At 44.0% G+C, this 248321-nt stretch overlaps 3 protein-coding genes and 3 long non-coding RNA genes across 18 annotated transcripts; 1 reads left to right on the forward strand and 5 right to left on the reverse strand.

Moving 5' to 3' along the window:
* Window positions 1–20557: 20557 nt before the first annotated feature.
* Window positions 20558–31485, reverse strand: LOC104141405 (uncharacterized). Its single transcript, XR_011141699.1, has 4 exons — window positions 31096–31485; window positions 29660–29782; window positions 22463–22580; window positions 20558–22374 (listed from the first exon to the last, which is right to left on the reverse strand). It is a non-coding gene; the product is annotated as an uncharacterized lncRNA (long non-coding RNA).
* A 15667-nt stretch (window positions 31486–47152) lies between these two features.
* SYT16 (synaptotagmin 16) lies at window positions 47153–160640 on the reverse strand. Of its 8 annotated transcripts, XR_011141701.1 has the most exons (9): window positions 160540–160594; window positions 136388–136567; window positions 97255–97434; window positions 71473–71685; window positions 65944–66200; window positions 61523–61966; window positions 60219–60408; window positions 51070–51232; window positions 47153–47955 (listed from the first exon to the last, which is right to left on the reverse strand). XR_011141701.1 is itself a non-coding variant. In XM_068947355.1 (8 exons), exons 1-8 carry the CDS (start codon window positions 160550–160552, stop codon window positions 47642–47644), a joined length of 1791 nt encoding a protein of 596 aa, XP_068803456.1. In that variant the 5' UTR covers window positions 160553–160594; the 3' UTR covers window positions 47153–47641. The 8 variants fall into 8 exon arrangements, 6 of the variants coding, with proteins under 6 accessions (XP_068803456.1, XP_068803457.1, XP_068803458.1 ...); XR_693529.2 differs by lacking the exons at window positions 136388–136567; window positions 160540–160594 and adding an exon at window positions 84957–85589 and having other exon boundaries at window positions 97255–97344; XM_068947355.1 differs by lacking the exon at window positions 51070–51232.
* A 4962-nt stretch (window positions 160641–165602) lies between these two features.
* SNAPC1 (small nuclear RNA activating complex polypeptide 1) lies at window positions 165603–175605 on the reverse strand. Of its 3 annotated transcripts, none has more exons than XM_068947364.1 (10): window positions 175072–175605; window positions 174296–174455; window positions 173347–173487; window positions 172754–172858; window positions 171589–171747; window positions 171079–171150; window positions 170373–170435; window positions 169320–169461; window positions 168064–168147; window positions 165603–166131 (listed from the first exon to the last, which is right to left on the reverse strand). In XM_068947364.1, the coding sequence occupies exons 1-10, from the start codon at window positions 175293–175295 to the stop codon at window positions 166097–166099; spliced, it is 1185 nt and encodes a 394-aa protein (XP_068803465.1). In that variant the 5' UTR covers window positions 175296–175605; the 3' UTR covers window positions 165603–166096. The 3 variants fall into 3 exon arrangements, with proteins under 3 accessions (XP_068803465.1, XP_068803464.1, XP_068803466.1); XM_068947363.1 differs by having other exon boundaries at window positions 168064–168150; window positions 175072–175597; XM_068947365.1 differs by lacking the exon at window positions 168064–168147 and having other exon boundaries at window positions 175072–175310.
* Window positions 175606–177424: 1819 nt separating this feature from the next.
* On the reverse strand, window positions 177425–213683 carry HIF1A (hypoxia inducible factor 1 subunit alpha). 3 transcript variants are annotated; one of them, XM_068947361.1, is made up of 15 exons: window positions 213391–213683; window positions 198064–198254; window positions 196979–197124; window positions 196796–196880; window positions 194210–194322; window positions 192882–193084; window positions 191361–191467; window positions 191025–191172; window positions 189914–190134; window positions 189450–189730; window positions 188803–188925; window positions 188142–188536; window positions 187160–187268; window positions 184232–184358; window positions 177425–178148 (listed from the first exon to the last, which is right to left on the reverse strand). In XM_068947361.1, exons 1-15 carry the CDS (start codon window positions 213423–213425, stop codon window positions 178117–178119), a joined length of 2316 nt encoding a protein of 771 aa, XP_068803462.1. In that variant the 5' UTR covers window positions 213426–213683; the 3' UTR covers window positions 177425–178116. The 3 variants fall into 3 exon arrangements, with proteins under 3 accessions (XP_068803462.1, XP_068803461.1, XP_068803463.1); XM_068947360.1 differs by lacking the exon at window positions 177425–178148 and adding an exon at window positions 181177–184052 and having other exon boundaries at window positions 213391–213653; XM_068947362.1 differs by lacking the exons at window positions 177425–178148; window positions 213391–213683 and adding exons at window positions 181177–184052; window positions 211352–211701.
* On the forward strand, window positions 212795–227151 carry LOC104141402 (uncharacterized). 2 transcript variants are annotated; one of them, XR_011141703.1, is made up of 5 exons: window positions 212795–213094; window positions 216963–217288; window positions 219809–219872; window positions 226638–226795; window positions 227019–227151. It is a non-coding gene; the product is annotated as an uncharacterized lncRNA (long non-coding RNA). The 2 variants fall into 2 exon arrangements; XR_693528.2 differs by lacking the exon at window positions 212795–213094 and having other exon boundaries at window positions 214676–219872.
* LOC138067545 (uncharacterized) lies at window positions 226766–231681 on the reverse strand. Its single transcript, XR_011141704.1, has 3 exons — window positions 231295–231681; window positions 228215–228289; window positions 226766–226808 (listed from the first exon to the last, which is right to left on the reverse strand). It is a non-coding gene; the product is annotated as an uncharacterized lncRNA (long non-coding RNA).
* Window positions 231682–248321: the final 16640 nt, after the last annotated feature.

Raw genomic sequence — 248321 nt, forward strand, 5'->3', positions numbered from 1 at the left:
AGCAATTTTAAGAAGATGCTTTTTCTAAAGTTTATCCACTGAACAGTTTCAAAGATACATTTTAGATACCTTTCCCTGAAGACTAGTATGTAAGGAATTCCAAATGCTTCTTCCTCAGCTCGCTCATGGCGATCAGTTTTCTACTCCCTGGTGCCAGTAAAGAGTGGTTCAAGCATGCACCTCTAGAGCTGGCTTCTGAAAAAGGTACCCGGTTAAGCAGTGAACTAGTAATGAAACTTCAGCATATCACACTTAAACTTTACACCTGTTACGAGATCACAGACTGAAGGTCTCAAAACCCTCTTCCTGAGATAATTAATTAGATAATTATTCACATATGGAGCTTAATCCCAAACCCATGGAGACCTCTGGGAGTTTGCTGCCTAACAACTTGCAAATTGCTACCCCTGTTCATGGGCCTTCCCAAAGACTGTTTATGCACCAGCTTCTTTGAAGGTCTGCTCAAATTATAGGCCTGACTAACAACATTGCTCAGCATTGATCCTACCCAACAATTTCTATCTTCTAGCTTAGTGTTAAGCATTTGTACTGAAGTGTATACACAGCTGCCTCAGGGTGCATTTTTTGAGAGCATTTAAAGCCAAACAGGTTAGTGGCTTCTAAGGGGAAAAAAAAAAACAACAGCAGCAACAACAATCAGGAAGATTAGTGCTGGGAGGAGGGGGACTTTTAATCTTTTCTTTGGAAGCCTCTAGCACATGCATGCCATTTCCCACCACTTTGCTCTTCAGTATGATACACAGGTGTGCAAGAGAGTTTGCTTCCACATTTGCCTTATAGTCCCTTCCTCCAAGCTCTCTACTCAGAAGAAGCCTTATTTTGTCATCTACTGTCCCTTCCACCTGCAGAAGAACAGTGAGGATCTTCAACAGAAGACAGACAAGCAGATAGCTAGTCCTCGTAGCGGTATCCATGCATCATATAAGCAATGTCCTGTATTTTGGCAAGAAAGGAAGAAAAGTTACTCATGGAGGCCATCAGATCAGTGCCACCATGTGACCTCCAGACACAGAAGGAAAGGAGGCAGGGAGAAGGTCTGGAGCAGTGAGCTTCTGCTACACAAGTTCATTTCTGTGTGCATAAGCCACTATCTGAGCCTTCATTAGAGAGTCTCTGAGTGAGTTTAACTCTAGGCCCAGCCGGATCAATATACCAGGAAAAGGATCAACATATTTACTGGGCTGAGCAGTGCAGAATGGGTGTATGCTGCCCAGTGGGTTCTGCTTCGGACTCTATTTGGCTTATGTCCGTGTATTAGTGCATAAAATATGTGCAGAGAGAACAGCCCAAGCTATCGTGGCCATTTGTTAGACTGAAACTTGTAACCAAGAGTTGCCATGAGACTATTTGGAGAGGTAAAACAGCATATCTAGAACAGAGCCTACTTCACTGGTAACATGGATTACAGACTGTGTTGCAGTCATCTATCACTTAGAAGTTATGAGTCTGCAGTAAGGAGCAGTCTGAAAAGCCAGACATATACGTCAGGGATTTCCCCAATAATAGGGTTACTCATCAAAACAGCACAAAGGAACTTCTCACATATAGGATAAAAGAAAAAAGAAAAAGAGACACAGAAGTAGTGAGCGTGCATAGGTGCAAAACTGTGGCTTCATCAAAGCTGCTCCTTCCAGTTTCAGTGGGATCTGGATTTAATCTGGCCTCTTCCACGCTCTTTAACCACAGCCCTGACCTCTGAAGAGCTGGGGGAGGTGGTGGAGGACTTCCAGGAGACAGACCAATGTCTTATTCCCAAAGATCCATTGTGCAAGGCAGAGATAAAGGTTTCCTTAAAGAAGGCCATTTATTCTGTGAACAGAATTTCTTAAGCAGATCAGCAGTATAGGACAGCCTTATTGCCTTGGCTATGCCCCTTTTCTGCTGAACAGAGCCAACATCTTGCCAACAGCCCCAAAAGACACAAGACAAAGTGCTCACATGAGTAAACAGATGGTGTTATGTCTGTACAGAGTGTTGGTTAATCCTACCACTCACATCAGAGGGAGTAGACAAATGTAAGGGCCCTAAAACCTTCTGAACTTCTGCCTAGGTTGATCACTAGCTCCTTGGGTCAGTCAGGACTGTTTCTGAGGAGCACACTGCAGCGTAAGTCACTCAAGTGCTTTATATTTGCTGATAGCCACTTTTGACCTCTGTCAAGGACAGGGTGCAGGACTGGGCAGGCTGTCATTCGGATCCAGTAATGCAATTCCTACGTAGGCATCAAGGCAACAAATTAGAAACTGGTTCGGGGGTAACCTGGTTCTATTGGATTGTCTAGCTGATAATCTCCCTGTCTTCAAAGCTCACATCTGTCTCATGAGGTGGAGGACGGTTTCTAACTTTAGTTGACCCAAATTATTTCCAGCCTTCCTCTGCAGCACACAGCAACACTGGCTCTTTGTATTGTGCCTTTGATCACTGAATCACTGAAATAAACTGACCTGCATGTCTGTGCAAAGAGAGTTTCACAGGCAATCACATTTAGATGCAGCCTGTTGTTGATTCAGCTATTCTTAATGCAATTATTCCCTGATTTGGAGTGGCAGCAGGAGGGAGCTGAACACAAAACAGGCTTAATCCGCAAGGTGCTGAGCTTTTGTACGCTCCTATCACATCTAAACGCAATTCCTCACATAAGGAGAAGACTCATGTTCTGGTCATGAATAAGCCGGTCATGTAGCAGAAACAAGCATGCCTAAAGTCTTAGTTAGGAAAAAAAAGATGCAAGCAAATAACAAAAACTTCACCAGCATACTGTACAGCTAAACTTGCATTCTGTCCTAACACCACTGCGGTTTAGAAACCCCTTAAACTTAATATGCCAGACTAAGACAAGAGGCTGGTCCGTATCAAAAAACCTACAGTTTGCCGCAACCCTCAACTAAGCAACCTTTGATTTCATCAGAGATGGGAGATTGCGCTATTCTTCCTTTCTATCCCAAAAACTCTATCGCATCTCTCTGTTTCTCACCCCCAAAACAAACATACACCCATTTATAAATGCCAAATTAACATTAAGTTATATGTCAAAAAGATGCTTAGAATTAGAATATCTATGTTTGGAGTCAGGATTTTAATGACCAATACTGTTTTCTGAAATAAACTTTCAGTGTAAGCTACAGGTGTATCCTAGTTGGGCAGAGCGAATGTAGTTTTCTGTCCTTCAGTACAGAAGATGATTTTCAGTCATCTTCAATGTGCAGAACTCTGCTGACTTAGCTGCAATGGTAGGAAAATAACTGCAAAATTCTCAGGGAAGTTTGGGACTTTCACTTCTGACATTTCCAAAAAAATTGAAACTCAAGCAAAAAAGTACAGCATCCCAGAAAATGGTAAGGCCGTTTTTAACCACCACAAATTAGCAGAATATAGCAAAACTCAGGATTTTTTCTATTCATAGATGTGACCCTTCTAAAAAGCAAGAAAACAGAGAAGAGGTAGGGGTATTTTGTTGAAAAAAATAAAAAACCCTTAAACAGCAAGATATTATGTACCTGCTGTTAAACGCCATCTGGCACTAAGCCTGCAGGCAAGTAACAAGCCAAGATAACCATTTTTGGGAAAGGAGGGAAAAAAGGACTGATTTTAGCAGAAGCTTTAGAAGAAAAATTTGTTTGAGCTGTTTCTGCCCATCTTTTCATCATTCACTTGCAGTTTGTTAAACTATTTTAAAACAGGGTGGTAAATGTGTTAAATAGGTCACCCTCTGTGTCCAGCACAGAGATAAGAGGCTGTTTATAACTCCAGCTCCAGAACTTTGGCTCTTGAGCTCGGCTGGTAACTGCTTACACGGCAGGTCCCCGGTGCTTGCCCAGAAGGCAAAAGTTACAGCCAGAGAAAATAAATAAATCTGACTGCTCTCACGTTTAGCATTGCTCCGATGCACCAGTACTTCTATATATGGCAGCCCTGGAGCTCTGGTACACAGATACCACAGAGGAGCACACAATGAGCTGGAGAAACAGTCCAAAAAAGTTGAAACAGAAGACTAGGAGGCAAACTGGGTGCTTTTGCAAGACTAACATGGGAGGAAGTAAAAGAGTAGATGACACTTCTGCTGACGAGGACTTTGGTCCTGCAGCCGCTCACAGAAGTGCCACAGAGTGATAGTTTGACCCGTTTCACTTTTGCCGGACAGATGCTCCGCAGCTCCGTGGGGAACGGAGGGGAGCTCATGACGGGAGCAGCAGGCAGAAAGCCCAGAACAGAGGGTCTGTACTTGTACTTGGGGCACAGCTGTACAAGTACCTGGCCACGAGCACTTGATGTGTCATGGTACAGGCAGAAGCCCTGGGGGTGCAGAAAGTGGGTTCAGCTCTTCCCTAGCTGTAGGTAGCAAGGGACTATTAGCCAGTGGATTGGCCTAACCAGGTCCCAGAGAGCCAGGAGGTAAAATGTAGGTCCCTTGACAAGTAGGCAGTGTGTCCAGTCTAATCTGTCCAGGCACCAGTACGTCCCTTCCAGTGTCCCTATAAGCAGCAGTACCACCACAGAAGAGGTGGCCAGAGCTTTGGGACCCTGTAGAGATGCCAAAAAGTAGTGCTGGAGCTTCTCCAGTGCAAGTGGTAATTCAATCCAATTAAGAGTAAATAAATGCCATTTAGCCTGTATTTTCCCCAAAGCAGGGGCTCTGTGTGAGCCAGAGAGCAAAAGAGGCCTTTCCAAGATCAGTGGCCAGCCTGCTTTGAAAAAGATTTTGCAACTCCAGTTTCTGCAGCCCAGATAGGATAAGAAACGATTGGGGGTGGGGACACCTTTCCAACTGTAGAAGACAATACACAAATAAAAGTAATAAAACTCTTCTTTTATACCTCCTGGGGATAGATTAGTGTACTTACAACGCAGTAAGGCGTAATGCATATGTCCCTTAGGAACAGCTTTCAAATGCCAGGTAATGAAAGCGCAGTAACATAGCACCTGGAGAAGGTTGTGGAGTCTCCATCTTCTGAAGAGCAGCATAAGCAATGGTCATGAATCCCAAGGTAAGGAATTAGATTAGATACACAGCACGCCATACAGCCCTTTCCTCTGCAAGTTTCAGGCTCCATCCAAGAGCAATATCCATAACAGTCGAAACCCACATTTCAGGAGTGTTTACGATCCTACATAAGTGCCTTTACATCCAATTGGGACTGCTCCTGTCTCTAAGTTGTACTAAAGGTTCAGGAAGACTGTGACCAAGACCAAAACAATTGTAAGTCCTATAAAGAGAGAGGATTACAAAACAAGGTCTCCACTTTCTCTTCCCTTGTGCCTCCCAGAGCCACTATTTAAAACCAGAGCCCTAAGCCCAAGTCCGACCGTTAAGAATCCATGACTTGTGAAGCTTCGCAAACCTCTAGGAGTTTATCCAAGTTTCTATCATTTTATAGTAGACTAACATTGCATCAGCTGTTCTGCAGACTACACTGCATCACATTGCCATTGAAGAGGTAATTCTTTGATAGTGACTGTTGCAGGAGTAGTTTAAACATCTCTCTGATTGTACATGAAATGGTTAATCTATTACTACCTTTGTGGGCTAGTTATTCTCAGCGGAAGGAAGAGGTCTGGAAGTCTGTGTTGCAGCAAAACTCTGGTGTCTGGTACAGAGAAGTCTTTTTTTATGAATAAAGGGCTCCAGTGCTGTTAGGGATGTTGGAGGCATCAGGGAGCATATGTAAACTGAAAAGTTGCAGCTGATAGCTAAAATGAATTTGTAAGACGTTTTGGGAGAAGCTGGGGACCAAATGATAAAGTAACTAAATAGGACCAAGGAATTAGATCAATAAATCCTCTCATCGCATACAGCCCTCCCCAGAATAAACACGTCACAAAAAATAAAACCAGAGCCTCTTGGTGGTGATGCTGTTCTTGGTCTTAACATTTCCTCTGTTCTTATGCCCTTTTGTTCCTGCTTTTGGGCACAGGAAATGAAGTGTGGAAATAAAACAAGAGTCAGTAGTATGCAGGAGGAGCAAAATCTCAGACAGCAGCTAACAAAAAGCAGAACATATGTTTACTGTCATCTTCCTCCCCACATTTGAAAAGTCACCTTATTTTCAAGGGAGAGCGAGAGAGAGAAAAATCCCTTTGCAAGTCTCTTGGAAGAGAGAAGAGCACCTAATCAGCTGCACGCAGCGCTGATCTAGTTCAGCACTCAGCAGTTGCTCATTTTCTTTCCGCTGGGCAATACTTCCCAGCGCCCTGATGGGGCCTGTGATTAATTCAGCTCTTTACTTGAGTTTAATGGTGTCCCACAGTCATTTTGTGGAAGTTGTTCTTCTCCAGCGGCAGAAAGTGTCCCATCTGCACGTGCTCTGGTGGGCCCTTGCGTATCGTTTCAGACTGAGAGTTCGCATTGCCGTCACACAAGGGCACCTCCCTTAGTGGGTGCGAGGGTCCTGCTGTCCCGCAGACAGGGTGGCTTCCCAAGGCCAAATTCGCACGCCACTGCTGGACAAAGACAACTCTGGTCCCCATCATCCAGAAAGGCCACAAGCACCAAGGAGGGATGGGACCAGCCCTAGCTGGTACAGGGAATGTGGGGGCAGCACATGGCTCTGAACCCAAACTCTATGGACTGGAGCGCAGCTCAGAAATACAAGGCATCCCGTAGAAGGTAGCATGGGGAGAGAGAGGCAAGACGAAAGAGGAATGATGACGAGAAGTAATGAATTTGGCGTCTGACACCCTTATGTAAACACAGAAATGGCCATATAATTTCATTATTCCAAAGCCAAATTTTTATCAATATCTTCGGATTTAATTCTCAAAGGCCACTTCTCCTACCTAAATGTAGTTTGTACATCTAGTTCATTCTCATAACCAGCTCGCTGACAGACGGTCGGATTGTTCACAACTGCAGCTGGACCTGACCAGAATCGAGTGCAGACGGCAAGGAAAGGAGGATTAAACCGGAGCATGCATAAACAACAAGTAAATGACAAATTACAATTCTAGAACTCCTGTGTACAACACAGCATTAGACACACATCCCAAAGCTAGGAGTACTTTTACGCACTTAATTCCTTCACCAAAAATATCATAAACAGACCCTGTAGGTTTCTGCCACTTAATTCTCTGTTTTGTTTTGCTTCTTTTTTCCAAAAAGTTCAGTGTACTTGGCCCCAAGCCAACGATATCTGTGGAATTTATTACCATAGTGGTTCCTCGGATCAGACAGCAGAGCTAAGAAACAGAACTGTAGAACCATAAAGTTCCCAAAATAGGTAAGTACTAAACCAATGAAATAAATAAGACTTGTAAAGTTGCATATTATGACGAAGGTCACCCTATTTACCATCACACACCAGACATACTGGAGAAGAATTTACTCCCATGAATGACAGGAGCAGATCTTTTGCAAATATAACCCACCTACACTTTTTCCAGTCTAGTCCAAAGAGGATGAAGGTTCCACTTTTCAGATAGGAGGTTTCTATATTGTGTCCTGGATGTTACTGGCTCCTGGATAGTCCCACCTAGCAGCTCCACAGACTGTGTATACTACCTCTGCCACGTGCATGTGTGATGAAAGGAGAAAGTATCAGGACCATTCACCATATAAGGATGAAATAAACTTTCACACCTGGAGATGCGATTCTGGTGAAGATTTTTGTGGGAGTCGAGTAACCAGGCCATCCTTTTGCTATCAGAGGAGAATTTCAGAGGGGAACTTTCTGACAGTTTTTTCTACAGGCTGAGATTGGACAGGTCTCATCTTTTCTATGAGAAAAGATTCTCATAGACAGTGAGAATATAAAATTAAAAGAAAAAACATCCTTGACCTGACAAATTAACAAGCACGTATGAGTGAGAAAGGAAAACAAACCTTAATGAGCTGTTAAGGGACATTTTGTTTTGCCAGATAAGCAGGGCCACATGCTAACTGTGGCGTGCCACAGCCAACACATTTGCTTGTTGTGAATTTTAACTTCAGTTGTTCGCTGGTAAGATGTAAGATTCTTTCATTAGAAGTCCAATTGCTAGGAAAGCAAAGCTTGCTAATTAATATAACTCACCAAAACAGATGATGGGTTAGTAGTGTAGGCAGTGATATTTATACTTGTTTCTGAAGTGTCCTCTTTCGTGTTTATTTTTGTCCTCTCCAGAAGAAATCTGTCTATTTTACTATCGTTTCAGAGGGGTGAGGCATGCCTGACTTTATACTAGTAAATCTACAAACATACGTTCTTCCTCTCCCTTCAGAAAGCAATCACAGCGGCCAGATCTGCAGCTCTGCTCTTGGCTTCATTTGTAGTGTTCATATTTCTGGGTCTTGTACTTCAGTCCTAGACCTCTCCTTAATTTGGATCTAGAAAAGTTATTTGGCAACCTCAGATTTTGGCTAATGTTTTTCATCTCCCTCACCAGGGACATTTAAGAGTTTATTTTTTATTTTTTCACTGGATGGCAGGGGAGTTACGAGGAAAAAAGAGGGTTTACCTGTTATATTCTTGCTACAGTTGGTAAAAATCTTGTCTCTTTATTCTTACCTACAGTACATTTGATAAAAGATATGCAGGGATATAAACCAGTAACTAACTGGGGTGGGAAATAAACTACGGGTAATAACAGGGTGTGGACGTGGTTCCTTGCACTGTTTGATGCCATCAGAGAGTATACCTAGACATAGAGCATGTAGCACAACAATTCTTACTGTGCAGGCAATATTTTGGTTTTGCTTCCTCCCTGCGTTTCTCTGTCATCCCCAGGAGTGAATCAGCCGGTAGCAAAGCCATCTGCACAAACTCACCTGTGTGAGAATATCACCATTAAACCAGCCTCTGGTCTTAACACATTCCTCCACCCTCTCCCAGACCCAATCCCCATCCCTCTGCACACACTTTTGAACCTGCATTGCAACAGTGGAAACTTGCTTCGAAAGAAGGAGCCAAAATGCCTTAATGGCCGCTTGAGGTCATCTGAGTTTTACACGCAGGAGCTTCACAACGTGGGGATTTTCTAACGCCAGTAAGTTCTCGACAGTGTTAGTGTAAACCAGGACATGGGGGAGAGCAGATCCAGCTCCTGTAACTGGGATCAGACTAGATTTGACACATCACCGTGAAGGCAGATTGTCTCCTCATCAGTTATATCACTATAAATATTAATCTAATGTTGATTTAACAGTCGCTTCTCCTGTCCTTGCTCTGCAGTAGCAGCTTCTGGCACTGTAGACAGAAACGCTTAGCCTTTCTGAAGTTCCCATTACCCATACGAGGTAAGGTTTCCCTGGCTCAGGACTTCCTGATTAACACTGAGCCTTAACACTTTGGCTGCCTCGGGTAGAGGCAGCCCGTTTTGTTTATGAGGTTGGCTTTCCTTTTTTTTTTTTTTTTCCTCCTTTTAGTACATAGTATTTTTTCATATTCTGGGGGTGGGGGGAGAAATGATGTCTTGCCGGGGTGGATGTTATGTCACTGACACTGAAGAGTTCAGGATGCTGTTATCTTAGTACAGGTCAGACAATGAGAAACTGCTATTATCCCCAATAGGGAACCAATATAACCTTCTGCCTAATATCTTCTGCCCTATAGCTATCATATTGGCAGGAGAAAGCATTAGGCTTTCCTAACTTCAAAGCCGAGCTCGCCATCTCCCTGGCCCCTGCCAGCAGGCATGTCTGCTTTCATTTTCCTCCCCCAATGTGACCTGAAACTAAAGGGAACCGTTAATATCCTGGTCTTGACGAAGAGATCGGTGCCCCCAGACGACACACCTGCCTCCCGGTGCTGCAGGGCATTTCCTCCAGAATCAAGCTGCTTGCATTTTAGTATCTAAGGCACCGAAACAAACATAAAAAGGTGAGACTAAAGAGACGGGATAAAAAAAAGTCTTCACTCTGCTTTGGCCAAGAAATCCTTAATGCTCCTTGTTACGCTTTCGAAAATCACTTTAGCCTAAGACTCGCTTAGTGATTACAGTCCCATTTCAGAGCCAGGTACCCAAGTGAAGCTCTGATGAAAGATTTAGAAAAGGCCTTTTAGCCACCGACAGAGAGATCAATCTGTTTAGTCTTGAAAGGGAGAGAGTGGGAGGCAACTTGATTACACTGTCTTCGCATGGCAAAGATAACAGACACTTAAAAGGGGTTCTTAATCCAGGAGAAAGGCTTAATGAAGCGCTGGTGGCTAGCAGCTGAATCCAGACCTGTTCCCACCAGAACTGAGGCACTTAAAAATATGAATTAAAGAAAAGCCACCCATCTGAGTGACTGTGACCACTAGGACAGACCACACAGAAAGTGGCAACCTCCATGCCAAGACCAGATGCTTTCCGGGAGACACCCCCACAGTCGGCCCTAACTGGGCCCAAGAGAGGGAAACGCAGCAGGAATTTGCTAATCTCTCCTCTCACAGTCCCTTCTGACTTGAGCTGAGCCCCCAAAATAATTACATTTAAAAAAAGACAATATCCCTCCTAGGCATTGATGGCTCAGTGCTGTCATTTTGGTCCAGCTCCACCTGGGCTTTAGTATAGTGTGCATTGAACTACCCTGGCAAAACCATCCTTGAGGGAAGGGGCCACCCAGAACAGGCTGGTGGGGCTATAGAAGCTCTCGTAAGCATAAGGCTGAAGTGGTTCAGCAGGAACTGACAGGGCTGCAGGGCTTCACATCTCCAAATGCGTAACTGCAACCAAGATACAATCGATTCCCTTTCTGTAAGGGGTTTCAAAGGTAACACTCTGCTCAGGTTCCATTAGTGATTCTAAGTTATGACTCTGTTTGATTTATTTATCAAAGCTGATATTTTCAAAGGAGTTTAAAGGAAACGTGGTCATTTAGGGGGAGGAGAGGGGAAGGGAGACAGATAGGTGTAGCATAAAAGCTCTGATTTTAAATAGCCTTTTCAAAAATTTCAAGTTTCATCAAAGATTTCTTCAGGAAGCCCCCAAAAGCTTTTAGTAAAACAATTACACATTGCCCTGCCCAATACCTGTCTAGGAACACCAAACAGACAAACATGGAGGGTTTGAACACACATCCCACCTACTGCTGGCAATGCAGAAGAGTTTATGCACGGAGCGGTGGCCTGTGGTTTTGAGCTGGCAGTCATCCCCTGCTCAGCACCTCTGGCTTTACAGAAAAGAGCAAATATCCATGTGAAAAAAAAAAATCACTTTAAACATCACACCCTAGGCACATCTAGCCCGGAAAGAGATAAAGCACAATTTTCCATCCCAAGCAGTTTCTGACTGGCACACGAGCTAGCAAACACGCTTCTGTAGGAGTCTGCAGAGAAGAGCAGCTTTGGGCTAAACCAGGCACGGAAAGCAGACCATGCAGACCTGCTGGGTCTGCCTACTCAGGCTGCCGCTTGCTTCTCGCACTGTAACACTATTCCTCGTCTCAGTCGCAGTGGACTTCTCCAGTATAATGGCAGCTGCTAAAATTGGTGCTGGATAAAGTGTACTTTATTCTGAACGATTTGCTGCCCTCTGTAGTCCAAGCAGAGCTCTCATTATTCGGTTTGTTGCAAGACAAGCGTTATTGGTTTTAGGCAAATCTCTCCATGGACCCTTATAAGCGTGAGCCCAAGGAGGCAAGAGAAAAAGGCAGTGATGACAAGCCCAATGGGGCAAGCAACAAAGCCACCATGCAAGCGCTCGTCATCACTGCAGAAGTCATCCCGCCAGTTTCCCATCGCCGATGAAGTGCTCCCTGAGAGTCAGTCAAAAAGCTTCACAGGAACCAAACTGCAGTTAAGAAGGGGACAAATATGGCTTGGGGCAATACCCATAAGGTTGGCTTGATTCTTCTGCTGCTAGCGGCTCTGCTATCTCTGCAGGCTATAGGAATTCAAAGCTGGAACAGAAATTTGCAAAGTCTGCGCAAAGCGAAAAAAAACAATGGCCTGAATGAAGTCCCCCAGAGAGGCACAGCACTTCAGCATGCTTTAGAGCATCGGCAGATACAGCATTTCCTCGGCCAAGCTTGATTTCCTCTCCTGCCACTTTTCTCTCCCCCGACTTAACCAGAAAACAGGGCTCGAGCCATGGGCCCGACTTTGCAGAAACGTCCTGGGCCCGCGAGGGGCTGATGAGGGCTGAGGCACTTGTGCAACAGGGGCTGAGCTGCAATGTCCCGCTGCCGGCATGGGCAGGGGACGTAGACTAGTCTGGCCATCTGCTCCAGAGATCGAGGACCTGTTAGGCTATGGTGGCACACAGCGCCAGTACTTTGATTATTTGCGACAGCAGGAACGCACCCCAAAACTAACTAAAGCTCCTGTTTTCCCAGGCACAGTGTTACTACGCTACAGTAATTTCCCCCCCCCACTCCCCCACTCCAGCCCACCGGCTTTATTAAAACTGGTCAGAAAGCTGCCAAATGGGAAAATTCTCTCCCTGCAAACAGACCACATTTACAGCCAGGATTTTCCCCAAAGAAAACAGCTTCTGCTTTTGAAACCCTCCCCGATTACATTCATACACACATTTCTCAAAGTGACAGGTTCTTCGGGTTTAATGTAACCTGTTTAAGTGAGTCTGCGGTTGGATGTAGCCCTCCAGCGGTGAAAAACACAAACAGCTCTGCATTTTTTGTGTACATAGATAGAAGACAGAATCATCATAGTAAGCGACTATTCCCTCTGCAGCTCTCTGTTGACGGCATTTGGGGACACAAATGCCCAGAGATCATTAAATCCACTCCATGCTCCGAGCGGGCACACAGCTCCATCCCACGAGGACCAGAGCTCATGGACTCAGAGGAGCCTCATTTGACCCAACAGGACATTCCAGCAAGGTGCTCCTCCAGCGAGAAGTCAAGTGCCCCGAAACCTGGCAATCAGGGCACCTTCCTATCCTAATTCAGGACAAATTCTGCCTGCTCAGCCTCTTGCAACCCAGCTAAACACGCAAACCACCAAGCTGTGGCTGGACACTACCTCTAAGCTACGTCATGCCCAATCCCAGTCCCTCGAGGACATCGTTGCCATTTTGCAAACCATAATCTCAGTCAGTCTCCCAGCACCACTACACTGACTTTTCCGGAGTCAGTATAGATAGTCAAACTCTGAACTAGCTGGGACTCAGCAGGTTTTGGCCAAGCAAGGGCATTTCCCCAGCTGCACAGACAAGTTCACAGGCCCAGGATAGACAACTACATTCACTCCTTTGTGGCTCTTGCCACCACTGCTCTACACCATGCTGGCAGCTGGAATGAGCCTCAAAGCATAGCTGCAGTACATCCCCCTCACTGTCTTGCCGCCAGAACATAAAAGGGTCTCAGAGGGAATAAGTTAGGGAATAAACTTGAGGGAATAAACTTGCATTTATTTGTGCTTGCATCAGAGCTCTGCAGCATTTAATAACCGGCACACTCTGCACTACTACTTAAGAGGGCAGGGGAGAAAGAGTTTACACTAAACTAGCTAAATTTGGACACTATTCATGTCCATATCAAGCAACAACTCAAAACGAGGTTGCAAGACAGATCAGGAAGGAGTCTGTTTGGGAAACGGGGTCCTTTGGGCTCTCATCCAGAGAGCACCCATCACTCTACCAAGAATTAAGCTCGTGTCAAGACGTCTCCCAACCAGCTCTTAGCAGCAATTTGCTAGCAGTCTTTTAATACAGCAGTGCCATCTTCAGGCAAAAAGCCTGCTCTGCACTCCTGTCACTAAGGATAGGTACCTGCCTGGGAGCGTATGTCAAGGCATACAGCAGAGCAGACCCGAGTCCCCATAGGCAACAGTATTTAACTTAATTTTCCTGTTTTAGCCACAACTTTCCAATTGACCTGCAGCCTCGAGAACTCCGTATGCTAGATCAATGTAAGCTTTTTTAGCCTAGTGCAAAGTCTCCCTTCCAACCCTCACAGCACTGTTTTCTTATCCTAAACGGAAATAGAGCAGACACCACTGAGGCAGTCTATCAGTCAGCCCCAGGTCACTACTTTACTTGAGCCTGTTTCAGACCCATGGCTCAAAACACAAATTATCAGGTAAAACAATGACATATTAAGAGTAACTCCTCTGCTACACGTAGGTCTTACCTTGCAGGGGCTTTGCTTTCAGCTCTTCCAGCCCAGATCTTTTTCTTAATTCAGGTACTCCCACAAAGCCTTTCCATTCCCTGCAGATTTTATTCTGCTGGCCACATGTCTGAGTGGAGGCCAGTAGCCAGACTCAGGTTCTCCTCCAGAGCAGATCTCTCTTCAGGGAAGGTCCTCCCTTCTCTTTGGGGACCCGTGCCCCCAAAGGGCACTGAAACACCCCCCAGCCTTAGTCCTACAATTTCCACAGCAAAGCAACCATTTACACTAATTCTGTAAATAATGGGCCGTCTCAATGTGATTATTAATAACGGGCCTCTAATTTCACGATGCAAAAGCTGCAGATGTGGATGGGTGTCACCCTCTAGAACTGGCTGTGCAGCACTTGTATTAATATATGGCAAAGCAATGCAGGACTCATTAAGCCCTTGTGGTATTGTCACGGTGGACGTACTCTCACAAAGCCTCATCCTGTTTTTCCATGCACCTACCAGTCCTGAGGGTTTCCTGGATGACACATCTCACACTTCTCATCTTCCCTCAAGCCACCCCTGGCTGCCCCAGCTCCACAAGCAGCTCCCATGAGCAAAAACAAACCCGTAGGCCAGGGCAAGGCAACACTAGTACCTGTGGTGCACAAGAACTTGGAAGAATAGGACTGAGCAAGTCCCTAAGTGCAGTGCCACAAGGAAGGCCACCGCACACATGCAGCTGCTGGACATTTTGCTGTCCACACATTGCCTCCACACTGGTGCTGGGTGCCTGTGGCCCTCTGCTTGTCAACAGGGTGACGTATGGCCTTCCACTCGGCCACCTCCGCCTAAACAGATAGATGTGGCCCCAGCCAACGACCTCCCTGCACACTTCAAAGCTAAAGCCGTGTGTTTCCCTCACCTCTTTTTGAGCAGGCATCCACAGCCTGGCTGCAGCGTGTCCCTCAGTGATCTCTGTGGCAGCACGACTGGGGCACGGATCTCTTCTGAAATTGTTTGCACACATTTTTGACCTGTACAGGGGTGTGCAGAGGCTTCCTGGTTGAAGCCTGTGGAGCTGAGGCTGTGACAGCACCTCATTATCACCAAGTGACCTGCAAGCCCTGCCTACACTGCCGAGGTTCGGAAGAGCCACCATCTACATAGGGCACAGTGCACAAGGTAGTTGTGCGGACCATGGTGCCCAGCCTCTGGGAATACACCCTGGGCCCCCTGCATGGTACTTCTAATCTCAGAGGGGTGTAGGGACTCACTGCAAAGCTCCTGTGCCTCCCCCCAGCATCCCAGCAAGTGCCCCTGGCTCTCTGGATGCCCAGAGCACACCACAAGCGTGAGGCATTTGGGCTGGAGGGCAACACACAGGACGTTGTAGCAGAGCAGTCTCAGCATGGTCTAAATGGCTACATGCTCCTGAGGGTCTCAGCCTCAAGGGATAACTGGGAAGAGCATGGGAGAGCCAAAGCGGCTTCTCTGCTACAAGCGGGAGATCCTGGCATCTTGCGGGGAGAAAGAGTTTTACCTTCCCAGCCATTCTTCCTCTTCATTGCCATCGCCTGTTAGACACAACCCTCTTTGCTGCAAAATGACAACAATTTCCACTAAGCAGTTTGTTTCAGGAAAAGTCACCTTCCTCTGGTAAGAGCTACAATTTGGCATCATTCAGCCCAGCTGGGAATAATTCACCTTCACTGGCAGATCAGCCTTCAGGCTCCCAGGCAGTGTAGACTATCCCACTCTGCTGTAAAAAATGGGAGGATGGAGTGCTCTGCAGCACACTTCAGCCAGAAGCGCAAAGCATAGCCTTAGCCTGGCAAACAGTGCTGCTCATCTTAGGGCTTGAATTAATTAAGCCCTGAAATGCATGGAGTGTGGGATGTAATGGTGAATTACAGCTTTCATCTGCATTGTCCTGATTCCCCTGCAACAGCTGCTTGACAAGTCTGGTCTCTCAATGCCAAGGCAGGGCAGCCCAGCACCTGCTTTGATTCAAACTAGCTGTAAATGTCCATAAAGAGCAAAAAGAAAAAAGAAAAAAGAAATTATAGCCTAGAGCAATGTAAGCCCATGCTGGGTTAGCCACGATGTTTCACCTCCTCTTTTAGCAGCGGAGGAATTAGTATAGAGGACTCTGCATGGGGTCCGCACCAGACCTTGCCTTGTGGTGGGACCCTCCCTGCGGCTTTAGAAGTATCCATGGTGGGAAAGTATTTGTGTAGGTTGCACGATGTAGTGCAGTTGCACTCTGGGTGGGAAGCTACTTGACTCCAAGGCCCTGAATCAGGAGGGTGAAATTTTGGTCTGAAATCCCAAGGGTGAAATCCTGAGGTCCTTGGCCCAGGCCATTCACACGTAACATGGCAAGGGGTATAAATGGGCCACTTCTGCAGTCAAGCAACCTACCTCTTCCAAGCAGCACGTTCCTCTAAGGAAATCACGTACCCATGGGTGCCAAGATCCAGCTATTGCTTTTTGGTTAAAAAGAGAAATGGTTCAGCCATGGGTAAAGAATTTTGCCTGAAAAGGAATGTCTCAGGATTCAGGTGGGTTTGAGTAAGCAACTCTGCAATAACAGACCAAAGGTGACCATCCTGTTGCTGTTTAATCATGGTAGTATGTATCTTCTCTAGACAGTTCAGACAAGATATGTAGGGGACGCAACACTGGTATTTCCAGTGCCTCTCCCCAGATGGACAACATGCAGCTGTAGCTGTTGCCTCCTAACACAGCACCCGATTTACTGACGTGCCCTGGAAACAGGTGAACTGGGATGGATTTGCTCTTGGGTCCCAGCTCCTGCTCAGGGTGTGATTTCTGCATGGCTGCTCTGCGTACCCATAAGCAACGTGATCTGGCCTTCATCTTTCAACCCTACATCACCTCGTGTTTGTCCCCTCAGCTTTTCTTTTCTCTTAAGTCAGCCTTGAAACATTTGTTGAGGGAAAAAATGAGTCCATGCTTTTGTAAATAATTTATCTCCTCAATATTCCTAAAAGGTTTCCAAGGTTTATGGTTGCTTTTTCTTCAAGAAAAAAAAATCTCAAAAGCCCTGAGCATGGACTCTTTCCATTATTATCAGGACTTTTGGTAGGAAAATCCCAATTCCCTGAAGTACTCCGATGGCTACCTATTTTATATTTGACCCTTCTGCAGTATCTGGAAGGTGCCCTGCAGAGTTTGCATCATCAGAAAAATGGCCCCTTGCACAATTTTAGATAACATAACACATGTAACATAAATGAAGAAAAGAGAAGGGTCTCCCAAGACCATAGGCAAGTTGGGATGCAAATGAGGAGACCGGGGAAGGTGAAGCAAATGTCAGGGTTGGCATCGGGTTGCAAAGGGGAGGCCCCAGCTCTGCACACGTCAGATGGATCCAGGCTCAGCCCCAGGATCCAGGTTCCTCAAAAAATCCATAGTTTTTAAATTTTTCTGAGCAATGATGGTGTTTGTTAGAAACCTCTCTTTAGTAACTTGCCACAACAACTTGTAAACCAAGCAGTGTATGTTCAATGAGAAACCATTTGTTTCAATAGAAATAGATCTTTATTCATAACATGCACATTATATGTATATTTAAAATACATATACATTTTTCTACTATTCACTTTAGAAAACAATTTCATAAAAACCCTTAATCAGGTCCCAAGTGTTTTTAAACATTAAAAAGCCGTTTGTATTATAGAACCAGTAAGTATTATTCCAATTAAGTGGTGTATAATCACCATGTATTTAACATAATGCAGGCTCATGCATTTCAACAGAAACGGGTGTTCCCTTTTCTGCTTTGTTAATCATGTCAAATATATGATGATATACTTGACAACACCTGCCGCAGTTATTATATGCAATTGTGATTCCCTGCTGAGAGCACGCTGTACAAATGGGATTTAAAAGCTAGAGACAACTTTTTTACAACTTTCCAACCAAGTTCATGTGCGGGGCATCTGATGATGTAGGTGACGCAGCACCCACTGATGGCAGGAACTGGGAAAAAAGATTTTCATGAACTGTAAAGAGAAAGTAATGAAAAAAAAAAAAGAGAAGAGGGAATTGCCAATCCCTCTCCGCATCCACTGCAGCCTGGGGTGAGGGTCCCACTTCCCAAGGCCCGCTCGAGTATCAAGCTGGCTCTGTATCAAGTGCACAGAAGTATCAGCTGTATACGGTTTACAGTTTTTACAGAACATATACAAAGTCTCATATGATGGTGGGACGTTAAGGCACAAGAGTCCATATATACTCAACACATTCATTGAAAACAAAAGTTCCATTGACAGTGCAATATAGACGTATTCAAGAACTCAAGCAGTAGCTCTATAATCACTTCCACTGATAATTAGGCAATTCTGGAGGACTTCTGCAGGACAGAGCAGCCCCAGGCCTGCGTACACCTATGCACATGCTGAACACCGAGCACACGAGGAGCCTCTCGGACTGCAGGGACAGGGTATGTGGGAATAAACTAGGCATAACTGAAGTGTTTACAGGATCAGGACCCCAATATTTTTGCAATGTCTGCACCAAGTAATATAGGCAAAGATGATTTCCTGTTGAACAAGGCATGATGCTTACAGGTTGTCTCCCTGCCTTTCCGACAGTCGGGAACCACGTGCCTGCGGAAGGTGGCCGCTCCGTGGAGCAGCGACCACCGCCTTGGCGTCCCGGATCGGGCCCCGCGCTTACGGCCGGTTAGGAAAAGGGGCACAAAGAAACCTTAAAACGTGTGAGCGCTCATTACAGTCAAATGTGCTGCTATTCCAAGATGAAAATTTATTGTCTTAAGCCAGGCATTCTCAAAATTATCAGCTATCATTACCAAGTCTGTCCTTGTCGCACATCTCAGCTATATTCTCTCTGATGAATACACTATCTCCAAGGCAACTGGTTTGGAAGGGAAGGAAGGACTTTTCTTCACATCCAGTGCAAACATAGCCCATGTGTGGGAGTGCCTACTGCAGTCAAAATAGAATATATATAAATATATATATATATATCACTGAAATCTGACCACCTACAGATAGGTTCACACATTAGAAGCTAGAAGAACTGAATTGTCGCTACAAACCTGCAAAAGAAAAATTGCTGTATGTGGCTGTGTTAAAATGTCAGTACCCAGTAACTTGGTAACTAAATGTTAAAATCAGTACATAATTCAAAACGTGTCAAATTAAATATTTTGGGACTAACATGCAATGTTATTACATCTTTGTGGTTATTTATCACTCTGCAAAACATGTTTTTTAAGCACTGAAGTAGCATGTTTCAGTCTCACTTTTCAACAGTACAAATCACTGTGCAAAGCGGAAGGCAGAAGAAACTTGAGCAGACTTAAAATACTTAGACTTCTGGACCCTTGATTCAATTTCATATCAAAAAGTCAAACATAAAAACTATTTTCTGGAACGAAAAAAATCATTTTTAACAGCTCCTAGAGCAAGCAGAAAAAAAATGCTAATAATTTTATGTAAAAAGCTTTGTTTTTCAGGCCAGAGCTGTCATATCAATATAATAAGTAGGTCAGTAAGTGGGAAAAAAAGGGATTTTAGCACTTCATGTAGTTGCTGGATCATTATGAATTCAGGTGAAAATGGACATAAAGAAAAAAGTGCATAAATCAAATCAATTTAGAGCAGAAAATTACATATTTTGAAAAATCAGAAGACAGAAGCAATTTTCCTTTAACACCTAGCCATCTTCTAATATCTCTACCCCAACCTCTACGTCCACATTTGGCATTCAACGTGCCGTCAGAGGTAAAAGCGCTCTTTTAGGGACAAAGGCACCTCTCACAACAGCGATCGCATAATCAGCCTCAGCCTGTAGAGCAGATGTACTTCACTACCAGTTTTCCTGACTGTATTAGGGCTGTTGGGCACACCTGAAAATTAGTCCTGCCTTGCCCAGCCTGCCCCGTTGCGACGGGCACGGTCACTTGCAGCTGCTGATTTTCCCAACTGCTCCAGCTCACCCAGTGTGAGCTAATCTTCAACTCCGTTTTTGGCTGGGGCAACTGCAGTGACAGTGGGACTAAACCCACAGATAGAGCCAGGCAGCTCTGACACCGGAGTGCGCTGCCAGAGGGGGTAAAGACCCCCTTGCCTGAGAGACAAGAAACACGCTTTGTCTCAAAATAAGAACGAAAGCCACTTCTCACAACCTGAACGCTTACGATGACGAATAGCACTTCCCAAACAGTGCTGCCCTGTTTTTCCAGCCTTCCCACAATATCTGTGCTGTTTATGTTCTCAAATTTGCAGGTTAGCCTTGTTTTGAGCTAGACTGTTGCCTTTTTTTTTTCCTTATTAAATATAATATTACTGGATTTCACTCCGTTTCCTTCTGCCTCCTAAACCTATGCTGGCTTCTAACCATTAATATATCAGTTAGCTCTGCTCTTCGCGCTTCCTTCTCTTGCCTTTCTAGTGTTTTTTTTCCCCTCGTAGAAACGTGCCTGACAGCTGCGCTTGTATGTGCACTACACAAGACTCAGACATTGTAAGCAGGGTTACGGGAGGAATCCTAGATTAAGCACATCCATGTCAAGCAGTGGTATTTGTTCGCACTGTATAATGCTTCAGAAACAGCATCAGCCACTTCAGCATGAGAAAAGCCTTTCAAAATAAAAATTAGGTTCTCAGATACGTATCTGCCTCCAGCTGAGAGTGCATTATTATTTACTTTGCTTTAAAGTTGCAAGGGTGATAGCCGGCAACGCAAAGCCAATTCCTTCACTGCAAGCCAACAGACCTATAGGATTTTGGCCAGCTTTCCATCGGTTTGTGCATTTGTTCAGCAGTTCTGCGTTGCGAGTCACCCTCAAGTGAACAGCAGATGTATCGCTAACCGATAGTTTACAGGCTCATTAATCACATTTCCCCAGGTTATAGTGCAATCTTTGCTTTTGACCCCACTGTTGGAGCGTCATCTTTTCCTTTATATTACTCTTTGGTATTTTCGTAACATAGCTTTGGCAGCTATAAAACTTTCCCGTCCTAGTCATCAATTTGCTGAACATCTCTCATATCATAGTACACACTTGTGAAATATATATTTACATAATCAAAGGTTAATTCCTAGACTGAAGTGAGACATTTCACTTAACCTGAAACACTATTAATAATGCTGAGTACTGTCATCAAGAAAACCTCTGAGGTTTTACTAGCATCTGTCAGATACATTCAGTCTCTATCAATAGGAGTTTTTGTTGTTTTTCTACCTTTCTTATTCCACATAAAAAGAAATGACCATCTATTCCCTAGCACCAATATGAACCTCTGGCCAAACAGTAAATTAGCATGCAAAAAGTGTCAGGGAAACAACTAGGGAAAGAATCGAATGAAGCTAAGGAAACACTGGTGACTGATTGCAGAAACAATCCTGTGAGTCATTCTGTTCTGCTCTAAAATAGCAAAGTAGATACCAGCTAAGAGATCAGTAAAAAGTGAATGCAATTACTTAAAAAATAAAAATAAAAATCTCAGTAGAGCGTGTTTTGCAAGTAGCGAGTGAGCTAGTCTCTGAAATTCCTAAGCAAAAGGCTGTTTCCTTTGGCACTGACTCCTTCGTGTTCAAAGAAACTTTCTATCTCTACCTTTACAGTAAACAACTTGCTTTTTACTCCTCGTTGTTAGACTGCTCTGCTACTTTGGGGTTCCCCTTCCACCGGGGATGGCATAATTTAACTGTAAAGTGGCTTTGAACGTCTGTATCTACACACAGATAACTTAAATGCAGCTTTGTTTCTACAAAACACATTGCACACAGTCTCTGCGTATGAGAACCCTTGTATTGCACCAGCTCTGTGTGTACGGCAACGCACTGCATAACCAAGGGGTTGGCATCGGTGACCGCAGAGCATTATTCAAAGTACCTTCCGCTCAGCTCTGTATGCATCCCGGCTTGGATCACAAATATATCTGCAATTAGTGCCTCATCTTAACATCTCAATAAGCAGTTCAAGCATTCAGAAACAAACATCAGTGGGTCTAACAGCTACTTCTAATTCATTTTATAAATAAGCAATTGAGAATTTTGCTCCAAGTGGCTGCTTGTGTAGCCCATTCCATAAATGGCGTTCTCTGCAGAATAAGGCACAATATGATACGAATGCAGCTCTTCATAATAGAGTGACTGAGAACAGCATTCTTGTACCATAAACTTCAGCCGTTTTCGTGCATCAGAGTAAGTAGTCCTATAACATGGAGCCTCCTTAAAGTATTCATAGCTCTCCCTCTCTGTCTCTAGGTGAATCTTCCTCAACAGATTGTTAATTAATACAGACCTACGGAGATAGGCTTCAGGGTCTTCCAGGAATCGGAGTTTCTGGAGAGAAAGTTTTAGGATACAAGTCCGGTCCTCGGGTAGTATCAGGTGCTAAGGAGTAAAGAACAATCAGATAGGTCTTTAGTATTGAAGAGTAAAACCAACGGAGGATGGGATCTGGAACAAGAAACCTACTCACTTTTGGACAATACTCATGGTAATCTTGATGTAAATGTTCTTCTTCTGCATATTTTCTCTTAAAGTAGGCTACTTTCGACGTCGTTAATGTATTTGGTAGGCCCCCGATCAGATCAGCTCTGCATAAAACAATAAGAAAAAAAGACTCGGTGATGCTTGCTGCCATGGTCACTGTACTGTCCCTGTGCACTGTAACGTGCACAGAGGAAGGAGGCATCCAGATGTGGGATCCGGCCTGCAGTGTGGTGGGCAGGATTACTGCTGCAAGTGCTGCGCCTGCACTCACTGCCTGCGGTCCTCATCCCTTCACCCCAGAAAAGATTTGAGAGGCCAGCACATGTGAAGATGCTTCCAACCCACAGCAAGCCCTGCTCCAGAGAGGTGGCCATCAGCAGCGGCAATTTGCTGCTGGCAGGCAGTGTCGGGCAGGAGGGACCCCAGGACTTCAGTCCTACAGATAGAGCTGAGCCCCCAGCCAGCCTCAGCTGTGCCAGCCAGGGCAAGGAAGTGCCCGAGCTGGGAAGTCTCCAATCGACTGCAGGAGGGATCAGGAAGGGATAGCCCAAGCACAAGAACAAAGGAGTCCTCAGCCACCTTGAAGTGCATGTAGGAGGACTGGGGCAACAGACGGGTTTTTGATTTCTGCACATCCATATAGAGACACACACACACACGCGCGCGCACACACACACACACACACCTGTGGCTTCACTGGCAAGCAAATACAGAGTATATTCACTAGATGGTAGTGTTGTCCCAGAGAAGCAGCAGCGCCCCAGGTAGCTGTCAGCAGTGAAAGAGCTGGTTTGATCTCTGGGTTGCTTCAGCTTTTAAGTAAGGGCACAAAAGGCTGTGGCTCAGTTCTTCAGCAAAGAGAAGGGACTTCACTTTTGTCCTGTAATATGACTTCAGAAGGGATTACAGATGGGAGGTGAAATGAAGCATTTCCGAGGAACAGGGTTTAGGCGTTTGCTCACCTGGAGAGGAGCCCTGTAGAGGGTCAGGGCTCTCTACACAGCACCAGCTGGGACTTGTTTTCTCCTCTGAGCTCACCCATCTCTATGGAGAGGTGATCCTGTGCATCTTAATGAGATCCATAACTTTGGTAATATTCAGTCTCATGAATGCCAGGTCCCTGTGAGAGTCCTGAGGTGCTTGTACAGACCTGCCTTTGAGCTCTGACTCAAAAGACAGCAGGCAACAATACCAGCTTGGTCCCAGCAGCCAGTCTGCACCATGTGATGTGCACAGCCCAATCCAGTATTGACTGCATGTGAGCAGAAGTCATGCTGTCAACATCAGTGGGAAGTGGATGGACTAACTACACTAACCCAGACTACCCCTACTCCATGCTTGCCCAGAGTCGAGAAGAAGTATGAAGGGGGAAAGGTGGCTTTATGTTATCTCCATGTCTCCTCCATCCCAGAAGAATGAGAAACAGCCATAACTTGACCCCAAGAGTGGCTGTGCCTGCCAACATCACAACAAGCATAGGAGAATCACAGTCATACTCCACCATGGCTTTTATGCAAGGGGTTCCCAGAGAGGGTGTGCCAGAGGCCTCTCCTATGGTAGGAGGAGGTAGGTTCAAAATTTAAAAAATATAGGACGTCCAGAATAGGATCACGCTCTGTTTTCGCTTTACTATTCTGTAGACATTACTGGGAGGTGTGTGCATTTGCACGCGTCATAATCACCTCCTAAACTCTCTCTGTTGTAAGGACTTTCTGTGGTTTGCTTTTAAACATGCTATTCTTTAAAACATACTATTCCGACTTTTAAAGGCTGTCCAGTAAAAGAAAGCGCCCAGAGCCACTTTTTAGAATACCGCAAAGTCAGGTCTTAGGGGATAAATTTTCTTCCCCAAAACTCAGGTCTCTGGATTGGGGCATTTAAAACTTAGACTTTGTGAGGAAACAAAGGAGTTGGCTCATGACTGGTTCTTTACGACAATAGTAAAGCCAAAAAGCATTACGTAAGTAGAACACTAACGTCATGTTACTGGAAGGATCCTGCCATGGGCTTAGGGGAGCTCCTTGAGTCTTAGCTGCAGGTTGAAGTGAAAAGATATTCACATTGCTATTGCAAGGGCTGGTAGCATCTCTCCTTCACTGGAAGGAAGGAATAATGTGCTCTATTTTCCTTCCTCTAAACCAAAAACCTACAAAAAGTGGTCAAAGACGACAGCCCTTCAAAAGAGATTTTTCTTTTGTTTTCTCCCTGAATTTTGAGTCTGTGAGGATGGAAGGTTCCAATAAAGGAAGTTACAGTCCTGGCCAGAAAACCCTTGACTGATGGGTTAACAACTCATTTGGAGTGAAGTCCCACAGTCCTACCCCGGGACCTGGCCCTTCAATGATCACACAAAATAGCACCATTTACCTGGAAGGGGTCAGAGACCTGCACACTCCTGCAAAGAGTCAGCATGACATTTTAGTCAACTTGGGTCACTGCACACACCAGAGCGCCTCCCACCACCAACCTCAGCTCTTGGTGCAAACTGCATGACTGTGGTCTTCCTGGCACTGTCAGTGTTGAATAGCTGCAAACACTGCTTAAAATTCACACGGAACAACCTTCACTGCAAGCAGATTTTATCCTAATGCTTAAATTACATGGGAGAATGAACATCCTGGACGTTTACCTATTCCTATGTCAGGTTCTTCTATGTTAAATTCCACTGCTGTGTCATCTGGGCGCAGTCACCAATGCATTTACCCTCCCAGTGCCTTGGGACAGGAGGAGAATGCTACAATTTTTCTCAGACTGCTCTTAGGAGGGCAGCGGTAGAGGAAGATGAAGTGACTGTCCCGCAGCCACGCAAGCCATCAGTGGCGGGAAAGGAACCAAACCAAGTTTACAGGCTGATGAGCCAACCTTGGGCCCATCCTTCCTCTTCAAACCAAACCTTGAAATGCTAAAACTTGCTCACTGATAGTTTTCGGTGAAAAGGCTGGAAGCACAGACCCAGCTCTGCACATGTGCATTTCAAGCAGAGAGTTAGCCCCAGTAGAAAGAGAAGATAGAAAACCACAGCGTGCAAAGCGCCAAGAGCTCAGTCCATCAGCTCGATGGAGTCACAAGACAGCTCTGGGCAAACCCTTCCTTTGCTGCTCCTGGAGGCCGGAATTCCTCTCCCTGACCCGGCGGGTGACAGCTGGACGTTCAGCACCCCTCGAGCACAGGCGGTATTTTCCATGTATTTCTTGCCTTAGAATGAAGGTGCTGGAAAAATACCAGCAAACATCTTGAAGGGGCTATGCCAAGATGTAGATGATCAGATGAAGCTTCCAGGGACACAAATTCCTCCAAGCAGTATTGTCGTGCGTCATTACGGCAGAGAATAACCTGGGGGCCTCCTGCTTAATGCTGCCCTGCTCCCAGCATACGTGCTTGGGGATTTGGCTGCTGGGGTTTCCACAGAGCTCTGCTTCTCTGTGCCTTGGTGCCTGGTGTAACTGGTGAGGAGAGGTGGCTGAGGTGGCTGCCTTTAGAGACTTTAGAGACAAGGAAAGCAGCTGCTGGAAGGCTGATGCACAGCTCCTGGAAGGGAGGGGTGAATTTTAGCACATGCCACAGGATGGAGGATGCTTCTTGCCAGCAGAAGCTGGTGGAAAGTACTGTATCTTGCAGATGGACAGGTATGACCATCCTGTGGGGCCTTCATTTACCATCCAGCTGGCACTGTCTCTCTGCCAGCTGAGTCTATGGGGATACTACAGTCATTCTAGCACAGCAGCAGCACCAGCCTGGGACATAACGCGAGGGAACTAAGTGATCTGTCGTATTTCAAGTTCTAAAGAACCGCTCAGCATTAAACTGGCAATAATTTGCTTTAGTAACAAAGAGGAAAAACAATCTGCAACTGAACACCTAAAGCACCTCTGTTCTGTAAGGCTGATTTAAAAGTATGTGTGTTCCCACTTGTAGGTGGAAGGCTACATGCAAAGACTAAAGTAGCCATGAGCTGCTCTGCACTGCACTAGCTGTTTGCAAGTTCCAGTAATACCAATTCTGCAGGGCCCAGGGCACCCCTTCCCCATCCCATCAACTTCTTCGCCCTTGCTCCCGGGAGGGATGGGATGCTGGTGCATGCCTGGAGGAATAGGACAAGAAAATGGACCTAAAGCAAGCAAGTCCCGTTGCACAACTGTTTCATGGTAGCTCAAAGTTTGCTCTTGCGCTCAGTGAATCTGCCACACCACCACCATCGACCTCATGGTCATCGTCATCTTTTGTGGCTGCAGGTGATGTCCGTGTATCCCTCCGTAAGTGCAAGGGAATGAGCACATGAACTGCATCCTTGCACAGTGTCCTGGACACCAGCGCCGGTGGAAAAAACCAGGAATGAATATCGAGGGGCACCTGCATCTCCCAAAAATGATACTGTGGCTGCCTTTGTCCAATGCTAGTAGAATAATGGCCCATGGGATGAGGTGGGTCAGGAAATGGCAATGAGGAAAAAACACAGAGTGAGACTGAAGAAAGGATCACTGACTTATGGGAAAGGAAGTCCAGCTCACAATGCTTTCATTGCCTGTTTCAGGCTGTGGGAGGTCTATGGCTCTTCTTGCCACTTCCATGCTTCAAAGTCCCATAAAGGCAAAAGCAACCAAGAGTCACCGCCTGCCCTCCCATGGTGAGGAGCAGGCTGGGGGTCTGCCCACAAAGAGCAGTGCGTGCTTTTCCTAGCGGGCTAGGATCCTCCTCCCCAAAATGATGACAGTCTCTGCTGGAGATGACTTCCCAGGGGTCCCATCACTCCACACCAGGACAGAAAGAAAACAGACACGAGAGGGCACGGTCCCGCAGTGCCACCACGCTCAGGGACATTGGCGCAGACAAAACACAGATAGGGAACACTGGCGCTGCCACACGTGCTGGCATCCCCCAGCCCTCTCCCTGTCATGCAGCCTCCAGGAGCAAAGGCAAAGAGGGCCACTTCTTCCTGCTGGAGGCTTGCAGCATCCAAGCCTTTCTCTAATACTTACCTTGAACGTCAGAGCTGGCTGGCTCTGTGCTTGCCTCAGGGCTGCTTGGACGAGGTTACATGCACATAAAGCGGTAGTAATGCCGCAGTGAATCAGACCCTCAGTGTTTTGTTTAAATATAAACATATTGAATCAGTGCTTTTTTGTGTAGAAGGCTATTCTTGCGAGCCAAGTGTTTTGACAGTTACATCAAGGTGGTATGAGTCACTGCCTCTGCCTCAGCCGAGCGAAGAGACAGATATATCTTAATCACGTTACACTTCTTCAGCGCTACCCCACAATTCAAGGCACAGGGCCAAATTTCCCCTCTGGCTCTAACAGGTGCAGCTCTGGGATCCTGAGTCCCGACGTTTGTCCTTCCAGCCTGGGCGAACCTCAGCCAAGTGCATTCAGCAAACCTTCAAAGTCACCTGCTATTCACCGAGGACTCGGTAAAGTTTGCAGCAGCGCTGCCAGGTCTCGGGAGCGAACGCTCAGCTGGCGGCGGCTCACGCCGGCGCTCTGTTTACAGCCGGCTGTGCATGCCTGCTCTGAATGCGCGGCACATAGGAGCCCGCCGCCTCTAGCTGCCATTAACACTAATGGAAGTTTGCAACATAAATCCCTCGTGCGTCAGCGAGAGACCGGGCGCCTCTGTCTCGAGCCTGGATCTTTCAAATGCAGCTTCGCAAGGTTTTTAATTGTTATCTTCAGAAATGAAAAACGTGCCTCTTTCTATTCACTTCTCCAGTAATAGTAATAGCCCTATATGGGGCGGTGTCCACAGAGTTATTAGGCGTGTTTGGTCAGAGGGTTATCTTATCTAAATTGGTTTGGAAATAGATTTATAACATGGCAACTTTGCACTGTAGTTGCAAGAAATACTCTTCATCTGGCCCCTGTGCGCCTAACGTCACCCCGGGGACAGGACATGCTCCTTGGCACGAATTAGTGCCGGGCAATGTCGACAGCGCTGCAAGCTAGATCAGACAGGAGGCAAGCCGCGTTTAACAAATGACTGACCTGCCAGGAAAAAAAAAACAAAGCTTGTGCTTTTCCACGGAGGGCACGGGAGAGGGCTCTGCAAGCCCTGGGGCTTTACGCTGGCTCTGCCCCCTGACTTCGTATGTGAGACCTTGGGAGAGTTACTGCACCTGCCTGGGTCCCTGCGCTGCGCTGCAACGGGGGGGCTTGCACGGGCCGGGACCACCGGCTCATTGATGCAGGCGTCTGCAGGTGGTAAACACAGAGGCTGGCGGACCCAGGCAGCCCGCCCTACACCGCGCGCGGAGGACGCTCGGCGAAACGCATCCGGGCCCTGCGGGGATTCCTATCGCAGGCCGAGGAAGGATGATCAATACGCGTGCAAGCTAAAGATGGCCGAGACGAGAATCGTTTCCAAGCCTCTCTTGCATGCGCTAATAGAAAACCCTCAGCTTCTAAGCACATAGAAATTGGCATTTATTATCAGCCGGAGATGTGACTTTGTCATGGCAGAAAATACCATAACGTCCTTGTGACTGCTGTCAAACTGCAATGAAAAATTCCTCGGTCTGTAACCTTAGCGGCACTAGCAATTAAGGAGTGCCGGGCTGAAATCTTCCTCTGCTTTCACACGCTACTCTGTCGAGTTTCCCATCTTCCAGGGGCAGCAAAAGCAGCTGGTCCCCCTATGGGATTCCCGTTGGATAATGCAAAGCTACCCAACCACAGGCAGACGCACATGTGGACGGGAAACACACGCTAGCCCTAGGATTTCCCACCTCCCGGCCATCGGTTGCAGTCAGCTTATAGGGACAGACTTCCCGTTCCCGGCTCAGGCAAGGAAAGCTCCCTTTACTTTACCCGAGCAAAGGCAGGGAGCCCCAGCCGTGCCAGAAGGGCTGCCTTTGCGCTTGCAATCTGCCTTTTTTATCGTCTGCTAATCGCTTTGGAGATCTCCCTAATTCATCTCTGGGAAAGTGTGTGCGCGCCAGCACCTGAATACCTCTCGTGAGCGTATGAAGACACAAGGCGCGATGACAGAGTGACTGTTTCTGTCTTATTCCTTGCAGTCCCACTGCCTTCGTTCTTCTGACTAACAGGATGCCTAGAGCTTGGGCCACATACAGCAAAGAAATGAAATAAAATCGTATTTCCAGCTTCATCCCCTTTCAACATTAATCCAAGTAATTTCCCTTACCCTGAAGGAGAGCCCACCGGCTGGAGTCTGCAAACATGTTAGTTACCTGTGGATGTTGAGTCAATCTGCAAAGGGTCTTTCTGGGATAATTTCAGCAATTCCAGTAAGATTTCCTCCTTGCACGGGCTCAGCTAGCATTTCTGGCAGCACAGCACTGCTGAAGTGTTACCTGCCGTTGTGGATCAAGGAGAAACACACATGGCTCAGGTGGGAAAGACCGCACATGCACGGCAAGCAGGCAAGACTGCAGGAGAGGAGACTGGTACTTCAGCAGACCCACAGAGTTTAATAACAGGGAAAAGAGACTTCTGGAGTCATATCCAGGTCTCTAACTTCAACCTTACTTTCTGGACTCCCTTTCAAACATCAGAAAAGTAAAATACAACGTTAAGAAAAATCAGTGTCAGTCTCTCAGCGGTACATCTGTCATCCCCTCAGAGCAAATGCTGCAAAAATACAGCTTGCTCCTCTAAATATCCAGAAGTTTCCTGAGCTAGAACGTGACTACAGCTCTGAACACATGCTCTTTTATCCACTAGCTCTTGCCAGCAGCCTCTGAGGGCAGCTAAAGGGGTACAATTCAGAGCACAGCATTATTTCGAGCAGCAGCATTAATTTCCGGTGATACACACACACAGGCACCCACACCGCGTGTCGAGCAACACAGGTCTGGGGGAAGCCAGACGACCGTTCCTGTTTAACAGAATTACTGCCGCGTGCACGTCTCAGTGTTTGCGTTATGTGTGGTACAGTCTCCAGGCTGCAAATAGATGCAGCGGTATCCAGCTAATGCCGCGCATGCTGGGGCCGGGGGGGTGCGTGCGAGGGGAGTATTTTGCGTGCTGTAGTAGGAATACTTCTCACTCCGGGGAAAAACGCTAGCAAAGGCATGTGTGCCTACGCTGCACTTTCGTAGGGCTGTGCACAGACCTTCACGCTTGTAACGTGTATGAATGAAAAAAGCCAGGTCTAAATCCTGCAAGAGGGAGAGGAAGAAAGAGACAGCGTGTGTGTGTCTCTCAGCTATAAGACATCTATATTTAGACAGTTGTCTCATCCTGGAGGATGATACTTGGCTAACAGGCAGGAACTCATCGAAAGAGTAGCTATGATTACTTTTCAGAGTTCGGCTTTGACCGTAAACAAGATGGCTCTGATTAAAGCGACCTTTCTCGGAGCATGATCCAGCCAGACGGAGCAGCAGGCATCCCTGTCCACAGCCCATGTCTTTGCGGGATGAGTTACAAGCCGTCCCCTCGGCTACTCGCCCTCGTTCATGATGCAGCAAAGCCGCGGAGGATGCCGCGGGGTTGCAAACAGCCCCCAAAAAACTTCCTCTGTGCAAACAAACACCTGCTAACTCCTCAGGGAGATCCCGTGAGCAAAGCCCGAAGCCCGTTCAGCACCCAGCAAAACCCCTGGCTCGCCAGCACGACCCCTTTGGCTGCCGCTCCCCACCGCGCGCGGTTGAAAGGCACTCACCGAGCGAGCCAAGCCGCGGCCAGGGAGCGCGAGCCGGCGGGAGGGCTGCTCTCCTCCGCTCACCCCAGCGTGCCGAGGCCACCGTCCCTTGGCGCCCGAAGCCGTCCGGCGCTCCTCAGCGTGCCCCGCGCGATGGTGGCGGCTGCAGCTCCGGCAGGTCCCTCCAGCCACTGAGGAGCTCATCACCTCCTGGCCGAGGAGAAGCCGGAGGTGGGTGGCCAGATGTTCGCCGCCCGGATTGGTCCAGCGGGAGCAGATGTTGGCCGGTTGCTAGGAGGGTTGCTAGGAGGCAGTGACGCTCTCCCCATCTCGGGAGCCACTCGAAGGGAGGTTGAGTTTCCTGCGGGGAGGCTGGCGCGGAGGGGAGGGAAGCCGTCCTGGGCTGGGCGTGCTCCGGCGTCGCACGGGAAAGGGGTCGGGGCTGCGTCCCCTGCGCCGGGGACGGGGCGCGCAGGACGTGCCCGCGGTTGCACAGCCTGCGGGGAATGCCACCAGGCATGAGCATCAGCCAGATGATGGAGAAGGTTTCGGAGCTGAGACGGTGGTGAGGAGACACCCAGGACATCCCGATAGGGATATGACATGCCTAGAGCCAGGAGGAGACAGGACTGCCCCGCGCCCCGGAGAGGGGGAGAGAGGTCAGAAGGGGGACGGGAAAGAGGGAATTCATAAAACCAGCCATCACCTTGGCACGTTTAAGGAAGCACTGCACGGCAGGCACAGGGGAAGAGCCGAGGGGTGCAGGCTGTTTGCTGAAGCACTTTCAGGGGGAGACCAGGAGAAACATAACCCAGTGTCTGAAAGGACCTGAGGGAGTTGCAGCTTGGATTTCAGACTGCTGGCATTAAGAGCTGGAGTGAAGCTCTTTTGCTGTCTCTGTGGGTCATGCTTTTCTCCTTCCTCCCCTCACAACTCACCTCGCTCCCTCCTTCCCCAAACACCCACCACCCCCTCTGAACACACTGGCCATCCTCAGAGCCTTTGGGATGCTCCACCATGACGCCCGGCATCTCTCTGGCTGTGGCACATATCCCCCTGCCCCCTGAAAGGCACCGCAGCGCACTCAGATCCCACCAGGACGGGAGCTGACGGGCAGCAAGGCTGGAGTCTCCGTGAGAAAGTGAGTGGAAACAGGGATTGCTGCAGAATTAGATGTCATCCAGCAAAACAGCCCAAACGTCCCCTTCTCCCAAGCAGCAGCTCAGTGTGGGGTGGGATGACCTTGTCATCTCAGCCCTGCAGAGGGATCCTACTGCTGAGCTCCTTCTGGCTATAGATAGGATATCACGCTCAGACTACCCTCATTACCACAGGTCCAGCCTGAAAAAGCTCAGAAAAAATTTAAAAGGAGTAAGTAAAATCTTACCTGCATAAGGCAGCATGCCCCAGGAAGGTTTTTCCTATCCCAAAGATCCTAACTCTGTAGGTAGATGCTGGCGGAGAGGATATCACAAAAAAAGCAGAATGTTTTTAAACCAGCCATGTGTAGGGCTCTTGCCTGGAAGAAGTATTCAACTCCCAGACTTTTTCAAAAGGGGCCATACATCTTTCTGGCACACCAGAGCCCGTGCTGTTGGTGGCCCTGGAGCTAACAGGGCAATGCTGGCTAACCTCACCCCAGCACCTGCCTGGGCTCAGCTCAGCACCTTTCTCTCAGAGAAAACCTCCTTAGACAACAAATTTTCCCCTGTGCCTCCCAGCTATGTCTGTGTCCACACACCTGCAATGGCCACAGATGCCACAGCTGCTCTCCGCAGCTCCATGCTCACGCCATAGCCACCCTCATCTCAGCAGCAGGTCACTCTGTCCCATGCCCCATCCTGTTATTGGAGGTGACTCAAAGGCTCAGCCAGTGCCAAAAATGACGCAGGGTGCTAGGGGTTACATTCGTTTCACCAGCAAGCTGAAGCTCCTGGAGCTCTCTCCAGTGATCTAGACGACAGGTGCCCTGGGCACGTCATATCTGTGCATGTCACTGCTGTCCCAGGAGGATACACAAAGTTCTCCTACCTCTGGTGGCCCCATGGTCTCCGTGAAGGTCCTGCACAGCAGGACACTGCTCTCTTACACAGTGGGAATGGAGGTGTACTTCATTTGACACTCACCTGATTGACAAGTCGTCCAAACTTTACCAAACTGAGCCTCGGCAGGCCCAGTTCTCAGCTGATAAAGGTCAGCATAGCAGTCTCAAGCCAGTCAGTGTACTGACTCCAAGTATCTGGTTGTAGTTGGTACTAAGTATACACTGACACGCATGTGCATACACACGTCTCCTCTGGTCTTTTTGCATTGAGAAAAGATCAGACAGGACCATATACTTATTTTAAATTATTATTTCTGAAGCTCTGCTTTTATTGAAAAGGCAAACTATCTCAAACTAATTTCAAATTTGAATTTTCTAGGACAATAGGAAGGCACTGGAATTTAATTGATTTTGATTACCTGCTTATTATTATGCTGCCAGTAGCAATAGTTTAGGTTGGTGTAATTTTAAATTTACTGTGAGACGTATCCGACATTTCTCTGCTACTGAATAGAGGACTTCAGTGATTCTTCAGCTCTTCACAAAGATGACATAATTAATTCAGCAATATCACTTCTGCATTAGGAGATAGAAAAGGGAGACACAGAAGAACCTACTCTGCATCTGAGAGCTGAATGAACAACAGACTGAGTTATTCTGGTGTTCCTGAAATTGATTGTATTTTTTTTTAATATTCAATATAATTTCTGCTGCAAAGACACGTCTTCCCCTCTCATGTCAGCAGACAAGCAAGACTTATTACCTGGCAATAATTTACAGCCAAAAGGTCAGCTAATCTTTCCCCAGCTGGCTCCAAGAAGCACTTCCATCTCCTGCTCAGCTTGGAGCACATTTGTCTGAAATCCAGCTCTAGCTGCTTTGCTTTGTCCCCTGTCTGAAGGGGCAGAGAAGGCAGGGAAACAGATCCCCTGCTAATATAACTCAGCATTGTTTCACCAGCTTGAAGAGAACTCCGCCAATTCACATTAGCCACGTCCATGCCTATAGAAACCTGCAGGTTTTCACCACAGCCCGCTCGGATGGGGCGCAGCGGCAGGCAACGAGGGCCCACTGCAGTTACTGATGACCGCTGGCGTCCTTGGGCCAGATTTCGCCTCTCTGCTCCATCGCAAAGGAACGTGCTCCCTATGGAGGGTGCCTTCGATGTTGAGGGTCACCTACAAGGAAAGGCATGGCACAACATGCCTCAGCAGGCTTTTAAGCATACGGGAGCTGCTGGTGGGAACCCAGGCATCCCACTTCCTACCCACCGGGTTAGCGTACAGCCCTTAGCAGCAGCTATGGCTTGTGCCGAATTCAGTGCTATCCAAACACTCGAGATCACCTACTGGCTCGAGCTCCAGCTTCAGAGAATGAGATGCTCCTCACCCCTCTTCCAGCTTAAGGGAGCCCCAGCCAAGTGGTGGCACCGACGTGGCCACAAATGCGCAGAGCATCTTGGAAACTGATGGTTCGACATGGAGGCACCAACAGGCACTTAAAGTATTGGAATATTTTGTTCAGACCAAAAATCTGTTTCAGTCCATCGCAGTAAGTGATCTGAATACCTGGTCATGCTAACGCAGACTGAAGAAAGAGGCACGGCAGATGCTCCATCCCATCCCGCCCCATCCCAATGCCATTATAACTTATTCCCTGCTCCTCCCTCTTGCCATGGCAGCATGAGAGCTCGCATCTGCTCCTGTCCCTGTGCGAAGAGGAGCTTTCCCCTCCACCGTGGACCTCAGCGCAGGCAATCACTGCCCAGCTGACGAGCATGTTGTTCCAGTGCGATGAAAATTAAATAGAAGCGAGAACTGGGACCAAAGTCTCTATTGACAGTGATATTATTTGAAAAGATAAGACCTTAAAATGTGTACTACACAAGATAAAACCTAGACAGGCAGACAGTAGGAGAGGAGGGTTTTTTTTTTTTTTCAGTCTTTTGAAAGCAAGATTGCCCAGCATAATAAATACAATAATAAATATATATTTTTAAATGGTTTGGAGCTACTGGGATTACATAAAACCAGAAGATTAGCATTTACTTTAACTGCTTCACAGACTTCGAGAAAAATCAGTTCCTTCATCTCTAAGCAGTTAAGTCTCCTCAAACCAACTGTTAAAGAAAAATGAATTAAATTAATGTGCCCTTTTGAATGTAAGCACCAAACACGCAAAAAGCATATGTATAAAAGCACCAGCACTCCCAGGCAACCTGCGTATGTGCAGTATTTCTAAACACAGTCAATGAAACCAATTGACATAAAGCCATAACCTAAAGGCATAACCACCTGCAAAAAAGTATTTTTGAAAGACAAAACGTACCTGCAACGTTTAGCCCTGCAGGGCAACGTCGGCCCTGAAACACTGAGCAGTGTCAGATGTAAGGAGTTACATCCTGGACCAGTCTTTACCCCTGTTGCTGGCCAGCCCCATTCAGCAGCCTCTGGCAGGCAGAAACCCTCGGAGGCTCTCCCAGGTGTGGGCTTGTCAGCAGCCCATCGATCCGGGTAACTCCAACGTCGATGCTCTGGTGCATGGCTCCTAACAGCTGGCCAATCCCAGAGGAACCAAGTTGTTTGGGAGGCTAATCCCGTCTACGTCTAAAATCTGGCCGCTGTGTTTCATATCGTGAAGGCATAGACAGCACAATGCACGCTCTGAAAGACCAGCTCAGTCTTTTTTTACTTCTTCTGTACTAGAACTCCCTTTTTCTGCTGTATTTCCCACTTCCTTCTGCAAGGAAGTTTTGCATTTTTAAATTTTCATTAATCTTTTCTGACCTGTTTACATTTTTAAAAAATCAATAGTTAGACTTTAGACGCAAGCTGGTTTGAGAGCAGCAAAATTAATGAACCCCTCTTCCTATACATTTGTGCTCTTTTCCCCCTATGCCCTTCCCACCACCAACCAAATTCCACCACATCCCTTTTGACATCTCCAGCTCAAGAGACAGCCCAAGAGCTGTATGCCATCATGATGGACTACCTGACCTACCAGTAGTGGTCAAACATGGCTCTTTCTGCTTCTCCCTCACTGTAAATAATATGTTAAAATATAATTGCCTTTGAGTCATTTACCCTCTTTTCAAATGTGATTGAAATTGGCCAAACTGTTCAGAAACGATGAGGGTGGGGGAGAGACTGGCAAGGAGACAGATGGTAGACAGCTCAGTTTCTTCAGCCTAAATTGAACTGATTGAGAAGTGGGAATGCTTTCATCCTTTCATCCTCTCATGAAAAATTATATCACTCCTTTGATGAAATCCAAAACTTAGCTTCCCATTTTCAGAGGCATTAAAAATGCGACTTTTCCAACTGGTCAAAATTAGGATGACATCAGGGATATTGTGGAAACAAAATACTAGTTGTTTTGCTTGGATTTCTAACTCTTTGAGGAAACAGTTTTGAATGAGGAATTAAAATGCAGCTGGAGAAAGGACAGAATAATGGGAACAATAAAACAAAACACAGCAGAGAGGCCACGGGAAGCGCGGCGAGATCCACGCTCACACGCACTTAACGGCAGGGAACACAGCAAGAACAGCAACAAGTGGGTTGCTAAGCCCCCTCGCCAGCACTATTGTATTTGGGAGGCAGCACAGTCTACCGCGCGCCTATAGAGCCCAAGTATTTTACCACTAACTTCATGGGTGGCCTTAGACAAGTCACTTGGGCCAAGCTGCGCAAATCTTGGTGCCAAAATACACGGCCCGCTCTCCGCTCCCGCAGAGTTCAATGCCGGCAGCTCCGGTTCGCCCCGTAACAAGCCACCCCAGCGACGCACTCGAGTCTGCTCGGAGCAATGAAACAAGGACCGTCGCGGTTAGCCCTGCGCTAGTAATGCAGTCTGAGAAAATCCAGCCCACTGTGATAATACCGCCAGCTCGTTTGTCACCACGAGGAGGCTGAGGACATCCCTCCCCCCTCCCCCGCAAGGACATGGCGAGGGCTTTGGAACAGCAAAGCGAGTGCAGTGTTCCCAGCGGTGCCCAAGTCTCTTAGAGTAATTGCTGCTATCCCTCAGCGTCTGATTTATACAGGAGAAATGACTTGGAGTTGAGTGGGGAATTGAGGAGGATGGGAGGTGGGCTCCGGCACGTGCTGCGGGCTGAGCGATTTTCCAATGGACTTCAGAAGAATGCACAGGGAATAACAATGTTATCAACAAGCCGGTCACGTGCGGCATCATCCGAACGGTGCCCTTGGCATCCCTGTACCGGGGCTGCCTGAAGCACACACACACATACACCACGCATGCATGCACACACACGCTACCGGCCTGTATTTCAGCCTACTGGAATAAACAGGTCAGATTGCAAGAGGGAAAAGCGTTCCCTGTTATCAACTCCAGACCCCACCACCACAGCACCCTGCCATGGTCCCAAATCCAGGAACAACCCACAAACTGCAAATGGGGGCTTGCAAATGCCCCCTTTGCTCTGTTGGTGCTGACATCCAGAGCAGCTCTTGGCTAGAGCTGGCTGCACCCCTGAGAAAATACACAAGTTTTCCCTCTACAGGAATTGTTGCTGTTGATGTCTCATTTCATGACAAATTTCACCAGCACTTTCCTCGTTCCCTTTCCCTCTCATCCTGGGCCTGGGGCAGGTCATCTCACCAACATTAGCCCCTAGCAAACACATTTTTCATCACAAATCTGCACCAAGTAGGGTAAGTTTTTCTGCCCTCCCTCCTCCTTCGAGCCTCCCAGTGTATCCCACTTCCCCGCGCTCTTTCCGATGAGGAGCTCAGAGCTGGTTGTGTTTAAATCCATGCCTTGGGCTCATACTGATTGCTCTTGCTGAGGCTTCCAGAGCCTGAAACTACCAGCTGCTGCCAGAAAAAGAAACTCTATTTCTAGGCTGGTCTTGGAAAGCCAGCCCTGCAGATTCAAGCAGGAATTCAGAAACCATTTCTCATATCTGTAAATCACCAGTCTCTCAGATATGGTAGTGCTATTCTGAAAGGAGTAAGTTACCCACAGTTCAAAACCATGGTGAATTTGAATGTTTTACCTTTTGTCTTTCGCTGTCTTAATGCAAGTATTACAACGCCTACCTGACAGAAGAACGCTACACACATATAAATACATTAAGACCAAAGGTACACGCCAGCATTAATGGCCCACAGGATAGTCAGGCCACTCAACAGTGCGACGTGAACAGCATCGTGTTAGCCTAACTTCAGCTTTCCACATCAAATGACCAGGTATTCACTGACAGCCCAGATAACAGGGAACAGCCCTCATTGGAAAGCCAAGGGCGTTTCAGCCCCTGCTTCTGTTTCCCAAGCAAGATACATCTGCTGCAAAGCCCTACGGCCACACCGGTGGGTATCTGAGCACCTCTCAGCACAACACACGCATGTTCAGGACATGAACACCTACGCACAGAGCTGGTGTCTACCCACAGGAGATATAGCAGTGACAACTACACCTACACATAGCTGGTTGAAATGTGGTATACTGTGGGGGGGAGGAACCTCTTCCTTCCTGCAGCACAGCCAGAAGCCTCTGCCAGGTTCGGCAGTGCCCCTCTTTCAGCACGGACGGACAGCAGGATGAAGCGGGGGTGATATTTCCCACTCCTCGCAGTTATGCATTATGCACTGGACACCTGCATCTTTGTTCTGAACAAAACAAATCCATCTCTCCTAGATGCATATTCACTCGATTCTGCCACAATAGGAACAAAAATGAAGATACGCTGTTTTTGCATGTCTGCATGAGCCATCTGCTTCCATTTTATTGATAAAAAACCAGTAACAACATCATTCACCATAACAAAATAAGACTATTCTAAGGTGTGGATGGTTATATGCACGTATGGATAATTTCAGCACAGAACTCTGCAGAAGCTGGGTTTAATGCTTTTTTCCAGTCAGATATCATCTAGACATTAGTATTCCTAACACAGCATATAATTAGCAAGAGGCAATATATTGTATGATCATGAACGTTAGCACTTAAGTAGAATAAAAATATTTCATTGTCAAGTACATGAAAGGCTAAGAATAAACCCATATCACTCTTCTTGTTGAATATCCAAACATCTTTTCATCATATTTTTTATCTTTATATTTTTATCACAGTTTTGTACTTCAGATCTCTCTTTCAGTCATGCACACAGCAAGTAAAATGGTGATCGTACCATTCCAGTAGCCTTACCAGTCAATACCAGTCATTTATTAACTAGATAGAAGGTACAATTTTCAGTGCAATCTTTGAACTTTACAAAAGTGAAAATGGTATATGAATTTATTTCTTATAATATTCACAGTAGGAACAATTTCCCTTTTGTAGACATGTTTATTGTAAAAATAATTCAGCAATAAATTCAAGCTCTACAAGACTTGATTTTACGTAGACAGAAGTTAGAGATCTGACATTTTTATTGTTTGCATTGGCATTATTTAAAGCAATCAGTTTATAGATATATTGTGCATTACTCTTGATGCATCCTCAGCCAAAGACAGGTCTCTGAATTACTCAGAATGCCAATCAGCTTGCTACCTGCTTGTGGTCTGTGTTGAGGACATGACAGCAATGAAAGAAAAAAATTTTCGAGGCTCATTATTCTTCTCTGCACCCGGAGATGCCCTAAGTGGGCTGACAATACTGCCCTGTAAAAACGCACACCGCCAACTAGGCACGTTCACCCAAAAGCCGGTGGAGGTGAAGCCCTGTAACATATCGTCCCAGGGTGAGTCAAGCACCGCACAGAAAAAAACAAGAGAGAGTGCACAAACACACACATCAGCCAGTGCATCTCCAGCATCCAGCTGTAAATGTAACTATGAAACAATAAAATCCTACACCTGCCAGAAACAGTATACTGTTCCAATATAGAAATAGGCCAATATGCCCCCAAAATAACTTATTATATACAGTATATTCAAACCAACAGTCAAATATACATTGAAGTGTCCTTCATGCAAATGCCTGGGGGCACTCTACCATAAAAAACATTTTTGTATATACGTATATCAATGCAACACAGTATTTGAATGCTAAGTCTACCGAACGATTACTTCTTCATGATTTCTCTTTGTGAGGAACAGGAGGCAAAATTTTCTACTGAGATGATTCCACTAAGTCAATGAAGTTCCAGTAGAGGTTGCAGCCTAGCAAAAGACACAGCAGTGACAGCAGAGGCTTACGGGAAGGATGTGGTACTGGTCTATTTGGAAAACTTGTGCTTGAGATGCCACACAGTGACAGCAAGAGATTGGAGAACAGGTTTTATCCTGAGCACCATGAACATAAAATATTGCTATCAGGCATGGACCTGACTTGGAGCAGATCTCCGCAGATATTAATGAAAGGATATGGGAGAAGTGATGGTGGAGACAGTTTGAGCTGAAAAGCACCTGGAAAGTGTTAACAAGACACAACTGGGATGAGGATAGCTGGCAAAATTAAGTATATTTTTCCTTGCTGCTATTGAAGAGAAACATTTGCAATATTCTCAGGAGTTTGAGAAACAGAAAGGGAAGTATTTGGCACAATAACATGTCTTCACTGGTGTTCGAGGCTCATGCTACCGGGATTCAGGAAAGATTCAGTCCATGGAAGCCAAGGGAATAGGAAATGTGGGTCTGTGCTGGTAACAATATGAAGTATTATATTTGCTCTAAGATGCATGCAATGTTCCTCCACCAGCTCATTTCAGGACAGCAGAGTTCCTTTCTTTTTTGTCCTTTTTGCCTCTGGATCTCCTTATGCACTTAAGTACCGTGTCAAATTCATCAGGGTAACTCAGTTAAGATTCAGGTCTTGGTAAAATGTCCTGGGAGTGCCACAGTCTGCTGCAACTGCTGAAGAAAATCTCCAAAGAACTGTTTTGGAACAAGCTCTTGGCCACAATAGCAATTTGAAGCCAAATCTGTCCCTGCAGTCAGAGTCACACTTCAGGGAAGATGGCGGAGTTATACCCAATTTGCCATCCAATGCTAGGTCTCATTTGGTAGCACCGAGAGGTGCCGTTTTTGCAGCTGCTTGGAACCGCACTCACACACCTCTGTCCCAGGAGTTACAGACCCAGAAGCCTGGCCTTTCAGTTACAGTCCACAGAGGGCACTGTCCAGCTTTGAACATTGTCATGCAAAAACCTATGGCCAAGAACCAAACTTCATCTCTCATTACTCCACTCAGCCCACACCAGGTATGATGCACCTCCAGAGTATCTGGTTCTGATGCTCACCTGCTACAACTGGGAGGAAATTTGAGCCAGAATGCTACATCCTCACTTCTTAGCACCTGCAGGCTCCCCAGGAGCTGTACTTTTGTTAAGTAAGACCCAAGACACTGCTCTCCAATTTTGCAAAGTGACAAGCAATTGACAAGTCTGAATTGATCTTCCTTGTCTCTCTCTGGCTTTTAGCTCTCTGTTTCGTTAGGCTCAGCTGCCTAATCACTTACTGGATGCAATGGGGCAACTATTCAGTTCTTTGCAGTGCAAGATCATACTGATTACCATAGCCTACCCGTCTCACTGCCAGTTGGCACCCTCTTTTCATCGTTTTCATCAGTGGCAAACTGTAGGATTCAGGTTTTGTACATCCTTGTGACAAGGCAGGTCCCCAAATTTCCATGCAGGTTCCCAAGTTAGGATTGAAAATATCTGAACAATGGGCTTTTATCTGCTGTATGCAAGCATTGGGTTTCCCCTGCTCGGTGTATAAAAACCTCTCTAGTGACAGAGCTTCATTTAAGATGTTCAGCTCTGCAGCCAGATCTCAGAATTTATCCTCGCACGAGAAACCCAGGGCAGGGAGGAACAAATCACACCTTCGGCCTTCTATTTTGGGGGACCAGCAGACAGAGCACAGCCTGCAGCTCTCCTGTTACACCCTCCTTTGTACTGCGTGGAGAAGAGAGGGATGGTAATACTAGGAGAGATGAATGGTAGCTATGAAGTTCTTTATCCAGGCTGTAGTATTGACCTGTATCTGCTTCATAAAGGTGAAAAAACATGGATAACTGTGTGGGTTGAGCAGGAACATCTTCCTGCTGCCAGCTGGCAAACAGCTTGGGGATTACAGCATGAGGATTAATAGCCTTTGTCATTTGTAACTGCAGATGCTAACCTTACTCACATGACGGACTGATCTTCTTTGGATTCTGCGCCTGTTTGCTGTTCCAGAAAGATGACCTTGGGCTGCTGTGAGAGACAAAATATTTACACATTCATTTCTTCAGGCCTACAGAGTTGGCTGCAGGAAGACACACGCTCACTCTGCATTGGGGGAAAAAAAAAAAAAAAAAAAAAAGCTGTATGACTTCAGTGGATCTGGAGCTAAGAAATCAAGCTGGGTTTCAGCTCAGGCCTGATGCCACTGAAATCAGCCGTGCTCCTCTCTGGGGCAGAGACAGAGCAAACTCACAACTGCACAGCAGCTCAAACTCACCAAGAGCCTGCCCAGCCATTGCTTGTTGCTTTCATTTCTTGCACAATAGCTTGTTAAATCTGTAGTAGCTTCCAAATAAACACCCAAATCAGCTCTTTTGAATTATCCTGTAAGTCCTTCTAAGCTTTAAGATGTCTCAGCTTCTGGCTGCTTTTATCACTAAAGATCAGCCTGAAGACAGCATCACTTTCTGGGGTAGGAGGAAGGGCTTGCTGGGTAGTGCATGCTGAAAGGAAAAACCTGCCTCATTCAAAGTGTGAGCTCTTCTACAAACCCCAACTTCTTTTTTTTTCCCCTCAAACCGTAGTTGCAAATATCACACTTAGCAAAATGGAAAGGGAATGCTCTTGCATATTAATTCCTGTTAATTCCTTTAGGCTCTATAGTCCTTTTATAGAACATGGGGCTTATGAAAAAGGGGAAAATACACAGCCGGATGTTTCCTCTATTATAACTCTGTCCACGCTGAGTTGAACGGGTGTCACTGTTTTGTAAACAGTCAGGTCTCACAGCCCACCAACAACATTCAAACTCTACAAGCAGACTAGAAAGCAGGACGGCAAGGTCTTAAAAATGAATATTAGACCTTTAAAAATGACTCCACAAGGAGCCAGCTACCCTGGAGCACTGGGATAATGCAATATGGAGGGCCTTTGCTCAGCCTTTCTGTCCACCTTTTGTGCCGAAGGGCAGGAGGCAGCTGAGAGGCAGAGGGATGAAGCGCAGCAATCATACAGATTAAAGATGATGATAAATATGGGAGTGGAAAGAAAACTCTGCAGGCATGCGAGCTCCAAGGTCATCACCGGCTTTAAACAAAGGAGAAAACGAACTGCCACCAGAGGAAACGCCTGCTCCTCTAGCAAGCCAACACCTTAGGCTTTAGGCTGGAGAAGTGATCAATAGCAGCTGGCAGCATTTGGTTCTTCGAGTTCAAGAACATCTGAAAACATTTCCGACTGAAGATCCGTCGATTATGTAAAGCACCAAGTTACTTCTCAGGAGCAGCAGCTCCTGAAAATACCTCCAAGCACTGTGCGCCCACCCTTGGGACCACACCAGCCCGGTGAGGGAAACACGGGCACTCGACAGGGGTGAAGCAGGCCACAGCAGGATCCACATAATTAAAGACGCTAGTAAAAAGGAAACCCAAACAAATCAAATCACGCATCAGACAGCCCAGAGGAAGCCTTTTCAAATGGACAGTTCAGTTAGCTACAGCTGTAGCTCAGTGGGCTAAAAGAGGTACTCGTTTCTGTGGGCATCAGTTGAAAGTCAGCATCATTACAGAGAAAATAAACATCATGAGATCATTCTGTTCTGTTGTCAATACACATTAAAAACAAAAAGTAAAATAACAGCAGAGTACTTAGCAGGACAGGGGGCTGTGGGCTGGAGAGAGACCAAGGAAGGAACAGACTGCAACTAGCTAAAATATGCTTTTCAAGATACAGAGATCTTTCCAGAGCACTTGCCCACAATATTCTGGCTGAGAAGACTGTGCCAGTGCAATTAGTTTCTTCCCACATAATGGTTTTGTGAGTTTGGGGGTTTTTCTTTTCCCCCCAAGAGAGGAAAATTCAAATAAGCCAAAAGGGGATCCCAAGCAGGGGTGTGAAAGGGGGATGAATTATCTTTGAAAACATGAGTGCATTAAGAAATCTGCACTTGGGCCTGCCCAAGCACTCCTAGCCTTTGCCTTCTGGCTCACGAAGCATCCCTGGGCTCTGCCCATGGCTCTTCCCTCACCTGGAGCACCGCCGAAGCGGGGATCGGGCATCGGTGTCCCCTTGGACGGAGGCCAGCACAGCACAGGGACCTGCACCTACTGACTGCTCAAGAGCTAAGGGCTCAGTAGGAGTCACGATTCGAAGGAATAGTTCTGGAAATCAGTCTTCTCAGCCACCCTTAAAGGAAACAAAGGGTTAAAGCAGCGACTGAAAGGGCAGTGGTATTTACATAACAAAGACCATGAGCACAAGCCCAGCCTGAATCAATATTAGCAATGACTAATTCAATACATCAATGGGAAGAATTATGGGAACTCTGGAATACGGGAGAGCTGCTGGAAAACCATCTTCGTTTCACAAATAGTCCAAGCTATAAAGAAAAATAAATCACAAAAGCAACAAAAATCCCAAAATACAGCCAGCAGGCACAAGCATCCCAGTACTGTGTTCATGCCAGTACTCCTCAATTCCTCTGTGCTTCAGCAGGAACTTAATGAACCTCACAAACACGCAGCTCAAGGCTCAGATGAGCTAACAGGTTTAACAGCAGCTCTGAAAGACCAACACTCCCCTTGCCTCATCCCCTTTCCCTTCAAATTTCTCTCATAAAACATCAGGCCAAAATGTTGTTGCAATGATACAGTAACCTGCTTCCATCTGGGAGCAAAGTTTTAACATGTGCTCAGATACTAACTTAGTCTAAATGAGCTATTTTCTCTTGCTTTCCTTTGACTTTCTATATTCTACACTGAAAATATATTTTAAAATTCAATTTCCTTTATGCTACATCTTCAGAACAGGTATTGATATGGAAATGGTATGGAAGTTAAAAAACAGTTTACTTCATTGCTTTTTAAAATGATTTTTTAAACCACACTATTATAAAGTTGGGTTATCTCCAGCTCACTTCTGAAACCCCTTATCATCTTATATTTCTCCCTTAGTTAATCACTAAATTATTAAGCACAAGCAACACTTTGCAGATGCAAGAAGTTATGAAGAGAATCTCAGTTAGTTTATTATACATAGACATCTTATATACTTGTTCATACATTCTGTGAGGTTTGAGGAAAAAGGATGCAGAGATTCAAAAACACAACTGAAATCCACAAACGAACCTTTTTAATGTGGTAATTTCCTGTGTTCCCCCCCCCCAGAAGAAAAGTACAGGATAAAGAAATACATAAATGGACCTCTTCTGCTAGTTGTGCCCTAAGTGCTCATTTTCTCTCCTGTTGATAATTCAGCAGCTTTAACAGTGCAGTCAGAAATGTATTTGTTCGCTCAATTATATTTGGGTTGGATCCTGCTTTGTAGTGCAAAGCTCCAGTAGTGCAAAGCAGGTATTTTGCCAGCTTATTCAGGCAGTGGAGGACAACCCTTTTGCATAGGATGCCACCAGTCTCATTGCAATAAAAGATGCTGGATTCAGACAGGTTAGTGAAAAGAATATATAAAACCATGATCTTTAGGACAGTTCATCTCACCCGTTCCACGGGTCTTTCTACATGCAGACAGTTCTCACTTGCTGGACTGCCCTGTTTGAAGACAGACACAGCCTGTGCATCACACCACGTTGTCCCTGCTGCCCACCAGGCGCTGGCTCGCTTTGGTGCAATGCGAACCAGCGCTGAGGCTTATTTCTGGTCAAACACCCAGGGCTAAAATTTGCATTAGTTAGGTTTGCACAGCACTGTAGAAGGGAACGAGGCTGTTGTGGTACAGTGAGAAGTAGAATTGGTTTCAGTTGACAACAACAAAAAAACCCAAGAAATAGTCCAGTATTGAGTGAGTTTTTCAGCAAGATATTTCTTGTGCCTCAGTATCACTGGCATGAAGAAATGCCAGTCTACTCCTAGAGAACATGGGGAACGGGAAACTGGGCAACTAACAGTATTTGAAGCTCTTGGCACCTTACTGCCTACATACAATCACTGCACTAGAGGATTCATGTCCTCTGCTGTCACGTGCAGCTTCACAACAGCTAACAACTGCTAAACTTTCAACAGTCAAGCAGCAGACTTCTCCCCGTCTCTTGACTCCATGACTTCAGCTCACACAGGCAGGAAAAAAGATTAAAATGGAAAAAGGCAACATAGTCTGAAAAGTAACTATATAAATATGTCATCACCTCATCCAGCAAGCCTGCTCCTTGCCCTGTGTCCAGCTAAAGGCAGGAAGAGGACTATTCTTCTCTCATGCTAGCCCAATTGAGCCAGCCCCTCTAGGAGATGGTCCCCTGGATCCTACTTCTTGCCTGTAGCAGAGCTTTCCCCAAAACTATGGTGACACATTGTGGCCCTCTGTAGTGCGCAGTGCCAAAAATACTCCCTTTTCAGATCCCCAGAAGATTTTTACAGGATAGGACATTTGAAGAAAAGCCCTAGGCAAACTGAGTTGTGCTTAACTGAATCACTGAGAAACAATATTTAAAAACTCTCTGTGTCATACTCGCAGAAATGCTTCTCCCAATGAACTTAACTTTTACTAAACAAGATATCGCATGGTCAGGACAATGATGCAGAAAAGAGTGATTTAGGCACAAAGGTGGATATGCAGCTTGTTCTGCTCTCTCTTTTTTTTTTTTCTTTTTTCTTTTTTTTTGGTACTCATGGTGACAGAAGCCACAAACTTCAAGGCGGCAACTAAACATGCATTATATAACCACAATACAAAACTGATGCTAGCTATCTCTCATGCAAACCTATGGCAATACAGACTAACAAGTGCACAGCATACCTAATTAAAAATACTTGTAGTGTTTAGTCCTAATGAATAATATTAGTTGCTACTATAGGAGAACAACAGTTATGTCTAGGCACTTAAAAGTTGACAGAGAATTCTGTAGTGCTTTCCCATGCTGCCCGAAAAATATATCATCCAGTCTGCAGTGGTATCAAACGTTTATTTCTAGGACTTAGAAACACAATAGTAAAGGAGAGGAAGTGTAAGCTGCATACAGGCTAGACTAATAAGCTATCTGTGCATCAAGAATATTTGCAATCATCATTAACGTGAATATGAGCAAAGAGGGAAGAGAATTTACTTCAGAAGAAAACCGCATCAAAATCAGTCTGTGATGACTGAGCCTATGACAAAACAAGCGAGACAATGACCAGAGAGAGGATTTTGTATATTTTTCCATTGCTTTTCCCAATGGTTAGTTATTTGGATGTGGTAAATGCAGGAAAAACAAGAACTAAACATGCCTCCCAGGCATCACCACCTCTAACCACGACAGCTGAGGCTGAAAAGTCATGTTAAAGCATACATGACCTGTCGGAGCTCAGCCCTTGCCACGGGGTAACTGTTTCCAGCTGCCTGAGAAGGAGGGAAGAGCAGCCCACAGTCCCAGGACCCGTGGGGTACCCTCGTAACTATTAGGATTCCAGCAGCGTATGCCACCTGCAGACCTGCATCCCCTTCGTTTCCTTCATTTCCTGCCAATGATTTTGTTCTTCTTCCCCGCTGCTGTTCTGACCCATAGAAATCCAGCCAATCATCTCTTTGCGTTTCATGCTGCGTCTGTTGTATATGGAAATCATGAGCGTGACATCGGACAGCTGGAACAGGGCAACCTGGAATATGAAAGTTTCCTTGTATACAGGGTTGGGCTGTCCTCGACGGATGGAGGTCTTGCAACGAGACATCTCCTGGCCCACTGAGTTGAGCAGACAGAGCTTTCCATAGGTGTCTAGGACAAAACAGAGGAAGAAAAATTCCTGGCATAGATGACAGACTAAACGAAAGCACCAAGCAGCCAAAAAACACCCAAAAAACTCCAAGCAGAACAGCTTTGTCTGCATAAGCACTAAACGATGGATGAGAACAGAATTGGACTGCTCTCCTTGGTAAAATCCATGGAATGAGGAGCAGCAGGTAAAACACCTCTTGGATTTCCTCATATTTAGCTAGGGAGAAGAAAGGAAGGAAACTGAGATGCATGGTTTGCCCCTACTCTCTTGTAAAAAAGCCGGATATCTGGCTCCCAAACCTAGCAAATCTGTCAAAGACTAGTCAAAAATCTGAGTATCTCTATAGATTCTCCGCATCAAATGGCATATCTGCACCTTCTTCTGCTCTTCCTCACAACATAGCTTCATGGGAGCTGTCTTACCAGGGCCTCCCTTGGCTGTGCTTACCTTTCAGTACTTTCCTTTGGAAGGAAGCCTTTATGACCTATTATTTAGAACAGCAAACAAAAAGGGGCCTGGAAAAGACAGAGGGGAAATCTGCATATACAGTGAAATGATTTGATCTCATACTAAGGTTTCAGGGCCTGTTCCAAATTCTCATCTTACTTTTTTGTTGGACTCAAGGTCAATTCTATTCACAATTCAAGCCAATACAAGGAGTAACAATGATTAGGTGATACAAGGAAGTGATGGTCCATTCCAGACTTCCAGTAAATCCAGCCTTGAAACTCTTGCTCCATCCTGTATTAACTACCTCACCTTCACTACTAATAGAGCATTCGTAGGCAAAGCCTTGTGCTACCACTGCTCCACAGACTCAGCTCAGCGTAAGTTTTCAGCTTCACTCTGTGCGCAGTGGTAGCAGATCACTTGGTTAGAAAAGTCTCACTCTAACCCTTAGTAAATCTGCATCCGAGTTTCTGAGAGTGATTACTATTTCAGAGTGTGCTGAAGACAGGAAACAAATAACAAGCCACCGTCTCTTGTCTACAGCACGTCTATCCTTTTCTGTTCCTGATTGATGTGCTATTTTACGCACTTATCTGCTGAGCAACACAAGGTGTGAAATTACACTTCAGGTGTGAAAACACTTCTGCGTCTCAAAAGCAAGGCTCTCCGCTCCTCAAACTGTTCTACTGAAAAAGCTGTCAGGAGACTGACAATCGAGGAGCAAATTGTGAGTCTGCACAGCTGTACAGCTATCGAGTTACTGCAGAGAAAGCTCAGTCCAATCATTAGCTAGTGGTGCCAATTTGGCACCCGGCACCCAGCGTAACATTAGAGATGAAGTAAATCTTGCCAACAAAGACCTACTCGTTAGACAGAAAAGCAGAGCAATTTCAGGCTTCGCTCTGATATGAAATAGTTTGCTGATTGTAGCTGGGAAGGAAAGAACCACTTCAAACCCAGACAAAGCAGAGTTCAGGCTCTAGGTACTTTACCAAGAGGTGGACCTAGTTCCCACAGTAATATTCACTTTTGGTAACACTGAGAGAGATTGAATTCTACTACAACTTCAGACTCATCAGAAACAAAAAACACAACAGAAGACTCTCCTAGCAACTGAATGTGAAACCAAGCAAGATAACTAACAGATGCAATTTCCTACAATACTTGCAGAGATGGCACTTGGCAATGACACACCATAACATGCATTAGAAGTATTTCTCATGCGGCGGTTTTGGTTAGAGGCTGCTGAGAACTCCCTGGAATTAAAATTAAGTGAGGACAGGGGTTTTATGGATTTTTTTTTTTAATGTATTCAGCCTTTTTTGTGAGGAGGGGATTTCAAAATACTGAAGAATTTCAGCGAGACTGATTTTGAAACACAATCAATTGGCTAAATTAGGACAATTCCCTGTTTAAATTTCACAGCTTGTTTCTTTCAAATTGAAATCTCACATTTTCTACACACTTTGGATACATTTTCCAAACCATTTGTAGGCAGAAAGCTGAAAGGGTTCGTTTCTGCAGTCACACAGGAGAGGCGAGTTCTGGGACACAGGAATTCATGGAAAGGAGAACCCTTCTGTTTGCTCCTGGCCCAATACCTCATCCATTCTCTAGGTACGTCCTTGGTCTCTTTTCCCTTTCCCCACTGCTGTCTGAAAATTGTTTTGCTGAGGGTGAGGTCTGAATGGGTATTTGGTTGGGATCAGAGAAGGAAAAGGGGCTAGGAAGAGTTAATAAGGGCAGAGCTGGGTATGGAGCAGCAGTGGTAAGGCTCTGCCCTAGGCAGGAAGGGGCAGAGGGAAGTCACGGGTACCAGAAGCCCCTGAACTCCTCTGCAGCTCCCAAGAGGGCATCCCCAGCTTTGCTGGGGCAGCAGACAGACAGAGCGGAGAAGCAGCACACAGCCAGGAACTGCTAGCATATGCTCTCACTGACATACCATCTGAGCACAGGAACTGGCAACCTGACTAACAGCAGATGAAGTACTACTATAGCTCATCTTCCCATCCCACTTGAGGGAACGGTCACCCATGCACGCCTCTATCTGTTTTTCTGAGAAGATGTGGAGAGCACTGAAGTCTAAACTTTCCTCTCAGTAAACCCTGCTATCATCCATCCCTCTTACTGCTGCCAGCACTGAGAGCTCCGGTGGGATTCATCACACCTAACCACAGGCGGCACACATTTGAGCAGTCCCCCTGTAGAGTGAACCAAAACATAGCCAATACCACTAATGAAGCATATGGAATAATTCAGCAGTGATCTAGTAACTCAGGCTATTATTTTAGATGCTTTAGGTTTTAACATTAAAGCAAGTACCACAGCTCAAATCTTATAGGATACTGTTTTGAGGATGGCCTCATCAGTTTTCCAGGTGATGAACAGATTGGTTTCTTGCAGTTATAAAGTCTAGAATGTCACATCCCTGACTGAGGCTTCAACTTTTGCAAGTGAGGAGTAACACAGCTAGCTTTAAAGAAATCCAAGGATTGCATAGATCATGATTTAAACCAATAGAGATCATAATCAGAAAATATGTTTTTTTCTTTAATATACATCAGAATCTGCTAAGTAATTCTGTGTCAAGACCCTGTTTGCAAAGCACCAAGGTCAGCGGGGGTTCTGCAACTATCATCTGGATAAGGTGAGAACATGCATACTGGAAGGAGACTAAGCTCAACGCAGAGCCAGTACCAGGAGCCTCGGTCATCCCCATGTAAACATAGACACAAAAGCGGTGCAGGTTGCAACAGAATCAGGCTGCTATTCTTCTTAAATATATTCCACTGGGTGCATTTTACCAGCCAAAAGAATCAAGCTTGCCTGAACAAAAATAAAAGAGTAGGTGTGGGTAATATATTTAGCAGCTGAAATTTACTTTGCAGAGCTGGTGCCTATGAGGCAGAGCTGTTATTCTGTTTCACTAACTAAATTTTAAGATTGTGTCTCACCCATTGTGCTCCTACAGCATCTTTCTAGGTGTCTCATTGGAAAATGCTTCCTAGCTCACCTTGTGGTCCACCCTGGTCCTTCAAGACAGAAAAGTTCTCCTCTTTGGCTGACTTTGCCAAACAAAACCCGTCCTTGGATACACGGTGAGATTAGTGGAACTACGACAGGGACGAACTTGCCTATCTGCTGAGGAACGCATGTGTGAGAGCATCTACTCGTTATGAAGGCAAACATTTTCCATTTAATTACATGTTCAGATTCAGTAATTGCCTCATTACTGTGGTATCTCAGCACTTTACACTCTTCAGTGTATTTACTTTCATGCTACCTCTGTCAAGTACAAAAGAAAAAGTGAGACCTATAAGGCTTATATTCTTTAAAACGTGGAAGTGCTCACCTTCCAGATAGGCACCTATCTGGCTGACATGAAAAACAGCCTCTAAATATCTGAAAATGTCTGAGAATATGAAACTTGTCCACGGTTACACAAAAGGCTGCAAAGCAGCAGGAACAAAGTCTAATTTTGCCAAGACCAATTTTAGCACCACTTCCTCCGAGTTCTTCCTTTTCAGATAGACTTTGGAACAGAAGTTCTTGTTACAGAACATTTTTGCTTTAAACTCATCTTTCATCTCTGGGACAAGTGGCCAGATGAAAGTTCATGTACACATAAAATATCAACACCTCCGCCATTTAATACCAGAGTGAAAAGTACTAAATCAAGGAACGCTGCAAGAAGCCAGACACATTTTGGGCTGGTGCTGCACAATCTTACTACAGAGGTTTGGCCAAACATCTTCTCATGCAGACTGCTTCGTCTCCATCAGCACTGCTCCAACCATAAAACATTTCTTCAGAGCTCATCTGCAGAGGCAATCAGTTTATCTGCGATTCTTCTAATGACCCATTTCGGTCTTTATCTATCTAAGCGAACTAACTCATAATGGCCACTCAGGGGAATAATCAACTATAATTTATGTGTTCCTGTTTTTGGAGCAAGGAGCATAGCGTGAGTTCTGCTTTCATTTACCCTGAGCTCCACAGTTATCAATAAAGCTGACCTGTGAATAAAAACACTGCAATACTAAACTGTCCAACCCCACGCTTGATTTTATATTTAGAAAGGAAATAAACAACCAAAGACTCTTGACCTCTTGGTCTGTGGACTGCAGAGTATAACGCAGTGCTGTATGGACTTCCCTGTTTTCCCTCTGGGCAAGCTAGCTCATTTCCAAAAGCAGTATAACCATGTCAGCTTGCTGCAATCCAGACTAATAAGACCTGCAATAAAACATAGCCTTGGGCCTACAACTTAATCTCACCCAGCTGGCAGGCCCATGCTCCTAGCCTACATAATAAGCAGCAGCATGGCTTGGCAAACCAGGCCCAGATCCAGACTCTGTGGGTTTTTTTGCAGCACAATTCAATGCAAGGTAGAGAGATACCTTAACTACTCTGACTGACCTGAGTCCCAGAAGACTGTTGCTACATTAATGCATGGCTTTACTTGCCCAGTTAAACCTGCAGTGGGGCAAAAATACTTTGAACCTGGTTAACTGCAGCCATAGACATGTATCAAAGAAAGAGTGTAAAGGAGAATTAGACTCAAACTTTTGTTTTCAATCCCACATTGTGAAAATTTGGCTTAGGCCAGAGGCAGCTTGTGGCCTACTCTATTTACTATTTAAGAGCTGGGAGCTGCCTACTGGGAGCTGCTCTGTGGATCCAACTTTTTTCCCCCATTCCACCAGGTCTCTTCCACACAGGTCTGCTCTCCCTTGGCTGGCAGCTCGCGTGGAAGGGAGAGGCTGGGATCGGGCAGTCTTGGCAATGTGCGAGCCACACGAGAGCAGATGAGCAGCGCCTTTAATTTGAAACGCAGCAGAAAGGAGCACATTGTTCCCTGGAAGAACCATTTGGACTCAGGGGAGTAGACTGCCAGCATACGTGATCTGTTTTGTGCAAGGTAACAGCCTGCAGAGGGGCAGGAGACCAGAACTGCCTGGGAGGAAGGCCCAGGTCTTGCAGCCGAGCAAGGCAGCTTCTGGAGAGCCTCCAAGCTTGGCTCTCCTACAACACCTCGTGCCCACTAAGTTTTATAGCGACAACCCTCATCTGACTTCACCTGGGACAGGCATCAGGCAGCAGAACCAGCTGCCCACAGCATGCTTCGCTCGCTGCACTCTCCAGCCCCGAGGACATTTAGAACTTTAGTCTGCACTTATGCAGCTAAAGCATAATACAGATACCTCTCCAGATGTACAAGGTGTCTGTCCTGTTATGAGGGCAAACCATATTCAGCACTTCATACAAAGCATAGCAGGCTTTTTGCTTAGCTGCTGGCCTCGGAGAGGGGTGGGAACAATAACCAAGAACATACCAAAAAGCATTAATGCACGGCTTCACAGCAACAGAAACACTGCTGCACACAATGCAAAGGGTGCTCAAGCCTGGCTTTTCTCAACTACAGCAGTGGTGCCCACAGGCATGGCTTTATTATACAGCCTGTCATCAGGTCTCCCGCAAACGCTGTTCTTCAGTCACTGCAGATTTGCATTAAACATTCAGCTCTGAAAGACGTTTGGAATTACCAGAGTTCTACTCTGGGAGCATTTGCTTTGTTTTCTGCTTATTTGGGGAGGGGGAAATTCTTGTTTACTGCAGTGGGAGTGAGGGAGGCATCGCCACACACTCCGCTTCAAATACACTCCTTTGATTCAGAAATATCTTCACTTTATACACTGCAAATGTAACATACATTATACTTCTCATAGACTTTTAGAAATGCAAAACTATTGAAAAATTTACTGGAAAATTGCAAGCTATCGCTGGATGTACAATTATCACGGAACATCCCACACCAAAATCTCACAATTGCTCCCTAAAAGTCCATTATTCTGTGACTCAGTTTTCTGAGCCTAACCAATCTCAGGTCTCACATACAACGGGAAGAGCTGTAGCAAGTCAGTCCAGCCAGTCCAACAGCAGCCAATACCAGACGCCTTAGTAAGTCTATACAAATAAGGCATATACTGATTCTCTCCAAAAATACTCTCCCAGTCTCCAGTGATTTGACTCAAAAGCTTCCTCGGCCTGAGGCAGTGTCTGTTTTAATAGCCCTCAATGGATTTTTCTTCATGAACTTGTCCACTGTCGTACTGAACTCAAGTAGACTTTTAGCATCCCCGATGTTCTGCAGTGAGGACCCCGACAGCTTAAGTACACATTGTCTGAAGAGCTGTCTCCTCCTCTTCCAAACCTGCTACCTCCTAGTTTCATTTTATGACCCTTTGTTTTTGTATCAGGAGAGACAATGAATAACCGTTCCCAATTTACTTTCTCAACGACGCTTAGGATTTCACAGACCTCTGTGAAATCCTCCCCCATCTCTCTTTGTCATAGCATCATAGGAGTCACAGTCTCTTCAGTTGTTGCTTGCATGGAAGCTGTTCCCATGCCCCTGATCGTCTCTGTTGCTCTTCACTGTATCTTTCCACTTCTGCCTTATTTTTTTGGAACAGAGGAAGCCAGAACTGCATATGATAGTCATTATGCAGGTGTGTAGGTATTTAGTGACATAATGGTATTTTTCATTTTGTTCTCTGTTCATTCCTAACATTTGATGTGCTTGATTTGCTTTTTTCACTATTGCTGCTGATCCTTGGGCGGACATTTTCCAGAAGGTATCTACTATAAGCCTAGTATCTCACTCCTGACGGGCTCAGAGACCATCCACATTAAGTTTTAACTCCACCCCCACCTCCATGCAATACCTTACGTTTATCCACACTTCACCTTCCCTTTCATTGCCCAGCTGCTCATTACTGTGACATCCCTCGCAGCTGGCTTCATCTTCACTATCCTGAACAAAACCTTTTCAGCTTATCTTATTGTAAGTTTATTCAAGGCATATTCAAGGATGGAGAATAAAAAGATACAGAAGAAGTGGTCCAGTACAAGCTCACCGTGACACAGTGATAATTACTCAGCAGTGAGTAATTGCCCCAGCATCTCCACTGCTCTGTCAACCAAGCTCTCTAGACTGAATCCATCCCAGCTCATCCTGGGGCTGGTCCCCCTTTTATAACTGATGAGATGAGAGTATGAATTAAAAAGCTTTAACAGCTCAAGCAAGCTCACTGTTCAGTGCCAGCTATGCCAGTTAAAAGTTAATTTTTTATTCAGCTTCCTGGTCTGAGCGTGGGCAATTACAGAAATTAACCTGTGCCTTAGTTCTCCAGGTAGGAAACAAGGATAATAAAACTTTACTTTCCCCACACTCAGACAGCAGAAGAACAAATACCACATAAGTACCCCAATTTTTCCACATGACCGTCTTCTGTGCTTCTTGGCCTTGCTATCTGTGGCTCAGGTAGTTGTTTGTCTTCAGATAAGTCCTTCCTTCAAGAATTTCTCCTGTTCCCAACAGAAATTCTGATAGCACGTTCTCTCCTTCCTGTCTTTCTCAGTGTTAATGCTATTGTATTTGTTTAATGGGGTTAATATGCTGCTGGTATAATAATGATCATGTACGGACGTAATTATTATGTGCAATTAATTCTGCAGCTGCTGAAAAGCTTGTAGGATCTTTCTTAGACAAGGGAATATCTTTACAATAGTCCTTCTCAAATTGCATTACACACAGACATAACGAAATGCAAAAGGGGAAAGAACGAAGACTGTGGATCAGAGGACAGAGTTGCACCCAGCAGAGCAGCAGATGAAGGTTAAACACCATTAAGGCAGAGACCATCTCTGTTGTGCGTTTATGCACTGACTAGCACAAATGATTCCCGGTCCCTAACTGCAGTCCCAAGGTACTACGTACTACTATCATGCAAATAGTATGTAACTTGTTATAAATTTTTGAAGATATATCTGCCAGTGTTGTTGCTTCTCTTGTTACCTTCTTTAAAGTAAACATCTTTTAAATGAACACGTTGGCTTTTGTTCTTCTAAGAAGATACAATATCACAGACCAGAATATGAACCCTTACGAAAGCGAAAAGAGGTTCATGATTTTTACAAGGACTCAAGAGAATTAAGTGCACAGCATGCAAGTCATTAGCACTAAAATAACTAGTGTCCTCATTTAGCAAAACTGTAGACGCTTTTCTGCATGAAGCTTTTTGGCATATTCTGATAATTTACAGTCCGATGCGGCAGCCATACTTCTGAGTGCTCTTAGGTGCTTTGAGTGATAACAGATCTGTTCGTGTCATCAGGGATTGCAGATTCCTGCAACTCAGCCTGTAACTCAGCATGTTCCCCGGACAACTCCTGGACACCTGTCTTTGACCAAACTATCCTGAAATCCCACATACATGACCTGAAGAGAAGACATTGCCTGAAAGATTCAACTCTCTGCAAACTGCCCAGTTGTTTCCTAACCCTACCATTATGCATGTAAGCACTGATGACTTTGATATTTAACTGACTCAGCTCAACTCTCTGCATCCCATTTAAAAGCTAAAGTGAAGCATAAGATGTGTCCATGAAAAACTGAGACACATGCACAATCCCCCCACCTCCAATCTTTCTTTTCTTCTCCAGAAAAGCATCTCTTTCAGCTGCTGCAGTCTCTACCACATTTAATCACCAGTGTCCAAGCCCAGCTCCTGCTTCAGCACACAATGAAATCCCTGTGCAAGGACGCAGGAGCTGAGGAGGGAGCCCGCACGCTGCAGGAGATGTTGAGCTCTGCTGTGCAGAACCACATGCAACAGGGAATGAGGCATGGTAGGAATGGTGCCATGGGGCTGAGACAGGACCACAGAAAGGTACCCTGCGGGCTGTGTGCATGTAAGCTGGGGAAGGGGGCAGATTTTGCCCACTGCTCTCCCCCAAGCTTCTGCCCGGTGCCACATCACCATAAATACTCTCCAGTCAATGTGCCTGGAGCCGAACGGACCTCAGACAAGGCAGAGGGTGTAAAGTAAAAATCTTCGTCTTCTGCCACCTGACTCCTCTCAGTCTTTTCACAAACGACTGCCCCGAGTAGCATTCTAGGCTTGGCATTTAAGTGTCCCAAAGCACTATTATGCCTGAAATCCCCATGATGCTTTCAAAGAAATAAATCATTCCCCTCAGAGCCTCAAACAACAGAACTGGAGGTAGGAAGTATCAGAGAAAACACAAGGGCTATTTTCTCACCCTCCAGAACGGGAGACAGCAGTTTTAGTTTTCACCTAGTGACAGACTCTTATTGAACATCTCATTCAGCTACCAGCATGTTTCAGACAGTAACAGTTGGCCCTCACAGCACCCCTCTGCAGCGCCTGCAGGAGTTACCAGCAAAATTGTCTCCCAGCATCTGAGACAAGTGCTGGGGTTTCTTTGATTTTTTTTTTCCTCCTTCTTTTTAACTTCTTTCAGTTTCTGCTTCACTGCGTTTTCTTCTGCTCACTACACTACCGGGAATTTTACAGGTACCTAAGGACAATGTAGAAAGAAAAGAACAAGGTGACTGAGAAAGAGAAGCAGGTTGTGACAGACTGAGAACTTCCCTGTAATAATTTATGAATTCCTGTGCTTCACCTCAGAACTGGTCTAACACAGATACATCATTGGTTTGGTAGCACAGAAGTTGGTCTGGATACCGCAAGGATATGAAGGAACAACTCAAGATAGCCTTAGCAGTGGAGAACTGTTAGAAAGCAATGTCAGGACTATTAGCTGGAAAGGCTGATACAGATTTTGTCCAGCCTATCGAACAGATTTAACTAAGTTTACCTGAAACCCCACAAAAACAGACAACAGAAAATTCAGGCAGGATTTAAAATGAAAACTCTCTCCAATGCCTCCTTTGCTCATATATTGTCTCTGCTCTCTTCTCATCAATAAAGAGGCAAAATGCTCAGCAGGTTGAAAGATGCTCTCAGCCTGCTGCTGCATCTCCTGTGCACCCATCAGCTATAAAAGTTGAATGAGATGTGTAATCAAGGCAACTAAACCTTCCCATGTTGAAAGCTAACCTGAGTGCGTGTGGTTAATTTGCCAAACCCTATCCCCACCACAGGCCCAGGACGGACAAAATTCTCCATGACTCACCAACAAAGACTTACAGGGCTGTTCATCTTAATGCAACACACAGAGCTACACAACAGGCACCCAGAAAGTCTTAAGAGACATTTATCAGCAGGACACTAATAAATGCCAGTAATTTGATCATGACATTGAAGGCACTGTTTGCATCCAGGATGAGGCTAAGGAGGAGGCCGACTCTTTGAGTTCTCTGCAGTGAAGACATTTTGTTTATGGGGTAAGAGTGGCAACACTACTGATGCTGGACCCAGTTACCAGAAGAGTTGTGCAGGGTCTTATTTAAGAATGAAAAAGCTGCATAATATTGACCTTCAGACAGAAGAAAGACAAAACTCCAAGACCACAGACAGGTATGTGAAAACACACCAGAAAAACTTCAGCAAATTAACTAGGATGTATATTCTGTCTATTTTCATTTAGTTTCTGAGAGTAAAACCTTAGAATGTATCACTCTGCAGTGTATATAAACATGCTTAAGCTTGCTTGTTAGAGCATGTGGTAAGACCCTCGACTTGGCCTACCTTTGCTTTAAATTGACCAAAAAGGTCTCGGCTTGAAACCTTTTAAAAGAATACATAAATGCAAGTAAGAACAAGTCTTTAAGTAACCCATACAGATACCTAAGTTGCTACGGCTAATACCAGACTGGCTAGGGCTACACAGACTTTGGCCATGTCTTTGACTGTTTACATAGACTCATCCTTAATTCTTGAGGGACTGGCTGACCACACAGATTATTTCTGCAATATATTCAAGTAATGCAATGTAAATTTAAGTTTTCATGTCTATATACTGAAATATTACATGACTGTTTTGCTCTATCTAGGCCAAAGAGCACAGCATCTTGCAAAAGCCATCGTACCACTTTGCAAGCTGTAGATACTAGGCCAAATCTAGTGAACGTAAGGAGCTGTCAAAGGCTGTTACCTCTGACAGACAGGCAACTACATCACAAAAAATAAACACACCAACAAGCAAAAAATGTTATTTCACGTTGTCATGTGTTGCTAACTTCAGCCAGCAGGCAAAAGGACAAGATAACGTGAACACAGAGCTGCTATTACACCCCGAAGGAGGCACCCTAGCAACAAAGCACTTTGGCTGCATGACTCCATCTATACCATGGTCATTAGCACCATCCATGCACCGTCCTTCCCATGGACTAACTACAACTCAAGCATTAAACAAACTTACTGCAAGGCAATTCCTTTTTTTTTTTTTCATTCAACTTTTGGAGTAAAGGGGATTCAACTACTGGGACCCAGGAGAACTACTTTCACATTTTCTTTCTCCAAAAGTCTTGCCTGTGTGGCTGTGGGGAACTCACAGCTGCAAGGTCCCCAAAAGGCCCAAAGTACTAGATCAATGCTCAGCAGGAGCCAAGTAGAGCCCGGAGAAACTCCTAGGGGAACTAGGCAGGGCCTCTGCAGGTCACATGGCAACACAGAAGCATTTGAAAAGTGCTTCTTTCTTTCTTCTTATGAATCTGATGTGAATGTCTCCTGTGATTTGGGTCTGCACCTATAAAAGGGAAGTATATTAGCACTTTTCCCCTTCATCAGATGTTTTAAAGGTAAATGCAATAAAGAAGGCATTCAGAAATTACTGTCCTGTTGGCTATTCTTGCATGATTTCCTCCATTTACACAGTAAGATTTACCAATGCACGAGTTAGAAACAATGTTTTCAACTGTCAATCACATACTCTGCAAGGAAACCCAACTCATAAATGTCATAACTGAACGTCTTGAAAAAGCAAGTGAAAAACAAATTTTGACTCAATGGTGTTATTTAATAGGAGTGAAAGTACTTACCAGGTGGCCTATTAATTGCAAGGTTTCGGAAATGGCTGCCTTTGATCATCTCCACTGACAGCCGCCCTGTAGTGGCATTGTACGACAATCCCACAAGCAGCTCTGGCATCCCTCCATGCGACAAGGACTGTGTTGAGGAAGCACTATCACTGTGAGAGATTGCTGACAGACTAAGCTGAGAGTCTCCACTCTGCAGGGAAAGAGCACTGAAAGTCTCATCAGGACGCTCACTACCACCCCTCCCTTTAATTTATATCTCGTAGCCTTGTTTAGTAAAGATCTCCCTTCAGAGATGACAATGACTAAGAATCATTCTGCATGAATTAGGATGGGGCACAAAAAGAATCAGAGCATCACTTTACCAAAACACATCTCCGAACTCTCACTTTAAAGATGAGGAACTCTGCCTAATGTGTTATCACTAGTGAAAATCAAAGCCTCCAAGATAAGCATACATCCTAGCACATTAAACGCAGAATACATCTCTCTGAAAATGATTTTTGGATGGAATGCATTTAGCACAGTTTTTTTTCTTGGTCACACGTGTTTTTTTTTTTTTTTTTTGCTTTCTTTCCTTGCTACCATGATGTTCTCTTCACCCCCTACTCACCCAGAGTATGATGTTTTATTCATTTTGCACGCAAAACCTCACACTGAGCTTCTTACAGACAGTGAATAATCTCAGAGCTTTTCTACACAAATTGACTGGCATAGCCAGAGCTGGATTCAACTGCAATGTGAATGGAAGGCTATGAAGCAGCACAGCCAGTTCCTCATCACATGACCCACCCCTCCACTCCAATCTGCCATAAAAAGGAACCCACCCCTCCACTCCAATCTGCCATAAAAAGGAACATCACTGAATATCTCTGGTAAGATGGAAACTGAGCCCTGAAGATACTCCACTGCATGAAGAAGAGATCCATAAGCTGGTGCCAGACAAGGCAGCTCTTGAACGGGTAGTGCGGCTCCACCAACATAATGGTGCACAGGAACAGCTCTCCTTGTTGAAATGAAGATCTAATTGGTGGTTCTGGGACCCAAGCTACTAATCTGCCTGTCACAGCATTTGATGAGCTGTGCAGATTTACAAGCTTACTAGCTGAGCCACCATTAACAAGACACCGCTTTGTGTAGGGTAGACATGACCTGTGCTTCCCTTGCTTCAGTTAACTTTTGTGATAGTACGAAAGATGCATCAGTTGCATCCTAACAGCCCCAAATGAAACATTATCAGACACAGCTGGTGCCCATTCACCAAGCACACAACCTTAAGGACTCCAAATTTCTTTCACCAGACTTACGCTCAGATTACTCCTTGGTTCCAAGACCAATGTTATCTTCACTTCCCCTTCCTGGCTGATGTTGCGCAGGTAGAACAACTGCTCTCCCATCATCTTCTCTCCAATCATCTTGTGCACCGCGTAGAGACGGAAACGGATGGCATGGCTGCTTAAGTCCTCTGGCTCCAGCTTACTAAAGGTAATTTTATCCTTGAACATGGGGATGGGTCCTCTCTGAACACTTGTCTTTCCCCTCTGTTTCTTGCTGGGCATCAGGACTGTGTGCACTTGCCAAGTGTTCACACCACTGCGGTCTTTGTCTGGGATATCCCTGGCCTCCAGGATAGTAACTATCAGCTTTTGATTTGAGGCCTTGTAATTGAAGATGACATCTAAATCACCACATTTACAGATGGGCTCACGAGCACTGTGACGAACCGGTACGCTGTTCATTTCATCATGTTCCTGTGAGGAGAAGGAAGAAATAAAACCTCTACCGGAGTTCAGCTGCCCTTTGTGATCCCAACTCTATTAAAAAAACATTGTTCTCACGTGGGCTTGCAAGTGTAGGCCGTTGCTCTGCAAAATAAGGATTCCACTGTTTCTTGAGAGGCCAATGTTAGTTAATTGCCTGATTTTGTATAATGTATCCCATACAATCTAGTAAGCAACAGCACTTGTGAAACTTTTTGTTACAAATGCTTCAACTGACATTTAAATGTTTTGCAGGAGATTGTTAATTTGGTAAAAATTCTACAGAGGGAAAAACAAACAAAATTACCTTTTTTTTATTTAACTTCATTAATGTCAGTTCTCTGAGGGATTAATAAAAACTTTTTTCATCTTGTTACAAAAACCGACTTAAGCTATTACTTTGAATATATACTGGAATTTCTTTAAAAACTGATTTATTTATATTATTGAAACCAAACAATTCAGTCAAACCTGCTAACTCTTTGGATGTTTTGTTTTGTAGGACACTGGAAAATTTCAGCGCTATGTTCAGTCTGATGGGGGGTGGAAATCACAATGTCAGAATTTCTTGCAGAATGGAAATTCCATCCCTGAATGCTAGCCCAAAAATTCAATATTTTTCACACAGTTAAAGCAATGATAATAGAGAAAAACAGTCTGATCAAACACATATTGATTCCTTTTTCCCTTTGTAAATCTCCCAAGAGAAATATCTGTGCCTTCTGTTTAGTTTGGATACTAATGCATTCAGAATAAAAATGCAAAATATACAATCAAAACATATGCAAACCTATTCACGTACAGTCTTTTACCTACTTTTTAAACAAAAATCGTCTCGATAAAACAAGATAAAAACCATGGGCGCTCACCTTACCTTTTGATGAGTGGGCGTTTGCATTTCTGTTTGAAAGTGCTTTTTATCTCGGAGCAAGAATGTGCTTCATGTGATAAAGGGGTTGCTATAGTGATCAATGATTTGTATTTAAACATGAGTATACACTGTACTAGAGAAAGATTTTCAGTTAATAGCCAGAAGGTGAATTAAGGCCTGTCACTAGCAGTCTGAGTCACCCTCCTCCTCAAACATTTATCTTCTTTTGCATTTCAAGTAACATGTCTTTTCAGCATAAGGATCTTATTGTTTAGAGCATAGATGATGGGTCCTAAGGATTCTGATATAGTTCCCCTAAGAAGTATCTAGGGTGGTCTACATCTCAAACAAGACGTTGGGCAAGCCTAAAAATTTTATCTACCTCCTATCGATCTATTTTTCAATTGTTCATATTCATCGAGCATTAAGCACAAAGCTCCAGCTTTTCACACTTACATGAGTATTTATGGGATCTGTGCATGTGAATACAAAAGTCAGTGTGTGCACATTAGTGATGCAGAACTTCTGTTGTACATCTTGCAGAAGAGTAATATCAGAGAGAGAAGAATCACCTCTATTGGACAGCACACAAAATGAGTTGATTGCCCATAAAAAATGTCTTTCTGTACGAACACTAGGCTTCAAAGACAAAAATGCACGGCAGGCCGTGACCGTGAAGTTATGCAAATATAAGTGACACTGGAGAGCTGTCGAGTTATTTCTGACCGGTTGCTGAAATAATATTTAAGAAGGAAACGTAATGGGACTGCCCTTGATTCATGTTTCCCTCCTCACGTTCATCCCTCCCCACTTTCATCTGTGCATTTGCTATTGAGTAGATAGAATCAAGGCGAATGGTTGTGGAGAATTGCTACTGAAGTGTGGAGAAAACTGCTCACAGCATAACTTTGCTTTCATCTACATGCCTGAGCTGGAGAATGAGAATTCCTGTGCATCATCATAAACCCACAGGTACAAAGGGCCAAGAGGCACTTTTGTGTCCCAAAAGAGCTGAGTGTATCCTCCTCTAGCAGAATGTAGAGCAGCCTGAAGGCCAGGTCTTTGACGCGACAGCCAGAAAGGACCTGGATTTCAGGAAAACTCAAGTTGTACTACTATAGCTATGGATGTATCCACTGCAGAGAAAACTGCATACGTTGGAAGTAGGGAGCAAAAGAGAAATGCTAAACTCCGTGCCAGTGACCCTTCCTTGGGCAACTACCTTTCAGATGCCATGGGTTGGCCCTTTGAGAGAGAACTGTGCTATCTGGGATTCTCTGCTGTACAGATTTCTAGCACATTACACCGACAGATGCTCAATCTTCTTTCTATTGAAATGATCGCCAAAATTCCCATTGTCTTTCTGAGTTCAGCTGGGGCTGTGAACGCTTTGTAAACGTAGTGGCTATACAAACAAACTCGTATCCAAGGGAAGTGTGCGGTTTAGATACTTCCATCTGATTTTATTTCCCTCCCTCTTCCCAGTAATGTTGTTGTTATGTCAAGCCAAGTATCCTGATTGATACTGTATGTCTAACCCAGCAATATCCATTTCACAAGGTAAAATGAGTCCATTTCTGCCAGAGAAACCTGAGAGAGCAGCTAATTATGGACTAGGCTTGAAATGGTACTTGCGGCTCCACTGCAGGGGCATAACATTACCATTTTTGTCTCTGAAGAGAGGTCCTTTGAATGGAGCATAATAGCATGTGGACATTTCTGGTATGTCAGAACACTTAGTTCCCACAATAAAAAGTCTTTCACTAATCTACACAATACCTTTGGATGAGAAGCTCTGCGTACTAGATAAACTGGGACTTGGGGATATCCGCCCCCTTACGCTATAACCAGTTTGCTTTTTTAAAATGCACATACAAGGAGCAAAAAAAAGAGGCATATTCCACAGACGTACAAGAGAAGGACACTCGAGATTTTGCAGCAGACGCACCATGGCAATGGCCATTCAGTGCAGAGAAGGAGAAAGGAGCCTCAGGTAGGTCAACAAATAGCGCGTGTCAGACGCACACAGCAATGAGAGGTGAGGACTGCCACCACTCAGCGTTTCAATGTGTCAGGGAGTACCTTTTGGGACTGGTGTGTACAGTAATCCAAAATGCTATTCAAAATGCCCCTGAGACCTGGCCCATAGGCACTAAGGAGCTGCTTTCCATCTCTTTACTTGGCTTGGGGCAACATACTCTGAGGAAAGCAGCGTTTCCATCAAAGCCTTGTTGCTCAGAGTATGGAGGAATTCATCTCTACAGCAGAAGAGCAGTCTCCTGTGACTCAGGAAGATGATGTGACCTTTGTGCTGTTCTTTTAATATATCTGATGCAGGCTGATTTTTTTTTCAGAAATTAAATCTTGTGGTAAAATAATAATGAAATTGAACATATCACACAGAAAGAATATGACAGAAAAGGGTGATGCTAAGTCATCAGACGCTTACGGCATCTAAAAATCTGTAATGATTTCCTGAGGCTTCAGAATGAAGGCACAACACTAACTAATGGAGGGCAGAGGTGCTTGCTTCATCCTCCGACCTTTGTACCTTAAAACAATGCCTAGTGTCAAAGGAGACCAGAGTGATAGCTACTTGGCTAAGTCACAGACAGCCCCCACCAGTTGCCTCCAGCTTTGCAGATGCTTCCTGTTGTCTGAGCCATAGAAACCACTTGGAAAAAGAGGCAGAGATCTGGCCCATTGATCCCACACCACCTCCCTAGATTCACAGCCTGCACATGCAGCCCTGTGCCACTGCAGCGCATCCCAGGATGTTGGCTGTTAATTGATAGCAAATGCTGTCAGGCAGCACATGGCTCCAATTGAGATCAAAGATTGCAGTCAGAAATTAGGGGATAAAACAGCTTCTCTGAATGAGTATCAGTAATAAGAGGTAAAATACAACAAAAAGGGGAAATAGAGGTGTGTGCACTCATGTACACAGGAGTACCATTATCTTGCGCTGTGCTGAGCATTCTCTCACTTCATTTCTCCCCCGACATTTTGAGCTTTAGTGTCTCCTTCTCCCCTCCTCCTCCCCCAATATCCTTCAAGAACAGAGCTACTGTGTGCAATAATGAACAATTCACTGTACCTCAGGGCTCCAAGCTGATGAGCTGTCAGTAGCATCATTTCCTTCAAATCCCTGGTTGGTAAATGCTGTCTCCATTTCCAAGCATGCTTCCACAGCTTGCCGGCTAACGTTATCAGCAATGCTGGACTCCATCCTAAGTCCTCTACGCTGCCCAGAACCCCTACTCTCGGTTGCTGTTCTTGAATCAACAGATGCATGGTCATCTTTGCGATATGATAGGTTGTCTTGGTAACTCAGTTGGCTTAGTCCATCCAGATCTAATAATTTTCAGCAAGAAAATCATTTCAGAGGGATTAGAAGGAATTCCTTTTCCCCTTCCTCCCCAAATGTGTTTCTCTCTTTCTTTTCTTCTTTTTACCCTCATCTGCAGTGTATGGCTAGCAGAGAGTTTCTACTTATGAGCGCTCCAACACTGGACTTGTGAAATAACGCATCTTGTATAAACCAACATTTGAATGGAGTGGATATGGCCGTTTCTCACTCTCCACATCCTGAACAGGGAAACTAGCTGCCTTTACTTGAAAAAGTTGTCCACCAAATGCAATTATCAAAGGAGTGTTTGGGATCTTCAAAGCGCCTTGGAGCTACTTTGTGGTCCCAAAGCAATCACTTTCATGAAAGCACAGATTAGAAAAATTACAGAAGAGCAGAGCATATATAGGCCTGATGCACAGAAATCAGCAACTTCCTTTTATCCAGGAGAAGGAGGAGGAAAGGATAGGAGTCCTCTGCAAGCACTTTAGGAAGAACATGAGGGACCTTCCAACTTCTAATGCATCTGATGACAGGTGTTGCTTTAGGTACAGAAGAACTTGAATCTGCTTCCATCACTTTCAAGCAAGCAAGGAGCAGTTACAGTGAAACAAAACAAGTTGTGCTTCCAGAGAGCTGGTGAAAGTAATGAAATCAGAATGCTTTCCTTCATTTGGGGTTTAAAAGTTTACTCTCAAGAAGGACGTTATTGTAAAACAATCAATTTTTAAAATTTGGCTTCCAGTTCAAAACTAAAAAAAAAACCTGGGTTTAATAGAAAACAATCAGTTTGTTAAGCAAACATACTGTTTCTGACTCATACCTGCCCAATAAAAACGATGCAAGGGGAAAGGGTGTTACATTTGGGCACCATTTCACAAATGGCAGAAGTCTCTGCCTCTCTCCCTAGCTGATCTTTCTTTTCAACAGTTTAGCGATTAGGAGAACTATCAGCAGCCTGTCCCCTTCCTCCTCCCAAGACGGTTCTCACCTCCTGGTAAAATGCCTCAAGCACGGGCAGTTCAACAGAAAACTGAGACACCTCATAGCGTTGTAATTCTGGTGCTCTTCTGAGACATGAGAGATGGTCCTTCAAAAAAAGAGGGATCCCAGCTCAGATCTCTCAAATTCTAGGTGAGTGCTCTTCTCGGTTCTAAAACGCAAAAAAATACCTCTTCTCCTCCTCTGCCGCCTTCCATCTGGTAGACCTAGCTCTGAAACTGAGAGACCTCATTCTCTCCCCTCTGCCCTGAGCTGAAACTCTTGAGTGAGGGTAGAAAGTCATTTGATTTTTGCAGTTGCTCCATATTGAGCAACTCTACAGAGTCAGAAAACAGAAATAAGTAAACATCAGAATGCAAGCAAGAAACAAAATAACAGAAAATCCACACATACAAATTTACTGAGACTGAATGGGTACAGGCTCTCCTTAAGGCATTTAATTAGCAAGGCAATGTCTAATACACATTTTAAACAGTGGGTCATCCATCAAAGCACACACCACACAGCAGGCTTTCAGAATAAAAAGCTACTGTAGTAAGAAATTATCCTCACACAATTGTCTTGTGGTTTTGACTCCTGCTGGGATAACATCTAGATCAATAATGGAGGAATTTTCAAAAACTACATTAAAGCCATAAAAGGCAATTCATAATAGGAAAACTCCAGAAATATATTAATAGAGCAAGCCATTTCCCTAAGACTCAGGCATAAAATGAATGTGTTAGGAAAGCAAATATGACATATAGGGAAAGGAACAGAAAAGGTGATTCACCAAAACCATTCAGTGAAACAGTCTGGCTTTTTCTTTAAGTTTAAGGTAGTTTGGTAAGTGATAATCACTTATAAATGTACATATTAGAGGATCATTACAGGTAATAGCTCAACTATACAGACAAGAACAACTATACCTCTCCAGTTACATCCATTCTAACACTACATTCACAAAAAACAGTCAAAACAGAAGTGCTTCACGTAAGGGAAAAGGTCATAGCAGTAAAAAGCCTATAATTTACCTGAGAGAACTTTAAGGAAGAAAACGTCAACTGTCTTATGAATAACTGACATGAATAAACAGCACAGTATCAGGCATATACTGAAACAGTATTATCTAAATATCTGAACTGTAATTAGCCAAGAGTCCCAAAAGAGCAATAGCAGCCAATTCTAGACTTAAGGACAGATAGCACCACAGACTAAAAGGGTTTTTTCAGTCCTGTCCCTTAAATTTTTTTTAAGTCACATGTGTATACACAGCAGGCAACGGGAATGTGGGGAATGTAAATCATCAATAAATCAGGAAAACCTGTTTTCGAGACTGAAGAATTGCCATGAAGAAACTATGAATTCTGTAAGATGAAAGGATGAACCTCACTTGCAACATCAGGGAACAGAATTGTCGCAGGTACTAGGATATGGAAGCATTTCTCCAAAGATATGGGGAAAAGTTTCAGCACATCAAATATTGAAAACTAGGTTGGAAAATACTGTGAAGATCCCTCTCACATTGGCAGGTGAGTGGCCTGGTTAACCCAAAGTATCTTTCTTCCTCTTTTCCAGTGATAAACAATTTCTGACTTCTTTAAAGTACTACTATGTGCTAAAGAAACAAATACTGAGAGGCTTCATCAATTCTTATGAGGCATCACCAAAGTTAAAAAATGAAGCCTGGTAGATCTAGCTACATTAACACCGCACAGTTCATTGACTAGCAAGAAACGCTCAGATGAAGAGTTTAATGTGTGCCTGTTCCCTGTGCTGACCAGTGGGATGTTTGCTCTGAGGACTGCAGTGAATCACTGTGCTTTTACAAGAAAGAGAATGTCTTTTCTTTGTGATTTTCCAAAATGAAAGAAATCTGATCCCTGCTTCCAGACTGTACATAAACATAAGTTGAAAGTTCAGAGCTTGTTTAAATACTGTTCAGAGGAGGAAAGGATTTCAGTATGGACATGGGTACTTCTTGACTTGAAATCCTACTAGCTACTAGCAGTGATTTTCAAACTCCTTTTCCTGAAAGTCAGGAACAGCACAAGAGACGGGAGTTAGTGGAACTGAGGCATGTTAGCCCTCATATAGCAATAATTCTCTTGCCTTGCTCTTGCTATAGCTCTAGTTTCAAATCACTCTTCAGCACCCTGGCACCAGGTGCCCACTCTCACACAACCAAGCCAAACACAGGGCAGCTGAGCAGTGTTCCTGCTCCTGTTTATTTTGAGATTAGCCAGCAAAAAGTGCTAAAAAACTTCCCAGAAGAGCCTCTTAGGAGTAGAATCATTATCCAACTACAGTAAATCTAAAAAAAAAAAAAAAAAAGGCTTGTAAATTTTAGGGTTAAAGAGGAAAAGGATCTTAAATTTTAAATGACATTATGCAATCAGGCCAAGATTGTTTAATTTACCACATGCTGTGTAATAGCATGAGAAGACTCCATGTTTCCAGAATTAAAATAGGCTCTTTATTAACAGGGTGATTTGCAGATAGGCTGTGGGTAGAGCTGGCATCCTAGCCATTCAGCTCCCCAGAGCATCCTCTAAACACTTCCTTCCTGCGATACGCACTTCTCTTTCCAAGCTCTATTCAGGTTACTACAAAGATTTTTTTCATGGGTGAAAAGTTAAAGCTGAATGAATCTAAAGTGCAGAGTGCCACGACACTGATACCAGAAAGAGAGGATCAAGAAGAATCTTGTGTAAGAGGATGATGTGAGGAGATGATGTGTCAGGGCTGAATGAGAGAGAAGCTATTAAGGGCCCTCTAAGATGCTCAGTTTGCCGTATCCCTAAGTTTGTTGTAGATTTTTTGTTCTATAAAGGAAAAAAAAGTACCAGCTATATGAGTAAAATGTCTGTTAAGAGAGGATAAGTCCATAAGAGCTCAGGAGGAGTCTAAAGTGGGTTTGAAAGTGCCATGATCTCAGTCTTGACTCAGCACTTTCAAAAGTTCCTTCATCCTCTCACCCAGAAGTCCAGAAGGACCTGCTCAGGTGAAACAGTGTTTGATAGGCTCCCAGGGTATACCCATGAACCCATTATACCCATGAACCTTTCCACTTTGCTGATCACTGCGCCAGCTAGAAACTGGAATGAATTCTCACATACATGAAGTTCTCTGACCAGCACCTGGGGGTTAGCAAGACAGGGGGGTGATTTGGGAATTACCCTGACTACACAGCTTTTCATACAAACAGACGTCCCGTATCAGGAGTTAAGGGTGGGTGTAACTATCATGGTACTCCTGGCAATGGTGGCTGTATGGCCCTCAGAGAACCCTTTGGGTTTGAAGGACACCTGACATACCTATGGATATTGCTTTTACAGACATGTTTGTAATGAAGGGTCTAATCTTGAGCCCAGTAAGGAATGGCGCAGACAACCAAATGTCTTCAGTGAAAGCAGGCTTCAACTTCTGGTTTCATCTAGTTCCTGAACAGCTATTTAAATAATGTCAATGTTATCTCTGAAAAGAAAAGTAAGAGCAACTCTGCACCATGCTGCAACAGAAGAACAGTTCAACAGAGAGCCATAACTCAAAATGATCACATTAATAAAAGGGTGCATTAAAATCAAACAACTGTATTTCAAAATTAAAACATTTTATGGAACTAAAAACAAAGGGCACTTTCATGATTCTTCCCTCTAATGAATTTCTCCAGGTTTTAGAATGTGTTCAAGCCAACTTTCTAAGTGGCTACATTTTTAAAAGCATTTCATCTTTGTTTGTATAAAAGAGTCATTACATTAGTCTATAGAAGATCATAAAATTCTTCCCTTCTGTGCCATAAATTTTTAGGTTCTGTCATTGCCTGACATTTGGCATATGTGCTGGTAAATGATACAGCATAATTCATTCACTGTTCACCTTGTGTTTATAAAGCTGCTGTAAAAGGAGACATTCAACTTCTGTTAAAAGGCTTGCTAAAGAAATGAATTTTAAGTAATACAGTTCAAAATTATCAGAACCAAGCCCTACAGTCTTTACTGTGGCAAAGTTGCCAACAAAATCCATGAAAATCCCTGTGGTTTAGAAGCCAAAATTTGAAATCAATGTACAGTCAATGGAAAGATCTCCATGGACTTCAGTAGGGCTTAGACCCAGACTCTCCCTCGATAAATATTTTAGAAATTTGCTGCCGGTAATGACTTAGGAAACCAAATTTAGCAAGAGACAAAACAAGATGCAAGACTTGTTCTCCACAATAAAAGAACCCTTTCCAGGTTGAAGGTTACAGAACTTAATGAAGCAAACGTCTTTAATCTTATTTTATGCAAGCAATACCTTCCCATTCAGATGCCTCTGTATTGTACTCCTCTTGGCTGGAGAGCAAGCGGCTGAATTTGGGCCTATGTTCCAAGCCCCCTTGTGTTGCTCCTTCAGGTACTCCCGATCGAAAACTTTGTGAGCGTGACACAGAGATCTCAAACTGCTTAATCACCTCATCGTCGCTGTCTGAAGATGTTGTCAATTCTTCGTCCTCCCCATAACTGTTTACTGGGAGAAAAACACAACTCAGGCTTTAGACCGTCTGCAGGTCTTGGCCCAGAAACTAGGTAACATAGCACCCTTCCAGTTCTCAGAGGGACCTTCTGAGGAGAAAAAGGAGAGTAGGTGTTTGGACAGGACTGGAAAATGAAGCTGAGGAGCACCTGCTTCTTCAAACCTCTGGAAGGCCTGTGGATTTTATATTGTACCAGCAACAGCTACATATTATCAAACTTTGCCCAATTCTGCACATCACTTTTTTTAAAGTAGATTTTTAGAGAGTGGAAAAACACAGAATTAGATAAAATATACATAGAGAACCACTTGTAAAATTATTACTGTGTGCAAACACAAAGCAGTAAGTAAAGGACTTTAGAACTTTCTCATACTTCCATTCCCCTTCAGCTCCTGCTACGGTAGAGAAGGAACTTTTTTCTGTACAGAAAAAGCAACAGAGACGTAACCTGCTCTGGGTAATGCCACGAACACATAGTTACAGCACATGGCTAACAGGCACCGCTGCCTCCATCTGCCAGTCAGCAGGGGAACTCAGGAGAACAATGTAAATTTTAACCTTTAAAAGTGAAGATACACACTTGACCACTTCCTGTGAGTGCCCTTCCCCTCCTGCCACCAGTGCGTGCTTCAAATATGAGACCACTGCAACCTCATTAGTGCGTGAATATCCATCAGATGGAGCAAGGAGGACACAAGACATGAGAGATATACTTGGCCACGCTTTGTCAAGATGAAAACGCAGTGGCATTTTGCTCATCACCCACCCATCGGCATCAAGGAGGCGGAACAGCAGGATGTTTGGATTCACACATGTGCCCAGAGAAAGGAGCAGTGGGGCAAGGGGCAGTCAGTGCGTGTGTGCACATCTGTGTATGTGCAACTCAGCCAGCTGCCCAGTGCAGTCCATTTGCTGCTGGCTCTTGACCATGAAGTATATGGGAATGGTTGCCAAGACTTGCTTTAATAACCCCATGGCAAACCCCAGCAGCTGAACAAATCAACAGCGTAGATGAAGGGGTGGAAGACAGTTTTCTTAGTGACACTAGTTGATTTTGGAGGGAAAGCACCTTTTTCTCCACCCCAAATCTCACTTATACCAATCACTGGCTATGGGTAGGGAAACAGGATCGTGCTTTCACACATCATGTTAGGTCTATTACTAATGTGCAGTATAAACCTAGTGACAACTGAATCTACCTGCTGCCCCAGTGGCTGCCACACAGAGGATGGCACTCGATTCCTTGGGCGGAGGGAACAGAGCAAGGAGGTTGCCAGGACCTAAGGAAATTGTTCCCACCAACAGCCCAGGAGAAGATGACTGCTGTGTAGCCATGCTTATGGACTTGACCCCTCTGGTCTGGTTTGGCACAATTTGACAATGAGCCTGTTGTTCCTTCTAAAAAACTGATCTCAACTGGAGGAAAAAGACAAAGGCTTCTATGCTGGTAGAAAAAGACAAAGGTTTTTAGACATTAGTTTGGAATGGTCACTAACCAGCTATCATAAAAATTGATTATTTTTATGCAACCTACAAAAAAGAAAGTTTAAAATTATTTTAAATAAAAATCATTTCAGGCTATAACACCCCAATGGCCTAACTTGTGCTACAATTTATTCAAATAATCAAAACACATAACACTAAACAGTCCTTTACAGTCAACTCTGTTGTCAATTCACTACCTGCAGCTCATGCAACATCTACAGAATGAATTTAAATGGTCAGCAAATGCTGATAAATTTTATTTATATGTATATATACTCTGGTAATGTAAGATAAAAAATAAGAATTCTTCCAGTTTATACAAAAGTCCACTTTTCACTCAAAGAGCTTACTAAAGATCCCGAGTAAAACATCACCTTTAGTAAAAAAGACATGTCTTTCACCATTTTCTCAAAAAACCTGCAATATTAAGATCCTGCATCCATGAGGCTGTGTATTTAAATAAACACACATTCACATAGTGTAGAAATCTAGTTGTGAAAAGAAATATCGCAAGGGGCCTGTGGATCCAGCTTTTCCGGGGACGCTCCCTGGGGCAACCTGCGCGAAACTCCCTGCAAAACAGATCACAGCCCTTTTTCTGGGGCAGTCAATATGGCAGGCCTATTTCAGAACTGCTAAAAATTCAGACCAAAATTAAGAGTTAGAGGAGCTGTTTGGAAAAATTCCAACCAATTTGCTATCTTCTGGGAAGCAGGGGTTCATCTGGAGCTTTTTTAGCTTTGCAGCCATGCAGAAAGCAGACATTAGAACAACTCTGGAGCTGTACAGCTGCTCCTGACGTGCATCAAGTTGAAGAATGAATTAAAGATCTCCTTGGATAAAAGCATGAGGAAAAAGGACAAGCATTGCAGTTGCTAAGGTAATGCTATACCAAACCCACATGCTCTGTAGCACATGGATGGAGCAGGACATGCAACCTGTACTCCCCAAGCATGAGTTTCCCTTTGAATTTCTGGACATGTTTGAAAACCTCATCACTTTTTTGGACGCTTAACTGAGCAAAACCTCATTAGACTCATTTAAAAGTAAGTGGTGTAGGAGAGAAGATAGACACCAAAACTAGCTTCGTTTGCGACAATACTGCTGGGATTCCTTTGTAAATTAAATGTGGCCACAAATCTAAAATTAGTAATTCAGCTGCAGCTTTTAACTGTGATGGGGTTACTGCTGCTTTGTCATCTCTTTCCACAGTGCTTAGAAATGTTTTTACGGACAAGATTACATTGAACCAAACTACAAGCCAAGTTACATCTCTGTGCCGTCTATTGAATTTTGCTTGGGTGAAGGGGAAGAGCTTTTGATATATTACTGGCCTCTTGACTTTGACTTCAACTTTACAAATCCCCAAAGCAAGACTGCATCACTTGTTATGACATTGGATGCTATTTCCTACTTGCATTTGGAAACACATAGGCTAATTAAACAGTGGCACTGGGGAATCTGTAGCAAATGCTCGATATGTCCGCTGCTGAATCTCTGCCTACGGAGCAGATAGCTCCATGTCAAGTTAATATCTCTGTATTAATAAAACTAACTTTACCCAGAGGAGAGAAAAACATTCACCACTCAAATATACAAGTGTCCTGATTAGAAAAGGACAAGAGGGAAACATTTTCTACATCACCATGGAAACTTAAATAAAGGACCTGTGATTACAATCTAAATTCTGGGAAGATAATGAACACATCTTGAGATCTGCAGATGTTGTGTAGAATATACATATTTCTAGCAACTTCAACTCATTTACTTATAAGCAGCATCTGTTTTACAAATCAACTTCCCACCAATCATAAAGAGGCATTGGGATTTTGGGGGGAGAGGGGGGGAAAAGGGAGGGGAGAAGGGTGACCTCTTTTTTTGGCAAGGTATTTCAAACTACCGCTTTTTATAAGGAAGTTTCAAACACCCAATCAGTTATAAGCTTAGTCTGCAGGCATCCAAATACACTGAGCTAAAATGTGTGAAATAAATAATTCAAGGATTTATTTCAGCATTATTAACTATCAGGAATACATTATTATTTACTCAAAGATTATCCAAAAAAATTATCTAATAAAATATATAGTTTGCGGTGCAAAATACAGATGTATTGCATGCATCCTGTCTGCTATATGTTAAAAAAATGGTCATTTTGGCCCAGCAATGAAAAGTTAGCAAATTCCAAATTTCTGCTTTCCTATATAACTAATTCTGCTTTTGTGCGTCCACTTTCTTCCTAAAGATTTTGATTCTGCTCTCCTAACTTCAGTGAGAGGTTCCTCATCAGTTTCAACGGGGAGCAGGATCAAGCTCTGAAGGAAGCAGAAGCACTATATTAAAAAAAGAAAAAAATAGAAAAATTGTATTTGATCATATAACTGAAGACAATATCAGTACAGCTATGCATAATGCATGTACTTGGAGGCTCCCAAGGTTTCTCCATGCACTGTTCTTTGCTATTACAGAAGGAGCCGCGTCGGCCTGGCCTGAACGTTTTCGTGCTCAGAATGAGAGGAGAGAAGCAGAGATCCGCAATGGCTTCCAGCTCAGCACAGCCCAGAACTCTGCGCACACCAAAGAGGAGGGCTTTTCTTTGGGAAAACTGGAAAGGTCTGCTATAAAGAATGGATGTGTTAAAGCTTCTCAGAAAGAACGACCATTTTATAAACGGAATATAATGTGACACGTGGAGTTGCTGCTACCAATTCCTATGCAATTACAGCTTTGGTTTGCACAAGGTCTTCAATCTGGAGTCATCTTCTCATACTTGCTATTGATCATCTGAGCCAGGAGTTCAAATGAAAGCACAAAGTAACCCATCTAACTGATTTATGGGTTCAACTAGGGAAGAGTGTGTCCTGTGCCTCTATGCTCTAAGCTGTTTGGAGATACAAAGCAATCACCAAAAAGCCTTCCTTTTATAACAAAGAAACAAAGTCCAGACCATCCACCTAGACCTCAAATGTATTTAATACGTATGGAGAATGGTTTGTGACATAGTAAACCGATTATCTTTCTACATATGTCGTTATGGATAAAGAGATCATACAAAGTGGCTGACTAACCATTGACTAGTCATTTACTAACTAACAGAAGGTGGTCCTCTTTTTGCAACACACTGATCTCTACCTTCTTGTCTGTCCTCACCCTTCACCCCGTCATGAGCCAAACCAGACTGGAAGCTCTCTGGAGGCAAATACACTGGATGTTTGCATAGGAGGATGCAGGCAAGTTTGGGGGGGGGGGGGGGGAGAGGACAAACAAAAGAAATCAGAAAGGAATAAGAAACAGGACTGATTGCATTATTCAACTCTGACTATCAAGCACCTCCGCAGCTGAGCACTACAGCGGTCAGATAAATAAAACTCCAATTCTGCAGGCTGCTATGCAAAGAAATAGGGAACGGCCCACAGAAAACAGCATGAAAATCAACATCTTTTCCTGTTGCTTTTTTTCCTACTTCTGAATTTGGATTTTAAAAATAGGAACATAGGATTCAGATTTAAATTGGCTTTCTCTTTGCTACCTACGGTTCTTCCGTAGCTAAAGGAAATGGCAGCCAAAAAGTTCTGCAGAAGCAAAATCCTCTCTGATTTTCCCCATCACCTACTTCACATTTTGCATGTGGATTAAGCATGAGTCAGGCGCCATTTATGCTACCGGGTTTTATTAGTAGAGGCTCAGGAGAGGCAGGGAAGGGGAAGAAAAAGAGATTACACTGTAGGAGACGTTCTAAACCAGGAAAATCCCTGGTGTGGTCGCAGTTACATCTGTGAGTCAGCCTAGAGCCCTTCGTCAGCCTAGGTTAGGTTGCTTGAAGAAAATACGAAGCTGCACAGGCAGAAAAGGATCTTCTGGCAGCAGATGTCGTGTCTACACTGGGGGCTCCGCAGGGCACAGGCATCACTGTACATGCTCCGGGGTGCAGCAGTGCAAATGCTCACAGACCAGTAAGCTGCATAGATTGCTGGATCCCCATGGCCACTTTTTGCCACACTCTTTTTCCTCCTAACAAAAAATAACTCTCACTTTATAAGCATTATTTTCATCACATTTTTCCTGGTAGACGTTATACCTTCATGGGTTGAATTCCTTCAGGTTCCCCATCAGCCACCTCTTTTACTTGTTTCCTTGGTTTAGATGCTCGTTTCTCCTCCTAACGCAACAAAGTCACTTTGCAAACTCTCTTTTCCAAGGTTCATCCAGCCCCACTGCCTAACTGCACTCCAGCCCTCTCCAGCACATGTAAAAAAGTTTCTCTGAACTGGCATTAACTTCTCCCAAAAAATGACTTTCCTCCTAGCACAATTCAAGCTGGCAAAGGAAGTGCCCAGGAAACCCAGGACATTCACTCCTGCTCCTCTTTAAAGCGCAGTTTCTCTATGCCACACTTGCCAGCAGCTAGCGTATGCATGCTGATTACATACCATTCCTAACACTCAATCCTGTAACCATTAGCTTCACACCCACAAGTCTTTGTTTGCTGATTAACAGGGTGGGAATCAACTCCCTCGCAAAGATATTTGTTTGGGGTTGCTACGGATAACTACTGCATTGCAACAAGACAGATATTTATATTCCCACTGATTTTTCTAATTGAAACTTTCTGTTTGCTGCCATGGGGTTGATTCACCACAGCCTCCCTTTAGCAGCGCACTGCTGTAACACCACTGTTTCCAGGGCACACTCAGGAAAATCATAGGCTTAGGCAGCGCTGAGTGAGGATGTGGTGCAGCAAGACTCGCAGGCATCCAGGACCACGCTGCCACCAAAAGGAGCGTCCTTCCCTCCTTTCCCTCCTCTCTTCTCCTTGTTCCAGTTTTAGCAATGATGTCGCAACTCATATGATCAGAAAGTAATAGGGAAGGGGCTGTAACTCCCAGCCAAAGCAAGGAGTGGGACGCCTTTCCCCACATGGTTGCACACTTGCGCTCCTTTCCATGCCAGGCCTAACAACTCTGTCACTGGGGCCAGACAACCTATTTCAGCTGCAAGGCAGTTTTAGATCAGCTACTGACAACTGCAAAACTGCACCCTCGGGCCCAATAGTTTTATGGCTACGTCACTTATGATAACAGGTCCAGACCCCAAAATTGACCCTGTGACACAGACCTGGAGCAAAACTGCTCTCTCACTGCTCCAAAATCAGGGCTTTCCTTCCAGCATCGCAACTCTCATGCTATTTGCTAGGAAACACTCCCACACAGATCATGCTGCCACAGTCCTCTAGAGTGGTAGATATGGGCTTCCACCTCTTCTAGCCCGAGGAACAAACTGAATCCAAGCCCCCAGCTTTCGTGGCACTCATGGTCAGTACAGTGACAGCCTCCAGGGACACCAGCTCACATCTCAATGCTGAGCTCTCTAGACATGGGTGCACTTGCCTGAGTGTCAGGGAACTGTTAGGTGGGGTGAGGAAACTGTGAGAGCTATTCGCACAATCATTAGAAGGGATCTACAGATTTTGCTGTGGACTGGTTTGAGATTCACCCTTTCTAAAACATCCATCATTTAGATTACAAACAGTTATTAATGAAGCCTCCCTAACTCCTTCTGAGGGAACGGCTTCAGAATCACACAAATAGCATCTGTAGAGGTACAGCCCAATCACATCTTCCACGTTACCTAAAAGCAGCACAACACTGCTGTTCTCCATGCATAAAACTGCACGTTTTTTCTCCCATGAGTATAACTGTCCTCTCTTCTTTCACCTCAGTCTTTCCCCTTAGTTTTTATAACCGTGTTTCAGGAGTCTACGAGGCAACTCAAAACGATGACAGCTACCCAAAGGTCATTACAACAGCCAGAAATGAACTGGGCACAAGAAAGTCATATCCACACCCCATCCTGGCAAGATGGGAGGACCAACGTCAGCTCACCTTTTGGCACAGTGAACCCATCTCATATGAACACACACTAGTGCTTTTTCTGCATTTACGCATTAAGCAAGGCAAGGAGGCTAGGAAGAAACAAAGGACTGTCCACGCTTCCAATAGCGCTAAGGATCATTCCCTCCTGCAAGCGTTTGCCTGCCGTCACAGGTTTGCACAAGTAGCTTTCTACAAAGTGGGCTGAGCTACCAACAATTGCAACTGCAAAAATAAAAAGACAAAAAGGACTACAGTTTGTATCAGCACAAAAATACTATGATCCAGCTCTGCAGCAAGTGCTGCTAGTACGCGTGCACGTAATCTCTAGCACGACGCAATGAGATCATTCACACCTGCCTCGCCTGTAGTAGGAGATGGAAGGTGAGGAGGCAAGGTTTCTAGGAGAGATGTAGCACTTCCCAGATGCTGCCAAGATGCTGTTTATTGGTAAATGAAGCCTCTCTAGTCCTAAACAATCTTCCCAGAGGAAGACAGTCGCAACTGCCATATGGGGAGTGGGAAGAGGATGCCACTTAGCAAAAGTGGATCAGAAAATACATGCACAAACACACACAGGCTCACACACACAATTTGTTCTGTAACTCGGCTGAATAGTAACATCCATTTCTTCCTTTTAAATAAATCTTCCTCTAGATTTCCTCCACATTGCTTACACAACCTTCTAGATGGCAAGCACAGATGACAGACACTCCTAACAGAATATCCTTCCTCATGCCCCTTTGAGAGCCCCTTTGAGAGCTGGGCAGGAGGCAGCTTTGCCCACCAGACAAGGAACTCGATGAGAATCCAGGCCACTCTGATCCACTGGGGGCTTATAAAGACACCGTATGTAAAATCTCAGACCTTCCTAGCAGGGGTGAGGATGAACAGCAATGCTCGTAGTCAGGCCTAAGATGAAGCTACCTTTGAAAACTTTTCTCCTGACCCACTCCTTGCCTTCATTCCCCTAGCTGTGAAGCTGACATTCCTCCTCCTCCCAGGGCCATCAAATGCTCTTTTCACTGCTTGATTTTGGCATTCTGGATGGCAACACCTTGTAACATGAAACTTTGAAAAGACAGAATCACAAAAGAGTATTTTAAATGTAAAAATAAAAAGAAATATAGAGCCACATTTGCAAGGACAAAAGTACACACATAAACACATTCTGAGTGGCTCTGAAATTTTCCAGAAAGAGAGCAACAGTTCAGTGCAGACTCACATCTGTGCTTCATTTCAGGAAGCTGTAGGCTCTCACCGCATTCTTCAGAGACCAGATGCGTAACCCCAGTCACGTCAGTGCTTTCTCCCACTTGAGCAGCCAGGAACATTTTCTGTGAAGTTGCTTTTGTCCATTGTCTTTCTTTGCTTTCCTTCAATCAGTCCTAGTGGTGCTATTGATTCAGTGTAGCCTCTTTAAATGTCCTGCTTTGAGTACGGGCACTGGTTCTTCTTGGGCTCCCAAACATACATTCTAGCTAGAGCACTGACTGACTCCTTAACCAGGCAGGTGCTAAAAGTCACCATCACTTAGGATCTTTAAGTGGAAACTGGCCATCTATCTATTTTAGTCTCAGGTTCAAGCAGAAATTTGATTTGTCACACATGCAACGTCTTTTCATTACGTGTGTATTTTGCTATAAAGGATTGCAGGACCTAATGAAAACTTGCTTCTTGCCTAAGGATTCCTGGCTGTATGAACGATCATTTCCTGAGGTCCTTTCTGCTCACATCCAGCAGAAGGAATAATTCCCTCTACTACAGCAATTATTGGCAAAATTCAATGACCCCTGTTAAGCTGGAGGCCAAAGTAAGTAAATGGAACAGCGCCTTCTAGTTTTAAACACTCCCAGAGCCTCTATGTGCCTCCCCTTGCACATGTATTGAGGCCAACTGTCTAGCCATCCAGACGAGATTCCTACTAGGACATCAAACTTCCTGATATTCCAAGGTCCAAAAATTTATTTTCATGTGATCAAAACACAATCTTTAGCTAGCACTGTTTGTCAGGAAGGAAAAATCGCCAAACACTTTGTGCAATTTAAGTGCAGTGCTTACCTATATACTACACCAGTGGTATGAACGCAGTGTCAGATGGTTTCGGAGACTCTTCAATCACAGAACATATTGTGCAAAAATACTTCAGTTTTGATCTAGAAGATAAAGCTCTGCTAGTGTTTCTGTCTCCATACCTTCTCTGCACCTGCTGAAACTACTAGCTCAATGGTCACTGACTTTTCATTTGAAAAGGATGTGGGCCTTGAGGAAGACATGGACTAAGACTGCTGCATTCATTAAACAATTATTGCTGCTCTTCACCTTTTCTGTTATTACTTATTTTTTCAATAGAGTCATGTTGGGAAACAGATGGACTGGCCAGCTCTACTCCTCCTCTGACAGCGCACTATTTCTAGAAGTGGCGTATTGCTCCACTGCTTTTTTTCCATTGTTAAGCCAAATGCACAATGAAGGACTTGGCAGCCACACTCTCAGTGGCCACCACCGGTCAGCTGATCAGCAGTATCTTAGCTGCTGGGGGAGGCAAAGGCTCCTCTTTCCCCATTCTTGCTGAGGCAGGGGCCTGTTTCTCTTTCAGAAACACTGAGATGAGATGATGAAGGAAGGTCTCCAGGAAGCTGTAGGAGCAAGTTCATCTGTATTTGCAAAATTTACAGTTATACAATTTGCAAATGGTGGCAGGGATCTGCATGTATGAAGAGGTTTGCATTCCTGTCGCTAACCTCTTATACCAATCAGCCAGCACTGCAATATTTGCTATTCAACTACCTCCTCGCTTTTAAACTGTGGATCAAAAGCATTCGAGGTGAAGAACTTTTCCCTGCATTTGCTTGAAAACTTGGCACAACATTACTAGCATCTTTTAAGTACAGACTAGGTCTCAGCAGCAGCCAAACCTGCACCCTGCTGATTAGCATGCCTCACAGTACCTAAAAGACATTTGACTTAAGAACCCAAGAATTTCATTGTTCAAGCACTTTTTTAGATCCCTATGCCTAAAAATGGTTTTCAGTAACGTCTGTGCGGCTTTGAGACCTCAGAAAAGGTACTCTGGGAGCTAGGAAACATTTCCTAGGAGGCAAAAATGTGATCAAAAACATATTTAATAAAAAGGAGAAGGGGTAATGATGCTTTCTAACTGCAATTCTATTTTCTTTCATCTCAGAAGCATGCTGCAAGTTTAAGAATGGGGGATGACAACTGCATTTTGTTTTGTGGCTTTAAAAAAAAAAAGTCTCTCATCGAGGTCTTTTTTTTGCCTAAACCCAATAAGCTATATATTGGAATGACCTTGTAACAGGTTTCTGTGGCTCTTTAATCACCAGTGGCTGCTAAATGAAGCATGTCTATTTTCTCTGTTACATTACTATTGGCAACCAGGTCTTCAGTAAGTGCCCAGAAATATTTCCATGGCAACAAAAAGCTTTCAGCATTGCTACTGTTTTGTGCCAATTTAGCTTTAAAATATTCTATTGTGGAAAGAAATACAGTACATTAAGCGAAATAAAGTCAAGATGCAATGTTCTGAAAAGAATATAAGAATATAAGGATAAACAGGAAACATGTATTTTGCAGAAACAGGGAAAAAACACCAAATGTAAAGAAAAAAAATGTTCAAAGCTAATATCAATGCTACTAAATGCCTTTGCTGAATGTCAGCAAATCCATACGCTCTCTTATATTATCACGTAGGGTTAGGTAACAAAGCTAACAGAAATAAGGATACCTCAAACATCTTCTCTTGATCATTTTAATTCACGACTGCAATTTTAAGTTATCAGGGTATTACAATCTCTCTGCATGTCTAGGTTATCATCAAAATATCATCAATGTTAGAGAATGAATCTAAAGGAGTAAGAGGAAACAGAGTTGAAAATGAAAGAGAAAGAGCATGAGTGTGTTTTGGAAGTGAAGGAGCACTTATAAGAGCGAAACGTGTTCCTCCACATCAAAGTTCTCATGGAAGACAATTTCAAACCACAGTTCAGAGCTTTCCCTTGTACTATGTAACTTAGATAGTTCCATGAAAAAAGGAATCGGGTCCCAGTCCTCTGACCCTGAAGCAGGGGAGCACCAGATGGCCCTTTGTACAGCGCATTGCAGAGAGAGGAAAAGATAAAAGATCATTTGAAAGCCTTTGGAGTGAGATTCCCCCGGTGTAAAAAATGGCGCGATGCCCTCTAAAGCTCCTCATGCAGAAGCAGAAAGCTCCTGGCACATGCGACATAGCTGCGGGGAAGCTCTGCAAGGGCAGTCTTTCAGTCCTTGGTGCCTCCACATAGGCTGCTGTGAAGGAAAACTAATAATAAGAGATAGCCCAGCAGCACCAGGGTTGTATGCTCAGCTCTGTTGCATCCATGTGCATGTTGGACGCTTGATCCAAGCACACACAGCAAATCCAGCCCTTTGGCTTTGGCTCAGTGCCTGTGAACAGACTCTAAGGTCAGGATACCGCACCGGCAGAATATAAGGAAAGGGCCTGCAGGTACCAAAAGGTAGAGGAGCCATGCAGACAAAAGCTCTAACAGATACAGCTCTGGGATGCTTAATCCAAGAACCAGCACTTGTTCATTTGGGATATGACATGAGCAGCCCCAATTTGGGAGACAAGACAGCTAGACCAAAAAGCTCTTCCTAATTATTTACTCTCTGGCCGTAATGGTGTGAGGAACAGTAATAAAGAAAGAAGCTAGTTTTAACATTCATCACAGAACACCAACAAGGTTTATACCCCCTCCGTCTGGTATTCCTATTATATACAAAAACAAATAGGCTGATATTCTGCTGGCTGCACAGCAAGGCTAGGTACACAAGGCTTCCCCAGAAGCCAAAAGTGATGTAAAACTCCTTGTCATCTTAAGGCAAACTTTTCAAAAGCATCCATTTCCCATTTCAAAAAATAGCGTAGATATCTGAAGCCAAGCTCTGAAGAACTTCCGTGAGTCTCAAGCTTTTCATCAGCTTCATATCTAGACCACTCCCCTTTTCTCCCCTTTTCCCCCTCCTTTCTCGGGAAGGAAGTTGTTCCTAAAGAGCGGCTTTAGCCCACCACAACCCAAAGACTGGGTCAGCAGATTCCAGCTTCCTGGCATGCTGTTGAGATATGCACCTTCGTCAGTTGTCTGTGACCTGGGGAACCTCAAGCCACACTTATAGTGATAACTGGTGAGTAGGAGTCAGGTGGCTGAGATTCAGTCCTTAATACAATTGTCTGAGAAGCCTTTCATGTCACTTAATGATCCCAAGTTGTAGTTAGGCTATTTAAAACTAAAAATATCAAATTTGGTTCTCCTTCCCATAATCTCCTGCCTACTGTCCTCTTCAGTTTTATTTGAAAAGCTGTGGGGGAGGTGGGAGGGGAGGAAAGCGATTTGGGAACCTTTCCTCCATAAAATCATGAGATATGGCTAGCTTTTTAGTACAGCATTTCACAGCACATGGTACAGTAACATCTTGAGATTCCTGGCACAAAGAAACAAAGTTTGAGATTATATATATCTTTAATAGCAATGACGCAAAGGCAGATGGCTCTCAAAGCAAAGGCTTAAGGCTAAACACTCCCTTTGAAGGGTTCTGATAACTGAAGCAAAATATGGGGCGAACAAACTGCTCTTTGCTACAGCAATAGGGCCTGATTGCCTTTTAAACACACAGTGTTTCAACCTGGAGATTTCCATTTATTTTAGTGAGATTAGTTTCAGAAAAGAGAAGAGAATCAGGAACATAACAGGGAAGAGCTGCATTTTTCTTTGGAGTTTTTGTTGGGGTTTTACTTTAGCTGTGAGAAACAGAGATGACAGAACAAAATAAGCAGATTAGCAACTAAATCAAATTAATGCCAGAGAAGAGAGGCCTGGATAATACTGTCAGGGTGCTTGCTAGCTGCTTACCTGCTAAGCTTGCCTTGCCATTATTACTTTTTAAGGAGCCACTCATGCTGATGTCATGCTCACAGTCTCTCATCCTCATGCAGGGCTCACCACCTTCCTCAGCAATGGTAGGAAGTCGATCAAGTGGCTGGAGATCTTCATTAGTCCAGTATGATCCATTGGCTGCCAAAGACCTGGGGCTTTCAGCACACTGCTTTGGTAAGCTGGTAGCATTTTTAACCCGTTTTTGCCTCTGCAGAGCCACATCAGAGCCACAAGGGAGGGCTTGCGGAACAAGACCAGGACCTGTTAGTGGAACGTGATCGTCTACTCTAGGATGCAAGTATTCCTCGTCCCACAGGTCCAGGTGTCTTTCATCTTCTGATTCCTCAGAATAATCCTCATAAACGCCGCCGTTATCCTCCAAGTCCCGGTTTCTCTCTTCCTCTGACTTACGACCTGCTCCACTCAAGTTCAGCAGTGACGCAGATATAGAGTCTCCTGCTTGTTGGATAGCTTCATATATTTGGGACATCCAAGACGACAGCGGCTGAAGGAAATTTTGAGCAGCCTCAGAAGCCATGTTTAACACTATGCCAGAATCTGATGATCAGTTGTTCAGTTTTGCCAGCATGTCACTTATAATTCAGGGAGCTATAGAATAAGCATCATAAGAGATTACTGTAAATTGCTTGTCCATCAACAGCTGTCGACACGCTACGTTCCTAAGATGTCTAGATCAGAGAGGAGAAATGGAAAAATGCCTTCTACCCATTTCAGAATTCCACTAGAAATCCAGAAATGATGGACAAATTACGCATATTCCAGTAGAACTCTGCAAAACTTTCATTCACTTGCTACCACCTTATGCAAAAATGTAAACATAGAGCAATCTGAGCAAAAGTACCTCTTCTGAGCATACACATTCTGGTTGCAGCCATCAACAGAGCTAGTACAAAAATACAAACCAACTTGCAGCCAAAAATCAAAAGAACTTCGTGGCCCCGACTTCTACCACACCCTTATCATTATCACATCCAGATGGGAAAAGGGAAGTATGGAGAATTTGGAGAGAATTAGGTTTTGCTTGATTAAAGTGACAGGCCTAAAGCTTGCAGAATGAGCCCATGGCAGATAACTATCTCAAATGCCACGCTCTATAAAAGATCCAAAGAAGTCCCCTCTGTCTACAGAGTTTCACAACCCAAATTTCTTTTCCTCTTCACAGAAATGAACAAAACATAGCAGGTGAAATATTATGGATATGAAATTACTGGGAACAGGAGAGAATTAACGAAAGCCTTGGTATCATGGCCGTATACCCATTATAACCCTCAGCGGCTGGACTAAGCTACTTCTTCACTATGGAAGCAGACATAGCCCAGATCTTTATAGCATTCCTTAAGCGGGGAGCAATCATAAGGCAATTATAAAAGTTGGTATATTTTAATTGTTATGAAAGTAGTGTTATATCTAGAATAATTGCATATCTGTAAAAATGTAAATATTAACCTTTTGGACTGAGACAAATGGTGAGATGTGACTTTTCTGAATGGAGATGGAGACAGACTGATCACATCTTGTTTTCTTAAAACTCATCTGATTCTAAATAAGAACATAGCTCTTTAATTTTCTGCAAGTTATGAAAACAATTTTTCTCTAATACATACCTTCTCACATTATCACTATGAGATCAGAATTTCTTTGATGAATTTACAGAAGAAGGAAAAGCCTACAAATAGGATGATGGGTTTAGGAGGAAAGAATTAAATAGCTACAGATTTGGGGCTAAAAGACAGATTAAACAAAAATAAGCTTCAAATAGTTAATACCAGCATCAATCTGTGTCTTGCTGAGTTCAGAGGTTTCTGCAATGTCAGTGCTTCACTCCCCAAGAAACAACCATTTAGCACGATGGCAAACGCTTAGCTAGGAGTAATCAAAGTAAAGGGAAAATACAGTACAAGCAGCAAGAAAATAACCTCTGCAGCAACGTCTGTTACCTCGTGAAATGGTCTCCAGAGAAAGGTACTAGGAACCACACTGTTTTGGATATTAAAATAAGCATGGACTAAGGAGATCCCACCTTTTTAGGGGAGCATCTTCTTTACAGATGAGATCAGTGACTTAGAAGGTCTTTTCCTTTTGAACCATCTGTGCTGAATAATTTTGCTCAGGGCTGTTGACCTTGTTACAGTGTATTCTGCAGACACTTTAAAGAAGGTTATTATCAGTTTCAACATACATATACTTAAAATCACAGTCCTAACAAAGGCAATAAATGAATTTAGGTGATTAAAGCCATTTGAAAAGCTGATGACTGTTACAAACTTTTCTGGCTCAGGGCACATGTTGCTCCAATCTCCATCTGTCAACTGCTGGCCACTGGCTCAGCCCCTGGGACGTGGGTAACATCCCCTGCCATGCATTAAATCTTTGGCAAAGAACAGACGATGTCAAGACATAACCTCCCAGGTGAGCTGTTCCCTTCATTGACCTCCCTCTTTCCAGCCCTGCTCTTGTCCAAGCCCCTTTGCTTTGTGCAATTTGATTCTGTTACAGACCTAAACTGATTACACATGCCAAATGATACATTTTCAGCACAATACAGATTTGCTACTGCTAAGGCATGAGCACCATAGATGTCACTGGAAGGAGATGATGCACTGGACAGTGAGATTCCCCCAGGCATGGAAGGAGGTAAGTTTGGGTGGCTAAGTATTGGATACAGGATGCATTTTTAACCTCTCACTTAACCATCTGCCTCTATCTCAGCAGCAAGGTATAAGACAGCAGTGACCCCTTTGAGGGATGTAAACACGCAGGAGTTATAGTTAACTAACACAGATATAACATATGGGTGCTAAAATGAAACACTGATTTTTTTTTTTTAAAAAAAACAACAACAAAAAGAAACAAATCATAGGCTTGTGATCTTTTCACAGGGAATAATTAGCTTGTCGTGTTATTAGATTTCAAGGCTAACACTCCTCTGATTCAACAGAACCATGTCCACTTCTTTCAGGTGCAGTGGCTGCCTGCCTGAAGGCTCAGCCAAATATCACGGTGCTGCACAACAGTCTCCACGATCGGGAGGTTGTTGTCCTGACTACAAAGATTGAGGGAGTTTTTCAAAGTGACATTTCAGTTCAGCCACAGGATTAATGCAGTGCTTTAAAATCACCTGCAGTGATTGGATGTGGTCACCCAGTCATCTCAGTGGGGCAGATAAGAGTTGAACTTCCACCTTTTAAGTACCAAGTGAATGTCCCAAATGTTCTGCTATCGCAAAAATGACACACGCACAGACACAGACAAATCCAGAATTCTAACCAAGACCTGAGAAACTTGTCTGGATTAAAGCCAGACATCCAAAACAAATGTTCTGATTTCAATAGATAAGTAACACACAGACACTGAAGCGTTCATCAGTGGAATAATCTGAATCTTGTCATTGTCTTACCTGTGCAACACGCAATCCAGCCAGTGACTACATAACACTTACCAGCCAAAGTAACACAATTTCCAGGGTGCCTGACCCTGTTGAGTCTTTGCTTTTCCTTCAGTGATCTCTCTTACTGAGGACGCCACAGTCAGGACTACGCTGAACAACTGGAATTCAGTCAAATTATAAATTGCTTATTTCTGGTCTTGCAGCAGATGGATAAAACGTGTAACAAGCTGCAGAGTAGTTTAGGCGGGTAACGGTTTTACAAACTGTATAGAGGATCAAAGGGGCTTGATCTCTTATAGGCTTGCTGTTTCCCAGGAGCGCTGTCCCTTAATTAGCGGGCACTGTTTTAACCGGGTGTTTAGGATACACTTCACAACACAGCCTTTTCAACCTTACAGATTTTTACTTTTAAATAACAACTAACAATTTCAGCTTGCATTAAGGGGGGGGGGAAAAAAACAAAACTGAGAAGAACATTTGAAATGTGTGGGAAAGAAAAATCAACTTCTTTTTGAAAGCATTCATCCAAAAAGAGAGCAAAAAGAAAAAAAATTAGTGGATTCACTTCAAATTCCACCTTCTAAAACTAACCACAAGAATTTTCACACTGAATAGCCTGCTGAACTCAGAGCTGTTTTTCCTCCTCTTGAAAAATCAGATAGCTAAAAGGATCAATGTTAGACCTCTCACAGAAACCGTCATAACCTTTACTATAGGCCATCTACAATCTATACTCCCTTGTCTTGACAAAATCATTATTCCTCGAGTAGCATTCCTATGGAGAGGTGCGATTTCAGCATAGCTAAAAAAGACTATGAGTAGAATTTCAAGAAATACCAGAATGCACAGGTTTATAACATTAGGAAAATGTTCCAGCCTTCTTGATATGCAGGCCCCTAAAAAGTTGCCATTAAAGGTGCAGTCCCTGGAGATTTCCCTTGTTCAGGCTACCGTATGGTATAGGCATGAAATCCTGCTTTTTAAGTCCCCTTATGTGTGCCAGACTCCTCCCAGGCCCTCCAAGGCTTGTAGACCACAGGTTGAAAACAGTGTCCAAGTACACAGTAACTGAAAAATTTTTAAGTAAAATTTTTTTTCTGAAATACTAAATGAGAAAGAATTCCACCACCTCACCTCCCTACTTAGGAACGTGCGGTCCAGCATAGAAATGCAGGGAGCTCCCAGCTTCCAAAGATCAGAAGACAAATTTGTCATATCACTGCTTTAGATTGTTTTCTTGTCACTGCCAAGAAATTGTACCAAAAAGTTTTATTAACAGTTTGGGAAGCTCGCTGAATCCAGCTTCCCACAACTGAAGTTCAATTGGTGCTCGGTCACCAGTTTAGATACAACATATGACAAGGAGAATGATTCCCGCCTTCCATACTTCTCAAATTTTAATTAAGCCACTGATAATTATTTGTCTTTATTTCCTGATCTCATAAAGAGAGCACCCAGTCCTCCATACCCACCTGGAACGCCACTGCTCCATGCACAGGAGCTTTATTTGTGGGGGTACTTAGGAAATGCTGTATTACGGACACGCCATAAAGCCTTGCTCTAAGCCTAGGAATAATGACTTAAAATGAGGCCCGAGTCCAAGCTGATGCCCAGAACATCAAGGGTCAGTGCAAAGGCAAGCCCACGAAAGGAGGAAGAGGAGAGGGCTTGGAAGGGTAGGATGATTGAGAGCTCTTTTTAAGCTATTGAAGACCACCATGAGCCTGATTCTACTTTCAGACTGGAGCCCAACTAGCACACATGATTTGAAACGGCCTCCACTGAAGGCAGGCAGTGGGAGCACTGGGCTAAGGAGCCCTCTATCCTAATTCTGGGAACACTCTCAACTCTGCTCCTCCTGTGGCTGCCAGAGTGATGTTTAACAAGATGCTAATCAAGCTCTTCCACTCTCACAGTGAAGGATAAGCATGGATTGCTATGATGAAACTCTATTTCCAGTTAAAATTCCAGGTGCCAAACCTAGCCTGTGCACTAGAAGCCGTTCTGTTAATCTGAGGCTCTTATAGAAGTGTTACCAGGAAAGTTCACAGAGAGCGCTCAAGGTTCATGTCAACTGTGAGCTTTGCTGCTGACCCAGTCTCCCTAAGGTAAAAGAAGACAAAAATAAAGAACATCTTGGCACTTTCTGGCCTACGTGCTATAAAAATGCTACTTATGCAAGCCAATCAACAGAGAGACGCTTTCTAAGTGATCATGTGCTCTGTCATAATAGTTTGCAGCTGGTTATCCAAAAACTGCAGGGGATTTGAGGAAGACCTAATGGTTTATGTCAATAAAATACATAGATCTCATTGGAAAATGTTCATAGGTTAGAAACTGAAGGGTTATAAACCCACTCCTGCAAAGCACTGCTCTTGCATCCCCTGAGAAGTTGAAGTAAAAACAGAGATCAGATCAGGCAGACAGCAGCGCACCCTGCTTAACAGGGTTTAGCCTAGGCTAATCATCTCACATCTTTGCAGGCATCTCACTGTTACTGATGCTGTGCCAAACTAGTTGTAAAAACTGATTTCCAAATGATAGAAGTGGTTTTGGTCAGGATATTTGACCCCATGCTGTTCTCTCCCCTCTTCCCAGTCCTTTGTTGTACACTCTCCTTTCGTTACAAAAATAGCAACAATTAACTACTGATCCCTACAGTTATAGTGGGGTGGGGAGAAGCGGAAAGGGCCAGCAGCAAAAGTTATTAGGTAAGCTTGACATTAATTGCTCATACCTGTAGAGCCTCTTTCAAAAAAGCCAGGTCTGTCCTCAATGTAGAGGAACGGTGAAAAATTCAAGCAGAAAAAACAGTGCTCCCAGAAGTCCAGCATCTAAATTTTTTTACGCTCAGAAATTGCACCAGTAACAGGGCTGACGCATGGATGGCAATTTCTCATTCTGACCACTGCACACCTTCTCCTTTATTTAGATTGTAAGAACTCTTGAATTTGGAAGTGTGTTTGCTTCACATTCATCCAGAGCTCACAAAACCGGGAATCTATGACTGCATGCATAGATGCTGTTGCCATCCAAATACTAATTCCCACCTTGAGTGAATTTTCAGGAAGGAGAAAATGGAAACTCCTTCCTTGACCATAGCATTTGGCCTGGATATATCCGAGAGCTAGATTCTGCCTTGACACTGGTCACTCCAGAGTGACTCCACCGAAGCCAGTAAAGTCTTCCAAATCAAAATAAGGCCCTTTGCATTTAAATAGCCACACGTCACAACAGGCACATAAAAACACAGTTCTGTGCTGAGCGGTAGTGCAACAAATCACGAACGCATAACTTTTATTATCTATATTTGCATTTCTCAAATTGAGGGTTACAAAGAGGGCATAAAGAAACTCACAGATGGCTGGAGTAATAGAAAAGTGGTGTTAGAAGAGGCAACTGAGTTCTTTGAAAGCAGAGGAGTGAAAAACATCTGTAATTACTGGATTAGGGGAATGAATGTATAAACCTGCAGTCAGAAATTACAGCACATTCTGTAACTGAGCTGCTGTCATTCATCGGCTTGCATGAAGACAGAGGAGCCAAAAGGAAATCACAAGTTCAAAAGGCTGGAGAAACACCAATTTACAGCACCACTCGAACCCACCCACCAGTGCTGTCAAGCTGTTCTTATAGAGCAGACCCAATAGACTGAGGCCCCACTCCTCCTGCAATCATGCTACTCCGTGTGCAGTAACTAAACAAGCCAGGGTCAATCAGAGCAATTACTTGCATGGAAATTAACAGTGGGAGAGCACGTCTAGCTGCTTAACAAAATGAAGTTATTTTAGAAATATTTTGAGGAGTCACCCAGTTACTGTTACTCCTTCTTCCCCCACACACTCCATCACTATGAAGCCTGTGCAAATTGCTCTGTACGGACCACCAGCAAGTAATGTGGAAAGCGTTGTTCAGAAACCACAGTCCTGAGTGGCAAATGCAAGAAAACCATCCACTCCTTGTTACCCTTTGTGGTAACAGTAATGATGTAGTACTGATGCAGTGGTGACGTCTACATTGTGGCCAGACCTGGATACCCTTGTTATCGTTCTGTACATACATGGTAAGTCCATGCTTCCCATCTCCTTTCACTCCTGCAAGGTCAATCACCAGCTCAGCTGGTCATGCTGGGAGACTCAGGGGTCACTTGTAAAGTTAGACCTAGTTTCAAATGGTTTAAAAGAATTCAGAGCCATATAGCTGGTCCAGTAGTTGTTCTTACCAACTCAGCAACCGTTCCCACAGCTACTCTTATCCTTTATTTAATTCATTCTACCTTGTTTCAAACTAGACACTCTGATGTCTAGGGCAGGCATCAACAGCAACATTCACATGGTCCCACATACATGACCTACTCTTCCTAAGAGCCTCCATAAAAACAATAGAGAGAGAAGGCAATTTAGAAGAGCAGCTTCCTCTGGCATTTGGAAACTTCCGTTTCAAGAGCTTGTCTCCCTCCCTGCAAGGACTGTTCAGGGAGTCTAACACCCTGGCTAAGCTACCTGCCCCAGTAAGATGACATGAATAACCCAGACTCATTTTCAATCTGTACCTTGGCAAGGACAACAAAGCCCAGTGCTACTAAATACTCAGTGTCGGTGTTAAAAAGACCAGCCGCAATTGTATGCCTTTAGAAGAGCATATTCTTATCTTTCTGACTTACCATGTTGCTAGAGAAAGTCAGTCTACTGTACATACCAGAGCGTTACTGTCACATTGCACCCATGTTACTTGTCTTTTCTCTACCTTGTGCATGAACAAACATCAAACTAAGCCTACCACTAAAGTATGATGGTCTCGCTCTCTGCACATGACAGGTTCCCAGTGCCTGGCTTTACTGACAAAGCAAGGGCAACATCCAGGCAGTGTTGCTAACATTCCTGGCTTTGTTGAATTTTATAGGTGTTGATGCTTTTCTCACAGCCTCAGCTACAAGAGATGAGTGTTTTATGTAAGAACCGCATCTCCATTTATTTATTTTAGGTACACTGCTAGCCCTGGAGGCTAGAACAGTGGTTGTATAAAACAGCCTAAGAACATGAACTGAAAGCACTCTCGAGGCTGACAAGACAGAAGAGAAAAATGGAAAAAAAAATGTTTCTTCAAATCTCATGAAGTTTAAGCTGATTTCACATATCAGGAGTACATGCTTATCACCATGGCAAATGTTCAAGGCAAGGTACAACTGGAATGTTCTGATATGAAACAGTAAGAAAACCACTTTTTTTCACCCCCGGATCTTAGGTCATATCATTATAAAAAGATTAAGGTATAGAACAAAGTGGGTTGTTTTCTTTTCTGAATCACAGCACTGAAGCACACAGTTAGATATAGCTCTTTACACAAGGGTCTGCCCAGTGTTGTCACATGTTTCCGCAAAGAAGTTCCTTTCAGACATGAACTTTTGAAACAAAGGGCTCAACCAAAATATAAATACCATAAGCAAAAACACTATCACCACCTCTTGGTCATGAAATGCACACTATAGGAAGGGACATCAAACCATCACAGCATGAAAAGAGGTCTCACATCCAGACCCCAGTGACATCTGTCATGCCTCTGAGGGAAGGTCCTCCTTCCTTGCACTGGGAGATGATCCAAGGGGAAATTCCCCTCCGTGTCCACCTGAAAGATCACCAATTCTGAGAGAAACTACTCCAGTAGACTCTGTTAAGGCCAAGAGAAAAATGTGGTGTTTAACCTTTGTCGTCTTAAGGAATTGCGTGCATATGAAGTACATCCGAGCTCTACGTTGCTCCAGTCAGCTGAAGACTCCTCCATGCTGCTGTCACTTCTCTTCTGCACATGCTGCAAGCATAACCAAGCAAGCTTGATATCTATGAAGTTAACTCTACGCTACTCCGCTCTTGGTAAAGTATTTAGCAGCTTCTCTATGAAGCTTTGCAGCCTGCTCTAAGCTCTCTCTAGCAGTGCTAAGTCTATCCTAAATAGACTAAGGCTGACTATGTCCAGATGAGCTCCAGCCCTGGCAGTGAATGGATTCCTGCAGCTGAGTGAGAGGCAATCAGTGGCAGCACATCCAAGCTCAAGACATGGGCTCATCACTAAGGTCAATAAGAAGGTCAACAATACAAACCACAGAAACCTCAAGCATCAGAAACATTAGCCATTGTGTCCCAGTAATTAAGAGGCTTTGTCCTGCGGTCTCCCAAAAGGTTTTGAATTAATTCTTCATTTTCACAAAGATCTTTCCCTTATCATGTTCCTTTCATAAGGACACAAACTATGCAATTAAAATTAAATTAGGAATCAAACAGCCAGATGTATCCTAGAGTCACGATGACAGAAACATCTATTTTGTTCTGTCACTTCCCCCATTCCGACGTCAGACTGCATATAGTAACGCAAAGACAACAAAAAAGTCTTTGCACAGATAGCTGACACTTCACAGCACACTTTCTGAATGCCACCCTGTGCACCTGCAAAGTGCAGAGCAGACAGCATTACTTATGTTCCTATACCAGCTCTCTCTTTATTAGTAAATAAGTAAACGCTCAACTAGATTCAAGGATAAGAGAAAACCAGCTCATGCATCAAACCCAGACACACCTCAGGCTACAGTCTTAATTTATATTTGCTGTTGCAAGTTCAGGTTTATCCTACTGCAGATACTACAGTCATGCCAGATCTATGCCTGTGTAAGAGGGGTCAAAATGTAAAATGATTTCTCTACTATTCAGCCCGTTATAATGCTAATAATCGTAGCAGACAGAGATAGGTTTGAAACACTGAATTCCAGATGTAGAGAAATGAAAAATTCCCAATTTGAGAGCTGAGAACTGGAAAAAACAATCATTAACAGCTTACATGTCACGGAACAGTGGAGTCTGCAGAATCAGGACCTCCTTGCAATAAACACAGCTTACCAGAAGAAAGAAGCTGAGACCGAAAAAGTGAACCTTATCAAATAAATTATATGCTATAAACACTCTCCCATCCTGCTCTTTTCTACCCATCAAAAGCCAGATCCTGGATTATGAAACAAACTCTTGCTTGTCAACGCTCCTCTTGGGAGAGCATCCTCATTAGGCAATTATGGCATTCGAACAGGCTGCTACCATCACAAACTGCAACTGCTAGCCTAGAAACAGGCTTTCCTGACTTCCCTGACAAAGTTCAGGCTCCAGGTTTCTACGTTTGCTGGATGACATGCTATATTTGCCCTGGGTTTCATCTACTCTCTTATGCTGCTTTTCTCTAAAAAGCATTAGCATTTCCTACACGCATATTCTATATTGGCCTTACAAGCATTGAAAGGCTATAGCAAAATTTAACCTAAATATAGAGACTTGATATTTTTAAATAGCTCTTAGCTCCAACTCACCAATCTGATTTTGTTTGAACAGAAAAAACAGTCTCCAGCTTTAAGTCTCCATCGTAATTAATGATTACGACACATTCCTCTACCATATCAGATTTAGCACCTCATTAATGTGTTTGGTATTTTGCTTGCACGGCACAGCTGTAGTTAAAGTTGAATTAGTGTTTCCATTATAAGCCCATGTTTTCAAAGGTTTATTACTCAGACACATAAGATTTACTCTGAAATGAAAATTGCCATCGAGTGTGTCAGCTGGGAAGTAGTTTTTTGTCCTTCAGAATTTGGAAGGAACAAAATAACAAAAAAAAAAAGCAAGCCACTGTTTATTAATAATTCACATTTTAAAAGGCACTGCAAATACATGTTTACATGATAGCCTGTGACAGCTCCATAGAATGCCAACGCCCACACATTCCTGGGAGATGTGTCATCTTAAAAACTGAAATAAAAGCCACAGTCTTATACTACTTCATGGGAGGGACAGAGAAAGGAAGGAAGACTTAAAAATAATATCGATGAAGGAAACTTAGTGAAAAAATAATAATCTTTGCTTAGAAACAGTTAAGTTAGGAGTTTTAAAAGGAAGGGAAAAATCTTCAGTGCCATCCACATTTTCAAATTGTTAGTGCCATCAGCCTGGTCTTGGCTTACTTAAAGCATTTAGCACGAAGTTTGGTCTGACTGACGTCCTATGGCACGCAGTGTCCAAGCCTTTGCTCGTTCCTAAGTGCTGGACTCTTGGGGTATGGCCGAATTATGGACTTTCCAATAGCCATGCTGAACTCAGCGAACAAGGCAAAATGTGCATCAAAAAACTCCAGGGGGTCCAGGCTTTGCGATTGTGCCCTTTTACAATTAGTTTTAAGACTGTACCACTAAAAAGAAGTAGACCTTTTTATTGGGAGGCTTCTCATGCAACTACTTGGCTGATTATTTGGATGATTATACTTATGACATGCATGTTTACAAACAAATGCGTGATGAAATCACCAAATTCTCACTTGCCACCATTACCAGAATGGATGCATTTTTGATGGCTGACAGACATTAAAACACTATTTTTGTGACATAGTAAAATTCCCTGATGGACTCCTCATTGTTCTTTTGACTCCAGGACTCATGGGTTTACCCAAACTATAACGTTTCCAGACTACAGCTGACGTATGAAAGCTACTGCAAGAGAACAAAGACAGACATATCCTTCAGTGATAAAAGGCAGTGCCTTTACTCAGAACTGCTCACAGTTAACAAAACACTCTCATAACAGACAGAGAGAGCAAGGAGTGCGCTTTCTCCCAGCGTTGCCCCCCATTTCTCAAGAGATTACTCCAGACAACAAAGAAAACGGGAGCCTGGTAACAACTGTATATCTATTTGATCCATCTTTGGAGGTTACCATAGTCTATCCAAAACGCTACTGTTTTCCCAAATAACTCTAGACAACAAATAGCGCTATCCTCGCAGTAATCAAAGCCTCAAGAAGACTCTGTACATCAGAGGAGGTGCAATACTGTGATACTTACCAAGGCCCTCGTGACCTCTAGACTTTTCTTCGTAGTGTTTTAGTCTCCCTTGTTCCTCCAGGCACAGGAGTCCACCTATCTTTTTAAAACATAGCTTCTTGTTGATGAAGAGCAAGAGGACTGCAAGGAGGATAACGAAGACTCCAACAGCAGACAAAAACCCAACAGCCTCTGGAGGAACTAGGAACAAAAATCCGGAAAGAAAAATATCAGTGCAACTAGGAAAAACTGCCCCCGAGAAAGATGTGGTTTATCCACATCTGCATCTGTGGCCCTGCTTTCCCTTCCTCTCCCCAGAAGGACCAGAAATGAAATTCAGCAGAACTTGGACCTGTGTTAAATGGACACAATGTCCATATTGGGCCAATCTACTGAGGGTATCAACCAGAGGGTACATTACCAACCAAACCTGACTCTGATCAAGGTCTTCATTTCTGTCACGCATTTCTGTTCTGATGAACTCCATCACCACAGACTCTTATTAACTCTAATAAGCCTTCATAGCAGTGCAAAAGTCCACTGGCTTCAGGAGAGGCACTCACAGTTTGGCAAAAAGGACCCAGTCAAGACAGGGCAGTTTGTCATAAACTTCTTCTGCACAGCCTGCAGCAAATTCTCAGGGGAAGCTGAGCTGAGGACTCAGCTCACCCCCTCAAGAAGGGGGTGAAGGCCCCAATATCTTTTGGGAAACTTGCATATTTTCCTCTAAAAATAAACAGACTATAGCTCTGGTACTCAGAAAACTTTATTAAATTCGCTAAGAATCAGGTTAATGTCTAGCCTATGAACCTCGTTAAATGGCTACTTTACCCTTAAGTAAGAAGTAAATTACTGTACTACATAATTACCACTATCAGTTACAAAGGACCAGTCTCCAACTGAGGTAACTCAGTTTAGCTCCTTCACATTTGGCCCCACTAGACGCAGTGATCTGCACCACCTCACATCCTAGTCCTGTAAGTCAACATCACTGTCATGTTCTACAGGAATAGCCTTATTTCCATTTATCACATGCTGCCTGTACCACTGGGTCTGCATCAAACCGCAGGCGCCAGCAGAAAAGCTTTTAAAGCCATTTCACCTCTCTCACACTTATCAAAATGCCAAAACAAGGGACAAACACTACATAGATCATTGGGTGCAAACAGCAAGGGCGCACGCATCAAAAACTAAGTGCCATCTGCAAAAAAATTTGGCTTGTTATTCTGGTAATTACTTCACCAGGAAGGGGTAAAGTTCAGTCGTCCAGTTCAAGTCAAAGACCCCATAAAAGCGAAACATCAGGAGCACACCAGGAATGCCGACGGCTTGCAAAGCTACAGCTCACAGATGAGATGAGCAGGAGAAAAGGATGTAAACAGAGCCAGCCCTGCCTGTGACACATCCCACTGGGAGTTTACAAGACTTGACTCAGCGAAAGACTGTCTAGAAGAGCTGAACTGTCTCCACTTACAACCCTGATGGCACGCACTAAGACCATGATATAGGGAATTAAAAAACCCCAGGTAATACAGGCCAGTGTGGCTCAGCTGGAAACAAAAGTCACAAATGCACAGCAGCAGCCCAATACAAAGCGCACAAGTGTTTGGGACTGAACCCGGAGGAATGCGGGTTACACAAACTCTGGAGCTGGCTCTGACCTTGCTCACTGTAGCCTGAAGAAATAAGAGTAAAGCGCTCTGAATTACACCAGCTTAAACAACAAGATGAAGTTCACATTTTCCTTCTCTGGTGATTGCTTCTACGTCCTTCTTGTGCCACACCAGGACTGAGGGGGAACTGTGAGGAGAGCGGTTCTTGCTTTCAGGACTGAAACCTGGTGCCACGGCTGTCCTGGATGATTTGACAAGTAGGTACCAGTCTGATCTCCCCCCTTCCACCTCAACCCAGGGAGCAGAACTGGGGACGTGAGAGTGGCTGGAGCCACATTCACTCTAGCTATTTTCAGCTGCTGAAATCACTACTAAGGGGCTGCTGGAGCCACGGATAAATCAAAGAAGCCCTGTATAAATCACAGAAGCCATAATGTCCACAATATATATGACAGCCTGGCTGAGTCCCATCACTGACTCCTCCCCTTTTCCTGAGCATAGCATAGGCAGGAAGAAAGATTTGGTCTCTATCCCACATGTAAAATCCTTGGATCTCCTCATATCTGTACACAAGTGTGCAGGTGGGGGGAGTTTAGCTTAAAATCTGCCTGTTTGGAGCAGGTATGGAGCAAACTCAGCCTTCAAAATATTACTGTCAGTGTGAGTGATTTCATTGCAGAGGGCATGACGTAGAGGGGTTGCAAGGATTTCTTACTATTTATCAAGTCTTTTCATGAAAACTATGCTCTGAGCCCGAGGAGATGTCAGTGCCCACGTGTCATGCCCTCAGAAAGGACACAAGCAAGCCATCAGTATTTTTAAACATTGATTGGCCTGCACATGCTCCGATGTGCTACAAGACCCGCCGACACAGAAATCCCAGAAGTGCCCGTTCTCCACTAGGCCTACACAGTATCTTGCAAAATATCAGAGGAAAAAGCACCTAAATAACCAACCCTTGAGCAGACTAGGCATCCTAAGAGGAAACTTTGAGACCTATTACGAGGTGTCTGCTCGATCTAGAGGATCTCAAACTGACATGAGAGCATTATTGCCCACTGCTCCATTTTGAGACCAGAGGAGAAAGGATCCACCCCCACACTTCCGAACAGCAACAGTTATCAGCCAGCTACCAACAAGGCATCAGATCCCTTTACTATCCCGCCCCTCACTACAGGCACCGTGGAAAAAGGAAAGGCGCCCCTGCAGCAGGACCACCGCAGTTCATACAGGATGTGTTACCTCCGTGCACAGACTGCTCCCGCAGCAAAGCACAGAGCCCACCTCCCAAGGAGGCTCTGTTGGACTGCGAGGAGGCAGCTGGATCCTATCCCATGGCTTTTAGCAGAAGTTTCCTCTTCTCTCCCCTACATTATCCATGCTAAATACTAGAAGTTTGTGCTGTAGCATCTCTGAGAGAGGGCTGTGAGTTTGCACCTGAACGCTGTCTCACATATGTGGGTAGAAATATTACAATCTGCACCTGGCCTCTGGTGGAAGGATGTATCTGTTGGTGATGGGAGCCACGCTGGATCTCTGCTCCTCTGTCAGCAGGCAGCAAGACACACTGCACCTACATACGGTCCTGACTATGTGGCCCATCTCTCCGCTCAACCCTTAACTGAATGGCTTTCTCTGCAAATATGAAATTCCAGGCTAAGCCTATGCCTGAGAAATTACTTCAAGACTGACTGAGGGCAGAGCTCCGTTCTGGTTTGGGGCCTGGGAGGGGGCTGAGGAGGTACAGCAGCAGCAATGCACAGACATCGCTTGTATTACAGCATCTCTGGGGTGTGCCTGAGTTTCTCACATAAACAAAAGGAAAAACCACTAGTCACAAACAGGTTACAGTCTTCTCAAACCAGAGATCCCAGCTTCAGTGATGGGCATAAACCAGCACTGACCTCAAAAGAAAAAGCTGGGCTCTCTCTTGGCTCCTGCCCTGGGTCATCTCTTCCTTCAGGAATCAGATCAGGAAACTGATCCTGCTTAAAAGGAAAAACAACTAACTAAATAAAAAGGTTGTGTTAACTCAGTCCAGTTCCTAGCCCTGTTCATGGTGCAGCTTGCACCAGAGAAAGGACCAAGCAGGAGTAGTGAGGCAAGCAACGAGAGAGGAAGTTGGTCCTGGAGGCAGTAACGTCAGCTTCTCGGTTTTGTATGACCACAGCGTTCCAGGGATGACAGACCACGCCTGAAGGCACGGAATGGAGAAGCAGTGTGGCCTGTGGTTGAGGCACTTGGGTGAGACTCGTGACGCTCACCTTCAGTTCTTGGTTCAAACCTTGGATACCCAAGGCCAGGGAAGGAGCTGGCTACCACGTGCTTTGCGACATGAACAGTCCATTTAGCCAGGACTCGCCCCCACTCATTTATTCATTTCTAAGCTAAGAAATTAATGCCATAGGTGCCTTTGTGCACTGCTATAATGGATCCATACAGCCTCACCTGAGAGAGCAAGACAAGAAATCGCATTTACATTCCTAGCAGGTTGAGGACATGGGCAACTGCACACATTCCTTTGTGTACACTGTTGAAAAACAAATACAAGATGCAATCTGAAAGGTCCCTAGGTAGAAAAGAGGAGATCAGAGATGGACAGCAGATGAACAGGAGACATCTGACAGAAGCATAAGATATTACTGCGGTATTCCCACTTCAGCCTCTCTCTCAAAGCCACCTTCACACTACAAGGTGACTGCAGAGGAGAATCTGTCTGGAAGAGCATGAGGGAAATATCGGCCATACCATTATGTTCATTGAATCCACTTGGGGATTTGGCTAGTGACAAATGTCCCAGGAATTCCATGAGTGCACGGGGCCCCTATAAACAGAAAGGGCCACAGTAGTTTCACTTAGAGGTTCCGCAATTAGAAAATCTTAATCCATTCAGCGTTGCAAAGGTTAAATTTTGCACAGAATCCTATTCCAGACAGTAACTTTTTAATTCCATTTGATATCAAGCTTCCTGCAAAAGGAATGTTTACTGACACTTTTTAATTACAAAAAAACATAAATTGTCTGTTTTACTGTCTGTGCTAATTACATTTCATTATATATCTGGAGTAAGCTATGATTTTCCTGCTGGTTCCTATGACATTTTTCATTATCAACCACTAATTGTCTAGCATGCACACAGCTTTGTGAACCAAGTAGGCTGATGTGTGGGCAGAAGTTCTAGTGAAAGCTGCAAGACAAGAGAAGTGTGCATTATTATTATTATTATTAATATTATGGTGTATTAGAAAGTTTCCACCTACTTGCATACCTACATACCCTCATCCCTGTCAACAGTGTGAGAGCATGGCAAAGCACGGGAGGCCATCTGTAATAAGCCTCGCACTTGTCAATAATCAGCAACTACCGAAGGGAAGATACACGGGGCCAAATGACGACGCACCAGAAGTACGTACAAGTTCTTCGCTGGGTGCAACGGGAACACAAAGAAGGTTTCTCAGTCACTTCCTTTATTCTTTGCCCAAAGCACACAGGTATCAGGATCTAGAATGGAGTCACCTTGTCCATTCACAAGCTGAGGTCAAGGTTATAAAGGAAAACAGTGTCATATGTGGATTGCTAAAGGGGTAGAATAGCTAACAGGATCTTCCTGAGAGAGCAAGACAGAAAAAGGCTAAAGGGTTTTCATCAGCCACAGCTAACAGTGTTCCCATAACAGCAAAGCCCCTAACAAATCCGTACCTATGCAAGCTCAAAAAGTGCTACAAAGGGTAACGCAAGTCATTGAATGCGGCATTTCTCAAATTCAGATCAAGGTAGAGTTGTAGGAGCTGACTCTTCATACAGCAAACTGCCAGAACAAGGAGTGCATGACCACTGCTCCCTGGACCATCGTTATCAGCATCAGACAGGTGGCAACTCTATTCATGTGCACCACATAGAGTACACAAACGCTTCAGAAATAAATACGTGTTTTCACAGGATTGCAGTTCTCTCCTGATATCTATTTCAAATGAGACAAAGCCCGACCTTCCTAACCGCACTGTGAGGGAACAGTTGTATAACTCCTCCTCTTCTCCTCAAGGTGATCCACAAATACATTATCAGAAGTGCAATCAGACTAGATTCAGCACTTAAGCAGAAGGGTGAAATTCCCACCCAAGACAGGGGGACTTGCCCTGCATCGAGGCTTAGTTTCACACACTTTATTTTTATGTGCTGATTTACACACCAGATAGCAAGAACGAGAAGTTCTCCAGGCCTTTTAAGAATATGAAGAACTAAAAGATACACTGAGCCTGACGATATTTCTATTAAATTGGACTGCAAAATCCGATTGATCAATGGGTAGAAAAATGGGTCCGCTCACAGTTGTTATTGATTTATTTGTAGGTCACCTTTAAAGATTTAAGCTGCCCTTATGGCATATGACGCGGTCCTGCAATTTCTAAGGTCTCAGGGACAGCAGAGCAACTTCATTTCCCTTTCTTCTACAATTCGCGTAACCACAGTATTCAAACACCTTGCAGTCTTCAATGTGTTTAGCTTTACAGAGTTGCTGGGAGGATAAGAGAGCTGTTCCAAAGAAAGGAAGCCAAGGCACAGAGAGGACCAAAAATGGTGGAAATTAGGCCCAAGAGAACAAGGTAGGAAAGTCGCATACATCTGCACAGGTACCTCAGGGTCTACAAATACCTCATTTTTCTCCCCAAGATTGAGGCTCCCATAACATGACAACCACTGCATTTTCCTACAAATGACATCGTGCTGATAGATGTGGGCCTCTAAGCATCTCCTTAGACTGCAACCTCAAGTTGCTTGAAAGCTACAGAACTGATTCTTTTAAGGGACACAGTCCAGTAGATGTGCTTAGATGACACTCGACAGCTCCTGACAACACCAGGTTAAGGGAAGGCACATCAGGCACAACACAGGACATGGAGGTAATGGTAGTAGGTTAAGGCACTCACCTAAGAAATGGAAGGCCTGAGATAAGCTCACCCATAAACCCACATTTTTCTCTTTCCAGTACTATGCTCTAACCACAATATTAGAGAAGAGCAACCCTCTACCTTCCTGCTGAACCTGGGTCACTGTACAGCCAGTCTCTAGACCAGCAGTAGAGCCAGCATTGGTACGCCTAATTTTTCAATGTGCCTACTTGGGTTCTTGATCAAAAAGGGCAGAGCCAGGCTCATGTTTTCAAGACTCAGTCTGGACTTGCTAAGTATCTGCTGTAGATAAATCACCAGAACACCAATACCGGGAGATAAAACCTCAAAGCAGCCAGCAGCTTAGCTGTGAGAGCCACAAGCCAGTAAGTGAGAGCCTCAAGTTTAAGGCGGCTTTCCCTGAGATTGGGTCTCCAGAGGGAATACTTCGCTATAAACGACTCCGAGGTGGCACTGATTTCCCTCCAGCAGAAATTCCACTCTAGTCTTGAGCACTGCTCCTAACAATGTTTTCAAGCAAGCAGATACAGTTTTGTGAAATATTGCGCCTTCAACAAAAGGCATTTTCCAACTAGAAAAGATGAAGTATTAGTTTTGCCAGATGTCTTTTAAACAACTCTGGAGCACTAGTCCAAGACAATAGCAAGTACAAAGTATTTGCTGACTATTATGCCTGATGTTCTGCATCTAGAATAGATAGTACTAGCTCTCATCCTATTTCTCTGCACATAAGCACACATACCACAAATACAAAGGAAAAAAGGAAAGAAAGTGCGTCATATTGGACAAGGGAGTATTCATGCTGTCTAACTGAAGTGATTCAAGTAACAGTCGAGGCCTCTAAAGGGTGATTCAGAGACTAATTTTCAATCTTATTAATAATCTCAGGAAAATGCCGTGATTCAGCAAGGTATTTAAAACTCACTGAAGTTAACAGGGCCAGAGAGACTGAGAATGCGAACAGCAAAGCACTGGAACTACCGTTCACATATGCAAAGCAGGTCTCCTCCATGTCAGAGCTGAAGGACTTTAACAGGGGCAGCATGAGCAACCTTGGGTTACCATCCCAGCCACAGCCCATCTGTACCACCACTGGTCCTAGCCTAGCTCAGTCAACACTTCCAAGATGAAATGTGATTGTCACCACTTCCAGCTGCACACACAGACTGAGCCCCCGTCCTTGGGGCACAGGGAGCACTTAGCTGTGCCTGACCCCAAAACTATCCTGCTGAGCAGTGCCTTGCATGTACAAATCCTTCCCCAAAGCTCTGCCCAGAATTCCCACAGCTGAAGTACACAGTGGTGGAAAAGCATGGCATAAACCTTTAGCAATAGTCTTACTGTGCTCAAGAACCAGAGACAAAAGCAACTATAATACCCAGATAATCCCGCCTCTCATTTAAAATTCCACAAGTCCAATATTCATGAGCATTTCAGGCTGGGCAGAGCAGCCTGAGTCCTTCTGCAAGTTCTACTGCGCACAGCAGTGGTTGCACTCCCTACCTCCCTTGGAGAAGCGGTCTTAAGCTCCCTTTTCTCTCTGATCTGCTCCACTAAGATGCTCGAGCCCCTTTCTTCCTGTCACTTTTGCCCCAAATGCAAAATTTCAATAACTAAAAAAAATTCCTAGAGTTGGGCCAACCTCTGAGATAATCAAAAACTGCCAGCCTTTCGCAACTGTTAGTCTCAAGCCTTCTCCAGATCTGGGAAGAAAAATTAGACCTGCTCCTGTTCAGCACTGGGACAAAACCAAGGTTTTCAGAAAATTATAAATGAATGAAGTGAGACACACAGAGGCACCAACACATACAGCCCGAGGCATCTCAGAAATGGATGGAGAGAACACTCCACGGATGTGAATTTCAGTCTCTTGGTAGCTGTGCTCACCACCAACCCACTGGGACTGGTAACACTATCTCCAGCTAGAACTGTCTATAGAAAGACTGAATCTACATGCTCAGTGAGTACTCTTACTTCTAAGAAAAAAAAAAAAAAAAAAGAAAAAAACCTTGAACTTATATCTTTGCCCAGTCATTTCCCCCTCCCCCCCCCCCCCCGGCCTCTATCTCAATACTTATCCCAGTCTCCGAGCTATGCTCAAATTCTCAATTTTGCTTTCTGGAATGATTTTCTGTTGTATAAATAACTATAAGGCAAGACAGTGAGGGGACTGACTTTGTGGTCAAAGCTTTCACCTAAGATGTAGGAAAGCAAGAAAAAAGCCTTTGTTGTAGTGATGACTATTTATACAATCTAGATTAGATCAAACAAGAGAGAAAGAAGCTAGTCCATAAAAGACAATCTCCTGCTACCTAAGGCTCTCAGGCTAAAGATGACAGGCCTGTACTCAAAACACTAAGTCTGAATCAAGCAGGGATGAGACTTGAACTTGCACCTTCCGCATGTCTTTGACCGACTTATCTGCAGACACCTACAGCTGTGGCAAAGGACAGCTGGTTTCTGTTGTCTTCACCATACTCTCCCCAGTAAGGCATTCCATCCTGAATAAGGACAAAACTTGTGTTTAGGAGAAGTTTTTAAAGATGATGTATTTCTTAGAAAAGTTATAATTTCAACAGAACCGTGTTGCCTGACAAGAAATTGTTCCCTCCAAAAATTCCCACCTAGCTCTTACTGTAGTAAGTTTGTCTTTAATCATGTCCCAGGCTTGTTTTCAGTCACAGTACAACACAGAGCTCATAGTCGGATACATTTTGTCAGAGCTGACATCACCACCGCCTTGCGGGTAGAAAGGAAAGACTAGAGCTGTCAGTCTGCCACCTTTATTGAACGCTGAAGTCACGCTTTGTTTTTTTCCTTCTTCTTTAAAGACAACTTCTTTGTTGCCATGGTATCACTAATGCAGTATTTCGAGATAGGGAAAGAATAAAACTGAGCATTATCAGTGACACATCTATCAATTGGCATCCTCTCAAAAAAGGGTAAATAAATAAGGATGCTAATGTAGACTTTTAAAGGCTTCTCCACCCTTTTTAATTTCTCCTCTCACACAGAAATTGCAGTTGCTGTCTGCAAAGGGCATGAGTTGGTTTTATGACAGAGAAGGTCAGAATTTGTCTTTCAACAAACAGTGTCTAGGGATTTTCTTTTATTCCTTCTCCCCATGTTACATGACACCAGCTGAGGTACACACTCATAAGAAAAAGAGAGCACCTGCACGTTCAGAAAATGCCTGCCTGGCTCTCCATGTTAAACCATGAAGTGATTGCTTCATAATTCTCACTTGCCCACTGATTTCCTCCTGAACCAGCAAGGCAACTACTGCTGAGCACAACCCACATTTACCTCAACAGTAAGAGAAACCAAAAGGGCACACTGATGATGCCTCCCATATACTATCTTCAGTTGGTCAGGTGTGGTCTTGTTAGCCTTGTAGCACGTTTTCTATCACCCTCAGAACTACTTTAAAGGAATCTTTATTAACTTCGCAAACCAAGGCCCTATACTCACAGAATCACAGAATCGTTTAGGTTGGAAGGGACCTCTGGAGCATCTAGTCCAACCTCCCTGCTCAAGCAGGGTCACCTAGAGCATATTGCCCAGGATCACATCCAGACGGCTTTTGAATATCTCCAGCGAAGGAGACTCCACCACCTCTCTGGGCAACCTGTTCCAATGCTCTGTCACCCTCACAGTGAAGAAGTTTTTTCTCAGGTTCAGGTGGAACTTCCTGTGGTTCAGTTTCTGCCCGTTGCTTCTTGTCCTGTTGCTGGGCACCACGGAGAAGAGGCTGGCCTCATCCTCTTGACACTCCCCCTTCAGATACTTGTACACGTTGATGAGATCCCCTCTCAATCTTCTCTTCTCCAGGCTGCACAGGCCCAGCTCTTGCAGTCTTTCTTCATAGGAGAGATGCTCCAGCCCTCTAATCATCTTGGTAGCCCTCCGCTGGACTCCCTCCAGGAGTGCCATGTCTCTCTTGCACTGGGGAGCCCAGAACTGGACACAGTACTCCAGGTGAGGCCTCACCACGGCTGAATAGAGGGGCAGGATCACCTCCCTCGACCTGCTGGCAACACTCTGCCTAATGCACCCTAGGATAACCTTGGCCTTCTTGGCCACAAGGGCACACTGCTGGCTCATGTTTAACTTGTTGTCCACCAGCACTCCCAGGTCCTTCTCTGCAGAGCTACTTTCCAGCAGGTCAACCCCCAGCCTGTACTGGTGCATGGGATTATTCCTGCCCAGGTGCAGGACCTTGCACTTGCCTTTGTTGAACTTCATGAGGTTCCTCTCCGCCCACCTCTCCAGCCTGTCCAGGTCCCTCTGAATGGCAGCACAGTCTTCTGGTGTGTTAGCCTCTCCCCCCAGTTTAGTATCATCAGCAAACTTGCTGAGGGTGCACTCTGTCCCTTCCTCCAGGTCATTGATGAATATACTGAACAAGACTGGGCCCAGGACTGACCCCTGGGGGACACCACTAGCCACAGGCCTCCAACTTGACTCTGCGCCATTCACCACAACCCTCTGAGCTCGGCCATCCAGCCAGTTCTCAAGCCACCTCACCGTCCACTCATCTAGCCCACACTTCCTGAGCTTACCTAGGAGGATGTGATGGGAGACAGTGTCAAAAGCCTTGCTGAAGTCCAGAAAGACAACATCCACTGCTCTGCCCTCATCTACCCAGCCAGTCATTCCGTCATAGAAGGCTATCAGATTGGTCAAGCATGATTTCCCTTTGGTGAATGCATGCTGACTACTCCTGATCACCTTCTTGTCCTCCAGATGCTTAGTGATGACCTTCAAGAGGAGCTGTTCCATCACCTTTCCAGGGATGGAGGTGAGGCTGACAGGCCTGTAGTTTCCTGGCTCCTCCTTCTTGCCCTTTTTGAAGACTGGCGTGACATTGGCTTTCTTCCAGTCCTCAGGCACCTCTCCTGATCTCCAGGACCTTTCAAAGATGATGGAGAGTGGCCTAGCGATAACATCCGCCAGCTCCCGCAGCACTCGTGGATGCATCCCATCGGGGCCCATGGATTTGTGGATGTCAAGTTTGGACAAAAGATCTCTAACCCGATCCTCCTCCACCAAGGGAGAGTCTTCCTTTCTCCAGCCTTCCTCTCTTTTCTCCAAGGTCTGGAATTCCTCAGGACTGGCCTTAGCAGTGAAGACGGAAGCAAAGAAGGCATTCAATAACTCTGCCTTCTCTGTATCCTTTGTCACCAGGGCACCCGCCCCATTCAGCAGCGGGCCCACGTTTTCCCTAGTCTTCCTTTTGCTATTGATGTATTTGAAGAAGGCCTTCTTGTTGTCCTTGACATCCCTTGCCAGATTCAATTCCAACTGGGCCTTAGCCTTCCTTGTCGCATCCCTGCACGCTCTGACAACGTCCCTGTATTCCTCCCAAGTGGCCTGTCCCCTTTTCCACATTCTGTACACTTCCTTCTTCTGTTGGAGTTTGGCCAGGAGTTCCTTGCTCATCCATGCAGGTCTCCTGCCCGCTTTGCTGGACTAAACTTTACTCAGCATAATGGCATCTATCTCCTCGACTATGTGTACAAGAATGTTGCACAAGGTCCCTTCCAAAATTTCAGAGGAAGTTCTACATACCTTTGGCCCAACCCTACTATCTTGGTAAAAGCAGAGAAGAGTCAAAGTGAGAAATGCACGTGTCCCAGCACACTCCTCAACTTTGAGTCTGCAGTGAAATCCAGATCAATGAACAGGTAACAGCAGGCAGGAGCAACTTTCAGCATAAAACCATCATCCCACACATAGCTCAGCCCTGCTGCACTGTCTCAGTGGAGTTCACAGTGGTGACAAGCTGAACATTTCAACCCGCAAGTGGTGCAAAAGGTGAGAAAATGTAATGAAATGAAAACTTTTACAAGCTGAATTTATCAAGGCTTCTGCAACAAAGGAAGGAATGGAGAGCAGCAAGCGAAGTACTCATGGAAAAATCAAACTGGAAAGATTCCCTACTCTGGGCCAAGAATTCAACAGTGAGCATTCGGGAAGGAGAAGGGAAAAGAAGATGGAGAGGAAAGGAGGATCTCAGTTGCTGCTTCTCTCTTATGTGGGGAGGAGAGGAGGACAAAGAATAAGTTGTCTCCACTCAAAACTGAAGTGCTCTCTCCTCTTCTGAGAGGAATCTAATTGGGATCTTTATGCTCTCAAATAGTTATTTTTCTCATCCACAAAACCCTGTTCTTAGTTCCACAGATTTGACCCAAGGCAGAATGACTCACCACAGTAAAAGGCCGGACAGCAGCTCTTTTTTCAAAGACCTAAATAAACCCTACTCCATCAATTGACCAAGGACGATGTAGCAGTAAACCTCTCGCTGAAGGCTGCACATGTTGCCTTGGCAACCTGTTTGATCTCCATGGCTCTAGGGACTGGAAATGTGCTGCCAACAGGAGATTTCAGCTAATCAAACCAAATCTCTTAATAGTTAGACAATTTCCCATCTGTGGAGAGTAGGCCACACGCCCACAGACAGCAGGGCATCCTCCAAATACAGCTCTGGCTCCTTGACCCGTTATTTGTCAGCTCTTCGTCGACCACAGACATCTCCCAAGACTTGCATAAGGAGGAGAGGGGGCAACAAGGGGCTACAACGTCCTCAGAAACCTGCACACGAGCTCCGCGTCCCACTCTCCAGCCACTGGTCATCTCAGTAAGTCAGTTCAGAGACAGCAGACAGGGAAGGAAGTCAAGAGACCACTGCCAGCCGGGAGTGGCATGCGAACAACAGGGCTGCAAAAGGGCCCATGCTGCAACCAGAAGAGATCAAAAAGACTGCAAAAGGACAGCTGAGAGGAGTTTCGATTGCCCTCCCCATTCTTACATGACAGGGCAGGCATTAGCAAAGAGAAGTACTTAAACTGAGGGGCAACACTGGCATGAGGGTGAATAGGTTTCACCTTGTCATGGACATATTTGGACTGAAAATTAAAACAAGATGTCTGGATGACGGAGCAGCAGGAAGAGCCTCCCACAAAGAATCACGTGGAGGGGGAAACGGGTTTCACTGCGGGATTTTGAATGGGACTGCGCACCAGGGATTGTCTGCCACCGCATGAGAACGAGGCCTTTCTAGTCCTGTGCCCTCCTCCACACACTACACAAAAAAATCATTTTCCAAGAGCAGTAACATACACTCCCTACTTGCTGTGAGCGCAGCCTTCCCATTGCACTCCGTCCTTTTCTGAGCACCCATTGAACACACCCAAGTAACAGCAGCAGTGAGGATCTGCTGACAGAGAGAAGGGTGACAATCGTATATCACCAGCTCTCAACCTCCCTAGACCAGGAACTGCTGTCAAACTGCAGTGCAGAACACTTGCTTTATTATGAAACTTTTAATTGAAACGCTAAAAGGGCAGCTTTGGTGGCTAATTTTGCCTTGAAAACACAATCAGTAATTGATTTCTTTTATAAAGTAGGAATAAGACCGTCCCTTCTCCCACACCTCTAAAGGTTTCCACCCCTGAGTTTAAGCACAGTCACAAAGACAGGCGATAAGTCTCGCTTTTCACACAACCAAGGGACCACAAACAGAGGCCTAAATGGCAGATGGGAGAGGAATTTCTTACGGTCACTTTGCTGCTGAGACAGGAGTTGATGGTGAAGAGATTCACGCCTGCAAAAAGCCACCAATCACCATTTAACATCCCTCAGCACTCTCACCTAAGGCCCTAACAGGGCCCTGACTACGACCTTTCCACACCATTGCAAAAAGGAAGTTTGGGAGTCTGCAACCCAGCCCAAACAGCACCGCCCAGTCCTGGCATTTAGCCTCTCCCTCCCCTTCTGGGTCATTCTTTATTGTACCTTCGAAGACATTAACCCATTGCTCTCTGAACCTTGAAGCCACAGGCCATACACTGAGTTTTATTCTGTTTGTTGCCAGACTAACTCATCATGCTGCCCCAATTGCCAGGAAAGTGTGATCGTTTATGCCCCAGTATGGTAGGCATCTCCATAGGAGAAGCTGCCTCCACGCAGCTCCCTGGGACGCGGGCTAGCTCCTGAGCTCAAGATCCAGCTCTTGAGGAACAGGATGGAGGAACTCTTGTTTAGAAAGCTTGGCACGTACAAAGAAATCCTGAAGCAGAAGAAAGCCGCTCATAAAAGAGGGTGTGTTTTCAAAGACAGAATATATCAGGGAAGGTTTCTAGGCCTCTGGTATCGACCAGGTGACCTAGGCCCTGAGAAAACATGTTCTAACAATAACAAAAGCCATTAAAACAAATGCTTGGGGGGAACATGCCAGTGGTTTCCAGATTCACTTATTTGACAGTGGAGAGCTTAGCTAGTACTGCCAGCTCCTGCCATGTCACTGAGAGCTTTTCTCCAGCCACATTAGTATAACATTAGCGTAACAAACCAGTTAACTTGCTACTAGGGCTGCAAGGAAAAGGGCAGGGACTGAGATCATCATTCAGCTAGCCAAGGACACTGTGACAAGGGAAAGGAAATGAAATCCTGGAGATGTAAGGAAACAGGAAGCAAAGCTAGCTTTAATGGTCGGGAGAATGGCTGGGTGCCTACACCTGCTTTCCCACCTTATTCCTTTTTAAAATCAAGCTTTCTGTCTATTACCAGCTCTCCTCAGCTTTGCTTAATCTCAGCTGAGCCGAACAGAATGAAAGATGGACCCTAGGACTCATGCCTAAAATATCTTTCTCTACAGGGCATGGGTAGAGAGCCAAGGAAATCAAAAGGAGAGCTGTCACTGATCTAGTAGGCAGCAGGAATGAACTCCGAGAAAACAAATGCTGGTGATGCAAGACTCCCTCCCCAATTCCTTTGAAAAAGCAAAGCGGAGAGCAGGATCCCAGCGCTATTAAAGAGGTGAGAATGGCCCCCTTCACATGAAAGCAACCACAGTTCTGCCTCAGATGATTCATTTACCTTAACGAGTTTCAAAAGCATCTGCCAGGAGTTTATTTCAAGCAAAAATTGTGACACTGGAGCATTCTCAGGGTTAAAATGGAGAGCCATGTCATTTAAAAGCCAAAAGAACAGTGAGAAGAGGGGAAAAAAGGTGACTGTTAGCCACAGCGGGGGAAAAAAAAAAAAAAAAAGAGAGAGAGAGAGAGATTCCACGTATTTCAAGGGCTTTTGCAGTTCTGAAACATCAGGCTAGCTGCTGTGAACAAACATCTCCACATACATTCTGCAAAACACTTGACAAACAGGACCATAAAAATAAGGAATAATATGTTCCTTGGATTTTTCAGACCCAGGAAACCAAGCTATGGGCTCTACTTACTATTTTGTTTTCAGCTTTTCAGCTATTCTCTCCCACAGCCACTATGCTACATTTAGGCCCTTTCCTTAACCATCTTTAGTCACAAATGGCTGCAAGTATCCATGGCTTCCCTTGCACGGTGATCAGACGTGCCCTCTGCTTAATGGCAATGCAGACACTCTGCACTTCCCTTATATACGATGGTCTAGCATTACGGTCTTGCTAGTACTTTACTGTAAAATCTTAAATGACAGCAGGAAACAACATAATATCAGAGCAGGAAATGGAAGAAATGGCTAAGTTCTGTTTCCTTATTTGCAATCTCCAGGATCTTTGCATTACCCGCTTTAAGAAAAGCGACAAAACATGCAAATGCAAAGTAACAAGCATTCATAGCAAAGGATTTGTTACAGAAATTACCAGCTGCGAAAGCTACCTTCTCACCAAGAAAGAGCCACAAATCATTCCAAACGCTAGACTTACCGAGGTGTCCTTACATAAAGCAGCAAAACAAGTCAAACGAGCCAAGAAATTTCCCAAGAACACTCTTCTTGCAAATAATGCGTTTTGAAACTTTCATCCTGGAACAGGTTACTAAATCCTTTGGTTCTGTGGAGTTCATACAAACTGGGCAAAGCTGAACAGAAGCACAATCCCGAGTTTCAAAACCAGGAGTGGTGTCTTGCTCTTTCTCTGCGGGTACTTGCTGGTTTACTGTCCCAAAGAACAAGGAAGGCTACTGGCGGGTAAACATGTGACAACCACCAAAGGAATGTTAGCCCAAGTAGTAAGAGAGAAAACAGCCTAAGCCACTTCCAAACGGGTTTGTTTAAAAACTACTACCCCACCTGTAGCTTTCCTGACTGCCCTGCACCTGTGTGATTACTACCTCTCTACCTGAAACAATTACATTGCTGACAAATTTGCCTAAAAAAGGAGCAAATTGCCATTCATTTATTATGAAAGTAATGTGTGCAGCCCAGCACTGATCCTAATGCATACTAGATATGCATTACACAACCACTGTACATAAAATAGCTGGGGATTTTATCTTGGAGAGTCTTTCTTACGAAGCCATGCTTCACTGCAAAAAAGGCAGAGAATGCACTTGCGTGATCTGCTTGCTTTTTTAAGCGTAGCATGTTCTGAGGAAGGCTTCTGACTCTGTGATACTTCCTGTGGGATCACATCCTGTTTCCACTGTCCATGCAACCATTGCTTTGGATGTGGATTTTGGATGCGGCTTTTAATTTCCAGTGGAAAAAGGGTCATTTTTCCCATGCATTCAGGGCAAATTAACGCCACCGTCTCTGCTTGCAAAAGATCTCTCGACAGTGAAACTGGAGCTGTTCCCAGCAATTTATTAATTAGCGCAAAACTCTTTTTCTGGCTTTTACAGTATCTACTGCTCCTCAAAAACAGCACGGAAAGGCTGTCAAATAAAATCACACATGTGAACCCAGCTACTGGCAGTGCTCAAAGAGAGGTGTGTGTGGGGAAGGTGGATTAAAAAAAAAAATGGGGGCAGGAGGGGAGCATGCTCCGTGCTCACAGCCTGCTGCTCAAAAACAAGGAAGGTTTCTGGCCCCACTGCCAGTGGGACCTTGCAAGTTGGCTGCAATCTGTGGACTGTATGATCTTGTCTCTCCAAGGTAAACAGCTCCCTGAGGCAATTTTCTGCAGGTGTTGCTAACACAACACTTTTTTCCTCCCAAAAAAGGCTTTCTGATGATCTTAGAAAAGCTGCTGCCTGGCAGATCACTGTAAACTAGTCCACATTGGAATTTTCAAAATAGCATCAACTTGGAGCCCAAGAGGGGGAGAAAGTTCTTGCTGCATAGACATCAAACCCCTTGACGTATCTGAGTCTTGTCACACAAGGTTCCCCAAACATCAAGCGACCGAAGTGGGCGTCTGGTGCACTGGGCTGTGTGATGACTGCAGGAGATGGAGGGGGTGCAGGATGGGCAGGCCCTGGTGAAAGATCGCTCTTGGGGCCACGTGCCTTTTAGCAGGGCTTTTTGCAGATCCACAGCCTCTCCCCAGCCTCCGTGATGCCAGCAGCAGGCACGGCTTGACCAACCGTGCTAGGCAGCCACCTCAGCTGCCCTGAGTCTCCGAGCAGGAGGTGGCGGCTGTGGCACCAAGTTCAAAATATGCAAGGGCACAGCCAAGCAACAAGGGCAACACAGAGCCCAGTTTTGCCACCAACCGAATGGGGGAGTGTCATGCACTGGCTGACCTTCCAATAACTTTGGAGAGAGCACCAGTCCCTTGAAGATTTGCAGAGATGGGTTACCAGGAATGGGGCAGGTCACTTAAGCATGCAAGTCGGTGGCTCCCTCAGCCTCCACACGTACATTTAGCTACAACTCTCTACAATTAAAAAACAATGCACTGGCAGCAGATCTGCAAGGGAGGTAGTGAAAATGGCTTGCCAAAGAGAGAGGGGGGGGTCTCAGGCTCGAGGTAGCTTACCTGGCCCCTGAGAAAACCATGTTCCATCCATGATGCGGCTCCAGAGTTGGAGTTATGCCAGACAAGTCACTTATACCAAACTTCTTCCCACCGATTCCTCCACCATTCCCTCACTTCTGAATGCTCTAGCTTGTAACTCTCACTGTGGACGCTAACATCTTTTCTGTGGTAATAGGATGTTTATTCACTTAATGCTTTTCTCCAGAATTCATTAGGACTGTCATATTTACCAAGGAAAACAGGAGATTTAAGTCTTCCGTTCCAACTCCTTTGCACTTGGCAGCCTTCTTTGCTCTCTCACATTAAGTTCTTACTCTAAACCTTAATCTTGAATTCATCATTTATAAAGTTCCAGTGGAAAATGCTATACAGAAATCTTGCTACAATAAGGTTAGGAGAATAAAACTCGCATCCTTGTCTGCTCCACACCCCCCTTTTTCATCCCGCTCTGTTTTTTCAGAACTGTTGTGCTAAAAGAGCTAGAGCTGAATCAGTAGAAATCCAAACACCTTTTCAAAGGGATCCAAATTTTATTATTATTTGTCAACCATCAGCTAAACTGTAGAAATATTCCTTTTATGCCCTGCTAAATGTCAAGCTGTTATTTTTAAAACCTGGACAATGTCTTTCACATAAACCTTTACACCATTATTTTAAAGATCAAACATCCTTTCACCTGGGAATCACAGAGCGGCCAGTTTCCCTGGTAACATAATTTGCTTCCAGTTCAATGGAACAGCGAGATCCCTTTCAGGAGTTCACCAAACGCAGCAGCGAATCAGTGCTCAGGCAGGCCAAAATTCGCTTTCAAAGCTCTATAAAAAGTCTGTTGCCAAGGTGTCTTTGTAATGTTTAAATGAACCCCTCATAAATTGATTTTTAATTCTTTCTTTTAAAGGTGCACTACGCTTCTATCTCTCCGAGCGAGGAAAAAAATCATTAGGGTATTTCACATGAGCCTTCCCATTTATCTGAATTTGCTTTTTTAATTTAAAGCTAAGCAAACTTTTTAGAATATTCTCGCACCACCGTTTTCCTCCTCAGACAGCAAGCAGCTCACTGCACTGAGCTAAATTCAAAGGAATATCATGTAGGTCCCCTTTGCCCTGATGTTGATAAAAAGGCACATCACCACATAAAGAACCTGGAGCAAAACTAGGCCAACATGTTCCCGCTAGTCATTTCCCAGACAGGGAATGTCATCTCTTTCTTTAATTATTTAATTAAACAGACTCATTGTGGACAAAACCACCCCATAGGTCTAAACCGGCATCGACTCAGATACATTAAGCACTGAGAGAAGGAGGAGGATTTGCACATGGGAGAAGGAAGAAGGGATCCCTTTAGCCACGAGACATCACAAGATCCCAGACAAAAAGGTGTCCAGGTACCAGAAGCCCCAGCTTCTGCACCAGCTGTCCCTGCTACACCACAGCCTTTCTGCTCACCCCGGGCTCTTTCTTCCCTAAACGCTATCCAAGCAAAACAGAGCAAAGAAGGAGCGACTCTGCAGTGTAAAGTTCATTTCGTGATGGGAGTCTTCCCCACAGAGTACTGCCATTTGTCTCGCACCCCCCAAGCTCCCTTTTTATCAGGCGTAACGCATCAAATGAACTGATCCCAACGAGCTCCCTTTGCTTATGGTCCCGATCCTTTGGCATCCCACAGCACGGGGCAGAACGCACCGGCACAAAGAACACAACACACAGGTTTCCTGCATGGTTTTAGGGGGAGCAGCTAAGGTTTGAATCCGATGGCTAGTTTCAAGCAAATCTATCATATTTAATATATTAGATTTAGGGAAGTAGGCAGCTAAGTGAAAGACAGAATCCACTAGAGTTGTTAGGGGAAACACTTTGGTGCATGCACACCCTTTGCAGGATACCAAAGAATTCATGGAGACAACAACAGTACAAATGCCCCAGCCATGGACTGGAGATCAAATCACAACCCACAAAGCCACCTGAAATCAGTACTCACGAACTCTCACAGATGGCTATTTACAAAGGGGGAAAAGAGGAAACATCATATTTGCAACATCCCAACATGGGATCCCACACAGATCCACTATGAACCTCGTGAGAAGGCATATGCATTACTGGTTGGCATGTTTTCTTTTCAACTTATTTTTAAGTGTCAAACACTTTTTAAAAAATGATTCTTTTTGAATCCGTTATCACTGAACACAGCACTTGCTAGAGGTAAACGTGGCTGAATAACGCCATTAATGTAATGGGAAAGCAGGATCACAAATATGCCCATTCGCAAGCAGCAATGTCATATGCTTTCACATTGTTCCCTGCATTAAACCTTCCTCAAAGACTTATGAAAAGCAAAAATGTCTCCTACTGCTTTAGGCTCAAGGGAAAATTACTCTTCCTCTTCCACCTCATTCTAGAAGAAATATAAGACAAAAGAGAAGATTGTGTAGAATAGAGTCAGGCCTCTAAGCATGAGCCAAGGGAGGAGGAGCCAGTGAACCCCAAACCAGAAAACCTTATGAAATGAACTTCCATCAAGTGCACCTCCCAGGCCTTTCACCTAAGTATGAGCACACCAGTGAGAAATCCCAGGCCTGCCTTGCTTAAAAAGCCCAGTGTCTGCCCGGTACTCCTCTCTTCCAGGCCAGTGGAGGACACAGGAGCAAGCTATACTGGTAGATGCCTGTGCTAGTTAGCTGTGAAGTCAGAAATATCTGTACAACATATTTCTGTCAAAGTCGCATTCACCGGCTGTTTGCTCACAGGGATAAATGGCAAGGTCCCAAACTCAAGAAGAGGAAACTTCCATCCTAGCAGAAACCGGGTAAAAATTAAACATGCCAGGACTCCATCGCCTTTCCTCCTAAAATTTCTATGAAGTGAAACAGACCAAACACACAACCTTGTTTACCTAAAACCACACTTGAAAACTAACTGTAACGAGATCATAAGTTATTACGCACAGACAAAAGATTAGTTTTACTTATAATCCAAAACACTAGTAAAATCCTTTGGCCCACTAAGCCTATACTAGGGAAATCTGACCTGGTATGCAAAGAAAGAAGTTGTGTCTGTTCAGACTATTACGTCACCAGTTATTTGATCAAACAGTTTCCCTGTGATTATTCCGGCATGTGCTGTCTTATTGCTAGCTCATTACACGTTCTGAGTACCTAAACCCTTCACAGAAGGCTTTTAAGATCCGACCCTGCCCTCTGCCCCAATCCTAGACTCCAGCTCCAGAGTTCACTTATTCCAGTGAAAAACCTTCCCACTAATTTAATAACATTTGAAGTCAGCCGTCCATTTCACAGACTTTTGCAGAGGTTTCAGAGGGTGACCCAAGGATTTCTGTTCTCCATTGCAACCCACATTTCTCCATCTCCTGTGACAGTGGAGATGGGAGGGAGGAAAGCTAGGAGCAGCACTGAGCCTAGTGGGACACCAGGCTCGTCCCAGTGGGACGAGCAGGCAGACAAATCAGCCCCTAAAAACAGAACAAGCAGACACACCAACTCAAATTCCACAAAAGATGGATTTCCCGAGAAAAAGGAACATACGCACAAGGATGGAAGAAAGGATCAAGTGCATCAAAATCAACGGCAGGGATTTTCTTTTTTTAATTAAGGGCAGGGTTGTTTTTATAAATCTCTAGGAAAAGGGTGAGCTCTGCAAGAGGCTGTTGCCAGAAATAACAAGAAAAGACATTACAACTCCAGAGGAAGGGAGGCTAGGATTCCTCAGAAAAACATCGGCTTTTAACCAGAAATCAAGAAAGAAAAAAAAAAAAAAAATCAATGTGCTTCACCTTGCAACCGAGCCCACATACTGCTTTGGAAACATCAAGCTAGTTGGGGTGTTTGTAGGTCAGGAGCCCAGCTTGCAAGCATGAGTAGGGGCAACCTACAAAAATGCTAGCAGAAAGCCATGTACAGCTGAACTGTTCAGGGAAAGAACCAAAACAGTAAGAACACAAACACTACATAGGCTCCTACTAAAGCAACCCAGCAGGGCAGACAGGGCCGAACTGACCCAGAATTTGAGCGGTATCAACGAGGGCACGTACTATGGAAAGCGATACAAAAACTAGCGAGTAAACAGTACCAAATACCCCAGGAAGAAAAAAAAACCCAAGCAAACAAACAGCAACACATGCAGTAACTGAGAATACTGCCAAAGAAGAGGAAGATGCGTGGAGAGCAGCTTTAGCTAATTCAAACACTTGGCATGTACAAACACTGCAATCTAATCCCGGCAACACTGATAAGCAGCAATATCGGACTGGAGGAAAGTGACCAGCTGCTCTCGATACACAGTAAAAGATGAGATGCATCTGCAAATGCAGGCAGCCAACAAGGAGCCCAAAACACCAGGATTATTATCACAAAAGCCTCACAGCACTTGAGGCAGATGAGCGCTGTCCTCTGACCATGCCCCGTGCATGTGAATGAAAGCCAGCGAGCGGCCTGCTGTGCATCACTGCAACAAGGGGAAAGGAGGAATCCAGGGCCCTGCTGCCAACTCAGCCCCATTCCAGAAACGCTCTGAATCAAAGATTTGTCTGAATGCAGAAGAGAGCGGAGGAAGACCGAATACTTTTAACAACGGACAGTTGTGATCCTGAGAAACTTTTAGTAACTCCAGAGAGAAATTGAAATGTTTTAAGAAAATTCCCAGGCTCCAGAACGGGAAGGGAATCCCACGTTTTGAAGAGATCAACTACGTTTCTGGAATCTGCAAGTCCATTTGAACACAACATAGTGGCCTACCAGCAACGCAAAGTGCAAACAGCCAGAGATTGAACATGAAATGTCTTCCTCTGGGTGGGTAATAACCCATGGAAAGAAAATTAAACAGTGAAAAGATAGCCATGAGACTAACCATGCAGGCAACACACACTGTAGGGGGATTCCCTTATCAGGAAAGCAGCTGAGGTAAGGGTAGTCCAGCACAGGACTTGACTGGAGGGCAAATAAAGACCGTGCTTTCAGTGGCAAGGAGCATCCTTTAAGCCAAAGAAGGAATGACAAAAAGGACACAAGTCATAAAGAGAAAGCTAAGTGAAGCAGGCAGTGTCTACAACCTACACACACACACACAGAGAGAGCGAGCGAGAGGGAGAGGAGGGGAGAGAGAGAGAGAGAGAGAGAGAGAGAGAGAGAGACCACTTAGAGAGGCTTACACTATGCTTCAGATACCCCGGAAGCTCAAAAGAAACAAGGTATTGGAGCAACGTAGGGGTGACCAGAAGTTGCAGTACAGCCAGCTTCATGAGGGAGAACTGAGGTTGTTGAGGTAGCTCTAGAATGTGCAATTATTCTCCAAAATACCAAACCAGACAGCATACCCAACCTGCATCCTATCCAGCTCTAGCTACTACTTTCCTTCCTTCCTGCTCAGCTCCATTCATCTTCTCTCCCATTCATTTTCTCAGAGCTGACAGTTCTCTTCCCAGCTCCAGCCCAGCCCTTCCTACTTGGTCTACAGGACAGATCAGACTGGGATCTAAAACTCCCTGTGGTCATGCTTACTGCTATATATACATATATATATACACACATACATACATACATATATATGTATATATATATATATATATCACTCTCCACCACACAGTGTTTACTCACCTCTTTGCCCTCTGTAATTTTAAAGTGTCCCCAAGGGAAACACTGTGCCCCACTTGCAGATGCACTTGACTAGTTTAATAAATTTTAAATTGATTATCATTAGTTAAAACTGTATTTGAAGAAAAAAAAATATGAATAATAATTGACTAGTAGTCCTATTGATAGCAAACAAAGTGAGGAAGGATGGTTCCAAGGCCAGTGTTCTTGCCACTACAGTAAAGACAACATCTCTTTGGTGAGTTGTGTACTAGGAAACTCTGGCCCCTGTAAGAGAAGGAAAGGTTGCTTTGAAAAGACGTATCCCCAAAGGGCATAGTCCAGGGGGGCAACAGGAATCAGACAGTGCAGGCGTCCTGACTGCCAGCGCGGTTGTAGCATTTCCTAAAGAACTCTCTTAATGAGGAGCTAGTTAATTTTCAGGCGCTTAATGTTAGCTCAGAAAAATAATCTAAACTGTGCTACATGAGTTACTGTGTCTGCTCCAAGGCACACAGAAGCGGATAATTCTGAAGAACCCTGGTTCTGGCCCGTGGCAAGTAAGTTTACTTAATGAAATGCATTTCCTCTGGGAAATCTGAGAATTGAACATTTGTTACTAGAAAGGTAATGTATGTGACTTTCTGAAGTGTCATAGCAAAGCTCAGCAGTGACAAACCAACCACAGCACAGTCCACTTACCCCCTTCTACCGAAAAATGAAGTCAGAATGGGGCTCAGAGGACTTGGGAGCCCATACAGAGGCTCGTCTGGAAAAAAAAAAAAATCACCACTCACATCATCATTGACAAGGATGCCAACAATTGCTGGCTCCCCTCCAGACGGGGCCCTCAGGACACTTCTACGGCCTCCAGTGGGATCCCTTCAGTGCCCTTTGTTTTGGCAGGCAAAGGGACCCCTGGCACAGAGTTTGGCTGATGGGGATGGGTAAGTATTTCTATATGCTTTGCCTTGCCTAATTTTATTTTATTTCAGAGCGCATCTCCAATTTAAAACTCGTAATAGACTGCAGCTATAGATTGCAGTTAAAATCATAGATTAACTACTAAAACCTGAAGCTCAGTAAATGAGAACCTTAGTTTAAAAGTCAGGCTATAGATTTCAGCAGTGTCAGATCATAATTTAGAAAGTTCTCTGAATGAATATTAAGACTTTTGAGTAAAACTGTTAAGCCTTGAAGAATAAGCTTAAAATCCAGTGCTCAGCCAGTCAGTCTTCAAGGTATTTAATTTTAAGGACAGATGATAGATTCAGCTAAATTTTATAAGTGTGGTAAAACTATTGAGTGTAACTATTTAAAACATCTACAGAACTTAGTTTTTAAAATCCCACTTAAGCTACCTAAGGGAAGTAACTTTTATTGCATTTCAGAACTTACAATAGTTAAAGTTTACAGTAAATCCACAGAATTCAGTAAGATTAACCGACTATAAATCTTACAGCATAAAACTAGTTTGTGGATGTACCGCATAAATGATTCTCAGTTTTTCTGCTCTGTGCCAGCCATAGAGACAGCTGATTAGTCAGTCTTTGATTAATTGCCTGTTGTGTAGGAGCCAGGGTCAATCTACTCAATTAGGTGAAGGTCTGGTGGAGATCAGAGATGTAAATCAAAACCTACTGCAAAAGCTTCAGCACAAAATGAGGACATAAGAGCAGCCATACTTCCCCCCAAGGGTTCCTCTCTCCACAGTAGCCTGCTCTCCAACAGTAGCCCTAAGTAGATGCATAGGAAAGAGCAGGAGCAGGACAACCACGTGTGACTTTTCCTGAGTAGCCCTCCAACCATGCTCATCGCTTACAATTTCTTGAGCCTGATATGGTTTGTCTCTACAGAAACCCCCACAGACCCTTCTTCCAAGTACTTGCCCAACCTCCCATTGAACTTATGTCAACTTTTTGCAGCCAGTACATCCTTTCGCATCCTGCGCCACTATAGTCACTGCGTAAAGATCCACCTCGTTTGGTTTCTTCTGAACCTGGCTCCTGCTCACTCCCTTTGCTAACCCTTAGATCTTGTAAGGCAGTGAACTCCTACCCACCCCACTATTACTGTTCATGTAAACCTGCAGACCTCTGTCAGATCTCCCAAAGTTTTTCTCTTTTCCTAGTTTACGAATCTTTGTCAATGAGTCTTGCCCAGTATCAGAGATGTCCATACCTTTGACCTGTCTAGCTGCCTATCCTGGACTTTTTGCAGTCCTAATACATCCTTTTGGAAATGAGGGGACCAAAACTGCGCACAGTACTCAAGGTAAACTCTGGATTTACACATCAGCACAGTCACATTTTCTAAGGTAAAAGACTTTCCTTACAAGTGGATTTCAGCTGAAGGATTCTGTATCCTTACCACTCAAACACATTTATATAAGAGCAACAAATAACTTCAAATACCTTACAAGTAAAACAGAAGTGTGGAAAGAAAAGGCAGCTTCCATAGTCATACCCCAGTTTCATGTGTGGACAGTACAGAAATCATGGGTGTAGGCAATTCCTGATCTTCAGAGACAAAACCCACTGTATCTAGAGGGCAAGGGAGCCAAACTGAGGAGAGCAGAGACACGATCTAGACTTACAGAGATCTCGCAGACAGTTACACCTCCAGTCTGGCAACCCCCATACTGCTGAGGGAGAGGAGAGACTTGCAGAAGGGAGACATCAAGTTAAGGCTCGAAGGAAGATAAAAATCAGTGGGAAACTGCAAATCTCAGAATGTGAAAAGTATCAGAACAGCAGAGTAAGTGAGGCCAGTGGAGAAATGCTGTGATATGTTAAAGAAAGTACAGATTAAGTTTAGTAGGTCCAACCAGATTGTGACAGTGTCCACAGAGCTAAGGGAAATTAGGCATGTAGACGGAAAAAAGTAATAGTCTGAAACTACGGGTACCCCACACAGGTTGGGGAAATATCTTGACAGGGTGTTGAAAATGCTATATTTTTAGATATTATAAATAACTAGTTAAAAACCCATAACAGCTAATCAGCAATTCCTAAGTGACACAGGAATGGCTACGCTTCAACAACTCTGCAGAAGAGAAAAATCTCACCAAAAAAATCTCAGCAAAAAAACTTTGATTTGAAAATGGAGACCTACATAAAATTCAATGTAGCAGTAAAAAGAAATAGCTAAAAAGGTGGAAATACTTTCAGGAAACTATGTGAAGGTACCATAGTAAAGCATCACGATACCTATATCCTCAATTAAAAATACTCTAATAGGATATTAAAAAAAAAAAAACCCAACAATTTTTTGTTTGTGGTTATACACCATAATAAGAAAGCTGCCTGCCAGCTGTAAAGAAAAAGAAGAAAAAGAATATCCTTCAGAATGTGAGTGTCATGTTCAAAGGAGGAAAACAAAAAAGAACATGAACTTCTGGCAAGTTAAATGAAGAACTGTAAGAGGGCAGACAAAAAAACACTGCGGTAAGCAAATTTCTAACAGCATAAAAATTTAATTGCAATTCTTTTTCAAGTGTTGCAGAAATAGAAAGCCTTCCAGAGAGCTGGTGGGGTCAAAGATGATGGAGGTGTATAAGGTGCACTCACTGATGATAGGCCTAGAGCAGGAAAGCCACATTTTGCATCAGTGTTGCCTGCAGAGAAGCAGAATGACCTCATTCAGCTATTTTCACTCAAAAGAGATCTCAGTGACTCTCTAAATAGTTCTTTGAAAACAGTTCAGTGTTCAGTAACAAGGCAAATAAAAATTATGAAAAATTATGCAAAATAGTAACTAAAACTGAAAACAGTATTGCCACTATAAATCCATGCTGCACTCGCTTTCTTCAATACAGTGCAGCTGGTTATAACAGAGGTTATATTAGAGCCAGGTTATAATAGAGCCAGACTGAGAAAGGCAGCATGGATAGTTTGAGGTCTGGAATAGCTTCTACTCAATGAAGAAACTTCACCTTATCAGCTAGAGAAAGAGGCAATCAGGGGCTTGGGGCTGGGGAGCAAATAGCATGGTATGGAGGTGGCGAACAAAGAACGACCTAATACTGCTCTCTTCTAGAAAAAGAACTAGAGGACATACGATGAAACGTATAGGTATCAGGCATAAAATGCAGGACACAAAAATAACATTTCATGCAACACACAAGACTACGGAACTCACTGCTGCAGGAAGTTGCAGAGGTTAGAACCACAAATACGTTCAAAAAGCAAACAGATAAACTGCATATGGGCTCGTCATGGGCCAAACATAAAAGTCATGCTGAAACCTCTGGTTCAGAAAGTCTCTAAATTGCTGATTGTCAGAAACTGGGAACACATAGCCAAATTTGCTGTTTCTTAAACTCATTCCCAAGTACTTGCTACCAGCCAGTATCAGGGATCTTTGTTTTCTTCAGGCAGTGCACCATGGCTTGCTTTTTCTTTTTAAAATTAAAAAAAAAAATTCCAATTTAAAAATAGAAATCTAAATCCATAAGACAGCAAGCTATAACAGAAGGTAAAAAATAACCTCATGGTTTGCAGCTCTCACTTAGCAGATCAAACAAACAACCTGCTCCAGTAGCTTTATTTGTCAAATAAACCTTTCTGACCATTTGCTTTAAGCGAAGGGGTAGCAGGCCCAGCAGAAATAGTATCTTAAAGGTAGTTAACACCGCTAATCACCTGGCAACTAATAGTGCACCATGCCAGCCCAACCAATGTGTTATGTGCACACAAGTCAATACCGCTCCCCAGGTCCTGCAACTCAACTGAACAAAAGTATGGTGAATACTGCATAATCCAAACTCTCACCAAAACTAGGGCAAAGTATTAATCTGAAGTCTTATCTTTGTTCATGCTTGTTTTACTCAGGCAAGGAGTCAATTCATGCCAAGGAGTACAGGGAAAAGTCACTGCTCTGTTAATGAATCCTCTGCCAGGTGAGGATCTCCTACATCCCAGGGTTTCCTTTTCCACAAGGATAAACACTTACAAGCTGTGGTCTCCCTGCTAGGTAACATCATTCTAGTAGTGGCAGACCAGCATCCTTCTTTCAGCCTCAGTCACGTGCATATAATCAATGGGATATTCAAGACATACAGATAGTTTCACGGAGGGGGTTTGCTCCCTGGTGGGAGGTCTAGGAACCAGGGCACAGAGCACCAGCAGACAAGCTAGCTATGCCCCACTGGCTGCTACTGATGGACAAGGAAAGCAGAGAAGCCTTGGCCCATCTGAGGCAGAAGGTGTCCAAGAATAACCATTACATTTTGGGGAAGGGAGCTAAAAATATATCCAATTATTTTTTGAATGAAAAACCACTCGACTTGGGAGGAACGTTTCACATCAGTTTAGATTCCCTTGACCTGACAATTTTTAAACAGTCAAACAGGGAGAGAAGAAATAGGGAGGGGGAATGGAGACGGAAGGAAGAAGAGGGGAGAAAAGGTGAAACAGAAAAGGAAAAAAGCAATAGGAAAGGTCTTTCCTCCCCTAACTGGGTGACAAAACAGTTCATTTTCCAGCTTTGAAAATGAGGATTTTTCCCTGCAGAACAGGAGTATCTTTTTATGTACCTTTTTCTTTGATATTGCAAAGCTAGGCTGACAGAAAAATAAGTTTGAATTAAAATGTTTTGACCAGCTTTGCCTGAAACACTCAATTAGTGGTGAGGGGCAGAGTGAGAACGGGGGAGGGAAAAAAGAGGCCAGCAGAAGGGCAGCACATGAAGCAGACCTGTGAGAGAGGAGCTGGCAGCACCCAGGCCAACAAGCTGCTGACAAATCTGCGTTCAAGCTGAAGTGTCTGGCCCTTTATCTCAAGCACTTAGGGCTCAAGCTCTAACAATCTAAACGTCCTGCACCACCTTCCCCAGAGAACCCCACCAGACCGACTAGAAGATTCACCCACGGGTCCCTTGCACTCTGCCACATCCCCACCTGCAACGTCTGCAGGGACTTTAGCATGTCTGGATCTACAAATGTGAACTGCTGGTGCTGAAAATAAATCGGGAGGCTCTTTAGCCTCAATCAGCACACAATGACAATCACCAAGCCAGGTTAATATGACTTCAATCATGCTTCATGCACTCGAGTAACTTCTCAAATAGAGTTGGTAAGTGAGTCTCCTTTCAGTGCTCAGACTCATGTTCTTCGTTTCCTTTCGTACTCTCTCTTTTATTAATATTATGCTTCTCTCTGGTGCCTCTTTAACTTAATGCTCCATTTGTTGGCTGGCTGACAGGTCTCAAAAAAGTACATCTTTCTACCACCAGCGCAATTCAGATTAATCTTGTATGGAGAAGGTGCATCACTTAAGTAACTTATTCCTCCCCTCCCTTACAGTAAAAGGAAATAAGTTTGAAAGTGTTTTAACCTGAACAGGAGCTACGTGCATGTAAAATGAGGTTTTGCAGGTGCCACGGAAGGAGGGGGTGCTTTGCCAGTTAGCAAGGAAAGAATAAAAGGGGGTATGAGTTTACTGGACACAAACACCTCACGTGAAACGATGAACCCACAGCTTGCAGTTTCTTTCCTAGGGTGAAGTGTCCTGGAGAGTCTCTTCTGTCCTAGCTACACATTTATTTTCCCTCATTAACACCATCATTGTCAATGTAAAACAAGAACCTGTTTCTTCTTTTACTCAAACTCCTGCTCAAAATCCCTACAAGTCCTACGAATGTAGTCAATACCCAAGTAGGTGCAGCAGGACATAAACCCAATTGGGAAGTGGTTTCCTTACTGAATTTGATGTGAAAATGAGTTATATAATCAACAAAGTAGCCCTAGACAGTAGGAAAAGAGAGTATATGACTAAAAAGCACCCAGACGTTATCACCAATAAATCACTATATCCCAGAAGTTAGCACAGGCACAACTGTGGTGTTAAAAAACTGCTGAGAACAGAGGAACTGCCAGCACCTCAAGACAAGCAGTAATCTGTCACAAACATTTCAGCTCAACCAATTCTTCCCAATAGGGTTTCTTCCAACAGTTAGCACCAGGTACACATAGAAAAAAAAAAAAAATCTTTTGGCTCCAGAGCTGATACTCCTTGTCTCAAGAAGAGTTGTTTGCACCTCTCAGAGAAAAATCCTTCAGACAACAAGTACCACAGGCACCTATGTTCTTTTGACAACACTGAAATGATTTTCTGGGGAAGCTGAAAGCACAGAGTCCTGTGGCAGGAGCTGCCACAAGCACTGCAGGCTCAGGACCCCTCAGCACCCAGCACTCCAGGCTCAGGACCCCTCTGAGCCCCACAGAGAAGCAATGGAGCCAAATCCAGAGCACTCTAAAGTACAGGCAGGTAATATTTTGAGATGAGCCTCGACATCAAATTGACTAGTTTTATCTCATATTTGAAAATGCAGAGAGCAACTAGAATAAAAACCTTGCCTTTCCCTTCCCGTGGATTCTGTAAAACAGATTGCCGTACCAGAAAAAAGGCTTCAGCAGTGAGATTAGCAAGTAAACTACAGCTGCAGTCTACTAACACAAACACGCAGCTGGTCTTGGGAAACCTGTACCAAGCACAAGTTTTGCAAGTATTTGCTTTTCTACTTTCTACTTAAGACATTCCCTGTATGCTAGTATAATTTGCCATGACTGTTCTTACAGAAGTGTTACACCCTTTCTAAAATAAAACTGGGCTATGCGACAGTTCTAAAACAGTGAAATGCATCAAAGCAATTAGCAGTTCTGCTGCTTTTATGGTCCTGATTGGAATTCTGATCTACAGAGAAAACCTGGTTCTGCAGCGAGAAAATACAGTGGCTCTGCATAAGGGCTCCATCTGCCGGCACACCAGATCTCCCTGTTCTGTTCAATATATAGTAAACTGAAACAAAACCTACACAGCCATCAATTGCATTCTTCTTCTTGCAGCCTATGAATTTCAATATATACACCATCTGTTCATCTTCTGTGTGGGAGTTCAGTCATCTTCTTGGCAGCAATATTATTCTAGAGCAATTACCTGTGTCTTTATCACCTATCATTGTGCTTCATCATCTTTTCATCATGTGTAAAAACCAACCACTTTATTACTACAATTTCTGTAGGCAGCCCGGTCCTGTTCGTTACTATGGAGATGATCTGTCAAAAGAAGTCTACATTTAAAGAAGTAAAAGCTGGAAAAAGGAGGAGGAGAGAAGCACAAAGAGCCTGAAATGAACTTGTTCCTCTAAGTCAGAGTTTAAACGCAAAAGACACATCTTAGGCAGCAACACTGAGATGCCACTAACAACCTAGTTAGGAATCCATCAACCTGCCAATACAGAGGATGAGTCAATGACTCACAAGCATTACAATGCTCTCGGAGGTCAGAGACTCAGCTTTAATCCCCCAGCTAAGTCTCATGATCTGCTCTCAGGAAGGACAATTTCTTATTACTATAAATCAAAAGATAAAATAGTGGGAGGGAGGAGAGACTGAAAAGGCAGGCAGACAGGCAGCAGCAATTTCCCCCTCCGTGGTGGTCACTAGCAAGACAGTGAATTTTAAATCAACTGCACTATAGTTTATGCCCGCTCCAAAAGACCTCTTCAAATTCATCTCCTCCTTCCCCAACTTCACTCTGTTTATGCTTCATTTCCTCTCACCCCTTCCATGGATTCCTGTCTAGCTCTGCTTCTTTTGCTCCTGTCCTCATAGTCTGCATGTAGTTCCCCTTCTCTTTCCATAAAACATATATACATTTGCAGGTGTTTTATCTGTATCTTTTTGAATTTCTATATATTTCTAAGGCAGCTGCTAGTGCCAGCCATTTATAGATGCTTGCTCCCCCACTCACCCACATACACCCCTCCTTTCACTTCACGAGATCCTGTTCTCTTAGAATTGTTTCATCTCCTCCAGCCTTCCAGCTCCCATCCTTCCAAGTCATAATTGCTCTCATGTTATTGCAGGAAAAATATTAGCAAGGTACAAAGGACTCGCTGATGCTCTGCGTTTCCAGGATGCGTCGTTAGCAGCCTTGAGCTGAAACATGCCGAGCTGCAAACTGCTTTGGTTCAACTCATCCATGCAGCCCTGGAAGAAATAAGCAATCTCAGAGCTATCCAGTTTGTTTAATATCAAGCGCGCATGCACTGAGTTTTAATGATGTGGATTGACACTCTATACTTGCAAGACTACAAAAAATGACCACTTATGAACAGTAAAGCTAATTTACCATCTTCACAACTACCTTGCACATAGAATTAACTTCCTCTTGCAAATCAATCATGAAGCCATAACTGGGGAGGGAGGGTACATTTTCTAAAAGCTCTCTAGACTTCTAAGCACCTTAATTTCTGTCAGTCTACCTGGAGACACGAGACACTCAATTTTCAGACATGCTGAGTGGCCATATGTTCCATGGATTTCTGCCCCCAAAGTACCTTAGGAAACTGGGTCCAAAGGTCATCAGAATTAGATACTGCAAACGAGACAGAAGTCTGGGAATCTGTGGCTAAGCAACTAGGCCAGGATATTAAAAAAGAAGACACAGCAGCAGAAATAATGCTTAAGTTCAGCAGCAAAAAATTCCAGCGCTTAACTTCTGATGAAAAAAGGAGGAGACATAAAATAGCAGGGGGGATTATGAAAAAGCAGTGGGTGGAAGGGGGAATGATGGAATTAAAAAAAAAAAAAATCCTCAGGAATATATCAGGGATGCAGTGTCATCAGAGTTAAAAGCAGAAATGTCATTGCTATAAGCAAAAGCATCATACATACGGAAAATTCAGCATCTGCTGAGAAAATAGGAACTAAAAAAATAATCACATTCTAACCTCAAATCTAATCTTCCCAAAAGTTTATTATGGAGCAAAAGTTCTTCCTAACTGTCCCCTTAGCAGAAGTGCTACTGAGGAGAGACCAAGTTTGATCAGACAACGCAACAGCTTCAGCTGCTGAGGAAATGGCACCCACACACCCTCTTTTATTTGAAAAAGCTGTGGGCCACAAGTTTTCTCTCAGTCTTAGACAACTTATACAGTCAGGTTGTGCCATCAGCTTCCATATGGTGCTTTAACTTCGGCAAGATATCAGGCTAGAGACAGGCCCAGGGAAAGACACATCCCTGCTCTTTAGCAGGACTGGATGCTGCACAGATTGGATGTAGATGGATACGTGCCCAGGCTAAAAAAATATCCTCCACTGTCCTGAGCTGACTTAAGCCACCACTTGATAGGCATGCTGCAGAAACTTCTGCTTCTGCTAAACTCCCTTCCTCTGTCCAGGCTGAGTGAATGCTAACTCCCTGCACAGCACCTCTGCTCCCAGGAGACTTTCAAAGCAGCTGGCCCCAGCCAACAGGGTATGGGCCACCTCTGCTCATGGTTCATGCTAACAGCCAGCCAGGACAGATGCCGGTTCTGCCTGCTTCTTCCACCCCCTGCAGATGGGTCTGCAATAAGAACCTGCTGCTGGGAGAGCCAGCCCCAGCAGGGAAAGCCACTCGCCCTGCACGGTGCTGCTAAGGCTGCTCTGCCTGGGGCAGCAACAGCCAGCAATCGGAACCCTCCATTACCCACCTCCATACACAGCCCATCATCGAGACTCAGAGAGATTCTCCTCCATCACCCCCATTCTCCCAAACCCTCAGCAGCTTTTCATATATTGTTATTTCTGATTATTCTTCAGTTTGAACAGATGTTCCCCGTCCCTGCTGTGTGCTTGCACAGCAATGCTCCCTCTCCAGGACGCTTACAAGGCATGCCGGAAGGAGAAGGAAAAGCACTATGGGGCTTGGGGCTTGCCCTAGCCTGGACACCCACAGCTTGTGGGAGGGAGAGCAATAGGGAATAAGCAGGCAAGAATAAAAATGGGGTATAGAATAGAGAATTTCTTCTTTACAGAAGAAACCAAATACACACAAGCCAAACCAATGCACACACTGTAATAGCCACTCCATAAAACAGCCAAAGCATCCAGAGGGAAGGGGCCTTCCAGTTCTCTTGGTGGGCAGAGGAGGGGGAACCAGTACATCCCCTCTCTCTCTCCCTTTCAGAGGGCCAAAAGGGCATCCCCCAACTAGCACCCAGGAGCTGCTGCAGCAGTGACAACCTGGATTACTGGTCAGGTCACGCACGCATTGCTCCCCAAGTCAGGGCAGCACAATGCAGGCAGGCTTGCCAAGGGGAAACAGTAGCATGCGCAGTAACACCGCTAATGTCAGCAGGCCCTGTACCAGGAGTCAGCAGGCCTGTCTGCATGGCCTCCAGCAGCCTGGAAGCATGCAGGCACACGGTCATCCTTCACCTTCCCAGAGCAGCCTACACTGAAACAGCCAAAGCAACCTGCCAGCGCTTGGAGCACAGCAGAGCCCAGGTTATTCCTCCTGCTGCAGGTCTGTGCCTGGCCGTGCAGAAGGGGCAGAAGGCAGTGTCTGCTCATCCCTCGGCAGTATCCCATGTCTACAACTTTCCTAACTGCCAATATAACCTTCCAGCTGTGCGCATAGCCATCACCTTCAGATCTTCAGCTGGCTGGGATGGGAGACAATCGGGTTGCTGCTTTCAGGTAACACCTGCAGCTCTGTCTCCTTCACAGATGTGCATTCTCACTCCTTGCAGCGACAAGTAACACATGGACTCAGCACAGATATTCAGGAGCTGGCAGGGCTAGCATTTGGCAACCCGACTAGAAGGCAAGCAAAGGCTAGACACAACGGGAAGGGATAATGCACCACATGCCAAAGGCTCATACTAGCACAACGCCAGTATTGCCTAATTTCAATTCACCAGTGGCAACCGTTCATAGTCTGACTACCTAAATTGTGCTTCAAACTGTCACAGATCATTCCAACAGGTGACCCAGCATCACCCCTGTTCAGACCACAGCTTGAGGAGGGCAATGGGAAAGACGCAGAAAGAGCAGCATCACTAAGGAGGGAGAAAGATATATTTAATCACTCAACAAAATGCATCATCAGCTCTTTGTTCAGAACTGCTTTTAGCCAAACAACCAAGCAAAAAATGATCTTGCGTCTCTCATGGTTTGGCAGGTGTAAACAAGTCAGCACAACTGATCCAGTCAGCCTGTCTGCAGGAGTAACGCAGAAACCTAGAGCACGCACAGCAGCACGCACAGGCCTTTGTGAGAAGCACGTAGCCAAAAAGCCACAGCTCCTTGCAGGCACCGAGCACGCAGCCCTCCTTTTTGCTGACAGGCCCTCTTCATTTATTTGGAATTCTGTGATGGCTAAATGCATATACTTTAATAAACACAATTTTGATAAATTGATGCTTGCATTACATTAGCACTTTAAACTTGTCAACTTAGATTGTGCAACCACCGTTCAATGTACTATAGAGACGCCATAAAACAGCCTGTGCCCTGCACTGCTTACGGGCACAAGAGGGAACGGGTGAAGTACATCCACGCAGAGGTGAAGCGGCTTGCCCCAGATCATATATCAGATTAGCGGCAGGGAGAGAAACAGGACCTAATCCCCAAAATGCCAATCTAGAGGATTAGGTTAACGAAGAAACATCAATAACACCTTTCAGTCTCTCCTGTAAACTTGTTAATGCTTATATTGCCATACATAAAGCAACCCATATTTCTGGGATCAAAGCAGTGTTAATTATTTCAGTTCACAGTGTGTTTCTATCCTCAGTTCAGCAGTAGCCTTGGCTTGTTCTATAAAAGCTTAACAATAAAAATATTCCTGGCTTCACCCTGGGGCAGCAGTTTACTGGCAGTGCTAGATAAGTGTACAGTCAGCACCACCCACACCAGTCTGCCTGACAGAGGAGCTGGGCTGGACTGGATTCAAAGGCTGTTTCCATGTCTTCAGCCATGAGCTGAAATCATGGATTCTGACAAAGGGCATGGGAAAAAATGGGAGCTTTCTCAGAGCTTTTTGGGCAAAAAGGGTGGGACATCTTAGAAAAACGCATCCTCATTGCTCTCATGTCATTTTTGGAATGCACACTTTTTTTTTTTTCCTCCTCATATATATTATTGACTTAGTGGTTGTTCCACAAGCTTTTAACGGCTTTTTCATTAAATAGCAATTAAAGCAAGCAGCCAAAGCGAAACCAGACCTGTGTGGTGATAAGGCAGAAAGCCCTGAGAAAATAGTTTTTCCTTCTCCAGTGTAGGTACAAGGAAGACAGAAAGAGGCCCTAGATCTACGTGATGATATTTTACCTCAGGTCTGCAGGTAGCAGGATGCAAATGCAGTGCCAATTCTTAAAAATATCGCTGGCAATTACCTTCAGGTGATTTCCTGGCCTCGTTACTTACAAATATTCCAAGGACACAGTAAAGCCTTATGCTGCCATTTACTAGTATTGATACACAATGCCAGCAGAGTACTCTACGGACATCCTGCTTCGGACTCTTCACATAAAGGCAAGTGTATAACATCTGACTTTCAGCTAAACAGATCAGCAGTCCTCCTGCATACTTGATTTGCATTACATGCACACAGACTCCTGCTTCTTCACCAATCAGATCTGGCGTCTTTGATCTCTAAGTTGTCATTTTTTTCTTCTACTTTAAAATCCAAAAATCAAGCTGAGTTCCTCAGACTGTGGGTTGCAAGTCCTGAAAAAGTTCGGAGTACTTATCCTCTCCAGGGAACTGTGCACCTACTCACTGCCAGCAATGAAAGGCAGTTAGCGTTTTCCTGATTAATATAAAATTAATATGTAAATACTTGCAGCAAAAACTATTATAGTTGTTTCTCATTCTCCAGCCCTGGAGGAACTAAACTACTTACTTCACAAGACAAGGCGGCAGGAAGTGAAAGGATTGCACAAGAACAAATGAGCCCCAAGATGACCATACTTGCGGAAAGTATGGGAAACTTGTGTAAAGGGAACACAATGGTCTTTGGACAATAATGGGAATAAAATGCCCTTCTCAGAAGACTTCAGCTGCAGCACTGCTCTAACAAGGCACCCCCAGCCCGACGCCGGACAGTCTCTGCACAAGGGGATAAAGCAACCGGCTTGCTCTCTGTCTGCTTTGTACATTACATTGCATCAGATGATGCAGCAGAGATCTCAGCTGGCTTCAGGCTAGCTTACCCAAGTACTGGAGACAGTCTGGCTACGACAGAAATGCAGAGACTAGTTAATCCTGCCAAGGATTAGTTAGCAGGATAGACACAGAAAAGGCTGTATGCTTCTCTGGGACCAAGCCCATTCGCCTGTAGAGAGTCCTACATCTACGGTGTGCTTACAACCAAGAGACACCAGCTCCATGTTCAACTGACACCACGAGGCTGCACGTTCTTTCTCCTCTGATGAGCTGAAATTTTATGTTGGGGTATCCCCTACGGCTGCCATGGCATTCATGAGTATGGTGCCTTCCTCCATGAGGCACGAGAAGCAATCCTTCGTTTCTCTGCACTACTCCCTCAATGCATCTAGTGTCTTGTAACAAACTGGGGGGTGGGGGGGGAATGGACCAATTTAAATGTCCAGGAAACAATACAAAAAAGGAACATCATGGAAGACACAACACACAAGCAGAGGATAAACAAAGGGGGACCATTTAGGCTGAAGAGAAGAAGGTTAGAGGAAGGGGAGAAAATATTATAAAATTGCTGCAAGTCAAAAAGGAATTAATCTTTTCCTCATATCTGTTAGGTACAGAGCTTAAATTGCAGCAAGAAAATCTGTCAGGAGTGATTCAGATACAGTTCTTCCGGACATGGAGCAAGGGAATGGACCTGCGGTCCTTTCCAGCTTTATTTTTTTTACAGTCATCTGTGCTGGAGTAACTCCCCAAAACCCAGGGGTCAATAAATCCTTTTGCTGGCAAGTATACAAAACAAGTCAAAACAGAATTTGGCTCCCATTTCATGAAAGCTAGAACATTTACACACAAAACAATAAAGCCTCCATCTAGCCTCAGGTCCTAAACATCAGAACAAAAAAAGACAGAGTAAAAAATAGCCAAAGCCAAACAATGAAAATAATTCTACAAAAGCAAAGTGAGTATTAAAATCCATTATGCAGAGAAACACAGACTCTACTAAATTTATTGCCTAGTTTCAGGACTTCGGAAGAGTCTCTTCATTTCCTGTACCTCTTGAGTATTTAGTATGTCCCCTATGAGCTAAGTCTTCCAGAGTCTTTTTAATGTCATGTTCTAAGCATTTCTGCATTGTAAATCATCGATTTTTATCTCCTTCTTCCAATCAATGCAAAGATATTTATGCTGAACACATAAAAGCTCTTGACACTATAGAAAAACCAATTATATCCTGCAAGACGTTTGCTTTCAGTAGTTGACATCATGGAATTATCCATTACACTTTGCACATGCCTGCCATTTACAGGAAAGCAGCGTGACCTTGCTTGCTTGAAGTTCGCATCTGTGCAACTTTGCGGAGCAACGTTGCAGGAACCTGCGGCAAAGGTAACTGTCTGACTCGGGGCATACCTGAGCGGCAACTCGTGAGAGCTGGGGGAGCGTTCTGGGGAAGCAGCCCTCTCGGTCTGTCCCGCTCCCGTGCTCCTCCCAGGCACGGCTTGCTGCTGGAGATGGGATGCTGGCTAGGCCCAAGTCCTTTCTGCACGCAGTCAGGATACAAGTAGAGAGCACACTTGGACGGCTCCCCTGCTGGAAGCAACACAGGTATACAGGGTGAGCCAGGAACCAGCCTTTCCATCTTGGCAAAACTGCAACACACTTTAAGTCTCTGAGTGGTTTTCTGTCATGACTCACCCACCAGCCCCCTGTCTTGCACTCTCTTCTAGCAGCAGCAATTCACACCTTCCTAGCAAAGCACTGTGGCTTGTTTCCCATTTCAGCACCCAAACAACATCCAGCATTGCGGGTGCTGGAAGCAAGATGAGGCTGTGCTCCCTGGAGGGGGCCCACCCTCAAAGGACCCCCTTGGAGGGGCAGTCTCCCCGGCCTCGATATCACGCTCTGGCTCTCACATGTCACCAGCTTCGCAGTGAAGAGGAGATTTTCTGTCACAATGTGACTGATGCATGGATGTGCCCTGGCTGCCACATGACTCGATGCCCGTTTTTTTCACATATAAGGTAGAAAAATGTTTCATCCAGCATTAAAACAGGCAGCAGTATTTATGGGAGAGCATACTGAATAAGAACACAGAGGAGACAGGCTTACCTTCCCTAGCCCTGCTTTTTAATTGTGGGTGATCATCCAGATTTTATCTGAAGTGACCACACACCTGCAGCCTCGGCAGGTGAGGAACAGCCTTTGCTACTAGCTAAACAGAACTGCATTTCATTTTTTAAAAACTTGGTCAGATCTTTTTCCAATGTAAGAGACTAATTCCACTGAAGTCAGAGAGCTGTCATGATTACATCTGATCCAGCCCTGCAAGTCATAAATACACCTTTAATATAAAAAAAAAAAAAAAAAAAGGGAGAACATTAAAAATCCAACGGTCATCCTTCTCTCTGCCAGTTGCAAGAGAAATACAAAAGCAGTAACACTAGTGTAAGCATTAGAGTCCAGATTCATTGTACTTAATTCTCTAAGGCCTCAACTGACCCAGCCCAGTAAGGCGGAGGAATCTGTCATTAGCAGAACAATTAATTTTTTGTGTATCCGGTGGATATAAGCTCCAAGTACCGCAGCAGAGATTTATTCATTCACAGCCAAACTGTTCATATTGAAATGATTTTTAAGTTCCTGCACTTTTATTACAGGGAGGTTTTTTTGTTTGTTTTTTGTCAAAAAATTTTGGCAAGCAAAAAGTTCCCCAAAACCCTTTAAAGAACTCGGCCAAGTTCACTGCCTGGTGGCAGATCTGCCCCCATTTATGGGAGATCAAATCACTTGGGAAAAAATGACAACCCCCCAGCCCAACTCTTTTTAAAAATTGACAATTTGATTTTGACTCTCAAATTGCAGGAAAAAATTGACTTTTCTCCCTCTGGTATTCATCAGTTTCTGAATACCTGGAACATCAGGCAGTCTGGGAACGGTGCGAGAATGCCAAGCAGATACCAAGGGTAGCAGTGGGCGTAGAGGAAAGGTCTGCTTCTTTAAAAGCACTGACAGAGATGCGCACGCAAGAGAAAAGCTGAAGACAAGAACTTGCAGCAGACAGTTCAGTGGCATTAAGCACTTTTGATATCTCTTCTCCTCAAAAACCAAAGCAGTCTTAAATAATAACAGTACAAAATTAAGCTGATTTCATACCCTTTAATCTAAATCAAGTAAAAGAGCACATGTTGCTTCATTTTAAACTATAGCGAAATAACCTTCATTTATAAGGGGAATGCACAGAATGATACCAAATCCTTGTGTGTTAATTCACTCTAAAGTCGCACATTAGTTAATTAGAAAACAGTGAAATTAACTGGTACAAACATAATTTGTGATCTCTATGCAAATATCTATGTAGTACTCATCACACAGTAGCTAATCAGATTCAAAAATACTCTTTTTGATCTGTCTCATACTTGATAGCACCATATTTCAGTATATGAAGAAGAGGGCAGCCTGACAGCCGATCTGATAATTCATCTGGCCTACTGAACACACCTAACGGCACTGTGAGCTCTGAAAAACGCTCCACGTTTTTAGGAGGGAAATCAGACAGATGCGTATCTGCTTTAAAGCAATACTTGCCCCCTACTTCAGGCCAAGGCAGATCTGGAGTTTGAAAGAGGTAAATCTAATCAGAGAAGGCAACAGACATCACGTCAGGAGAGGACAATGCAAGATGGCAGTGAGTATGCAACGGTCTAGAAAAGACTATCAAACAAAAAAGCAACCATGCAGTTTGAGAGGGGTATGCTAGCACCTAGTGTAGGTATCCAACTAGCTGGGACTGTAGGAAGCTCTTACCCCTACAGAGCTCCATGCTGCTGCAGCTAGGCTGCTTCTAGTATCCAGGTCAGCTCATACAGGCATCTGCTCTAAAAGTATAAACAAAGGTACCTTCATAGCACCCTCTGCAGCACAAAGCATGTCCTTGGTACTGCTGTGCAGTTGAGTTGACAGTCTCCAGCCAGCCAGCCTGCAGGACATATCCTTCCTAACAACTGCATTTTCCCTAGTGGAGATAGGGCAGGACACAGAGCCCTGGGAAGCGAGTGTCTCCTCCCATACTCCACAGAGCCAGGAGGAGCTGAGGGCCTGAGCCACATTACACAGGTGGCTGGAGGCATGTCTTCCGCGCTGCATGGCCCTGTGGAGGGCTGAGGAACAGCAGAAGCCTTTCAGAGAGTTTGTGATCCCACCGCTGTAAAAGTATCCTTTTGCGACAAGATGTTGCCTCCAGCCTTAGACCACCAGTAGCTTCCAAAGGCAGGAGAGCACCAAAAGGTACAGATGCAACAAGACAAAGAGGTAACAGATAATAGATAACGAAGATAAATAAGACATGACAGAAGTGTTGCATTTACAGATCTCATATAGCTAATTTTTTTTAATGAAAGAATTGAAGAAAATCTAGAAATTACATATAACTGAGAGGGAGAAAACTGTACTTTTTGTTTTAAATACTGGAAGTATGTATAAGCAATTTCCCTTTACTTAGATTTAAATAAGAGATCATGCTGTTTCTTATTTCTCAGCTCAGTCATGTAAAGTCCGGTTTCTGTGATCCACAGCTCTCCTTTTCCCATCTTCACCTCTAATATGCACAGACTGACAAGCTGCACTGTACTTAGCAAACAAAACACGCTCATTTCAAAAGGTATCAAAGAGAATTAAAACCACTTTGCACAGAGACATGTGCTATGTAATTTGCATAACCTATTAAGGTAGTAGCAGTTTTCATGCTATTAATGGAAAAAAAAGAGTCCTTAAGCAAAACAAAAAACATATAGTCAAGGAGAGTCAGTTGTTTAAGGCCAAGTTTACACACGGGGATTTTTGCATGGACTCACAGCAACTGTTTGGGATGATTCTCTTTCTTGCTGTGAAAACAAATCAACTTTAATTTGAAAGAAGCACTGTTACTGTGAAAATTAATAGAAATCCATCATCCACTGACTTTCAGAACTATGTTGGCAGCACGCTCCTTTTTCAAGCACCTGCTTGTTGCATTTCAGTACTGAGACTTCAGTACCTACCACTGACCTTGCCTGGAACATGTATAAATCACAGAATGGTTTAGGTTGGAAGGGACCTCTGGAGGGTCCTGTAGAGCATATTGCCCAGGATCACATCCAGGCGGGTTTTGAATATCTCCAGCAAAGGAGACTCCACATCCTCTCTGGGCAACCTGTTCCAATGCTCTGTCACCCTCACAGTGAAGAAGTTTTTCCTCACGTTCAGGTGGAACCTCCTGTCTTTCAGTTTCTGCCCGTTGCCTCTTGTCCTGTCACTGGGCACCACGGAGAAGAGGCTGGCCTCATCCTCTCGACACTCCCCCTGCAGATACTTGTACACATTGATGAAATCACCTCTCAGTCTTCTCCAGGCTGAACAGGCCCAGCTCTCGCAGTCTTTCTTCATAGGAGAGAGGCTCCAGTCCCCTCATCATCTTTGTAGCCCTCCGCTGGACTCTCTCCAGTAGCGCCATGTCTCTCTTGGACTGGGGAGCCCAGAACTGGACACAGTACTCCAGGTGAGGGCTGAGTAGAGGGACAGGGTCACCTTCCTCAACCTGCTGGCAACACTCTGCCTAATGCACCCCAGGATAACCTTGGCCTTCTCGGCCACAAGGGCACACTGCTGGCTCATGTTTGGCTTGTTGTCCACCAGCACTCCCAGGTCCTTCTCGGCAGAGCTGCCTTCCAGCAGGTCAACCCCCAGCCTGTCCCGGTGCAGGGGGTTATTCCTCCCTAGGTGCAGGGCCTTGCACTTGCCTTTGTTGAACTTCATGAGGTTCCTCTTGGCCCACCTCTCCAGCCTGTCCAGGTCCCTCTGAATGGCAGCACAGTCTTCTGGTGTGTCAGCCTCTCCCCTCAGTTTAGTACCATCAGCAACCTTGCTGAGGGTGCACTCTGTGCCTTCCTCCAGGTCATTGATGAATACATTGAACAAGACTGGACCCAGGACTGACCCCTGGGGGACACCGTGAAGCCTTAACTATGTGCGTGTCCCCAGCACACGCAGTTGTGTAAGCAGTGTGCACATGCTACACAAGCGTGCAGCACCTCCCTGAGTGAAAGGCAGCTTACGGCGTCTTAAGAAGGACAGTCAACACCTAATGCCACAACCCTTGCTGATGGCTATAAAACAGGAGGCATTACTGGACCACAGTGTGCCTGCTGTTACCTGCTTCAGAACTACCAGGGCAAGAGGGACACGTGTGCCATGCATGCCTCCAGAAAACATCCTTCAAGACGGCTGTGTGCCTGCAACACGCACCCCTCTTTCAAAGAGAACTGGAGGCATCGCAGCGCAATTCCCTCACTTGAACTTAGAGCAAGTGAATGCTGAGCAGATGACAGACTCCACAGGCCAAGCATGGTGGGAGATCCAGATTTCAGTTCACTTTGCAGAGAACTGCTAAGGTCACAGGCTGGAGCTGTGAATTCTCTCATAAAGCAAAAATCCATGTCAAACGCCCATTTGATAATCGACAGCCACACACACAAACTGTTTTTTGGATAGTAAGGAGCCACTGACCCCTTCTGACAACATAAGCAGCATCTAGGTTGTGGCCAAATATCCTTAAGAGCAGCCTGACATACTGAATCAACACATGATTGATGTGAATCAACATCAATCAATTTTGAATGCAGCCTTGTAATATTATCTATAGATATGTGTGCATAGCACATCTGAGCTCCCACCTAAAATTAATTCTAAGCCTTCTAGCACAGGGAAATTTCACTTCAAGCTGTGCTCTCTTGACAGTATGATTTATCAATTTATCTCTACACAAGGAAAACACACAGCTCCTCCTAGAGCAGGAGTAAAGATATGTGGAAACAAATAGTTATTTTGTAGACTCTGCTAGACTGAGGTTAGGTTTGTTTGTTTGCTTAAACCACATACAAATATCCTACAAGTGTTTTTAAGAGATTAAATCCTCTTTAAAACTGGAGCAGCCAGTTTAACATTCCAAGTGCCTTTAAAAAAGAAGGGCAAATCCTCTTGGCATAGAAATTGTCATTAATCAAAATGTTCTGCAAAGTAACAAAAACATTAGGTCATTCTAAATTATTTTTACCTGTTCCAAGGGATCATCGTAAAGGGCAAGACTGTTAGGAAAAAAAACCTAAAGCTACTCATATGGCAAGGATGTTGCACTGCCCTCTAGAGCCTTTGCCAGGTTATCATTCCAGCTCCTAGAAGCAGAGTTTCTTACAAAACTGGCTCTAAAGACACCACGGTGGGGGGAGTACCGTCAACTGGCTATGAAGCGGAGCAAATAATTAGGATGAGAGTTCAAATTCAGACTCCTCAAGTGGTCCTCGCTATTATTTTAGGCAATTTCTTTTTCCCCCCCTATTTTAGAGAGCATCTCTAAAATATGGTATAATTTACAAAGGAGTTTCAACATCATTCTTTAGATCCTACAGAAATAAAAATGCTAACAAAGGTAAAAGCACATTTTTTCTTACTTGCTCCCTTCACAAAATATGCCTGTGAGGAAAGCAGAAACTGTGGGTAAAACATATGAAGTTATCTCTATGACCCAGACTAAAGGCTCAGAAGCTGCCTACAGCCACTCCTGTAAATCAGATCACAGGATGGAGGATCTAACCGGCTCCTCCCGAGACAGGTAATAACTGCAACCAGATCTGCTGCATTTGAACTCTGCCCACTGCTAAGTGCAGCCCAAGCTACAGAAAGATTATTACTACTCCCACTAGCGCTTTGTTTTGGTTTTAAGCGAGTTTCAGTTCCCTTCACTCAAATTCATAGATGAAAGATTCCCCAACACAGCCCTACCGCATGTATCCATTTGTATGTTTCCAACCATCACAGTCCTTTTCCAAACATGAGCTAGCAAGGGGAGGACAAAACATACCTTAACCATAACATACCTAAACCATATCAAATATCTTCCACTGATACCTCATCCTAACAGCCGTGAACCCACCCAGATTCCCACTGCCCTTGTGGCAGGGAGTGGTCTGGCTGCTCTTTGTCCTTCTGCGTTGCGATTGACTGAGCACCTTCAGCACATCATTTCAGACTTCTCGCTTCATGCCCGTTAGTTAAGCTCATATACTCTCCCAACAGCTTAAGTCCGCCTTGCTGGTTTGGAACACGCAAATATATTATTTGCATTTGAATGGTACTTAAAGGCTGTAGCTGACTGCAGAACTCCTTGAAAAACTCCTCCCAAGAGATGGCTTACATCCTAAAAGTCACTTGGAGCCTTAGGAGAGAACAAAATGAAGATGAAACGAGGACAGAACGCATTTTGATTGAATCCCCCCTGTCCATATCAAATTGTACAAGTGCTGTGGGAAACAACTTCAAACATATAACAGACATACACGCCTGAACATAGAAAGTACCCTTGGAAGGGTGGAGCAACATGGCTGATCCAGCCTCCACCCATCAGCTGGCCCATTTCTTCTCACCAACGCAGCAGTAACAGTGAGTTAGGCTCCGGGGTAGAAAAAAGTCTCAGTCTCATGAGCCCTCCAGATGGGGAGGAGGGAGCAGGAGTTAAAAAAAATGCAAAAAGCATGAAAGACTGCTCAGTTGCTAAAATACATGCTACAAAAGACAAAAACAGGACTCTCCTCAAATACCTTGCAGTTTATATGAAGCCATGGGAAACCACACTTTGCCAAAAAGACAGACATGATGTTGCCCACACCAATTGCTGGGCAGCAGCAAGAACATCAGGGGCTGCATTTCATGGGTGCCAGGTCTAGGCACAGAGGACAGAGGCATCGCACATAGCTTTTAGAAAGAGTTTATCTGACTGAAGGCTAGAGTTTGGAGAAGGACTGAGGTCTCCAGGAGCCATTAAGATCCCTTAGTCTCCAGCACACATCATAAAACAGTGGAGGGGTTGGTTTTTCAGCTTGCTCCCCGAAGTTTGCCTGCTTCCCAAATCTCCACATCAGCTCTGCTTTACCTTATCCCATGAGGCCTGAGTTTGCTTTTTTGGGCTCCTAGCCTGGCCATGGAAATTGCAGCATAGTAGTAAGCGCATTTCGTGGCCTAACTAAATAAAGCACCTCGTATGACAGCTGGGCCCGCCCTGAGGTTCTTCAAGCATTGCAAGAAAAGGTGATAGAGAAGATGCTACACTAGACATGACAAACACAAATGTTCAGCAAGGTTCAGTTTGACCAACAATCTGCTCAGTTTCATGTATGAGAGACTTCCCTGATGCAGACCTACTCCATAGTTTACTCTCTGAGCCTCTCTCCTCCAGGCTGGGTCCCTGTGACAGCCTTTAGCGCTCTCTTGGCTTGGGATTGAACTCAGCAGCTTCTTCTGAAGCCTACTCAGAGGAAAACAGGGAGCAGCAGTTTACTGCTCAGTACTGATAACAAACAGCTGGAGTCCCTCACAGTCTCTCAGCAGCAAGGTGCGAATGGACAGACATGTTTTATATTTTAAATGTTTTCCAGACTTTCCAAAAGTATTCTTTTAGCTCATCTGTCTTCAGCTGGACCCTCTTTCCCAGCCTCTCTTCTCAGGGATATCTAGACATACTGAATTTTGTCCTTTCCAAAAGCAGCTCCTTGATGCTGGTGTCCTATGAGACAAGGAACTCCAGGCACTCAGCTGCCATGGGACTGCAACAGGAAGGGTGAGCCTCAATACAAACTTAAAACACCAAAACGCAGGCATCCACAGGTGGATAGGCTCTAGGCATCTGAACTCCTGTTACAACCAGTGGATATCCACTCAGCGCTGTCCGTGGATCTTAGAGTGCAATTCAGCTGAGCAATCACTAGGTGTCTACTATAAAATGAGCTGAATCGCTCTCCAGGCTTCCTGGACTGTATTGACTAGGTCTCCGTTAACTGTAACGGGAGCTTAGATACCTACCACTTCACGCTGTTTTAATCTCACACTGAATCTCATCTTTGTTCTCAAATCCATCCCAATTACACATATGTTCTTTGAGAAGCTTAAAAGTTTATGTATGCTAAATTAGTGTCATTGAACTGGTGTAAAGTTTTATGTCTGGACACGACTTAAATTTATATCCTATGTTTGCCTCTTTCAAAGAAAAAAAATATTTTGCAAAAATTTATATTCTCTTCGCTAACTCAGTAGTGTGCCCTCAATGTTTCCTTACTAATTACAGAATGTTTTTAGGAACTACTGAACACTATTGCGAACACTGAGATACTGTTATCTCGGTCCAAGACAAAGTTGGAAAGCTTTTAAGTTGCCCAAATGTTCATCACATTGAATCACACTCAATTAACCTAATCAAGTATTTCTCTAGTGAAAACATACTTCTCTGTGCTGGCAGTTTCCGACTCAACCACAATTCATTCAATGTTAAGGGAAAACTATTAGAAAACCATCTGTTCTCTTTAAATAGAGAAGCTATTTTTACCTTCATGATGAGTCCAAGTAATTATAAAACAAGCGGAGTGGGTTTCAAAATGAAAAAGAAATAGAGAGGGTGAGACAGCTGCCACTTTGTGATTATCACACTACAAAACATGTTACTAAGCATGTGTGTTGTAGGGCTTACCCTCTTACCCTCCTCACCATGCTATGCATCATGTAATCTAGTGTCATCCCATTAGCTGAAGCTATACAGTGTATGCTACAGGGAGGCATACAGGTTAGAGCGCAAAAGAGAGTTTCAGTAAACGAATCTTTACATATTAGAACTGAGTGCCAACAGAATCCCAAAGTTAAAGGTATCAAAAGGGTTGACTCTCAAAGGAAATAGGGGGCAAAGTCCCTCTCATTTCCTATGTTAGGTGCCAAATTCAAAACTGCAGTCCTCAAAATTGTCAGTCAGCTGGCACCTAATCCTAGGCGATCCAACACTTTCTTGCATTAACTCTCTCCAAGTACCTACTTGCTCACAGAAACCTTGACAGTGTTAACCACATCAGCAGCACGCTCTCATATGCGATCCTTCCTGCAACCTATAGTGCCGAAACAATTGGTCACGTTTCCTGATGAGCTTATTTATTACCAAAGAGATTAAGTACTGTACAAGACACAAGCACCTTCTATCCAGCAGTTTAGCGGCTGAAGCTACGAGATAGGACAGCCCTGAACTGAAGTCCTTGGTTTGCCTAGAAGGAGCTGAACCCCCAACACCATATTCCCCTCACCTGTTGAGTTTTCCTGGAGGAGAAGAGCTCTCGGCACGTTCCACTGAAGCTATTCCATTTAAACGCTCAGTGGCCCAAAAAGATAAATGCCAAAGAGCGCAGCTCGACAGCACAATAGTTGGAGGGCTGGCCTGACACAAGGCAGTCCTGATTCCTAGCTCATGCTCCAGGGACTGCTGATATGAACCTGCAAGAAACTCAGCAAAGGCTCAGGAGCCTGCAGGTTGCTCCCTTCAGTCTCAGAGAGGGACACATCTCCACACTATTCTGCTCAGCGTTTCATATTGACTGCCTTAAAATGACTTACTTCCAGGCTGCTGGCTGTAGGGTAATCCCACTGAGACATCTGACTGACTATAGGATCTATGTGGCTACTCTGTTTATGGTCTGAAAAGACCTCATCAAGGATCTCATTGCAGCGCCTGGGAGAGAAACATTCCTCCAGTCTCTCCAACTTGTGAGCGAATATGCCAAGCAAAACTCTTAATTTTCCATTGCTCCCATTCTGGAATCGCCTAGTCATGGATTTAATGCTCCACATGAACTTGAGAAGTCCCAGACTGCCTATGACTCATCTACTGGTTTCAGCAAGGGACACTCATAAATGGTGCTCAGTGACTTCAGGCAGGCAAGGGCTGCTATGCAACACCATGTGAGCAAGTGTTTCTTCTCCCACCCAGGCGGTCAGCTCTGCATGACTCTTCTTTCCTTGGTTTAAAGGGAGAACAAGACAGAAAACAAGGTAACAGCAGACGCTCTCATTGCATCCCTCTGCCAGATGGTAGAGAAAGAGTTCAGAGGAAAATGGCTGAACCAGGAAGAGGAAAGAAAGCAACAGGAAAGTAAACGGGGATAAGCAGAATAGTTCTGGAGGTCTGTCCTTGCACCTTCAGCAAGGCAAACACGCCTTCCTGTCTTGCGCAGTTCTTATTGAGAAAGCACTAAAGACAAGTGTGCTGACAAGGATCTCTCTCTCCTGTAAGATTGCCTACTAGGAGACCTTTAATCCGCTCCTTTTCCCAAAAAAGGGGGACCTGCAGCTCTGTTACTAGAGCGACTATCAGATTTTAGTTATTTGGTGTTTTTCTTAAACCTGTAACTCTAGGAACGTTGTAATTACAAAAGAGAAACCCAACTTTGTTTTATGTTTTTGTTTCTGGCTTTCTTGTTTGCAGAAGAAATATCTGAAAATCAGAGATATGCATACTAAAGGCCCAAGAGTCAGTGAGAACATGTAGTTTTTTTGTTTTCTTGGTTTGAGTCTTTTGAAATTCTAAATTGCAGCTTTAGGAGGCCTGCTTCATGAATTCTGAGCATGTAACAACACTGTCACCCTGACCTCCTCACAGGGCCTAAACAGTATCATTCAGATACACCTAAGTGAATACAGATGTTCAGAAAGAACTCATCAGTCCCAGGGAACAGCACGTCTCCTAATTGCCTTCCTCTGCCTCTCCTGATTGTCACAGCACGTACTACAGCAAGACCCAGTGATAAAGAGGAAATTCATGAGCATCATCAAATTAGGACACATTGAGTTGTATCAGTATAGTTAGTACATCCAACAGTTTGAGGACTCCTTCCTCAGGATAGCACTTTCCACTTGGATTTATTAAATCACTACATTAGTCATAACTTCTTTATGACTCTGGAGCATTTCAGACTGGGTCATGGGGCCAGCCAGGGAGCTCCTGGGTGATCAAAGCTGGGAGTTTGCCAGCACTGGCAAATATACTATATGATATTGATGAGAATTTCATCAGACACAAACAGTCATAACTCTGTAACAGAGTAGTGGGATCCCAGAGAAATCACTATCCTCCCACTCATGAACTGTCCCTTACTACGGCTCTTTGTAAGATTAGATATGCATCAGATGGTTCTCACTCGCATGAAGATGTTGGCATGTGGCTCTTGGAGTCAGGTAGGCTGACCTGCCTTGTTATACAGCATCACAAATAGCAAAAAATAGACAGAAAAGCCTGCAAACTGTCAAATCCCTCATTAGGAATTGCCCTTAAAAAACATAGCAGAGCTTTCCAACATGAATTCTGGCAATAGGAATATAACTTAATTTGAAAATGCTTATTTATTTTATACATAAACGCAGGTAATAATTTGAGTACCAAGAACTGCAGAACAAAAAGCAAAGAGCTACTGCAAAACGCTGTGAGCATTTTGTGTATCTCATCTAATAGGGCTTCAGTGAAACCTTAACAAACATTTATCTTAAAAGTACAAAACCAGAACCCCTGAACTCATTTCACAGCATAGCTCCCTGCACAGGTCTATTACCCACAGGACAAGCTATTTTTGCAACTGGAAAATAAGGTAACTTGTAACTACACCCTAGCTTCATGAAGTACATACATTTATTTAAAAGACTGTTTAATGCAGCTGTCATAACTTCACCAACTAAAACACAAGTCTTAATTGAACAATAATAGGTATTTTACCTAAACATGTAGATCCTGAAGAAAATGATGAGGTGAGACTGTCAGCTGTTAAAAAAATAACTTTCTAGTCCTTGTAGCTATGAAAAAAAATACTCTCTTCCCTTTCACCTGCTCCTCTGAAAAGCAACTCACAGGACTTCAGCTGCTGCAAAACAAGAAAAAGGACAAAAATCTCCCACACACTAAACATTTTGTGCACGCAGAACAAGATGGACAACAAAAACCTCCCACGCATTAAACATTTTATGCATAATTTTTTATGGTGACTGCACTGCTCTTTGGTGTTGGCTCAAGGTTTTTGAGCACAAAGCATAACTGCAACATGTTACGCAAAACAGACTTTAAAAAGTAAAGCTTCTCAGATATTTTTCAATAAGTTCTTGGAAAAAAAAAAAAACCCCACTGATTCCAAAGATTCACTAGGAAACAAAAAAGAGGGAAGAAAGATCAATTGCAGTCAGCGTTTCAACTCCCACTCCCATCGTCTGATAAAAAGTTTTGGTCTCACTTCATACAGTACAAAAGAGGCCAGAATTTAAAACTCAGTGCATAACTTCCTTATGTACAGCAAAGCACACTTCATCTAAACGCGTCATGCACAATCAATTTATACCAACGGCTATGAGAAACTGCATGTAGCTCATTGTTTACTCTCAAGAGGGGAGAAACACGACACTGCCCAAATAACTTCAGAGACAATGCACCACAAATCCACTAAAGCAACTGGGGTCTTCAAGACACAGGTCCTAAGGAAGGAGTCATATCATACCTACAGCCAACACACAGACACCTCAGCACAAGAGATATCCTAACTATGCTTCTTATGCTTCCGATTCTTAAATAGACCATTAAAATGCAGGTCACTATCTTAGCACAATGTAGACCCTGCAAAGCTCCAGAAGACTCTGCATCAGGGACTGCAGTCCCACCTGATACTGCAAAACACAGAGGCAAAGAGCACACACTGCAAAATCCCTCTGGATGCTGCAACCTCCTCTTTCAGTCAGCTGCGTGACTGCACAGCAAGCTGGACAATGGCCTCCTTTCCACTTCCCAGGTGAGGGACAGACAGCCCCTTCCTTCCCCTGCTCAGGGAGAGGGGAAGCAAGCACAGGAGAGGTTGAGGCACATCTGCCTGGTGCACAACTACCTGAGGTACTCTTGTATCTGCCTAGGAACCAGGCTGCGTGCTAATTTTGTCCTTTTAGCAGTTGCAATTGCACACACTATTGAACAATCTGCAATGAGCAAACCACAAAAAAACTGCTAAAAGTCTATTGTAGACCTTTGTCAAACAGGCCATGGCCTAAGAGGAGGTGCCATCTCCTCATAGGCCTGGATGTGTTGGCAGGGCTTGTGAGCTCCATTAGAAACTCCTAAGATTTACTCTTTGCTGTAATTCTCACTTCCTTGTCTCTCCTAGAGCAAAATTAAATTCTGAAAAAGAGAAAAATCTATTACAAATTGCTTGCTGCAGATGACAGCCCCAAGATCCTGATAATCAGCTTTTTAAAAGTGGCTCAACTGCCCATCTTCTGAGCAAATTAACAACAGACACACCAGCAGGAATTAGCAGTGTGCAGATGCCCTCTGTCTGCAGAATCCCCTGACTTGAAGAGTGATTTTATGGGAGCTAATGGCTAGGAAAAGAGAAGGTGTCACATTAAAAAGCAATAAATTATTTTAGGAAGCTCTTTTCTTTCAATCACAGCCAGACACCATGAAGGGCTGAGCAGATCCAGGTGAAAATTACTCAGTTTTGGTTCAGTCACCAAACATGATACGTTTTTGTATCCACTGCCTCAGCATTTGGTTCTCAGGAGAAGGTGATGTTTAGTTTTTTTAATTTGCTTATATTATCTGGATATGGAAATCTACTTATTTGAGGCACCCAGTATCTTGTACATTTGGCCCCCAAAAGCTTAACAATATCACCTAGCTCAAATATAACACATTTCATGCCCAGAGTACCACAGAATCAGCATCACATACGGAAACAAGTGCAGGGAAAGGAAGCAAAATCCCAAGGTCTCCCAACAGGTCAGTAGCAGAATAAGGACTATTGCCCAGACATGAGTCTCAGCCAAGCCCTCTGCATGGGGCCAAGAGAGAGGTCAAAAGAATTTCTGAAATGGAGTGGCCAGAATGGTGAAAGGCACTCAGGGGAATTCTTCATGCAGCTGTACTAGTTGACTAATCTGTCTGTTGCCTCTGATGCAGTCAAACACTTTCTTCTTGAAATCTTGTCCTCCCTTGGCTTATGCAACGCTCCTTTCAGATTTCCAGTTGTTCCTTTGTACGATCCTCCCATCCTTCTCTACATCCTCCCCATTTCCCTGAGTTTCCCTGTGGGCCTATTATATCTTTTTGCCTTTCCACCTCATTTAAAATCTCAGCATCTATTTTTTCATTCATGGCTTACAGCTCTGCCTTCATTCCAGGCTTAGCATTTCTGTCCACACTATATCTTGGCTTGTCTTTCCAATATTCTTGCTGTACATCTTGTAACTCAGCTCAAACTTCAAAATGCCTTTAAAAAAAAAAAAAAAAAGCTCCTAATCTTGAGCCTGTCTGACAGCAGCACAACGCTATATATGACTTTGGCCAAAAATCAGGTCATCTACTTGCCTTAGAACTTACTCTCATACAAAGGAAGCATCAAGCTCTGGTACAATATCTCTTTGTACAGACATGATCTTTGCAATTCACCCATACTCCAATCATACAGTTTAAATTCTCTCCCTAGTCTTCCATTTCGGTTACTATGAGGTGCTCTTCTCTGGACTTCGCTGTTGTAGAAATAGTTCGACCCTAGGTTTCCAAGGAGCAGAGTCTCACGCACGTGTAACAGCAAAATTAATTATTTAATTAAATGACAGTATGACAGAGTAACAGCTTCAGCTGGGTGCCTCCTGGGGAGGGACTCAGAACAAAAGAATTCTTAAGTAATTATCCCTTTTACAGTCGTATTTCCCTGCCTGCCAGTGAAAGTCTCTTCAAATCCTCTTTACTAAGTTGGTGGTCTCTTTCCTTCTGATTGGTTCACATCTACATCCTGGGATGGTTGCTAGACGGTTGCTATGTTCCTGCTTCACAGTACCTTATCTTATCCAAAGGTCAGCCGTTACCTCTGTTCATTCTGGTCACTCTGTTCTGTATCCTTGAGGGCTGGTTCTAGCTGACTTTGCAGTCGCATTGTCAGCACTATCCTTTGGGTTACAGTTCAGTCCCACGGCCTGCAGGCTTCACCTACTTTAGGTACTTATGCTAAGCAAGAGTCAGACTTGTGCTAAGCTGAAGCTAAGTCAGCTACAATTCCCTTTTCTAACATTGACAAACGTTGTCTTGTCTTCCTCATACCCATTCAGAAAGCTGCTAGAAAGGTCACTCTCTCAAACCGTTCATTTACTTAAGTCTTGCAACCGGCCACGCTGCAGTCAGATAGCATTGCTTGTGGCAGTATTAGTGCCGCTGGTGGATCCTCAGCCTACAGAAGGGACCTACTGCCCTCTTTTTGTTTGCAATAGGCAACTTGAACCTCAACAAAAACACAGAACACCACAAAATAACTGCTGGTTTTAAAGTCAGTACTTTGTCTAGATGTTCTGACGAAGAGCTGCTTGGTAAATTTTGTCAAGCCTCAAAGAAATTCATTCGCTTCAAACGAATTTGAAACGAATTGAATTCAAACTGAATTTGAAAGCAGCCAAGTCAAGAGCAACCTGCTTTCTGTTACATTTACTGACATAATTTGTGTGCACTTTCTTTGGGTACATTGTTGCATGCCTGCAATTTCATGCAGCTGTCAGCTCCATCAGGCTCTGAAGGCACAATCTAGGGTTAGATGTCTCATGAGGTTTGCAATGCTTCATCTGTGCGAAATTTTTTTTGCACCTTAGCTATAAGAGATAAGACATGGGTAGACACTTGCTGGGAAAAAAAGGGGGAATAAAACATCTCCACTCTCAGGACCTGCAAAAGGATTCTCTGAGGATTAATGTGACTGCGCCAGATTTTATCTTCATAGATGCAGACGGCTATGGCCAAAGGGACAAGTGCCACAGAAACCTGAAGGACAGCAAAGCCCACCCATGTGCACACAGCCCCTTGAGTCTCTCCCTTCCTCTGCCAGTGTTGAGGGACAGAGGTCCTACCTCAAGTAAAGGTGATGAGGCAGCCAAGAGGCCACGGGGAAGTAGAGATCAGAAAACCACAGAGACCTGGGCCACATCCTTTCCTCTTCAGCAAAGCAGAAGACACATCCAACCACTGCCACCCAGCAGTAACAGGCATACGGTAAGCGAACAGGCAGTTGATGGTTTGTCTCATTTATCATGAGCAGATAGGCCACAAGGCACTGTAAGTGCCAAAGGCTGTGACCAAAATCAAGGCAGCAGATTTATTGGACAATGTGTAATTTGTAACTGCAGTAGCTTCTAAGAGAAAATAAAAATTAAGCTTTCATCTCCAGCATCTTCTTTATTGTTCCTTGGCAACCTGAGTAAACACTAGACATCCAAAACTGTAACCAACTGTTTATCCATCATTTAACCCTCCTACACCATATTCATCTATCTTACCCCTAAAAAGGCCAAGGATAGCACAGCTAACACAATATCCATGACTAATTAAAATATGTCTAACTGGATTTGTTTACAGCCACTGTAATAGGCTGAGTACACACATATCAAATAAATACTTAATAATATATCTTCCTCTGAGTGGGAATTCATCTCCTGAAAAAACACATGGAAGAGTCAGTGCAAACTCTGTGTGCCTAACAGCAAGTCACAGAAAAACAGTTCGTAGAGTCTACCCATCCCCCTGACAGATTAGACTCAAGCCCTTGCTAAATAATTGATCTAATGCGTTCAGTGCCCAAGAGCAATCAGCAATAGATCATAGAAATGGAAAATGAACACAAGGTCTCCTAAACGACCACTTAACCTCATCGATCATGATATCAGCCTGTCTGAGGCATATAAGAGGCTGCTTTTGAAAATAAAGCTGCCTCGTGTTTTTAGTTAACCTCTCCTGCTAGTTATGACTACTTCTGTTCACATAGGCAGCATCTCCAGAGTTGAGCAACATCATGGAGGGACTTAACCAGGCCAGACCGTACACACTTGCTCCCCCGTGCGCACCAGAATCAAAAGAACCTCTCCAGAAAGTAACATGCAATAAACGTTACAGACTATTGCAGATGGATCCCCAAGGAAATGCTGGCATCATTGCTCAGAGCAAAGAAAAACCACAGAACTTCATTTTACAAACCTTTACACAACTAGCAGCTCTCTTGCTGCCATAGGGCTTACAGCATGAGGTCCCTACGCAACCAAAGAGTCACCACCAGGCTCACAGCAATTCCTCCTTAATTACCCTTCTCCACTGAAAGGGACCCATGTCACAGTGACCTACGCATACTAAATTAGTGAGGCAGCCATCATCAGCCTGATAATTATCCGGGGCCAGATGTGATGTAAGGTATCTCACGTGCCCAAAGATACTGGTTTGGCTCCTCATGCCCTTGCAACTGCACCCCTGTTCTTCAGCTGAATCACTCCCCATCCCCTCCTAGGGCATATAAAGTTGCCTATCTTTGTGAATAATAATGCCCAAAACAAACTCTCCTCAGAGGCAGCTTTCTTGGAGAATACCTCCACTTGAATGCTTATCAAAACAGGAAGGAAACAGATTTAAGATGTTCTCCAATTTATTTTGCAAGCCGTTCTGAAGTTTGACTAAGTAATTCTCTTTGAATGTTTTCTCATGGGGACACGGTGTAAGCACAAATACAAGCTCTTTATAAAATTAACTGCGTTTCAAGTATTTAGAAAAGAACATACAATTGCAATCAATATTTTCCACAAAGCAGGCATTTTTCAAGATATGCTCTCAACGCAATCAGATGTGATGCAGGTCTGTTATTAGCAAGAACATAAGCAACACAATGTCAAAATGAAGCAAAAGAGGTAACAATAAAAATCAAAATATCTAACAGCCCTAGTTATTTTCAAATAGCAGGTTTTTCATATGCACCAGCGTGGCACCACTCAACAAAGCCTTCCGCAATTACATGCTGTTTTACAGTAAGATGTCAGGCATACAGGCACAGGGGTGGCTCCAGGCATATGTAAAGGAGGTAATTACCTGGGGCAGCAGACTCACAAAGGCAGTAAAGTTGTGGTCTGAGGTGAGAGACCCAGACCACCCTCACTTAGCGGCAGAGCTCTCCGAGGCAGACACCATCTCTCAGAACAACCCAGGACTTGGAAACCAAGCCAGCTTCCCTAACAATGAGATTACCCAGACTAGAGGTTGCCCAAACGATGGAGGAGAAGCTGCAGGTCAGCCTACCGCCTTCACATCTCACCCCACAGCAGCAAGGCCTGAATGACCCAGTGGGGATGAGCACTTGCCCTGTGCAGAGCTTGGCCAGGCGGGCCAACAACAGGGCCACGCGTTACAGGAGACGGGAGCTCACTCTGCTACGATGCCCTGAACTCCCGAGGGAAAGTAGTACCGAGGGATCACCCTGCTACAAATCCTGAGAAACACTGAGCTGCAATAGGTACACGTCTTCCCAGACAGCACTTCAAGCACACTGATACCTAGAAGCATGACAAAGATCCATCTCTTCAGGCCATCCAGAGAGACAAGGCAAGTTAATCAACAAGATTCCAAATTGTTATTGTCAGTTTATTCACTTATTTTTTTGAAGAAGCATCTACCAGTCTTGTCTGGATTTTCTAAGCATATTAACAAAGGGGTCTTAATAGCCAAGAGAACAAGAGTATCTTCCTCTAGGGCACTATACCAGACAGACATCCTCTTCCTAGTACCTTCTTTAGGGACAACAATTCACTCAAGATTCAGTTACTCTATTTGGGATCTTATTACTGCAGTAACCACTGCCACTTTAGTGTACTGTGATACCCATGTACATGAAGTGATACAAAAACAGATACAGACTGTTTAATTAAAAGCTAGTTCAAATGACTAACAGCCCTTTAAAAGAGCAAAGCTGCCTTTGAGCAGAACACAGTCAACACACTTCTACACAGTGAACAGGTGAGCCGAGGTGAAATGGTGTTAAGCTCTGATATCACAGACCCAGTGGGATTGAATTTGGACATCCCTATAACACTACCAATTTCTCTACACCTGAGAGGTTCCTAAGTCAGGAAAATCAAAACTGAGCTACAATGAAATGAATTTTCATATGAAAACTAATATATTTTCTAATATTTAAAGACTACTCTGAACAGTCACATATGTCTCCTTCTAAGTACTCTTTTCCATGTATTCTCTCAGAAGATTTTCATTTAAAAAGGTCTGGAACATATTTAATATCACGAGGATTATTAGAAGTGCATTCAAATGATCCACAGTTTTTGGTTCTCATTAGTACTGACCTGAACTGCGTCCAAGCTGCACTCACTTCAAATTGGCTTGAAACCAAACTTGCCTCTCTTCTGATCTTTCAGCCAGCAGGAAAAATGAATTATTTAACAATAAAAATCAGAGCAGACTGCCCTAACACATCTCTCTGATCACCTCAAATCATCACCACCAACTCTTCTGGCAGTCCAGAATCACAGAGCAATAGAGATGCCCTGGCTATCCTTCTTTTCTCTGAGAACAGCTCTGATTCAAGGGCAGAAGAAGTGATACTACCTGAGCTACCAGGATGACCCTGCTCATGCCAAAGTTCCCCAAGACAGCTAGTTCTGCCAGTGCTGCTACTGCTCCACGCAAGTTCAGGCAGGGTTGGCATCTGCTAAGGTGCCTGTTGGATACAAAAGCTAAACAGAACAAATCAGATTTGCGACTGGAACTGATATCATAGTCTATATCTGAACAGAATTTAATATATATACACACCATCTTACCAAGTCCAAGGAATGCCAGCTCATTCATTCTAATATTAAGCTTCTCTCAGATCCTTTTTTACTTCAAGTATTATTTCTCAATCAAAACATTTCGTCATTTGAGCCAGCTGAGGAATTAAATGATAGGTGTGCTTATCAAAATTAGACACAGACCACCTAGGTAGCCTTGAAAGCAGCACAACCTAAAGCAAGTATCTCAGCACTAAAGACGAGACCACAGAGCAGAGAGGCAACAAAGGCAGTTCTGCCAGATCTGGACTGGCAGTGAAAGAGGCAGTGGCAGCCCTAGGACAGCCAAATGCAGAAGAAACTGCAAGGAGCAGCATACAATGGAGCACGAATGTTTCCAACTTCCTCAAGCAAGGCTCAGCTACAAGCAGGTTGGGAAATGCTGACCACATCAGAGCTTCAGCAACTAAGCCGTAAGACGATGCAAATGTCTCTAGGCTGCCTCACTGCACTTACAACAATGTATTGGCACTTCAGCATTTCCAGTGCACTGATCATACCTTATAGTGAACCCCATCCCTGGTATATGTTATGCTTATGAGGAGCTAATTTAGAGCACCATAAATAATTGCTTTAATTTGCTGTTTGCTGCTATCTTAGGACTTACAAAAGGCAATCCCCCGCTCCTTAACCATGTAACCTCAGAGGAAAAAAAGACTATCCGCTTGGCTCGCCAAAACATCCAGTAATACTTTATGAGCTCAGATGCTTCTTTTATAGGGTTATCCTCTTCTGAGGCTCCACTCACAGTCCCGAGTTTTACGCTCTCTTAGAGAAACGCCCAGGTCCTGTTTCTATCACGCCTCTACCAAATGGACACTGAGAAACATGCCCTTGTAGTTTCTTTCTCAACGTCACACAAACTGAAAGATGGCAGCTATGTTTCCACCATCCTTTTCTTACAAGACATTTCTTTTCTGTGGACAATTTCAGCGACTTTATTTTTTCTCTATTATCCCAGGCTGTGCTCCAAAATTCTCCCCCTTTCTCAAGTAATTACTTTAATAGTTCAAAATTAAGGACAAGTGAGGTGCTAACAACTTTCAGGGGTCATTTTCTAGCTTCAGAAGGAAAAGGAAGTGAACTGGCATGCACAGCAAAAACACTGAAAGAGAAATCAGCAATTCCCTTTATAACTGTTATTATTTTAGTGGCTATATTGTGTTGTCTCCCTGACCTTTCATTACGCTTTCTCTTACTGTAGAACAAGAGACATTATAAAAGAAGGAAAAAGCCATACCTCTCTCTACATATGGAAGATTTAACTCTCAAGCTAAATGCAATTTTTAAATTTGAGGTGAAAAAATATAATAGACTTCTCCGGGATAAACCAAGTTTGACCTACAAAACTCTCATCTTACTACCAGGTTTAAATGATCACGTGTCTTCTAAAACATGACCAATGCACAGGTCAAAATGGCTCGCTATGCAGGTGAAGTCACTGTTTGTTTTGTGTGACAACGGTCAAGAAGTTACATTACGCTAGATAAGGAAGAGGAAGAACCTGTTCCTTTCATACATAAATCATAAGAAACTGTTCTCCAACTAACTAACTGAGCCTAAAGACCAAGTCTAAAGAGCCTGATCCTATCACCAGGGAAAGAGCTGCAAAAAAACAAACGATTGCTCCAGTGAGGATATGGGGGAGAAGGAGCTGCCTTTACTTAAGAAACAAAACCATAACCCTATTGGCTTTTGGGTTAGAAGGACTTCCAATTAATTAAATATTATACAGTTACCCATTTCATATCTGTGCAGCACGAATGGTGGTGAGCAGCCAATTTATTATATTTTTATTAATTCATAAAACGCTACAAAATATAAACCAACGATGAATAAAATATGTACTTAGTGCCATCACTGCCTTTGGATCTCCGCTCTGAGAATCTAACAAATAAAAGGACAGATTTTGCTAGGAAAAGTTTTATGATTATTTTGATCAAATCACGTCAATTCCTAATTCTCCAAAGGCCTCCATAAAAGTACTGAATGACTTGAGTGTCATTTCAATCTGAGTCTTGCCCAAGATCATCCTTCCTTAAGGACACACTTTTGAAGGACAACAAGAAAAAGCAAACACAAGTGAGGATCACTAAGTGACAAAAGGGAAAAACTACGTTTTCCATTGAACTAAATCTTTTTGAAAAGCTCAACCCTAGAATTTCATTCTTGACTACTTAGAAATTGTTATATGCCATCTTCATATCTTTTAAAGGCTCCCATGATCATTTTCACCCAAAAAAATCAACTGAGAAGTCTTCAATAAGTATTGACGTCTGTGCAATAATTAAGGAGGAAAATACCGGGACCTTGACCCTAGAAGCTAACAGTACTAACTCAGGTTTTAACTCCTCAGTGCTATGACCGGAATCAATTAACCGAAATATCTGCCCTCCGTGCAGCTGTACCACTACAGCCGAGACTTAAACCAGAGCAGTACGTGTCATTATGCAACAACATAACCAAATCAATCAAAAAAGGGAAGGTGATTATCGTTAAGATTATCTGTATAATGGTGCGGTCAGAAGATCCAACAGCGCAGAGTCTCACCGAGCCAAAAGTTTACACACAGTGAGAAGCAGACTTGTCTCTCACAAGTACAAGATTATCTGTTCCTTGTTAATATCTTAGAAAGAAGTTCTCTTATTCTGTTTTCTCCCTAAAAATCTGTATTAGCGTGCCTGTCACTTCCTTTGCGGAAGGTGTACAAAACACACAGGCACACACAAACACAGAAAACATGTTTTGTAAAATTCACACTATGGAAAATAGGAAAGGGGCATCCTCCAAAGAACGCACGCCACGCGTCAGGAGAGCCCACCGCGGCACACCTCGACGGCTCAGGCCTCCTCCTGGACGAGGAGGAGGAAGAACCAAACCCAACACCCCCGTTTTCACACCCACCCGGTAGGTGGCATTTTCTGACCCTCATTGAGCTGCTCTTGACACCTGCCCAGACAGAGCCGGCTGAGAGCCAGGCACCCAGCAGAGGCCTCCTGCCCAGCCCAGGTGGCATTGCGCAGGCAGGAATGCCCCACGCGCCCGGGGACTCGCCCCACACCTGACCAGTGCAGGTGGGCCTGCCCCACGCACGGGGCCCCTCAGGCGGGAACACCCCACGCACACGAGGACTCGCCCCACACCTGACCAGTGCAGGTGGGCCTGCCCCACGCACGGGGCCCCTCAGGCGGGAACACCCCACGCACACGAGGACTCACCCCACACCTGACCAGTGCAGGTGGGCCTGCCCCATGCATGGGACCCCTCAGGCGGGAACACCCCACGCGCACGAGGACTCACCCCACACCTGACCAGTGCAGGTGGGCCTGCCCCATGCATGGGACCCCGCAGGCGGGAACACCCCACGCGCACGAGGACTCGCCCCACACCTGACCAGTGCAGGTGGGCCTGCCCCATGCACGGGACCCCGCAGGCGGGAACACCCCACGTGCACGAGGACTCACCCCACACCTGACCAGCGCACGGGTGGCCTGCCCCACACACCCAGGGAGGCCACAGGGGTGGGAATGCCCCACGCGCACGAGGACTCGCCCCACACCTGACCAGCGTGCGGGTGGCCTGCCCCACACACCCAGGGAGGCCGCAGGGGTGGGAATGCCCCACGCACACGAGGACTACCCCACACCTGACCAGCGCAGTGGGCCTGCCCCACGTGCGGGACCCCGCAGCAGGCGGGAATGCCCCACACTTGCGCAGTGAAGCCGGGCCTGCCCCACGCACCCGGGGGGCTGAGGGGGCTCCCAGGCGGGGGCCGGGCCGGGCCGAGGTGACCCCGCTCCGCTCCCGTACCCCGAATCAACCTCCCACCCCCCCCGGGACCCGAAACGCCCCCGTTATCCTCCCACCCGCGAGCCCCGGCCGCCCACACCCTCCCCCCGCCCCGCGAGGAGGAGGAGGGGGGGGGAGGCGGGAAACCAGCCCCACGGCTCATCCGCGGCGACCGAGGCCCAACGGCCGCTGCGCGATGGCGGAGCCGAGCCGGGAGCAGGTGCCGGCGCCCGTTAAGGCCGGACCTGAGCCTCCCTCCCGCCCGCACTTACTGTCCGTGGCCATGGCCCGCGCTGCCCCGCCCGATGGCGGCGGCCGAGCCGCGCCCGCAGCGAGGGGAGAGGAGGGGAGGGGGCGCGCTGACCCGCCTGGCGCCTCCCCGCCTGGGCGAGCCCGGCCTCCCTCCTGCCCCCCGGCGCCGCGGCCGGGCGGGGGCCCGCGCTGAGGCCGAGCTCGAAGCCCCGAGCCCCCCGCTCAGGGGACGCGCTGGCCACCCGCTGCGGCCAAAAGAAAAAAGGTGGGGGGGGGACATGGCCCCCTCTTCCCCCCCCCGTTATCCCCCCACTAGAAACAACGGCTGCCCGCTCCCACCCGGCGTCGCCCCGCGCGCCGGCCTCGGCGGACGCCCCGCGGTTCCTCACCAAAGAGGACGCGGGAGGTCTTCCGAAAACATTCGCTTTTGGCCCGCGAGTCCCTCAGGATTTTCTTGACCTGTCGGTAAGCAAGCGTAAAATAACGGTCTTGGCTACAGCCGACGCCACCCGCGCTCCGATGGAGTCTCTCCGCGCTCTTCTCTGTGTCAAAAAGTAACCTGGAGACAGAGGAGGCTGCGCTCCGCCTTCACGACTAAAGGCCACCTGGCTTTCCGTCACAAGCGCAGACCAGTTAGCCCTCCCACCTCAGATAATCCTTGGTAGCCATCGGCTTGGCCCTTGCCTTCCTTTCCTTTCCTTTCCACATCCAGGTTTACGTTTCTGTGACAAGTTTGGGGTCTGTTGCAGAAAGCTCAAGCTGTTGCAAAAGAAGTTTGCTCCGTCTGTGTTTCTGTTGCAGTCTAACTGCCCCATAGTAGGGACAGGGCTGGCTCGAGCCCCGAAACGCCAGGAAGAGGAGGGAGTTTTAGCCCTGTTCTCTAGCCCTCGTAGCTTGTGAAGCTGTTGCATTTCCATATCCGGGCGTTGGGTTTTGTACAGGTGCAGGAGGGAAGCACTCAGCCAACAGGCCTCACCTGGTGCCCAAATACTAGACCAAAGCTGAAAGTGGAGTGAGGAAGCCAGGTCCGTTTCGGGGGATCATTCAAGCGCAGATACAGCCACACTAATGTTAAGCAGTTACCTATAATGAGCAACAACACCCCGGATGATGAAGAGATCGCTTCCCAGAACTGCTCACTCCAGCCCCAGTGCAAAGGCAACAAAGCTTTTCACAAACCAGCTGCTGACTTGAGTGATGGTTTTACCTCTGAAGACAGCGTTATACACTGCGGTGATGCAGCTCCTGGCTTACCAGTAGCTCAGCTGCCAATGCATGGTGTGCATGCTGGAAAAACTGAGGGCAGTGGCCTCATGAGCTGTCCCAAGCTACATATGGTCAGTCACAAAGCGGTTAGCAGACCAGTCGGAGCAGCACAGGGTTTAATGCAGCAAAGTACCCGAGAACCACACGAGTTTTGGAGCCCAGCGCAGCCCTGCCCCAAGAGCAACACTCACTCAAGCTAGCTAGACTGTACATCTCCACCACATTGCAATCAGGATCGTATCTTATTACCAGGCATAGGAATTGCCCCTCCTTTTTTTTTTCTCTCTCTCTAGAAGTAAGCTGCTGAAAAATATTTCCCACTTCCACAACAGGCTGCTGCAAGCCTCCAGTTGAAGTGCACTACAGCAGTGATGTAGAGCTCTGAACTTCCATCTAGCCAAAGCAAAGAATTCTGAAATATCAAGAAAACAAAGTAGCCTGCATATGATATTAGACATTGCAATATCTATCAGTAGGTCTATGTTTGCTCACAGGCTCAAAGTTAAGGGGAAGGAAGCAGCAAACAAGATTTAGAAGATCAGCCAAAAATAACTAAAAAACTACTTGGTTGCTTACCTTTTTTTCCTCCTTTCAGACAGAATCTTATTACATTGTTCTTGTATCCCAAAATTTCCCCGATATGGTGCAATGACCTATGAATCACCCCTGCCATTTGCAGACAGCAGAAGCAGTAAGCACTTATTTTGGCCAAGGAAAGGATTTTTTGCACTGAACATTGATGCTCCATCTATGCTGGCAACTCATGTGAGTTCCACAAAACTCTTCAGAGAACTGAGCTGCCTGACAGACTGCAGCAAGCTTTGTAAAACATGAACAGACAATTCCAGAAGTAGGATGAATTTCAAAAAGAAACCTTCCAGAAAAGATCTGCATCATTTGAAGAACATTATTACTATATACGTGTGAATGTGTGACGAGAGAATATAATTTGTCTGTATAGACTGTTGTGTGAAGCATTTAAATATAGAACTAGAGGGAACCTCCACGTGTGCTCTAGTCCATGTCCTTTTTCCAAGGCAGAACGAGGTTTAACAGTCAACCGTGACTTTTTTTACTTCAAAATGCCGTCTTGAATTCATGCAGTGAAAGTGACTCTTGTGTTAGGTACCAGACCATTCTGGTTAGTTACCAGAATGAGTATATTTTTAGTTAAGTAGCTTTGTATTGCTGTAAATTGATTACTGTTAGCTCAACCTCTGTGGTAGAGTTATGGAGAGCAGTTAATCACCATTTGTATAAACACATTTTACATAACTGTGCACTTTGTTACAAACCTTTTCCTCAAACCTTTTCTTTTCCAGAATAAATTCCACAAGGTCCGTTTTATTTTTGTTGCTCTTTTCAGGATTCTCTGACACTTCCAGAGGTGAGGCCTACATGCTCCCCAAACCGTACACCATACCCATCACCACGGCCTGCAACGGTATTTGGGATATTTCACATCACCCCTGCATCGCTAGCCCACCTTCAGTCTGAAGACTGCAAAAGCCCCCAGGATCTTTATTTGCAAAACAGCTGCTTGGTCAAGCGTTCTTTAGCTGGTATTTGCATTTAATCTATCCTTCCCAAGTACAGCCTTTTGTACTTGCCTTTACTTAACTAGACCTCGTTGATTTCTCCAGTTATTAGAATAAAAATGATACTGAAAACATCTTCCATGTAAACAGCTCCTAAATTGAGGTCACCTGTGTTTTAACTGCATTCTGCTTTTCATCACCCACATTGGACTTGTGAACATTGCATAGCACTCGTTCAAGCCTCCACTTGGCAGTATCCTTTAGCTGTGCAAAGGAAGAGTGATTACTGTCCTGTGACTATGATTCTTCAGTCAGTCATACATTGTCTAAAATACAGTTCAGCTGAAACTTCCCTATCTAGTTTATTTATGAAAACTGTACTAACATTGGGTACATACTGTCTTGTCGCTTCACTCTTAGCCACCAGGTGAGTAGAAAGTTAGACTGGAGTTATAGAAATGAAATTCTCTTGCAGCCCAAGTTCTCTGTTAGCTGAGGCTATAACCAGGGGAGAAGCTAGACATTAGAAAAAAATACTCTTGGAAGTCTAGATTTACTGTCTTTTCTGACAGTTGCTTGCTTCACTGAAGCATCCTCTCTCCTGTTTTTAAGAGCCAGTAATTGCCACAATAACAGTAACACAGTTATTCTATGCAGAATATGCAGAATGAGATACTTACATCTAACAACGGTGTAGTACACATTCCTGGTATGATAGCAGAGAAGGGGAGATGCAGGGTAGAGGTGGACAGGCACGCAGTGGTAAGAAATGGGGCACAGGCTTCGCACTTAAGATCCCATGGCTTTAAGCAACATGGCAAAGGTCCATTACAGTAATGGAGACCTAAATTTGGACTAAACTGATTTTAGGGGGTAACAGAAAAAAGAAGCAGTATCTAGCATATGTAAAAGGCACCACATAATATAAGTTTGGATGTAACACGGAGCTGCAGATCAATGAAGACAGAACACGTTAGAAAACAAAAATAGCCCCTGGTGAATCAAATGGGAGGGGAAGAAAGAGCAAAGGAGTGAAGACGACAAAAGAAGCAGTCATCAATGTCATATTCCTCTTGGCATAGGACTCCAAGTGCTCATGAGTCACCCTAATGCCCCCTCCAACGCACACACCCCAGACTAAACCTAACAATCTTACGACCTGGAAGAGCAGTGGAAGGGTGAACACTGCACCAGGAAAAAAGGAGCAGAAAAAATTATCATACAGACACTTCATACTTAACTGCATTATTAGTGCTATAGAGATTTTTTTCCGTACAGATGTATTCTTTTTCAGTAATAATTAGATCTAGTCTAATAATGACTCTTGGATTAGACTGTTAAGATTTCCATAATTTAAACAATAAATTTCTGGCTTTATAGTAAGGTGCATTTCCTCTTTGCCCATAAACGAGACTGAATGTAACACTAGTGCTCAATTATTACGGTTTTCCAATGTCTAACCTAATTCCGTTTGTCATTTAAGCGTATTCCTCCTTACCCTATCTGACAAATTTCACTCAATCCAGGCTCCTTTTATATTCGAAGCCCTTTATATATTTCCACTTCGCGTTTCTTCTTCTAGATAACAGCACTTCAACTCCTTTGGCCTTTCTTGATAGTCATAGTACGAAACTAATTCACTCAATTTAGGACCCTTTTATATTCAAAACCTTTCATATTTCCATTTTGTACTTCCAGATGAGGACACGTCAGTTCCTTTGGCCTTTCTTGATAGGTCATACTTTTTACAGCTCTGATCAACCGGAGAAAATACCAAGGAGAATAATTATGAACATTCTTCTTGAAGTATCAGGGTTAGAGGGGCCTATTTAAGGCTACAGCTTTACAGGACTAAATGACGATGTCCAGTCCAAATGCTTGCTATTGTTTACAACAGAAAATAATCCAGCTTATGATTCTCAATCTGTTTGCTTTTTCTGCAGTACTGTTGCCTAGCAATCATTCCCCCATCCTGTATCTGCAAAGTTCTCAGTACTGATCTTCACGTTTATTCGCACATCCACTTCTCCTACATCACCTTTCCAATCTGTAAAGATCATTTTGAGTTCTAGTCCTACCTTTGAACAGCTTGATATCATCTGCAGAATTAATAAATGCTATATTTCTTCATTCAAATATACAGTGATACCAGACCCACTGGAGACAGAGTACAATGAAAAGGCTTATCACCAAGTCTAATCTTCATTTCCCACCACACCTGTGAGATCTGAGTGATAAATATTGCTGAAGTCGCACACCATGAAAGGGAACAAATAAACTCTGTGAAAAATAATTTATTGCACTAGTCTTAAACAGTTAGTAACCATAACTTTATGTTCAGAGATAAAAGATTCCAAACATTTTATATCGGCAAATATTTTGCAAGCAGTTCTTTTACCAGCCTTTTCTAAAAAAACAAAAAAACAAAAAACACCCTGAGTTCTAAATGATTACTCATATTGTACAAGCTCAGTAAAAAAAAAATCAATAAAAGAATAAAAGAAACCATCTTCTGTCTCTTTCCATCTTAAATAGGGAATAGCAACTTTGTCTCCCACAAGAAGTGCTGCCATTCCTCAAAGCACTGGGTGCTTTTATCACTAGACAGCTGAGGTATATCAGTCACTACCAGTATTCCAACGTCACCTGCAGCTCTGGTCCCAGCCATTTCTTGTGCACACATTCGAAGGCATCCAAAACAAGCACTTGGTTATTTCTGGCATTTATATTTTGTTGCTGAAATTCACGTCAGTGCTTCTCCAACTGGATCCTCTTAGCGCCTTTTTTTCCTTTTCAGGAGAGGTACTTCTGAAAGGAAATAAAGATAGTTTTCCGACAAGCTTTTCAAACTATTTTCCCTCATGGGAATGATTAAAATAGAATTAATTTCACTCAGTAAAGGAAATGAATTAGATGAGCTCTTGAGATCCCCTCTTAACCCCTCTCTCCATCGCTTTGAATATAAAAAAAATCTTCCCACATTCCATAGCATATAATTTCCTTTAAAATATCAACAAAAATTCCATTGATGAATAAAATACTACACTTCAAAGCTTATTTAAATAAACACCTTTCTCCTTCCCATGAACTGCTTTAAGATTCCACTGTGAATTTCACACACGGAATAGTCACAAATACCCGATACCCAAAGAGATGGCCTATGCGTATTCTAAATGCTTCAGAATTTGTTGGGGAAGATATTCAGTGAAATGGAGAATGTCCCTGATTTAGAGAGAAACTGTTTTTGCCCACAACAATTTGAAGGAAGTGTAAGCAATTCAGGTACAGTATTAAATGTACTATTTTGCTTTCAATTTGACCATCTAAAAACTGAATGCATTCAAACTGTCTACAATTGACTAAGGTGATCAGAAGATGTAATCTCATTTCAGCACTACAAGATGCCCCGTGCTTTTGAAAAGAGCAAATAAATGTGCTACCTCACTATAAACCTATTTTAATAGTTCTTATCATGCTACCTTAAATGAAGCATCCTTCTTTTACATGCAATTTTGGATACAAAGTCAGTTCCAAAAGAGATATTCCTCACGCACCTATGGCATTAAAGATTTTCAGGAGTTGTACTTAACCATTTGCTCTCCTTCCGGTAACCTAATACAATACTATTCTTTCAGGCTAAGAACCAGTCTCTCTGGTCTATCAAGTCTGCTTTCCATTTTACGTAAGCTAGATCCATCGGTCGTTATAGCTTGGTCATAGAATGGAAACCATGCCTTTGACTGGCCAGCTCCTGTCCAAGAAATGTTGCCAGTATAGAAAGAGACATGGCTGCAAAGCAGAGCCCCAGCCTCTGCCTAGAGCACTGCTGAATGAGGTATCTCAAGATAAAAAAGCTGCAACATTCTTTGGACAGTGTCTGTTCCACGGCGTTCTGCTCCCAGTCTCCGTTCTCCTCCAGCAATACCGAAAACAAACCCTGTAGCTTCTGCGCTGCAGATCAGTTCAAGCTCATCTAACACCTCAAGTTTTACTAAATGCGTTGGCGGCTTCCACAGAGTAACTCCATCATCATCTTTGAGAAGCCTGCTTTATCACTACTTCCAAACAAGAATTACATTCTTTTCAGTAACATATGAGTGATAGTAAAGTCATCACTCTTCTGTTCTGCTCCAGTTCCCAGAATTCTACCTCAACTATGTCAGACAACTTCTAATATAGCTGAGGAAGCTATTACTGTACATATACGAGTTTGGAACTTAGTCCTTGAAACTTTGCTGAGCTGAACCTAAGGCTAGAGAAAAAACTTCTGCGTCCCCTCATTCCCATGAAGGTGAAGGCAGCAAAGGCTACTTTGACCTCGAGTGCAGGTTACAGAAGTTTCAGAGCTACTCTCAACAGGCATCTTCAGTAAGTGGGAGAATAACTGAAAGTAACTTTCCGTACTATTATGTATCGGAACTCTTGAAGACATATACATTATAGAAGAGTAAATCTCCTTTTAACTGTACCAATTTTAACTCTGAACATACTGTAGTGAAGTCTGCGTGGAAAAAGCACACGGCTTGCAGTCTTGTGTCATCGCTTGTGTGCTCGTAACAAAACCTCAGGGCAAAGCTTCAATTTTCATGCAGTTCTACATGGAGAACACTATATAGGCTAAAAAAAAACCCCAGCCTTGGCAAAACATGCTCCAAAGCATCAGTTTTCATTGCAGAAACATACAGAACAGTAGAGAGCTATTAAAAACAACTTTCTAGTTTGTTGGAATTTCAACTGTACCTTCTTCATCTGAGGTACCTTCTTCTGTGATTATAGGCATCCCAACATGCCTAGTAACAGCTTCCTCTGTCATTCGCATCTCACCTGCTGATAGATTTATAGGAAAAAAAACTATCATCTACTGTTGCTTCTACACCAAAAATTTCTATGTTAAGATTTTGCAGTCTTTTTCTGACTGCATTAAGCCAGGGCCTTCACTGAGCACATACGGGGTCATACTGGTGCTTTTCTTACATTGATACAGATAACCTGGAACTATTCGGAGAACAAGCAGTTAAAAGTGTTTTCTTCCAGGGTATACTTTCAAAAAGAGAAAAAAGGGCCCAAACATGGGAATTAGGACCCTGTACCTGTTTTTAAAAGTTTGCTCCCTAAAATTGCTTTTATTCCTAGCTAAATGACAAATTACTCAGGAGAAAGAAAATAAAATTACAGAACAGCTAGAAACAGTGAGTCACAGGACTATAGCAATTTTGGTCAAGAAGGACAAAACTAAGTCTAGCTGTAAACTATCAAAAGGTTGAACAACTAGGACATAATAATTGCAGTACTAAGAAAAGAATTTGAAAAGAGTTTTGAAATTGCATCAGTTGTCAACATCAGACAGATTTCAATTCACTTGGAAGTATTAAAAGTTTCAATAACAAAAGACAGAATAAATAATGAGCATCAGCTGTTAAGGGAATGACTGATGTAATAGTGCAGCTACTGGTTTTACAAAGCATTGTCATTAAGACAGCAATATTATTCTCTCTTCAGAAATATTAACAGGCGTTCCTTCAAGAGCCCACCAGGAACAGACATGACGGGTAGGTTTCACTGTGCATTCCACCGAGATATATTAACTACAAAATTGTCAGCCTGCTTCTAGTTTTATGAAGATCAGCCTATCTGTCAAGAGGAGAAACAGTTAGATGCACGTCTTAATCACCACTAAGTTTCTTGTACGGCAACATGAAAAATCAAAACACTGCTACACTACTAGCAAAGTAGCTAACAGTTGCTCCTATGAACAATTCTGAAGATTAGATATGAGATTTCAGATTAACTATAAACTGCATGCACTCTCTCCCTACCCAACCAGACTGTGGAAAACAGACAGGCAGGTTCAGTAATGACAGGAGCATCACAAACAGTTTCTCCGATCTTTTACCTCCATGGAGGAGCACAAAATTTTAATCAAGCTGCCTTAGAGGACAAAGCAGTAGACAAACTTTTGCAGTATCTTCAGATTCATCAAGGTAATGAAGACATACCTTGGATTTCTGCAGAATCTCTATTCCTTGCCGCCTGTGGTCTTTTACTGTTTTTTTTACTTCTGCTTTGAGATTTCCCATATTCTGATCCTGAATCAGAAGATTCCAGTTTTACTTGACGGTGTCTTCTGGATTTGGAGGCCTAAAACCCAAATAAATCTATAAGCAATAAAAAAAAAGCTAAACTGCTACAGCCCCACATTACTGTGTGTCACGCAGTCCACAACTCAGCAAGGACCAAAGCATCAACTTCTTCAAATGTCAGGGAGTGGGGAGATTCTAACTGGTTATGGTGCTTCAGTTTAAAAGGACAACGCCCTCCTACGGTTTAATAGTGCATTGTTTAAATTCAGGTAATGAAACATTCATTTATTTTCAAACCACTGTCTATTCTCATCACTCTGCATCTTCATGATGCACATCACTGTGTGCAGCCAAAAGGAACGCTTCTAAGAACTGCTCCATCATAAAGCCTCTTTCCTCTATTACCATATTTTATCTAGATACCTAGGGAACAGTATCACCTCACATTTTCAAGGCTGGACTCCTGCACATTCCAAAGCTGTTTCATTTAACAGTGCATATTCAAAGGACATTTTAATAAGTAAAAAAGATGTAATGTTTACCATAGGTCTGCTATCGAAAAGACAATCCAATGGTATTTCTAAATTAGCAATAATTGAACCAATGTTTTCAAGAACTGCCAAGTGATTTTAAACCCCCAGGTGCTTTCCGAGTTTCCAATATCTGAGCTTCAAAGCCAATGGAATTTAAGTAATCAAACACTTCATGTATTTTCCTAAATTGTTTATTATATCTACTTAAAAAATGGTGCACTGACATTAAAAAATATGTTTTGTAAACAAAAATTCCCCAAGCAGAGACAATTCCCCAAGCAGACACAATAGGCAGGGAAACTAGAGCATTCAAAAGTTGAATTAGAGTGCAGTTTTAACTCATTCCTTTCTGGATCCATGTGTTTATGTTAAACTGGTACTTACAACTGCTTTTTTGGAAATAAACACATCCCTATCATCAAATTTTATACCTTACCTCAACAACTGCAGAATAGGATCTGTACTTGATTTTAGCTAATGCATTTGCTCTTTCAGAACCCTGCAAAGAAACAAAGAAATTGGTTAGAAAAAAGTTTTTACGTTCTATGACAGTGATATTAAAGGGCAACATCAAATTAGGAAATCAGTTGAGCAATACCTTACTAGAGCTGTAGTTTTGTAACAAATGCTGCAGAATTGATGCTTAATTTAAAGAAAAGTAGTCCAAATTTCTTTAAAAAAGGCAAAGCATAATTTTGATGGCCTTCACTGTTACAAAGCCTAAGAGGAAAAATTCAAATTTGAAATTTTATATCTGACTTAAATTCAAGGTGGAAATACGCAAATATTTAAACAGAAGACAGTACAACATTAGAGAATTTTGTGGCCTAAGCAGTGAATACTGCCTTTAGATGAAACTGCAGGAGGAACCCCAAAGGAGTTTGGCCAAGAAGGTACAGCTCCTTCCCCTCCTTACCTGAAAGGGACCATAGCTTTTTATTATAGCCATCAAAGAGACGTATTAGTAGTGAATACTTCCAGCTTAGAGAACAACTTGATTAAAAAATAGAAATAGAAACAAAAAAGCTCAACCCAGCTCCACTAACTACTACGGTAACTTGCTTTGATACTATCAAGTCCTGAAGATGAGAAACTAACACATTTTGTCTGCAGAGCATGGTAAACTAGTTAATTTTTCTTACTTCTGATGCTAGAGAGGTCTCTTCTTCCTTTCTGTTTGGTATTTCATCAGCCTCTTTAGCATTTAAAAATTTCTGGAAAAAAAAAAGCGCTGATGAATTTTTTAAATCTCTATCATACACGTTAGAAGAAACCCAGGAATCGCGCAAAACAAATATTAAAGTAACCACATACCTCTGTTTTCTTCATCCCTCTTACACCACAGTACTACAGCCCTTTGCTTGACTCCAGAATAAGCATAACAGAGGTATTTAATGCACTCATCCCAATATCCCCCATAAGCCACCTCTACCAGGCTTGCACTCACTACAGTATCACATACGCAATCCCCAGAACACTCCTATATGTCTGTCTAGCGTTTTACTTATCCCATATCTTCAGCGTTTCACTTTCTTTTACTTAAGTCTCAGATTTATAAAATACACTTAGATGTCATCAGGCTAAATCAGCCAGCTCTTACATGTTCACATAAAGTGTAAAGTTGCCACAGCGTAACAGTCAGGATAACCTACCATTCTCTTCTGCTGCCATTCCTGATGTTCCAAAGTCATATCTTTAAGACTAACTACAAATTCATCTTTTATCAAGCTCAGGGCCTTGTCCGGCTGAGATTTGTCAGTTGAGATGACACACTTCATTTTCTGATAGTGATCATGAATATTCATCAGTTCCTAAAATAAAAAAAAAAAAAAAACACACAAAAACCAAACAGAAAAAGCTTTTCAGGAAAAAAGGTTCAGCAGCAAACCAATATTAGACCTCAATTAAGAAAACCAGGGTTATACCAACTACTGAGCAACCAAGAGTGCTATGAATGGAGCCTGTTAGCAGCAACTGTTCAGTTTCAGAGGGCCTAGTAATATCGATGCCTAGCACTGTTCTATCAGTCCACCAAATAAGCAAAGGAAGAGAGAGTACATTTCATTATTTAAACTAAGAAGGAAGCCTCAGTGACACTGATGATGCTCACAGAAGTTCCATTCTCATATTGGTGTCTGTTCTCATCTCTCTGGAAGAGACATTTTGCAGTCTTCTCACCCTGCCATTTCACAGATTAGTGATTTTTGTACCATTTGGTAGTCATCTGTACTGACAATTCATGTTTGCAAGTAGAAAAAAAAACCTGGAAGCAAAGAATCTATGACCAAGTTATAATGACCAATACTAAAAGCTATATACTGCTTGAAATACTATCACTTTTTTAAAAACGTATTATACACTTAATGCACTCAAGTCTGAAAAGGAGAAATAAAAGTTAGAGAAGGCAGATAACTGTTACCTTGCAGATAACCAAGTTTTATGACCACAAGCATCTAAGTCTCCACGTGCAAATTGCAGATGTATCACAACAAACATGCTTTCCGCCTCTCCCCACCCCATTTTCCATTTTTCTCTGCTTAAGTGAGTTGATCATTTGTCCTCTTCTCTTTTAGACTGTATTAAAGTGCCTATGAAACACTGGAGCATATTTTGGTGCTGAAAAAGTACCACAGTTCTTCCAAAATAAATGCCATATTTCTGAATGTTAAGTAAAATTGCTGGCACAGACTATTACCCTAGTTTGCTTACCATAAGGAAGATTGATGAAAGACTTGATTGGGACAATTGGAGAAGTTATAGCTCTTGGATAACAGAGAAAAACACAATGATTAATCAGTAGGTTAAAAGTTACTGTACCTCCAGCACATCATTAGTGATGAGGCTGTTTACTCGGTTACTTGGATCCTTAAACTCTTCTTTAAATTCATTTTCCTGGACCTTCTTCTGAGTTCTGTAATTTAACTAAAGCAAGACAGACAATGTTTCATAACTTAAACAGCAAACTTAAACTGCACCTCCTCTTGAAAATTATCACCGCATATCCAGCGGTCAACAGTTGCTGGAAGGCATACACCTATCCCATTGACGATAATATGTGGGTTTATTATCAAGCGCTCAGAGTTACCGCTTTGCAAAATTAACACTTTTCTATTCCTTAGTCCAGAATTTAATCAAACACCCAGACTCAAGAGTTTGAAATTCCCACAGATGAAGAGATCATTAAACCAAAACATATTTTTTCAACAGCTAATATTTTTATTAAGTGAGGAGTATGGTACTTTCAACCATCATCTAGGTTTTATGTATCTAGTTATATAAAGCAAGATGCAGCATGTTTCAACACAGTGCCAAAAAAAAAACTAAATGCATCAGTGTTGCTGAATTTTGTCAGCAATAGAAAACTGAAGATATTTTCTTAAATATAATAAGTCATCAATGTAATAACTCACTAGCTTTGGCATTGCTGTGAAATGGAATGCTCTGGCAACTCGCAGTTTCCTAAAGATGTACACTGCATCATAATGCTGGGACTCTATCAGATCCTGCTGAAACCTCTGGACTTCAGGCCAATCCTTGAGAGCAATTCTGATCTGCAACAGAAGAATTGTATATTGTTATACCAAAGTGCACATTTCAATTAATAAAAGTGATTTCAGCCAACTACTGTGATCATGTCATAATGTGCACGATACTTGGATGTGCAGGATGCAGCATACGTCCCATGATCACAGAATGGATTCTATCATAACATTTATTACTATCAAAATTTTACGCAGATCTTATTATACTATTGTATTAAATAAAATTCTTACTATAATCACTTGCTTTGACAGTAACATGGAATACAAGTCTTCTGCAATACTTGAAAAAGTTAATTCTTCACATTCTGAGGTGCCTGAAACATATCACTAGTACTGAGACTCCCATTTACTAGATACATTCACAGTACTTGTAGACGAACATGCTGCCAATGAAATACTCATAAAGTAGCTCTCCCTTATTTCTTGCTTTCCTCTTTCTCCATCTACCTTGCCCACTTCATTTTCTAACTCGCTTCTTTGATAGTTCCTGGACTCTTTGACAGTTGCTATATAGCAGTCACTTTAAAACTGCCTGATTTTATCTCTGTAAAAAGTATTGACTTAAGTTACGAGATTTAATAACATCAGTGTAAAATACTTAGATTTCAGTTTCATGGTTAAAGAAGTTGGTCTCAATTTTACATATGGACACAATGTACATCAGACACTTTGTGAGTAAACCACCTCTCCAGTATATAAAGGAGTTCCCGACTCCTTTACATACTGGTTTCCTCTCCTGAAAACAGTAAGTAGATAAAAGAATACCATACACCTTGTGTCTAGTGTCTCCCGAGAAAAAAACCTCGAGAACAATTACCTTTTGTTTTGGCTGGCAAAGCTGCACAGAATAGAGCCCATACAAAAGATACAGAGCACCAACTCGAATCTGGAAAGCATAAGGAGGCAAGAAGTACTGCTGCGCCAGGTCTAAAGTCTTCTTTGTGAGCTTATTCCTCTCCAAAGCTCTTATTCTACCACTAGAGGAAACAAAAAGGAAGCATGTTAAAGTCAGTGACTATAAAAAGTGTTATGGTTTTAGAAAATCCATAACAGAAATAATTATTATAAACATTATGTATTTTAGAACATATTAATCTAAGGCTCAAGTTCTGGGAAGCCTTCAAAGGCGGGCCAGGCCTTACGCTCTCTGGCAGTACCGCCTACCATTCCTTGTATTAAATTAGATTTAGGGTGAAAAACGCGATGCTTTACAAGCACGTTTTAAATCTCACGTCGTGAGAACAGCACCACGCTCCTTGACGACGTCACTGCCAGCACTCACACCAAAGGCCTTAGCAATATACCAAAAAAAAAAAAAAGAAAGAAAATCAACTCCTGACCTTTTTTTTCCCCTGCATCACGCAGGGACTAGGCCCTTCACCGTCAGTTACCTGCCCAAACCTTTCCCAGAAGCTACGCCAGGAGGGAACTGTCGCCCCGAGCTCAGCAGCGGGCGGCCCAGGGCGCTCGGCAGGGGGGCGCCGGTGCCCGGCGGTAACGGCCGCTCGGGGGGGGGGGGAACGCGCCTACACCAGGCCGGGCCGGGCCGGGCCGGGCCGGGCCGGGCCGGGTGGGTGGTGGCCGCTCACTCACTAGAAGATGGCGTGAAAGCCGCGCTCCCGCCACAGCTCGGCGAAGCGCTCGAAGCGGACGGTGTCGGCCTCCTGGAAGGCGCCGAGCAGCGCCTCGCAATCCGCCTTCAGCCCCGGCACCGAGCACATCCCGCCGCCACCGCGCACGTCCCTCACAGCCGCCACCGCGCCGCATGCGCATGAGCAGCCGGCCTCCCCCTCCACCTCGGGGTCGCCCCTGCGCATGCGCACTGGTGCGCCTTGGCCCGTTAACGGCCGCAGGGCGAGGCGGTTCTGGTGCGTCTGTGAGGTGGAGGCGTCGCCCGCTGGGGAAAGGGGGTGATAATGATGATGGCGGCGGCGGGGGGAGCCCGCTGTGCGTGCTCTGGCGCCGTGCCTCGTCCCCACGCCCTCAGCGCCAGCCGCGGGGAGGAGGGGAGCGGCCCGGCGGGGCTGCGGCGATAGCCCCCGGCAGCCGTGCGAGCAGCACCTTGCCGGGAGCCGCGGAGCTGTCCGCGGGGCTTTGCCCTTCCCCGCCGCGACCCCTGGGCCGCCGGGAGGTCAGGAAGGGAAGGGCCGTGTCAGCGTGAGGCGGGGCGGGTGAGCGGGGCCGCGCCGGCCAGCGCGGGAGCCCCGCATGCATCGCCACACGTAGGCGGCCGGGGCTGCGGCGCCGCACGTAGCGCCGGTGGGCGCGGCCTGGCCTCCCGGGCCGGGCCTCGAGCGCTCCTCGCCCCGTCTCGCCCGTTAAACCGAAGGTACCGGCAACGCCAGGCAAAGCCGGCCGTCGGAGAGCCCGTACGGCCGGTAAGTGTGCGGCTGCCTCACGGGGGGCGCGGGTGAGCTGCGGGCGGTCGGCCGGGCCGGGCCAAGGCCGCGGCCGGGTGTTTCCGCGGCGCAGGGCAGGACAGAGGGGCTGCAAACTCCCTCCCCCCGTGCTGAGGGAAGCCTGACAGAATTTTGGGAGAAAAAAGGACGCGTAAAGAAAGTCTCGAATAGCTGTTACGGATGGAATGAGGCGCTGTGCGATGACTTGCGGCAAGTGGACGTTCAAAACCGCAAGGCTTTCCCCCCGGTGATCAGTTCACGTGAGTTGCTTTCTTAAATAACTATCTACAGCAAAATGAATTTTAGATATTGCTAGATCTAGTGCTGCGGTAGCTTCCAAGCCAATGCACCGTTAGCATCAACTAATTGATTGAAAGGTGGTCACTGTTCAAACTGTCAGCTGCTACAAAGTTAACTTCCACAGTGCTGCAACAAGCACAAAAACATCTTTCAGTAGTTAATTTATTTCCAGAAAGGTTGCTAGAACTACAACCTTTAGCAGCCTTTATAGGTGAGCAGAAATGAATGGCCATGACAGCAGAGCAGCTGTTGCCTTCAAGCACTGATTGCCACTCTGACTGGTTATAGGAATAGAAGCATTAGCAGAGCTATTGCCTGTGAACTGGACAGGTTTTAGCAGCTGCCAGGGGAGAGCTGCACCTGCTGCGGTTTTGATTTTCTCTCTCTCTTTTTTTTGGGGGGGGGAAAAGATGTTCTTGTCTATCATTTGGGTTAATGTTTAGAGACATAGGACAGTGACCACATTCACCCAGTGCGTGCCTCCGCCTTCAATAGATTGCACTGATTTGGAAACAGAATGGCAACACTGTTGGAAAAACAGTTACAATGTACCTTTCCCCTCTCTGTCATCCCTAATGGACTTAAGGATTCAAAGCACAGGTTAATAATTGACACACATGGAGTGCATTCTTCTTTACCTAGAGACCAAACCCCAGCTCTACTTAGTTGTAGGAGTTATAATTTCAAAAGAGTCTTTTGGTGCTCCAGTGATGCATAACTTGGAAAGTTTGAGAGTGTTTTCTACGTTTTGTATTTTAAGAGTGCAGTGAGTGTTGTGATTTCTCAGAGAGGCTGCTTCAAGAAAAGCTAGATGGGAATTTCTTTTTTTTTTCCCCAAGGTAGATGGGGCTGAATATCCTAACACTTTCACTGTGCAAGATGAACCTTTGTAGTGAGGATGAGGCTGTTGTGCCTATATGTTAATGTGTGATAGTCTTTCCTTGCAGAAAGTTTGGCTACAATGTAAGGAATGAAGATGCAAAGGAAAAAAAAAAGGCCTTCCTGCAGTGTTCCCCTTCTGTGTTGTATAGTATGAAACAGCATTCATTTTGGGGCTGATGAATATACTGCTCATTTTTCTTGATAAATTGTTTCCTCTACTCCATCAAATTTTTCATTAGCAAACTGTAATTGTTAATAGACTGTCTTCCGAACAACAACAAAAATAGATAAAATAAGGAAGATGGTGGTTACTGTAACTTATTTGTATTCTTATTTAACTCCTAAACAAAAGGATGAAGCCCTGTTTGTCCTATTAATTCCTACTGTGTAAGCTGCAAGTCACTTATCCCGCATAAATACGAATAGCTATAAATAATGAGAGTTTATCCAGTGGCATGTGGTACAATACAAGTTTTTGTTTTGCAATACCTGATTTAATTGCATTAGAACACCTTTTCCAAATGAAAACATGATGAAAATTGCATTCGGACTTGAAAATAACAGCAGCATTGAATGGTAAGTCTCTGAAAAAGTAAACTCTGGCACTATTTTATTAAACAGTGTATTCAAACTTCCATCAGTGCAAACCTATCACTAATACTCAACAACAGTATCGCGCTCTCCTGTGCCGGCACTCAACTGCGCCTTCTGCTTTTGAACTTCTTCTTAACAAAGAAAAAAAATATTGTAATAGACTTTTAATATGTTGAATTTGAAATAGCATTGATTTAACAAGACAGTAAGATTTCCAAGTTCTTGTCAAGTTATTTGCATGTACTGAGAGCAACTGAAATCAACGGGAGAAGTCATCTTGGACTTGAAATACTTTCTATTTTGTTTCTAAGGGTGTTCTTGACTTGATTACCCAGGGAAGTTTCATGGAAGGTCTTTACCCATCTGGCTCCGTCTCTGTTGACCTCCTCACACATTAGAAGCTGCTTTGTCTGTCTTGATATGTTGTAGGGCTAAACCTCTTCTGATCATGGATGCAGTCTACTTAATTTGGGTAGGAAAACCATTGTGATTTGGCTGAAAATACAAGGTAGAATTTATAAATGCACTTAGGTTTTATGTGTGCCTAGTGTCAGAATTTCTCTCGACTTCAATGGTAGTTAAATCAGGCCTCAACTGTGCAGGGAATTTTAGTTATACAGCATAGTATTTATTTAGTTACCACTTACAAAAGTGGCTTTGTCATTTACCATCCTCACCTTTTTAGAGCTGGGATAACTGTTGAACAGAAAGATCAGAGATGTCCCAAATTAGAAACAAACCCTCTCTTTATTGAATTTTATACTGTTACACAATCAAAAAGAAATACAATCACAAATATGTCAAAATGTTTCAAGAGAAATATCAATTGCAATATGTTGTACTTGGTTCCAAAAAGAATTCCATTAAAATATACCACTTCTTCATGAGAGAATACTGCTATTATTCACAAAATCTACCATACTGTATAAATCCAGTAGCAAACTAACTTTTTGGTAACTTGGCAAGCCTTGCTCAAGGTAAACAGGGAAGCAAAAGGAAAATGACAACTCATTTCTATAATTTAGATCAAAATCACAGTTCTCCTCCAGAATGGAGCTTTCCAGGGAGGTAAGGGCCTGATAAGTAGTACCTATTCTTAATGAAAGCTGGACACCCAACTCATTTAAATTTCTATGAAACTATTGGCCTTCTTACAAAGCACTCTAAGGCTGTGAAACGTTCATTTTCATGCTAGACTATTACAGTTCAAATAATCTGAATCATGTAGTTACCTCTGAATGAACTTTGTTCTGATCAGTAGCAGCTAATCAAAGATCATGGAGGAAACAAATGGTTTCTATAGACTGACTCATATTGGTAGAATACTCACAACTCCTAGAGTCAAGAGCATTGTTTGAAGGAAATGATTCATTCAGCAATGTAACAACGGGGGGAAAAGCCTGCCGACAGATATTAGTGAAACAGCCCACGTTTCTGCATTGTTTAGCTATCATTCTTCAGCTGTTCAATTGAACAGCTTCTTAAAATAATGAAAAATGGCTACATTAAATATGCAATAGTTTAACCTGTAATAATCAAAATGTTTGATCCTTAGCATTTTACTTCATCACAAGCCTGATTGATTGATAAATTCATTCAAAGGAAATTTTTCATCCTGAGATGGTCACCAGTGCTATAAGGAAGGTTTTAATGGTCCTTTCTGGCCTCAATCTGTGATTCTTTGAAGTAATTCATTATTTCTGGGGGAAGACTTGATGTGTGCACACAGACACAACCAACATGGAAACTGCTAATACTAAATTGGTTTAGTTTCACCCAAAAACTTTAACATCAACATCCAGTCCAAGCCTACCTTCCTACATGGAAGGAAAGGGGGTTAGAAGTGTGCACTTTAGATTCCAATTTAGATTCTTAATTTACACTGTGTTACACCTAAGATCAAGTCACTGGACAGCAGCCTTAAATTTGACTTTGTGGGAACTAACATCTATTTTATTATGACTTTTTCAGCTCAAGGAATATCCTAAGTGCTAGCTTAAAAAAATATATAAATTCCTTTAGCTTTTAGTAAAGCAAGCTAATGTCTTTCTCACCAACACTCTGATAAGTAACCAGTCTGATTGTTTCGAAGTCAAGGTTATAAATAATTACAGGTGTGGGGAATAAAAACAGAGGAAATAAATAGTATAACCATGCTATGTACAAGGACAAAGTGTAATGGCTTGTTCATTTGCATACAAGTATATTAGCAAAATGCAGATCCTAAAGCCAAGCCAGGCATCTTAATAACATGACAGTAGTCAGCTTGGTAAGTCTATACACAGCAGACAGAGGAAATAAGTGAGGGCCTGCAGAATAACTGAAATTCTGATGAGAATCTGGCCTGAAATAGTGGAAGAAATTGAATTCTTGAACAATAATAAGCAAGGAACTTCTTAGAAGCACAATTTTTCCATGCAGGAAAAAAAAAATGTAAAGAGCTATGAAGACATAGCTTGACTCCTGCTGCTGTCATGATAGCCTTCTGAAAGGTAACTTTGTTACCCCCTTCAGTTTATCTGGCAATGATAATCTGGCCTATTTTTAAATATGCAAAAGGGAACACTATATCCAGCTGCAGTTTCTTTTCTATTACTAGCAACAAAGCAGTATTGTTACATAGTGCCTTAACACTTGAAGAGGTAGCAAGTGAGCAAAGAGATTATTCAAAATCACTAAGAAAGCCTTCAAAAATGAAGGTATTCTAGAAGCTTGTCCTCCAAAGCAGGTTTACCATCAGCATATGTATTCCCAGATTGTAAGAAGAAGAAAAAAAAACAACTTCAAAACAAAAAAAACCCTAAAATGGGTACTTCTGCATTTTGTGAATTCACATTTGCATTTAGCAAAGCTCTGTTACTGTTATTTTCCATACTTTCTTCAATGTCTAAGCAACCTAAGTGTGTTTTTTTTTGTTTTTAAGTGTTTACACCAAATAATTATTCTTCTCTTCCAGGATTTATTGCAGCCATAACTTCAAGGATAAGGCCAGATTTGGCAGGTTCTAATAATTATTCTAAGAATTACCTGGGCAGGGAGAGGGAGAAATCCTTGAAGAATCTTTGTATATTTTAGAAGTTAGGTTTCAATTTTAATTCCCCCCCCGCCCCCCCCCAAGGATTAAACTCCATAGGTCTACTGCAGTTCACTCTAAGAATTATTTATTTCAGCCACTTTCACCAGGACAGTAATCAAAATGCTATGCCTGGTTAATATAATAGAAAATGTATATGAGTTGGGAAGATCCTTAGATGAAATAGTGCTTATTTAAATTCACGGCTGCTATCGCTAAAACCAGAGATGATTCCAGCTGGCTCATAAAGTGACCAGCATGTGATTTTATGGTTAAGTTTTTCTCCTTCTTGTAATATGGATTTTCTCTCAGGTAACTCGCTGCCCACCTAAATTAGAGCACATTAGAGGAAGTATTTACAGTTCCAAATAGGTCAGTTTTTAAGAGGTCAGGACATCCACAATAAAGTCCACAGAGTAACAGAGCTACTATCAAATTGGAGGATATATGTTTTCTATTGAGAGATGAAAAGGGTAACCCAAGAGGCCAGCTCAAGAGCTTCCTGGAGGAGTAAGAAAAGGTGAACTCACTCCTCCCTTTAATATGTCTGCAAGACTCTCCTCACTGTCTCACAGAAGCACCACCTTAATCGACACAGAGTTAAGCATAAAAGGGTTCCTCCTGCCAGCTGACATTTTTCTCAAGCCTTTAAGAACTTCACTACTAAAAGTTCCTCTACTGCAGATAGAGGAAAAGAGTCCATGAAACACATGCCATACAAAGGTCCTTACATAGCAGGTAGGCAGTAGCTCTGTTGCTTTCATCCAGAGAAATTTCTAAGCTTCAGACGCGTAAGGGTTGTGCATGACAAGTCTTTAATACGCAGTAGCAGCTGTGTATATTCAAAACATGTTCTCTGCACAAAGCTTGAGCTCTGGCTTGGGGCACCTGCATGCCTTCCCCTCTCTTTACACAAATTCTACTCTAAGATGCACACAACCATATTCTGCTACCCATGCCTTACCTCCATTAAATAAGGCATTTTAAGTAGGCAGTTTAAATGGGGGGACTATTATTTCAATAATTGTCTCAATTTGACAAATGCTTCTCTTAGTGAACAATAAAGGTTATTTTAAAAAAGGGTTACACTTATGTAACATTATATTGATTTTAAAATTCTCAAAGGAGTCTAATGACACAAATTCCCATTTTCAGATATGGATATGTCAGTGCTTAAATTTTAGAAAAACTAAGAAGTATCAATGTCTTAATTTGTTACAGCAAATTAATTTCAGGAAGGAATTTAACCATGGCCAAAATAAATCCTGTGGAAAGACACTCCACACTTAAGAAATATTTCAGTGCAAGAGAAATCAATAGTTTGAAGAGTGCACAGAATATCTTGACTGTATTTATAGATTACAAGGTTGTATCAGTAGCGTCACATTTTAAGACTGCCAAATGAGAAAAGTCACCTAGGCAAAGTTACTGAGCCAACAGCACAAGGATGTTGAGAACAAGCTTCCTTTATCATTGAGTACCAGCTTCATTTTTCATCAGCAGTTTTTGTGACAAAGACAAAAAACAAACAAACAAAACCCCTCTATCTTTAATTGATCAGTCTTAGGAATTTTTAGTTTTCCTGCTTTCCAGTGTTACCTTGATAGTGCTTCCAGAGACAAGCCTTTAAGCTCTTCATAAGAAGAATCTTTCCACTCTAAAAGAACACAAATACACTGTCCTCTCACTTTCAAGTATGCTAACTGGTGTAATAACTGGTTTAAAAATTTGTTTAACATCTTTGGCCAGCTGTAGTACAACACTGTCTAGGAGACTTGAGTCTATTCATCACTAAAGTAATTAACTTGGAGATGTTAAGGTCAATGTAAGGAAGCAATGATTTCCAATCAACTCTAAGTTAAAAAGGGAACACTGATGAACAATAACCACTAACAAAAATATAAATTATCTCATTTCTCTCAGATAACACACTCCCCAAGGGGGCCTGGTCCACATATAGTTTATTGATGTAAGAAAACAATACAGTTAGTGTTAGATCCAACCACAAAGAGCAAAAGAATGAGTGAATGAAGATTTTGTACAGTACATATAGGAAAATAAGATGTTTGTGCCAACTATATATTTCTAAATAAAAAGGCTTCTAAGTATATTCAAGTTATTGAAATCTACATGAAAACATGGATGTTAATAGCAACAAGGTGCATAAAACCAAAACATCAAAATATCGAGCAACTCAATGATGTACTAGATAAAACTTTGCTAACAATGCATGATGTTTTACAATCCGCTTGAAATATCACCTATACCACAGAGGGTAAGCTGAACATTTAGATTTAAGATCATACACAATATTAGCATTAACTTCAACAACTACAGGCAGGGATTTTTTTTTTTTTTTTAAGCTGGCAAAGTGACTACTTTAAGAACAAACTCTCTCTCTAAATTGAGAATGTATCCAAATAAAAATGCTGCTAGCCCTTTCCAGATAAAGCCTTTCCCTTTGACTAATCACACTCATTTAAGTCAAAAGCATAAGACAGCATTTAAGAACAATTTATATTACAACATGACTAAAATAATGACATAATCCAGGTTTAAACATGATTTCGTAGGCAAACAAAAAAGATTCTTCTTAAAAACTAGTTTTTATAAACACAGAATATATTGCATGAGGAACTGCTGGTATTTTTTTAAGAAAATATATTGTGCGACTGTGGCTACAATGCACTGCTGCAAAGCATTGTTGTTTCTTATAAAAATTATTAAAATAAAACTTATTTGAACATAAAGAGTAAGAGAGCACAAGTCTTCCAATTACTTATGAAGAGCAGGATGGAAGTATTGCCAGTTTTTCCTGTGTTGACATTTTACTAATGATAAGTTTTGGTGACCAACTCCCCAGCCAAAAAATAAATACTTTTTTTAGAATCAGGTGCATATTTCAAAGCTGCTATTGCAAGTGTGTTTTAAATGTAATGGACTTAAAGTATATGTACCAAAGAATTATAAAAATGCACTACAGGTTGAGTTATTGTTACATAAAGAACACATTAAAAAGACTGTCAAAGTAAGTAAAAAGGGGATCAAAACTGAACTAACTGAATTAGTGCAGTACTGTAGCCAGGCTTCTAAAATCAGATATAGAAAATATAAATAGACTGCTTTAGGTGATGATTCACCAGTGTCCAAAAAAGGAACAAGTATTATGAAAGCTCAGTTAACTTGATCCAGAGCTCTGAGCAGTTCTTCACCCTGTAGCAGGTTTCTGTTGCCTTGTATGGGAGCATTTACTTCACAGTCGTAACTTGTGAGTTGGGGTAGTCCACTCTCATCCATCGACTGCCCTAGAAGTTTACTTGCTATGTCTACAGAGGGAGGAGGAAGGGAGGGGAAGGGAAGGGAAAAGTGCAATTTATTCACCACGCTTCACCTTTCTCCGAAAATTGTTCGGAAAGGAGGCAAGTTGGGATACCTGAAAGGCACCCAGTTTTCTCTTTCACACACACAACCCTCTACATATTAAAAAAAAAAAAAAATTACTAACCAGTTGATAGTAGAATGATTGTCTTTTGCTCCACTCCATTATGACCATTTGTTTTGCATCCCTTTACACGTTTCCAAGCAAGTGATGCATTTGCCCCATGATCACCTGTCTGCTGCAATAAAGACCCCTAGAAAGAAGTAAAATAAACTGCTTTATTGAATGCTATATCCTTCTATCCTTCCACATCCCTATTCCAAACTAACAGTACCTGTCAGTAATTACTAATGTAGGCATTGCTACAATTTAAAGGGGACTTCCTTCAGAGCTTGAAGGAAGTCTGTTTCCATGTACGCTGGTCTTAAACTATGTCAAAGACGGTGAAATCAGATTTCAAGACATTGTCTTACTTACAGAAAACTACTAAATCCAAGTTATCCTCAGCTACCATCTCAAGATCAGCATGTACATGTACACATACACACCCATTTAATCATCACTGCTCTTGCCAGAGTAAGCATCAAATTTTCAAAGTCTCTAATGATTTTCCACACTGGAATTATTAGTGTGCACAGGAAGTTCAGGAACCTTGGTTGGTTGATTCCGTCTAAATTTAACGAGTAAAATTCTACTTGCCCTCTAATTACTGCAACCAAGCCGTTCAACTTAAATCTTGTGGGGAATGCAGTCCTGATCCGTTCTATTACGGTATAGCTCCTTAACACCTTATTTTGACAGCAGCATACAAGATATGGCGATCCAAAGCCTTTTAAAAGCTCCATTTAACTTAGATAAGTAAGACAAAGTTGCCACTGAATCAGAAAGAGGGGATGGGAAGGAAAAACCACCAGCTTAATAGCAAGTTTGCTAGCAACAGTAGTTGAATTTGCGAAGTTTTGTCTTGTTTGTAGTAGAAGCAGTTGTACAAGAAAGAAAGTAATTCAGAATGGTACCATTATCCTAGACAATGAAAATATTCAAGGACATATGTTTTCAGGTTATGAAACATCAATACAAGTCAAAGAAAGTTGTATAACAGAAGTTACATAGTTAAGTGGCTCAGAAGCTGCGTTTCATAGTAAGGTCAGTCAGCTACGTTGTTGCTAGTTTATTTTTTATTGTGAACGCAATACAGCACTTCATATTAAGAAAGATGTAGCTTGTATTTTATTCTGCAGTGATTCGGATCATTATTTCATAATCTTACTTTAACACAGCATGTCCTTGCCTTAATCTCCTGTTTTTGTAGAAAACTATAGTAGTGTTTTACTTTATCGTCATACAGTTTCACTGTCTTTGCAAAATAAGTTCCCCCTTCTATACGCTTAGGGAGTCCTGACAGATATTTACACAGTCCCAGAATACCATGTAATGTAAAGCTGCATTTAATGTCATTTTTCTTCTGTGCATGTGCAAGGCCTAGTTAACACACTCAGAAATCCATTCTAGAGAAAGAAGCCAAATGGTACAAGTTTGCTTGAAATAATGTCAGTAAGACCCAGCTACATTAAAAATTCAGCCTCTGACTGCAAAAAACAGCAAAAATATTTGCAATATTTTTGTCAGATACAGAAAAAAGAAAAAGGTTTAGCAAAGGATGAAATATGAACCTATAAGCATTAAAAAGGCACTAAACAGAGGCCTGAACACTTATTATGGCAGTTAACACAGAAGTGCTTATGTTCTGTCACCTATGCTACTTTGGATATTTTATCAGCTACATTGTATGACAGCAGTAGCGCTGTTACATAAGAAAGAGGCAACAAAAGGCAATAAAATTTGTAGAGCTGTGAGTTTTTACAAAGCTACTGGAAGGAACAGAACAACATGCATGAAAGTGAAAAGCATTAGGGAATGAAAACGCTGAGACAGTATGGGGATTTGTTTGTTTGTTTTTTTTAAAAGAGTAAAATCTGCTAACCTCATACAAAAAGCCTGGATGTATAAATGCTTTTCCCAGCTCTCATAGGGAAGATCAGTTATAAGACAGTATACAGTGATCACTGTCATTCCCAGAAGCAGAATGACAATACGGGCATAGTTCATAATTCAGAAGAAAATACCCCTGCACTGTAAGACATGCTGGATGACTGTATCTAGGAAACGGACCACAAGAGCAACAAAGACTCTCAAGGGCTGTGTAGCAGTAGAGGAACTAAGAATTAACTGTGTAAGAACTTTTAAGAGAAGTAAGAATTTGCAACAAAGGCAAGAAGAGAGATACAGTATTGTAATGGCAAAGCCCAAGACTCCAAAATACTAAGGACCGATACTGAAAGACAAAGCTTGGAGACAAAATACCCTCACAGAAGGTAACAAGCTGGTTACCCTCAATTAAGTGACCCCCCCCCCCCACCCCAAAAAACAAAACAAAAACAAACCCACAAAGAATACATAAAAGGTTCCTTTTGAATACGTAAGACAAATGATGATGAGCTACTTGCAGACGCATGCACTAGTACTGGAGAGACGGTGCATGTAATGAAAGTAGTAATACAAGTTTGATAAGTGAATAGAATTCATACAACCTATGTTCAGATAATATTTGTTATCTGGCCAAATAAAGTCTCAGATTCAGTGAAAAGTGTGAAGTGATAGAAAGAAGCATAAAGAACACTATATCCAGTACTGAGAAACATGAAAATAAAGTTTGAAACAAAAGTGAAATAAACGTCAATTTTAAATGGGATGTCTTACATTTCTGAACATTCTACTGAGGAAAAAATCCCTCTTTGCATGCATGTTCACAAAAGAATATCTTCTGCCTAATCAAGAAACGTGCTTAGGTATAAAGGGCACTTTTGAAACACCTGACAGTAAAAGAGATCTAAAGTCAGTATATGAATATAAGAGGGAATTTTACTACCAAATAATCATCTTTCATCCCAAGATTCCACTGCATACTATTAGCTAAACTCAGGACTCTGCACCGATGCTTAATTTCGGAAATTGCAAGGTTAAAATATTTTAAAATGGTAAAACAAAACTCACAATTCCAACTGCCTGAAAAAGTGAACCATCATGTTCCATTTTTCGTTTTCTCTGAGCATTATGCAAAGCTAGCATCTTTGGATTTAGTTCTTCATCCATTGCAGTAGATCTAAGAAAAATTGATTCAGTCTGTTAAGAAGTTTCTACTATCCTCAAGCCATTCTTCTTTTGTGGACACTTCATATATTATATGACAGAACTGAATTTATGTACTAGTTTTCTTTGGTCAGTGACCCATTTCAACAATTGACTATGAGCATAGCAAATGTTAGCTTTAAATCTTCCTGTAAGACTCAGAATGACTTATAACAATTTTTAAAGGCTTTCTAGAAAAAATACAAGCATAAAGGTTCAGCAATTCACTGTCTTTCTATAGAAAGAAGGGAGGGAGGGTGAGGAAAAGGAGTCTATTTGTTTTGAATATTTGCATGTACAGATAATACTTCTGTGTATCAAAGGTATGGTGTTCTAATTTTGTAGAATTTTCTACCACGATAAATATCTGCTACATATGCAGATATTATGACATATCCATTATTATGAAATATGGCTCGCTTTAAAAGCATCTCATGTTGCTTAGAGATTGTAGCTGTCTCTTGCATCATAATGAATTGGACAAGAAAAGCATCAGAAATATTGCATCGTTTTAACTACCTGTAAATTGCCTACTGTATTCTTTTAAAAAGGCTGCTAGTCAGATACAAGAGCAGATCAAAATCATGAACACAGTTTGCTTATCGTAGCTGCCTACTATGCAAGACATCTGTGTAAAAGCTACCGCAAAAAAACTACTGAGAAATTAACTTTAGGGATATTTACTCTACCAAAAATATCTTGTTTGAAATGTCCAGAATTAAATGTATCAATTCCTACACTGAAGTAGAATACAGAAGACAGCAACACAGTTGCAGTATTTCAAAACGTATTACATCTAACTTCTTGAACAGATACTAGGGCTTAAGCTTAACTTTTAATAAAATACCTTTTATTCAGAGTGACTGTTAGCAAACTGGGTGCTGCTGGACAAGATTTCTCCGTCTGATCCAATGTTCCTTTTCCTACTCTCATTGGAGAGGCAGTTCGACTCCTGTTCCCACCATATGGCGATGCTGGGGCACTACTCGTTTCGCTGATTACGTGGACAGGAGATGAAGGAACAATTAGTGTCTTCACATCATCCACGTGTTCTGTCACGGGTTTTATTTCATCAGCAGTATTTGATGGTGTCTGAGTCTGCTGAAATATAGTAATGGTGGCTGCATTCTGAGAGCTGGAAGAACTGCTTTCCAGTGGAGATAGCTGATCAAAGGAGCGTAACTGGAAGTCATCATCCATTGGAATATAAGGAGCCAACATCTCCAAGTCTAAATCAGTTTCCTGGAAAACATATGAGGTAAAACTTATAATACATCAGAATAGCTCAGCTATGACTTCACGGCCCCATTAAGGCTCTTCCTCTTACCAAATATTTAGAATAATTTTCTGCAATCTCTTCCTTTATTTTAATAAAAGTCTGATTACATAAGAGGAGGGAGGTTCCTGAAAATGTTCAAAGAAAGAGAAACAAAAAAACAAAAAAGAGAGAAACACATTGTAAATATACGAATTAAGATGATACAGCAGTTTAAATGAATGTACATTACCTGAGTAGAAAACGGATTTTTTGCTTCTGTATCTATCGCAAAGAGTTTCTCCACTAATTCCAGTTTGAATTCATTAGCCATATCATTATCCACATCAAAGCAATAGTCATTGGGACTACTGGGCTGTAAAAGTATTTCAAGCGCAGTTTTAAGTTTCTGTCATTATATTATTTTGCATTGTATCTACAACATTTGAAAAAAGTACTAATCTAAAAAAATTAATTCCAAACTGTAGCTGTACAAAACCAAAATGGGAGAGGAAACCATTTACACTTTTCCATATGCATTCAAATTTATCTCTTTGGGGAAGCACATGACTAGCTGGAACTTTTAAAGAGCACCTACAGTAATTTATTGCAACTCCTTTGCTATTTACCATAGTTGTCACCAAATCATCCTTTTCTGGAAAGGCCAATCCCAAACAGCTCCTATTTCTCTTACACAGACTACGGCATGCACTTCTTTAAGGAAAAGAATTTTCAGTACGAAAATTTCATCTTTTTCCTCAGATCATGGTATAAGCTTAACTAAGCTACACTTTATGAATAATTTTAAATTGCTGTCTTAGTTAATATCTTTAATCTTGCCCCATAAGCCCCACCAGAACATTCACTTTCATCACAGGGTATCCAAATTACATGACTAACCTCAGGTGAACTTTGGCTGGTACTTGCATCTGAAGGGCTGGTTGGTTGCTCTTGCACCTGAGGCATGGTAAAAGAAAGTTCTAGTGGCTCTGTGTTTGGCTCCAGCTTTGATACAACTTCTCTATTGAGTGCAGGATCAGCATTGCTACGAAGTGGCTTTGTAGTTTCAGAGGCAGGCAGTGGGGACATTGCCATATTTATATTCTGCAATTTCTCACTGGATGAGGGGAGCATTACATCGTTATACAAAGGAACTTCATCACATTGTTGTTCATCAGACTCTATAAAAATTAAAAGAAACCATCAACCTAAGTAAAAGTACTGAGTGTGTCTATGGACCTCACTACATTTAACAGTGGCTGAAATATCATTAGGCAAGTGACACTGGAGGTTATTTTCCAAAGTGTACTGTAAAACACTAATTTTACTAATGAGCATGCTCTGTAATTTAAGCATACACCCACCATTGCTGCTGAAATCTAAGGAGATAATTGTGTCTCCAGCAGCTGGGGCTAGCACAGTTAAAGCATCTGGTTCCTGTTTAAGTTTTTCAAAGAGGCTGTTGGTATCCTCCAGTTCAGCTTTGCTGAATATTTTGGTCATTTTCATATCAGGAGACTCCACCGGTTTCAGCATACACTCAGTTTGTCCGAGGGAAAAAATCAAGTCTTTCTGAACAATTCCACTGTCAGACAAAAAGGAAGATTGTTATTAAGAACAGCTAAAAGAAATAATTTCAGCATTAACAGTTTTATAAGTTGCAAGTCATGAAAAGAAAATTACCAGAAAGAAGCTTTAAGATTTTTCTTTTTTTCCTTATTCATTCCTTCCTCTAATGTTATACAGAAAGCAAACACTAGTTGTGGTGCCCTAAAAGGTAACAAATAAGTAGATACGCTTTCTTGAAAGCATCAAGAAAGTCAACGGGAAAAAAGTTAAGGATTTCCCTAAGCAGTTTTTTTTTTTTGTTTTAAATTAACACACTATATTAGTAGATTGGTATTGTTACATTCAGTACAGTTTTGAAAACTCAGAATTTAGGACTACTGTGCAGCTGCACAAAGTTAGTTAACAGATCTGCCTTAAGTTGAAGCTTTCAATTAAAAAAGGAGTTTTGATGAAAAAAAGATTTAGAAAAGACATTGATACTGATGCTCTGGCTCAATGACTAAAAATCACCCATAAAATAAACTGCCTCAGACTGTGGACAAAGATTAAATAGATGTCTGAGATGCAGATATATTCTCACATGCTTCCATTGTGACAGTCCAGAAGAGCCTGGCCTTATACTCATTTGCTTGCAGGAGATCTCCCTACTGATATCACTAGAATCAAAAGAATTATTTTGGGTGTGGGGTTTTTTTGTTTTGTTTTAAACATAACTCCTAATCCTACGATGGGCAGTATTCTAAGCAAAAACTCACTGGTAAGAAAAATAGTAACATCATAACATATTCAACCAGATCCTCAGCAAGTTGGAAAAAAAAATTTTTTTAAGATATGAGGTCATCAGAATCTGACTCCATCTTCAATAAAAGTCATGGAAAGAAGGATGGCGATGTCCACTCAACTTACCTCAACACATAGTTTACACATACTATGCACTGTGGCTGAGAATTCTTAGTGTTGTATATAACAGTTGCTTGAGTTTCAACCCACACATAGCCACCTTGTTTAGCAAGCATTCTGTACTGTCCTGTTGTCACCTGCCCTTTTGTGAACACTAAAAGCAGAAAGGACATCAGCTTTAATTACAGGCAGGAAAAAACAAACATACATAGCTTTCAAGAAAAGTATTCACTGCAGATTCCTATCTGCAATTAAAAGAAAACCCCCTTTATTCTGCAGCTTTCCCCATGCTGAATCTTATCTCTAGTAGCTGGGGAATTTTCAATGCATCTTTTCACTTACTATCATGGTGTGTTTTGGTCAGATGATCAGAATCCAGCGCATGATAGTACTCATAAATTGAACGACCCAAGAGTTCCTCTGGCTCATACCCCATCAACTCTGTAATTCTTTAAAAAGAGGGGAAAAATGCTAAGTAAATGCAGGCTTAGAGTAGCACTCATACTAATTTTAGATGCTTGCAAACCTAGAGAGATCTTTGAGTCACTTCCATACACATTAGCAGCACTGTTGATTTACTGTGACTTTTTATTTTGAAGTACATCTCTTTTAAAGAAGCAAAAAAAAAAAAAAAAAAAAGCAAAGTCTCAGCAGGCACAGGATTTCAGGATTTTACTTCTCATTAGAATATTTATAAACCTGCTGTCTACCACAGGACAAGATTTAAGTAAATCCCTGCTTTCTAGACTTTTTTGCTTAAAGTTAAGATTAGCTACTTATAGACTATCAACTTACACTAATACAAAAAGGTAATAAAACAAATACATATTTCAACAATTTTAAACATGCAACTGAAAGAAATGAGAGTCTTTTTTTTCCCCCACCATCAACAATTGTCAGCTTTTAAAGAAAACAGTATTTTCTTCAGCCCCTAGAGGGCAGTGCTAACTAGGAGAAAACATTTATTTATTGTTTGTCCTGTTCCACATGCGGGATTTGACCAAATATATCTGTTTTTATGTGAGAGCATAAGTCCTAGAAAGGTAAAGTTATAGCAGAGGGCAGAAAACCTGCACCTTTGCATCTAACTGCAACAACTAATAAGAAATTACTTTTTGTTATAAAGAAAAGGAACCTCATAGCAGGCAGTAATAAATAATATCCCATTGGAGAAAAAAAAAAAACACACACACACACACCACCACCCCCCTCAGGGCAATGAGCTCCTTCACTTCTATTTTTCAGATTTGTCAAGCTCAAGTTTCCAGAACATAAAGAACATTCTTATGTATTCCACTGCATCCAGGATTGGTACTGGAATATAATAATCTCATTTTAAACAGCAGATGTATTGCATCAAAAGTACAGCTGAACTTTTTTTTTTTTTTGGTTAGAGAACACATACTGATCTTCTGAGGAAAAGGAGGGAGCAGGGGGGCAGCAGTAAAATGCATCTCACAAGGATCCTAAATACAAGCACTCTTTTCAGTCACTGAAAGGTTCCACCATCTATGACAACCCTAAAAATCCTTCTTGTTCTTTCAGTATCCAAAAGAATCTTAGTTTAGTTTTATTGTTGTCACTAAACTAAGGACCAGTTTGAATAGGTATTTAACTGCAGGCAAACAAAGTAATCAGGAGCAGTACCCCGCCACCCTCCTTAGATTTAAAATTTTGGCTTTTATGTAAGACATCCTGACTAATTAATAAAAGCCAAAAGCATCAACTGAAGACTCCATTTCGCGGGTGAATTAAGTTAAGGATTAAGACTACCTAAAGGTATAATGCCTACATTAGCAAACACATACAAACCTTACAAATTCTTAAAAGGAATTCATCTCTTAAGCACAAAACATATTTTACCTTTCATCACAATAGGAAAATTTCATATCAAGACTGTGACGACTGAGGAACGTTTTACTGTCCAAGGGGACCTCAATGTTTGATGGATGAGGAATAGGTTCACAGATCAACACCAAACATGTCATGGGAGGCTTTTTGTAGCCACAGTGAGTCTGATTACTGCATGTGTCATACACACGAATATGTCCAGTGCAGTGGAGTACCTATGGGAGAATTAGATTTTTTAAAAAAGACCCATGTTCTTTTCTGTCCGACAACACAGATCTTATTTCCATCAGTACGCTTCCCCCTCCCCATCTCTCCTTATTCTGTTATTAATATCAACAGCAGCAGTGCAATAGAGCTTTCAAAGCAATTGGGGAAGGGGCGGGGGGGGGGGGGAGAGGGAGAAAGAGAGAGAGTTCTCTCATGCTACACGGCCTGTGATTACTAGACTGGCTGCTGGCTGCCAGTTCCTTCCTCCCTGGTGTTTGCTGAAACAATGCTAGAAGTTTCTTTGCTTCTTACAGCTTTGAAAGATACCTGAATAATGACTCTGATTTGCAATTGCATCACCAGAAGATAATTAACTATTTCAATTTGAAAGTTGTAGAAAGAGTAGCAGTCTCAATTTTAGACATTTTACAGGAATGATATTGCAAGGAGAGATCAAGTAGATTCTCCAAAAGATATGAAGTTTAGCATTCTGCCCCCACCCTTTACCACTCTGAAGGAGAAATAGTTCACATACAGCAGAAAAGAAGAAAAAAGCTGTGTGATCAAGAATAATTAAGTTTAAGTTATAAAAGAGAATTCTGAGTAGTATTACCACTGGATATAGTAAAAGGTTGTGTTTTGCCCAAAGAAGAAAATGCATTCATTTCAGAAAGTTATCAAATTATGCTCTTTTTATTCCACTTCATTAAAAGTGAGATAGCCAGCAACTTCAGAAAGAGCAATATTTAGGTCTTTCAGAGAGATCTCAACTGTCACGTTTACAATCAAATCAAAATGAAACAGTTATCTGTATTATATCTAATGTCAGGTAACTTTTTCCTCAGAGAGGACTTTACACAAACATATTTAGGAATTATAATTTCTAATAAATAACCTCTGGTTTAAAATGGAGAGTTCATTAAAAGACTGTCAAAAAACTAATTTTAAAGCATTGTTTCAGTTACCTCCCTGCTGTATTCAGCATTAAAATTCAGCATATTTAAGCACAATCATTAAGTACTTAGTGAAACTCAAGCTCAAGTGACATTAACTAAAAATGTTGAAATACAGTAAGTTACGACATCTGAAGAGCCAGTTGCCAAGCTGCATAAATATTCCTTTGCATTATTTACCTTCCATGTAGCAGACTTAATATTCACTGTTCTTCCCCTGCTAGTCAGTGTACACTTCATTCTGAGAAAAAAGCTGCGCTCCGTGTTCTGCTCTTTGCCCTTTTTCACAGGACCTAACAAAAGCAAATAGTAAACCAGTTCTTAAGCTCTTGGATCATCTTCCCCAGATGTAAAAAAAAAAAAAATAAGTTACAGAACTATCTCTAAGACTAGGGGAAGAAAAAAAAGTAAGCTTTCTTGAAAAAAGTCAGGAAATCCTAATGCAAATTAATACTAATAGTATTCAATTTTTAGTTTTAACTTAAAGTCTACTGTTATCAAGTAAGTTTTTGCCTTTATAGGGGAGAACCTTTCAAAGACAATTACTTGCTAGGCTATTTAAAAAACGAACAGTCTCATTTGGGCAGAGAAAATGCAAACCAATCCTACCAGGAGAGCTGCAAGCAGCTCACTGTGAATGGAAAAGAAAACGAAGCAGCTAGGATAAGGAAAGCTGGGAAAGAATGAATTTGCAGAGGAGTGCTAATGAGTTAGAACTAAGTCATGGTATAGCATGGAAGTTTAGAACACATATGAGCTTACTTATGATACAAGTTTATAAAATATTTTGCTCATCTTCCAAAGATAACAGATGAAATATGAAATTCTTCATGGTAGCTTACTCTGCAGCTACCAGCTTGACTAAATTCATTAGAAAACAGTAAAGCCGTTACACTGCCTCGTCTATTGTAGCCGTGCTGCTAGCAGAGACGAACACTGATGTGGACAAGCCTACTCTGTGCTGCAAGGGAATATCTTCAATAAAGGAGAACAAAAATGCAAACTTCAGAGAAACAACAACCACCTATTTAATTCAGTTTTAAAAACTGTGGTTTTTAGAGAGTTAAACCAATTCAGAAATTCATAGCTGAAGATCACACAATAATGTTATTGTTACTAACTCCTGATGCTTAAGGCTGAGCTCTAAGAAGCAGCTATAAAAGATGGAGCAGCTTTCACAAGTCTGATTCAGACATTATCTTAAAAATTGCCAGCTCTGAAAGTTTCAAAAGCAACCTTGTAAAACCAGAATGCAGTTAAGAGTTTCTGCCAATCATATTTATATTCATTTGCACCTGTACAATCCCAGAGAGCAGTATTTAATTCTCAAATCCAAACCAAAGTAATTCCACTGATGTAAGAGCTAGAGTAGAATGTAACCTAGGAATCCTAATAAATATAAAAACGTACTGTTATTACTGTAATTTAGAGTTTTGTCTGCCCATTTCATTTGCAAAACAGATTTGGTAATAATGCTTTCCAGACATCTTATTCCAGTCTAGTCAATTTAGACATGCTAGAGTTAGTTTTCATGACATTCATTAATACCATTTTTTTTTAATAATATATTTTCATAACGGGAAAGGTGTTTACCCTGCTTTAGTGACTTTTTTTTTTGGCAGATGCAATATTGCATTGGGGGTGGGGGGGAGAAGATATCTAAATCTAGCCTTGGATATATACTTCAATAGTAAGAGCAGAGAAATTTAGAAAGACCTTACAAAAAAATCAAAATCAGGGCCCTCAACACTATACTTTATCTGGTCTCCTCCACTGAGTTAAATGGAATCATACTTCTAATTTAGTGATACAAGAAAGCAGAAGTGGGTCTTAAGTGATTTTTATGACATGTGGTAATTTATCATCCTCTAAACTGAGAGTCTATATAACCCTCTTTGATGAACCAGGAGTTTAGACTGAACTGATGAACCAGGAGGTCAGATTTTAGATCTGCAGCAACTGAGTAAAGCAGATCCATTTGGAGGCATGCATGTTGCCTAGTCTTTACAATCATTAACGAGCTTTGCAAAGACTTAAAATCACCGATTCATGGGCATATATTAATTTCAAAAGTATACAGAACATGTGATTATGAAGTTCTATTCTACTGCACTGAGGAAAAAATTTGATATTTGAGAAAAGATACCAATTTCATGCACTGATTAAAAGGTGCTGTGAAGCATCAGTCCCAAAGCCCAGAATTAACAGTGGCTTTTAGGGTCTGTCTGGGTGGAAGGGTATTCTTCCTTATTTTTACCCAAGCAAAGGCATCCATAAGACTACCACCTGATTAGTTTTTTTCATCTTTTCTATGTCCTAGACATAACACCACAGATTTCTGGAAGAAACCATTTCCCTTTAAGGTGTCCTGAGAAGACATGCCTAGACCAAGGCAAACGTACCAAAATCTAACTTCTCCATATTATTCTATAGCAGTCACTTAAAATCATTCTCATTCAATCTACCTCTAACTACTTTTTCCTGTAGGCATGCTATGTCTTTCAACCTTCAATAATTCTGTTTGAGTCATTAATTTTGTTTTAGATTAAAGAGTACTAATGAAGTCTCATCTCTCCTACAATTAGAGTGTTTCGAAAAACATTCTGGCTATTTCTGTAGCCAGTATCTCCGAACAAGATGCGAGATCTAAAAAACAAAATATAGTAGTTTGTTCTCTCTTAACTCCTTTATCCAGCAGATAACCAAACATGCTAATGCCAACAGGAACTATCCTTAACTAAATCAAATAGATTTCTTTCTTCTCACCATTTCTGTGTGTAAGCATTTCTCTCAGCTCTTCGTGGTCACACGGATGAGTGAAATCAAATACACTGTGCCCCGTCAACTCAAACTGTAAAAGTAAGCGGTACATTGAGTCTAACTTTTTATATTCAAATCTGTAAAAAGTTGATACATTTCTGTAAATCTTAGAAAGTGTCAATATTTCACCTGAGTGAGTCCCATACACTTGTTCACATTTTCAGACATGTAAATCATGTCCCCATCTTCAGAGAGAACCATGACAAATCCATCAAGAGCTTTTAAGTAAAAACAGTTCAGCTCCTTCTCCATTTTGGCTTCGGTCTCCAGCTCACCTATAAGAACCCACATACTTTTGTGAGTAAACATCACGAATGATGTCTGGCAGCAGTCTGTAAGGAGCCAATCTAGCAGGACTGTTCAAACACATCTCAGATAAGTGAATTGCAATAAGTGATCAATTAAATTCTTCAAGGTCTGGCAATGATACCATGAATCACAAAGTTAGAATGAGGTACTTTCTACGTACGCCAGTAAACCCTTCACCTTGAGGAAAAATGCTAGTTGGCATAAATACTACTGCCTATCTTAAAGATATTACACACTTTTCTCAAGGGCTTCCTTTTAAGAGCATATCTACAATACAGAAGAGTAACTTTGGTACTCATATGTGCCTGCCTACACCAGTAAGTAGCACAGCATCTATGGCATGCTAAACATACTGGTTCATAAGCTAGCTGAAACTGGTTCATAAGATACACCTATCCGTACAAACTGCAGAAATGACTGCAACACGGCAGGCATTGCCTCAGTTAACTTCACCCTCAGTGGAGTACAAATTATAAAAAAAAATTCCCAGGTTGTATTAACAAGAAACACCCACAGTTTGCCAGGCCAGCCTTGCACCTACCATCTACAGTTCAGTAAAGCACAGTTTTAGCCTAATTCTCTAGGGGAAAGAAAGCTTACCTGAAAGATACCTAACTTTGGGAAAAGGGTCAAAAAGCTGAGATTCTTAAAATGGCATTGTGGTTCAGCTTACTCTGATGAGGCAACTAGTATCATCAGAACAGAAAGGGGAAAAAAGTAGTCCATTAAACTGTGGCCATATTTTTCCTGTGCCTTCACTAATAGCCTCTTTTTAGTGGAAGGTCTCCACCCCACTATTGATTTCAGTATTTTTTTAAATTGCTCATAGGCTTCAAAGTAGCTTCTTTGTCAGTATACATGCAGCCCCCTTTCCAGATTCTGATGCTAAGTTGTTATTCACTTACCAGCATCTAGCAGCTTTCTCATTCGTAAGTAGCTGATGGTCAGTCTCATAATAGAGGCTTTGTCAAGGTGTGCGCTCACAGTGTGTGGGAGAGGCAGCTGATGAGCAAGTTCATAGAACACTTCGGATTCCTTGCTTCTTCGGCATCTGGCTGCATCTCTTGATTTTTCCTTTCTGCGTTCTGAACTAATCCTATATAAATAAAATGTGGGGTTAATATAAAAAGCAAGAGTAGGAGTCCTTAAGGCAAGTCAAATTTGAAACTGTATAAGCTGCCCAGTAGACAATACATTTGCTTCTGAAGCTGAATCATTTAAAACTGTTTTTTAAATTTAATTCTGTATTTGCACACACATTTCTGCAGCTATTGGGCTTTGCCAGAATTAGACTCCAAACCACAAAGTCTTCCAACAATAAAAATCAGTTCTTAAAAACAGATATCTACATACATTGAATGTTCTTAAAGTCCCTGTTGTCTCATACCTTGACTACTGCTCTGTAGCCTCCAAATCCCGTTTCCTTCCTTTCCTACCAACCCCTAAAGTCCATACAGCTTAAGTGATCACTAATATGATGCTTCAGCAGTATCACGTACACCCTCCAAATTCCTCCATTAACCATCTCATTCCTCACTCGCTAAACCCGTCATCCTTACGAAGCCCACCTAAAAAGTCAAATGTGTAAGGATATTGACTTAATGTGTCTAGCTTTGGTGTCCCAAAAATTACATTTCCTATTTCTCTCTCCCATATAGCCTCTTCCATAGTCTCTCCTATGGTGGAAAACTCCTTGCCGTAAAGAAGTTGCCTCATTCTAAGTATCTGAAGGGGGGGAGGGTGTCAAGAGAATGAGGCCAGCCTCTTCTCCGTGGTGCCCAGCAACAGGACAAGAGGCAATGGGCAGAAACTGAACCACAGGAAGTTCCATCTGAACCTGAGGAAAAGCTTCTTGACTGTGAGGGTGACAGAGCATTGGAACAGGTTGCCCAGAGAGGTAGCGGAGTCTCCTTTGCTGGAGATATTCAAAACCCGCCTGGATGTGATCCTGGGAAAGATGCTCTAGAGGATCCTGCTTGAGCAAGGAGGTTGGACTAGATGATCTCCAGAGGTCCCTTCCAACCTCAACCATTCTGTGATTCTCCCTCCATTGCCTCTATTAAACTCACCCTCCCCCAAAATGCATGTAGTAAATTGCAGGTTGCTACCAGCCCGAAACCAACGCTGATTTTTGCACAAGTCAGTAATCCTGATATTTATGCTGTTTATCATCCCTCTTCCCTGTACTCACAGCAGTTCATGTTTGCCTCATGTATCTGTCACATTCTTTTTAAACTAAGCATTTTAAGACAGGAACTCTAAATTTTTCTTGCATTTGAACACAAAGAACTCAACGCTGATATGGTCCCTGGGGAAGATTAGGCTGCTGCAGTTAAATGTGCTTTTATTTTAAAATGGACAATGCAAAAACATAAGGTATTAGTTTCAGGTTTTCTCTCTCTATACGTGTATGTCTACTGAAGGCATGCTACCTTCATTTTACATTTAATTAAGATACAAAAGACAGTGTTACTAATCTGTAGGATCACCTTTTTCCCTTTTTCCATTTACCTACATGAAAATGGTAAGATAAATATATGCCTATAAACACTTTTTTTATAATTCAAAGGTGCGTGTCTTTTAATGTTATCATAAAGAGATTAATTATCACTAGATGAAGAAAAAACCAATTCTTTTTATACTGCATTATAGTTACTACCGACAAACAGTTTAAGAATAACTTTTCAAAGTCTAGTCAGATTAGAAGAAGGCCAGGTATCATCACTGCCAAATTTTCTTTGCTAAGCTTGGAGATCTGTGGAAAAAAATTAAAAAGTTTTATATAAAATATTTATATAGTTTTATAGATTTATTTTTATTTATATATATAAATAAAACTTTTTATTTAGCACATATCCTGTGACAGTACCACAAATGACAGAGGAAAATGACTCACTAGCTGATTTTACCTGGGAAATGGTGAATCTGCTTACGTGGAAGCAGTGAAATAGATAGGCAAAGAAACACATTTTTGGTCCTTTATCTGATGTGCTATTCACAGTTGTAACAGCCAAAAAACTTGCTTAGCTTGCGCAACAGTGCCAGTGACAATAGCATTAAGACTGATAGCAAAAGCAAGAATGCCTTAAAACATGAAAGAAGTTTAAGAAGTTGCTATAAGGACAAAGTAAACTGACAGAATTTCTGAGATTACCTACTCTTTTTTTCCTCCCAACTTCATGAAATTTTAAGGCATCCATTCCTAACTGCTATCATCCTTTCCTTCTACCCCTCTGTCATCGCCAACAGCAATAAGCTTTAGCAGCTTAATTTTCAGAATCATAAGATTCTGAAAAGAATATGATTACATTTTCTTCTTTGCATGGCAAAGATCAGACTACTATATTTCTATGTAATGAGATTGTATCAACATAATAGTAAAGGTGGTCTTTGGAAAACTGACCAAAAGGTATCAAATTAGCTTTATATCTATACATACACACACACACACACATATATATATACACACACACAGACATACTATAGTCCTATCAGTTTCTCTGAATGCAGCTTGTATTCCATAAAAGGAAAGTATAAAATAACTGATGATATTTTCCCATCTTGTAAATTTCTTCACATTCAGTCTCAACACGGAGAGAGATGTTCCTGCTCTAGAAGCAGACAGAGATCATGGTCTGAGAAGCTTGAGGCTTCCCAATATACAAGTACATCCCGAAACAGTCATTACTAGAAGCTTGACCTTTAAAAACACTAAAAAAATATTTTAACTATGTCACCCGATGGATTTAACATTTATTTCTGAAGTCAGGCCTCAAATATATTTTCCCATAGTGAAAAACAAAGGGTGCAGGTGAACACAGCATTCTTAATTCTCTTAGTCCTCTTTCTTGGACTAATAGTATCTCTCATAACAAGGGTAAAACAATTAATTACACTGCCTTAGACAGATTCACCTTCATATCTCTGGTTTTTCTTTCCTAGATACTCATTCAAGATCCCTTCTTCTGAGAAAAGCTCCTCCTAGTATAGAAACTCAGGAGATGAATACTTGAAGTAATTGCTTTCCATCTGACCAGAGGCCTACAGTTTTATCATGGCTTCCTTTTCAACAGGAGACTGTTAGCACTTAATTAAAAAAGATAAGCTTTGGCAATAATGCTGTGCATTTCAAGACTACAAGTTTGTCAGGCTTAAAAATAACAAATGCACGTGGAGAAGAACAATGCCAGAGATGGAAATAGATACTAGCCTTACAAGTTGGAATTTCAGCCCTTTCCCTTACATTTTCTTTATGAAAGCTTTATATTCTCAAGAATATTTCTGACGTTTTCTAGATTTTACCTACTTTCAGCACAGCTAGCAGCAGACTTCAGGATAAATAGCCAACACTTCTCACAGCCATTGAATTATTAATTACTGAGTGAAAGCCTAAAATCAAGCTTCTAACATTTCTGTTAAAATTCACTTCCAAAACTAGACAATCAAGTGCCGCCTACTGGAACTCATTCTGATTTTACAACAGGCAAAACTCAAGTAACTACTGAAATGTTGGTACCAAATGCACATGCTCAAGTGACGGATTCTAGTCTCCCTATTACTTATTATGTATTTCCTTTCTAGAAAGACTACCTACTAAATACAGATAAATATTTAAACATTAAATATTTATTTAAATAGTAGCACAGTGGTTTGCTACTTTTTGTTTAAAATTAAGCTGTAACCAACCTGAGTAAAAACCCTACAATTTAACTAGGAAGATCAACTATCAGCTTCAAAGAGTGTTTCTTTAATGGATCAAATTAATGGGGAAAAGGTCTTTCACAAACGAGGTTTGTTTAATGACCAAGTGAAGTCAGAGTTGCCTCAACGTGGGATGTCACCAAATGAAAAAAAAAAAAAAAATCTTTTAGTGTTGCAACTACTCTAACCTTTGCTACTTCCAGCTAAAACAAAGTAAATGAAAAAGCTATCTCTCTGCTGGGCGGGGGAGCACTTAAGGAAGAGGACAACAGCAAGATGTGAAAACTAGCACTGGTATAAAATCAGTTTAAGTCAATAGCTTAGAGGCATTTTCATAAGCTGTACCTATATTAAAAAAAAAAAAAACACCCTCCTGATCTTTACTACAGAAACACCGTTCTGTAAAGACAGCAGGAACATGAGTTCCATTTAAAATAAATCCAAAACTTAAGCTCTTTAATGCAACCTTCTGCAATCTTTTTCCACATGAAGCAAAATGACCTAAATATTCTGAAGAAAATCTCAGTTGAAGAGTGGATATGTTCAATGAAAATATCATAAATACCCATACTAGACAGGAAATTGCATGCATTTTCAGGTATGATGTTTCCTGTGCAATTGCAGTGCTAGACATTCATTTCCATTTTGTATTTTTACCACAAGAACACAGAAGCAGAGAAGCACGATATGCACTACAGCTCACAGAAAGCAGTGATTCAGTGAAAATTTTAAATCCGGTATCTGGCACATTCTTATATGTATAAGAGATGTTCATGTGTAGTAGCTGAATAAACATCTGCGTTCCAAAAGAGAACAGAGTTAGAGACCCAAAGCAAAAACATATTTAACCACCAGGATCCACTACAGCTGAACTGATAGCTAGACTAAAAGATATTACCGAGGCTCACTGCCCAAAATGAAAAAGGTTTTAAAATATGAATATAAACACAAAGCTTTAGAGCAAGATTTTGCAGCAAGTAAAAATTGGCCCAACAGCCTTCAGGACAAAGCATGCCAGCAGCAGTCATACCCACACCAGTTACAGATGTAACATAGCCTTTGTACTTGAATGTATAATTCTTGCAATTGCGATCACATGAGCCATTCTGGCCAGAGCTTCGCCCTTAAACGATATATTGTCCATCATATCATCCCAAAGACCTCAAGCATCACGTATTTCTAGAAGCAATTCTCTAATCTTCTAAATATAGCCTGCCATTTTCTCAAGTGCAAAACTCATCACGGACCATATTTAAAGCTAACTTTTTCCTCCTTATTCGCCACTAACTTAAACCAAATAGGAACTCTGGAAAATACTATTAGTAACAAATAAATTTCAGCTTTAAATTACCGCCTAGAATAAAAATGAGTCAAAAGACAGATTTTTAAAACATGTAGCATGTTAACTGTGTCGCCTTCTGGTTTCTGAAACCGTTGTTACACGTTGAGGAAAATTTTACAGATGTGTACACAATATTACATTAACACAAGTAATTGATGTCTCTGTGTGTCATTTTACTACTGTTATCAGTTTTCTATCCTTCCTAGCTGCACATTTTTTCATACTGACTTACTGTCTAATGAGATTTTTCCCTTTAGGTATTTTCAGTTCCCATGTTAAATAGGTATTGCACATGTATTAATCTAGCCTCATCTTCAATCTTGATTCAGGTTTTGAGAACATTCTTAAAAAGTGATTATAAACATCTTCCAATAGTCATCCACGCTTTTCTCTTTAAAAAAAAAAACTCTCTCCTACAAGTGAGAGGCCTTAGATTTATCAAGACATCCATTTTCAAACATTTTCTTAGAAGTATTTATCTTTTTAATACAGAAGCAGAACATAATCCGAATCAGTGGGTCGCAAGCCAAGTAGCACCACCTCAGTATTGAACTTAACTAGTTTTCAGTTCTGAGTTTAATATCATTCATTTGCCAGTGCAAGATTTCATAAGGAATACTTCCATGTTAGATGCAACCTATTCTGAAATAGTAAAACTAATACTGGAAAAAAAAAAAATAATCAGACTTCCAAACTGAGTCACAAAGACTGTGTCATCTCCATAACAAAACAGCTTTAGCTTTTCTTCTTTAATGTGCGCAAAAAAAAAAAAATTACAGTAAGATAGTATATTAACAGCTTATGTCATCATTGCTGGTCTTTGATGTTATAAAGTAGATCTGTGAGCGGCCTTGTATTTAGCTTGTAAGGGTGAATTCATTCCTGCAGTTGGTATAAGACCTAGTTGTCTTTTTATGCCTAGCCTAAAAAAAGATGCTTCTGCCAGCAGAGCTGTACGGATCAGAGGTGCAATTCCTGATTCACCATAGTATTGCAGCAGAGTACCTCAACACAGATACTTAATCCTGTCTGAGGGACACAATCACAGGCACATCCATGCTGACAGCTCTTACCTGCTCCAGCACAATAACATACCTTTGCTAGTAAAACATTCACAGCCTAGATACAACCTTAATTTAAAAGCACACACTCCCCAAAAGTATAGTACAACAGAACTTTACTCTCTGGACGGTACTGAATATGCAGTCATTCAATTTTCTTTACTCTTTGTTAGTTTTTTATTTTGTCCTGGTCTGGACAAAGAACTTCCAGATAAGCCCAGTGCTTACCACAGAGAAACTAAGCCAGTGCAATTCCACTTCCCTAAAGATTTCACATTAAAAAAGGGTTCATAATGTAAACAGAGTGCGCTACCCAAATTCAGCTATCTAAGCATGCAGGGATTTAATGATACAAATATTTTTATTAACAAAAAAAATACAAAACCAAAACTCATCTTCCACCCGGCTCAGGGGAAAAAAAGTCACATAGACGGAATATATCTGTTAGTCCCCTTCTCCCCTTAAAAATAATTATTGATTAAAGTTGGTCAACTTCAACCAGAAGCGACAGAGCAACTATCAAGTTCCGAGACAAAGCAACCCCAGGGCCACACACACTCCTGCAAGTCCCATTCCCTCTCGCCTCTTCACCTCCCAACCGAACAGTAACGTATTTGTTTGGCCTGATCACCAGCCCAGATGCAGCAGCTAATTAGCCAGTCAGCATACACAGGGATCCAGATTAGCCACAGCACACTGTTTCTTGCTCAGCCGACAAACTATAAAATAGGTTCAGACTTAAGAGCGGGGGGGGGGGGAACTGGGTGCATTACAATTAGTCTTGTGAGGGAGCCATAACTCCTGCAGTTTAAGCACAAGAGAAAAGTCAGGCAAAAGAGGGGACAGGGGACCAGCTTCATCAGGTCTGCCTGCCTACAAGACCATGCATTTCACAGTCTCAGAAGACTCCTCCTCATAATGGAGGAAAGACATTTCAGACCGTGCTTTTGAGCACTTACTACAAAATCTGGATTTTCAGTTCAGGAAATCTTCAAGGAAGGGACAAGACTTCCCAGGAGCTGTAACGTATACACAAATCCTCCAGAACTGGTAGTTTTGCTGTGCCTTTCCACAAAATGTGTTAACTCCTGGGAAACAGAAATTTTAGCTTCCCAAGCTGGTTAGGAAGGCTGCTCTTTCCTTCTATAGCTGCGTTACATAATTAGCATAATCTTCCAGATAACAGCTCATGTTGAGCTCTGGGTTACAGCTTCATCGTTTCTTGCTTTGATATGATTTTCTTTTGGAATATTATTGTCTTCTCCAATACAGTGAATTTTATTTACCAATTCTCCTTACTTTATAATCTCTGTAGAGAATTGTTTTGAGAGAAAAGAATCCTAATCTTGTGTGTAATCACAAGCATGTGATTTTCTAGATGAAAGCCTTGCTCATTATGAACTAATGAACATTATGGTCCAGTAATCTAACATAGAAAAATAAATCAGAAATTAAATACAGTAACAAAGAATTAAAAGAACTGCTAACTGCAGGAACTAGCATAATAGTCAAGCACAGAGACAACGTTTCTGTATGTAAACTATTAGTTAAATTCCATTCGTTTGTACATTTCCTTCTGACAAGGCAGTTAAAGCTATTTTCTTTACATTACCACAGTTGAGTGTTTACCATAATTTGAACACCAAAAAAACCTAACTGGAAAAAACCTAACAAATTAAAAGAGCAAGCAGTTCAAACTATGCAATTAGCTAAGCTACAACATCACAGAATTCCTGCATAAGCAGTGCCTTTGAAACATATAGCTCTGTGCAAAATCATAGTGCAGAGGCTCCCAAAGGAGACAAGAGTCCACCATGCTACATGTTAAACAACCTACATAGTAAGAGGTCTTACTATCAAGAAAATGAAGTCTGTATGAACAGCCATTTTACAAATAAGTAAATTATGGCACAGAACAGTGAGCCTACGGTAAAATAAGAGCCAGTAGCAAAGCCTGGAACTCCTGAACTTAGTGCTAGACCACATTTCCAAGATTATCCTCCATCTGTATTAGGCTTTGAACAGACCTGAAAGATGCAGACTCTTGATAAAGTAAGCTAATTTTAGTCTAAATCATGACCTAAAATAAAACATTTCTTTTATAAGCCATCGTGTTCAACCTTTTCACATTGGAGGCTGAACATTTTTTCTCAGGGCTTCAGTGCAAGTTGTTAGCCTTGTTGCTTCACCTTTGCTAATTGCTAAATGCGTTTAATTAACAGTCTATTTCAAGATCAAAGTTTTTATTTTAAGAACTAATTGAAAAACAAAATAGAAATATAAAAATACAAAATTTTATTCTTCTGTATGTATGAAGAACAAAAAGATCCGCTAAGTAGTCAAAAAAAGCTTACATCAATAGCTAGGACAAAAAGCCTGCAGCAATTTCAGCACAACATCCAGTAGACGCAACAGTGTGAGACAAGAAAAGAGTCCTTCCAGAAGAATTGAGCGCTGAATACTCCAGTCATCAGCTTAATCACTTCCACTTAGGTCTTATTAGTTCATTAGCTTAGGAACTGAAGCAGTAGACCTTATATCTGACATGGATTACTTTAAAAGTCTTCTGTTGCTTGGAATATATTCTTATCCATTCAAATGGCTATCAATATGTAAATGTGGATAATATATAATAATATATATAAATAATTCCCTTCTCAGTAGACTAGTCCATTTATTTGTCTCAGTTGTGATCTGCATGAAATAATTTCACCAAAACAGGAGTCCTGGCCTCAAAATTATTTTGCTTCTTAAGACGTTCTTAAAACGTAAAGTTTTCACAAAAAGAACATCAATCTGGTTTTGGTTCAAGGCGACAGTAAAATGATGAATTCTGGAAAACGAGATGTGTCATCTTTTTCAGATAACACTTCCATGACAGTTACAAAGACACTAAAATTTAGTTTAAAGGGATATTAAATAAGTTACTTAGTAAGAAGTTTCACTGTTGTAAATAGAGCAGTTTGACACATGGAAGCAAAGTGATTCAGTTTCCTCAATTCTTCATTTGAGCTTCAGGCTCAACGCAATTCAATGCAAGTTACAAGTTCTAATGTAACATTTTTCCTTAAAATGCTTCACAAGCGTTCATTTCGTACTACGCTGAATTAAATGGAAGTTTCACAATGTCTCTCCTCAGTCTACAATACAGAACGTTTATTGTATTAGATATTTTAAAGGAACTACTAATGGATCTCCATGAAAACATCAGTTCTTCAGTGCCAGCAGAGCCATTTTGAATGTCTGGAACTTCTATAGCTCAACTTTTTAAAACACTACATTTCTGTACAAGTCCCAGTATTATCAGGCTTCAACAGAAGGAAATGACAGATTATGCATACAATGAAACTCATCTTTATCAACGTATTTATTCTGAGCAAATATCTTGGACCAGATCCTCAGGCTGGTACGAACAGGCATAGCTTCAATGAACCTAAGCTAATTTACATGGACTGAGGCTCTGGCTCCACATCAAAGAACCTTAAAGTGTTCGTCACCTACATCAACTGTATTATTATTATTTAAAAAAAAAAAAAAGCATGAATTCACTTGATTTCATGTTCATGCTTCTAATCATTTCAGAACTTACTTTTTATAGGGACTTTTTTCTAAGCTAAATAATAGCTCTCAGCAGAGGAAAACCTTAATAACCTTCATATCCAATGTTTAATTCAAAAAAACCTGCATCCTTCCTGAGTTTTCTGTCATTAACTAAAGTACAGAGACACCCCTTGTCTCCTGGGCCATTTCTGCAGCCCCCTATGGGGTAAACCCCCCAGACTTCTGCCATTTCAGCACAGTATTCAGTGAACTGCTCATCAGATGCTCCTGTACGCTTTTCTACCAGCTCTAACAACAGGGACAGCTCTTGAGAGAGGCTCTAAGACGCCTCAAACTTTCTGGAATTCCAAGGGGAAAAGGCTGTTAGATCTTAGCCACCTTTTCATGTTAAAATTTCTTTCCATATATTACCGAGGTTTGAGGCATGCAGACATCTGCACATAGATTGCTGTATGGCAAAATGAAAATAGTATTTGAGCTGATGACTTATAACCTAGAACTTTCCTTTCTTCTGGACGTTAGCTAGCATTACGAGATATAGGAAAATGATTGCTGTGCATTATTGCTAAGGTCCTTGTAAGATTTGTTTTTGTTTTGAAAGGTTTTTTTTTTTTTTTTAAATCTGGTCTTTATTTGCATCTCCTTAGAAGAGCAGTAGCATCAGGAAAATCTAGATGCTCTAACATCCCACTGCTGAACCATGCATACCTCCTACCTCAGTTTACTTAAACATGCATACTCCACAATCATATAAGAACTATTTTGTTGGCATTTCACATCATCAAGCCCTTCAAGAATAAATTGAGAAGACCGTCAAATGCTTTTTTGAAATACACAAAACGGCATAAATTCACAAAAACAGGGGTCTCTGTAATTCCGTGCCCCCTTTAATGCTGAAAATCTCATATGATCTTGTTTGAAATAAATTAGCATATAATTAGTGTTGTACAATATGAACACATTCAAGAATTTAATCTATTTTGCTAAGTTTACAAAGAGAAGAGACTCAAATAGGAGTCTTGAAGGCTTTTAGATCAGAAACACACCAAAATGAACTCACGCGTTCTTGAGAACCTCAAAAAGGTTTAGGCTCACGCAGCAACACAGCTGACATTTGCAACTGGTTATTAATATTTATTTTTATTGATTGACTTGTTTTTTTTGGCCACTTCATCATCAGCGACCAGAGTCTTATGAACTGCATACCACAGTTCAAAGATCTGGAGGAACAAAGGTCTAAAGCCGCATTTACAACACGCATCTATACATAAATGCATGCTGTTACTTTACTGACTGAAGTCTTCCACATGATAACAGAATGGACTTCTCTCTCCTCTCTTTTAGCAGCAGTAGGAACAGAGCATGAAACTACGTTTCTCAAGGTGGCCACGCAGCTTCTCAAGGCTTACAAAAGCTATGTTTTAACATAATCTTAGACTGACCTAAACAAGCCCTTGCTCAACGTTTCTGAGAAAAGTGAACCAGAAAACGAGGACTGCAACTCAAAGATGGAATAACATACATTATCCGCTCGACGAGACCTCAAAGAAAAGCGTCCACAGTAGCCAAATCTTCCACAGCTATTTTTCCCTGATTTTCAGCACCTCCACAGCAAGAGAAAGTACCGTAGCACCGCTTCTGTTGCTTACATCTTTAGCGGGCATGCACCACAAAGTAAATTCCGATCACTTTTACTGAAGGCATTCAAAACTTCTTCGCGTTTGAGGAAATGACAAAAAAAAAAAAAAAACAGGCGCTAATGGTAACCCTAAGGCAAGCCAAACAATCCAGAAAAATCCAGAAGCCAACAGAGGCAAGCTTCTGTAGGCCATAAACCACTCTGCCCGCCCGCCCGCCCTCCCTCCCTCGATCTGCAGGTAGATTCTTCCAAAGAGTTAGAAAGATTTCTGCTCTCCTTACAGCACCTAAAAAAAGGCACAGTTACAGGATATACAAAAGGGTTTTGTATTAGCTTTCAGCTCTATTAATGGTGGCTCAGTTCCACCAGCACTGAAAGAAATTAGCAAACAAAAAGCAATGGCATGTACAATTCTAGAGACCTCACAAAGGTTTAAGAAAGAATAGCAGTAGTTCATTGCCTCTTTCATAACCTGCAGCACAGGACCTAGGCTCCTCAGTCAGATTTTGCTGCTGGACCTGGACCTCAGTGGCAGAAATCAGCAGCAAAACTCTGGTCTTTCAAATTATCCTCTTGGGTACTAGATGTTAAGTTTCAGGTCCCAACTACTAGAAACAGAAGAGCTGAAGTTTTTCTAAAAGACACTAAAGTCAGTATGCTAAATTACACCAACTCTTGAGACCCCGATTGAGCACTCAAGAAATTACTTTTTAAAATCCTGTTTACCATTTTTATTTAGCGCTCAGATCATACAGTATAAAGAATAATATATATTAATCTACAAGTAAGAAATTAAAACAATCCCAAGATTTATTTTTCCAGTGCATCTACTTACCAGCTGCAAGCAGCTACCAAAGTAACTAGTAACCCTAAATGGCTCCTTTACTTAAAGCAGTGCAAGAATCACTCCACTAACAGTCAATAGTCATAACACCAAAAGGGGGGAAAACTTTTCATAGCACAAGGCATTTCTGCACTAAAATTTATTACAAGAATATTGAGAAAATCATTTTATGTCTAGCCAAAAGCCTTAAATTTGAATGAAATGAAACTCAGTAAGCAAAGCCCTCAACAAGACTCTCTTACCCACTCTGTACACTGAAATGAACTCACTGCTTGCCATACGTGGGGGGAAAAAAGCCAGGAGCACATGAAAATGATGCAACTACCAAAGCAGAATGGATAATACCCCCCAAAACGCCAATACCTAATCAGATTGCAAAAAATACAGAGTGCTTAAGATTCCATAAGAAATCAAGTTAGATCTACGTAACTTGGGACTACATAAAAGAATGGTTTCAACAAAGCAGTACACCAGTCCACACTTTCAGTTGCTGTTATATAATTAATAAGTGAAATTAAGTCATAAGAGACAGATTTGGTCAAATTTCCATAGTTTCTGGATCCCACAGCACATAATTAGCAAGCAAAAAAACTTCACTTTACCTCTCTAACTATCAATAGCTGAATATTACCCAAATATACACGCAGATAGGGGAAAAGGAATTAAATGATCTTAACACATGCTGAAAGTTAAGGTGCGCCACATCTACAGTCAGCCAAAATTTTATCATCAAAAAACAGGACTGGAACTTTCTAAAGGTACTTTCTCTAAAAATATTCTTAACATGGACACAGTCAAACCTAAACCCTTCTAAACCAAGTCAGGCTCTTGAGCAATGCTTGAGATTTGCAGTAAGTTCTCTGATGAGCTCTTTCTTATTCTTCCTTTTTTGCTTAGCCATCTTTGCTCTACTGCACATTCACAGCCTCAGGATGAGTGTACCACAGATACAATATGGTATTTTCAATTAAAATACACTCTACAACAGAAGTAGTCAGAATATTCCTTACTACTTTATAAGAAACATTCCCAACCTTTAACTCACCCTTCAGGATGCAGAAAACACCAAATTCTCTTTCTTGAGCTCTGCCTTTAGGAAGGAAGGGATAAGCTATGCATACTGATTCTTACGTTCTAAAGAAAGCAGATTACATCCAGGATAAGGAAATTGCAAAAAAGTACCCAAGTGGGACAGAACGGTAAGTAAAAAAAAAAAAAATGCTCAAGGACAAAAAAAAAAAAACAGGAACAGAGAAAAAGCTAAGTCTCAAAACCCCTTTCTAGACCTGCCACTAAAATAGGCCAGCAGAGAAAAGGATAGAACATTCATTTCTGTTGCAACATTTTCTCCAAGGCTTCTCAGAAGTTATTACCTTTCAGTTGAAAAAACAAAGGCTACTGAATTGGTACCACCCCAGGTGCCCCACAGTATATATTTCATTAGACTAAAAGCTGCTTCTTCTCCACCCTCTACCCCACTGTAATAACTTGAAATAATCATTACAACGATACAGTCCTAGAGGTAAAGCACTCTGTATTCACAAGCCCAACACTCTGAATTCACAGTTCTAGCTCGGCACAAAGCTAAACATCCATTTTAGAAGTCAGTTACTCAGTCTCACATCCAACACAATTTATATACTTTACTAATTTAACCTACTCAGATGACCCTTTGATACAAGAGCAGAGATAACCAATCTCAAAAAATGGTATCAATATCAACATAAACAAACACTGTCTGCTGCAGATGGCGATTACACCAATTAATCCCTCCACAAAGCACATTGGTGGAACATCCAGTCTAAAAATCTGATCACCTAAATACTCCAACTCTGTAACTTTGCAATGCAACAAAAGCTTTTAAGGCTTTTATTTCCCCCTCTTTCTAATTTGAGCTAACAATCCTTGGTGAATTATTCATACTTCTCAACTTACATTGTTCAGCAGCCCTCTTTCTGCCCCCCCACTCCCTTTTTTTTTTAAAGCTTAAGCTTCCAAGGCTCTAAAAAAACCTTCCCTTTCTGAACAAAACCAGAACATAAAATAAAAATCAAAGTTTCAGTGGCCATCTTAAAAAATAAAAATAAAAAATGCCTAACAACTTATTTTTAGGAACAAGTACAGAAACCCATAGTCGTTGTCAGCAAATGACCATTAAAACACGTTCAGACTTTCCACAGCATTTGAACCAAATTGATAAATCTTCCTTTTGCCACTCTGGCCTTAACCAACACCCCCCCCCCCTTTTTTTTTTTTAAGGCCCTCTTATAATTACTTATGCAAGCACATTTAATTCACCATCCTACAGAAAACAAGACAAACCAGAACACCGAAGAACTAATCGGGATGCGTTTATTGCGGGGGCCACCGAGGGTCCTTAGCACATCCAAGGACTCGGGCGTGCCCCCTTCACCTCCAGGCCGGCCCGAAGGCCCGGACCCGCAGCAGAGCCGCCGGCCGGACCGCGCCGGGCCGGGCCGGGCCGGGATTTCGTTGCAGTCGGTGAGAGCCGCCAGCCCGCCCGCCCGCTTCGGCCCGGCAGCGGAACGAGGAGCCGCACACAATGCGCCGAGCGTAACTGCCGCCGGGTTCGGCGCAGCGGCCGAACAACGAGCAGCCGGAGGCACAAAGCCGCGCGCCTCGCCGGGGCCCAGCAGGCGCCCCCAGGGCGAACCTCGGGCGGCCAGACCCCCCCCCCCCGTCCCCGGGGCCGGCGCCCGCCGCCCGCGCCGCTCCCCCCGCCGACAAAATGGCGACGTGGACAGCGAGGAGAAGGAGGAATGAAAGAGTGAGGCGCTCTCCGCGGAGACGGGCTGAAGAACGGGGAGAGGGGGAACGCGGGGCGGCCGGGGGAGGGGGGAGAGAGAGAAAAGGGGGAAGAAGAGGGGAAACGGGGGACGGCGGGAGCGATAACAGCGCGGGGAGGAGGGGGGGTGCCCGGGGGGCAGAAGAAAGGGGAGGATGGAGAGCGGCGAGGGGAGGCGGCTCCGCGCGAAGGATGGCGAGAGGGGGACGGGCAGAGCCGGGCCGCGGGGCCGCGGGCCGGGCTGGCCGCCGGGCGGGCAGGCGGCGGCGGCCGGTTACCTTTTCTTGTCGCTGACGCCGCCGGGGCTCTCCATGGCGGCCGCCTTGGCTTCTCCTCCCGCTCGCTCGCTCGCTCGCTCGCTCTCACAACGCGAGGCGGGCGGCTCCAATGGCCGCCGAGGGGCGCGGAGATGGCGGCGCGGCCGGGAAGGGGCCGGGTCTGGGGCGGCGCGGGCTCAAAGCATCGGGGCAGGCTCCGGGGCCTGCGGCGAGGTGCGGCCGGCGCGGGGCGCAGCGGCGGCGGCTGTGGGAGGCGGGCGGCGCGGGGCTCGCCGAAACGGAGACGGCGGCGGCGGGGGCTGGGGGCGGGCTCGGCCGGCCCGGACCCAGCGCTGCGCCAGTGAGGAGCCGCGGCGGAGCCCGGCCCCCCTGGGCCGGCGGGGTCAGCTGAGCAAACAGCTGGGCGGGGGCCGGCGCTTCACGTGGAGGGCTGTGTGCGGGGCGGGGCGGGCCGCGCCGGCCTCCATCATGTCGCCCCGGCCTCCCCTCCGAGCTCCCCGCCTCGCCGCGGCCCCGGGCGCAGGCGGGCTCTTCCCCGCGCCGCCCTCGCCGGCTGCCGCTGGCCCCGCTCGTTTTAACCTCACGAGGGAAGTCTGCCTGTTGTGTCGTATCCTTCCCCCTCCTCCCCCCCGCTCCCACCCCGGCGCCGTCGCCGCGGGGGTGTGTTTTGGCGTTTCCAACGCGGTTCTGGCCGTGCCCTACCTACCGACCTTCCCCCCCGCCCAGGGAGCCCCCAAACCGGGGCTGCCCCCGCTGTGCCCCGCACCGGCCCGCTCGGGCCAGCCGCCAGCTCCCCGCGCGGCGTGCACGGCGGGCCTGCGTCTCCTCCGCCGCGTTTCCTACGCGCCGCGACCAGCAGTCACTGGTGGGACTCGCTAATCCGCCCTATAGCGCACGCACGCACAAAACCGCCCCAAATCACGCTGCGGTCCCTGCCGTTGTACTGGCACGGTCGCACGTTTATTGCCCTATCCACCTCTTTGTAGCGAGAAACCTGTCCAGTTCCTAACTCCTTCCCGTTTCCCGAAGGTTTGCTAGCAACGCGACCAGGCCGTATCAAGCGAATGCGTTGAAAGACGCAGATCAATTAAAGAGAATAAGCACATCGTGGGGTGGGCCAGAGGGACAGATACAACTTAAAAAAAAAAAAAGAGAAGAAGAAGAAAAAAGCCAAGCGGCCTTCCCGGCTGGGAGGCTGAACAGGCCGTGCGGAGCACCTATATGCCTCTATCCGAAGCTGAGAAAGCGCACGCTACTTCAACAGGCACCAAAAAGGATGCAGGGTTTAGGGGGGTTTTTTGTTTTTTTTTTGTTTTGTTTTTTTTACAAGGCACTTACTTACAATCAAAGTGAGACAAACACAGAAGCCCCGGCCGGAATACAATGCCACAGCTTTGCTGTCAGAGAGATTAACGTAGGAAAAGCTTCATGGAGGAGCCTTACATAAACACGGCGATAGAGACACTCGCAAGTAACCTCCAGGACAGACCGAGGCAGCGCACCGGCGAGCCGCAGCTGGGCCGGCGCGGAGGGAGGAAAGTCACGGCCAGAGTCCACGCATTTAAAATTAGAGGCTCCCCAGCAACATTAGCTATGGTGCCTTAGTCATCTACTTTTCCGGTTCTGTGGAGTAGGTGAAGGTGCAGTTCAAAGTGAAGGGACTCTAGAGCTTGGAGATTACTTCATGTCTGGTAGGCTTCCTCCAACAAGAAGTTAAGTGATCCTAAAGAGGTGAACCATACGACGCTGTTCAGTTCATAGCGCAAAGGTAATGATACCCTTTAAAAATAAGCTTTGACAGGCACAGGTAACAACCCTGCACTGCTGTATGCATTTATAATGTTGTAAGAAACACCTGCAGGGCAAAACGATGTCGTTTCAGGACTGTATCTCGCTAACATTTCTGCAGTGGGGTCTGAACTTTCACATAACAAACAGTCATTTTTGCATACAACCGTGGGGGTTTTTTGTAATTTCTTTTGAAGAAAAGGCAATGACCGTGACATTTAATAGAAATCACAGAGAGTTTCTATGTGAAATGAATTGCTCCTGCCTGCCGCAATCTGATACACAGAAGAGACACATGTGCTACAGACTCCCTTTATCCCTTTAAGGTTTCGCATGCAAATACAGACAAAGGCCAGCTTTGCTTAGCTTATGAGAAGTGACAACACGATAGCCCGTGGCAGTGTGGCTGTAGACTGCTGATATTTTTGTTGTTCTGCTCAGTGGAGCCTCAAGAAGAGAAATAATCAGAGCAAGACTCAAACTCAGGTCTCCTGCATAAACACCAAGAAGCCCCGCACAAGCGCTCGTGGACACATCGTATTTGAAAATGAGGTACAGCCGGTTCAAGCGCAGGGACGCAGTCGCTCGCGCGCAGCAACCTCGCGCTGTTTTAGCACGGTCGCAAAGCCACCGTGACGGCCCCTAAGGAATTCTCCTGGTGAAACGGCGGATCTCCTGGCAGGTGCCGAAATCTCACTCCCAGCTCGGTGCCTCCCCCGACCCCCCTGCAGAGCCCCTGCCCCAGGGACGCAGCGGGGGAGTTTCGGCAGCGAAGTGCTGCTAATAGAGGTGCTTGCTGCACCGCAGAGGGGGCCGGCAGGTCATGCTGAGCAGCCTTTGCAGCGTCTCTAACCCGCGCATGAGGAGGAAGGGGTCCGCACACAGGAGCGAAAGCCTCCGTTGCACTTCCACTGCAGTCCTTCCACTAACCTCTTATCCCTTCATCTTCTAAAGGGAGCTAAGTGCGAGCACCGATGTGATCCCAGGCCAGGACAGCCTAGCGGTAAAGCTACAGACCTCAGCTCGTCCTACCCAATGGGCTCTTATTTTCAATCCTCCAACCACTCATTTTATTAACAATTAATTTTGGTGCCCATAAATAGTGACATCTTAGGATTCACTTGTACACCTTTATTGCCATTATCTAAATTTACATACTGCGCAATACACTGAAACAGTTCCTCATTGAATAGTCTCATGCTAGGTTGTGATCATTTTAATTAATACAGGCACGAAGGCTCTGGAAGTGTTAGCAATCCCAGAGTAAAAGACGCTACAGAAAAATCTCAGTATACAAATTACTAACACTGCTCAAGTTAATTGTTCAAGGCTTTCGAGCTTCCCAGCATGAACTGGCTGAGGAGCTGTGAGTAAGCATTGTGGTCTCCTTACTAGGCACATTTCTCTCATACCGAACATGGTTACTCCAACCCGTAATAAAGAATTCTGCATCAAAAACCAGTAGTGTTTCAGGATGATGTTACTGGAAATTCATTCCACGATTAAACATTTTGTACTGTAGCAGCTCTGGAGAGATATTAAGCAAAAGTTCCCTTCCCTTCACCCTCCCCTTACTGAACTTTTGAGTCACTCCTCTAATATTCTGCATATATTTTCTTTCCCGTCTTGCCAGTGCCTGACAAGAGAAACTTATTACAGTAGGTAATGCCTTAGTCACTTTGTTTGACCTTTATTGGTGTACTAAGTTCATACTCTAACTTACGTTAAGACAACTTCCTGTATTAAATAGTGTTTGCATATGACTAATTGGGACAAATTCACAGCCAGCAAGACGATGAGTCAGCAAAAGGCTCAGCGAAGACAGCAGAAGGAATCCAGCAGCAGCACAGATCCACATGAAGATGCGAGATACGCTACTGCCCATGGCTTCAGATCTGTCTGCTGATAGGTGAAACACTGCCAGGACGGGCACGGTACACATTAGCTGTCTCAGGACCCAATCCCATCCCCATCAAAATTCAGTGGCAAAACTTCTGCTAACTTCAGTGGGAATAAGACCAGGGCCTGCATTTTTCTCAAGCATCTTCTCTGCTAAGAGCACTTCAAGTTTCTGAGCTTGGACTTACCAGGTGGAGGATTTTAGCAAGAAGTAAGGACTCCTTCCATTTAAGTCACTTGGTTTGGTGACTCCTGGGACGCCTCTGCAACAACCCCCTGCAGCACTGGCTTCCCTGGGCTTTTACTTGGCAGTACAACCCATTAAGATTAGGAAATTAATATTTATTGATTCAGTAAATAAGCACAGTTCTAAAGGGGAAGGGAAGCGCACAAACCAATCTAATGATATTTGACCACAAAACATGCCATACGTACAGCACCCCTGTAGAATCATTTACTTGAAAAAAAAAGTGCCCTCAAGTCTCTATGGCTGTGCAGACCCTTGGCTCCTTTACGGACTGCCAATAATCTAATGTGGCTTCTTATTTGTAACAATGCAAGAACCTGAGATCTCTGATCATCAACTCATTTCACAATAGAAAGGTGGTTTATTGTTGTATCCATCATTATTGATTGAATTCCAACTAAAATGCTTGGTTTGAACCAAACCAGTGGTCACCAAAACAGTGAAAAGTGAATGCCGCTGTTTCTCAAATGTGAAATTTTGTCTGAAACAAGAGTATGTGATGAGAGACAATATCTCTCTTTGGCAACTGTGATTTCCACTGGTCTCTTCTGATTTGTAGAGCTTCTCCTCTGCTTCTTAGGCCAGGATCTTGTTTCTTCTTCTTCTCCCCTTTGCAAAATCAAAATAATGTTTTTAAACGATGAGCACCTTTTAAAGCTTGCTTGTCAGAGTGCATTTAGGCATTTGGAAAGACTCTAGTCACCTTGATTTCTGCACAGAAAAGTGCCCCAGTGGAGGTAACACATTCTGCAGTATAGTAAAAGCACTAAGTCCAATTCAGCATAATTAGATTTGAGGGAAGGATTTCCTACCCAGGAAGGACTTCACCAGCTGAAAGCATGAGGCGTGCAGGCACTCGGTGGGCTACGTCATGCAGGTTCGCCAGTCAGCTACATCCTGCCAACCCTGGCCGCTCCTCAACAGAGATTGCCAATGGTATGGTGGTTTTCCTGATGTGGACCGAAAGGAGGATGAAGTTTTTAAATTATCCTCAGAGAAGTAGATGAGTTTGTGGTCAAAGACCTGAATGAAGCCTTGGGGATCCACAGTTGTTAATGCTAGCCTGCAACTAGGCACAATCTTCTCTCCCCTTGGACCTCTTTCACTTTAGCCCAGTAACTGTTGTTTATGGAGCTTAGGTGAGCTGGGTTTAAAGCTCTGCTCCAAATCAGAGGAAGCAGAGCCTGGGAGCAGGTGGCCCCACGCAGCTGCTCTCCCAGTGGTTGTCCCTGCTGGGGGCCGCGGGCCACCCAGTTTGGGGCAATGTTGCCTGCTGGGATACCTTGGGCCGCAGCCAAGCGGCATCTGGAGGGTGCAGGGCACCTGAATGGTGGTTTTGGTGCTCCACAGCTCGCTCCTGGGCACGTCTGAACATCTGAAGTACTGCTTTCATGGCCATCTGCTTTACTCTGCAAAACAGAGGCGCAAACACCTCCTTTTCCTCGTCTCGGCCTCAGCTCTGGCTGTCCCAGCGCAGACTTTCTCACGAGGCCGCAGTGGCCAGCACGGCGTGGGCTGTTGTTGCACGAATAAGCAGGGCACTGGCTGTTTTTGCTTGTGACCAACCAAGTATTTTTAACCTACATCTGCCGAGCCAGTATTTTAACCTACATCTGCCGAGCCAGCGAGACACTCCCAATATGCCAATCAGCCCGTAACGCCTCATACCTACCAGGCTAGTTTTACTTTCTTCTTTGCCCAGCTTCCCTTTTGAAGGTACTATAAACACAAGTGAAACGCTTTGAGAAGATGTAAGGGAAACCAGACTAGCCCTCAGCGCTACGGCGTTTGCATAAGCTATAACCCAGAGCAGGGGGAAAGCGTGCTTCTCCAAAGCAGAAGTGGTTTCTGTTTCATGCGGCTATCTGACTCCTACAACTAGTTATCATCAACAGGAAAGTTTTGAAAGAGGTTTCTTCCCCCCCCCCCCTTTTTTTTTTTTTTGATCTTTTCCCTCCCTCCTGCCAAGGCCTTGGTTAGTTTGACAGCCTGGGCCACAAGGTTCTCATGTGAACCAAAAAACCACTCTGAAATAAGTAGAAAAGTGAAAATGAATGGGCTCTATTTGTAATTCAAATGCAAAGGGACCAAACTACTTCACCTGATCAAACATTGAGAACTGTTTCAAAGTCTATTTTCTTCCTGTTTTGGCATTACAATTCTCTTTCCAAAGATACAATGCTTCTACTTAACATTTCCCCAACTTGGATCTAGCTAAAACACAAAGGACTTGAGGTTTTGTTTGTTTGTTTGTTTGTTTTCCCACAACACATCAGAAAATGCAGCGCAAGCTTTAATGAGTAAGTCTGTTACAACATGCCTTTTGGAGGACTGTAAGCATTTATGGGGGAATGAGGTAATTAATATATTACTTAAGCATGCAAAGACAAGTTAGAAGCAGCTGTCTTTCTTCTCGTGATATGGCAACACAATCATTGAAACAATGACTTCTTACATCTTTTTTTTTTCTCTCTCTGTTCACAGACCACTCAAGTCGCTTGCAGGTTTTAAGTCAAAGCTTTAAGAGATCGCCATATTTTCAGGACCGGTAATTTCTATCTCAAACACGCTGTTCTCATATTATTTTTATTTGAAGTAGCAAAATGAAAATCACTGTCGTGATCCCTTCAAGGAAAAGCTCGTATTTAGGTGAACTCATGAGCTTCCAAATCCTAAACTCAGCCCTTAAGAAATGATTTTTGTTTTTTTAACTAGTCTTACTTAAATCCACTTCTCTGCCGGCTTCAGTTTTTCCAGCTACGAAGCTAGAATTACAGCCTTCACTGGGCTGGTGAGCAGTGAATTGGGCTGGTCCGGCCAGCTGCGGGAGGTGTCGGGTACCCCGAGCCTGGACCCCCCCAGCCCTGGCAAACCAGGGTGGCTGGCGGAGGGATCAGGTATCACTGCTCCCGGCCTTGCCCAAAGGCAGGTGGGGAGACGAAGAGGGGTGAATAAACCAGTGCTTCTAAATCACAGGGTCAAGGAGCAGAGCGTTGCTCTCGGCAGAACTAAGCGCTTTGCCAGCTTGATAACAATGGGGCTGAGACACAGCAGATTACAGTTTCTTTTATTTTCTTCCAGTTAATTAAATGATCAGTTGCAGTACTGGCTCTAAGCCACGGCTGTGCCAACTGAAATGAGCTCTCCACACTGTGAGACGATAATCAATAGCCATCATATACAGCGGCAGTACAGGTTTTATTTTAGTACTAAATATCAAAATATAGAAGCAAAACTCTGCTGCTGTTTACAGCAAATGGAGGTCTCTGCCTGGCCACAAAAAAAAATCCTAATGAAGGGAAAGAGGGCTGAGTAGTCAGAGCTTTAGCCTGGGATATTTTTTCACTTCTCTACTTACCATAGACTTCCTGCATGACCACAAACTGAACACTTAGGTCCAGATCCACAAATATATTCAGGCGTATGAGATAAAAATCAGTTGGACTTAGGTGCATAAGTAGTCTGTGGATCTGGGCCTTGGGTAGAAAGGCCGAGTTCCCCCTTTGTTAATGGCATTATAGGTACTTTCCAGTGCTGCAGTAGAACAGCAATAAATCAGTTACGGAAGAAAAAGACCACGGGAGAACGGAGGAGGGGCAGGAATGAACGTCCAGTAGAACATCCGACCACAAAGCAGCAGGCTGAGCACCCTGCCTGGTGTCTTGTCCCGAGGGCTATCCGCCTCCAGCCGGCAACAGCAGAGACCAAATTCCCCTTTGCTTGCTTCCAGCTGGTCCTTGGTTCAAACTCTTTGTACCCAAGGACTTTAGCTGGAGACACTATGAAGTTCAGGAAAGGTGATGCACAGGCAGGTGACACATGGGCCACCAGCGCTGAGGGCTGGTGCACTTTGGTAGGTGAGAAAATTAAAGAAAAACTAGTTAAAGCATAGAATGGACTAGAGGCATTCCTATATTGTTTATGAAGACTTCAGCTGTTCTGGCAGGTTATGGTAGGAGCTTTTAGGTACAGCAATGCAGAGAACAGGAAAACCCTGAGTTCATATGTCAAAAGATGTTTACTAAGAAACTGAGTAAGCAAAATGCAGAACCATAATGACAAAGTTGGTGCATCAAACCTCCCTTTGCTATCTGAGATCAAATGTTAAGTCATGAAACTGTTTACCAATAAGAGAAAACCGATGAGCGTGGGAAACAAAGGTCTCATAGGAACTGGATCTAGATAAGAGCGACCACAGACCTTACCATTTTCAGAATCAAATAAAAAATTGTTTATGCTTCCAGCTTTTGCTCAATACAAGTCTTTAGTACATATATCTATTCACGCACCAGTAGGACAAAGAGAGAGACACACGCAAACAAGTTTGTTTTTTTCCTATTGTCTTGGGAGGCAGAAAAAACACATTTGCTCATGGATGTGATTTTCACTTTTGGGCATTTGAAAAGCACTCAGTAAAAAGAAAAGGACTGCTTGCCCAGCATCGCTGAACTCGGGTCTAGATACTTAACAAGAACTTGAGGCAGGAAGTAAGACCAGAACTAAGCTGGTAAACCAATTCATGCTTGTAGCTAAAATGCCAAAAGCTCAGACCGCAAAACAAGAGACTAGGCTTCCAGTTCATCGTGAGCAAAATACCTCACTGAAAAGCTGAACAGCAAGGTCAGAAACCAATTAAGTTCCATCACTATTTTACGGCTTCTACCATTATAAAAAAACTTCAAAAGGAGCATGCCAATAGCATCCATAACACTCATCTCTATTATTAGCACTGCTACACGAAAGTGAGAGAAAACAGTACTGCCAGCAAGCTTCTCCAGGTGAAAGCAAGCATAGGCCTGCACACAGCAGCTCGTGGGTTGCTGATAAGATGAGCAGCTGAGCATTAAACCATTCTCCCCCAAAGCAGCAACAGAAGAATATCTAATTGGCAGAGAAGAACATGATTTCTGGAGGAGGAATCCATTCTAATGTTGTAACAGGAACAGTTTTGCAGGTTTTAAAATTAATTTAAACTGAAAAACAACAATAGAAAAATCCACCCACTAGGTACCAAGACGCACAGGAGAGATTATCAGCATGAACTGGGCGAGGAAGTCACAAACTAAAGAGTCTCAGTAGCTCTTAGAGGGCCTTTGTGGTTCGCTCATGGATTTCCCGGGTGGGAATGCACATGCTGGCTCTCGCGCACATGATGCCGAGCTGACCCGATACTCTCAGGCTGACACGTCCGAAGCACTAAACCCTCACCCATCTCCCCAGCCTGGCTCAGGCAAACAGCAAAACACCTAGAAGCGGTGGAGTTGGGAGGGATGAAACACCTCTGCAAAAACCTCAGGCTCCCCTATAGCCAGCCTTCCCTTACGGTACCTATGGCCTCGCTTCCTCGCTTCCCACGAGTGCTGAGGGAGCTGGCGGATGTTATCGCTAGGCCTCTCTCCATCATCTTTGAAAGGTCCTGGAGATCAGGAGAGGTGCCTGAGGACTGGAAGAAAGCCAATGTCACGCCAGTCTTCAAAAAGGGCAAGAAGGAGGAGCCAGGAAACTACAGGCCTGTCAGCCTCACCTCCATCCCGGGAAAGGTGATGGAACAGCTCATCCTGGAGGTCATCACTAAGCATCTGGAGGACAAGAAGGTGATCAGGAGTAGTCAGCATGGATTCACCAAAGGGAAATCATGCTTGACCAATCTGATAGCCTTCTATGACAGAATGACTGGCTGGGTAGATGAGGGCAGAGCAGTGGATGTTGTCTTTCTGGACTTCAGCAAGGCTTTTGACACTGTCTCCCATCACATCCTCCTAGGTAAGCTCAGGAAGTGTGGGCTAGATGAGTGGACGGTGAGGTGGCTTGAGAACTGGCTGGATGGCCGAGCTCAGAGGGTTGTGGTGAATGGCGCAGAGTCAAGTTGGAGGCCTGTGGCTAGTGGTGTCCCCCAGGGGTCAGTCCTGGGCCCAGTCTTGTTCAATATATTCATCAATGACCTGGAGGAAGGGACAGAGTGCACCCTCAGCAAGTTTGCTGATGATACTAAACTGGGGGGAGTGGCTGACACACCAGAAGACTGTGCTGCCATTGAGAGGGACCTGGACAGGCTGGAGAGCTGGGCGGAGAGGAACCTCATGAAGTTCAACAAAGGCAAGTGCAAGGTCCTGCACCTAGGCAGGAATAATCCCATGCACCAGTACAGGCTGGGGACTGACCTGTTGGAAAGTAGCTCTGCCGAGAAGGACCTGGGAGTGCTGGTGGACAACAAGTTAAACATGAGCCAGCAGTGTGCCCTTGTGGCCAAGAAGGCCAATGGGATCCTGGGGTGCATTAGGCAGAGTGTTGCCAGCAGGTCGAGGGAGGTGATCCTGCCCCTCTATTCAGCCCTGGTGAGGCCTCACCTGGAGTACTGTGTCCAGTTCTGGGCTCCCCAGTACAAGAGAGACATGGCACTCCTGGAGAGAGTCCAGCGGAGGGCTACCAAGATGATTAGAGGGCTGGAGCACCTCTCCTATGAAGAAAGACTGCAAGAGCTGGGCCTGTTCAGCCTGGAGAAGAGAAGATTGAGAGGGGATCTCATCAACGTGTACAAGTATCTGAAGGGGGAGTGTCAAGAGGATGAGGCCAGCCTCTTCTCCGTGGTGCCCAGCAACAGGACAAGAGGCAATGGGCAGAAACTGAACCACAGGAAGTTCCATCTGAACCTGAGAAAAAACTTCTTCACTGTGAGGGTGACAGAGCATTGGAACAGGTTGCCCAGAGGGGTGGTGGAGTCTCCTTCCCTGGAGATATTCAAAACCCGTCTGGATGTGATCCTGGGCAATGTGCTCTAGGTGACCCTGCTTGAGCAGGGAGGTTGGACTAGATGATCTCCAGAGGTCCCTTCCAACCTAAACGATTCTGTGATTCTGTGATTCTGTGATTCCTCGCAGGAGGAAGGAGCAAGGGAGAGCAGGCACAAGGTGCCCCCAGCTCTGCGTCGGGCAGAGCACCGAGAAGTGTGGCTTCTCACACTTCTGTGCAAGCTGGTGCTCGGAGAAGCATCAGCTGTGCAGCTTCTCCTAGGAAGTTTCTTCAGAAACACAGCCACAAAAAAAACCCTAGCAGAGCCCCCCCACCCCCACCCCCCACCCCAGCCCCGAAATACAAACAAGCAAGCTGAGCTCATCTGAAAAGTCAGCTCATTGGCAGTCCATTGACTTCTCTGAGGTGATGTATACCACCAGTGAAATTCTCAGGGACAGAGCTCAAGTTTCCAAAGTCATAGACCTGAGAAATAACCACTAATTGTCCTGGAAGGGATTTTTACAAGCAAAAAGTCCCTCACATTTTTTTTAACGCAATCAAGCAAAGACAAGTAGTTTGCATCATATAACCTTATCTTATTTTCCTGTAAAGCAAATTCCTTTTAAAAAGATGGGTTGAAAAAGAGTTAAATGAGTTGAAAGCTACCAAGAAACACTGCTTATTTTGGAAAACACAGGATCTCATGTCCAAGAGCCCTCGTGTCTTTGAAAACGCTCCACACGACCTCAGAGTTTCTGTAGCATCTGTGAGCATCCTGCAGCATCTGCTGCAGCGGATGGTGAAGGAATCACGCCCATGGAAATAGCCACAAAGTTCTGCCTATCACATCTGCAACAGCACAAGCAGGAGACTTTTTCAAAATAAACCAAAAGTCTGCACATCTCAGTGCAAGTCCTTAATTTGCACAGAGGCGTGCTCACCTAGAGGGTTATGCTGGACGCAGGCACGTTTCCTGCCCCTGGACGCAGCCAGCGTTGCAGTGCTGGGAACGGGGCCAAGCTCCTGCAGTCTCATAGAGGGGTATGAGGAAAGTGTAATTTCCTGGAATTAGCTAACACACCTGACCAGAGAAAGTCAGTCTTATTGATTAGCATCTCTTCCTCTTCTTTTGGCCCTCTGTAATCTCTCCAGCCTGGGAGACTCCTCCCAGATGCCTCACTGCTAAACAGCAATTACAGCCTAAATACTGCAGTAAGTCTGTGCTATAAAATCGCTTGCAAGCCGCCCGGCACTGCAAAGTCTGGCTGGGGCAGTGGGATGCTGCTGCCGCGCTGGCACGTTGCCAGCTCCAGGAACATCCCTTCTTCGCTCCGAAACCTACGGCAGAGTTCACGGCCTGCTATAGCACAATTCTGACCTTTATCAAGGGAGACTGTAATTTCTGCTGAGCACGTGGTGTTAAATGAGCCTGGTATTCACATGACCGTATTTTCTTGAGGGCAATTATGTGCGGTTACCCTTCCCTGCTGGATGTGTCCGTGTCTCCCAGACAGCTCTGGCACTGACGACCTTTTTCTTTAATACTTGGCAAGGCCAAAAGTTGTCCTTATTTCTTTCAGATGCCAGCCCAGCTGGAAACATTCATAATCTGTCATATGGGGAATGCCATATTGCAGATCTCCTGGGTTAGTGCTCTGGTTAGTGTTTTCCCCTTTGATTTTCAATTTATCTCCAAGCCTAGGAACTGGGACCCAGGTATGAAAAACTATATCTCCATTTCACTCAGTGCCAGCTCCCCTGGGTGCTTTGGCATGAGGTTCTGGTGAAGCCCAGGCACAGGTGTTTTAATGGGAAACCATGGCCTGTAGCACATGAGGAGGTCCAGGTGTGACCACGTCTGTGGACAGCCGTGCGCGCAGCCTGCACCCGCGGTGAGTGCCACAGCAGCGCCGAGAGGAGGCTGCCTTGTAGCCAGCCCGAGCAGATGCAGGTGCAGAAGAAAAGGAAGAAGAGCACCAAGAAGGAGCTGGTTTTGTAATCCCTCCCTTTCACAAATAATCCCCAGTCTAGTGAGCAGTCTCACTGACGTTTGGCTACAGCAGGTTATAAGCAGCAGTTCCTCAGTTGCAAGCGCAAGACACTTCTCAAAAATGTTTTGTGTCTAAATAGGTTGGCTGACATTGCTGAGGGTACTAGTTTCTAGACAGGCTGTTTCCCCTTTGGAACTTCGTTTCTTCTTCACATCTGCATGACCATGTCCATCCCCCCCACTGTGGTAAAATGAGCAGATAAAAGTGATATTAAAGTGAAGAAGACTTTTATGAGAACAAGGTGAAGGTCTGGCCTCTCCTTGCTTGGTTGTAGATCATTTTGGTGGAAAAGAGAAGAGGAGAGTGTGGGAACAGAGGGGCTTTCCCTTGGCATCCCGGCGGGCTGTCCTTGGAGGTCCTGAGCAGTGAGGGGGACCGGTAGAAAGATGGAGGTGGCAGGAGAGCACAGGGATCGTAAACACCTGACTCGGGGATGAAGTGGCTTCAGGAGAGGGATAGCAGCGTGCAAGTGATAAAATGGGAGCTCCCAGCACAGCGTTTCTTGTGAACCACCTCCCGCACTTGCTCAGCTTTCCAGGGAGAAAACAGCGGGAGGGAGAGCAAGAAGGGAGCTGATGAGGAGCCGTGGCAAAGTCTCCACCAAAATGTTACCCCAGAGGCAGAAGATGAGAAACTCCCATCGCAGCCAGGAGGGCTTCCCAGGGGCCAGCGTGGTGTCCCGGAACAGGTGAGTGCTAGAGCTGTGACAGAGAAAAAACTAAATTAGCAGCAGAAACGGAGGCGACGCTAGAAGCAGCCACACAAAAAATTGCAACAGGGGACGGGAGCGGGATAGCCCCGTGGGAAAGCTGGCTGCCCCGCTCAGGGATTACGTGGGCCTGCGAATCGGCTCCCCAGGCTCGCGAGCCACAAGGCTTTCCTGCACGCCCACCGCTTGTTTTTCTTTCCAGAAGAGAGAATTTGTTCTGGGGACAGATACCTGGAGCCGCTCGCTGTGCCCTGCTGCTCCCGGAGCAGCGCTGCCATAGCGCCTTCACGGAAGCAAACGCTGCTGGTTATTTTAATAAATGCTTTCTATAAACAGCTGTTTAATGGGATTTTTTTTTTTTTTCGTCTCAGAGGGATGTGACATGTGGTAACAGCCTGTTTGCAGAAACATTCAGCTGTCGGTCTTCAGAAGTAGGCTGAATAGGGAGTTTTTCTCCTGATTCATACCAAAAAAAAAAAAAAGATCAGCCGGACAGAGGCAAACTTCAAAATTCGGATGCTTTCGCAGAGCGCAGACACAGCGCTGCTCTCAGCTACCGGGAGAAAACTTTTCTCCTAGGCACGCACAGCATGACCCACTGCTGCGGTCTACTACCGAACCAGTAGCGGCTCAGACTGCTTCTGCGTGTTTGCACTGGTGAAAGATATTTTATGCTTTCTGATGCATGGTCTGGCCTTTATGTAAAGCCACTAGGATTTGAAACACAGAATTGCAAAACATTAATATCAGCACTGATTTTCAAATGATCTAACGTATATAGAAAATATAGCTGAAGGTATTTCCTAAATGATACTGTGTTGCAAGTTATTGCTCTCTATGACAGGTGCTGAGGGAGCATCTGGGTGTGGAGGGAGGCAATGCCATAAATTTTGTCTTCCTGTGTGTTTTGGAACATGATTTATTTGTATTATTCATTGCAATGACAGCTTTTCTGGTAATTTCACCCTTTCCCAGCAAAGAAGCCTTAATCTCCTTACTGGAAATTGCACTATTTATGTAGTAAATCCTGCTTCTAAAATCGCTTCAGATCACAAGTTATGTAACCTAAACAGATGGAGTTTGAACAATTTTGTTGTATGTCAATTCATATTATAATCTAAACAGGCTGCAGTCATTTATCAGCTCATTTGCAGTGTAGAGAGAACCGACCGAGGATTTAAAATATGCATTTAATATACACTTACCTAGGGACACTTATGCCAGTGACAAGACTGTCACTAAATAATAATAATTTTTATTAAGGACTTTCCTCATTCTTATGAACAGAGGAACTCTATGTGCTATACGTAATAATATGCATATTATATTTTAACCAGCACCCCTCAAGGCCGTGGTTATATTTACACATGGAACGGTCACAGAAATCGATGTGGTTACCTGCAGCACTGCCATCAAGGTAGATGTGTGAGAATATTTGCAAGATCAAACAGATGAACAGGCAGGAAGAAGGAACTAAAAAAGAGATGGAGAGAAAACAGGCAAGGGAAAGGTGATCAATATGAACAGCCCTTACTATTGCTGCCCAGTTCAACTCCTAGCCATTATTAAGCCTTATAATTATGAAGTATGTGCCCAGCCTCCAGCTGATGTTGCGCGTATGTTTCAGAAGCCAATAACTAATTTTAAGATTCACATTAGTTTAATAATCCTTGTGCTAACGCTCACAATCAGGCAGATAAAATCCTAGAAGGTTCAATTACACTTGCACAGATTTTACCTTCATTTGCTACTAATGTGGCCATTCTTATGTGATATGAGTTTAAGCTAAAGTGAGCCAAGATCACAAGGAACTAGATGGAAAAAGAGGAGGAAAAGGGGTGGGAGGGAAAGGTAGGAAGTAAAAGTTATTCCAAAATAAAATAATTTTAAATGTAATATCTAGATGCTCTTAAAACTGAAGGAGACTTGATCAGATAAGTTTGGGAGAAGAAGAGAAAGAAAGAATAATTTGAGCCAAAATATAATTTTCTATCAATCAAGACAAAGTTCAATCTAGACTAAAAAAACACCCCATATTTAAATATGGTCTTAGTCCAACCACATTATATACTTTTGTCCCATCCTATGGGAATTCCACATGTGCCATCCTTGCGTGTTTGGGACCAAACTGTAATCTAAGGCTGAAACCACAGCAAGAAGCTGTGCTGCAGGAGAGCTTTCAAGAAAAACCTCAGAAAGCCAAAGCAGAGCTCTGGGAGTGGTGTAGTGCTTTCTGCAAATGGAAAAGCAAAACGAAGGCATGATCCAGCAGCTCAGGCTGCATGCAGGGCTCAAATCGAGCAGATCTGCTGACGAGCTGAGGATACCTGCTTTTACACAACCCCACTGCTTCATTGCAGCACAGGGCTTTATTATGCTGGATTTCATTGGCTAGTGGTGTAAGGCTGTTGGAACGGGTTTTGGTCTAAGCAACGTAACCCCTCTGGGCTGGGGCTTCCCTCCGCTCTGCAATCTTACCACGCGGTCGTGCTCTGGCTGCGACGAAGGGAGCACCACAGGACCTGCTGCAAAGCCAAACTTTCTGGTTGCACTTTGCTAAAGCCAAAATACTTCCTTTGGCTAATATTTTCAGGGGACTAACCTAGAAAATTTGCCCACAGAGCTGGAAAGCTCTACGCTCATGCTAGTGAGATCTACACAAAAAAGCACAAGGCAGGAGGAAGATGAGGAATCTGCAGCCGCTCGCAGCCAAGGGCAGCACCGGCAGCCCTTTTCTCTTCTCACGTTTGACAACAAACCATTCAGTAAATGTTTCTGAACAGGACAGTTTAAAAAAAAGTCAACAGGAGCTAAAGAGTTGGAATCCACTTGTGGTTATGGCCTCTAAATTCCCTCACCCCCTTGAACTTTAATTCTTTCCTCTTACAATGTCTTTAAAACTGGCGAGAGCAACAGATTTGAACGGAGCATCAAGCGATGGAGGTTGTTACAAAGATGATCTGGCAGCAGAATGAGTACAATATTTCAAAGACAGCCCCAGTTTTAGCCAGGGCATTTTGGTGTATATAATGCTATGTAAATAACACCTTGACCTCCTCCCCTCCAGACCGGGGGCTCTGCATACCAGGTACTACTAATATGAGAAAAATTATAATGGGATTTTAATTGATTCAGGATCTAGGCCAGCAATTAATTTAGTCAGGTGCTTTTTTATTAGATAAAACTTCAAAGATCCTTTTTCTTTTTTCACAAAGAAAGGATGAACTGCTGCTGCTGCTTGTAAATATATGTAAATGTTCAATTGAACAGATTTTTTTTACTCAGGCTTAAAAAGTGTGCTTGCTTTGGAATAGCTTGTCCCTGGATGATGTAATTTACTTGACTGGGTATTTTCTGCTCTTGCACAACTGTGTTAGTCGATCTAAGCTGATTACTCTAAGCACCAGCCCGGCGTTCGGTTCGCCGAGTAGTTATTCGGTGCAGGGGCTGTTGTTTTTGGGAGGCAAAAGGATCGCTTCTCTATGCCCAAGATGACTTTCAGACGGATGTTAGTCTATTTGTGTGTAAATAGGTCTGAAAGCCCCAAGGACTAAGTGACCGGACTGAGCCAAATACTGTATTCAGGCTTACATAACAGGAGCAGCACAAAGAGGAGAACAAGCGCTGGTTTTCCCCCCTGTTACAAATGGCTCTCCAGAATTTATCTCCGTTAGGAGCAGGGATGGTTTTAAAAGGACTATCCACATCACTGGGTGGGCTGGCAAGTCCCTTCCCGAAAACTCACGCCCCCAAAGCTCTTGATTTTAGAGTCTGGATTTGTTCCTTTTGGGAGAGGTGGGAGGGAAGAAAAGCGAGAAGAGAAAAAAAAGGTTTATTTTTTGCAGTGGAAGTGATTCTCAGACAGGGGAAAGGTGACGGATAACTTTGGGGGAAAATATTTTGTTCAAACCTAAAGCACAGACTGCGGTAAGCAGAGCTGTAACACGCTCCAAAATGCTTTGCCATCGCTCCATCAGATTGCCCTTAAGGGTAAGATAATTAAGGCTGTACTGTTTGAATCATTGTTTTTTTGGTTCACTGATCAAAAACTTATTTTAAATCAGCTTGAAAGGGAAATTCCACTCCTCATTTTTGTTGCGGTTTTGGGAAGTCAAAATTTCCCCCCTCCCCACTCAGAATTTTTTAAACCTTCTAATTCGTGTTGGTCAAATGCAGACAATTTTAAAGAAAAAACAGTTTTTTATTAAGTCTAAGGGGATTTTAGGAAAAGAAAAAAACCCACACCACATGAACAATTTGCCATTGCAAAGCTACTTCCTAAATCCAACTCAGCTACTTGGACGCTCCGAAACTGCAGGCTTTGCCAGTGAAATTTCTCCCCGCGCTTCTAATGACCTCTCAGCTAATGTTCAATTCCTTGATATTTCTGCTTATTAAAGATATGGATTTGGTTCATCCAATCACATCTCCCTCTTGTGGCTAGTTCCAAGGACTAAAACAACCTGCTATTTACTCACCATTATATAAGACCTTGGTTGCTCCTTTCGCTGCCACTTAGTTTTCCAGCGCTGGACCCTGTCGAGGACAGTAAGTGGGTGTTCGAGAGGCTACGACACCAGTTGTTGCACTGCGGTTCCCAAGAAGATGTCACCAACTGCACCGGGAACACGTGTCCTCCAAACGTCCAGCCAAAAAACACCAACTCTCCTAGCACGGGCCGCTGTGGCCTTTGGGTGGCCAGGGCTTGGGGCATGATTTCAGACTGTGGGGCAAAAATGGGGCATCCCGACAGCTGCACTCCCACCAAGCCAGTGCGTGTTTCAGCCAAGCCAAGAAGTGTGTCAGCTGTGAAAGGACTTCTACACCTGCCTGCTCCATCTGCAGACAGGGTCAGCTGAAAAAAAAAAAAACTCAGCAAATCGACAGTCTTGATGAAACTTGGTCTTTACAGGTATTGCTCTCCAGAGCTCTTGCGGAGATTTTTTTTCACCCCCCCCCCCACCAATAATAGCATTTTGCTGCAGATCAGTGTTCCCCATTTGGCTTTTACAAATAGCTGCTTTTATAACTACATTTATCCTCCTGCTAACGGTTTCACAGCAAATGATATTTCATTTTGATGAGAAAGCTCTTGAGTGGAAGCCAAATTGCTCCAGGCGAAGCAGATTTTGTTTTCCTACAGTTTAATCAGTAGGAAATTAAGAGGCCAACGTTGTGCCACCACAGAGGCGAAGCCGAGCAGCCGCCTTTGCTCAGATGAGTTTTACCTTTCCCTCACTCCCTGCGCTCCGTTTTGTGACATAACTGGGAGGCCAAACTCCTGTTGTTTAACATAAACCCAGCAGTCCCAGGCCTCAGCCCAGGGAAATCAGTGTCACTCCACTGGGACAACCGCAGCGCTGGTGATTTAGAGCCGGCGACTATCGGCTGCGATACAGCATCAATCGCAAAATAGCCCACGATCGGCCAACCTCTCTAATTTGGTAAGAAGTCAATTCTAACTTTTAAGAGGAAATCAAGGACATAATTCAAATTCCTGTTTGTGTCCTTGCCTCAAGAGGAGGCAGCGCCTAAGGGGCTTCTGGCAGCCGTTCAGGCGGTGTGAAATGCCACTGAAGTTATATATATATATATTTATATATGTGTGTGTATGTTTTTATAGCATTGCTGTCTGAAAGGGGCAAGGGTGGCTGCTCTGAGGGAAGGTGTTTCTAGACAAACATTAACGTGACACTCTGTTTGCAAGAGGTGACTCAGCTGCAGGACTGTCTGCCGGTTATCACATATTTTTAACGCTGTAAAAAAACAGGTTCTGCGGACTACGGTCTGCTTCTTCCGCAGCAGAATTCAGCTCCAGTCCTCACTCTAGCCAAATCTCATCTCACAGGGAGCAAAGCTTCAGCTAAGGTCTAACTAGATGATGGACTAAATGTTTTCGGGGGGAGGCAGGGTGCATGTTTACGTACTAGAACACAATACCAGCATTTCTTCAGAAAGGACCCAGCATCATTCGTGAGATGATGGTCTTACAGGTCTAAAAGATAACAGGAGACCTGCAACTTCTGCAAAGTCTCCTGCCCAAGCAGGAGTCTCACTCCCTACAGCGGCACGTACGCACTGAGACCCACGCACCCCTTCTGGCCGGGGCGCTCCGGCAGAGGGGAGGCGCGGGCGCCACGGGACGGGTTTGGCAGCCCGCGGGCGGCACGCAGCGCGTCCTCGGCGTGTCCTTCCCCTGCGGCAACCGAGCTCGCCCCGGCTTGCAACACTCGCCGCCGGCGAGGGCAGCCTCGCAGCGCCTCCGGGCTAAGCGCCGCTCCTCAGCGGCCCGGCGAGCGCACGCCCCCTCGCTGGGACCCCCCGACGACGTGTTGTCGCAGCGCCGAGGGACCGCCTGGGCCGGCGCCGGAACTGGCTCCGTGCCAGGCTCCTCTGGCTCCTGCACGACGTTTTCGGCAGTTTGGTCCTTTCTGCGATTAACGCACAAGCCGTTTCCGGAGGAGCTGCAGGCAGGTCGGGGCCGACGGCGGCTGGCGGCAGGCGCCCGCCGGCTGCAGCGGCGCTTCGGCGCGGGGTCAGCCGGGGTGAGCGCGCCGGGGGCGGCTCCGGCTCCGGCTTCTCCTGCCCTCTCCGAGTCGGCAGCCAACGGAAACCCCTTTCACCGCTGGCCCTGACCCCCCCGGCCCCGCTCCAGCCGGGGGAGGGGGCTTTCCCACCCGCCCCGTGGGGTCTTTAAGGGGAGACGGGGCTCGCCTGCAAGCCTCCTCGGCCGGCTCCGCGCCGCCAGCCTCCCCGCCGCCGCCTGCTGCTTTCCTGGGGGCTTGGTGAACGTTTCGGCAGCACACGGTGCCCAACGGTCAGCTGTTGGGGCTTTGGGGGTTTTTTTTGGTTTTGGTTGTTCAATGTGGTTTTTTTTTTCCTATCTTTTCTAGAGGATCCGCCGGACTCAGGGGCTCTGATTTTTCGCTGGTGGCCGGTGTCCCTCGGGGCGCTGACCCCGGCCCGCGGGAGCAGGTTTGCACCGCCAGGAACAGGCTGCCACGAGCCCGAAATGCGGGAAGCGCCGGGGGGAGACCCCCCGCTCCCACGTCCCCTCTGCCGGGTGTTGCCAGAGGTGGTGGTTTAATGACGTGACAGTAAACACAGTCACACACAGACCTTTTCTTACAAATACCATAAAACCCTGGCTGACGAGCTCAAAGAGCAGCCTGTGCCCTTCCAGAGTGACCCCGGTGGCACAGCGGGAAGCCCCCAACAGCTGAGCGGGTCGATGCGTTCGACGGCGAAGCAGCATCTTCCGGCGCAGCCCCGGCGCTAAGCGACGTTCCCGGGAAGGTGGCCGAGAGGGTGGATCAGCATCCAAACCCCTGCCACCCCCCCCCCAGGTTTTCCTCGTTTCCAGAGGCAGCATTTTGTTACCATATCACAGGCGGAAGCTATTTATAAGGCTCCGTAATGAGTCGGTGGTCTCAGGCGGCTCCTGTGCTGACTGCTCGATGGGGCTGGGCGACAGCACACGCTTGACTTTGTCGGATGGGGGGAAAAAGAAAGTTTTCTTGGAAACCACAGCAAAACCACGGGGGTGAGCGGAGGAGGAGATGGGGGCTGCCGTTTGGGAGAGGATTTGTGGGTGCGACGCCCCGACAGGAAGGGACAGGCGATGCACGAGCCGGACCGCAACGAGTGCTCACCTCGAAAGTGCTTCTGCGCTCCCCGCTCCCGCTGGCCTGTGCCGTGCCCGGCGGCAGGAGGCTGGGAATGACGTCTCGGAGAAAGGCTGCCCAGCATCCGAAATGATCATAATGTGTTTTTCCTACTGCATCCTGCCACCTAACTCACTGCCATGTTAGCCCTGGGATTTTAGTTTATTTTTTCAGCCTGAAGTGTCCCCAAAGCCTCCGCGAGCCTTTCCTCAGGGGACCTGCCACCGTGGCAGAGCCGGGCCCCAGAAGGACCTTTTATCTCTTTCTTGCTCATGACAGTGGCTGAAATAACATTTTAAATCAATTGTTGCTAAATTAAGTAGTTAAATCAGTTGTTCACTTAGCTGAAACACCTGCTTTTCAGGCAGGGAAACCTAGCTCTGCTTCCCTGACATTTGGGCCCAACCCCAAGGAAATAAGAGCCAATATTGCCGAGCGAGAAGGGCATCCGAAACCGGAGACTGGGGACATTTCCTCGCAGCACCCCTCCTCCGGGACGTGCCCCCATTCCCGGTTCGAAACCTCTCCCCCTCTTCCCGGCACGTGTTGCTCTGATAACGGACTGGGGACGCTGTCGCAGCTCACCCACCCTCGCCGCAGCGGGCTCTCACCACCTCCGTGTCCCCCTCGAGCCGTCCCTAGCGCACCTCCCCTCCGCCCCCCAAAACCCTGCCTGAGCCTCTATTACACCACTTAGGCTTTTTTTTTTTTTTTTGGCACGCGACCGCGGGCGTCTATCACGGGTCCAGGCTTCCCTCACGCGTGTCCAGCCAACAGTGGTCTGTGACCTAGGGGGGCTGATTTTCCTGCTCCGGACTCCCACCCGCGCGGCGGAGGCTGTCGCGGGCTGCAGCAGCCGCACGCAGATCTCTGCATTAGAGAGATCTCTGAAATTAAGAACGTTTTTTTTTTTCCTCTGCTTCGGCTGCCCTTTGACAACGCGGCTCTTACAGGCACTTCATTGCTATCAAATTTAACACCCCTGAAGGATTACAAATCGGCTTCGCTGTGAGTCTGGCAGGCTGAGCAGAGTAGCGTCTGCTCGGTGTTTTACGAACACCCGACACTAACCCAGCCCTGAGCAAGAACCCGGCGGGTTCCCGAGGGCGGCACGACGCCCCGGGCCCAGGGATCGCGCCGCCCCGGGAAAGCCGGCGGCGTGCCCTTTGCGAGCCCTACGCCGATCGGCGGCTGCAGCGCGCGGCGTAAGACGCCCGGCTGGCTGCCGAAATCCCCGCTGCTGCAGGCAGGCAGACAGACAGACAGACAGACAGACAGACAGACACTCGGTCCCCTGGGAGCGTCAGAGCGCTGGCTTCGACGGGGCCACGCGGGGGCGGGAGCCTGAACCCCTTCTCCGCAGGCTGCAGAATGCCAGGATTTGGGATTTAAGTACTATTTGCAACATCCGCTTTGCAAACACTTGATCACGGTTGCATTGTTCAAAATTACCCCTCTCTTCCTCAAATACTTGGGCAAAAGGAAAGTCAGTGATTGAATACTCTCCCCGTGGTGCCCCCGTGGGCAAGTGTGGAGGGGTTAGAGGATCTCAGGGGTCCCAAACTACGGATTTGTAGTGGGGATGCTAAATCCTCATTAGGGCAGGTTGGGAGCCCCAGGATGGGATTGCTGTGCTCGGACGCCCCTCGGTGTGGTGCGGAGGCTCACCCAAGGCCCTTTGAGGGACCTGCTGCTTTAAAAAAAGGATTCTCAGGTTCTCAAAAGAGGCTGAAACTCAGCATTGTTTGCGCTAATTAATGGCCTCTCCAGCTCTGGCACACCAACCTTAGGCAAATCCACCCCAAAAATCCCCTGGAATAAACGCTACCGCTTTGATGATACCATGTGAGGTGACTTGCACCGTGTTACAGTAAATTGCCGGCGGCGGGGGGAAGAGGAAGCCAGCCTCGCCGCTGCGCCGCTCGAGGAGCTCCCGCCCGGGCGCAGCGTCTCCTGCCCTTCGCACGCCAGCAACCCCGGCGCCGCTGCCCTGCGAGCCGCATCCAGGCCCGGGCAGGCTGCAAAGTGCCCATACGCAGCCCGTGCGGGTACAAAGTAGGGGGAAAGCAAAGCAGCGCCTCTTGATAGGCATCTACATCCACACAGAGCTGCTTCACCAATCTGCAGCCAGACCCGGCGTCCAGGAAACCCCAGAAAGCTCATTTTCTGCGCCAAAGGGAAAAGAAGAGATGAGAGACCAGAAACTGCTGTAAGAATTGCCTTTCCAACTCAGGCAGCAGATTTAAATATAATCTCCCATTAGTTTTCACCTTTGCGGTTAAACTCAAGTTCCTCATAACTGCTTCCTTTACATCAAAGACACAGAAACCTGAAAAAAAAAAATCAAAGCAGCAAACAAATCATAAAGTAAAGAGGACTTCTTAAAGCCATCGGCGAGCCAGGTCTCTGTTCATTTGCCTGAGGAGAGCTCAAAGACAGAGACTTCTAGCTGCTTTCAAAAAGATCAGGTCGCACGAGAAGGCTGTTTGCTAACTCCTCCACCCCAAAATCCACAACTAAGCTCTGCGAATGTATTTGAAGGCAGTGTTTCACAACTGAGACGCTTGGTGTATCAGTGATGTATTGGTGACCGGCCCCCTTGACCTCGGCGGGGCTGCTAAAGGCATCGGCTACCTCTGCGCAGACGCCCGGTGGCAGAGCCCGACCCTTAGCCCACTCCAGCCCCACTTAGCTGGAAGTGAAACAGATGATTCTCCGTGAACAGCCTCAAAATGCTACTCCTGACTCCAGGGGGGGGTCACCATATCACAGCGTCCGTTTGAATAATCAGCTCAAAACAAGATAACAGGACAGGCCAACAATAAATATTTTTGCCTTCGCCGGGGATTCGCTGCCATCGGTTGGGGGGGTGGACCCACGGGTCTCCAATACGGGGCAAAGCAGCTTTTTCACATGTGGCCTGGCTGCAAAGTGGACATATGAATTACATCTAGAACATGTCGGTAATTCATTATGCAGCCTGCAGTAGTAAACGCTGCACAGTTTATACTCTCCGAACACAAGACTGATTGCTCTGGCAGCGAATGGTGCGCTCCTGGGAAATTTCCTTTGCATTAAGTGCTTTTGACACTAATGTTGGTGCCTAAGCAAACACATTAGGATGACTAAAACTGCAGGACTGCTAGGAAGCACAGTCCACACGCTGGAAACGCAGCCGTAGCGTGTTTCACCAGGACGGAGAAGGAGCTGGGGAAGAGGCCAGAGCTTCGTTCTGTTGCGGGCCTTTGGCCTCTCTTGCCTCTGCACGGTTTTAAATGTGGTTTTATAAGTCACCTACCAGAAGAGCAGCCACTTCCCAGTGACGCTTCAGGTACAGTGATATTTAAGAAGCAGATCTAAATAGTCTGCATTAAAAAGTCATGTTCATGTAAATTATGTTCAGGTGACAAATAATTGGTTTTGATTGTGCTCTTCGCCGGTAAGAGTAAACCCACAGCAGACACTTTGAGATCGGTGGAATTATAATGCTGCAAGAACAACTGAAATGGGAAGAAACTCAGGTTGGTTGCCCATCCGCATGGAGTTGCAGTAGAGCACTAAATATGTGCCCAGATCTGCAGCCTAGATAGTCTCATTTGGAAGATCCCTAGATTCAGGGGATTATAAAGGATGAGTGGGAGTATTAGGCACTTCTCCATGCTGAAGATGAAAAAAGACTCTAATGGAAATACTTAATGGCCTTTGAAACAAGAATAAAACAAGTGAGATATTTTTAGAATGCCACCTGTGCTTGCCAACACCTTCATCTGCTGATGGCAGAGTCTGCTGAATGTCGACACCCAGCCTCTCACTTTGCCACACCGCTGCAGAGATTTGTATGAGACTATCTGCTACAGCCCCAGGGGAAGGGGAGCGTGGCACTCATGCGGTGGACTGAAGCAGGGGGCCTGCCATGACAAAAGCATCACTAGGAGTGTCAAAAAAAGCACCTCTGAAAAAACTTGGAGGACCTCAGTTCTCCTTCTGGCTTCTCTAGCTGGAAACCAAGACGATAACTGCGCTACAAAGATGTCCCTCCAGCTGGAGGTTGGATAGTGGGAATATCTCATAGTGCATGAGAAGAATTGAGACGGGACTTGCCTGGTGAGACTTTGGCAACTTCCTGCTTGCCTGGCTGTTCGCTTGGCTAAGGGTATATTATCTCCAACTAGGTCATCCGTTCTGGACTTCTTTCTGGAAAGTAAAATGGTGGCTGCCATCCAAAGACACCAGCCCTAGTCAGTTATGGAAATGTTGAAGTGACGTGAGTTAAAATTTCTTTGGAACTTGCACTTCAAAGCAGGACAAAATACTGAGTGGTTCAATGTTTTGCATGTTTACCTACCACTCCAAAGAATGGTTAGACGCAGGTTGGTAGGTAGGTTTTTATAATTAACCAGTGTGTTTTTCCTTTCACCCATTTGCTATTAGTTTCCTTAAAAATACACATACACACTGGAATGAAGTATTTTCCCATGTAAGACTACCAATGGCAGATTGTGTAAGTTCTTAGGAAATTACTTGTTATTACTTGTTTGGTTTTTTGATATTTAAAATTTGTAGTGTCTGAATTTTCCAGCAAGAGAAACCTAAGCTTGTTCAATTGTTATATAAGAATTATCTCAGGCCAGGAATAACATTTCTGAAGGAACCAGTCATGGAAAAAAATGTTTCTCAGAACTGTTCTCAGAAGAAGACATTTCTTAGGAAAATCTAAAACTTGAAAAAAAATAAAACCCCAAAGCGGTTACCAAGGGACTAGGAATAGAGCTGGAACTACAGTGCAGGAATGGATATATATGGGAATTTAATGTGTTGCTGCTGCTGCTAATAGGATTTTTCTCCTTCACTGGTCTGGTGAGCTGCTGTGCCTTAGATTACAAGGGACCATGCCACACGTGGTAAACTATCAGTTTGTGTGGGTTGTGCCATATAAATCCACATATATCCATCACCCCTTGGGCTTGGCATAAAAGCCTGGGATGGTTTTCTCTTTACATGGTCTCCCCATCAGTCCCAACCAGGGCTGGCCACGAAAGGTGTCCTGGACATTAAAACCACTTCCATCCCCAACGGCTTCTGCTCTCACCTGCGACGGGGGAAGGTGGTCTGTCGCAGGCCAACGTTGCAGGTACCTCTGCAGAAACTGAAGGGCTTTTGTGCCTCTAGGCATCTCCCTTTCATTGTTAGGCCTCACTTCAGCGAAGGGCTCTTTTCTTACCCAGAACCATACACAGAAAATATTTGTCTGACAATATCATATCTATCAATTCTCTTATTAAGAAAGGAGGCGTGAGATTTGGCTCTGTTACGGCTTGCAGTACAAGCTCTCTTATCAAGCTTGTCAACAGAAGCACCAAGAAAACAAGATGGCAAAAAACCTACCAAACTTTAATGGATCCCATCTATCACCTTGTAGTTTGGTGCACTGCCTGCTTGAACGTAAAGAGACGAGGGCAAACAAAGCCCTAATTTTCCTTCTGACCTTTTAACATCATCAGATGAAAACTAGGACATCGGCAAAGGAATGTTTTTAAGGCAATAACTGTTTTTTAGTGACTAAATGTTTACGATCCAAACACTGCCCTGGCCCTAATCATCTCTCCATGTATGGAACAAAGCTGGTCTGCCATAGTCTTCTGGTTTTGGCTATACATTGGCCTTGCCAACAGGACAGAACTTGCAAATAAGGCAAGAGAGCAGCAATCCAAAAAAAAAAAAAGTATAGCACTGAGGCTGCTCTGCTAGAGTCCTAGCAAGCTCTGTAAATGGGCTCTTGCTGAAATCCTGACCTTGTTTGCTCTTGGGCTGCCTAAACTGCTGCCTACTCTGTAGCCAAGATTAACTAATTCTTGTATTGATGTGTCAAGCGACTGCCCTGAAATCATAAAACAAGCAGAAAGCTGTCGGCATCCCATAAAACTTGAGGAGGAGATGAGGAACCAGCATGCAGGGATTCACAGCACGGAGTACAGAGCTGGCACAGTTATAACTTCAGATCATGTTGTCTAAAATGAGGCAGACCAAGTATCTCATTCTTCTCAGAATTACCCTGGGCAGAAGTTAATGGAATTACATGGAAATAAAGCATGTGCAAACAAAAGGAGAATAACCAAGAAGGCCAAATCCTTGCTCCTTTGAAGTTTCGTCACTTACACCAGGTAAGGAGCTAGACTATGAAGTCTGTTTTTTGCAGACAGGTTTAGTTAGAGGGTTGAGTAATAGGTTTAGATTTCATTTTGGCCCTCAAAGCTCATCTTGGTCTTTTTCCTCATTGTGCATTGGCTCCCTTCTCCGTCGTTTCAGCGAGAAGCTAACCGTGCTCAGCTCCTTCAGGTCCGTGCAAGCAGAGAGCCAGCCCATAACAGAGTATCGCACAATCTATGCTCACAAGTGAATTCCTGCACTAAACATCCTGGAACAGGCCCCACGTCACTTTGAACAGTCACAGTTACACTTCTGGAGCTAGCAATTCTATTTTAGAGGTGTGTTTTGTGCTCACTGGGGGAGTGGTGAGGAAATCTAAGCTGTTTTGCAAGCTCCCTGTCTCCTAACTCTGTCTCTGGGGCCGTTTCCTGTGCTCCCCAAAGGGCTGCTTTTTGCAATCCCTCCCACGAGGATGGGGAAGATGGCATAAGAGAAAGTAATAAGGAGGTTTCCACGCTAGAGCTGATCATTGCTCAGAGCGGGATTTGAAGAGGAACGTAATAGGACAGCCGGGAACAGGGCTCGCTGCCTCCAATGCCCTCCTAGGGGAGTAAAATCCCACCCTGATTTCCTGAAGGGGATCTACCCAAAGATGGGCCACCAGGCTCTTGTGTTGGCCCCATCCTGGGCATCTCCAGCTGCTGTGAAGTGTTGGCACACCTGAAAAATAGCTCTGTGATGGGAATAGGTTGGGTCATGGCCTGGCCGGCAAGCACACACCACTCACTTCCCCGTTACCCTGGTTTGCAAGCAGGAGCCAGGTTTTACCAGTTGTGATAAATGGAGAAGCTGAAAGGAGAGCTGGGAACACCCGTGGCAGGAGCCTGTCTCATCATCGTCCCCTCTAAAGACAAGACCCCCGTTTGCTCGGGCTGCACACAGCAGCGATGGGGTGTTTGGGGAGCAGGATAGACATCTCATGCTTTCACAGCATAAGGAGATGCAATGGGTCTACAGGGTGGAACGGAGGCCCAGATCTGGACAACATAACTTTGCAACAGACTGCAAAAAAGGGGCTAACAATCTTTTCTCTTTCTGCTTTCGCAGGTCTTTTCTCTTTTGATGATGATTCCTTGTGAGGGAACCGTCTTTTGCCACATCTGTGTATTTTCTAGCATAATGAGACCCTGTCAGAAGCCTAAATTTAATCCAATACCAAAGTACAAGGGAACCACAAACAAGAACTGCAGTGTTGCAACACCATTACACTGTCATAAGCCATCTTAGATAAAAATAAACTGCCAGAATAAATGGAGAATAAACTGCCAGAATAAAAGGCACTTTAAACAAGCTTTAGACTTTGTTTTACCAAATGCCTTAAGGAAGACACCCAGCAAAAGCACTGATTCAGAAAGGGCACAAATATCTTCAGATACTAAGGCCAGTTTCATTTTTTGCCTCTCTTCTCAGTGCAGTTCCCCTCTACTCCTCTCTTGGACCTCTGTCCCAAGCAAGAAGCCTAGATCCCGTGGGGTTTCTCCAAAAGCTCTTTAAGTTGAAGATTTCTGTCCCCTCTCATCACTTGAGGGTATTTCATGTAGGCACTGGCTGGGTAAGTTCTGTGCAGAAAAAGGACCTATTGACACCTTTACTTTAAAGTGAGTTCAAGCGACCTGTGAGCTTTGTGATTCTTAGCCCGAGCCTTCATGTTTTGCCTTAGTATGACCCTTTTGCACAGCTTTATAGGGAGAGCGGAAAAATTAGCCTTGTGGAAAACCACCAGCAGACAGACAAAGGCCAGGAACAAAGACCAGCGAGCTGTTTTGTCTAAGCTAGGACCATTCTGTCTCTGGCTTTCACTGCACCTGGCAGCAGTCAAGAGTCATGCCAGTTTTCTTGGCTGATAATGCTTTACTCCTTCCAGGTTCTCTGAAGTTCGGGCTCCCAACCACGCTCACGCAGCCCCACTAGCGAGCAGCACATCATTAACAGATTTCTCCTTCTTCTGCCCATCCTGCCAGATTCACTAGTTAAGGTTTGAGCCTTGTCCCCAGCAGGCAGGAACCTGTTAACGAAATCACATGTGCACACACTGAAACTTAACCATGTCCCCACTTTTAGTCACCCTCCTAACTCCCAGGCCATGACATGTTATCTTCCACAGAGGACTCAGCTATGACCAAAACCACCCGAGACCAACGCACTGCTGCTCAAGGACTGTAGATGACAATAGGACATGACTTCACCAGACCAGAGTTAGCCACAAGGAGCTGAATATAACGTGGCATCTACGCTGAATCACAGCTGTGCTTGGCTGCCCACGGCACACAGTCTTGTTGCTTGGAAAAAGTCATGCTAGGATAGGTTTCTATCAGCTCCTCTCCTTCTCAGAGATGCTAGGGAGAGTAATGAGTCTGTATTGTAATAGCTGGAGGACGCTTGTGCTAACTTGCCCTGCATACATCAGACCCAGTCCTGCTTCAACCAGCCAGGACTAAAGGGAAGCACCATCAGAGACATGCTCAGACCCTTCCTATGGAGCCTCCCACAAGACCAAGATGACACATTTGGAAGCCGGACCAAGGCTACCCCATCTATTTCATTTATATGAAGTTTTTCTTTCCTGTGGCTGGCACATGCCACCCCACAGGCCAGGTCCATCTCTGCTCGTCTGATGTTAGCCCTGTTATCTCAGTGGAGGCATCCCTGATCTGCACTACCGGGAGAAGAGACCTGGTCCCAGCCATAACATGTCAGCTTCACAGTAAGGAGCCATGACCAATGTGGTAAATTAGCGGTGTTCCCTGCAGAGACCAGCATCCCAGGATTATACCTGGGAATACATGTGCATCTACTTGCAAGCCAGCCTTGAGGGGGAAGAGTTCCTGTGGGGATGAAATCAGGTGTGAACGCTGGGCCATCCCAGCCGCTCTGCACGCTTCCACCTCGACGTCTCATACAGACAGGTCCAACGCAGCGCTTGGCAACCACTTCCTCACTTTCTCTGTCAGTCTTTGACATCCACTGTGGGTGACGTGTGCGCTGGCAGACCCTTCTGCCACAACTACTTGCTCTCTTCATCTGCTGTTTGTCCAAAATAGCCACAACTATGGTTGGCTGCCACCAACCTCGTGGAGCCATGCCTGGGAGGAAATCCTCTAGCCTTTAGCCTTTGTCTTCTGGCCTTTTAAAAAGACTTGGAACAAGTTAGGCAACAGGATGCTGGCAAGTGTAGATAAGAGCAGGCTACAAGTGGCAACGGACAATACTTTTTTCCTCTAATATAACATAGGCATAGAGACAGCAAGGCGAGGTGAGCAGATCCACCCGCAGTCCTCCACCACCTGCGTGAACCCAGGGAGTCCCGCTCCTCAGGAGAGGTGACCTTTCATCCCTGCCCAGAGCAGGAATTTCACTTTGTTCCCCGACCCGGTCCCATGGCGAGCATTACCTACTCCATGTCCTTAAGGCCAGCTGCAAAATTATGGTCTAGCTCTTAATGACATGCCACTTGGAAAACTAAGAGACAAAACGCACACGAGTTCTTCGTCTGCCATAGTTTCAGATGTGTCCCTTATTAGCACAGGGAAACTATCGGAAATGTCCATAAATCCGTATGGATTTTTAGCTGTTATGAAAATTTACCCAATTTGAAAATATCCCTAATTTTAGCACTTCAACGCTTTCAAGTTAAAGCAAACGTATCTTTGATGTTTCCTAGTCCAAGGGTTCAATTTTGGCTTGGCTCAGCATGGCACCTCAGTCAGACACCACTGAACGATCCCAGGGTGGATTTTGGTGCATACATCTCTCTTCTGCAGGACTTTGGGTCTGTAACTTGTATCATTTGCATCTTTGCTGAAATCATTAATCACCCGAGACCTTCTCAAGGATTCATCCTGGGAGGTGCCGTCAGGCTGGAAGCGTGGTGTGTGGCGCACAGGGCCTGACCACATCCAAAGTACAGCTCCCACCAGAACCGCCACTGCAATCAGGGCGGGCACAGACATGAGTCTAGCCAACGTTAACCAAAAAGAGAAGAACGTTTTGACTGTGGCCTAGTGAAAGGCAAGTGAGGGATTCGCCTTAGATCTTTGTCATAAGACATTGCAGCGCTAACCCTGTGGAAAGTTTTGATTTTGCCGAAGCTGCTGAAAAAAGCAAGACAAAAATTCACGGGCAGTTCCACCTCTGACAGCGTGCTTGGAGTGTCATTTCTTTAAGTTATTAGAAGACGCAAAAAGAATGCCAAAAACACCTCAGTCCCATGGAAGATTTGGGCAGGATCCCAGGCCCTGGATGGATCAGACCCCAAGAAAGACCGAGGAGGCCAGCGTGCAGGAGCAGATTCCCAAGCCTCTCTGTGCGTGGCTGCCGAGTGGCAGCCAGCCTGAAAGGCAAAGCAGAAGACTACAAAGCACCAGGCCGTTGTTTATGCAGTTCAGTTGTCTTAGTTTGCTGATTGCAAGGCCGGGCAGCGGGGAGGCAGACGGTGCAATGAAACCACAGCCAAAGGTTGTTGTCAGAGATGCAAAGCTTGTTTCAGTTGCCTGATTCAGCCTTGATTCACCGATCCTAGCCCTCTTTTCCCGGCCTCCTCGCTGGCCTGTTCTGCCCTGATCCGTAGAGACACCTGGGGACACGGTGCCCAAAACCCTTTTCACTGTGGTATTAAGGGGAGAGCTGTCACCACGCTCACCCAGCCTTCTCCAGCCGTGTGCTGGCCAGGTGCCCTCACCTGTCCCTCCTGCTGGCATCCACCCTGCTCGGCCCCCGGGCCTGGGGACGCGTTCGGCCAGCATCACCTTGGCAAGGCACAGAAGGAGGAGGAAGGGTCCTATCCTGCAGGCAAAACTCCTTCAGCGAGGGGGAGTGAAATATGCTGCTGTTTAAGTGGCGCTCAGCACCTCATCAGACCGCTTGTAGAAACAGTGACATGCTTTAAATGCTATTTTGTTTTTTCATATCAGCAAACAGTCAATCAGCAAACAGTTCCGTCGGAATTTTCTTTTTTTCTGCATAAACGCTTAAAAGGCTCCTGAAATGGCCTTTAAAAATGTTCAATTTAAAATACAATCTGGAAGTTAAAAGACAAAAAAAAAAGTACTGCCCTGAGCTCTTTGTACCTCAGACAGACAATGTTGGCTGACTTTCTGTAGGATTTACGCTGTATCATTGTTATATTTGGCTCTTCCTAATGTCAATACCTACTGCGCTTTCAACGCTGCATTAAAAAGAAAACAAAAAGAAATCAGACAAGGACAGTCAGGCCAAACGTTGGTATTGTTAAACTTGTCAAACACATAAAGCAGCTCCTTTAAAGCCCAGATCAATATTTTCACGTCACTGTCTCGCACATTACACAAACCAGAGCAATTTGGGAGTTTTAGACAGAATTTTATTTGGAAACTTCTGGCTCAGCTCAAACGACTTTGGAGGCTGAGCTGGATGGGAATCAAGTCTGAAGGAAGTGTTTACATGAGTTCTTGTGAAGTGAAACTTCCAAGTATTATACAACTTTGCAGCTGTACAGGCCAAAGAGGAATTTGCTCTGCTACAACTATTTTCCATTGAATCTGCTGGGAGTTGTATCTGCTACCCTTTGGGATAAATTTGGTCCTGCAATGACTTGAATTTCCTCGCATGAAGAAAAACATTTCCCTGCTATTCCACGTGTCCTAAAATATACAGAGCAGAGGAAAGTCAAGCCAGACAGTACATAATATCCCCATCGCTCGTGGTGTGCATCATCCTGCCGGCTGACGGCACCTCTGAATAAATGGTCCTCCACAGATGATAAGTTGTTACGTTGCTACTTGACCAGTAAATTACTACTTTGTGAGTAAAAGCAACAAGGTTAGTTCATCAGAACTAACTTGGTTCTGTGAGGAAGGAAAAACTAATGCCAAGGAACTTCTCGCCACAAAAGCAAAATTTGTCAAGTAATTCATGCCAGCAAGTTATTACTTTTCTGATCAAGGCAAGTTTTGAGATTAATGGAGAATCTCTCCATACACAACATGTATATGCACATGAATATCATGTCTATATTAATACCTGTCTCAACTGCTCTCTAGCTCCAGGAGATAGGAAGGTGGGGCAGCAGTAAGAAAATCTGGATTCATCCAAATAGAAGCCAGTACGACACGCAGACATCTGCCTTCAGATGAGAAAAGAAAAAAAACTCAAAATAAAAACCATAATTGAAAAGAAAAAAAAAGCCCTGAGATGTGAGAGGGGCACTCGACACCCTGATGATGGTTTCGCTTCACCTTTCTTTGCTCAAGACTATTTTTCCTTAGCTCACTATTACAACTTGATGAAAACTCCTTAGGGGAAAAAAAAAAAAGGAGTGAAATCTTTAAGAACAAACCCCACCGGGCCACAGTTTTTCAGGGCCCAGTTCTGGATGGCTGTACCAGGAGGGCCAGGCTCCCAGGAAGCTCCAAGCCTCCTTGCTGAGGGAGGCGGGAAACCAATTGCTAAGTCAAGTACTGGAAAGATCTCTCAGATTTTGGTTCCTGCCACCAGCAACTGCTACAGGAAACCACCGGCTCACGACGGTGTCGCCAGCATCTCTATTTAGGTAGGAGGCAGTGTAAGAAAGGCAGAAGTGAGCCCCAAAATACACCATCAGCAACCCTTGGATGAAGCTGATCAGCTCCCCTCCTAAGCTCCCAGCACCTCCTACTTATACATGCTGTGCTCCATAATTGACTTGCCCTGCGCTTTAATGAGCTGCAGCATAAATATACAGGCACCACAAATAAATGCCAGCGGAGAGCCAATCTCAGCGAGCGCGAGCTCCTGAGGCTGCCGAGAAAAAGCTACTGCTGGAAAAAGCCAAATTCCCCCGCTCCCCTCTCCTGCAGGGTCCGGCCGGGCAAGCCTCGCCGGGCATGGGGCAGGGAGGCGAGGCCACCGCGCCAGCAGGGACAGCTGGAAATGCCCTGGGCTGTTTCGCCCGGATTAAGGATGCATCCAGAATTCGGTTGCGCTCCTGCCGGGACAGCCCGTTGGCCAGCCAAGGGCCTCCATCCGCAGCGGGCAGCGATGAAACGTGCCTGAAAGCATCACGTTCAATGACCAGAAAAGCAAGAAGCGTTCAAAAGGACCCAAAAGCATGGCCTTTGGGCCCGCTCTGCTCTATGAAATAATCTCCCTTCACATCCCAGGTAGACGCATTTTGTTCACGGAGCAAACGGGGGGATCCAGGGCGCTCGGCCGCCCGGGCTCCCAGGCCGTGACGCTAACGCCAATTGAAATCAGCAGCGTTTTGCACTAATAACCCTGATTTGCAAGCTGCGGGAGAGGGGCGGCAGAGGTTTGCGCGGGCCCAGTGGGAGAGGCGCTGCCAGCAGAGAGGGTGGGAAGGCAGCAGCCAGAAAGACGCTGGGTGCTGCAGCTAACTTCATCCGGGACGGTGAGCCAGAGCCCTTAGTCAGATCTGACAAGCGCCTTGGAAAGGCAGGAGGAGCGCTGAGCCGGCGGTGCTAACCGAGCAAAGGCGAAAAACCGGGGAGTTTGCAAACAGCTCAGCAACGCCCAGCGGGTCAGCAGACGAGCCACGATGTGCCAGGACTCGGGGGAGCGAACGGGCGAAGGAGTATGAAGCTCCGATAAGAAGTGACCTGCAAGCAGAGCAAACATTGAGTAATTCAGCAGCAATTTCTCAAGGAAGGAGCAAAGTAAAC

The sequence above is a fragment of the Struthio camelus genome, chromosome 5 (assembly GCF_040807025.1).
Source record: "Struthio camelus isolate bStrCam1 chromosome 5, bStrCam1.hap1, whole genome shotgun sequence".
Taxonomy (NCBI): Eukaryota; Metazoa; Chordata; class Aves; order Struthioniformes; family Struthionidae; genus Struthio; species Struthio camelus.

Excerpts from the sequence above, each read along its gene's own strand:
- SYT16 (XM_009670699.2), bottom strand. The coding sequence starts at position 85,518 with ATGGCTTCTGAGGCTGCTCAAAATTTCCTTCAGCCGCTGTCGTCTTGG. Across the intron at positions 66,201-71,472 it reads AGAGGCATCTGAATGGGAAG|ATCTGGATGGACTAAGCCAA; the intron begins GTATTGCTTGCA and ends GAAAATTATTAG. Across the intron at positions 47,956-60,218 it reads TGCAATTAATAGGCCACCTG|ACACCTATGGAAAGCTCTGT; the intron begins GTAAGTACTTTC and ends GTTTTGTCCTAG.
- SNAPC1 (XM_068947363.1), bottom strand. The coding sequence starts at position 175,295 with ATGCGCAGGGGCGACCCCGAGGTGGAGGGGGAGGCCGGCTGCTCATGC. Across the intron at positions 174,456-175,071 it reads GGCTTTCACGCCATCTTCTA|TGGTAGAATAAGAGCTTTGG; the intron begins GTGAGTGAGCGG and ends TGTTTCCTCTAG. Across the intron at positions 171,748-172,753 it reads TCACTAATGATGTGCTGGAG|GAACTGATGAATATTCATGA; the intron begins GTACAGTAACTT and ends TTTTTATTTTAG.
- HIF1A (XM_068947360.1), bottom strand. The coding sequence starts at position 213,425 with ATGGAGAGCCCCGGCGGCGTCAGCGACAAGAAAAG. Across the intron at positions 196,881-196,978 it reads AGTGTATGGGACTCACTCAG|TTTGAGTTGACGGGGCACAG; the intron begins GTGAAATATTGA and ends TTACTTTTACAG. Across the intron at positions 184,053-184,231 it reads AATCATTCTACTATCAACTG|ACATAGCAAGTAAACTTCTA; the intron begins GTTAGTAATTTT and ends CTCCCTCTGTAG.